The sequence below is a fragment of the Cotesia glomerata genome, linkage group LG6 (assembly GCF_020080835.1).
Source record: "Cotesia glomerata isolate CgM1 linkage group LG6, MPM_Cglom_v2.3, whole genome shotgun sequence".
Lineage (NCBI taxonomy): Eukaryota > Metazoa > Arthropoda > Insecta > Hymenoptera > Braconidae > Cotesia > Cotesia glomerata.
The window spans coordinates 22335860-22554931 of record NC_058163.1 but is presented as its reverse complement, the minus strand read 5'-3'; the positions used below and the strand labels follow the sequence as shown (position 1 = coordinate 22554931).

The following is a 219072-nucleotide window of genomic DNA, read 5'->3' as shown; positions in this document are numbered from 1 at the left end:
TCGGTGTAATTTTAAAATTAAAATTCATAATCGAAAATCAAAATTTTTTTATGATTATAAATCTTACTTTTATAGTTATTTGATCCTAAGAAAAAAACATAAGAAAATTTTTTTTTATAAAATTAAATTTTGAATTTTTATTTCAAAAAAATTTATTTAGGATCAATATTTTCGCCGCAATATCGAAAATCATTTGTTTGAGTTATATTTAAGGCTAACATTTTTCAAACAAAATTAATGGTTCAAATTTTTATTATTCCGGCGACAATATTGGTCCTATAAAAAATTTTTTCGAACAAAAATTCAAAATTTAATTTTACAAAAAACCCAATATTTTCGGTGTAATTCGAAAATTAAGATTCATAATAAAAAATTCAAATTTTATTATAATTATAAATCATACTTCTAAAATTACGGTGAAATTATTGATCCTAAGAAAAACAACATGACATTATTTTTTATAAAATTACATTTTGAACAAGTTTTGTTCAAAAAATTTTTCTTTATTTTTTAATTAACAATTCAACTTTAACTTTACTCAAACTTCAATTTTACTCGACAGTTCAACTTTAACTTTACTTTATACTTTACTTTCAACCAGTCCCTGGGCCCATAACCTGTTAGAGTTTGAGGAGCTGGTAAGATCAAAGGAGTTAAAACAACGTCTTATCATCTAGACTGATTTATTATAACTAACTATACATACAATAGTGATACAGGGCTTGGTCCTTTCTCGGCCAGTGATAATAATAGGAAAGGCGAGGGAATGTGATACGTATGCTCCGTTGTATTCATCAATATAACCAATATTTTCATTAATTTTAAAATTGCGGCAAAAATTTTGACTCTAATAACATTTAAATCTTATACTTACTTACATAAATATAATTATATAAATACAATGTGATTCTTCCTGTATATTAAAATCTACTGGGACTCAAAATATACAAAATACAAATATCAAAAAAAATACAAAATATATAATAAAAGTAAAAGAATTAGCCATACAATTAAAATTTATTAAGCCATTTGGACATTTGCTGATTTACAATATTTTTATTAATAAAATAAAAAAACATAAAACATCAAAATAATTGTTTAAATAAAATTGTATTTATTATATGAAAAAAAAAGGTAAAAAACAAAAAAATTTTGTATAAATTTTTTTTTTTCTACAAACTACAGCATCGACGATGCACTTTGATTAGTTACCAGTGCAGTTTTTAATTAATCAATTTTATTAAATATTAATCAATGTAAATTTTTTTGTGTTTTTATTTTTTTTCAATCCATACATTAACGATAATTTTTTTTTTTTGTAGTACTAATTACTACTTAAGAAATAAATCTAGTATTAGCTTTAAGTACATCTTTGTACATCGGCTCCGACTAGGATATTTTAATTTACACAAACGGATTAATCGGGTCTCTTTGCCTCAATCATAAAATAATAATAATTAATTTTTAAAGACACTATACATAATCCGGCAAAGAAACTCCGAAATTACAAATTTATATAATTTAAATATTTATTATAATTTATAATATTTTAATTAAGGGTACACGTGCAATTAATTCCGATAGTGACATTTGCTGCAGTACTGGGCGTCTATTAATATTTATAATTAATAATTAATAATTGTTAATAATTAATATTACTATTATTTATTTATTTATTAATAAGTATTTTTTTAAAGAAGAAATATCTAACTGTTGACTGAACTAAAAAACACGTCCCCAAGACATTCGGCAACGTAGTCTTTGGATATATTATTATTATTTAATATTTTATATTTAATATATTTTATTTAATATGATAACTTTAACTCTACATGTAAGTCGCGGTGGTCTTTAGTGGACGTGATAGATCTACGTGTAATTAAGTTTATTTTATTTTGTTAATTCTTCAATTCTTATTCTTGGAATTTTTTTTTACAATTGAGAAGAAATTTTTAATAGAATTCAGTCAAAATTACGGCTGCTCAATTTTAAAACACAGTAACTAAAAAATTATTGATTTTTTTTAGTATTTTTTTCTTAAAAATATTTATATTCAAGTATTTTCTATTCATAAATAAATTTTTTTATCAATTAGGCGCGCAAACTTTTTTTTAACAAGAAAAATTTTTAAAAATCTTAAAATTGTTACTGTGTTTTGAAATTGGGCTGCCGATTATTTAATAATTAAAATTTTATTTATACGCACTTTAATGACACAAAAAATTATTTTTATTTTAACTGCAGATAATTTAAAAAATTAAAAAAAAAATTTTTTTAATATTAAATTTTAATTAATGGTTAATTGAAGAAATAATAAAAAATTTTTTTTAACACTGGTGGATTGATAATGAAAAAAAAAATTTTGTAGCTACATTGGAAATGTAAGCTGTAAATTTTTGTTAAAATATTGGTAATTATTTATCAGTGAGGTCAATTCTATTTTGAGCCATAAGTAGGTGAAAAATTAACATTTTCAATTTTTTTTTAAGGGGGATAGTCACTGTGAAGATCGAAAAAATGGGTGATTTTCGGGAATTTTTTTGAATGGAATAATAAAACAATTTGGCGATCGGATTTTTTTGTTTCATAAAGTATACATTGAAAATCATTCTCCTAAATTTTAATTAAAAAATATCATATTGTTGCAAAGTTATAAGCATTTTTGTGGAGCACTAAAAAAATTTCCCCCACCACGGTGGAATCTCTAACTCAAAAACGGATTATCTAAACCAAAAAAAACCGAACTGCGTTGCAATCTGCATGCATGTGGTTATCGTTTCACCTAGGGGATTTTGAAAATTTGGATTAAAAAGAAATTGAGACATAATAAACATTTTTTCGTTTTTTTTTCTCATTTTTTTTGGATTCAAACAGCCTTAAAAAATCTTAAAAATCAAAATTTTCAAAATTCCCTACGTGCAACTATAGCTACTGAATAGACGAATGCGGAAAAAAAAGTTTCAAATCGGTTCTTGTTTATGCAAATTACAGATCCCACCAGTTCAAAAAAAGTAATTTCGAAAAAAACGCGTTTTTGTCAGAGCGCCGCGCGTGCAATTCGGCTGCCCAATTTTAAAACACAGTAACTGCAAAATTTTTCTACCTGATTTTTTCTAGTATTGCTGCATTTTTTTATAACTTTTAGAGCTCAATTTCAAGTATTTTTTCTTAAAAATATTTATATTCAAGTATTTTCTATTAAAAAATTAAATTATTCATTAATTTGGTGGGCAAACTTTTTTTAAAAAAAATAATTTTAAATGTTAGTTACTGAGTTTTTAAATTGGGCAGCCGAATTGTCATTTGACACGCTGCCAGAAAAATGACTATAACTCGAAAAATATTCGGAATTTTCATATAAAACTCTAGATATATATTTTTGAATGTATAAACTTTGATTTAATAAAAAAAAAAAAAATTTTTTTTTGAAATTTCACAGTGGCTATCCCCCTTAATATTGCTTGTTTCTACGACGCATTTATAATAAAAAATGTCGTGAAAAAAAAATAATAAAGATTCGATAATTTTTTTACCCTCAAATAATGGAAAAAATTTGGGATCTCATGTTTTTGGATAAAATTTCTATTTTATCTTTTTTTGATATATTTTTTTTTTTTTTTGAAAAGTACATAAAAAAATGAACAATTAAAAAAAAAAGTTGAATATCACAATTTTCTAAAAAATTTATAAATTTTTTTGAAAATTTGTAAGATTATGATACTCAACTTTTTTTTTCCTTTAATTGTTCGATTATTTGTTTTAAAAAAAAATATATCAATAAAATCAAATCGAAATTTCGTTTAAAAAAATTGACCGCACTTGTAAATATTTACCAAAATATTAAATATTAAATATTTATATAGTTTAATTAATATTTAATTAAAATTATTCATTAGAAAAATTAAATAAAAAAAAAAATTTTTTTCTTTAATTTTAAGTGCGTAAAAAATTAAAATTTTATAAAATAATTTACAATCAATATTTTAAAAAATCAATTTAAAAATTTTCCATAAATTCATAAAATATAATTAAAAATGAATATTTTTGACTGAATAACTATAATTTAATATATGAAAAATACAGTAGAGAGACTTATTAGATATTTGTGGACCAGCCACCGTAAACAATTAAGTACAGGGCAAGTATTACGCGTGCGTTTGCTGCTAATTAATTAATATTTGACATACATATATTTATTGATAATTGATGATTATAATTAGTAAAGGTGATGGCGGCGCAGAAAAAAGATGAAAAAGAAGAAGAACCGAAGAGTTTCGTCGAGTTGGAGAACGTCCGCTGGATCAAATATAATTGATAATAATTTGATATAAAGGTTGAAACTCGGCTTCAAGACCAGTCTTGAGAAGATAGAGTTGGTAGTGAGTTAATATCGAAGGGCTGGTGCTCCACCGAGGTGGTCTCTTGTCACTTGGCGTGTTGCTTAGGGAGATGCCGCTTCATGTGCAGTGCTAAATGATCACTTCTCGCAAATGATCGCTCGCAGACTGCACACTTGAACGGTTTAGCACCTGTGTGCTTGCGGTAATGACGGGTCAATTCGTCGCTTCGGGCAAATCTCCATTCGCATTCTGGCCATTGGCACTGGTATGGTTTTTCACCTGAAATTTATTTATTTATTATTATCAATAACAACAATTTACTGGTTATTCAAAATTATTATTATTACTAATGTTATTATTATTGATTTGGCATAATGAAAATAATAATAACTAGCAACCTTGCGTAACTGCCGAGACTTGTAAACTATAAATAAATAAAATTTTGCTTTATTAAATAATGACTTTTGATAAATTGCATTGTACTTTCTTAAATATTGAAGTTTTTGAAGATATAAGCTCATCCCGATGTTACACTCATCGAGAGCTTTCATTTGAATACCCACATCAATTTTTCATATTTTTATATATATTATATATATGTTTATACGAAAAATATATCAAAATGCATGTGGGTACTCAAATGAAAGGTCTCGATGAGTGTAATGTAGGGATGGACTTATATCTTTAAAAATGTCAATAGTTCACAAGATATTTGTTAAAATACCCTGTACTTTTTTAAATATTGGCGGTTTTAAAGATATAAGCTCATCCCGATGTCATACTCATCAAGAGCTTTCATTTGAGTACCCACATGTATTTTTTATATATTTATACATATATATACATATAATATATATAAATATATGAAAATCTGATGTGGGTACTCAAATGAAAGGTCTGGATGAGTGTAATGTCGGGGTGAGCTTATATCTTTGAAAATGTCAATAGTTCACAAGATACAAGGTCTTTACCAAATAATGACTTTTGTTAAATTGCACTGTACTTTCTTAATTATTGACAATTTTAAAAATATAAGCTCATCCCGGTGTTACACTCGTTAAGAGCTTTCATTTGAGTACCCACATGCATTTTGATATATTTTTCATATATTCATAATATATATATATATATATATATATCTGAAAAATTAATGTGGGTACTCAAATGAAAGGTTTCGATGAGTGTAATGTCAAGGTGAGCATATATCTTTAAAAATGTCAATAGTTTATAAGACATTCATTAAATTGCACTGTACTTTATTAAATATTGATGTTTTTAAAGATATAAGCTCATCCCGATGTTACTTTTATCAAGAGCTTTCATTTGAGTACTCACATGCATTTTGATATATTTTGCATATATACATATAAATAATATATATAAATATATGAAAAATTGATGTGGGTACTCAAACGAAAGCTCTCGATGATTGTAACATCGGGATGAGCTTATATCTTTAAAAATGTCAATAGTTCACAAAATACAAGGTCTTTACCAAATAATGACTTTTGTTAAATTGCACTGTACTTTCTTAATTATTGATAATTTTAAAAGTATAAGCTCATCCCGATGTTACACTCATCAAGAGCTTTCATTAGACTACCCACATGCATTTTCATATATTTTTCATATATTCATATATATAATATATATAAATATATGAAAAATTGATGTGGGTACTCAAATGAAAGATCTCGATGAGTGTAACATCGGGATGAGCTTATATCTTTAAAAATGTCAATAGTTCACAAGATACAAGGTAATTTTTTCATTATGTATCCATAGATAGAGCATTCTTAAATGCAGCCTAAATATTTATCATAATAAATTAACTATCGGTGAGAATAATATGAAACCTTTAAAAGGCACAAATTAAAGTCAAGACCTCTACAATGACACTAAATTTTACTATAAAAACCGATTTTATCATATGACTATCCTGAAGACAAAATTTTTCTCATTCTTTTAATAATATAGATAATCTACTGGCTATTTGAAATTTGCATTATTATTATTATTAATCAATGTTCTAAAATTTTAGAACAAAATAAAAAACTAAAGGATTGTTGGAATATATATCCACTACAGGAGGAATGCAGTCCGCACACGCTACTCGCGTATTATACATAAAGAGTATCTTGTCTGTAATATATATGTGTGTGTTTATATTGACTCACACACTGCTGGCTAATCGTCCCGCGTGTTACTGGTATTATGTATAGAAGAATGAAAGTGTGTAAGAAGGCGCCTGGATACAGTGTATCTATTCATGAATGCGTCCTGGACTCACATCATGCTCGGATGCTGATGTACTGGTGCTCTTCCATTCAAGAAGACCGCCACGTGCCCAACACCATCAACCAAACCCAATATAGAATTGAGAGTCTAGTCTCGCGATTTGTTATATGCCTATATATGTGTACATATGTATATGAATAATGTACCTAATATACCTAGAGCTGCTCTATACTACAACTACGCCGGTCTATTAATCTCCCTCATCATCATCTTCATTATCAAAGCCACATGACTATTGAATTCCACTTGTCACTCTAATGAACGGATTTCTTTTAATTTCTGATCTTGATCTCTTTATTTTGTCATTAAAAAATTCCATACTATTCTTAATTTGAAAATAAATTAAATTTAATTGTTGCAGGAAGAAATTATAAATTACTTGTTTTATTATTAGTGGTATTTTAATTGTTAATTTTTTTAAGAAGAAATAAATTAATTTTTTAACAATTTATTGAACTTAAAATTATAAAATGAAGAAATAAAAATTTAATAATTAAGATGACAATAACAAATATAAAAAAAAAAGAAATTGAAATTTTTTTTTAAAGTTGGAGCTTTTAAAAATAAAAAATAAAATTTAATAAAGATGATAATAATAATAGATTGAAAAAAAATATTTACGGTAAATTTTTATAGTAAAATTTAAAATTATGAAATAAAGAAATAAAATTTGATAAATAAGATTAGCAACCTTGTAGTCACTATGTGACTGCCGTGACGAGAAGTGTAAATAAATAAAATTTTGCTTTGTTAAATAATGACTTTTGGTAAATTGCAATGTACTTTCTTAAGTATTGACATTTTTAAAGATATAAGCTTATCCCAATGTTATACTAATCAAGAGCTTTCATTTGAGTACCCACATGCATTTTTGATATATTTTTCATATATACATATATATGATATATATAAATATATGAAAAATTGATGTGGGTACTCAAATGAAAAGTCTCGATGAGTGTAATGTCGGGGTGAACTTATATCTTTAAAAATGTCAATAGTTCACAAGATACAAAGTCTTTACTAAGTAATTACTCTTGTTAAATTGCACTGTACTTTCTTAATTATTGATAATTTTAAAGATATAAGCTCATTTCGATATTACACTCATCAAGAGCTTTCATTTGAGTACCCACATGCATTTTGATATATTTTTCATATATACATATATATAATATATATAAATATATGAAAAATTGATGTGGGTACTCAAATGAAAGGTCTTGATGAGTGTAACATCAGGATGAGCTTATATCTTTAAAAATGTCAATAGTTCACAAGATACAAGGTCTTTACTAAATAATTACTTTTGTTAAATTGCACTGCACTTTCTTAATTATTGATGATTTTAAAGATATAAGCTCATTTCGATGTTACACTCATTTAGAGCTTTCATTTGAGTACCCACATGCATTTTGATATATTTTTCATATATACATATATATATAATATATATAAATATATGAAAAATTGATGTGGGTACTCAAATGAAAGGTCTTGATGAGTGTAACATCAGGATGAGCTTATATCTTTAAAAATGTCAATAGTTCACAAGATACAAGGTCATTTCTTAATTATATCTCTAGAGATAGAGCATTTTCGAATGTAGCCAAAATACTTATCATCATAAATTGACTATTGGTGAGAATGATAACATGAAATGATATGAAACCATAAAAAGACACAATTTAGTAAACTCCAGGTTAAGAGTTTTCCAACGATACCAAATTGAACCATAAAAACCCATTTTATCATATAAATAGATTGTCCACAAAATTTTGCTTATTCTCTTAATAATATAGATGATAATGATATTAAAGATTATACAAAAAAAAAAAAAAATTTAGTTAATAAATTTTTGAATAAAAATTGAAATTTTCGAATAAAAAATTATTAAATGAAGAAATAAAAAATAAAATTTTATAATGAAGATGACAATAACAAATATAAAAAAAAAAGAAATAAAAAAATTTTCTAATTTTCATACTAAAAATTTTAATTAATAAATTTTTGAATTTCTGAAAAAAAATAATTATGAAATAATGAAGAAAATGATAACGGATGTCCATATTAACTGTCGAATGTTAATAATTTTGGATGATACGGATTACGGCGGTAATGTAAAACGTCGAAGAAGGTAGAGAGCATAAGAATCCATTTTCGAGATATTTATAATTAACTATAATCACAATCAGTAATCTGTTATTTCAGATTTGAATAATTCATGAGCTAGAGTAAGAGGAAACTGGACATTTTGAAAGTGGTACATTGCACTCGAGACGCCTCTTGCATTCCTCATGAGGACACCAGGTGAGCAACAAACACTGCACACTACTACGGATAATGTATTTATATTTATAGTTGTGTGTGTAGTCAAGAGTACCGAGTAGTCTCCGGTAATAATATCGACTAGCGAATCAACATTGTGGATATTGCTGGATGTGGGTCGCTAACTCGTCGCACACCTTGCCGTCGCTGTACTGAACTCTTTCTGCTTTCTGCCGTGCATTATCATCCCGATAAACAACTACAGATATATAAATACAAATACAAATACAGATAAAGAAAGAAGAAGTATCTAGCTCCCACACGGACTGGATTCGCGCCACGCCCTGACCATCATTGCTCATTGCTCATTGCAGGAACATACATCATACATCATCAAAGCCTATTTTTCATCGTTTCCTCGCCGGTTTCCGGATATATCCTCGCTAACAAAAGCTTTCAATTCATATTATGCAACAAGCTGCGCAAAGTTGACAATGCTCTAGTTATTTTATTTATATTTTACGTCAATAAGTACCTGTGTGTATCCGCTGGTGGGCTTTCAGGTGCGAACTTTTTGTGTAGACCTTTGTACAACCTGGAATAGAAATTTTTTTTTATTCATCACTTTTATTGGATGCGCTCTACTTAGTTTAGAATTACTATTTTTCTAATTTTTTTTTCAAATTACTAATTGAGTTTTATTAAGACTATTTTTTTTTTTTTTTAATAAAATTTTTAATGAGCTAATTTTTCAATGAAAAATTTTTTAATTTGATTAATTGATATATTTTTATAGAAGACTCTTTTCAATTTAAATTAAAATATTTAATTAAATTATTTTAGAATATAAGATTAAAATTTTTAATTCCTTTTAAAAAAAAAAATTAATTCTTGAGAAAAAATCTTTGACCAAAAATTTATTTTTAAGAATTTGATTACCTTCAATTAAAAATAAAAATTCTCTTACAATTTTTCATTTATTTAAGGGGGAACGACACTGTGACGGCCGAAAAAAAAGGTAATTTTTGGGAATTTTTTTGACAGGGAAAATAAAGGAATTTTAGAATCGGATTTTTTTTATTTTATTAATCTGGAAATAAAAACCCGAATTGATTTTCAATCAGTAAGGATGTAGTTATCGTTGCACGTATGGAATTTTGAAAATTTTAATTTTTAAAAAAATGGCGACTGATTGAAAATTTTTTCATTATTTTTACTGTTTTTTTTTTTGTTTTAACCTGGGTAAAAAAATGTTTAAAATTAAAATTTTTTAAATTCCGTACGTGCAACGATAACTACATCCTTACTGATTAAAAAGCAATTTGGGTTTTTTTTTCAGATGATCCGTTTTTGAGTTATCGATGCGACCATGGAGAGGGAAATTTTTTCTAGTGCTCTACGAGATTGTTAATAACTTTGTAATAATTAAATATTTTTTAATAAAAATTCAGAGTAATAATCTTTAATGTATCCTTAATAAAATAAAAAAAATCTCCTTTTTTTTCTACCGTCACCGTGGTCCCCCTTAATTAAATTCGAAAAAAATTAAAAAATTTTGTTCTTAAATCAAGTTAATTTTGTACCGGTGTAAGAGAAGAATATAATTTTTCAATCTAAATAAAAATATTTAAGGTAAAAAACCCGGTTATTGACACTGAACTAGTTATTGACACTTGCAATTTTATTTTAATTAAATAAAACAAATCGACTCTAAAAAATTAATAAATATAATTTTTGAATTATAAATTCTTAGATAATTGATTTTTTGAGAACATTTTATTTTTTTAATCAGAATAAAATTGCAAGTGTAAATCAACTAGGCCAGTGTCAATAACTGGGTCTTTTACCTTAAATAAATTATTTTAGAATATAAAATTAAAATTTTTAATTCCATTAAAAAAAAATCATTTATTTCTCAAAAAAAATTCTTTAACCCAAAAATCATTTTTAAGAATTCGATCATCTTAAATTAAAAATAAAAATTTTTGTTAATTAAATTAAATTAAAAAAAATTCAAGAATTTTTTCTTGAATCAATTTTTTTTTTTTTTTTTTTTTAAACCTACCAATAAAATCGCAATGATGCACTCTGCGTTTCTCCAGCTCAGGATTATTCCTGCGATTAAACTTAGCGATCCCCGAGCTCTGGATCCTATGCGAAGGATTCAACATAGGCGGCTGAGGGTAAGGAGGCGGAGGAGTCCGTCTAGGAGGGCCACCGAGGGGCGAGCCGGGGTCTGAGATTGGAGGCGTCAACGGAGAGACGTACATCAGCCTCGTCATCGATCCGTAGAGTGGCGAGCTCGCGGTACCCGATCCTTGATGACTGTGATGGTTCGTCGGCGACTCGTTGTTATTATTATTATTATTACTATTACTATTGTTATTACTACTACTATTATTATTATTATTATTACTACTATTACTATTACTATTATTATTACTACTACTATTATTGTTGTTATTACTATTACTATTATTATTATTGTTATTATTAGGAGTGTTATTATTATTATTGTTCTGAAAGCTCTTGAGACCATTTCGGTCCCGGAAGCCGACGGTCTGGCGGCCCTCCAGGAGGTGGAGAGTCGGCTGGGGGGCGAGAGGCTCGCTTTTTATCTCGACAGGCGAGAGGACGGGCGAGGTCACGTCCTCGGTCTCCATTTTGACGTGAGAGGTCGAGGAAGCAGCGGAAAGCGTCGACTGGGAGCCGAGCATGTCCGCGTTCTCCGGGTCCAGCTTCTGGATGCTCGAGGTGATGTCTTCCCAGAGCGGCGGCCTGAGGAAGACGTCATCGTCGCTGCTCGCTGGCTGGCTCCGGGAGGAAACAAAACTCGCTTGGGGTCTGCAAGCTCCCACTGGCCCCGTCTCGAAGAAGTCTTCAATTGGTAAGGCCTCGCGCGCGCTCTTTTCCGGGTCGTCTTCATCCAGCTTTTGGAGTTGCTCAAGGTCTTGGCGGCATAATAGTGTGTCCAGGTCTGAGGTCTGCAAGCAAAATTAAAAATTTTTTAGATCAATTATTAAGGACTAGCAACCTTGCAGTCACTATGTGACTGCCGTGACTTGTGAACTATACATAAATAAAATTTTGCTTTGTTAAATAATGACTTTTGGTAAATTACACTGTACTTTCTTAACTATTGATAATTTTAAAGATATAAGCTCATCCCGATATTACACTCATCATGAGCTTTCATTTGAGTACCCACATGCATTTTGATATATTTTTCATATATACATATATATATAATATATATAAATATATGAAAAATTGATGTGGGTACTCAAGTGAAAGGTCTCGATGAGTGTAATGTCGGGGTGAGCTTATATCTTAAAAAATGTCAATAGTTCACGAGATACAAAGTCATTTCTTAATTATGTATCTAAAAATAGAGCATTTACGAATGCAGCCTAAATATTTATCATCATAAATTGACTATTGGTGAGAATGATATGAAACCATGAAAAGGCACAACTCCAGGTCAAAACTTTTCCAACAATCCCAAATTTAACCATAAAAACCCATTTTATCATATAAATACACTGCCCACAAAATTTTGCTTACTCTCGTAATAATATTGATTATTTTGAAAAATTATTTAATTTTATCATTTTAAAAATGGAAAAATAAATTATTTATTTTTTAATTAAAAAAATAATATTTTTGTTTTATTCAACTCAATTAATCTTATTCTTGTTGAAAAAAAAGTTGAAATTAATTTTTGCAAAAAATTTTATCAGTTATTTAAAAGTCAAAATTTTTTTTTAATTAATTTTCGAGCTTTTCTTCATCTAATAAAATCTTTTTTTTTCTTAATATCCTCCTTTAAAAAAAAAAAAATTTTTTTTACAATTATTAAATTTAAAATCCATAAAATTTTTTTTAATAAAAATATTGAGTTTTTTAAGTTACTATATTTCTGATAAAACAAAAGAAAAAAACATTTTTAATTCTAATTTTCCCCTCAATTAACTACAAAAACTAGGTATAATTATCAGCCTATTAAATTAACTAAATTTAAAACCTAACAATTAAATCTGACAATGACTTTTAAAATCACAATAATAAAACATTAAATTAAAAACACCCATGACTTGCCGTATGCTGATAATCCCGTTAATATGCAGACAGTATATTAAATAAAACCTCATTTTTATTATTTTCCTTTTTATCCCGTTTTATTTTATATTAAAACGTTCCTCAATATTTCAAGTAGTGGCGTATGGTGTGAAAGACAAAACATAGGTCCATCGTACAATAAATAAAAAACACAATACAATAATACAAAACAAGAGTATACAGAAAGAAGAACATGTTTAGGTCGTAGGCCGTCCATGCTGCGTCATTTCTTGGATGATTTGTACACGCGTAACGCCTTCTTCTGTATCTGCTCTAACTCGGCAAGTCACATTATATTCCTATACAGCATCCACCATATCATCTTATTATATTATGTTTATGTATTCCGTTCCCTTTCCGTGGACGCAAACACTGTCAGTGTGCAGCATGTCGAGCTTTTTGCAGAGTTGTGCCACACATTATAAAATTATAAAACACCGGACTGCAAGTTAGATGGACCTTTTTTGTCCATACACATAACAATAATATCTATTACTGGGCTTACAAACGACTTATGGACAGTATACACTGTAATATTATGTATGTATAAACACGGACAGAAATAATATAATATTTTAATGGTAAACAGCAACACAAACGCCCCTTTACTTGGACAACCTCACTATTGATGAATTATATTCAGAGGATGCAACACACTTAAATTTATTCATGTATTTTAAATTTTTATTAAACTCTCTCCCGTAGCTTTTTTATTTTACTCGTATTTATTATTTATTATTTATTATTTATATGACTGGGCATGAGTTATATACTATATGTAAGTGAATGATTGTCAGATATATGGGGGCATATCCGAGGTGAAGAAGGTCAGAAATTGTTTTCATGTTAACGCGATCACGATGATTTGACAAAACAACCAAACTAATTTGTTGACGTGTCTAAAATACTTAATCGGTTGATCTTGCTTTTTTATTACTTGATTTATTGTTTGTACTGATTGATTTTTTTTTATTCCTTTCAACAACAAATCATGCTTTTGATTTTTTAAAAGTATTAATCGGTTAATTTTATATCAAAAACTTCTGATGATATATTTTAATGAGTTTTTGGAAGTTGATTTGATTTTTTTTTAATTTATTAAGCATTATTCTACACAGAAAGAAAAATTTCTTGACTGGAGAATAAAATTCTTGGTTCAAGAAAATTTTCGGTTGCCTGAAGGAAGACCGAAGTTGTGTTGGCCGAAGTAAAAATTTTTCGAGAAATTCTATTCTTGGTAGAAGTCATTTTTTCTTAATTCAAATTATCATAAATACTTGATACAATAAGTTTTTATATTTGTTCAAGATTTTTAGATACTTTAGGAAAGCAGCGCCACCTACTTCAGCTGAGAAAAAAATTTTCTCACCTTGAGAAAATTTTTCTCTTGAATATTTGATACCCAATTTATATTATTTTAGCGTGCAATTATACATATTGAATAAAAAATAATGATTCAATATTATTTGATCTTCCCATTTGACATGTTAATCAATAAAAATATTAATGAAAATTAACTTCTATCTTTATATTTAATTTTTTGGAGCAAGAGAGAAATTTTCTCAAGACAAGAAAATTTACTTCTATCAAGAACTAAATTTTTTGGAGCAAAAGGCTGAATTTTCTCAAAACAACAAGATTTTTTTGACTTAAATAAATTTTCTTGGATCAAGATACGTATTTTTTAAGGCAAGAGAATTAATTTTGTTGGAATAAGTGAAATTTCTTGTCAAAAAAAAATTTTTTTTCACTCAAGAAAATATTTTCTTGCCTCAAGTGAACCTTTTTTTCTGTGTGTGTTAAAAAATTTTAGAAAATTTTTTCAAGTCTTTTATTTATTTTTTTTTACACTGAAAAAAAAGTATAAATCCTATCACAATACGTTTAAGCGTAAAGCTTATCCCCATGTTAAATACGCCATCTAGTATAAGCTAATTAAATTTAATAATTTTTTTTAATAAACTCTTATCACTTAAAAAATTGAATTTATATTATTGAAAAAAAATTTTCTTCTCTTTGATTGAATTTTCAATATTAAATCATTTAATTTTTGAGTAATTTTGTTTAATTCGTATCCTATTTCAATTTTTTCTTTATTAATAATGGATAAATATTAATTGTAATAATTTTTTCGAACAAACTCGTAATAATTGCTTTTCTCTATTTCATTATAAACTTTCATTATGAAATTTCTAAATATATTTCTACAATTTATCTTTTAATTATTTTTCAATTAATAATGTAATGAGTATCAATTAAATTTATTGCTTCGAACATTCTTTCGTAACAAAAATTGTTTTATTAAAGTTTAAATATTTATCATTTTTTTTTTAATTTAGAAAACTATTTTAATAGTTAATTTTATGTCTTGATAAAATTTAATAATTCTTTTTTAAGAATTTTTTAAAGTAAATTTGGTTTTTAAAAAAATTTATCAAGTTTTATTCTATGTTCAAAATTTTATAAAATTCCTAAATAATCTTTTAATTTTTTTTTCTTTTTAAAACGTTGATTAAATTTGTTTATTTTTTTTTTTTTGCAAATTCGAGCTAATTACTCAAAAAACCAAAATTATATAATTGAAAAAGTTTTCTATTGCATAAAAAATTTGCATTTTTAAATTATAAAATTTCTGAGTAATTTTATAAAGTTTATTTCTTTTTTTTTTAATTTTTTCTTAATTAATATATATGAATATCAATTATATTAATTTTTTCCAAAAAACTAAAATTGTATAATAAAAAAAAAAAATTTTCCTCTGTTTCATTAAAAAATTTTTACAATTTACGTCGATTTTTTAATTATTTATTCATTAATAATGTAATGAATATTAAATTAATTTATTTAAACAAACATTTTTCTGAATTAAAGAATTGTTTTATAAAAGTGTGAAAATTTATAAATTTTTGTTTTTTTCATTAAAAAAAATTTTTTTTCAAGTTCTTTAAATAAAAAAAATTAAATCAAAGAAGAATATTGACTAAAACTAAAACTATATAATTAGTATAGAGTTAAACTGGGAGGACAAGAGGACACGGAGTACGGCGTGTGACAATTCTTAATGTTTGTCTTAAAATATAATTGTTGAGTAAGCCATGTCATTCTGTTGGTGAGATAATGATAGTGCAGAGGAAGAACAAAGATCGCCGGCCCGACTATTAATGCTCCTAATAATATATATATGTATAATAGGGGAGGAGGGTTTGTTGGTGTTAATGATCCCTCTAGTCTTCGAATCCTCTGAAGCTTAACCCGAACTGTTATGTATAATAATATTTAGTACACACAATAATCTTGAGCTGTGATTGCCTCGCTTCAATCTTTAATACAGTTTTTATCCCAACAGACAAAGACATGGGAAAATCTTTAACAGACTAACAATATGTCTACATCCCAAGTCAGAAAGAGAGTCATCCGTGACACTGAACGTTTTGATGTCTTATTACGATATGTAACATGTAATTTCCTGTTGCAGATTGATCAATTAACGATATAAAGAAAATTAAAATAAAAAAAAAAATAAATTGGTCTAAATAGAATAAAATAAAATAAAAAAACTTCGCTTAATAAATCTGTACACAGTAAAAAATTTTGCGTCATTGTGTCAAAAAATTTTGTGTTAAAAATTTTTATGTAAAATTTATTTAAAATATTTAGCATAAAAATTTATACATAAAATATTTAATATAAAAATTTACACATAAAATATTTAACATAAAAATTTACACATAAAATATTTAACATAAAAATTTATACATAAAATATTTAATATAAAAATTCACACATAAAATATTTAACATAAAAATTTTTAACACAAAATTTTTTGACGCAATAACGCAAAATTTTTTACTGTGTAAAAAAGCTCATCAAGCTAATTGTTGTTGTCTCTCTCAGTAATTGATTACCTGATAAAAAAGACATAATAATAATGATAATAATAATAATAATGGAAGTAACAGCTAAGTTAATAAAAAGTAAAAGCGATGGTTGCCTAGGGGTAGAAGCGCGTGCGTGAATATAAACGCGCAGAAGCCGGTGCTGAGGCGAATCAATCTGGGGTGGCCACACCCTTGTTTGATTCACTCTACTATAACTTACACGAATATATTTAACGTCAAAATGGCACACTACCTCGGCCATTTTTGCGCTCCTCATCAGGATAATTGATCGGAAAATAATACGCTTTGTTTTACGAGCTTTTAGCTGTTTTTGTTGCGAGTTGTTTTCGGGCTTTTAAAATTTTTTTTATGTCCTTATAGAGCTTGAAAGGTAGGATATTTGGTTCAGGTAATTTTGATTAAGTTTTAGAATTTTTTGTTACAGTCTTCAAACAGAATAAATCTGTTTGTCTCAATTTTAAACACAATGAAATTTTAGAATAAATACACTGAAAGAAAAAAATTAACTTGAATCAAGTGAATAATTTTAAAGAAATCAATATTCTTAATTTGAATAGAAAAATTCTTAGATTCAGAAATTTTTTTCGGTTTGAAAAAATTTTACTTGAAAAAAATTTATAATCTTTAATCATGGCAAAATTTATAACAGTAATTCAATCGCAATTGAATTTTTTTAATTTAAATATTTAATTATTTATTTCAAAATAAGTAATTAATTTTCTTGTAAAACTTTCAGATTTTTATTATCAACCTTTTTATTATTTTTTCTATCATTGATAATTTTTCTAAATTATTTAGATCAATTAAGTGTTTAAACAAAAATTATTTACTATTAAAAATTAAAGAAAAATTTATAAGCCTCGACAAACTCAGCATTATCAGATCATACCTCCGCAACTTCGACTTCTAGGACCGAGGTTCGAATCCCAGCGCTTTCACTTTCCTTCTTTTTTTTTTTTTTCAAGTAAAAATTTTTTACTTGCAACATATTGAACAATCAGACCCACTGAAACTTGCCCGCAAAAAAAAAAATTTTGAAAAAGTTCAAAAATTAACAAGTTATAGCAAAGAAAGGCGAGTTTACGCTCAAATAGCAACTTAGTAATTCGGTTTCTCAACTACCGTGGTAGCCTAACGGTTAAGGCGTCGAGACATTGTCATGCAGGGATAGGTATACGGTCAGTAGCAAAAAAGTAGTAATTAGGTGTAACTTAGGTGTAACTTAGGTGTAACTTAGGTGTAAATTAGGAGTAAATTTGCTACTTGCTACTTGTTACTTGCTACTTAATATTAAAAATACATTAGAAATAAACTCTCTTTGTTGCTGTAAGATGGACAGCGGGGTTGTAGGTCCACCTCAGTATACCCCTCCCGTGCGGTGTGTTTACTCGAAGATCCCTGGTTCGAATCCAGGTCACGGTATTTTTTTCTCTTCGATATTGCTGCAATTTTCAATACTTTAAATAAAAATTATTTTCTTAGTTCAAGAATTTTCTCTTGATTCAAGTAAATTTTTATTTAAATACACAAAAAGAAAAATTTCTTGACTGGAGAACAAAATTCTTGGATCAAGAAAATTTTCGGGTGCCTGAAGGAAGATCGAAGTTGTGTTGGCCGAAGTAAAAATTTTTCTTGAAATTCTATTCTTGGTGGAAGTCATTTTTTCTTAATTCAAATTATCATAAATACTTGATACAATAAATTTTTATATTTGATCAAGATTTTTGATACTTTAGGGAAGCAGCGCCACCTACTTCAGCTGAGAAAAAAATTTTCTCACCTTGAGAAAATTTTTCTTTTGAATATTTGATACCCATTTTATATTATTTTAGCGTGCAATACATATTGAATAAAAAAAATTATTCAATATTATTTGACATGTTAATCAATAAAAATATTTATGAAAATTTACTTCTATCTTTATATTTAATTTTTTGGACCAAGAGAGAAATTTTCTCAAGACAAGAAAATTTACTTCTATCAAGAACTAAATTTTTTGGAGCAAGAGGCTGAATTTTCTCAAAACAACAAGATTTTCTTGACTTAAATAAATTTTCTTGGATTAAGATACGTACTTCTTAAAGCAAGAGAATTAATTTTGTTAGAATAAGTGAAATTTCTTGTGTCAAAAAAAAATTTTTTTTTCGTTCAAGAAAATAATTAGGAAGAAAAATATTTTCTTAGCTCAAGTGAACCTTTTTTTCTGTGTATAAATAAACTTCTCAGGTGGATTTTTTCTTAATTTAATTCACTTACCCTGCAAAAGGATTAAATTTTCAGGATTTTCAGCCTACTCATACGAGTGTAATTTCATGGCATTAGCGTTCGCTTATAAGAAAAGTCCTGTTAAATGGATGGCGCCATGCCGGAGGCTTTTCGGATTTATAAAAGCGAGAGCCAAGGGGCTGTGTCTTCCATTTACCATAGTAAAGGTAAAAATACTTAAGGTGCGTGTACTCATGAAGAATCATGGAGGAATATGGACAGAGACAGGTAATACTCTCTTAAAGAAAGTTTAAACGAATAAAATAATAATAATAATAAAGAACACATTGGTACGGTGGTAACGGACGGATGGACGCGTAGATTCTATCTCTCCATTCACTCGCCTCGAGGGTAATAAAACTCCACGTCCATTATTTACTTGCATTATCGTTATTTTACGCCCACAAAACTCCATATTTATGGTGAAATTATTCAGCATTATTTCTCAGATATGAATGAAATGCCTGATTCCAGGGGATAACACGTATCTTTAGCCAAAGCCGCGTAGCGTAAGCCTTCACTCGAGATTTTGCTAAGTCTTACTATCTTTTTTCATTTCATTTATTTCTTGTTAACTTTAGATGAGCCTCGGATCCGAGACACGCTCTTTGCTGCATTACATCACTAGAAACTCTTGTGATATGATTAAAGTCCTGATCTGAGACAATAAAAAATTTTCAGCTCATGGAAGAAATAAAAACTCGAGATTTTATTCATTAGAGAACCATAAAAGGTCAAAATTAAATTTCAGTTTTTTTTTATTAAAATAAAAGTAAATAATTTTGAAGAATTTCTTATATTTTCTTGATTTGACTAGAAAATTTCTTAAATTCAGAAATTTTATTTAATTTAAGGAAATTTTACTTAATTCAAGAATTTTTTGTCTTGATTCAAAACAATCAAACTGGTTCAAGAATTTTTCATGAAAATTAAAGTAGCAGGTACTTAATAATTTTTTTTAATAAATAAATTACTGCAAAAAAAAATTGACATGTAGATATTTTAAAAAATAAAAAATGCAATTTTTAAAAAATAATTTTTCAGACATATTTAGTTGTTAAATAAAATTAAAAATGATCAAATGACTGCTAATTTTAATGTCATTTTTTCATGAAAATTAAAGTAGCAGATATTTGATAATTTTTATAATTTTTTAAAGTAAAAAAAGTTAGCAAAAAAAATTGACGTATAGAAATTTTAAAAAATAAAAAATGCAATTTTTCAAAAATAATTTTTTAGAACAAATTTTGTTGTTAAATAAAATTAAAAATAATCAAGTGACTGCTAAATTTAATTGCATTTTTTAAGAAAATTAACGTAGCAATTATTTGATAATTTTTAGAATTTTTTCAAGTAAAAAAAGTTAGAAAAAAAAATTAACGTGTAGAAATTTTAAAAAATAAAAAACGCAATTTTTTAAAAATAATTTTTCAGAAAAAATTTATTTGTTAAATAAAATTAAAAATGATCAAGTAATTACTAACTTTAATGTAATTTTTTTCATGAAAATTAAAGTAGCAGATATTTGATAATTATCATTTAAAATTATAATTTTTAAAATTTTTTAAAGCAAAAAAATTAGAAAAAAAAATTGACGAGTAGAAATTTAAAAATTTTAATTTTATAAGTTATTGTATAAAATTAATAAATAAATTGCATAAAATTTAAATTTTATTTAAAAATTTAAATTTATTTTAATAAAAAATTTATATTTTATGCAATTTTTTAAAAATAATTTTTTAGAACAAATTTGTTAGATAAAATTAAAAATGATCAAATGACTGCTAACTTTAGAATCAAGAATTTTCCGCTTGATTCGAGTTAATTTTTTTTTCAGCATATTAAAATAAAAAATATATAATATATTTTATCATAAATATATCAATTACGGTAAGAAATTTAAAAGACCGGATATTAAATTGTTTGATTGATTGATTCTTTGTCTGGGATTTAATAATATAAAATCGGTGTTAAGGAAAAGTGTGATTGCCTCAACTTAATTAAATTAAATGAAAGCTTCCAGCTGATGTAGTTTATCCAGAAATGAAAACAAGCAATAGCAAGACCTAGAGTTTATAAACTATTCGATCGGTGCATGTAGTGCAGGATTGAAAATTAAAATGCAGCAAACTCTTACTTACCGAACCCGCTAGACCCGGTTCGATATAATAGTCGATTCCTTCTTATCCATTACGTTACATTACATTACATTACATTACATTACATTAGTGAAGCAGTCTGGAGTCTGAGGTCTATTAAGGCCTAGCGAGCGTTGGTACACATCGAGTCACGCGTGGCTCAAAGAAAGTACTTGAATACAAAGGTCAGAGCTAACTCGCGCCCGGCGTCAAATGCCAATCTACTTACGAAACATATTGAAACAATGATACCGAGTTAAAGGGTTACCTTACCTTGGATTCAGCCAGCGGCTTACCATCAACTCTTTGCACATATTAACTCAAGATTCTTTATACCATCGTTTTAATACCATAAATATCACCATTTGCGCCATTTGATGACATCTTCAAAGTGACATTTTAGTTTATACTCTATCTATACATTTAATAAATTTCAAATAACATTTAGCTATTAATTTTATACACATCATTACATTACTCCGTTCAATTATTATTATTATTTTTTAATACAATAATATTAAAATAATAATAATTATAATTAAAAGTTATGCTCAATATTAATTTTTTAATATTAAAATCTTCTTAATCTTTTAATATAATTTTGTTTCTCATTAAAAATTATTTTTCAACAATTTTTAGGCTATATAAGGTCATAAATATCCAAAATAGATCATATACGGTCATATATTTTCAAATATAAATATATAAGAAAAAATAGTTTTTAAAATATCCGACAGGTGGTACATGATAGCTAAATTACCTCCCTTGTAGAGAGTGTAATTTTAAAATACATATTCTAATAATAATTATAATTAAAAGTTATCCTTAATTCTTTTAAGTTTCTAATATTGATTTTTTAATATTAAAATCTTGCTGAATTTTGAATTTAATGTTATTTTTCATTAAAAATTCTGATTATAAAACTTTCTGGGCCATATTAGGTCATAAATACGCATAACAGATCATATATGGTCGTATATATCCAAAAATAAATTTTTCAGCAAAAATAGTTTTGAAAATATCCGACAGGTGGCGCATGGTGGCTCAATCTTCTCCCTTGTAGAGAGTTTAATTTTAAATATACATATTGTAGTAATAATTATAATTAAAAGTTATGCTTAATATTTTTAAGTTTCTGATATTGATTTTTTAATACTAAAATCTTCCTGAACTTTGAATTTAATGTTATTTTTCTGCCCTCCGGCCGGAAAGTGGCAACTTTCTGGCCGCTGCGCTAAACAAAGTTGCCACATTCCGGCTACGTCGAGCAGAAAAATAGTATACACACCTTGGTCAGTAAATAAGAAAGCCTCAGATCACATGTTTGTCAACTTCGGCTTCGCCTCGGCCAACAATTACATGTGATCTGAAACTTTTCTTATTTTACTGGCCTAGGTATGTAATATACTATATCATTAAAAACTCTTATTATAAAATTTTTCGGGCCATTTAAGGTCATATATACGCATAACAGATCATATATGGTCATATATACCCAAAAATAAATTTTCCAGGAAAAATAATTTTGAAAATATCCAACAGGTGGCGCATGGTAGCTAAATCGTCTCCATTGTAGAGAGTTAAATTTAAAAATATAAGTAATTTTGTTCTGACTTCTTCAAGAAACTTATTAGACATTGATTTTTGTTTCAATTAACTATTTTAATTTAATATAACATATTAATTGAAATATATACTCCTAAAAATAAATTATTTTTCATAAATAATACTAATTACATTTTAAATAAGTTAAAAATTAAATGTCTTTATGAAATTTTTCAACTTCTTGAATTGAATGTACAGTAAGGCAATTTAAAACTATTGAAGGTCTGTTCCTTAGCAAGCAGACGAAAGCTTGATAAATATAAATAGTATTTGATTCGAATCCGGATAAAAATATTGACCATTTGTTATTTACTTTTCAGGCAATGAGTTAACATGAAGGAAAGTCGAGTAAATGGTTTAAAAGAATGAAAAAAGGCTTTCGCCTGTGGGTCATGGGAATTAATGAAGACAGGCATGCGATGCATTAGTCGGTATTAAAAAGTTTCATAAAAACTGAGTACTGACTACCAACTACCAGCTAATGTAATGTACAACATAAAAACAACTAACAATAATAAACCTCGAGTTTATCCTAATGACAAATAAATTTTCCCACAAGGCAATATACACTGTCTTGGTTAAATATTTGACCTGCTAATAATTTTAATAATTAGCTTAAGTTACAGATCAAATATTAAAAAATAGTATGACGCATTTGGCCATTGGGCGCCAGTCCCGAATAATAACCAAATAACCGACTCCTGTAGTCCGAAAGGTAATCCAAAGGATAGGGGCAGTACAATATACAATAGAATAACACGAATGGAAGGTATTGAAAGGAAGAAGAATGAAAGGGAGCTGCTGTAAGCCTGTAACCTAACGACGTGATAAAGTCGCGTGCGTGACCTGTGCCCAGTCTGTTAGGACCATCTTCCACGTTGTTGTGCTCACACAACTCTCTTACACACACATATATACTTATATATTGGAGCTCTCGCCTGCTGGTTGATCATCGATCTCTGTAGGCCTCCAACTCACGCGATTTGCGCATCCCCGCGGAGCTAAACACCCTTTTCATCGCTCCCATACCTCCATCAACAGTTACAGCCGCTTGCACACTATACTAGCTTTTAAATATTACATTTGAATTCACCTGGACAATGTACCAAGATGATAATAATGATGATGATGATGACTTATGGATTAATCATAATACATCAAATTTTAGCTTTTAACGATCTATCATATGATCATCCTCGTTGGTAACAGTATCTGGTCAAGTAAGGATTTGTCTGGATGAAGATGATAAAAGGCACATCTGATTGTTTGCCTGGTGCAGCACCATGAGTCATTCAGGCGAAGGCGATGGGTTTGTAATATAATAATAAGGAGCTAACGGGCAAGGATGAACAAAAGCGGTGGTTAGATGGTTAGTACATTAAGCCGATTAGCTATTAGCTATTACTGGCGGTGTTGATGGCCCAAGAGATGGTCGATCAGTCGATGAGTTAGGTCAGCTGCTATATTGCTGCCAGCGGTGTAGTTATGAGTATCACGTCATAGTTATTGCCGTCTAATCATCCTGCCAACAATCTTCTCTTTATATGCTGGTAATTTGCACCTGGAGGTTTCTGATTTTTGAACGAGATTGGAGAAGGGTCCGGTGGGCTTTTTGTGACAAGCTGGTTTAGTTTTAAGTTGGAAAGTTAAAAATCAAATCTTCAAAAGCAGTATTTTTGCTTACTTATCTAATTTCTATGGAATCAATTCTGTTATACCTCTTTTAGGCTCAATTATTGAAGATACGTAATGATAAGAGATATTTTTGATAGGAAATTATATTCTCGATAAGAAAGGTACTTCAATTTCATCATATCTCTTATCGTTTAGTCAGAATAGTTATTCAAAACTTTCTTCATGAAAAATAAGCAATTACATCATTTAAATATTATATGTTGAAATGTGGATTCAAAATTTTGAGTTAAATATTGATAATATGAAAAAATGATATGAAACCTTTTTAAGGTAGTTGGGTCATGCGAGCAAAATTTCAAGGAACCTTTCAAATTTATATTATTATTTATATACGGATTTCTAATGTAGAGGCGTAATAACGCCCTTTTCACCCTAAGCCTTATTATTCTGCTTAGTTAACTCTGCCTTATCATTGCGGCTGTGGACCGACTTGTGCCTTCTGTACCGCATTTGCCCTGATCCTCACCACTCGGCTATTGGAACAGTAACATGGGAAAACCACAGAGAAAACCCATGTTAGTACAGTCGGAGCTGGGTTAAGTCTACAGTGATTGATAAGAAACTCTTCTTTATCGACCGCTGGAGCATTAGGCCCCTCTCCTAGTGTGCAGAGATTTCTCGCGCTAGCCAACGCTGACTAGAGTGGTCACTCATTCAAGTTGTTGCTTAAAATGTGTGATCGCCAAAGTCAGACGTGTGCCGCCCGGCTATCTCTGCCACTTCCAGAGGCTGGCAACGTAACGTAATGCACATATTTTTTAATTATAATCATTGAAAAATATTGGTGCGTGCTGGGATCGAACCCGGGTCCCACTCTTTCGAAAAGCGAGCGACGAGCCGACCAGGCCATTGCCAACCTCTATACTTTTCAAATTTATAATATAAGTAATTAAATGCATAATGCACATGCTGTTAAAATTTAGAGATGATTTTTCCCACTTTTAACCAAAGATAATTGCAATTGAAAATGACATTTTTACACAGGTGCACGGAAGAAAGTAAACTGTAATAAATAACAGTCGATTTATAATAAGTAATGATCAACTGCTAAAAATTACCATTTCAAACAGTAAAATCGTAATTTTACTATTCACTTTATAATATTTACCATTTAAACATTACAATTTACTCTTTACATGGAAGAAAATACTATTTCAAACAGTAATATTCGCTAGGTAAATGTCTAAAATGTTAAAGTATAATAATTAAGAATTCAGACTTTGATATTTATCATTTCGCACTTAAAAAATGATCTTATGATATGTAAAAAGTATAAAATAATGTTAGTAAATTTCTAATACAAGCAACGTCAATATTTACAAAGTAAAATGGTAAATTTTAAACGCAACGCTAAAAATCAAACTGTAATTATTGACTTGCTTGGACTGGTAAAATGTATATTTTAAAAGTATATTTTAAAAGTATAACTTTTAAAATATAACTTTTGAAAAGTATAACTTTTACTGTTTCAAATGTTAAATTCTCTCAGAGTGAGACCCCCTTCTCTTTCATCTCAGTTCCCCTTCTCCTCATATCATGGACTATATATTGAAATGGCAATTTTTACTGTTTGAAACTGTAATTTTTTAAGATGAAAGAGTCATTATTTACTATAGTGACAGCTACTAATCACTTATTTTGGATATTAAATTATAAATTGTGGCTTTTATACTTTCTACATTAAGTTCTATAATATTTATATTTTTGCCACCCCGATATCCGCTTTACTGTTTGAAACTATAAAAATTAACCGGAATCCGAGTGAATATTACAATTTACTTTTTTCCGTGTGGTAAGGGAAAAGAGAGAGAAAACCGCGAAGTTTTATTATTTTTGTATTGAAGAAATTTTAAGAATTTCACAAAAAACTAATATTATTTAGATTAATACATGTATAATTACCCTAAAAAATTTTAGAATTCTCTACCCCATAGTTTTTGAAAAATCATTGATAAACTAGTGAAGTAAAGAAATAAAGTCATACGTGGAAGTAAGTGAGCAATAGCCCGTAAGAGAGGCGACACTAGCGAATTAAAAAGACAACAGTAGCATAAACTATAGGTTGGAAAAGAACTACCTTAACAGAAAATTAAATTCTCTAAAAAAAATGGTCCTTATCAATTTTATCATATCTCTTACCATTTAATCAAAATATTGATTCAAAAATTTCTTCATGAAAAATAAATATGTATAATGATTTACTATGTCAAAATTTGAATTCAAATGTCTGGCTCAAATATCAGAAATACAAAAAAATGTTGAGACCTTTTCGATAGAAAATCCAATTCTCTCCCAAAAAGATCTAAGTAAATTTTATTATCAATTTAGCTCTTACCGTTTGGTCAAAATAAATTATTAACAGTAAAAAAAATCATTTTCCAAACATAATATCTTGACTACTTATCCTAATAAATTATAAATAAATTTATGTAATGTACCAAAAGTTAAAAAATAAAAATAGTATATTACACATCTAGGGCAGTAAAATAAGAAATGTCTCAGATCACATGTAATTGTTGTCCGAGGCGAAGCCGAGGTCAATAAACATGTGATCTGAGGCTTTCTTATTTATTGCCCGTGGTGTGTATACTATTTTTCTCCTCAACGGAGGCGGAAAGCGGCATTGTCGTTTAGCGCAGCGGGACGAAAGTTGACGCTTTCCGCCCGGAGGTGAGAAAATGAAATGATCAAAAATAGGTTTATGTAGTATAATTAATATAAATTTCTTGCCTTGGTATCAAAAGAAAATTTTATCAAGGCTAAAGACCGTAAATCGATAGCAATTGGTAGGAGTTAGGCATTACGATCTCGAACCGAAAAGTCAATATCATAAAATAGATGACTGTCATAATTCAGGTAAAAACGGAGTCTTTATTGCCCGTAGCGATAGTTTTTTTAATCAGGAGATAGATATATATCTCCTGACACATATAAATATAAATGTATGTGCTGGAGAGCTCTAGACAGCGGGGACCCGTTAATGCACTTTTAATTAATTAAATAGACTTTGGCCTCACCCTCCCTGGTAACTACTGGGGTATTACGGACGCTTGACCTCGCGTGCCGGCTGTCCACCGGTGCAAACTCATCCCATTATTTACTAATTCCCGTTACTTTTTATCTTTAAATAAGATTACTGAATATTATTGCCTGTTACCGAATGGTTGTATTTTAACGATTTAGCGCTAGCGGTACGCTGATGAATCACTAATGCTGATACTGATACTGATACTGATATCTAATAACTAATAACTAATATGCCGTTGTTGCTGGGGATATTTATTGCGCTGCAGATGGACTCTGTCTACGATAATTTAACATCCAGCAAAGGCTACTTAATCCGAATGGATTATGGATAGCTAGCCTGTTTATCTGTTTCTCTGGTCAAGTATCTGAGGTAAAGGTGGACCACCCGAAGGCCCAGCGGGTCACCGTCCAGGTAACTCTGTAGGAGCGCTCTCATAATTAAACTCCACGATGACATTTGATTTAGGTACTCAGGGCACCGACATGCTCCAGGCTTCCTCTACCCAGCTGTGTGTTAAGTATTTAATATATACTAATATAAATAATGTACTTCTGTAACAATAACTAATCACAATTGCTAATTACTAATGAGTAATGAGTGATAACCAGGTACTGGACGAGACTTCCATAAACTTTGTTTATTTCTTTTGAATAATTGCGAAGAAATTTTTGGATTGATATTCTGACCAAACGGTAAGAGGTGTGATAAAATTGATAAGGATCTTTTTTGTATAGAATTTAATTTTCTAGAGAAATGATTTTTTATCATTTTTTCGTATCTTTGATATTTGAGCTAGACTTTTGACATACTAAATCATGATACTTATTTATTTTTCATGAAGAAATTTTTGAATCAAAATTATGACTAAATGCACAGAATAGTATATTACACCCCTTGGGAAGGAAAATAAGAAAAGCCTCAGATCACATATAATTGTTGGCCGAGGCGAAGCCGAGGTCAACAAACATGTGATCTGAGGTTTTCTTTTTTACTTTCCAAGGGCTGTATAATATTTTTTTGTCCGAGGAAGGAGGAAAGCGGCAACTTTGTTTAGCGCAGTGAGACCAAAGTTGCCACTTTCCGCCCAGAGGGCAAAAAAAAGGTTCACTTGAGCAAAGTAAATATTTTTCTTCCTAATTATTTTCTTGTGTAAAAAAAATTTTTTTTTGACAAGAAATTTCACTTATTCCAACAAAATTAATTCTCTTGCTTTAAGAAATACGCATCTTGATCCAAGAAAATTTATTTAAGTCAAGAAAATCTTGTTGTTTTGAGAAAATTCAGCTTCTTGCTCCAAAAAATTTAGTTCTTGATAGAAGTAAATTTTCTTGTCTTGAGAAAGTTTCTCTCTTGCTCCAAAAAATTAAATATAAAGATAGAAGTAAATTTTCATTAATATTTTTATTAATTAACATGTCAAATGGGAAGATCAATAGTATATTTCTTACCTAGGGCAGGAAAATAAGAAATGTCTCAGATGACATGTAATTGTTGACCGAGGCGAAGCTGAGGTCGACAAACATGTGATCTGAGGCTTTCTTATTTCTTGCCCGTGGTAAGAATACTATTTTTCTCCTCGACGGAGGCGGAAAGCGGCATTTTCGTATAGCGCAGCGGGAGGAAAATTGACGCTTTCCGCCCGGAGGGGAGAAAATAATATTTCATCATTTTTTTTCATTCAATATGTATAATTTCACGCTAAAATAATATAAAATGGGTATCAAATATTCAACAGAAAAATTTTCTCAAGGTGATAATTTTTTTTTCAGCTGAAGTAGGTGGCGCTACTTCCCTAAAGTATCTAAAAATCTTGATCAAATATAAAAATTTATTGTATCAAGTATTTATGATAATTTGAATTAAGAAAAAATTACTTCTACCAAGAATAGAATTTCAAGAAAAATTTTTACTTCGGCCAACACAACTTCAATCTTCCTTCAGGCACCCGAAAATTTTCTTGAACCAAGAATTTTGTTCTCCAGTCAAGAAATTTTTCTTTCTGTGTGCAATTATTTTTGGTTAGAAGTGGTAAATCGTCTCCAAATTTTAACAGCACGTGCATTATGCATTTAATTACTTATATTATAAATTTGGAAGGTTTCTTGAAATTTTTCTCGCATGACCCGACTACCTTAAAAAGATTTCATATCATTTTTTCATGTTTTCAATATTTAACTCAAAATTTTAAATCCAAATTTCTACACTGATAGAAGGATTTGTTTATAGTTAAAAATATTTATTAATATTTAACAAATCATTTATTAGAGACCACTTTTTAGTCCTTAACAAATATTTCTTAGCAATTAAAAAGATTTATTAATATTTAATAAATAAATGTCAGATTTATTAAATACAAACAAATCATTTTAAATACTAAGAAATATTTTTTAATACTAAAAAGTAGTCTCTAATAAATGATTTATTAACTATTAACAAATATTTTTTTGTACAAATAAATCCTTCTATCAGTGTACCTATTATTATATGTATTATATGTATCAATACATATTATATTTGAATTATGTACTTGCTTATTTTTCATGAAGAAAATTTTGAATCACTATTTTGACTCAACAATAGGAGATATGATAAAATTGATAAAAAACTTTTTTGTAGAAAATTTTAAATATCCCATTAAAAAGGTCTCATCATTTTTTCAAATCTTCAATATTTCAGTCAGTATTTTGATTTAAAATTTATACAAATATCTAAATCACAGAATATTTGGCTGTTTTATTAAAGCCAAAAGTTAATAGAACAATAATTAAATAAATGGATTTATTGACTATTGAACGAATTATTTTTATTTATTTTTATACTAGGAATAAAAATTTTTAGGAAATATCAATACAAGGGTCTATCTAGCGTAATAAATGTCCGGAAAACACGGAATTTTTATCTCACAATTAGGAGCACACCTGATAACACACAAAGAAAGTACAGTATTTATTAATGTGCAAGTAAATAAATAAATAAATAAAAGTACTTGGTGCAAGTAAAAGGAGATGATGGATATAAAGGCAATAAGGTATGACCTGACACCGAGGAACATAAATATAGTTATGAAATCACCGTGACTTCTGGTGTATACAAGACCAACAAACTAAACAGTCTGTTGTATGTTGTGTTTTTTTTTGTTCGGGGGTTATAAAGATGAAACTATAAGCTGTAAGTCGTGAGTGAACTGTAGAGAATCATTTGACAGTGTATGCTATCCATTTGCGGTCCATGATATAATAGAGAGTATAATACGGAGGCTATACCAATATTAATATATAAGAATAAGAAATAATAATTCTGAACGGTACACGAGTAAATGAAGATTGAGATAGAAGACGTTAAATACAACGTAAGTTGATAGTAATATTTATGATTCGACATAAGAGTCAACGAGAATACATGTGTCACCGGTTATTGTTCATTACAAAACATTCCAACTTTCTCAAACGTCAACGTTGATTGTAATAAACGTTGTTTAGCGCGCGACCTGTCGGTATTAAATACCGAATTAACCCGCTGGTACTGTTAGAAAATACGGGGTTTATCACAGGAAATATTTTGTTTGTTTAGGCGAGTCAATTATGGTATTTTTTTGTGGACGGTAATTTATTTAAAAATTTTTTCTATAAAAATATCTATTTTTAAAAAAATTTTAATTACAAATTTTTTTATTGAATATAATTATTTACTAGCAACCTTGCAGTCACTATGTGACTGCCGTGACGTGTAACTATAAATAAATAAAATTTTGCTTTATTAAATAATGACTTTTGTTAAATTGCACCGTACTTTCTCAACTATTGACATTTTTAAAGATATAAGCTCACCCCGACATTACACCTGTCGAGACCTTTCATTTGAGTACCCACATGCATTTTACATATTTTGACATATTTTATATATATATATATATATATATATATATATATATATATATATATATATATATATATATAATATTTATAAATATATGAAAAACTGATGTGGGTACTCAAATGAAAGGTCTCGATGAGTGTAATGTCGGGATGAGCTTATATCTTTAAAAATGTCAGTAGCTGACCAGATACAGTTATTTCTTAATTATTTATATTTTTAAAGATATAAGCTCATCCCGATGTTACACTCATCAAGAGCTTTCATTTGAGTACCCACATGCATTTTGATATATTTTTCATATATACATATATATAAATATATAAAATATATGAAAAATTGATGTGGGTACTCAAATGAAAGGTCTCGATGAGTGTAACATTGGGATGAGCTTATATCTTTAAAAATGTCAATAGTTCACAAGATACTTGTTAAAATTCCCTGTACTTTCTTAGCTATTAACGTTTTTAAAGATATAAGCTCATCCTGATGTTACACTCATCAAGAGCTTTCATTTGAGTACCCACATGCATTTTGATATATTTTTCATATATCCATATATATAAATATATAAAATATATGAAAAATTGATGTGGGTACTCAAATGAAAGGTCTCGATGAGAGTAATATCAGCATAAGCTTACATCGTTAAAAATGTCAATAGTTGACAAGATATTTGTTAAAATTCCCTGTACTTTCTTTGCTAATTGACTTTTTTAAAGATATAAGCTCGTCCTGATGTTACACTCATCTAGATCTTTCGTTTGAGTATAATAATTAAGAATTCAGAGTTTGATATTTTTTCGTACCTAAAAAATGATCTTATGATATGTAAAAAGTATAAAATAAAGTTAGTAAATTTCTAATACAAGCAACGTCAATATTTACAAAGTAAAATGGTAAATTTTAAACGCAACGCTAAAAATCAAACTGTAATTATTGACTTGCTTGGACTGGTAAAATGTATATTTTAAAAGTATAACTTTTACTGTTTCAAATGTTAAATTCTCCCAGAGTGAGACCCCCTTCTCTTTCATCTGAGTTCCCCTTCTCCTCATAATATGGACTACATATTGAAATGGCAATTTTTACTCTTTGAAACTGTAATTTTTTAAGATGAAAGATTCGTTATTCACTATAGCGACAGCTACTAATCACTTATTTTGGATATTAAATTATAAATTGTGGCTTTTATACTTTCTACATTAAGTTCTGTAATATTTATATTTTTGCCACCCCGATGTCCGCTTTACTGTTTGAAACTATAAAAATTAACCGGAATCCGAGTGAATATTACAGTTTACTTTTTTCTGTGAAATGAAAAAAAATTTCTTAGTTTAACAATTTTTTTATCTGAATGAAAAAAATTAAGTTCTTCAAAATTAGAGACTTGATTCAAGTAAATTTTTTCTTCTGTGCACAAAAACTCTTATTAAATAACCAGAAATAACAAAAAAAAAAAAAGAAAAATTACTCTCCTGAAAAGAAGAAATGAAGGATTAAGCTCAATAAATATCAAAAATAGAATTGACTCTTCAACAATTGTCCGAGATGTTTGCAAACACGAATTGTGACAATCCCCGAAAGTTATGAATGAAGAAAGTGAAAAAGTCTCGAAGCGGATAGTTCTGGGGCATTGTTGATCAGGTTTAGATTTATAGTCATTTGGCTTTGGAGCTTGCGACAAGATTCTCCACGAGCTCCGAAAAGTTGTTAATTAAATGGTTTATGGGTGCGACCAAATATCCAACTTTTTATAGTCAATTAGCCACGGTCCCGGCTGGTATCTTAAAGAAGTGCAGCCCCCGTAGACAGGGAGGATGTAAGATCCAGGACGATTAGAATGAATGGCCGCCATAAATCAGCTCCCTCGTTGGCTGGATACCGCAAAACCAAACTTTGCAGCGACACCAAACAGTCCCGGAATATTTTTAACTCTTGGTTTATTTTATTTAAACCCTCTCTGGGTTAGAGGCTCATTTCTGTCCAGCTCTGCTCCATTCGCTCTGCCTAATATACCTTCTTTAGCGCTGTCCAAATCTTGATCTACTGGTACCACTCGGGATCCACGTGTGAGATTTATTCTACCCTTTCGCCATTTAATCCACACACACAAACCTTACAAGATAACCTCGCTGAGTTTACACACCACTAACCGCTATCGATAACACACCAGACTCTAAACCTCTCTTAGCACTATACTATGCCTCTACTCTCTCCGGCTGGATTTTGGAAACCACTAAAATGATACTTTTTAATTTATGTCATATCGGTTGTTTTCTTGTTTAATTTATTCGGGCCCAATTATCAGGCTGTTGGCGTGAAGCTTACCTTGTTCTGGTAACGTCTAATTTATTTTATTTTATATTGATTCTGGGACGACATGTGGCGTAAGTTGCATATGGTCTTATCGGGATTCATGATCAATACAACGAGTGTCACACGGAATATTAAAATTATTTCTGTTCATTAAGGGAATAACTTTCACCAGGTGCTTCATCATTTTCGGCTGATCTCTTATTTACATATTATAATAGAGAAATTTATTTTTTATAATGTCGCTTTTTAATTTATTCATTTAAATATTGTAGACTATTTTTAATTATAAAATTATATACTCTGAATTTTATTAAAATTTTTAACATCTGTCAATTTTTTAAAATTTTTATAACAAATGAAATAATTTCAAATCGAGAAATTAAAAAATTTTTTTTTCATAATTTATCTATATTATTAAGAGAATAAGAAAAATTTTGTGTCCAAGATAGTCATATAATAAAATCGGTGAAGTGAAATTTAGTGTCATTGCAAAGGTTTGATTTGAATTTGTGCCTTTTCAAGGTTTCATATCTTTCTCACCGATAGTAAATTTATTATGATAAATATTTAGGCTGTATTCTAAAATTCTCTATCTCTAGATACATAATTAAGAAATTACCTTATATCTTGTGAACTATTGATATTTTTAAAGATATAAGCTCATTCTGATGTTACACTCATCGAGACCTTTCATTTGAGTACCCACATCAATTTTTCATATATTTATATATAAGTATATATGAAAAATATATCAAAATTGATGTAGGTACTCAAATGAAAGCTCTTGATGAGTGTAACATCGAAATGAGTTTATATCTTCCTAGTAGAAATGAAATCAAGTTTTTAGCCAGTAACTGGCCAGTTTTACTAGAGATCTAACAAAACATTATGGCGGCTTTAGTGAAACTGTCAGTTTCGAATTCTGAGGTTATTAGGCGTTATTAAAATTGTCAAATAAATTCAAAATAATGTTTAATAAACGATATGATATAAAAAGTTTCATTTATGTGTACATTATAAAATAGATAACATCATTAGACTGATAGACTAATAATAAATCTAACAATAGAATAAGAAAATAATTATTTTGAATTGGAGATTTGTTTTAATACCCACAGTCGCAATTTATATATTGTGGCATTTTTTTTTCACTGCATCCATTTTGAAATATATACTGGAAATTATTTACACGTTAATAAACACCAAGTTTGATTGATTTATACTGTTTTTTTAATAATAATAATTACAATAATGATGCGTACAGGTTAACAAAAAATAAACAAACATACACACACTATTAAAGATACACTGTCGGTGTAACCAATGTTTATGACTTAGTTGTAGGTGGCGCGATTTCAAGTTTTTACTGATATCACTGGCCAGTTACTGGTTTATATCCAGTGAAAACTCGATTATTTCTACTAGGGTTTAAAAACTTTAATAGTAAAGAAAGTACAGGGCATTTTAACAAATATCCTGTGAACTATTGACACTTTTGAAGATATAAGCTCACTCCGACATTACACTCATCGAGACCTTTCGTTTAAGTACCCACATCATTTTTTCATATATTTATATATATTATATATATGTATGTATGAAAAATATATAAAAATGCATGTGGGTACTCAAATGAAAGCTCTTGATGAGTGTAACATCGGGATGAGCTTATATCTTTAAAAACGTCAATATTTAAGAAAGAATGCAATTTAACAAAAGTAATTAATTAATAAAGCAAAATTTTATTTATTCATAGTTCATAAGTCACGGCAGTCACATAGTGACTGCAAGGTTACTAGTTTGTATTATTAAATAAAATATTTTAAATATTTATTCCTCGAAAAATGAATCGACGGAATTTTTATTGAGTATTATAGATTGAAAATTTTAAGAAAGGAACCGGCAGAGCGCTCCCAAGGGAACTAGGTTCGAGCCCGCTGGGGAATCAAATGGAAAAATCCGAGATTTTTAATTTAAATGTCTAACCTTTTTTTAACAGGAAAATTTTGTATAAAATTCGGACGAGATTTAAAAATGAAAAAATAGAAGAAATAATGTAATCATAATGTAAAAATATTGTAATCATAAGACCGGAAGAGCTAAATTTAGTCATCATCATCAACGATGTGTACTTAGCAACGTATGTGATGTCGATGGTAATCATTGTTTAAACTAAACACACGAATGACGGCGGTCTTTAATAAAATTGTGTGTTTTCTTCGAAAAAGTGACGGCGTTGAAGGTTTTACGAGATGTAGACTACAAGCTGTATAATATTAATAGACATTGGATGGTAATAATAGTCAATGTATATAAGTAATATGAAATATAGTGTTAATACAAACAGAAAAATTGACTTTCTTATATTTTTACTAGAAAAATTATTGAGAGAATTGAATTATGTCTGAAATATTAATTCCTATCGAGTTAAATTGAAAAAAAAAACTCTACAATAACTATATAATAATTTTAAATATTTGATTAGCATTTTTTTTTTTTCATTATAACAATTATTAGATATATTTATAATTACATTTTATAAATTTTTTTTTAAATTATATACTAAGAGAAAAAATTTTTTTTGAAAAAAATGAACATTTTCGTGACAAAAAATTAATTTGTTGGCTTTTCTTTTTCTTAGCTGAAGAGATAATTTTAGATAGACAATTTTCATCAAAAATTAGTTTTTCTTAGATCTAAAAAAACTCTTTAATAAGAAAGTTACTGTAAGAAAAAATTTTCATTTCTTGAGCTAAGAAATAAAATTGTTTAAAATTTCTAAAAAATTAATTTCTTGTCACAAAAATTTTAATTTTTTTCATAAGAAAATTTTTTTTCCAGTGCATTTTTGCATTAAATTTAATCTGAATATAAACTAGGTACCACTCTGGATACTTTATTGTCTAGAGTTACCTATATGCAGGCACAGACTGTAGAAGGTATACTTGAGCCTACAGATCATCTCGAGGAGCTATAACTACGCGAGTACCTCATCGATGTAACATTATTCCTAATAGATTTAAACTAAACATTAAATTATTAAAGCACCTCGAGATATAAGACGTGAGTCGGAAATAAATTACCATTGATGTTTATAGGCGAGCAACGGTAATTTCGCTTCGATTAGTGACTTGCAAGCTGTACATGTATGCTCATGTTGATGTTCATAAACCGAATGGTGTATGTTGGATGGATAGATCACTCCGAGGATGGATGGATGGATGGATGGAATTGTTAAGACCGAGAGGATATATCGCAGGACGATTGGCTCCAGGAATTCTCGCTCATTTGTAAGTATATATTTATTTATATTTATACGCGTATACTTGACTCAACTTGGTAACTTGTATGTTGTATATTATATATTTTAGATTGTGTGTAGGCGTTCGGGCTGGAAGAGGACGGAAACTCAATATGAAGGCCTCAGGATCAAGATGAGGATGAAGAAGAAGAAAAGCGTGTAAGCAGGCACAACCAAAAGTAAGGATTATGGCTTAGCTGCCCGGTCTGCGTGTTCTCTGATGGGGTCATCAACGGGAATTAACATACTGGGTGGACTCGTACCACCAGAAAGATGACGAACATCAACATCACTGATAGACCAGGTTACATCGCTCTCAACACTTTATTACAATTCTCTTCAATGGGTACAATGTTGGACACAATCTAAACAAGAAGCTAGATCATTGACGTATGTTAAGTTAGCACTGATAGATTGATAAAAAAATTAGACAAACGGTTGACCCTGAAGGCCATCCCTGCAACTTCCCGCCACTTACATACCTAGGCGCTTAAAATTGCACTAATAATTGCTCTTCGAGCTCAAAAAAACAACTTATGTCTTATTTTGAGCTCTCCAAGCTCAAAGAGATAGTCTTTCTATACTTTTGACATAGAATTTAATTTCACATAACTTCACACTAATAGATTTGTTTATAGTTAAAAAGATTTGTTAATATTTAACAAATCATTTATTAGAAGCCATTTGTTAGGCCTTAACAAATATTTCTTAGTATTTAAAAAGATTTATTAATACTTAATAAATGAATATCAGATTTATTGAATACAAACAAATCATTTTGAATACTAAGAAATATTTATTTAACATTAAAAAATGGTCTCTAATAAATGATTTGTTAGCTATTAACAAATATTATTTAATACAAATAAATCCTTCTATCAGTGCAGTCAATTCGTTCAAGAGATATCATGAACGAAAGAAAACCGAAAAGTGTTTCCTGCACATAACTTCACATAATTTCACATAATTTCAGTCAGTTTGTTCAAGAGATATCATGAACGAAAGAAAACCGAAAAGTGTTTCCTGCACATAACTTCACATAATTTCAGTCGATTCGTTCAAGAGAAATCATGAACGAAAGAAAACCGAAAAGTTTTTTCTGCACATAACTTCACATAATTTCACATAATTTCACATCATTTCAACCAGTTCGTTTAAAAGATATCATGAACGAAAGAAAACCGAAAAGTGTTTTTTCCACATAACTTCACATAACTTTACATAATTTTGCATAAGTTCACATAACATTTCTTTTCGGATCGTTTTTGATGAGATAGTATAATTTTTAGACTTTTGAGCTCGAAGAAGCATAGAAAAGCTATCTCTCCAAGCTCGGAGAGCTCAAAATAATACATAAATCGATCCAAAAAAAATTAGGAAAACGGTTGACCCTGAAGGCCATCCCTGCAACTTCCCGCTAATTTCATACTTAGGCGCTTAAAATTGCACCAATGACGTTTTGAGCTCTTCGAGCTCAAAATACAATTTCATGGGTTATTTTGAGCTCTCCGAGCTCAAAGAGATTGCTTTCCTATCCTTTAAAGCTCTTCGAGCTCAAAAGTCTGATAGAGATTTGATAAGACACTATTTTTTGAATTTTTAAACCACAATAACTTTTGAATGAATAAACCGATTTTTACGCGGTTAGAAGCATTCGACGCAGTTTTTTAAGCCTCACAAAGAATCTCAAATTTTGAATTGATCGCGCTAGAAATTTTGGAGTTATTCCGAAAAAACACTTTTTTCGGTTTTCTTTCGTTCACGATACCTCTCGAATGAATCAACCGATTTTGACCGGACTGGTGGCGATCGACGTGGTTTTTTGAGGTTAAGAGCTGATTAGTTTTTGGAATTGAACTATTAAGCCGTTTAAAAGCTATTCCAAAAAAACCACATTTGAAAAAAATTTTTTTTTCAGTTTTTTGAAGATTTCTCAAAATCTATTGATCTGAATCGGTCCAAATAGTTTTCAAAATCTAAGTTTGGTCAAGCCCTTCCGAATGGCACCAACCGCGATGAAATCGGTCAAGCCGTTCAAAAGTTATAAGCGGTTCACATACTTTCACACACACACACACACACACACACACACACACACACACACACACACACACACACACACAGACGCCGTGACAACCTCGCGGGGATAGTCAGGGAAGCTTCCTGTGACCTTCAAACGTCGAGATCTGATGAAAACTCGATTTTTGCAAAACGGGGTGAAAACAATAACTTCCCGATTTTTGAAAATCTTCGATTTTCGTAGCGGGAAGTTGAAAATTTATTTGATTCAAAAGAAAAATTCGTGAACCAAGAATATTATTTTGAAGAGATTAATAGTTTTAAATCAAAGAAAAAAATTTTTAAATCTAATAAAATTTACTTGAATCAAGACCAAACCACTCAAAAAATTTTTTACTCGATTTAAAATACTTAAAATCATATTCTCGGTTCAAGAATTTTTTTTTAAGTCAAGTTTATTTTTTTATTAGTTCACAATCATTGACCGAAATTATTAATGATTGCAAGGAATATAATCGAACAACAAAATTCTATTTAGAACAACTAATTTAATGCCACAAATTCATTTTGTTGCTTGAATTAATAATCAAGATAATGATATTCTTTTTGATTTTCGGTTTTAATTTACTAGTTGATATTCATTAAAAATAGTATTTTTGATGATTATTTTAGCTATTCTTATTATACCGTGGATTTAACTTTCTGATAGCAAGACAATCTACACCGAAAAAAATAAACTATAATAAATAACAGTCGATTTATAATAAGTAATGATCAACTGCTAAAAATTACCATTTCAAACAGTAAAATCGTAATTTTACTATTCACTTTATAATATTTACCATTTAAACGTTACAATTTACTCTTTACATGGAAGAAAATACTATTTCAAACAGTAATATTCGCTATGTAAATGCCTAAAATGTTAAAGTATAATAATTAAGAATTCAGACTTTGATATTTATCATTTCGCACCTAAAAAATGATCTTATGATTTGTAAAAAGTATAAAATAATGTTAGTAAATTTCTAATACAAGCAACGTCAATATTTACAAAGTAAAATGGTAAATTTTAAACGCAACGCTAAAAATCAAACTGTAATTATTGACTTGCTTGGATTGTTAAAATGTATATTTTAAAAGTATAATTTTTACTGTTTCAAATGTTAAATTCTCCCAGAGTGAGACCCCCTTCTCCTCATCTGAGTTCCCCTTCTCCTCATAATATGGACTAAATATTGAAATGGCAATTTTTACTATTTGAAACTGTAATTTTTTAAGATGAAAGAGTCGTTATTTACTATAGTGACAGCTACTAATCACTTATTTTGGATATTAAATTATAAATTGTGGCTTTTATACTTTCTACATTAAGTTCTGTAATATTTATATTTTTGCCACCCCGATGTCCGCTTTACTGTTTGAAACTATAAAAATTAACCGGAATCCGAGTCAATATTACAGTTTACTTTTTTCCGTGTAGCGATCATGCGCCGCCCTACGGAGATTTTTAGAACTAAATTTGATCAAAAAATTATAAATAGACATTAGAAGTATTTTTACTTATTTAATACCACAAATTAATTGTGTTGTTTGAATTAATAATCAAGATAATGATATTCTTATTAATTTTAGATTCAAATCGAACATTTTTTTTGCTAAGGGACTTTTGAGTCTTAATCTTTAGTTTTATTAGTTGATATTCAATAAAAATAGTACTTTTGATGATTATTTTGGTTAGTCTTATTATACTTTAGATTTTACTTTCTGGTAGCGAGAAGATTTAGCGATCATGCGCCACCCTATGGAGTTTTTTAGAACTAACTTTAATCAAAAAATTATAAATGAACATTAGAAGTATTTTAGATAGGAATTTTTCTACTTTCTAAAATAAAATTACTAAAACTTTCACTTATTGAAATATTCAGTGTAAAAACTTAAAAAAAAACTTCGAAAAATTTGATCTATATGCTTTAATTTTAAGTTTGACATTCTTTGATAATTTAAAAAATTAGAAAATCAAAAATTTAACTAATGAAAAATTTGGTAATTTAATATATTGATTAAAAATGTATTTTATATACTTTTATTTATTATTCAATGAATTTAAAAATTTTAATATCAATTTTTTACGTAAAATAAAACCTATTTTTTATTATCCACCGAATATAATCATTCTTTTTAATCAATACCTAATTTTTTCAGTCAGTTTGTTCAAGAGATATCATGAACGAAAGAAAACCGAAAAGTGTTTCCTGCACATAACTTCACATAATTTCACATAATTTCACATAATTTCAGTCGATTCGTTCAAGAGAAATCATGAACGAAAAAAAACCGAAAAGTGTTTTCTGCACATAACTTCACATAATTTCACATAATTTCAGCCAGTTCGTTTAAGAGATATCATGAACGAAAGAAAACCGAAAAGTGTATTCTGCACATAACTTCACATAATTTCACATAATTTCACATAATTTCAGTCGATTCATTCAAGCGATAACTTCACATAATTTCACATTATGTGATTTAATATATTGATTAAAAATGTATTTTATATACTTTTATTTATTATTCAATGAATTTAAAAATTTTAATATCAATTTTTTACGTAAAATAAAACCTATTTTTTACTATCCACCGAATATAATCATTCTTTTTAATCAATACCTAATTTTTTCCCTACAAAAATCAGCGACGAGACCTCCCACCATCATAAGTAAAGATCTAAAGCTCGATATTTCAAAATTAATAGTTTAGGCGTGAGAAGTGGGGAAGATTTAAAATGTAACAAAAAATCTAAATTCTAACCTCCGAATAAAAAAATAAGATCAAGAGGAAGTAATTCAAAGTCACGATGAATTTAGGAGCGATATATTTTGAAAAACCACAGGTGCTCGGATTTTCATTCCCCGCAGGAGGTAATCGAGATCGATTCGAAGATTGATTCCCCATTGGCCAAGTCACCAAATACAATGAGACAATTATGCCGATCAAGCCAGATAGCCCCCGGATTAGCCGGTAGCTCGCTGGGACTAGACATTAAATATCGGGAGCAAGAATAACAATAACTCCAAGAAGATATAAGAATAAGAAGAAGAAGAAGTGAAGGCTGAAGTAAGCCTCAATCAGCTCCTCGACTCCGATCCGTCTCGGGGATAATTTTATCAGCTCAGGCCTGACATCAAAACACCGATTACTCTTTCATTCATAGATATCCAGGGCTCCATTATGCCGAGGCTCTACAGGACTCATCCGGATGTCGTTTCCTTGTATAAATATAAATATATACATAAGAACGAATCGTGTCCTCGCTTATAGACATGATGACGCCCAGCGGGACGCTAATGCTTTCTATGGGCTTCTGGATCAGTTTGTGCGATTTTAGATAAAACTTTGGTTTTTTTAATGGACTCATATGAGCTCAGGCTATCTTTCACTTGGAAATTAATTGCTACATAGGGGAATTCATCTATTTATTTATTTAGATTTGACTAAGTTAGTTTTCAACTTTGGACCCTTTAAGATTTTTTTTTTTAAATTGATTTCAAGAAGATATGATCAATCTCAATCAAAACTTTCTGTTAAATACAAAATTTTTTATATATTTATTTATTCAAATTTATTAATTTTTAAGAAAAATTATTAAATTTTTTCACTTCATTTTCTTCGTTCCAAATTTTTTACACAGAAAAAAAGGTTCACTTGAACCAAGAAATTTTTTTTCTTCCTAATTATTTTCTTGAGTAAAAAAATTTTTTTTTAACAAGAAATTTCACTTATTCCAACAAAATTAATTCTCTTGCTTTAAGAAATACGTGTCTTGATCCAAGAAAATTTATTTAAGTCAAGAAAATCTTGTTTTGAGAAAATTCAGCCTCTTGCTCCAAAAAATTTAGTTCTTGATAGAAGTAAATTTTCTTGTCTTGAGAAAATTTCTCTCTTGCCCCAAAAAATTAAATATAAAGATAGAAGTAAATTATCATTAATATTTTTATTGACTAACATGTCAAATGGGAAGATCAAATAATATTTCATGATTTTTTTTCATTCAATATGTATAATTGCACGATAAAATGGGTATCAAATATTCAAGAGAAAAATTTTCTCAAGGTGAGAAAATTTTTTTCTCAGCTGAAGTAGGTGGCGCTGCTTCCCTAAAGTATCTAAAAATCTTGATCAAATATAAAAATTTATTGTATCAAGTATTTATGATAATTTAAATTAAGAAAAAATGACTTCCACCAACAACAGAATTTTAAGAAAAATTTTTTCTTCGGCCAACACAACTTCGGTCTTCCTTCAGGCACCCGAAAATTTTCTTGAGCCAAGAACTTTGTTATATAATTATTAATATAATTAATTTGAACCTAATCCTACAAAGAAAGAATGAAATTTTCAAATAATACTTTGCTTAAATAAATCTAATTTTTTTCTTAACTCACGCGATTTTTAAAAATTAAAAAATCAAGAAAATAAAACTTAAATAATTTTTTTTTTCAATAAAATTCATTTTTTTAAATGTAAAAATTTATCACAAGATCCTATTTTGATTTTTGAACAACTAACGTCAATATTGATGTGTTCTCATCGAAAAACTCAACAAATCCCAGTGTCCAGTCGAGAGACTAAATATCCAGTTGGCTGGACTTATTTTTGGGTTAAGAATGGGCAGCTAATGGCGAACCAGGGCGGTCCTGTCGAGCCTAAAAATTAGTTGACCACAAATCAACAGTACCGTCCTTATAGCAACATCACTTTCTTCTTTCTTCCTTTTACCACATATATTTATTGTTATTGTTATTATTTACTCTTATATCATTCTTATTCCTCGGTCTCCTGGTTGTTGGTCAACATAGTGTGCAGTGTGTCTGCGTGTCTGTTGTCTGTGGATCCCTTCGGTGGTCTAGCACAAGAGACAGGAATTAATATCACTCCCTTATTCACAGCATCTTAGTCCCTATGCTAGTCCATTATATACAATAACAACAATGATAATATATAATATACTACACGCTCACAGTGTTTACACTTCAATTTATTGACCTCGCCCATTCAAGTCTTTCAATGGAGATCATCCTCTACATTCATTTATACACATAAAAAAAGTATCTAGAATTAATTAATTTTCAACAATATTATTGTTAAAATTATTTTTTTTTTTAATTTACTTTTTTGTTATTTTTTTTTATTATTATAAATAAGTCTTATAATTTTTTAAATAAACTTGAATAAATTTATTAAAAAAAATCATTTTTTTGTTATATTTAATGAAAAAAATTTTTTTTAATAAAAATATAAAATTCTTAAAAAAAAAAAAACGAGAAAAAAAATTGTAAAATTAAAAATTTTTTAATCAAGACAAGATTGTTTTTAAAATAATTTTAAAAATAAACTCGAATAAATTTAATAAAATAAAAATATTTTTTTTTTTTTGTTATTTTGAATGACAAAATTTTTTTTGAATAAAAATATAAAATTTAAAAAAAAAAAAACGAGAAAAAAAATTGTAAAATTAAAAATTTTTTAATGAAGACAAAATTATTTTTAAAATAATTTTTTTAGATAAAAAATTTTCTAGTGTAAAAAAAATTTTTTAAATTTATTGAAAAAACAATAAATATCAAAATAGCTCTTCTCCGTTAGTTTCAATAATTATCTGATCTTTTTTGCAGAGCAGCTCAATAAATACCTGGGTAATTTAGTCTAATAACTCAAAAATGTTATTCTATAAAAGTTAATGCCCCGAGTTGTAAATGATTCCAGAAACAAACTGAATTGCAAATGTAAATGTACCCGGAGAAATTATTGTAAACTGCGACCGGAAAGGATTAGGAATAACGGTAAGTATGTTTTTTTCTGAGGTAGGGTAAAAACATTTTTTTTTTTAATCTAAATTTTTCCGAGTCAGCATATCGTAATCGTATCTTTTCTTCTATTCTTCCAACTAGCTTCAATAGTGAGCGATCTATCGGAATTGATGAAGAATAGAATTGAATTCAAAAACTCCCCGCGGGGATCATCTGAGATGAGGATCAAGCCCAAACAGATTAAACCCATTTGACTAATCATGTTTACGAGTGACCGAGCATCACTTTTACCAGGAGGCTCCCTACAGGTGCAGAATCTGTACAATATCATTTTTATTTAATACATCATCATTATTCAATGTTTGATATGCTTCCAAGAAAGTTTATTATTTATTATCGTCTCGTTATATTGTTATTAAATATTAAATCTAGATCCATCTGTACTTAAAAAAAATGGATAATAATAATAATAACTAGCAATCTTGCAGTCACTATGTGACTGCCGTGATTTACGAACTAAAAAAAATTAAAATTTTGCTTTATTAAATACTGAATTTTGTTAAATTGCACTATACTTTCTTAAATATTGAGGTTTTTAAAGATATAAGCTCATCCCGATGATGCACTCATCAAGAGCTTTCATTTGAGTACCCACATGCATTTTGATATATTTTTCATATATTCATATATATATAAATATATCAAATATATGAAAAATTGATGTAGGTACTCAAATGCAAGGTCTCGATGAGTGTAACATCGGGATGAGCTTATATCTTTAAAAATGTCAATAGTTCACAAGACATTCATTAAATTGCACCGCACTTTCTTTACTATTGACGTTTTTAAAGATATAAGCTCATCCCGATATTACACTTATCAAGTGCTTTCATTTGAGTACCCACATACATTTTTGATATATTTTTCACATATAAATATATATAATATATATCGACGTTCTAATTAGCAAATTGTCTAACTCCATTTTAGAGAATTTTCTATTTGTAAGAAAAAAACAATTAGTTCAAAATTTATTATCACTTTAAAAAACCATTTAATATCATTATTATCCAATAGAGATATAATATTTAGGTTTGAATCATTCAAATAATTTATAATTCGATTACGGCTACATCAAAATGTTAAAAAATCACCCTCTAAAAAATAAGGAGTTAGACAAATTGCTAATTAGACCGTCGATATAAATATATAACAAATTGATGTGGGTACTCAAATAAAAGGTTTCGATGAATGTAAAGTAGGCGTGAGCTTATATCTTTAAAAAGGTCAATATTTCACAAGATATTTGTTAAAATACCCTGTACTTTCTTTACTATTGATGTTTTTAAAGATATAAGCTCATCCCAATGTTACACTCATCAAGAGCTTTTATTTGAGTACCCACATGCATTTTGATATATTTTTCATATATACATATATATATTATATATAAATATATGAAAAATTGATGTGGGTACTCAAATGAAAGGTCTCGATGAGTGTAACATCAAGATGAACTTATATCTTTAAAAATGTTAATAGTTCACAAGATATTTGTTAAAATACCCTGTACTTTCTTAAATATTGATGTTTTTAAAGATATAAGCTCATCCCGCCATTACACTCATCAAGAGCTTTCATTTGAGTACCCACATACATTTTTTATATATTTTTCATATATACATATATATAAATATATAAAATATATGAAAAATTGATGTGAGTACTCAAATGAAAGGTCTCGATGAGTATAACATCGGGATGAGCTTATATCTTTAAAAATTTCAATATTTCACAATCATTCAAGAAAATTTCTTAATTATGTATCTAGAGATAAAGCATTTTTGAATGCAGCCTAAATACTTATCATAATAAATTCAATATCAGTGAGAATGAAATGAAACCTTGAAAAGGCACGAATTCAATTCAAAACTTTTGCAACGACACTAAAAATAATAATTTTCTTGATTCAAGATTTTTTCTTTGAACGTCAAGTCATTTTTTTTCTATGTCAACTATTCGACTACATTATAAGTCATCATATCATCAACATAACAATCGACTTATTTATTATTAATCATACATACATTAAAAAATGTTTATCCAAAAAATGAACTGTGTGTTTCACGACTATGGAAATAAATTTAAAAGAAACGTGAGGTTGTTTTGAGATGAAGAATGCGCGACCTCGATACTCCCTAGTTAGAAGAAAGAGCATAAGAAAACCAGGAAAGGTACAACTCCACAACTCCACCTAGTGCTGTAGTTGCAGAGAGCAATCGCTCGAGGATGAGCGCTACGATTAGTCCCCCTCCTAGGAGTGAGTTAAAACACACGTATATATCTATATGAATGTATGTATCAATGTATGGATGTTAAACCAAGTCCTTGCTCGTGGATAAGTACAGAGTAACCAGAGTTACTGAGTAGCATAACGGTTACACCAAGAATCAGGCCCAAGTAAACGAGTCATGGATGGACAATCCAGCCACTAGTATTTTAATGCTGCTTTAAATATATAAATATTTTGTTTCTTCTTTTCAATTTACGGCTACCGGGAACAACTTCTGAAGATTGTTTTGATGGTTAATGACTGAGTAATGACAGATAATGTAGCATGTGTAAGATGTGGACATTTAATATCATTTTTTAAGTTGTTTTTCGATAAGAATTTCAATCAATTGCTTTTCATTTTATTTATTTTTCATTATTTATTTTTTATTATATATTTTATTATTTATTTATCGATGGTCTAATTAGCAATTTGTCTAACTCCTTATTTTTTAGAGGGTGATTTTTTAACATTTTGATGTAGCAATAATCCAATTATAAATTATTTGAATGATTCAAACCTAAATATTATATCTCTATTAGATATTAATGATATTAAATGGTTTTTTAAAGTGTTAATAAATTTTGAACTAATTGTTTTTTTCGTACAAATAAAAGATTCTCTAAAATAGAGTTAGACAATTTGTTAATTAGAACGTCGTTATGTTTTAAGCTTTTATTTTAAAAAAAGTCATCTACTTGCAATTAATGTTCTTTTTTACAGTGATTAACCTTCTAACATATAAAGTTGAACAAATTATCAAAATCAGTGGTTAAAATCAGCCGTTTACCCACAGAGCCGTTTACTGACATCCGCCGGAAATTTTTCCGGTAATCGAGCCCCTTTTGGCACTGGTTTGTAATTTATTATGAATCCTATCACTCTATTAAATACAAAGGGGTTCTTCTGTTGATATATTATATTCATGTTTAATGGATAATATAATAATTGATCCGAAAGGGCGCAACTCGTCCGTAGATCCGGAGTTAATATTCATTACATTAACGCTACACAGAAAAAAAGGTTCACTTGAGCCAAGAAAAATATTTTTCTTCCTAATTATTTTCTTGAGTAAAAAAAATTTTTTTTTGACAAGAAATTTCATTTATTCCAAAAAAATTAATTCTCTTGCTTTAAGAAATACGTATCTTGATCCAAGACAATTTATTTAAGTCAAGAAAATCTTGTTTTGAGAAAATTCAGCCTCTTGCTCTAAAAAACTTAGTTCTTGATAGAAGTAAATTTTCTTGTCTTGAGAAAATTTCTCTCTTGCTACAAAAAATTAAATATAAAGATAGAAGTAAATTTTCATTAATATTTTTATTGACTAACATGTCAAATGGGAAGATCAAATAATATTTCATGATTTTTTTTCATTCAATATGTATAATTGCACGTTAAAATACTATAAAATGGGTATCAAATATTCAAGAGAAAAATTTTCTCAAAGTGAGAAAATTTTTTTCTCAGCTGAAGTAGGTGGCGCTGCTTCCCTAAAGTATCTAAAAATCTTGATCAAATATACAAATTTATTGTATCAAGTATTTATGATAATTTAAATTAAGAAAAAATGACTTCTACCAAGAATAAAATTTCAAGAAAAATTTTTACTTCGGCAAAAACAACTTCGGTCTTCCTTCAGGCACCCAAAAATTTTCTTGAGTCAAGAATTTTGTTCTCCAGTCAAGAAATTTTCCTTTCTGTGCAGCCTCTTGCTCCAAAAAATTTAGTTCTTGATAGAAGTAAATTTTCTTGTCTTGAGAAAATTCCTTTCTTGCTCCAAAAAATTAAATATAAAGATAGAAGTAAATTTTCATTAATATTTTTATTGACTAACATGTCAAATGGGAAGATCAAATAATATTTCATGATTTTTTTTCATTCAATATGTATAATTGCACGCTAAAATAATATAAAATGGGTATCAAATATTCAAGAGAAAAATTTTCTCAAGGTGAGAAAATTTTTTTCTCAGCTGAAGTAGGTGGCGCTGCTTCCTTAAAGTATCTAAAAATCTTGATCAAATACGAAAATTTATTGTATCAAGTATTTATGATAATTTGAATTAAGAAAAATTTACTTCCACCAAGAATATGATTTCAAGAAAAATTTTTACTTCGGCCAACACAACTTCGGTCTTCCTACAGGCACCCGAAAATTTTCTTGAGCCAAGAATTTTGTCCTCCAGTCAAGAAATTTTTCTTTCTGTTTACAGTGAACTAAGTTTAACTTTTTTTATATTTCAATTCAAAATTTTGGCTAAAATATTGAAGATATGGAAAAATGATGAGACCTTTTTGATAAAAAATTTAATTCTCTATCAATGTCATCATATCTCTAACCGTGTAGCCAAAATATTGAAAAAAATACTTTTATTAAGAAAATTTTCTTGATACAAGAATTTATGTTCTTGAAAAGCGTCAAGTATGCATAGTCTTAGCTCATGAACTTGTTAAATTGATTGAAATAATTTTTACTTAATTTAAATAAAGCTATTCTTTTGTTTATCTATTATCTAACGATATATATTGATGCTCTTCTCTTCAAAAATTAATAATTAATAATAATAAAATATTTGATCGTCAGCGAGTTTCTTGAACCAAGAAATTGTTAATTGAGTAAACGTATTTTTTATTCTCAGTGTATTATATCAAAATTTCAATTCAAAATCCTGGCTAGAATATCAAACATTCAAAAAAATGAAGAGACCTTTTCGATAGAAAATTAAGTTCTCTATAAAAAAAAGGTCCTTATCAATTTTATCATATCTCTTGTCGTTTAATCAAAATAAATTATCAAAAACAAAAATATAGTTTCCAAATAAATAAACTTATTAAAAATTCAATTAAATTTTTAGAAAAAAAATTAGAAAAACGGTTCACCCTAAAGGCCATCCCTGCAACTTCCCGCTAATTCCATTCCTGGGCGCTTAAAATTGTACTTATGACATTTTTGAGATTTTCGAGCTCAAAATATAATTTATGTGATATTTTGAGCTCGCTGAGTTCAAAAAAATAATATTTCTATGCATTTGAGCTCTCCCAGCTCAAAAGTCTGATAGAAGTTTCATAGAACACTATTTTTGGAATTTTCAAACCGCAATAACTTTTGAATGGATCAACCAATTTTTACGTGGTTGGCGGCATTCGACGCAGTTTTATCATCCTCATGAATTATTTTCAGGTTTTAATTGATCGAACCAAAAATTTCGGAGTAATCCCGAAAAAACACTTTTTTCGGTTTTCTTTCGTTCACGATATCTCTCGAACGAATCAACCGATTTCGACCAGCTTGGTGGCGATCGACGTGGTTTTTCAGGCTTAAGGGCGGATTAGTTTTTGAAATTAATCGATAAAGCCGTTTAAAAGTTATTCCAAAAAAACCACTTTCAAAAAAAATTTTTTTCTTAGTTTTTTTGAGATTTTTCAAAATTTCTCAAAATCTATCGGTCCGAATCGGTTCAAATTCACAGGAAATCTAAGTTTGAGGGAACTCTTTAGAACACCGTTTAGTAGATTCCGATCAGTTTAGTCGTTCAAAAGTTATAAGCGAGTCACATAGTCACACACACATACATACATACAGACATAGTGACAACATCGCGGGGGTAGTCAGGGAAGCTTCCTATGACCTTAAAACGTCGAGATCGGATGAAAACTCGATTTTTGCAAAACGGGGTGAAACCAATAACTTTCCGATTTTTGAAAATCTTCGATTTTCTCAGCGGGAAGTTAAAAATTGTCAATAATATTTATATCTTATTACTGTGTCAAGAAAATTCCCTCCATAAAAGTAATTTATTTTGAGCGTTGTTGGACTCTATTCTAGGACCTTAGTGTCTCTATCCATGTATTTATATTTATTTAACATACATAGTACACCCATAGCACGATACGAATGCGTGGGAGTTGCCTGACCGGACCATCGGAATCCACATAACGGGAATTTCCGTTGATCCACGGATTATTGCTTGTTAATATTTTGATAAGCGACACTTTCATTCATTTAATTTCAATCCGGGAATTAAATTAATCAGCATACATTGAAATTACAATACATTACTTATGAGAGATTAGAGGACAGAGAGACTACTAAAATTAATTAAATTATTCTCTTTCTCGCTATTATCATCGATCCATCCGTTGAAATTCAAATAAGCTACCAGCTACCAGTTTCTTGAGGTTCTTTCGGATCGCTGATCACTTCATTGACAAACACGGACCCGTTTTGGTCTCTAGAGTCCCAGTCCTCGACTCTAGAGAGCGCAAATACCGTACAGATATGTGTACGCTTCTCTACTTGGCTGATTGCGCGTGTCATGCAGCTACCGATACTTATACTCCATAATATAACACATAACTAGAGTCTTACACTTACCAACTCGTGTCTCATAAATATTAATCCCCGGTATCACATAGGTAAGCTAATACCCGGAATATATGTCTATATATATATGGATATTCACCACAAGGAATACTAAAATATTTATACGGTTTTTTATCTCAAAGCTTATCCGCAGATTATCTGATCTGGGCGTGTTTGGTTAATTTAGTTAGACTTTATCGGATCGGCAACTTTATCCGATTGATTTTCGCCGCTAGAACGGGACCAAACAACTACATGGAATTATATATTATGAGCTGAGTTAGAGGATTTTATTCCCTTATTAGCTTCTTTGTCTCTCCTTGATCAGACATTGTCTTGGATAATTACAATAGTCTTAGTTTTGTCACTTAATTATGTAAAATAATTGGAAATTTAAAAAAAAAAAATACTTTTTTTTTTCTAGAATATTTTAAACTATAAAAAATTTTTTTTTAAGTTTCAAAAATAAAATTAAAATTTTTTGAATTGATAAAAAAAAAATACTAAAGATTGGTAAATTTATTGGGACATTTATTATTTATAATTTTGTATCGATAAAATTAATTTTGATATTATTAAAAGCTTCAAAATTTATTATTACTAATTTAAAAAATTTATTTTATTGTTTTTGTTGTAAATATTTATATAAAAAAATTGTTTAAAAAATTAATTATCAATAATAAAAAAAATTTTAACTGATATTTTAAAAAATTGAAATATTAATAAAATCAATTTTTTAAAAAACTTAAAATTATTTCAAAAAAAATTTTTTTTAAGTTTCAAAAATAAAATTAAAATTTTTTGAATAATTAATAAAAAAAATACTAAAGATTGGTTAATTTATTGGGACATATTTTATTTATAATTTTTGATCCATAAAATTAATTTTGATATTATTAAAAGTTTCCAAATTTATTATTACTTATTTAAAAAATTCATTTTATTATTTTTGTTGTAAATTTTTAAATAAAAAAATTGTTTCAAAGATTAATTATTAATAATAAAAAAAAAATTAGAGTGATTTTTTACAAAATTGAAATTTTTATAAAAATAATTTTTTAAAAAACTTAAAATTATTTCAAAAAAATTTTTTTTTTAATTTCAAAAATAAAATTAAAATTTTTTAAATAATTGATAAGAAAATACTAAAGATTAGGACATATTCTATTGATAATTTTTGATCGATAAAATTAATTTTGAGATTATTAAAAACTTCGGAATTTATTATTACTAATTGAAAAAATTTATTTTATTATTTTTATTGTAAATATTTGAATAAAAAAATTGTTTAAAAAATTAATTATTAATAATAAAAAAAATTGAGATTGATTTTTTAAAAAATTTAAATTTATACAAAATTAATTTTTTAAAAAACTTAAAAATCTAAAATATAATAAATTAAATAAAATAAAAATTTTTAAAAATGCACACTGATAAAAAAATTAACTTGACTTTAGCCAAAAATATAATTTTTAAGAAAATGATTTTTTTGAGTCAAGAGAATAAATTCTTGTCAAGAAATTATTCTTGATTTAAGTAAATTTTTCTTGTCTCAATAATTTATTTTCTTCAAAATTGTATTCTTGATTCAAGATTTTGATATTTAAGTCAAGTTAATTTTTTTATCGGTGTTTTTTTCAAACAATCAAAATAAAAATTTCATCTCATAAGGATGCAAAATTTAAAAAATAATTGAAAGCCCAATTAATAAAAATATTAATATTAATAAAAAAAAAAAAAAATAATAAAAATGCACATAAAATTCCAGTGCCAAGTAATTTGGATGTCTGTGGTGGGCTAAAGTGGGAACTCGACAAGTCCCTCGATCTCTCGCGTGAACTCACGTAGGCTGGTTGAAGACGCGGGATCAGTGGGCCGTACGCCCGGTTTCAATCTCTATATATATATATATATATATATATATATATATATATATATATATATATATATATATATATATATATATATATATATATATATACATATAAACACACATGGAAAGTTATATCACACTTGCAAATAAATATATGTACATGCACATACATCTGGAGGTACTTTTACCAGTAGAAGCTGAATCTGAAGGAGAAGGTGGTATAATAGTAAGAGGTCCTTGCGTACGCGTATGAGTACTTACACATATGTCTATATATACATACATAAATATATAAGCACGCTTCTCAACGTCTTTGGTCTTTCCTCGTTTAAATCCACCGATCCAGTCCTTTCTCCTCTTCTCACTCGATAAGTACCAGATACACGCATATGTAGTTATATGTGTTTATATGTGAGGCAATATAGGCATAGACATATAATAGGTAGAAGCATGGACATACCCTCTATACCACTCAGATCGGTATACAACAACTTTTCCAGCTTGAAGGCGTAGAGGTGAGCCGGTGGCTCTAGATGAGAGCCAAAAGTGGGAGAACAGAATGCGGAATAGCCTAGAATGTGATGTGAGCGCACTTCTATACTTCTATGCCCAGCTCTGCCTTTACTCTGTTAATAATACGAGTCTGCATGTTGGTATTATGCCTTTTGCCTCTGCCTCTATGCTACATACGAGCAAGATCTGTTTATTTTCAATTTCCCTGGCCGTAAGGCCCCCCCTCACGTCTTTCGCGAGCACGGTCTTTAAATTTGTTGGGTCCTCGAATTTAACCGGCTTAATCAATTGAGGTAGCTTCCATCCACTTTCTCTAATGATTAGAATTGACTTTATTTTATTTATTGGATTATATTTAGTTACAAATTGGTCCAATGATCCGGGTGGTGGAAGGAAATCTAGGTGGAATAGGAAGAGTTTATCGAAACTTTCTTCCATTTGGGAATTTAAATTAAATTTTGTATTATTTTGCTAAAAGATTTTTTCATAAAGGAACAGAGGAAACTATTTGGAAAAAATTTTAGAAAATTAATTATGGTTTGGCATTTGGCACAATAATCTATATTATTAAAAGAATAAGAAAAATTTTGTGTCCAGATAGTCTGATATGATAAAATTGGTTTTTTTTTTAGTGAAATTGAGTGTCATTGCAAAGGAATTGATTTTAATTTGTTCCTTTTCAAGGTTTCATATCATTCTCACAGATAGACAATTTATTATGATAAGTATTTAGACTGCATTCGAAAATGCTCTATCTCTAGATTCATAATTAAGAAATTATCTTGTATCTTGTGAACTACTGACATTTTTAAAGATATAAGCTCATTCTGACATTACACTCATCAAGACCTTTCATTTAAGTACCCACATCAATTTTTCATATATTTATATATATTATATATATATATGTATATATAATATACATAAAATATATATACATACATTCATCATCCATTATATATATACATACATTCATTGAGACCTTTTATTTGAGTACGCACATCAATTTTTCATATATTTATATATATATATATATATATATATATATATATATATATATATATATATATATATATATATATATATATATATATATATATATATGTATACATGAAAAATATATCATAATGCATGTGGGTACTCAAATAAAAAGTCTTGATGAGTGTTACATCGGGGTGAGCTTATAACTTTAAAAACGCCAATATTTAAGAAAGTGCAGTACAATTTAACATAATTAAGAAACGATCTTGTATCTTGTGAACTATTGACATTTTTAAAGATATAAGCTCATCCCGATGTTACGCTCATCGAGTCCTTTCATTTGAGTACCCACATCATTTTTTCATATATTTATATATATTATATATATGTATATATGAAAAATATATCAAAATGCATGTGGGTACTTGAATAAAAGCTCTTGAGAGTGTAAGATCGGGATGAGCTTATATCTTTAAAAACGCCAATATTTAAGAAAGTAAAGTGCAATATAACAAAAAACACTATTTAATAAAGCAAAAGTCACAAGTCATGGCAGTCACATAGTGACTGCAAGGTTGCTAGTAAAAATTAACTCGATTTAAGATAAGAAAATGTCCATACTTTATCAGAATTATCAAATTCTTCAAAATAGTTTTCTTAATCAACTAAACAGTTTTTTTCTTGATTCAAGATAGTTTTTTTTTTTTTTTGTAAATTTTTTACTTTGCCGGAGAAATTGAACTAATTTAAGGTGAAGAATATAAAACCAAAAAAAATTATGAAGAATTCAATTGTTTTAAATTCTTGATCTAAAAATTCTCAATTTAAAAAAATTTTACTTAATTAATTCTTTAAAATAATTTTCTTGGTTCAAAATCCTTTATCTTTAAACAAGTTAATTTATTCATTAATAAGACTAATAACTCGAAGAAAATGATCATAATTAACTCGAGATATTATTTGCACAAATATATAAACACAGCGAGAGTGATTTGACGGATGATGTCAATATAAATGTTAGATGTACTGAAACCGCATGAACTTGCAGACTGCATGTGCCAATTGTTCGCTGATGCATAGCAAGGACTCTCGAGATAGAGATGAATTGTCAGTGTTTTACTACTTGGTCAATTGCGCAATTAAATTATTAACATATGAGCTGTTGACTTTTTACATATATATATATATATATATATATATATATATATATATATATATATATATATATGTTTATAATAATTATAATTATAACTATTTATAATAACAAGAACAGCACGGAGCATTCTTAATGATTATGCATGAGTGTTGAATTTTTGCATCTGAGCATGAGAAAATCTCAACGTCAGTCGTCATGTGCATGGATAACTCGCGTGGGAGGTTTACCTTGCACGCATAACCAGATCTCTATTAATTTATATGCACCGATATGGAATTATCAAGTTCGAGAAAAACCTCTGTTTAATATCTTATATATAAGTAAGTGTGCGTTAACACGTGATAAATATAGACGTTTAATATTCCGTATGAGTTCATTTTTTAGAAATGTTAATGGCGATGTTAATGCTGCAAATTACAGATTAGATTGTTAATAAATAATTGTTATTATTTATTATTATCAGTAGTTTAATGTTCAACTGGATTACAAGGTATGAGAGTCGTCCTTGTGCTAAACTGACCACCGCATACTTCATACTTTATAGTCACCTCACCCGCGCACGGTTTAGTTAGATTCATTTGATTGTAGTTAACATGCATGATCCCAATTTACATTTTCCGTGTTACACAAACAGAAGTCAATTATATGATCTACAATACGAAATTTTTAGTGTTAATCATCTAAGATACTAGAAAAATTTATCCACTGTTGAAATAATTAGTTTTATAATTTTGTAATTAGAATTAATAATTATTTAATAGATCTTTCTGTAATAGAGTATCCTAATATTTATCATTTTAATTGTAGTAGTTATTATTGAGGATGGTAACGATTACTATCGAGGATCATAATTGTTTATGTAAAATTTAAGAAGTTATTTTCTAAACATGAATTGGTGAAAATTCACTGGAATAAGTGAATATTCACTAATTCTAGCCAATCGAACCACTTTGAAACCAAAGTGGTTCGATTATTAGAAAAGTGAATATTCACTTATTCCAGTGAATTTTCACTAATTCATGTTTAGAGAGTAGATAATAACTATTGTACTTTGTGATGATAACTGTTGCCATCTCTCAATTGTTCTTATTATACATATCTTTTCGAGACTGTAAAGTTTATAGCAAAATTTCTATAATTGTAAATTTTAGATTAAATTAGTTAATTCTGATGAACAATATTAATATTAGATAATAACGTTTATAATATTTATGATGTTTATAAAATAAAATTAGACAGCTGTTATTAATATCAATAATCTATATTATCATAAGAATAAGAAAAATTTTGTTTCCAGGATAGTCATATGATAAAATCGGTCTTTTTAGTGAAATTTAGTGTAATTGCAATGGGCATGAATTTGTGCCTTTTCAAGGTTTCATTTCATTCTCACAGATAGTCAATTTATTATGATAAGTATTTAGGCTGCATTCAATAATGCTCTATCTTTAGATACATAATTAAGAAATGACCTTTTATTTTGTGAAATATCGACATTTTTAAAGATATAAGCTTATCCCGATGTTACACTCACCGATACCTTTCATTTGAATACCCACATCAATTTTTCATGTATATTTTATATATTTATATATTTCACAAAAACGTTATATATAAAATATATAAAAAAATGCATGTGGGTACTTAAATGAAAGATTTCGATGAGTTTAACATCGGGATGAGCTTATCCACTCATAATTTAGATGAAAAATATGAAAATATATCATGTAAGCAAACTATTCGTAACGTGATTGGCCAAATATATCATAAGCATGAAAATAAATACAATTCCATACTAACATTCACACGCGCGCTTGCGCGCGCAACGTATACTAGTGTCTTTAAAGATATCAGTAATTAATAAATGACTTTGTATCTTGTGAAATATTGACATTTTTAAAGATATAAGCTCACTTCGACATTACATTCATCGAGATCTTTCATTCGAGTACCCACATCAATTTTTTATATATTTATATATTTATATATATGAATATATGAAAAATATATCAAAATGCATGTGGGTACTCAAATGAAAGCTCTTGATGAGTGTAACATCGAGATGAGGTTATATCTTTATAAGTATCAATAATTAAGAAATGACCTTCTATCTTGTGAATTATGGACATTTTTAAAGATATAAGCTCATCCCGATGTTACACTCGTCGAGACCTTTCATTCGAGTACCCACATCAATTTTTTATATATTTAAATATTTATATATATGAATATATGAAAAATATATCAAAATGCATGTGGGTACTCAAATGAAAGCTCTTGATGAGTGTACCATAGGGATGAGCTTATATATTTAAAAATATCAATAATTAAGAAATGACCTTGTATCTTGTGAATTATGGACATTTTTAAATATATAAGATCACATTGATAGCATCGAGACCTTTCATTTGAGTACCTACATCAATTTTTTCATATATTTATACATATTATATATTAATGTATGAAAAATATATGAAAATGCATGTGGGTACTCAAATGAAAGCTCTTGATGAGTGTACCATAGGGATGAGCTTATATATTTAAAAATATCAATAATTAAGAAATGACCTTGTATCTTGTGAATTATGGACATTTTTAAATATATAAGATCACATCGATGTTACACTCATCGAGACCTTTCATTTGAATACCTACATCAATTTTTTCATATATTTATATATATTATATATAAATGTATGAAAAATATATGAAAATGCATGTGGATACTCAAATGAAAGCTTTTGATGAGTGTAACATCGGGATGAGCTTATATTTATAAAAACGTCAATATTTAAGAAAGTACAGTACAATTTAAAAAGAATCATTATTTAATAAAGCAAAATTAAAATTTTTATAGTTCACAAGTCACGGCGGTTACACAGTGACTGCAAAGTTGCTAGTTGTAAATAAAATGATAGTTGTTAGATACTTTAATAGAGATTGTTTGTTTAATAACCTAAGTAGTATTAATTCCTACTGAGTTAAATTAAAACACTACAATAACGATATAATAATTTTAAATATTTAATTATCTCCGTGCAAAGTCTTAGTCTTAGTCTCATATTAACGACACTACATCTAATCAGGTGACTTGATTTATTTACAATATAATACTATTGAGATAGTGATCGATTGTGAGATCTACGTAAGGATCATTTTATTTCAGTATAACAGCTAATAGATATATTTATAATTACATTTTATGTATCATACAATGTAATTATGCATGAGTTTGTAAGAATATAAATATAAAGGCCGGAGAGCATTATTTATATTGTGTTGATATAGATAGATATAGATATAGATACGGGTATTATGAATGTGGTTGGCTATTCAAAGCCGATCTGATCGATCGGATGCATTGTATCGAGGCTGTGTACAAAAATCGATTTCTTCATGAGCTCATAACAGCTAACAGTAATATTTGAGCATGTAATGCTCGAGGTTTTGTTATAGTTAATTTTAATATTGTATATATATCTATGGATATGAAACTGTTTCATGTTTCATCATTACGTTTGTGAGGCAACGATTAAAGTTCAGGTCAATTAGATCTATGACATTTCACTGAATTAACGGTGAAATAATGAATTTTATTTAATATTGTTATCGAAATTCGGTTCTTTATCTAAGTTTGTTATTTAACCAATTTCTTAATAGATTGAAATGGTAAGTAGATTAGATTGTTAAAATTCGGTCGCATTCTTCGGGAATTAGTAAGCTTTTATCGAGTTTTGTTGATGTTTATATTGAAAGAAAGAAAGAAATATTTTATTTTCAAGGTTTTTGAGGTATTAAAGGGCATTTATTAAAAAGAAATTTGCTAATTAAATCAAAAAAATAATTAACAAAATTTACCTTTCAAAAAATTTTAATAATTGAAGCTTTTTACTATTTTTAAAGAAGATAAAATATATAACACTTATTAATTTCTTTTTTTCCTAATATTGTATTAAAATATTACTTATTTTAAAAACATTAATAATTTTTGGATTTTTTTATATTTTTAAAAATAAATTTAAAACTTTTATAATGGCTTAAAAAAAGTTTTTTAATAAATTAATTTTTTTTAGCGTTAAAAAAAAATTTTTTTTTATTTTATAGTGAAAATTTTGAATTAACCCGAAAATTTTCTTGAGCCAAGAATTTTGTTCTCCAGTCCAGAAATTTTTCTTTCTGTGTAATAATTCCTTTTTTTTTTTTTTTAATATTGTCTCAAAATATTACTTATTTCAAAAACATTATTATTTGGATTTTTTTATATTTTTAAAAATTAATTTCAAACTTTTATAATGGCTTTAAAAATATTTTTTTTAGGGAAGTTCGAATGTAACTAATGAGTCAAAATAATGTTAAAAATTTTTTTTAATTTTAGCCTTCCCAATATTCGTCAAAATTCTTCATTTTAATTTAAAATAATTTAAACAATTTAATAATTTATGATTTTTACTTATTTAATAAAGTAAAGTAATAAAATGACTTTGGTATTTATTACTTGACGGAATAAATAAGCAGATTTGGCAATAGCGCGCTTGATTATACCCACAACAGAGACGTGGATGAGTGTGTGAGTTAAACATTTCTCTCTCTGTAACTATATTTCCATCCTTTTCTTTTTTCTCAGCTGTTGACGCGATGTTGTCAAATCTTTATTCGAATAAATGGCTGACGATAAACCAGTTACAAACATAAAATTTGACTTTAAATATTTCAAAAATTATATCGGTAATGTACTATTATTAAATTGTTTTTATATTTTGCAATAATCCAAGTTTTTTGTGTATAGTTTTTTATCCGCTAAAGTTGGGAGGTTAATATTGAAAAAAATCATCAAAGTCTCGACAAAAGTTTGTCCGCCATAAGAGCCCGTATATAAGGATATAAAATATGTGATTTTTTAAATTTAATATCTAAGTAACTAAACGGTGAATCATTTTTAAATTTTGGGATTATATAAATGACGTATTTATTTATACGTATATTTAATTTCAAAGCTCAAAGTTGGAAATTATTTTTTACATTAGATTCGCTCGAACTTCCTTAATAAATTAATTTTTTTTAGCGTTGAAAAAATTTTTTTTTTATTATATAGAGAAAATTTTGAATTAAGCGATGGGAAAAATTATTTGAAATATTAAAAGTTCAAATAATTTATTTTTTACAAGCTCCGTAAAAAATCTATTTTAAAATAAAATTTTTAATGTTAATTTTTACTGTTTTAAAATGTTTATATATTTTGAAACAATAATTATTAAAATTGATTATTAAAAATAAATATTAAAAACATTTCTTCTTACATAGTTGTACAAACTAATTATTTACCGATAGCGATAACCAAAATAGTAAAAACATAACAATAATTCAAGAGCATTGTTCTAACGAGAATCGAATAACAGCATTTAAAAAAAAAAAAAAAAGAACATTTAAAATCTCTTGTAATATTAAAAAAATTCTCTCGCATCCTTTCTCTTGTTTGAAAAGTGTATTGTAGTTTAAATTGACAATGAACAAACAAACGATAAGGATAATGAGACAGTACTTTTAAAAGCCATTATAATAATGCAATACAAATACACATCTATATACATTCCCCACTGAAAGTATTTTTACATACATCTCAACACAATTGACTTGTCTTATCTTTTTGAAACTTTATTACTTCTCTCTGTCTCTTAGACTCTTTTTTACCCTCTACCTCGGAATTAACAAGGCCGCGCGTTTTTAAAATCCGGATTAATCGGTCTTTGTTACTCAACCGTGACATTATTCAATTGGATGACAATAAAGTTTATAAAATAATAATAATTATTGCTTCAACACCAGTAACAATTGTTAATATCATTATCGATAAAAAAAACCAGCAGGTAAATTATTACAGATTGTAAGTTTGTTATTGTCATTATTATAATTATTATTATTGCACTGTAGTAGTTGCTAACCGGGATTAATTTTTATAGAATTAAAAATTATTATAATCAATTAAAAAACTAGTTTATTTATTCAAATTTTGGATGCTGAGTTCAAATTAAAAATTTTTAGTTAAATGTTAAAAATACAAAAAAATCATATCAGACTTTTTTTTTTATAGAAAATTTAATTTCCTACACTGAGAAAAAAAAATTTTTTGTCTAGAAAAAAATATCTTGGCTCAAGAATTGTTTAAAATAAATTTTGATTTTTTGATAAAAGAATATCAATATCTATCATGATAATAAAATATTGGCATTAATTTTGAAAGATTAGCAAACGAATAGGTTCACTTGAATTAAACAAAAAATAATTCGATCAATTCTTGAGACAAGAAAATATATTCTTGAAAATTATCAAGAATAGTACTTTTTTTTTTCTCAGTTTTCACAAAAGGTCTTCATGAATTTTGTCCTATCTTGCTTTCTTTCTCCAAAATTTGGATTTATAGTTCAAAACTGAAGTTATAGAACTTACCAGTAATTTTCAAAAATTTTAAGTACTGTTTGTGGTTAAAATATTGAAGAAACAAAAAAATGATGAGACCTTTTTTTATAGAAGCTTAAATTCTCTACAAAAAAAATCTATCAATTTTACCGTATCTTCAATTTTTGAGCTATAATTTTAAAAACTCAAATTTTTACCGTCTCGTACACAGAAAGAAAAATTTCTTGACTGAAGAACAAAATTCTTGGCTCAAGAAAATTTTCGGGTGCCTGTAGGAAGACCGAAATTGTGTTGGCCGAAGTAAAAATTTTTCTTGAAATTCTATTCTTGGTGAAAATAATTTTTTCTTAATTCAAATTATCATAAATACTTGATACAATAAATTTTTATATTTGATCAAGATTTTTAGATACTTTAGGAAAGCAGCGCCACCTACTACAGCTGAGAAAAAAATTTTCTCACCTTGAGAAAATTTTTCTCTTGAATATTTGATACCTATTTTATATTATTTTAGCGTGCAATTATACATATTGAATGAAAAAAAATGATGAAATATTATTTGACCTTCCTATTTGACATGTTAATCAATAAAAATATTAATAAAAATTTACTTCTATTTTTATATTTAATTTTTTGGAGCAAGAGAGAAATTTTTTCAAGACAACACAATTTACTTCTATCAAGAACTAAATTTTTTTGAGCAAGAGGCTGAATTTTCTCAAAACAAGATTTTCTTGACTTAAATAAACTTTCTTGGATCAAGATACGTATTTCTTAAAGCAAGATAATTAATTTTGTTGGAATAAGTGAAATTTCTTGTCAAAAAAAATTTTTTTTTATTCAAGAAAATAATTAGGAAAAAAAATATTTTCTTGGCTCAAGTCAACCTTTTTTTCTGAGTATATCAATTTTTAAATTTATTATTAATATAAAAAAATATATCAATACTGGGAAGTATGATGTTAGTGAATGTCCATTATTCAATATTCAATATTCTATAATGCAGAAACTTAAACCTTTAATCGCTGCATACTTTATTTAGCAATTTATCTTAAAATTTATTTTTAGCGTATGTATATAGTAAAACTTTTAGCCGGTCTCGAGGAACAAAGTGTCATGAGGTGTATTGCTGTATATAATATATACCGGATAAATAAAATTGTAGCATACGAGGAACCAGCGCCTCTTATTATGTAGACCTTTATGTATACACATCTACACATCTCCCGGGCCATTCATCAACTTTTTATCACCTCACTCCCGGTGAGGTGTGTGGGTAATAGTAAGTCTACATGTTACATGTAAAACGGTGTACATCGCGATCCGAGCAGAGTCATGTTGTCTGAACATTGCAGAAATCAAGGCACTCTCGACCCCCAGGGCTTTTAGGCCCAACAAAACTCTATAAATTAGCCGAGATGAGTTGAGGCATCAGTGAGTAATTAACTTAAGTAATTCACGTGTCTCAGTTTTTTTTATTTTTTTTTTCTCGGTCAATGTTTGCTTACCAATTTTTATTAAAATTCGTTTTATTTAAAAGAAGAACGATAAAAGTCAAGGCAAACATTGACTAAAAATTATTATTAATAAATTGTTTTATGGTCTTATTTATAAATGTGAATAAATATTAGCAATACATTTTTAAAAAAATTTTTCTTGACAAAAAATTATATTATAAAATAACTTTTTGTAATTATAATTTTTATTTTATTAAAAAAAAAATTGATATAATTTTTGTCCTAAATTTTTATTTTTTCACAATAAAATTTTTTTCTTTCGGATTTATAAAAAAAAAAATTTTATTTTAAAAATATTTTCAAATTTGTCAAAAAAAAAAAAATTATTTTTTTGGTACAAAATTTTTTTAAATTAATTTTATTTTTTTCTAGTAAATTATAATGAATAAATATTCATATTTTTTTATCAAAAAAATTATTTTAAAAATTTTTTGAGTCAACAAACCTATTCAAATAATATTTTTTTCTCCGTAAAGTTAAAAATAAAAAAAGTCTATTAAAAACAAAGTAATATTAAAGTTTAAATTAATAACGTAAGTTTCCGCATTGTGCAAGATATATATTAAAAATGTATATTTATTTAGACACGTTGTTTTTTAACAGCTCTACGAGAAAAGACACGTGTGAATGTTTAACGAGAAGACTAATGTAAAGTATGTAATTGATAAGGGCCGACGGAACTTGCGGATAATCTGAACAAATACTAAAAATTAAAGTTAAGCGACAAATATAAAACGAATATAAATATATATGATAAACATTATAATCTCATTGTGACATTGAGTACCGCTAATAATTCTCATACGTATATATATTGAAAATACATACATGTATACAAATACAATATTAATAAATAAAGTACGAGTGAGTGGTTTAATATCTTTTACATTGACGATAAAACATCCGGGATAACGTGCTCGAGGATATGAGCCATTGTGTAATCGTAAACAGCAACCCTTTCTTATAAAAATAAAATGTCATTATTATAACTTTAAATAGATACTTAAATTATTTTTACCCTGGAGCCCCGACGTGAGCTGGGTCCTGCCCAGTACAACTCAATAAATTCAGCTTCTAAATAATTATGTTTATGTATTATGTATTTTACTGGGCAATAAAAGCCTAGTCAGGGTCAGAACACCTAACCAGGAATTTTAAGTAACACAGTGTCTTATCTCCCCTCTATTAGATTTTATTTACACCAATCTGTGGTCTGGGTGAGCAAATATCAACAATCAAAATACCATAAACTTCTGTGATAAACATACCAGCTATTCCGAGCTCATCTCGAGGGATCAGATCTTTTAGCTTTCTTCGAGGGGAATATCCGTTTACAGATTATGTAACTTTTTGCGACTCGGAATTGCATACCGAGCTTAGGCTGGTAATGATAGTAACAGTATTTTATGTAGAGGACTGGTCAATCATTAATAAGTGTCTATTTTTATCGCCAAGTGTGAGATATGTAATTTTTATTCACTAATTTAAGAAAAATTTTTCCCAAGTAAGCTTCTTGAGGTGTGCAATTTTTTAATTTTAAGTTTTGCACGTTTTTTTTTTGAGCAAATTTTAGTGATTATTCTTTCGTGAATAATTTTTATTGAATTTTATCAATAAATTAAAAGAAAAAGTCTTGAAAATATCGGAAATTTTTTAATTAAATTTGTATTAATATGAAAAAAAATTTTTAACTTTTTAAATCATTAACGTTTTTGAAGATATAAGCTCATCCCGATGTTACACTCATCAAGAGCTTCCATTTGAGTATCCACATGCATTTTGATATATTTTTCATATATACATATATGTAATATATATAAATATATGAAAAATTGATGTGGGTACTCAAATGAAAGGTCTTGATGAATGTAATGTCGGGGTGAGCTTATATCTTTAAAAATGCCAATAGTTCACAAGACATTCATTAAATTGCATTGCACTTTCTTGAGTATTGACATTTTTAAAGACATAAGCTCAGCCCGATGTTACACTCATCGAGAGCTTCCATTTGAGTACCCACATGCATTTTGATATATTTTTTATATATACATATATATATATATATATATAAATATATGAAAAATTGATGTGGGTACTCAAATGAAAGGTCTCGATGAGTGTAACATCGGGATGAGCTTATATCTTTAAAAATGTCAATAGTTCACGAGATACCAGATCATTTCTTAATTATGTATTTAGAGATAGAGCATTTTCGAATGCAGCCTAAATACTTATCATCATGAATTGACTATTGGTGAGAATGATACAAAACCTTGAAAAGACACAACTCCAGGTCAAGACTTCCAACGGTACCAAATTTAACCATAAAAACCCATTTTATCACATAAATACACTGGCCACAAAATTTTACTTTTTTTCTCAATAATATAGATGTATAAAAATACGAAAGAAAATATATTTAAAGCTATATTATTTTTTGAATGTATTTTTATACTTATAATTTAATTATTTCTTTTTCTATATTATTTAAAAAAATAAAAATTCATTTTTTATACATTTATAAAGATATTTTTATTTTGTTTTCATGTATTTTTCATATGACATAAGACATATATTTAACGTAATTTAATTATAATCAAAATCAACTTAACATAGCTAATTGAAATATATTTAATATTTTAACTATTATTCCTTCATTTTTCTATAAATTACTTGGACGTAAAAAACTATCTCGCCAATGGCGTCCGAAATTTTAAAAGCCGTCTACTGTCGATAAAGCAGATCTTCCTCGCCAATTGAAACCCAAAGCAAGTGTTTATTTTTCCAAAATGATTAATAGACCTCCAAGAGCAACAAAGACCCAGAATCGGTTTCACCACAGTAGACAGTACAAGACCATCAGGTTTGCAATCCTTCCATGGGAATCCATAGGTCACGCGAATTCCATCGCTATCGAATTGTCGTGTAGTATTCGATACAAACATATAAATATGTAACATCGACACACACATATATATCGACAATAGCATTGGCAACAAGCAGACAAAATAGATCAAGGGAAAAAATTAATAGGTATTTATTATGCCGTGTTAAAAAGCGTGAAATTGTAATAATTCCGGAAAAGATATAGCATTTGAGGGCGGAGTCAACTCAGGTCTACAAAGGTGTAAAAGCAAGATTTTTCCGAGGCGAGCTTCTTTGTTTCATAAGTTACGAATGCGCTCAGTCACGTTAGAAAGTCTCAGCACATACATATAAATATAAATACATATACTATTTATATTATACATATTATATTGTATCACTATATATCCCTGGACTTCATTGCTCCACTCGTTGGTGTTCTCCAGCTTCTTACCAGCAGTAAACTTACTCTCAGGTCTTGAAACTTCTCTCTTAACTCTCAGCTCTTTCTCTTTCAGGCTCAGCTCCGTCGCTCACTTCAACTTGGTACACCAGAGATATGTATATACCATAGGCAAGAAGTAAAGGAGGCTCGCGGGCTGCACGCCAACCAGCAAGATACCAATCTTGTTTCTTGACCTATATCCGCGTTTGCATCCTTGCGCAACAGCTATCTTGAAAGGCGTCTTCGCGAAAAATTCCCCCGACTCTACTTTACACACGGCAACACCTCGAAAATAATTATTCCGAGTTATTATACATCACAAATTACACACCAATTTACATCACACTATCACCGGATACTTACTTGCTCTGGTTAATCTTCATTTTGCGATTAATCTTGTTATTCTCCGTTGCAATTCACTCTAACATAACGTATAAGTAATCTTTGATTTTTTATTTTTCTGTTTCTTCCTTTGAGCTTGTTCATTCATTGATGCTACACCGGCTACATACTCTACTCAGAATAGCTCATTAAGCGTTTTTGCTGATCCAACACTTCGGGATTAATATAACCATTTTAATTGTTATTTAATGCGATAAATTAATAGCGCAAGAGCAACGGTACTTTTCTTCAGTCTTATATTATATATATATATATGTGTGTAGATTTATTTTACAAGACGACGATGTAATGCCCTACGTGATCACGTCCTGACAAAACGTGATGGATATCATTGAGCGGGAAGAATAACCGACACCACGTACTACCAATCATATACGTGTATGTTGTATGATACAGTACACTTCACTACTGTCTCTATAGATGTTAATTAAATTAATAGAATCCGGAGAATCCCATTAATCTTCACGCCTTTTTATCTTGATCACTAATTTTAATTAATAAATTGTTATTTAAAAATTAAAAACTAGTCTGTTCAAGTTTCTAATCTTCCAATTCAAATTTATGGATCGAATATTGAAAAAAGACCATTCGACAGCCGAAATTGAAGTAGATTTCATTTTGTTACTTATCAATCACAATTACAATTGAATTTTAACGGATGATTTTTATTGTAATTATTATAATAAAAGTTTTCTAATGAAAAAAATAAAATAAAACGAATGCAATAGCAAATTTCATGATTGGCATAGCGGAATAGGACATAATTTTGGGACTACACATATGATATGGTACTCAAATTAAAGCTTATTTAAAGAGCTTTCAGATGCAATTTACAGAAATTCAATAAGTTATTCCATTCAAAAATTATTCGATTAAGAATGTGAAGAAATATGAATTTTTATGATTTTGAAATTTTTGAAATCTTGGCATTTCTAAATTACTAGACCGATTAAACTCATATTCGAACTTGACTTCGGTATTTATCTGTAGAATAAGTATGTTGAGTTTGGTAAGGATCCGTTGTAAATTGGCGACGCTATTGTCGTGACAAGCCGCGTTATATCGTATATATATACATATATACATAAAATTTTGGACCATATGTATTTTCTGACTCAGCTCGTCGAGTTGAGTCGGAATATAGCAAAATTTTTCAAAAGTTGCGTCATGAGGACCAATGCAATAGTTAGATTTCTATGAAATCTTGAAATCTACGATTCCATAGAATATGGAATCGTACACTGATAGAAGGATTTGTTTATAATTAAAAAGATTTGTTAATATTTAACAAATAATTTATTAGAAGCCATTTGTTAGTCCTTAAAAAATATTCCTTAGTATTTAAAAAGATTTATTAATATTTAATAAATGAATATCAGATTTATTAAATACAAACAAATCATTTTAAATACTAACAAATATTTGTTCAATACTAAAAAGTGGTTTCTAATAAATGATTTGTTAACTATTAACAAATATTATTTAATACAAGCAAATCCTTCTATCAGTGTACACGAAAAAAAGTAAACTGTAATAAATAACAGTCGATTTATAATAAGTAATGATCAACTGCTAAAAATTACCATTTCAAACAATAAAATCATAATTTTACTATTCACTTTATAATATTTACCATTTAAACGTTACAATTTATTCTTTACATGAAAGAAAATACTATTTCAAACAGTAATATTCGCTATGTAAATGTCTAAAATGTTAAAGTATAATAATTAAGAATTCAGACTTTGATATTTATCATTTCGTACCTAAAAAATGATCTTATGATATGTAAAAAGTATAAAATAAAGTTAGTAAATTTCTAATACAAGCAACGTCAATATTTTCAAAGTAAAATGGTAAATTTTAAACGCAACGCTAAAAATCAAACTGTAATTATTGACTTGCTTGGACTGATAAAATGTATATTTTATAATTATAATTTTTACTGTTTCAAATGTTAAATTCTCCCAGAGTGAGACCCCCTTCTCTTTCATCTGAGTTCCCTTTCTCCTCACAATATGGACTATATATTGAAATGGCAATTTTTACTGTTTGAAACTGTAATTTTTTAAGATGAAAGAGTCGTTATTTACTATAGTGACAGCTACTAATCACTTATTTTGGATATTAAATTATAAATTGTGGCTTTTATACTTTCTACATTAATTTCTGTAATATTTATATTTTTGCCACCCCGATGTCCGCTTTACTGTTTGAAACTATAAAAGTTAACCGGAATCCGAATAAATATTACAGTTTACTTTTTTCCGTGTATCAGACCTTATTTATAAAAAATTTCATTTTCTACAAAAAAAGGTCCTTATTAATTTTATTATATCTTCAATCCTTGAGCTAGAATTTTAAAAATAAAGAACTCAAACTTCCACTGTCTATCAACTTTCAAATTTATTATCATTATTAATAATTTTTTTTACATTAATTATATATTATTGCTAGAGGATCACGATGAAGACGTACCGCCAAACAATCTATACCCAAGTCTCGCTAATTGGTTCCGCATAATTACTAGCATATATCGACTCCAGAAATCTTCATAAATCACCGTATAATTGATGGCTGATTAATTACCTAGATTATTGGAAAATATAAATTTATCTTTGTTATATTCATTATCGACATAAATATCAAACATTTACTGAGCCACTTATTTTCAATAAGAAATCTCATTCTTGATCATCAATACTTTATTTTTTCCAAGTTCTTTTAACATTGATCCAAATTTTCTCAGATCACCAGGTTATGGGCCCAGGTCACCTTCCAAAATTCTTATTAATCATCTTCTATCATTTCCTTCAAACTTTTCGCCTTTGAAAAATAAAAATCCTCCAATTCCACACTGATAGAAGGATTTAGTTCTATTTAATAAGATTTAGTAACAGATATTAAATGATTTAGTAACAAACCTTTCATTACCAAATATTTAGTAATAGGTACTAAATCATTTATTAAAGCCCATTTAATTCCATCAAATAAATATTTAGTAGTATTTAACAAATGATTTATTGGTACTCAATAAATCATTTATTGGTATCAAAAAAATTAATTTTTTAACTAATTTTAGCATGTAAACTATAACTTTTTAACTTAAAATAAATCAAAATAATTAAAATAAATAATTTTAAGTAAAAATATAAGGTATTATAAAGAAACGAATCTTATTAAATTATATTTTTTTGTTTGAGACATTTATAAAATTTAAAATTAAACAAGTTTTTAACATATCAATAATAGACAAATTGAAAAATGTTAACTAAACTCCACTTAGAAATGAAATATAAGCCATTTGGGAGTATGTGTTTTCAAAGGTTTGATAAATCTCCCAAAATTGAGCTGAATAAAATAATCTGAGTCAGTGAATAGGTTATGTATCATATAAACATTAGAATTAAAGCATATCTATCTACCGACAATACTTACCGAAGAAATATTTAGTACCTGTTACTAAATATTATTTGGTGGAAATAAATATTTATTTACATGTAATAAGGCTACGTTCATATAAAGAAATCATTTATTAAACTGTAACAAATAATATTGATGGGTACAAAATATTTGTTTCTCCCAAATAAATGACTAAAAATTCTGTTGCTAAATCAGTTTAGTACTCCGTACTAAATCCTTCTATGCGCCCATTAAATCAACGTTGGATCCAAGAATGGACTGTTTGGGTGTAAATCTGGTGCTCCGAAGGCTTTCCTTAAACTTCTGTCGGGAGTTACCGTTAGCTCGGTCATCCCAGTTGATCTTCTCCTCATCCATACATGCAAACACATGAGATAAAACGGGTCCGGGATCTTGGGGCCCTGACCACGGGCCTGGGCGCTCCCGCCGGGCCTTGAGCACGCGCCGTGGCTACCATGCCTCTCATATAAGATCAACTGTGGTATATAATGCAAAGGTACATACTTATGATCCTGTATTGGTCCATACATGCATAGAGGTTAGTGTTTGCTCTTTCTTATTAATGTACCATCAGATGGCATCATCCTTAGGCTGCATTGCTCGCTCTGTCCTCTTCTGGTCTATCCAGCCAGGAGATACCAGATACCAGTTACCAGTTCCAAGTTCCCAGTTTAGTTGTCCGTTCAGTTTCCTACTCGCGCTCACTCTCGTTTTAATTATCATCCTGCCGCCTGATACACACCGCCTCGGTCAAACTCGTGAGCAGTGAGCTGGACGGTTTCGTTAATGCTCAAGTCGTTGGTCTCTAGTCTAGTTTACTACTTTGTATCAACATTCCGAGCCGGTCTTTAGGACAAATTCGATGGATAGATAGATAAACAGACAGATAGATCAAGATTGATAGATCCCTCGATCTCTATCATAGCTGTTTTGACGTCACCGCGGACATACACTTTCTGGATTGAGAATTGCGAGTAACTGCTTAGAGATCTTTTTATTTTTATTTCGACATTTTTTTTTTCTTAATCTGTTTATATAAATATAAATGTTGAAGCCGTGCAGCCGAAAAAGAAAACAGATACCCGTAAGTCTCACTTTCACTTGCAAGTCGAAAATGCGAAATCGTGGATCATGGCTCTTTTACTTTACCAAAGATTGATTGTATTTATAGGTTTTTTTCTTATGGGTTATACGATTTATTCTTTATTTCTAACTCGGGTTGGTTCTTTCTCAGGTTCACTGCAGAGATACTCGATGGAAAAATTTGTAGAAACTATGCCAATTGTGATAATATTATTTCGCAATCATTTGATCGACTTTTATAGATTGGGTTTTATGTTTTATGGCTTATTATTAAAAGAAACTAAACACGGAGAAAAAAATATCGATAGAATAAGGATACGTATCGTTATTCTGACTATACGCTGTATAGTCATTTTTTTTAGAGATATACGCTGTATAGCCAATTCAGTTATACAACGGATCATCAAAATGACGATCCATATCATTATTTTAGCGTTACATTTAGTTAATTCAACTATACATATCCTCACGTTAATAAAACAATTGCCTGTTTTGACGAAACTACATATATTGACAAGAGCTATACTCTGTATGCTTAAGTCAAACAAATGAATCCTTAAATCAGCAATCCGGATCGTTATTTTAAGGAAACGTCATTTGAGGAACGTTGGATAGTCATTTTAACAATATTTTCTTTTCCGTGTATGAACAAAAAATATGGTGAAATATAAAAAATTTTTTTTTTATTAGGTAACTTTTGAATTATATTTTTTAACTATAAATTAAAATTTATTGAAAATATGGAAGAAAAATACGCATAAAAATTAAAAAAAAATTTTTTTTAGATTTTATGCTATATAGTTTTTTTCATATATTTTTTATATATCTTAAAATATATTTTCTAAAGATGCACAGAAAAAAATGTTCACTTGAGCTAAAAAAAGATTTTTCTTCCTAATTATTTTCTTGAGCGAAAAAAAATTTTATTTTTGACACAAGAAATTTTATTTATTCCAACAAAATTAATTCTCTTGCATTGAAAAATACGTATCTTGATCCAAGAAAATTTATTTAAGTCAAGAAAATCTTGTTTTGAGAAAATTTCTCTCTTGCTCCAAAAAATTAAATATAAAAATAGAAGTAAATTTTCATTAATATTTTTATTGATTAACATGTCAAATAGGAAGGTCAAATAATATTTCATCATTTTTTTTCATTCAATATGTATAATTGCACGGTAAAATAATATAAAATGGGTATCAAATATTCAAGAGAAAAATTTTCTCAAGGTGAGAAAATTTTTTTCTCAGCTGTAGTAGGTGGCGCTGCTTTCCTAAAGTATCTAAAAATCTTGATCAAATATAAAAATTTATTGTATCAAGTATTTATGATAATTTGAATTAAGAAAAAATGACTTCCACCAAGAATAGAATTTCTCAAAAAATTTTTACTTCGGCCAACACAACTTCGGTCTTCCTTCAGGCACCCGAAAATTTTCTTGAGCCAAGAATTTTGTTCTCCAGTCAAGAAATTTTTCTTTCTGTGTGTTTATTCATGAGTTCCTTCCGTATTCTAAGATATATTTTGATTATTGCTGAGTTGTTTAAAATATATAAAAAAAAATCGGCTTAAATTTAGTAATTCAGAATATTTACTCTTGACAAAAAATTTTAACATCAAAATATCGACAGAAAAAAAATTACAATTTATAAAAATTCGATATTCCAAGCAAAAATTAGAAAAATCAAATTTTTACACTATAAAACAGTAAAATTAAATTCAAAACTATAAAACTTAACTTATGATTTTATTTTCATAAATTTTTCAGTTTTTCGCTACAAAAACTGTAACTTTTCCCGAAAAAACACTTAAATTTTCACCTAAATCCATCAATTAAAAAAATTTTCTGAAAATCTGAGAAAATAAAAATAAATAATAAATAACAAACATACGGCAGGAACAATATTGTAAGATGAACGAAGACTTGTCTTAAGATGCGCACCGTCGCGCATTAAACAACATAACAATGTCCCTCGACTGCGTAGCAATCATGCCAAGCAAGCGCGATTCAAACAGTCAGACACGATGGAACGCATGTAAATTTTTTATTCAACATAAATACATACATATATATATATATATATATATATATATATATATATATATATATATATATATATATGAATATACGAATATATGACTGTCCAGAGTAATTCGTACACGTAATACGCAGTGTGTGCATTTAAAAATTTGTCCTGACATTCTTGGACTGTAAATTTTATTATTAATCAAGAAAATCTACTATTTTTTTATTAACATTGTTAACAATATTAATACTTTTGGTGAAGAAGAGGACACTTGGCCGAGCAGGTATAAGGAACAAGGTGTAAGGTATAAACAGCGGAATTCCCCGAAATAACGAAATATTGGTGAAACGTTTGTCTTGAACAGAGAGTTAAGATGTGTTGGTCTGAAAGAGGAAGTAGAAGTAAAAGACTGGTAATGGGTAGAATAAAAAAGTATGTTTTTAAAAAGTATGAGCTGGTGGTATGAACCAGCCAGAAGTTCGTGGATATATATATATATATAATAGAGGAGAGTTGTATCTTTGGCTCATCGCACCATTAAATCGAGGCTCATTAGCATGGATGGCGTGACGCCACTTCACAGTTATTACAGTAGATACCAATGCTTTACAATCCAGCCTCGGTGCTAGCTCGCAATGCTAATGTGTTATACAGCCTTACAGGTTTGGTTCCACCAGCGACACGGCGAAATCAACGAGGACTAGGACTCTGGATGTCTTATGCCTTCTAACATACGTCTAGGGTCTACGTACTTCCGTTTAAATATTAAATTGCGGGTGAAAAGATGTTTCTGAACTTTTGATTGACTTTCGGTGAAGAAAAACTCCTTTTGAAGCTTATTGTGGGGCTTTAAGTCTTCTATTATAAAGTTCAACAGGTTATAGGCCCAGACCCGGTAGAAAAACAATTGCCAAGCAAATAGATCAAGAAAAATAGTATTTTTGTACCAATTTCTTCTGTTTCTTTTCAAATTTACTTGTAAGGATTTTAAAATATTTTTATTAAGAAATTATTTACACAGAAAGAAAAATTTCTTGACTGGTGAACAAAATTCTTGGCTCAAGAAAATTTTCGGGTGCCTGTAGGAAGACCGAAGTTGTGTTGGCCGAAGTAAAAATTTTTTGAGAAATTCTATTCTTGATGGAAGTAATTTTTTCTTAGTTCAAATTATCATAAATACTTGATACAATAAATTTTTATATTTGATCAAGATTTTTAGATACTTTAGGGAGGCAGCGCCACCTACTTCAGCTGAGAAAAAAATTTTCTCATCTTGAGAAAATTTTTCTCTTGAATATTTGATACTCATTTTATATTATTTTAGCGTGCAATTATACATATTAAATGAATAAAAATGATGAAATATTATTTTATCTTCCCATTTGACATGTTAATCAATAAAAATATTAATGAAAATTTATTTCTATCAAGAACTAAATTTTTTGGAGCAAGAGGCTGAATTTTCTCAAAACAACAAGATTTTTTTGACTTAAATAAATTTTCTTAGATCAAGATACGTATTTCTTAAAGCAAGAGAATTAATTTTGTTGGAATAAGTGAAATTTCTTGTGTCAAAAAAAAATTTTTTTTTACTCAAGAAAATAATTAGAAAGAAAAATATTTTCTTGACTCAAGTGAACCTTTTTTCTGTGCGAATTTTTCTAAACTACTTTTTTTAAAATCTTTGACTTATTTCAAATTCTAATGAACAAATTTACTTGAAATTTGCTATAAACTTTCTCTATCGATCCCTCTAAAGTCTCTATAAAAATTTTTATATTTACTATTTTTAAAAGATTCTTAGCGAAAATTAACAAAAAAATCCAGCATTTTTTCAAACATCCGCTATTTTTCTTTTTTTCTTCTCTAAAGTCCAAGTTTAAAAAAAATGTTTTTTTATTTTTAAAACCTGAATAAATAAAAATAAAAAAAAAACATATGTAAAAAGATCAACTGCCCTGAACCTGAGCAGAAACACTTGTTCCCCATAATAATTACAGAATTAGTTTTATTACACAGTGAAGAAGAAGTATTATAATGAATCATTGTTCAAAAGAATATTTAAATTTAAATGATAATTGAATTGTAAAACAATAACAAGTCGTAGGTAATTTAACTTGAAAGCATAAATTGTTCCAGTCTCCTCTTTCTCCCTAAAACACATACGATAAACATGAGGCCGGTACCTAAAATGTAAATTGTAAATCTCACCGCTCACGAAAACAATCTCCATAAAAAGTAATCGTTTGAAGACACATATATATATACGTATATATTCGTAGACATTTATATAGGTCGATAGCTGTCCCATCGAGCGAGTTGTCATTTAGTGTAGCAAAGGACCGCAACAATACACAATAAGGTCGCCGGGTAATTTCCTGTCGTTACTGTCTATGAGTCTTGCTCGGAAGGTATTGGGTATGTATTATGTACAATAATACCTCCACTCGACACATCGAGCTTTTGTCCCAGCAAGCCGGCTGCATGAGTATTTTTACGGCTTTTTTTTCATTAGTAACACGACTGCTGATGCGTAATACATTGTAACATTGTAACATTGTAGACATTATCACAATAAAACACAACCAAAGTGTTCAATGTTGAACATCGCGATGGTGATAATAGTGCTATGTTGTATCTGGCAAAGACAATCGCTCTATCAGACAAAGCATCGCCGAAAAATACGGTATCCTGTCCGCTAAAATACACCCAATAAACAAGCTTGGTACGTCATACCTTGGCCTCATTATTACCATCATCACAATTCACAGCAATAGCGGTTAACTATTGCTATCATCCACTATTAATAAGTAATAGCGATGGAGAATTGGCAGTTAAGTAAAGTTACTGGCCAACTGTGTAAATACTCAATTTTATAATTTATAAAACGATGGGGTTCAGAGCGGATCTTAATTACGATTTTAAAGTAATGTTGTGGGAAAATTAACCGAAGAGGTCTCAGGAACAAATACCTCGTAATGTTGGTCATTGAGGGGTTCAAAATTGGCTGATGGCAAATAGAACCAACCGTTTAAAAGCATCGCCCGTTATAATATATAGTACCTAAGGTATGCTTTTGCTCTCTTGCTTTTTTCATAGTCTAACTCTTGGTCAATTGTCTTCTTTGTCTTTGTCTTTGGCTCTGGCTCTTCACCCTTCAGTACGCCCTGAACCTTAATAATGATTACATTATTACATAGCTCCGTGATCGTGTAATGTCCCCGCTCAATCTAATAAATAACAACCAGAAACTGTAAAAGGGGTAAAGGTAACTTTTTAATGAATGACTTCCCCCTCTTTTTTATATGGAAAAAATTACATCAGAAATTTATGTTAAAATGTCCATCAAAAATGTGTTAAAAATAATATGTTAAAGTATATCGACGGTCTAATTAGCAATTGGTCTTCCTTACTTTTTAAGGGATGATTTTTTAACATTTCGATGTAGCAATAATTCAATTATAAATTATTTGAATGATCCAAACTAAAATATTATACCTCTATTAGATATTAATGATATTAAATGGTTTTTGGAAGTGATAATAAATTTTGAACTAATTGTTTTTTTGTACAAATGGAAGATTCTCTAAAATGGAGTTAGACAATTCGCTAATTAGAACGTCGATATTAAACATTTACAAAGTGAAAAAAATTTACTCAAGCCACGAAAATTGATAAGAAAGATCAAAATATTCTTAGGACTAATTAAATTTCTCTCGAATCAAGTTTTTTTTTTTTTTTTTTTTTCTGTACGGAAAAAAGAAAATATTAAAATTACAGTTTCTGTAGCAATAAAAGGAGCTACACGTAAAAAAAAAAATTGTAAAAATTACATTATAAATAATTATAACTTATAACTTATAAGCGTCCCTTCGTATAAAAAACTAGAAAAGTTGCGATTTGAAATAACATTTTTATAAATTCATTCTTTTAATGTTAATTTTCAGAGTTTTCAATGGAATATTTACATTTTACGATGTAATTAATTCTTACAAAATCTGTAATAATTACAATCTGAAACTGAAATTTTTTCCAGTTTTTTATATGAAGCGCAACTTTACATTATATAATGCAATTTTTCTTTTTTTTTCCGTGTGTGACTAAAAAAATTTTATAAAACAAAATCCTAAGTACTTATTTTTACAGTTTTTAATGTCATTTTAATTTTTTGAAATGTATTTTTTATAAAATTTCTAAAAACATTTTAAAGCTGTAATTTTTCAATTGCTTTTTTTTCCTGATATATATTTTAACAACAATTGAAACACATTAATTTTATTTTATTTATTTACTTCTGGTAAAACATTCTATAGAGGTGCAAGAAGCACCTGTGCATAGACACCAGAAAAATATAATACATTTATAAAAATTAATACATAATATGAAATTAACTAAGTAAGTAGTGTACAGAGTATATTAAGAATAATTTTACAAAATTTTTACATAAATACAATTTATCATGAATTAAAGTATTATTGATCTTATCCACCTCACAATATGCTTTCTTAACCATTTATTATAATTTAGCTCTTTCAGATTACTAGGAAGTAAATTGAAGTATTTAATTGCAATATAAATTGCACTTTTAGTACTTATTGTTCTATTAATTTTTGGTAATGTTAACTGTCTAGATCTTGTATTGATTACTCTATCAGAGTACAAAGTTTTACATTCACAAAAATAATAGGTTACGGCTTGTACAACGAAAGATTGTTTCATCTTCAATGGTCCTAACATATCATCAGAATTTGTTATTTTGCTTAACATTTTATTTTGTAGATTTACAATAGGTTTTAATGTGTTATCATATGCACCTCCCCAGGCTATAATTCTATAGTTTATAACACTTTCAAATAGACCATGATAAATGATTTTCAGTAATGATGTGTTTATCCAATTACTTAATTTGTAAAAGAGGAAGGTAAAGTACTTGAGTTTTTTCATTAGTTCTGAAATATGTTTGTTCCATTTCATGTGGCAATCAAAAACTACTCCCAGATATTTACAACTTTCAACTCTTTTCAACTCTCTATCTTTAATGTACAAATGAAAATTAGTAGGCACACTGTCAGTATAACAACCAAAAGTAATAAATGTCGATTTATCAACATTTAGCGTTAACTGATTGACTTTTAACCATTGATCTAGCTTATTCAACCAATCAGACAAACAATCAGAGACTACTAACCAATTAGTTCCACTACACAGAACTACTGTGTCATCAGCATATGATACAAGAGCATTAGGAGGCAGAATATTAAAAATATCATTTATGTACATAATAAAGAGAAGAGGCCCCAAGATGGTCCCTTAGGGAACCCCAATTTTTACTAATTGTAAATAACACATTTAATATACTCTTCCATATCATGAATCTATTTTTAATACATTAAACATCTATTTTTCCAATAAATTATTTCCATAAAAGCCTCTAGCCAATCACCGAAGAAACTCCGCCATATTGAACACAGAAGAAATAACTATTTTAATAACCCAAACGCCCTCGCTAAAACTAGCACCCACGCTCAGCAATGATAATGATAATGATAATCAGGACGATAATGACGATCGGTGATCAGTGATCGTTGAAGAAAGGGAAACACAGTATAGTACCCAGTATAATATATATTATTCACGTCTAACATAATGTAAATACATTTACATGTGCGAGTGCGCATATAATCGTGAGTATATGGGCGCGTTCGGTGTTTCACGCTCCGCGACGCGCATCATATCTGTTTCCTGACTAAACACCGTTCCGTGCTCCCTTCTCCAACCACCCGAATCCTCTTCTATATTTATCCTCTTAGCGATGTCTAATTGCCCATCAAATTCATCTTGATTCGCTAATTTTCGCAAGCACATCACATTTCTAAATCTGTAATTAAAATTCAAGCAAAAACTATTTTCGACCTTGTCAACCCAGCGACACTTGATGGCTTAATTACCAGGGTAGGGCTTAGGCAGCGTCATTGGGCAAGATGCCGAGTGACAGCAGATTTTCCTCTGAAGGCATAACAATAATGGGCTGCAAGTAAGGGCGAAGCTGCAGCAGTATGTGTTATATGCGATGTACGTCGGGTAATAAATCGGTATGCATATCCAAGCTCTTACAGCTCTAAAATCCATTATGGTGGCCTCCGTGAACAATAACTCTTGGCAACTCTCAGCATTTAATGGTCGTCCATCTATTTACCCGCGGAGGAAGCGGAAGTGGCTGATGGGCAGATAGGTCGACCGTTTTGTAGCTAATTTCGTGAGTAAATTGTCCGGAACATTGGTTTGGTGCACTCTTGTTCTCTGCTATGTGGATACTATGTGTGTATGGATATTAACATTAACATATATTCCTCTGATTGTAGGTACACACACTAAATTGCCTGTATGGCCGTGAGCAATGTGCTAATGCATGCACTGCCGAGTATGAGTCCAAGATTGAGCTGGAATTTTCAGCAGAGTTGGCCAATACCGCTCTCTAATTCACCAGGAACGTTTCAGAGCTAAGCTGCTAATCCAGTAACTAGTTCATAGTTTGGCTTAGTTAAGATATTATTCTGGTCTGCTTTTTAATTCGCTTAAGATCCGTCTCTATCGTAGTAGTTTTAGTTGTAGTTATAGTTATAGTTACTGGATGAAGTAGTGTACTACTTAATGAAGCTGTTTACCTCCATCATCAACGATAATTGCCATCTGCATTTCAGGTTTTGTTTCGCCAGACAGAGTAGGCTTGCTCATATGCATTATTCGCGGATACAATTGCCGCTTGGGCTGTAGTACTCTATTCTGTGTATCTGTATTCGGTACGATATGCAGTGCCCGAGTCGGGATGAGAGCTGGCTCTATCCCGAGTGGAGATAATACCGCATGTAAGAATAAGCAAGACTATACCTACACTAGCACACACTAGCGTCTTAGGTTTACTTGCATGACCGTTTGGCAAGTTTTAAGCGTGGGATGAAGGAGAAAGGAGTATCATTTCAACTCATCAATGTGTGTATATATATAATATGAGTCTCCAGAGAGTATCAGCATAAGTATGTGTATAAGAGATTAACGTTTTACATTTTGCCGACTTTTAGCTCTAATGCTATGCTCAATGCTCAATGTTTAATGTTTAATGCTGGATTGGTACCAGCCCACTCGTACTCTACGATACCGACGAGAGTATGAGCCAACACTCTCGACTCGAGACTTCTCAAGACATGATATTATGAGTCACTCTTCATATTCAGGTTCACTTGCGTTTACGTTATTAACCAGCGGCTTGTGCATATTTATAAGCTTTTTACATTTCTTCCTTGTTCGGTTTTCGTTTTTATTCAATTTATGAAGAAAGATTGCCAACTTGGGCGATTTTCCGCCATTTTTAATCAAATTTGCGCTTCAATTTCTGATGAGCGACTTTCCACAATTAGAGTGTGTTTAAATTATCTTCATAATTATTAAATAATTTTGAATTGTAAAGATATTCGTCATTTTCATTCAATTTCTTTCTTTTTATCGATTCTTTATAACAATTACGTCGGAGATTGTCGCTTTGGATAATTCGAGGAAGTTTAAGTGTGTATATTACAATTGATTTTATAGCAAGGATGTATTTAAGTTGTACAGAGTCTATTTTAAGGTAGTACTACCGGTTTAAGAATTTACGTTCAGAATTTAATGAAATTTGGCATATTGGTACTTTATAATATCATAATTAAGCAGTAAAATTTTTGGAAGCCTGGCGAGTCTTGAAAAAAAGATATTAATATTTACATATTTTTGCCTTTACCATTGATCATTATGGAAAATCAAAGACTTTATTTTATTTCACAAAACTGGACATTCAGATTCTTATAAAAATTAAGACAACGAGAGAAAATAACATCTAGAACATATTTAATAACAATCAGTATGGTTTCCAAGCATATGAGAATATTTATTAATAAAAAACATTGAAAATTGATCTCTGTCTCTCTTTCTCCAACGTGATTTAGTATAGGGAAATCTACTACGTTAATCAAATAAGATTAGGTTTTGGGATTTGACTCTTGTGGTAACGGTAGTATTACCTTAATACACTGAAAAAAAAAAAATAGCTCAATTCAAGAGAAAAATTTTAGAATAAAAAATAATCTTTTTAAAAACATTTACTCACGGAAAAAAGAAAACTCGAAAAATTACATTAATAATAGTAATAAGTGTCCCGTCGTATTCAAAACTAGAAAAATTACAGTTTGAAATAACATTTTTCTAAATTCAAACTTTGAATGTTAATTTTCAGAGCTTTCAATGTAATATTTACATTTTACAATGTAGTTCTTACAAAATCTGTAATATTACGTTACATTATAAATGTAATTTTTCTATTTTTTTTTTTTTTTCATGCTTTATTGATTGTAATACAATGAAATTCTTCAAAATGATCTTCTTAATTCAAGAATTTTTCTCTTAAATGCAGGAATTGTATAAATAAAGTAAAAATAATACGAATTTTTGATTCTATTAATTTTAATTTAACATATCACCGATTTTCCCACCCTCTGAAGACTCAAACTTAAGGTGAACCCGAGCATGGAACCGGATATTGTAATAACAAATTTCCGCTGTATCTTTGATATAAACTCGCTCGCAAATACGAAACATATTTCATGTCAAAGTCCCGAGGAATTTACATTGTTCCTTTTATTTGCAATTCTGTTTTATGGACATTAACACACATGTGTACTTCTATTCCCGTGTGTGCCAACGTCAGGCAAGAAAGTAAGTGGTAGCAATTTCAATTAATTAGCGTCGACCCCAATATTGCGAGTTGATGTCACTGTAATTCAATCTTCAGGGGGATTTTTTAAAAAATCAATACCTCTTTTCTGACTAAGGTATTTTTTATTAAAATTTAACGTTGACTTTTGAAATATTAGAAAGTTTGAATATTTCAATGTTTTTGAGTAATTTTTCACGGTTTTCATCACATCCGGAAAATTTTTTAAGAAACAGTTATTTTTTAGATAATTTAATTTAACGTGAAAACTAGGAAGAAAAAGAATATATTACAAAGAAAATATATAATACAGTTATTATGTTTAAAAAGCGATGAGATGCGTAGTGTCTATACAATTAGATATTATACATATATGTATGTATTCCATTCCGTGGTTTGTAATATGCGACGCGTGTCCCAAGAGACAGACGGTGTATCAAAGGATATTTACCCTGTCAACATTATAAATTTCACGTGTATGGGGATCGTGTACTATATACCTGGTATCACATACATACATAATATGTGAGCACATAGTATATACATATAAATGTATGAGAAGATATATATGATGAAAAAGACAATAAAGTGAAATAAAAAAGAGAAGACGGACAGCAGTCGAGTTGAAAAAGCATCATCATAATAATAGATATCATTACTTTGGCTTATTATTTTATGATGCCTTTTATAAAGTCAATACATTATCCATATCACTCAAAGAGTTTACGCGTTCACGTTTTTTCAACGCTGTCATACTGTGAGAGAAAAAGTAATGCGTAAATATTGTCTTTTATAGATTAAATAAATTATTTTTGTACGACTTTTCAAGCTTATTTATGTTTAAATATTTTCAAGTTATTCTGATTTTTCCAACTTTTTATGTTTTACATTATTTTTTAAGTTTAAAATATTCAAAATATGTATTTATGAATTTTTTATAGTGATTTTTGATGACGTTGAAGTTAGCAGTCGCTTGACTATTTTTTAATTTTTTTTTAACAAATAAATTTGTTTTAAAAAATTGGATTTTCAATTTCTACATGTCAATTTTTCTCCAATTTTTTTTGCCATAATTTATTTGTTAAAAAAATTTTTAAAATGATCAAATATCTGCTAAATTAATTTTCATTGATTTTTGCTGATACACTGAGAATAAAATAATTTTATATTAAAAAATTTTCTTGACACTGCAAAATTTTTTAAAAAATATTTAAGAAAATAAAATTTTTTTTGGCTTAAGCAAAATTTTTTGCTCCAAAAAAAAATTAAAATTTTCCAAAAAAGTTTTTTTCATGTTTAAAAAGAAGATAATTATTCATATTTTTTTATCAAAAATTTACTAAATTTAAACACTTAATTTTAAAAAAATCTTATTTAGAAAAAAAATTTATCTTTTCTATTATTTATAATTAACATTATTAAAAATAATTCTTCAAAAATTAAAAATCTAAAAGTTGGAAAAATTTTTTTACATTAAATTTTCTTTTTAATTTCTTCTTTAAAATAATTATAGCAATATTTTTTATTTAATTTATTATTTCTTCTTTTAACGCAGACAAAAAAAATACTCAATAAAAATTTTCAATTTTTGTAAAAAATATATCCGTCGGAAAAAATATTCGAAAGTAGTGTTATTTAAAAAAAAAGAGAAAATAAAATGATACGAAGAAAATAAAAGGAAGCATTAGAATTGCAGGTGAAATATTTGACACAAGTACCGTACAATCCTGACCTAAATAACCCGAGGAAAGATCGTGATGATCAATTGCCTCTGCCCAAGCCTCCAGTGTACGCATCTATCCCATCCCGGTACTCATCTCCGGGCTTGGAGAGTACTCGACGGTACAGTACTCGGAGATATACGCGAGCACCTCCCGACACGTACGGATTTTTTGTCGGTACTCGAGCTGGACGTTCCGCATTCTCTTCTAAGGAGCTTTCACGCCCGTCCTCACGTACACGCATTCATGCTGCCCGTATACTCCTCATATCAATAATCAGCATCACGGACCATTTTAAATTACATTACTGCTGCACTACGTTATTATCTTTTTATAAATTGCAATGACAGTTATTAATAATTTATTAATTTATTTACTTTTTTTTCCTCACACAATCCTGGTTAACAGTCACCACGAGTGGTTATGATTGATGATCGCTAATTGAGAATCATGAATTCATTTATCCTGGAGACTGTATCTAATTAGAGTAAATCATACGTTTTGGATTTTAATCAAAAGTTATAACGCTCATTTTTCATTTTTCACCTTTCAATTTAATTATTTTATTATGGAGTAAAGTCTGAAGCTAAAGATTATAAATTAAAAAAAAAACTCACAATTTTACAGATTTTTATGATGACTAAAAAAAATTTTTTTAGATAAAAATGTAATTTTTATTTGATAGGTCAATTTATAATTTTTTAATAAAATTTAGAATTAAAAATTTCCAACAAATGGCGCGAAGTCGCTAAATCGTCTCGCTATAAGAAAGTTAAGTTTAAAATATTAAGTTTTGTATAAAAAAATTTTTTTCATCGCTTCTGAAGAAACTTATCTGACATTTAATCAAATTTTTAGAGGCTTAAAGTCAGAAAATAGAATGTTCTTTAATAAGTATTGAATAAAAGTAAAGTAATTGAGAAAAAATTAATTTTATTGCAAAATGAGTGTAGAATGCTTGATAAAATTACATTCAATATTTTATTATTAAAATAAAAGACCTTATTAGTAGCACCTCTAAGCTCTATTAATGGCACTTTTTCTTTCAATGAAAAAATGTTCTACTTGGAGTAAAAATTAAAAATTTTTTTTGATCTAAAGGTCTTGAAGATTAGAAATAATATAATCATAATAGAAATTAATGATTTCATTAATTGAATAAGTACCAAAATTAAAGAAAATGTCAGTAATGGGATCCCCGCCACTACTGGGATCTTTTACCCTAGATATTTATAAAAATAGTTTTTAAAAAACATTTTAAAAACCACCCTTTGATTCATTTACAGTAAAATGAATTTTTTGTCAATCATTCTTTTCTTCTTTTAAACTTATTAAAAATAATTTTATAATTTTTAAGTTAGTTCGCTATTAAAATTAATTTTTTAAACTAATTTTCTTTCAGTGTCTTTTAGAAGACTACACTGAAAAAAAAAATTAACTTGAATCAAGAGAAAAATTCTTGAACCAAGAAAATAATTTTGAAAAGTTTGATTGTCTTCAATCAAGACAAACTATTTTTTAATCAAGTAAAATTTACTTAAACTAAGGAAAGTTTCTTAGTTTAACATTTTTTTTTCTGTATAGATATTTATAAAAATAAATTTACTATTTTTTCCGAAGATCGGTGTTTTTACTAATTAAAGAGTTCTATATTTCAAAGCCATTATCCCCGATCCAAATTGATGTTAGACTAATTTTAAATTTTTACATTAAATTTTTATTTATTAAATTCTTTAAATTTTAATTTTTACTTATTATTTATTTTCACACATTATTGTCGGTATGAGCACTCATACCATCCTTGGGTGAATATATCTAACAATTAAAAATCTTTATTTTAATTTAAGATTAAGCAAAAGTGTTATAGTCTCACTGAGTAAAAGAATAATAAGTAAAAATTACAATTTAAAGAATTTAATAAATAAAAATTTAATGTAAAAATTAAAAATTAGTCTAACATCAATTTGGATCGGGGATAATGGCTTTGAAATATAGAACTCTTTAATTATAAAAATAAAGTTATTAAAATACATTTTAAAAAACCACACTTGGCTTCTTTTACAATAAAATGAATTTTTTGTCAATCATTCTTTTCTTCTTTTAAACTCATTAAAAATAATTTTATAATTTTTAATTTAATTCGCTATTAAAATTAATTTTTTAAACTAATTTTCTTTCAGTGTCTTTTCAAAGACTAAAATATCTTCAGCAGAAATTCAACAAAAGTTTATATCCAAAAAAATTATCTATTGAACTCGCAGAAAATTCAAATTTGTCAATTGACAAATTTATCAATCATCATGAAGACAAATTTGTCATATATATTCTACCTAATATCCTTGATTAAGAAATCTAAGTTCAAATGATTTAAAATGATTTGAAATAATTTAAAAGCATTTGATTTGAGTACTATATACAGATATACATTTAACATAAAGGTAATCATTCCAAATCATCTTTCTGAATGAGGGTTTTACAGAACATTAATCTGCAATTTCCTAGATTTCACATTACAAAAATTAGCATCTCAAAAAAAAAAAGAAAAAAAAGAAACTTACCTGCATTTGCAGCCAGGAGTAGTCAATATAAGTAGTAGCATTGGGTATCCCTGTCGCGCCGGTGGAAGCATTCTGCTGCCAAGCATCCTGGGCACCGTTGACCAGCGTAAGTCCATCGGGCTGACCCCGATCGGGGACTATTTGATCAGCATACTGATAAGTCGGGTGAATCGTCGGCTGGCCCGCGGACGGGAGGCCACTCTGGACGTGGTGATGCCCGTGACCGTGGTTGTTATGAGTATGCCCGTGTGTTACGTGATTGAGATGATGATGGCCGTGGTGGTGGGCCCCGATGTGGTGCCCTATGTGATGAGCCTGGTGGTGGTGAGTCGAGGAAGAAGGGTGCTGGACCCCCGAGCCGGCGCTGGGCTGCAAGCAGCACACGCTCACGTCCATCCGGGGGGGCGGCGAGTCGTAAAAGCCTCGCTGTTCCGGCTCTGGATGCTCCCAGACACTCTCAAGGGCGGCCTCCCGCGGAACCATTCAACTGACACCCAAAAGTATAATTTTTTTCCGCTTACCACACTGCAAATTTTTATTTTTTCATCAATAATTATTTTTTTTTTTTTTATTCAATCCAAAATTTTCATTAATTACTCTTTTTTTTTTTTTTTTTTTATCAACTCAAACTTTTTTATTAATTATTATATTATTGTTTTTATTTTTTTATTAATTACTTTTTTTTTTCAACCAAAACTTTTATTAATTTTTATATTATTGTTTTTATTTCTTCATTAATTACTCTTTTTTTTTTCAACCTAAACTTTGTATTAATTGCTATATTTTAATTTTATTTTTTTATTAATTATTCTTTTTTTTTCAACTCAAACTTTTTTATTAATTATTATATTATTATTTTTATTTTTTTATTAATTACTTTTTTTTTTCAACCAAAACTTTTATTAATTTTTATATTATTGTTTTTATTTCTTCATTAATAACTCTTTTTTTTTTCAACCTAAACTTTGTATTAATTGCTATATTTGAATTTTATTTTTTTATTAATTATTCTTTTTTTTTTTTCAACTCAAACTTTTTATTAATTATTATATTATTGTTTTTAGGTTAAAAACTTAAGAAGAAATTTAAATTATCAAAAAAAATTGTCTCTTGTAAAAAAATTAATTTTTAGGTTATAATTTTTTAAAAAATAAAACAAAAACAATCGACGCAAAACACTTTGACACTTTTACCGTCTTAGCACATGTCAAGTATCTAGTTTATTTTTTTTTTTTTAACAATTCTCACTTTCATGCAATTGTACCCGAGCGTTAAAAAATGGCAACATGTCTCCTGGTGTTTAAATCCCCGGAAACGTGCCAAACTGGTCAAGTCCACATTAGTAAGAACTATTTTTTTTATTTTACAAATACTTTTTTAAAAAAAAAAAAAAAATAAATTTTAAACACAAAAAATAAAATTAATGACACTGATTCACAATATTTAACCAAATACCGACGACATGTCTTTTTTTCTTCATAAAATCACTGGTAAGTTCAATGACAGGAGTCCAAAACTCACGAATATAAATAATTATTATTATATTATATATAGCACAAAAATAATAATAATTTTTTTTGACAGGTTTATTATAATTAATAAATAATGAATGTGTAAAAAAAAAATAAAAGCACCTTGGTGGAATTATAATAAAACAATTGAAGAAATACACACAAGTAGCTGCGGTCCTCTTGGAGGTGTTGTATCGTTTACAATAAACAAACACTTAACCGAGCGAGACTTGACCGCGTAGAACCCAGGCGCATGCGTCAACACACGCGTGTGTCGTCAAGGCAACGGCTCCGCGGTAACTGGTGCTCGTCTCGCCTTGGCGTACGACGTAGCCAGCGTTCCTCACTCTCCCCAATACAATCCTATCCCAGTCCCGATACTCCAAGGAGTGTAGTAAGGTAAGGAGACAACCCAACAACGCTCTACTCAACTTTAAACGCTAAACGTGTATAATATACGTATGTAGTATGTATGTTGTATGCTAGTACTAGTATAGCTACGTACGGGAGATTCAGTGCGCTGAAGAGTTGAGGACAGAGGTGAGTATGCCACCAGCAAGCAACAAGTACCCGGCAACCAGTACCAGGACCCACTAGAACCGCAAACCCAACTAAGCACCAGAGGAAGGGTCTCCGGAGCTGACGCTCACGCTGACGCCCCGGGCGCGAGCTCCACGAGCTCCACGCAGCCTAGGCGGCCATCGGGCTCAACTTTCAACTTTTATATGTATTTATAATGTAATACTCACACAGATGGATATCTTCTGGAAGAATTTAATTCTTATATTATATATTTACTATTGAGAATCTCATTGCATATATATTTATGTTTTTATGTATGTACTAATCCGAACAAAAACAGTTTCACTGTAAAAAAGTCGCGCCAAGTCCACGTTCATAAGACTATTAGGAAAAAAAAAATTTTTTTTTTCTTTACAAAAACATACAAAATAAAAAAATTAAAAAATCCAAGTAACCGATATGATTGTTTATGATTTTCGGAAATTAAAAAAAATTTTATTGTAAATTTAAAAATTAAAAAAAAATTTTAGAACGTATTTAGTGTGCGTGGTTGCAAAATATTTTACTTTTAATGAAATTCGTAAAATCTATTTACTAGGACTTTAAAAAAATTGAAATACATAATGACGCACACCAAGTACGTTCTAAAATTTTTTTTTTTATTTTTAAATTTACAATAAAATTTTTTTTAATTTCCGAAAATCATAAACAATCATATCGGTTACTTGGATTTTTTAATTTTTTTATTTTGTATGTTTTTGTAAAGAAAAAAAAAATTTTTTTTTTCCTAATAGTCTTATGAACGTGGACTTGGCGCGACTTTTTTACAGTGAAACTGTTTTTGTTCGGATTTTAGTATTTTTTTAATTATAATGAAAATTTAAAATTGATAACAACTTAAATCTCGTGTTGACTGCATTTTTTACTGCAAACTATCCCCTTGAAGCTACAGTTCATGTAGATGTAATTCCAGTGCACCCTGGCGGCCGTAAATGTAAGCTGTGAATTACTTTTTTTAACTGTAGTTGCTTATCTATAGGAGGATTACTACACATTTTTATTTTATCTAGTCTGTGGCGCTGACCTTTCTCCATCAAAAAAAAGTCAGGATCGAAATTTGTGAGCGAGCTATAGTATGTGCTGATAAAATTTAATAATTTCAAGTAAATAAATTGTTATAAGTGAATATAATTAATTAATACGGTGAAATAAATTATGAATTACTGTTATGATAAACAAATTGGGTAAAAAAAGTACCGTAGAATTAAATAAAATTTCGCAGCCTCAAAAAACCGTTCTGCTTACAGTAAACATAGTCGGTAGTCTGGCGCTCCGTTTACAACGGATTTGAACGGAACTTGGCGCCAGATTCTACCGAATCTGTGAATGTTTTTGCACGACTCATGATGCGAAGCATCAGAGAGTGCTTTACGATCGAAAAATTTTTTTCGCCTCATTTTGGCGGCTATTTTTATTATTATAGCCTTGTTAGTTCACGGAATCAAGATATTTTGCATACTATTGTCGAGATAATTTAATGGAGATTAATTTCATACTTTTTAAAAATTGATTTACTGCAATAGAATTGGAAAAAAACACCAAAATAGGTCAAAAAATTTTCCTGTCCGTCATGTGTGAAACCCGGAAACACTGTAACTTGTGAAAAAATCCATTATTTGAGTTAAATTTTTTTTAAAAAAATTCTAATCGACGATTGTAGGTCACTGAATGCGAATGATTAATTAATTCAGTGTCGTTTAATTGCAATTAATAAAAAACGAAAACTACAAGACTGTATATCTATATATATCCATGTAAAATTAACATGGATGGTGATATATCTATATCTATAGATATTATGTACATTTTATTCCACCAGGGGCGCTTGTGCAGTACCTTCCTACTACAGCTGTTTTTTCGGCAATTAATTTTGAACGACTTAAGTTTTTTTTTTTTTTTTTTATATTTCATAATTAAATGAACATTATGAGTCGTGCACTTTTGGATTTTCCAAACTTTTTTTATTAGTACGGAGTTCACTCTGCACAGGTAAGGGGGCGTCCATAAATTACGTGAGGCATTTTTGAGAATTTTTTAACCCCCCCTCCCCCTTGATAAGATTTCGTAAGATTTTCCTCAACTCCCTCCCCCCTCCCCTAATCTCACGCGAGATTATTCAAAATTTATGTTTTGGTTGTAAACGGGTTGGATTATTGAGAAAAAAAAGTGCCATTCGGATACACCCGACATGGATAGGTAGATTTCTTGTTTGAATATTGAAAAAAACACGTTATTAAAAGGCCGTAATGTCCTAAAATTTATTTTTTATTATATTTTTGCAAATAACGATATGAGACTGACTACAGCAAATAGATATTTAAAGACATCTACCTAAAAAATAGGATTTTTTACATATAAAAGTCATTTGATGATAAAAGCTAAAATTTAATTTATTATTGATTTTTTTTGAATTTTCTCAACTACGAAATAAATTGAAAAAAGTATTAAAAGTCGACGAACAATAGTTTAAATTGAAGATAATTAAACATATTATGACAAAATTGTATTAAAATTACGACATGAGACCGGCTACCACCGATAGATTTCTAAAGAAATCTATACCTAAAAAATTAGTGAATCCTATCGATCAATAATCAAATTAAACAATCGAGTGCTACTTTGCTGCTCTGCAGGGTTCAGACGAATACGACAAACACTATTGTGTCAAATTTGGCCATATTTTATTATAGAAATACTTTTTCACGCAATTTTACACTGTTTTCTGCTAGAGAAAAAATTACGTGATATTTGTTAAGATCCTCCCCTTCCCCCTAAGTGAGATTTGGTAAGATTTAGCATGATCCACTCCCCCCCTAGAACACCTCACGTAATTAATGGACGCCCCCTAAGCTTATCATTCCTCTCTCTTTGTGTTTTGAAACGACGTTTTTTATTTTTGGTTGAAATTTTTTTGATAATTATTGATGTTACTAAAGTTAGCCGACGTTTTTAATTTTTTTATTTTTTTGCACGCCTCATAGCGCGAAGCGCGTGAGGTTGTCCTTTATACTCGACTCGTCAAGGTCAAGCAATTTTGTGATCTTTAAATGTCTCTATCACAACCATATTGCACTTATACAATAATATAAGTAGATGTACACCAAGAAAAAACTTAAATTAAACTATCTTTTACTTTCTAAAATCATTTCTTGTTGCTATTTTGAAAAAAAAAAATTTTACGTGGACGTCCTGATGTCACCCCATTTTGGATATACCAACGATTACTCCCGAACAAATTGATATTTCAAGACCGGACCTTTTTTATTAGTTTACGAATGCGATGAACTGGGTCCGTATTTCATATCAGTAGCCTAGTTTACGTATTTTTTTTTTAAATTAAATTTTTATTAAAATTTATTACGATATAACCGTACAAAGACAAACGAATTTTTCTTATTTGTCACGTGAAAACTATGGCGCCACTTGATAAAGCTAGATTTTTTTAGACTGCGTGCTGGGCATATAACAAGAAAAAAGGGCACTGATATTTAAAAAAAAAAAAATACTCTGTAAGAAATTACTTAATTATAATTTTTTTTTTTTTTTATCAGTTACACAATTTATTTTTTCTTAAAAAATGAATGATCGTTATGAGGCGTGCACTTTTGGATTTTCCAAACTTTTTTAATAATTAAATTAGAACAAAAAATATTTATTAAAAATTGCACTTACAGTTTTTAAAGTTTTTTACAAGTGAAAAATTTTTTTTTATTTTTTTGTAATTATTTTTTCTATAAAAAAAAATTCTAAAAATTTTTAAATGTCGGCTAACTTAATTTTCATTAATTATTGAACAATGATAAAGTTAACCGACATTTTTGATTTTTTTTATTTAATTGATTAAATTATAACTGAAAAATATTTTTAAAAATTGCACTTAGAGTTTTTGAAGTTTTTAACAAATGACAAAATTTTTTTGTAATAGTTCTTTAATAAAAAAAATCATAAAATTTTTTAGATGTCGGCTAACTTTATTTTCATAATTATTGATTAATAATAAAGTTAGTCAACGTTTTTAATTTTTTTTAATTATTAAATTAGAACTAAATATTTTTTAAAAATTGCACATAGTTTTTCAATTTTTTTACAAATGAAATTTTTTTTTGTAAGTAATAATTTTTTCTATAAAAAAAAAATTATAAAAAATTTTTAGATGTCGGTTCACTTAATTTTCATAATTATTGATTAATATTTAAATACTATGGTTGTCATCTGACATTTAAGAATTGTTATGTTTTGTTTTATTTAAAAAATAAAAAAAAAATTCTTTTGTAAAAAACTTGAAAATAACACTAACTTTAGTATTATCTTTAAAATTTATTTTTAAATGTCTTTTTTGGAGATTTTTAATAATATTGTTGACATCCTCTGTTTCTCTAGTTTTTTAAGTTTCACTAAAACTATAGTTTTAATTTAATTATAATTTAATAAGGTGGAATTTTTTGATTTTTTCTTTTATAATTAATATCTTCTTTGAATTTTTTTAGTAATATAAAAAAAAGAATTTGACATTTTTTTAAAATAAATTTTCTGTATCTAATTTCAAAGTTTTTCTAAAAATTATTTTTATTAAAACTCAATTATGTAAAAGGCTCTGAAAATTTATTTGTAAAAAATTTTTGCATGTTTTCTATAATAAATAATTTTCATTTTTTTAATAATATTAACAAATTTTTGACATTGTTTTTTTTTTATAAATTTTCTGTTTATCTAGTTTGTAAAATTTTACTAAAAATTATTTTTATTAAAACTCAATTATGTAAAAATTTTTTAATTTCTTCTTTAATAATTAATTTTTTTTTTAATTCAATTTCAACAACATTAACCAATTTTTTACATTACTTCGTTTTTATAAATTTTTTAGAATTATCTAGTTTTTTAAATATAAAAAAAAAATTATTTTAGACAAAAATGTATTTATATAAAATTTTTAAATTTCTTCCTCAACAATTTATATCTTCTTTAATTTATTTTTTCAAAATTTAAAGCATCAATTAATATTTACCAATAAAAATTGTCAGAATAATTGAAAAAAACGTTCACGTCAATTTAATTCATACGGATCTAACGAGTGGGAGAGAATCTAAATATACCAAAGAGCTGCGACAACGGAGTGAAGACAACGAATCCATGGTCACTATACGCCAACGCTGAATTTACGTCAGCGAAGACGAGTGCTGGTTGCTAAATCTTTGAGATTTAACCATCGAAAATAAGAAATCGGTGTAATTGCCGACTATTTTCCCTGACTGTTCTTTAAAACCTGCAATTTAAAGAACGATAATAATGATGGTAATGATGATGATGATGATGATGATGATTTTAAGGAGATTAAATATATGTAAGTATATAAATGCATAAGATAATTGTTGTATACACACGAGTAGCTGCTGCAGAGGATAGAATAAGTAAAACAGGTATTTATTATTATTGCAGATACTCACGCGGCATCCCCGTGGAGAAGGCGCGAAAGGCGCAAAAGATTCCCTTTCTCTTTGGGATTGTGAAATCAAACGTTTATTCTATGGCTCTCAAGCTTAGCATCAGGCATCACCACTCGATTTATTATCTATTTTCTATATAGGTTTTCAAGTTTTATAAACTCAACGATTGCACTCGACAAAGTGCAGATATTTCACATGACCTTCACCAATTATCCGGGGGTTTTTCTCATGTAACCACCTCATGAGCCGAATGAATAACACCCCGTATAAATACTTGCTTTTTAAATGTCTTCAGAAGCTAACATTTAACCAGTAAAGGAAATATCTGATCATACATTTGAACTATTACTTAAATAGATTAATTATTTGAAGATACTATTTCCTTGAAACTTGCAGTGATGTTCTATAAGGAAATATCAAGTAAGTTTCAACGTAATCTGTGATTCATTTTTTATTTTTATTTATGGGGCGATTTTTATTTTTATTAAAATTCCTGCACAGTAAAAAAGGTTCACTTGAGTCAAGAAAATATTTTTCTTCATAATTATTTTCTTGAGTAAAAAGAATTTTTTTTTGACAAGAAATTTCACTTATTCCAACAAAATTAATTCTCTTGCTTTAAGAAATACGTATCTTGATCCAAGAAAATTTATTTAAGTCAGGAAAATCTTGTTGTTTTGAGAAAGTTCAGCCTCTTGCTTCAAAAAGTTTAGTTCTTGATAGAAGTAAATTTTTTTGTCTTGAGAAAATTTCTCTCTTGCTCCAAAAAATTAAATATAAAGATAGAAGTAAATTTTCATTAATATTTTTATTGATTAACATGTCAAATGGGAAGATCAAATAATATTTCATCATTTTTTTTCATTCAATATGTATAATTGCTCGCTAAAATAATATAAAATGGGTATCAAATATTCAAGAGAAAAATTTTCTCAAGGTGAGAAAATTTTTTTCTCAGCTGAAGTAGGTGGCGCTGCTTCCCTAAAGTATCTAAAAATCTTGATCAAATATAAAAATTTATTGTATCAAGTATTTATGATAATTTGAATTAAGAAAAAATTACTTCTAACAAGAATAGAATTTCTCAAAAAATTTTTACTTCGGCCAACACAACTTCGGTCTTCCTTCAGGCATCCGAAAATTTTCTTGAGCCAAGAATTTTGTTCTCCAGTCAAGAAATTTTTCTTTCTGTACAGATTATACTCAGTGATATCTGGATTATACTCATTGTAATCTGGATTATGCTCATTGTTATCTGGATTATACTAGCTACTACCTGAATTTTTTTTTTTCACTCAGTATAATTTGGGATAATATTCAGTGTCATCTTGTTCTTTCTGTGTATGAGGCAATTTTTATTTTTATTAAAATTCCTGAGCTTTAAATCTCTAACTTGCTCATCAATATAGATCCTGTCTTGTTATTCCCACATAATTGTCATTGTTATTATATTTTACACACAGAGATGTACATATATATTTTTTTTTATTTTTTTTATTTACTGTATATATTGCTTTCCATTGCTAAAAACAAATGTAATTGTTTAATGCAATAAATAAATAATTTTTATTAAAATTTAGATCAGCTACTTATTAAATTAATTTAAAGCTTAAAATTTAATTTAAGCTTTTGTTTACTTTCAAGTACACTTATTATATAATTATTTAAATAACTATTGAGTCATAAAAAAATATAGCTAATGGTTAGTCATAAAATTATAAAAATTTAAATATTCCATTTAAATATAATAATTAGTATATATATTTTTTTACAGTTTCCGTTTTACATTTGTAAAAAGGTATTTACATCCATGTACATAAATAATAAAATAAGGCAACTTGATATGATGGGAAAGCAATTATTGTCGTGAATGTCTTATGACGTAAGACACTTCTAGATCATTGGTATTGATGTATCGATGGAAAAGCCGTGATTATACAAAGGCTTCGTAAACGACAAGCTTAGATGTATTGAATATTATGTATTAGTACATAGTACATCTACATATATTGTATTATAGTAGTGAGATCATGGATATACAGACTCAAGACACAATACATACGGATAAAGGTGGTAAATATATATTATCCTGTACAAGTACATACATATAATACAAAGAAAAGGTAAGAATAGAGAGTAAGAGAGAATAAAGATTTACTATGTATGTCTTATTTAGTAATAAAAAATATTTATTTCTTCTCTCTTGATCTCTTTTGTTCACAGAAAAAAAATTAATTTGAATCAAGTAAATAATTTTGAAGATTTTATTAAATTATTAAAATAAAAAATTTTATTTCATCAAAGATTTTTTTCCTTGATTCAAATTAAATTTGTTTTTTCAGTGTACATATATATTTATAATATTTTATGAAATTTTATTGAACCAAATTTCTTCTTACTTTGAAATAATTCAAATTTACCGAAAAGTTTTTTTAGTTCGGATAAATTTTTTTTTCTATGCAATGAAGCTATTACTAGCATTCTTGCAGTTACTATGTGGATGCTGTGACTTGTAAACTATAAATAAATAAAATTTTGCTTTATTAAATCATGACTTTTGTTAAATTACACTGTATTTTCTTTACTATTAACGTTTTTAAAGATATAAACTCATTCCGATGTTACTCTCATCAAGAGCTTTCATTTGAGTACCCACATACATTTTGATATATTTTTCATATATACATATATAAATATATATAATATATATATGAATATATGAAAAATTGATGTTGGTACTCAAATGAAAGGTCTCGATGAGTGTAATGTCGGAGTGAGCTTATCTTTAAAAATGTCAATAGTTCACAAGACATTTGTTAAATTGTGCTGTACTTTCTTAAATATTGACGTTTTTAAAGATATAAGCTCATCCCGATGTTACACTCATCAAGAGCTTTCATATGAGTACCCACATCAATTTTTCATATATTTATATATATTATATATATGTATATATGAAAAATATATCAAAATGTATGTGGGTACTCAAATGAAAGCTCTTGATAAGTGTAACATTGGGATGAGCTTACATCTTCAAAAATATCAATAATTAAGAAATTACCTTGTATCTTGTCAACTACTGATATTTTTAAAGATATAAGCTCATCCTGATGTTACACTCATCAAGAGCTTTAATTTGAGTACCTACATGCATTTTGATATATTTCTCATATATACATATATATTATATATATATATATATATATATATATATATATATATATATATATATATATATATATATATATATATGTAAATATATGAAAAATTGATGTGGGTACTCAAATGGAAGGTCTCGATGAGTGTAACACCGGGATGAGCTTATATCTTTAAAAATGTCAATAGTTCACAAGATACAAGGTCATTTCTTAATTATGTATCTAGAAATAGAGCATTTTCGAATGCAACCTAAATACTTATCATCATAAATTGACTATCTGTGAAAATGATATGAATCCTTGAAAAAGCACAAATTCAAATCAAGACTTTTGCAATGTCACTAAATTTCACTTAAAAAAACCGATTTTATCACATGAATATCCTGGACAAAAAATTTTTCTTATTAATATAGGTGATAAAAATCTAAAAAATGATAAATCTTTTAGGTCACACCCGGAACGCTTAAAAATAATCATCTAAATAATCATCTAAAATAAATTCGTATAATTTTCATACAAAAAATATAATGAATTTTCAATGAAAATTAAAATTTCCTTTGGTTTCAACATAGTACCACATACTACACCACGACATGGACATACACGATCAGCAATAACCATATTTCATACACATTTACGGGCCTTCCGTTCCATTTACCTATACGCGAGTTGCAGACCCCCCGCGAGGAACTCCAGTCTTCACCAGCGGTCATACAATAAATAAATCTATATTATTCTTCATGACGTGACGAGGAACGATTTACCTGAATATATTCATGGGTTTTTAAGTATTAACCCAAGAAGTTGATTATTATCATGTAATGTGAGAAGACTATATCGAGTTTGCGCACAACCCTCTGAATAAATCGGTAGAGGAAATTAAAGATGTGCATTATCAATAGTGTAAGTATATTGTATGCATGTGTAATCTCTTTTTCCCTGGACTTAACTCCGTATTATATACTTCCCTTGCAGAGCGACGCAACTTATGAATGGAAGTGGGAGCTGATTGGCCCGTTGTGCCGACCAATGGCTCCGCGTGATTCCTCGACACGGCATTATATATACAGCAAGCCAAGCAATGTGGTGTAGTACAGTCGTCGCTAATGTTGAAAAGAGAGAGAATATTAATTGTCGGGTTTGTTTTAAAAGCAAAGAAGAGATAGAAAATGACGAGACAAAAGGATTACGGAATCAGCTGTCAGACAGACGAATGGTGGTGAACCGCGTGTTCGCCCCCGGGGAGAGAAGAAATTGCCGTGGTGTCGCGATGTACTCTCTACTCTCAACAATATATATATTTATATCCGTGAGATTTAATATTATAGTTATATGATGTACTGGGAACAAAACAGAACTTAGAACCGAGAACTTTTAGCTCAGGCGAGACATTAAAAAGATTAACAGTAAGGAAGAAATGTTAAAGCATGTCTTAGTCTGATAATAATAAATAATAATACATTTCGCATTCATTTTAGAGTACTATATAATATATAATACATAGATATTTTTTATTATATTTAGAGTTTTGTAATTTTATTTGCTTAAGATTGAATCTATTGACTTATTGAGTCTAGGGTCCTTGAGCAATGATCTGATATTGTGATTAAATAATTCACGATTGTATATATGTCATTGTGAAAGAGATTATAGGTGATAAATTGTCGCTGGAAATAGTTTATAATATTATTATGTTGTACGAAAATATTTCATTACTGTGGTGGTAATATGCTCGGTCATTTGTTGCGTAACTGTAATTAATCATGAGGGTGTAGATCAATGTTTTATAAATTATTATTCCGTGTTAATGTCTGGATAGTATTTAACTGGTTAAAAAATTACCGTGAAATTTATCTGTATTATAAAAGCCGACGTTTTTAATTTTTTAATTATTACATTAGAACTAAAAAATATTTTTTAAAAATTGCACTTATAGTTTTTCAATTTTTTTACAAATTAAATTTTTTGTTTTTGTAAGTTATAATTTTTTCAATAAAAAAAAATTATAAAAAATTTTTAGATGTCGCTTAACTTGATTTTAATAATTATTGATTAATATTTAAATATTATGGTTAAGTCAGCTGACATCTAAGAATTTTTTTTTTTTTTTATTGAAAAAAGTAAAAAAAAAAATTCTTTTGTTAAAAACTTGAAAATAACACTAAAGTTAGTCGACATTTTTAATTTTTTAATTATTAAATTAGAACTAAAAAAATATTTTTTAAAAATTGCACATAGTTTTTCAATTTTTTTACAAATTAAATTTTTTGTTTTTGTAAGTTATAATTTTTTCAATAAAAAAAAATTATAAAAAATTGTTAGATGTCGGTTAACTTAATTTTCATAATTATTGATTAATATTTAAATATTATGGTTATCAGCTGACATTTAAAAATTTTTAGAATTTTTTTTTTATTGAAAAAATTAAAAAAAAAATTTCTTTTGTTAAAAACTTGAAAATAACACTAAAGTTAGCCGACGTTTTAAATTTTTTTTTAATTATTAAATTAGAACTAAAAAATATTTTTTCAAAATTGCACTTACAGTTTATCAAATTTTTGACAAATAGAAATTTTTTTTTATTATTTTGTAATAATTTTTTCAATAAAAAATAATTCTAAAAATTTTTAAATGTCGGCTAACTTTAGTATTATCTTTAAAATGTATTTTTAAATTTCTTTTTTAGAGATTTTTGATAATATTGTTGCCATTTACTGTTTCTCTAGTTTTTTAAATTTCTCTAAAACTAATTTTATTAAAATCGAATTTTTAAATTTCTTCTTTTATAATTAATTAATATCTTTTTTGATTTTTTTTAGTAATATAAAAAATTACTGTGAAATTTATCTGTGTTATAATATATATTAGATCAGGTATTAACATCTTAATAATAATATTAATCAGCTAAATTACTATTCTCCTTATAATAATAACTAATCTAATGAAGAAACATTATTTTAAACAGGTAAAATAACATACGTGTAGCAGTAATTGATTATTGCACTAAATAATTGCGTAAACAAAATAGTTCGTGGAACGAAGAAAATATATACTACATATGATGGAGCTGATGATGATTGAGAGCGGTTTTATTAAATATGCTGATTATGGCGGCGGGTGAACTCAGGCTGTAATTAAGTAATCATCGGTGCAAATCTGTCGATGTTGTGTATGTTTATTATATCTATACAAGAAAGAATTGCATTTAGAGCTCTGACATTTGCTGTGTACACATTATAAATATATTGATGAGCGAGCAATCTGAGGCAAAGACAAAGATAGTATGATCGTCTTAAAGAAGAAATTAAAAAGAGAAGAAATGGATGATCCGCGACCCCATTACCTTGACGTGCCCAGCATTTTAATTTTCAGCCCTGTCATAAACACCGCCGGCTACATTTCTTCCCTGTGTTTAGCATAAGTTTAAGCGACAATTGTCTGAAATTACTTTTATACTTCCAAGACTCTTCATATCGCACAATATGTTAGTTTATGGTGACGAGCACAAGTTTATTCTCTGCAATTTTCACAATTTCGCAATTTTTTCTTTTAAGTACTTACCAATAATATTAAAATTTATTTATTCTATGTGTTTTTTATGTGTAATAGTAATTTATGAGTAATACTAAAGTTAGCCGATGTTTTTAATTCTTTTTTCATTTATTAAATTGAAAATAAAAAATTGCACTTATAGTTTTTCATGAAAATTAAGATAAAAATTAAGTTAGCCGACATTTAAAAATTTTTTTTATATTTTTTATTGAAAAAATGACTACAAAAAAAAAAGAAAAAAAAAATTTCATTTGTAAAAAACTTTAAAAGCTGTAAGTGCAATTTTTAAAATATATTTTTTGTTCTAATTTAATTATTAAAAAAAAATCAAAAAATTAAAAACGTTGGCTAATTTTAGGATTATAAATTAAGTTAGCCGACATTTTTTAATTTTTACCATTTTTTTTATTGAAGAAAATTAATAGAAAAAATTGACATTGAAAATTTGAAAAACTGTAAGTGCAATTATAAAAAAAATTTTTTTTAGTTCTAATTTAATAAATAGGCAAAATCAAAAAATCAAAAATGTCGGCTAACTTTATTATTATTAATTTTTAAAGTTTTTTACAAATGAAAATTTTTTATTTTTTTGTAATAATTTTTTTCATGAAAAAAAAAAAAATTCTAAAAATTTTTAGATGTTAACTAACTTAATTTTTATAGTTTATGTAATTATTTAAAAATAATTTTTTAAAAATTGCATTTTTAACTTTTTAAAATTTTTGAATGTTAATTTTTTTATAATATTAAAGTTAGCCGACATTGTATGGCACGTCGTTTTACTATTTAATAGAAGAAAAAAAACGATCTTAAAATTAACAACTAAAAGGAAAAATGCACATTTTATGTTAAAACATAATCAAAATATAATAGATTAATTTTATGTTTATGCTTATATTTTTTAAGGAATAATTATTATGTAGGGACGTAATAATATATCAAAGATCTTAATTCGAATTAAAATTCTGAGTTGAGCTGATGACAAAAAGAATATTTTTATTATATGTCATGATAATTAAAAATAAGAGTTTAATAATTATGTGAGGATATAATTTTAACTAACAATTTTTTAACTTCCCGCCAAGAAAATTGAAAATTTTCAAAAATCGGGAAGTTATTGGTTTCACCCCGTTTTTCGAAAATCGAGTTTTCAACAGATGTTGACGTTTTGAGGTCCTAGGAAGCCTCCCCGAATGTTTCCGCGATGATGTCCGTACGTCTGTATGTGTGTGTGCGGCCGTATGTAAACCTCTCATAACTTTTGAATGGCTTGACCGATTTTATCGCGGTTTGCACCATCCGAAAGGGCTTGACTATACTTAAATTTTGACCATAATTTGGATCGATTCGACCCAGTAGATTTTGAGAAATTCCAAAAAAACTGCAAAAAAAAATTCTTTCAAATGTGGTTTTTTTGGAATAACTTTTAAACGGCTTGACCGATCAATTCCAAAAACTAATCAGCTCTTAACATAAAAAAAACACGTCGATTTCCGCCAGCCCGATCAAAATCGGATAATTCGTTCGTGAGTTATCGTTAACGAAAAAAATCGAAAAAATTGTTTTTTGGGAATTACTTTGAAATTCCTTGTTTGATCAATTTAAACTTAAAAGTTCGAAAAGTTTGAAAACTGCGTTAAATGCTACCAACCACGTAAAAATCGGTTTATTCATTCAAAAGTTATTGCGGTTTGAAAATTCGAAAAATAGTGTTTTATTCAACTTCTAGCAGATTTTTGAGCTCGGAGAGCTCAAAATGATACGAAAATTATATTTTTGAGCTCGAAGAGCTTAAAAACGTCATAAATGTAGGTTTGTGCGGTTAAGTATGAAATGAGCGGGAAGTTGCAGAGATGGCCTTTAGGGTCAACCGTTTTACTAATTTTTTTATGTAGTGACATAAATTAAATTGGCTCCTGTAGATTTATATTTTTGGAGTGATTATTTATAACATTTTAATTTCTTTTAATCTCAAATTTAATACAAATAAGAATTAAAATTATGTACATAATAATAATTCAGAATTAAAATTATGTACATAATAAAAATGTCATAATTAAAATTATGTACATAATAGAAATTCGGAATTGAAATTATGTACATAATAATAATTCAGAATTAATATTATGTACATAATAATAATTCAAAATTAAAATTATGTACATAATAAAAATGTTATAATTAAAATTATGTACATAATAAAAATTTTATAATTAAAATTATGTACATAATAGAAATTCGGAATTAAAATTATGTACATAATAGAAATTCGGAATTAAAATTATGTACATACACTGATAGAAGGATTTATTTGTATTAAAAAAATATTTGTTAATAGTTAACAAATCATTTATTAGAGACCATTTTTTAGTATCAAACAAATATTTCTTAGTATTTAAAATGATTTGTTTGTATTTAATAAATCAGATATTCATTTATTAAACATTAATAAATCTTTTTAAATACTAAGAAATATTTGTTAAGGACTAAAAAGTGGTCTCTAATAAATGATTTGTTAAATATTAACAAATATTTTTAACTATAAACAAATCCTTCTATCAGTGTAATAGTAATTCAGAATTAAAATTATGTACATAATAAAAATGTTATAATTTAAATTATGTACATAATAGAAATTCGGAATTAAAATTATGTACATAATAAAAATTCTGAATTAAAATTTTGTACATAATAAAAATGTTTGAATTAAAATTATGTACATAATAGAAATGTTTAAATTAACATTATGTATTGAAATAATATTAATTGCTCAAAATCATTATGTTACAAGATCATTTTTATTTATCATTATTATTATTTTATTTACTTTTACGATAAAAAATTTTTATTAAATTTATGTTACTAGATAATTAAAATTCGTTATCGGTATAATTAATTATGGTGGGACATAATAAAAATTTTAATATATTTTATTATGCTATTTATAATGAAAAAAACATATTTTATCTTTAATCATAATTGAATTGTATTCATTATAATTATGTCACAAGATAATAAAAATGTTTTTATTTTTTCTAAATAATTTCTAATCATTATAATTATGTCGTTACATAATTATAATTCGTGTTTTTTAGTACCTCTTCCTATGCATAAGCATTTAATTTTATGTCGGGACATAAAATAATTATATTTTTATTATGTCAGTACATAAAAAGAATTCACTGAAAAAATTCTTTTTCAAATTAAAAATAAATTTTTTTTTTTTATGTTCTGCAAAAATATTACCTGATTAAATAGTAAAACGGCGTGCCATAGAGATTGTTAATAATTTGAGTTTTTTTCTAATTATTAAATGAGAATTAAATATTTTAAAAAAATTGCACTTATAATTTTAAAAGTTTTTTAAAAATGATTTTTTTTTTAATTTTTCTAATAAAAAAAAATTCTAAAAATTTTTAAATGTCAGCTAACTTAATTTTCATATTTTTTTCTAACTTTTTTTAGTCATAATTTATTAAATAAAAAAATGATTAAATATCTGCTGAATTAATTTTCATAAATACTCACCCAGATGTTTAAAGCTGATTCAATACACACGCGGTAATAATCTGTTGACTAAATGACACATATGTTATTATTTATATTTTTTATAAACTGACAAATGACAAATTGCTTTACATTTATCTCACGGATAACTTTTATTACTTTTATTGCCTAGATTTTATCTTTAAATAAGATTATTAATTCCTTTTATCACAAGATAAATTTTTTTATGTAATTTAATTGCAATTAACTTTAATTTTTATTTTGACAGGTTTTATAATTCTAGATTACTTTTTTTTCTTTGGCAGAAAATGAAGAAAATGGCGGCAGGGAATGACTTGAGAAAATTGTGCATGAAGAGACGCGCGTTATCTGCGGTCGGTATCGGAACTAACTTTTGGTAAATTAGAAACTCCAAAAAAATTATTCTTACAATAAAATTTGTTTATAAAAATTTTAACACTAGTAAATAATTAAAATTTTAAAATAATTTCATGAAAAATAAATAATTAAAATAAAAATAAATTTTTAAAGATTGCAGAATTTAAATTATCAAAAACATCCGCTAGAGTGCTGTCAATAATAAAATGGCAGAATCACATCAAGGTAATTGTTGACTGTGAAATCAGTGCGGGTAGTGCTTATAATCAATAAAAATAATTATAATTAATTTAATTATGTGAAGAAATTTATAAAAAAGTTTATGAAGAAAGGTATTAAAAAATTTATTTATTTATTTACAATTAAGCATGAATATTAAATATTAACAATAATAACAACAATAAAATATTTTTGATCTCCCCCAAAACAGCCTACTCTGTTACACTGTGTCGAGTGACAGCTTACGTAACTAAATTATTTTCGCAATGATAAGAGATGCGGAACTTTTGTGTTACTGGGTATACTGGTAGCGGGCCAGTTAAATAATAGTAATTATTATTATTATTATTATTATTATTATTACAATAAGAAAATTCTGGGAAAAGTTAAATAAGTGTTGACTCCAAGAACGCGCATACAGTGACCCGGTTGTATTGTGGAATCCTGAGTACATGTTTGCAGACTATATTAAATTATACAAATATAAAAACAACTACTACTGTTACTATTACTCTGGTAGTAGGACTACTATTACTACTAAATGTATGCGTAATTTATTATTCTTGTAGTAGCCATCGAACACGCAAGATTTTAGTCTGTCTGAAGGGAATAATTGACCAGTGCTTCAATCGATCCACCTAGTCGTGCTTGCTGCGAGCTATGACAGTAGTCATGGAACAAGTTAATTGGAATCCTGGTAAGTTAATTTATAATTAAGTATTTTTTTTTTTGAGTCATTAGTTTTCAATTAGTCAAATTAAATATTTATACTGGGGTAAATTTATTATTAATTTACTTTATTAAATTTTAAATTAAAAATTTTAATTAGAAAAAATTTTTATTTAAGAATTAAAATTTTTTTAAATAAATTAAAATAATTTTTTTTTTTCAATTAAAATTTACTTAAAAAATATTTTTTTTTTTTTAAATTAAAATTTACTTAAAAATTAAATTTTTATTTTAATAATTAAAATTTACTTAAAAATTAATTTTTTTTTTAAATTAAAATTTACTTAAAAATTAAGTTTTTTTTTTTTAAATTAAAATTTACTTAAAAATTAATTTTTTTTTATAATAATTAAAATTTACTTAAAAATTAATTTTTTTTTTAAATAATTAAAATTGTCAAAAATTTTAAAAACTTTAAAAAACTGGAATAATTTTTTTTTTTATTTGCTAAAAGCAATTTTAATTATCTCTAATTGTATAAATGAAGAATCTAACATAAAATGTATGATAATAATAATAATGTAAATATTTACTTATGTTATTTTTACTCTAGTTTACATAAAAAACAATTTTCTCTTATTTATAGCCGTAGAATAATAATTATATATTTATAACACTGTACTACTCAAAGATTAAAAAATAACATTTATATTTTTATACCTTGTAGAAATTAACGTATTGATCTGCTCGGCCGTTCTAATTTTCTATATTTACATATTAATAATAGCAAGCATAAATCTGATACGATTAAATGTTTGCTAGTATTTATTAATTTGCAAGTTTTTTTATTTATTCTCTGAATTATGTAATTCATAAATAAATTATTAATTTTCAGCATTATCAACACTCTTGAACTCGCTCGAAGAGAACAAGTCTGAAATACCTAGCTGCACTGACGAAGAGTTTGGCTTTCTGAGTGATTTGCTCCGGTCAAAAGAATTAAATGCACTCGTTAACGTTCACAAAAAGATCCAGTCCAATGCCGAAGACGACAAATTCTTCCCCGTGCTGTCCAACTCAATGGACATCGATGTAGAAATTCTGGATATGCTGGCGTCTAAGACACATGGCTCGGAATTGTGTCGGGAGTTGTTTCATTTGCTACAAAAACCTCACATACAGGTAGAGTTGCTAATTCTTTAAGTTATACTGAAATTAACAGACACTTATCAATTTTTTTTTTTAATAAATTATTATGAAAAAATTTTATGTATATGATTTAAAAAAAAGTTACTAGGTCAATTAATTAATTCATTAGTTAGTTAATTAATTTTTTTATTCACGTGTTTAGTAAAGATTTTTTTTCTATAATTGATCTGTAATTTATTATTTAGTTATTTTTTAATAAAAAATTAATGTAAAATTAAAATAATTAATCTTATATTATTAAGAGAACAAGAGAAATTTTGTCTCTAGGATAGTCATATGATAAAATCAATTTTTTTAGTAAAATTTAGTGTCATTGCAAAGGTCTTAACTTTAATTTGTGCCTTTTCAAGGTTTCATATCATTCTCACCGATAGTCAATTTATGATGATAAGTATTTAGGCTGCATTCGAAAATACTCTATATCTAGATACATAATTAAGAAATGACCTTGTATCTTGTGAACTATTGACATTTTTAAAGACATAAGCTCACTTTGACATTACACTCATCGAGATCTTTCATTTGAATACCCACATCAATTTTTCATATATTTATATATATGAATATATGAAAAATATATCAAAATGCATGTGGGTACTCAAATTAAAGCTCTTGATGAGTGTAACATTGGGATGAGCTTATATCTTCAAAAACGTCAATAGTAAAGAAAGTGCGGTGCAATTTAATAAATGTCTCGTGAACTATTGACATTTTTAAAGATATAAGCTCACCTCGACATTACACTCATCGAGACCTTTCATTTGAGTACCCACATTAATTTTTCATATATTTCATATATTTCATATATTTATATATATATTATATATATATGTATATATGAAAAATATATAAAAATGCATGTGGGTACTCAAATGAAAGCTCTTAATGAGTGAAACATCGGGATGAGCTTATATCTTAAAAATATCAATAATTAAGGAATGACCTTGTATCTTATGAAATATTGAAATTTTTAAAGATATAAGCTCACCCTGACATTACACTTATCGAGACCTTTCATTTGAGTACCCACATCAATTTTTCATATATTTTATATATTTATATATATGTATATATGAAAAATATATCAAAATGCATGTGGGTACTCAAATGAAAGCTCTTGATAAGTGTAACATCTGGATGAGCTTATATCTTTAAAAACGTCAATATTTAAGAAAGTACAGTGCAATTTAACAAAAATAATTATTTAACAAAGCAAAATTTTATTTATTGATAGTTCACAAGTCACGGCAGTCACATAGTGACTGCAAGGTTGCTAGTAAATATTAAAGTATTGTTGGATTATGTCGTTGCGCTTCGGGTATTTTCGGTTTTTGCTCCCATCATCTAATTTTTATAGCTGATAAATGTGTATCGATAGCAAAAACAAATTAAATGTATCCTTATACTAATTATATGCACTAAATATTTTTTAATCACATATTTAAGATGGTAGGGGCAAAAACAAAAAATACCTGAAGCGCAAAGACTCTCTAGATCAACTATAGTAAAAATAAAAAAAAATTCTCGGACTTCTGTTAACTTCAGTATTATAAATTTTAAATAAAAAAAAAATTGTTCCAAAAGCAATAAAATTACTTAAAAAATTTTTAAGGGTCTACTATGTACGCACGACGCAGTTGCTCAAAAGGATTACTACCCACGTCTCTCAGAAATCCCCTTGGAAGTAGACGAGGACGAGGAGACTGTGAAGATAGTCCAGCTGGTGAAGTCAGATGAGCCACTGGTACGTCAGAATCTCGGTATTTTATAGCCCTGAAAGTAAATACGAGCCTTAATTCGGCTTTCGGGATTTAATAGTCAATTAAATGTGTGGAGTGGTAATTAGCTGGACGCCGGTCCACGATCTCCACCTGCATGTGTTTGGTCCGTCCTTTCCACACGTTCCCTCTTTAAAAAAAAAAAATTAAAAAAAAAATCCCACTAAATTATCTTCACAAAATAAATCCTTTAATCCACTTTCTAATTACGCGAAATTTTCCGCAAAATCAATTCCAAGTAATCACGTGTTTTGTTTTATCCTGAAACTTGCCTCGAAGTGCGGTGACGGCGTTGAACCGATCGTGGTAAGTTTTCCCGTGGCTTTAGTTGCATCAGCTGAGCTTTTTAAATATGCTAATGTTCTCCGTGATTTATGTTTTTTATATAAATATTAATTATTACTTTTATTATTTTATATTGTGTACCTAAAATATTTTATTTACTGTAAATAAGAGATAAGTATTTTATTTATTATTTATTTATTTATTTAAAATTACATTAATTTAATTTATTTATATTTAAATTGCATGAACTGTATGTGATGCTGTAAATAAAGCATTTATGTTTATTTAATTGTTTTATTTTATGTTAAGCATGTAATTAGTATTTTTATTTTTTAGATCCTGACCCCGATCCTTGAGGTTTTTTAATAGTATGATTTGTTGAGTGTGAGTGAGTAATTACTTTAAATAAATGCATTTATATTAAACTTACAATAGGGAGCAACGATTAAGACCTGCGAGATAACAGGGAAGATCGTGATAGCAAGAATAATGCACGGTGGTGCTGCTGACAGATCTGGGCTAATCCACGTGGGAGACGAAGTTTGCGAAGTTAATAATATAAGTGTCGAAGGTAAGACTCCTAACGATGTGCTGAAGATTCTTCAGAACTCCGAGGGGACTATTACCTTCAAAATCATTCCGGCTGACAGTAAAGGCGGCATCAGAGAAAGCAAGGTGATTTTTTTTTTTAATAGAAAAATAATAATCACTGCGTGACTGCCGTGACTTGAGGATTATGAATAAATAAAATTTTGCTTTATTAAATAATGACTTTTGTTAAACTGTACTGTACTTTCTTAAATATTGAAGTTTTTAAAGATATAAGCTCATCCTGATATTGCACTCATCAAGAGCTTTCATTTGAGTACCCACATGCATTTTGATATATTTTTCATATATACATATATATAATATATGTAAATATATGAAAAATTGATGTGAGTACTCAAATGAAAGGTCTCGATTAGTGTAATGTCAGGATGAGCTTATATCTTTAAAAATGTCAATAGTTTACAAGACATTTGTTAAATTGCACCACACTTTCTTAACTATTGACGTTCTTAAAGATATAAGCTCATCCTGATGATACACTCATCAAGAGCTTTCATTTGAGTACCCATATGCATTTTTATATATTTTTCATATATACATATATATAATATATATAAATATATGAAAAAATGATGTGGGTACTTAAATGAAAGGTCTTGACGAGCGTAACATCGGGATGAGCTTATATCTTAAAAAATGTGAATAGTTCATGAGATATTTGTTAAAATGTCCTGTAATTTCTTAAATATAGACGTTTTCGAAGATATAAGCTCATCCTGATGTTACTCTCATTAAGAGCTTTCATTTAAGTACCCACATGCATTTTGATATATTTTTCATATTTACATATATATAAATATATGAAAAATTAATGTGGGTACTCAAATGAAAGGTCTCGATAAGTGTAATGACGGAATGAGCTTATATCTTTAAAAATTTCAATAGTTCACAAGATATTTGTTAAAATGCCCTGTACTTTCTTAAATATTAATGTTTTTGAAGATATAAGCTCATCCTGATGTTACTCTCATTAAGAGCTTTCATTTAAGTACCCACTTGCATTTTGATATATTTTTCATATTTACATATATATAAATATATAAATATATGAAAAATTTATGTGAGTACTCAAATGAAAGGTCTCGATGAGTGTAATGTCGGGGTGAGCTTATATCTTTAAAAATGTCAATAGTTCACAAGATACAAGGTCATTTCTTAATTATGTATCTAGAGATGGAGCATTTTTTAATACAGCCTGAATACTTATCATCATAAGATGACTATCAGTGAAAAGCCACAAATTCAAATCAAGACCCTTGCAATGACACTAAATTTCACTAAAAAAAGTGATTTTACCATATGAATATCTTGGACACAAAATTTTTCTTATTCTCTAAATAATATAGAGTTAAAAATAAAAATTATTTAAAAAACAAATCTGTATTTATAATTTAATTTTTCAGGTCCGTGTTAGAGCTCACTTTTCATATAAAGCAGCCGATGATCCTTATATTCCCTGCAAAGAAGCCGGATTGGACTTTAACAAAGGCGACGTTCTGCACATAGTCAGCCAGGATGACGCTTACTGGTGGCAAGCCCGCCGAGAAGGAGATAGAAATATGAGAGCTGGATTGATTCCCAGCCGAGCGCTTCAGGAGCGTCGTATAATCTTAGAGCGCCAGCAGAAGGATAAGACTGACGATGAAGAAGATAACTTGAGTAAGATATTGACAGTGACGTGATTAATGAAGACCAGAAAATTAATCCGCTAAAAAATTATTTTAAAATATTTTTTAAAGTATTATTTAAATACTTTTAAAATATTATTTAAATACTTCAAAAATTATTTAAAGTATTTTACAGAAACTATTAATAATTAATAAAATTATCAATTTTTTTCTAAAGAATTTTCTAGTTTTGGATCAAGGATCAATTTTCTGGGGTTCGGTTGTTTTGTAATCGAATCTGATTGCTTCGCTCTGCCTTTGCTTTTCTAATAATACTATTAATTAATTAATTTTATTTGATTAATTAGCTTGGCATAGTCCCACTAATACTCGCATAAAGCGCATAATGTGCGACCTAACCCGCCCGGTTAGGCTTGTGTTCTGTTCCAGTGCCTTTGCCCACATTGTGCCCCCGTCCCAGTACCTCTTCATTGCACGCTTCGCCTACTAAGTGCAATTTACAAGGAATAAAAACTAAAAAAATAATGTATGACGCTGCAGAGAACGACGATTTTGATCGCGAAGAGATTCCCACTTATGAGGAAGTCGCCAAGTTGTATCCGAGACCTGGACTTTATCGTCCAGTTGTACTTATTGGTCCTCCTGGAGTTGGCAGAAATGAATTGAAGCGGCGACTTTTAGTTACTGATCCTGATAAATATAAGACACCTGTACCATGTAAGTTTTTTTTGGACATGCCTAAGGTACAAGCGAGGTAATGAGGCTTTTTTAAAATGAGAAAAAAAATTTTTTATTATTAACATGCAGCCTTGCAGTCACTATGTGACTGCCGTGACTTGTGAAATATAAATAAATAAAATTTTGCTTTATTAAATAATGAATTTAGTTAAATTGCACTGTAATTTCTTAACTATGGACGTTTTTGAAGATATAAGCTCATCCCGATGTTACACTCATCAATAGCTTTCATTTGAGTACCCACATGCATTTTCATATATTTTTCATGTATACATTATATATATATATATATATATATATATATATATATATATATATATATATATAATGTATATAAATATATGAAAAATTGATGTGAGTACTCAAATGAAAGGTCTCGTTGAGTATAATGTCAGGGTGAGTTTATTTCTTTAAAAATATCATTAGTTGAGAAGATAGCAGTATCAGTTCTTAATTATTGACATTTTTAAAGATATAAACTCATCACAATGTTATACTCATCAAGAGCTTTCATTTGAGTACCCACATGGCATTTTTTATATATTTTATATATATGGTATTTGTGAAATATATAAATATATAAAATATGTGAAAAATTGATGTGGGTACTCAAATGAAAGGTCTCGATGAGTGTAATGTCAGAGTGAGCTTATATCTTTAAAAATGTCAATAGTTCACAGGATACAAAGTCATTTCTTAATTATGTATCTAGAGATAGAATATTTTCTAATGCGGCCTAAATACATCCTAATAAATTGACCTATGTAATGACACTAAATTTTAATTTTAAAAAAACCGATTTTATTATATGACTACCCTGGAGAAAAAATTTTTCTTATTCTCTTAATAATATAAATTGAGGATATTTTACAAAAATTATTAGAAAAAAAATTGTTTCCTTTTTTTTAGTGTTCAATTTTATTTTTATTTATCGTACAAGTTAGCATTTTTTATTTCTATTTCAAAAAAAATTTATAATAATAATAATAATAATAATAATAAACAAAAAAAATTGTTGATTAAATTGGATATTTTAAGCCTTATTACTTGGTATACCTTAAATTTATTTTGATTTTGAAATTTCTTATAAAAATTGATGTAATAAAACAATATATTACAAAACTTCTAGACACATCAAGACCACCACGACCTGGAGAAGTAGACGGCAAAGAATACTACTTCGTAACTCGGGAACAAATGGAGCAAGACATAGAATCAGGAAAGTTCATAGAATACGGCGAGTACAAAGGCAACCTCTATGGTACCAGTGGTGAGAGTGTCAGCTCGCTGATAAACGCCGGGTTTGTTTGTCTTCTCAGTCCTCATTACCAAGCTCTGAAAATGCTGCGTACGCCTTACTCGAAGCCATACGTGATCTATATAAAGCCTCCGCGGTTTGAAATCCTAAAAGAGACCAGAAATGAGGCTCGCGCTCGATCAACCTTCGACGAATCAAACTCTCGAGGATTCACCGACGACGAGTTCAACGAGATTCTTCACAGCGCAGCTCGCATTGAGTTCCTCTACTCGCATCTCTTCGACGAAGTTATCGTCAACGGAGACCTGGCCATCGCATTCGAGCAGCTGGTCACTGCGATACACAGGGTTGAAAGCGAGCCGCTGTGGGTTCCCGCTTCTTGGGTCCAGTGAAGAATATCAAGTCATTAATTAATTAATTAATTAATTACGCGAAGAAAAAATATAGAGAAATAAATAAATAATAATTAATGATGTTCCATCGCCGTAATCGGGCACCATTTCCACTAGCTTAGTCTGTTAAGCTTCTACGTGAATAATGATCACTACCCACTAAGTACCTTCATCATAATCTTCCACTTGGTTATCAAGCAAAAGTAAATCATTAAAAATTACGATTATTAAATTTGTGTCATTATCCCCCAGGATAATTCCTCACTGCCAAGAGAGTATCTCTAATCTCGTGGTGATCACGAAAACACATGTTAATTAATTAATAATTAATTATTTTAAAAATTTAATTTTAATAATTATTGTAAAAAAATCGATTTAATTGTATAGAGATTTAATGATAATAATAAGTATTAATGGATAAAATATTAGTCAAGTCGTAAACTTTTTTTTTTCTGTAAAAAAATAATTATTGAAAAATGTTTTTCTCGCTTCTTCTTGAGAATTCACATTGTCTTATTTTAATGTGAGCCGATAATTTTTTTTTGCCGTTCAATCTTTTGGTCAATCGCCTTAATAATACTATCAGAAACTTTTGTAGCTAAAAAATATTTTTTTGGGATGAAAATTTATTTAACATATATTTATTAAATTTTAATAATTTTTTTAACAAATAAATTATGTCAAAAAAAAATTGACGGAAAAATAAAAAAAAATTCAATTTTTTAAAAATTATTTTCCGGAACAAATTTGCTTGTTAAAAAAAATTAAAAATTATTAAGTAGCTACTAATTTTAATGTCATTTCGGCTGCCCTATTTCAAACCACAGTACATCTAAAGAACAAGATGACACTGGATATCATCCCAGATTATACTCAGTGATATCTGTGGTGAAAAAAAATTTCAGATAGTATTTAAAACAATATTTGACTATTCTAATATCTGAAATACTAAGTGCGCAGGCGCTAAAAAATGGTCGAGATATCATTGGGTATAATCTAAGATTCTACGGAGTATAATTCAAATAATACATGATACTATCTCGGATTATATCCTGTGTAATCGTACGCGGTATAATCAGAGATATTATTTGGTGAAGAGAGATTACAGTGAGTATAATCCAGATATCACTCAGTATAATCTGGATTATACTAGCTACTATCTGAAATTTTTTCACCCTCGATATCACTGAGTATAATCTAGGATGATATTCAGTGTCATTTTGTTTTTTCCGTGTAACTGATAATTTTAAGATTTTTAAAAGTTTTTCTTATTAAAAAAAAGTTTGCGCGGGAAATTTATAATAAATTTGATTTATGAATAGAAAATACTTGAAATTAAAGTCTAAAAGTTATAAAAAATGCAGCAATACTAAAAAAAAAAATCAGGTATGAAAATTTTGCAGTTACTGTGTTTTAAAATTGGGCAGCCGATTTTTTTGGGTTAAAGTTCTCTTCCTCTGATTCTGATTCTCTAACTCACTTTAAATTTACATTTTGACAATTATTAATTGCTACAAAGGATATATCTTCGGCATAATAAATTGGCTGATACAAGAAAAAATTAAAGGTCGGCAAAAATTATAATAAAAATTCTTGAAATATTTTTATTAGTAATAATAAGAAATTTTTTTTCATGACTAATTATTATTCCGTAATTTCATTATCATTTAAATAAACTTCTGATGATTAATTTAATTTTCAAAAAAAATTTTCATTTTTTATTTAATTAAAAATAAATTACCTCATATTTAATTGTTAAAAAAATCTTCACTATTTTCCTGAACAATTTTTTGATATTCAATTACTTGTTAAACTTAAAATTCACAATAATTAATTTAGTATTCGAAAAATTAATTAAAAAATTAAAAAACTATTTTATAATTTGACGAACTAATTGTATAATAACAATTAAATTTTTGAGTTAAAATAATTTTTGTAAGAAATTATATTTTATAAATTAGATTAAGAAATTTAAATTTTCTAAAAGAGTAATTAGACTAACCGTAGCAATAAAATAAGCAAAATTAAATCTTTGTTACAATTAACAATAATAATAAGTAATAACGTTAAATTATACAATATAAATTCCTTGATGATTATTAATTATTGATTATTTATTATTATAATAATTAAATTGGAGAGAGAGAGAGAGAGAGACCGGTGGAAATTGTTATTAATTGTTGCCAAATAATTATTATTAATAAATAATAAATAAATAAATAAATAATTGACAAAGACATTTAAATATAATAATAATAATTATTGTTCAATTATATTTTACACTCGGCATTGTAAATACTTGTGAAGAAATAAATAAAAGAAGAAATATGCTGATGGTTAATTTTAAATATAAATAATTAAAAGATGAAATTTACTGTCGTTGATTAGATTATCTTCGATGTATCTTACCGTTAATAAAAAACATTCATTTCAAAGTAATGGTTTTAATTAATTTAATTTAATTTAATTACTTTTTCTTTTTTTTTAAATAATGTTGTCATACATTGTTGACAGTTACCACGCTATTTATTTTTCAACTTTTGTATTTCAGTCTCACAGCCAGGGCGCATTGTTTTTTTCGATTCAGTGTCGCGTAAAAATTTTTCGAGGGCACATGCCGAAATAGAACACAGAAAGCTCGACACTAAGCTATACTGTCCTATCACAAGATAGTTTTTGATGGACGTAGCGAATCAATTAAGCCAGAGTGAGTAAAATAAAATTTTTTATGTAATTTCCAGTGAAAATTTTCAATACTAAAAACAAACTTTGTAATTAGTTTTTCGATTTAACCTTGACATACATTACTTAAAGGAGAAGGCTGTTTTCATGCTGATTTTCATTAATTTTTTTAAGGTATAAAAAATTAATATTATTTATTTAATTTATCAGATTATTTTATACGTATATTTATGAGTATTTTTTGTATTAAGCAACAATATAACTTAACAAATAGCAGTATGGAAGCTACAATTTTTATCTGAAATCAATTGCACAGAAAAATTACTTTTTTTATATGTGTATCTATAAGAACTTCAATTACAAAAAAAAATTTCATTTTTTAGAGGGCTTTTAATTTAACTTGTGATTTTTTATAGATTGTTTATTAAAAAAAAAATAGTTTGAATCAAAATATCGCCTATGATGGTTCATATTCAGCGCAATTGTATGAAGAAAAGTAATTTTTCTGTGGCATTAATTTCAGATAAAAATTGTGGCTTCCATACCTACCCCCATGAAAAAAAAAAAAAAAAAAATGTGTTAATACATAAAAAATATATTTTATATTTATCAAAAATTTATAAAAAGTATGTAAATTATGTATAGCAAATATATTTTTAATAACTAACTTTCGACCGATTTTCATATATATTTTAGATATATTCAAAATATATTTTTTTTATATTTTTAGCTATGTATTTTATGATATATCTTGAATATATTTAAAATATATATGAAAATCGGCCAAAAGTTAGTTATTAAAAATATATTTACTATACACATTTTTTATATATTTGTATATTTTTTATTTATTCATTTATTTATTTATTTATAAAGAAACGCCCTCGACAATTTACAACAATATGTTACATTTTTATGTATAGAATGTTTAGAATCAGTGATTTTATACAGTGCATAACATCTGCAAAAAGAAGATAAATTTAAGAAATTTAAAAAAAAATTAAGAAATTAAAGAATTAAATTTGAAAGAAAAAAAAATTCTAAAAAATTTCAAAGAATAAGAAAAACTTAATAGGTCTGATAGTTTATAATCACTATTTGTACACTTGGAATGTTATTATTTTAGAATCACCCTTTTTGCTTCATTTTTTATTTTATCTGATAGATTTTTAATGTATTTAAAATATATTTTTTATATTTTTCGACTTATATTTTTTTTTCATGGGAGATAGTGCACACCAACTGCTAAGTCGGAAGACAACCTACGATATGTATCATCTAATATCTTCGCTAATTTTTAAGTTGTATTGTCGTAAAATATAGAAAAATATAAATATATGTATAAAATAACCTGATAGTTTAAATAAATAACATTAATTTTTCATACCTTAAAAAAATTAATAAAAAATCAGCATGAAAACGTTTTTCTACACGTATTTCCCCATTAACAAAATTTTCTTCCTCAATTTATTTCCAGTATATTCTTCTTTTTTGTCATCCGGTCATAAAATAATCCTAGTAAATAATATCCCAGTAAATATATCATATCGAAAAGATATCCCATGGCAATATATTCCAAAACAAAAATCTCTTATGGCAAAATTATCCCCTGACAAAAATATCTAAAATAAACAGTGTATGTATAGCATACACTTAGTTGGTCTAATGTTGAATAAAGACACAAAAAAACCATGAAAAAAAGGTGCAACACGGTAACAAGCTTATGTGTTGGTTTAATGTTAAATAAACACACATAAAAACCATGCACTTAGAAGGATTTGTTTATAAGGTAAAAGACCCAGTTATTGACACTGGCCTAGTTATTGACATTTGCAATTTTATTTTGATTAAAAAAACCAAATCAACTTTAATAAATTAATTTTTGAATTATAAATTTTAAGAAAATTTTTTTTTTTGAGAACATTTAATTTTATTAATTAGAATAAAATTGAAAGTGTCAAACAACTAGGCCCAGTGTCAATAACTGGGTCTTTTACCTTAGCTAAAAATATTTGTTAATATTTAACAAATCATTTATTAGAGACCAGTTTTTAGTATTAAACAAATATTTTTTAGTATTTAAAATGATTTGTTTGTATTTAATAAATCTGATATTTATTTATTAAATATTAATGGAAATTAAGTTAGCCGACATTTAGAAATTTTTAGAATTTTTTTTTATTAAAAAAATTATTACAAAATAATTAAAAAAAATTTTCATTTGTAAAAAAACTCGAAAAACTAAAAGTACAATTTTTAAAAAATATTTTTTAGTTCTAATTTAATAATTAAAAAAAAAATCAAAAAATTAAAAATACCGGCTAACTTTAGTGTTATTAAATATTAATAAATTATTTGTTAAATATTTTTAAATATAAACAAATCCTATCAGTGTGATAAAAAGACACAATGGTGGGATATTTTATCAAGGAAAAATTTAAAGGGGATATTTTTGCTTAGAATATATTTGGTAAGAAATTTTGACCTAGAACCTTCTTTTTTATCTAAAAAAAAAAATCCAATAATTTTTTTTCTTTAAATTTCAGCGATCGATTTTTAGATCTGTTAAGTGATCTCACAGATTACAAGTGCAATAACACACACAAGTAATGCAGCACACTAAAAAGGTGTAGATAACGTTCCAGGCAGGTATCACCGCCTCGCACCTGGACAATCCGCGCCTGCGTGATCCGGAGGATAGTTTACAACAATTTAAACTTTTTTCTAGTATACGGTTCGGCTCAGAAAGATAAACACCCACGGGATGGTTTTGAACCGCGTCTCCGACTGCCAGAATTTAAAACAGGTAAATAACATTATTAATTCAATAATAATTTTTAACCGCGTAAGTAAACAATTTCTCAATTTGGGAATATAAATAAATATTAGTTGTAAAATGATGAGTTGAGAAAATTAGTGATCATCGTGAGATTTACGTAAATTTTTACGCTGATGATTTTAGTTATTTATAAATAAAGCGACCGATGACGAAATGTATCTCCCTCTCCTTCGTTTGCTCGCTTTATTTAACTCAATATATCTATTCTAATCTATTCTCTTTGTCATTTGATTAAAAAGCCTACGTGTACATCCTCGACAAAGTCGACGCGGTGATAAATTTTGTTCTCTATATATATATATGCATATATACATGTATAATAATATAAGTAATAGGTCGCAAGAAATCTTAATCGTATTTTGGTCTACTCGCTTTTTTTGTTTACTTTTATTTATTTATTTATTTGTTTATTTGAAAATTCTCCTCAAGGAATCTCTGGAAAAAATAAATAAATAAATGGAAATTAAATTAGCCGACATTTGAAAATTTTTTTTAATTAAAAAAATAAAAAAAAAATTTTAATTTTTAAAAAATTTGAAAAATTATAAATGAAATTTTATTTATTTATTTGTTTATTTGAAAATTCTTCTCAAAAAATCTCTGGAAAAAAATAAATAAATGAAAATTAAATTAGCCGACATTTGAAAATTTTTTTTTATTTAAAAAATTAAAAAAAAAATTTTTATTTATAAAAAATTTGAAAAATTATAAGTGAAATTTTTTAAAAATATTCTTTAGTTCTAATTTAATAAATGAAAATAATACTAAAGTTAGCCGACGTTTTTAATTATTAAATAATAACTAAAAAATATTTTTTAGAAATTACACTTATAGTTTCTCAAATTTTTTACAAATAAGAATTTTTTTTAAGGGGGAACACTACTGTGACGGTCGAAAAAAAAGGTGATTTTCGGGAATTTTTTTGACAGGGAAAACAAAGGAATTTTGGGATCGGATTTTTTTTATTTTATTAAGGGTACATTAAAGATTATTACCCTAAATTTTTATTAAAGAATATTTAATTATTACAAAGTTATTAACAATCTCGTAGAGCACTCGAAAAAATTCTCCTTTCCATGGCCGCATCGATAACTCAAAAACGGATCATCTGAAAATAAAAAGCCAAATTGCTTTTTAATCAGTAAGGATGTAGTTATCGTTGCACGTACGGAATTTTAAAAATTTTGATTTTAAAGATTTTTTTAGCCGAGATAAAACAAAAAAAAAACAGTAAAAATAATGAAAAAATTTTCAATCAGTCGCCATTTTTTTGGAAATTAAAATTTTCAAAATTCAAAAAGCAACGATAATGAAAATTAAGTTAGCCGACATGCAAAAATTTCAAAAATTCTTTTTATCGAAAAAATTATTATAAAAAAATTAAAAAATAAATTTTCATTTGTAAAAAATTTGAAAAACTATAAGTGAAATTTTTTTTGGTTTTAATTTAATAAATAAAAAATAATCAAAAAATTAAAAACGTCGGCTAAATTTAGTATTATGCAACGATAACAACATCCTTACTAATTAAAAAGCAATTTGGCTTTTTATTTTCAAATGATCCGTTTTTGAGTTATCGAATTTTTTCTAGTGCTCGTATAGATTGTTAATAACTTTGTAATAATTAAATATTTTTTTATAAAAATTTAGGGTAATAATCTTTAATATATCCTTAATAAAATAAAAAAATCCGAGCCCTAAATTCCTTTATTTTCCTTGTCTAAAAAATTTCCGAAAATCACCTTTTTTGTCGACCGTCACAGTGGTGTTAAGTTTTTTACAAATTAAAATTTTTTTTATTATTTTGTAATAATTTTGTCAATAAAAATAAATTCTAAAAATTTTTAAAAGTCAGCTAACTTAATTTTCATTAAATAAAAATAAATAAGTGAAGAAAATATTAAAAAAAATCGCTAATTAAAAATCTAATTATTTAAAATAAAAATTAAATAATAGTGACATTTAAAAAAAATAATAAATGCATCTAGATATTAATTATTAATAATTAATCCTAGTGTATGATGGCTATAATTAACTCGTGAATAAAAGGAGATTTTGCATTAATTTAAGGAGTTGATCTGCAAGTATAAAGCTTGACCTTGGAAGCTCGCACGAAAGGTAGTTTACTCGGTTGTATAAATTTAATATACATAAATGTATGTACACACTCGGGAGCATACACCACTCGAGAGTATTATCTTTCACTTTGGCTTGTCACATTACACCCTCGCCTTAATCTCTAGAGACAAGTCAAGCCTCTGCTCTCAGTTTTCAATGTTTGCGCATAAGTACGTCTAGAGATAGACTAATATTTAATTAATAGCGACAACAAAAGGCTATTTCAGATTCAGATTAATAAAAATTACATACTTACTGATGCCTACTGCTTATTACTGACATGACATGTTTTTAAAGATTGCAATTAAATTTACTGACACGTTCCAGTGCCGCTTCAACCCTTCACCTTGCTCAATCAACGTCGGGTTAATCACGCACGGTATCTAATCATCAAACATTTCCGGGGAGTAATTTATACATCCTAACTCGAAACTCTTGACCTCTTTCTTCTGATTAACCTCAAAATCATTTTTTAAATAGTTCAGGATAATTTTTATTTAATTTTTTTATTTTTAAATGATATACTGAAGTCAGCTGACACCTGTCAAATTTTTTAAATTTTTATAAAAAAAATCACCACTAAAAAAGTGCTTTAAAAATTTTTCATGAAAATTAATTTAGCAGATATTTGATAATTTTTAGAATTTTTTTAACAAATAAAAAACAGCAAAAAAAAATTAGGAAAACGGTTGACCCTAAAGGCCATCCCTGCAACTTCCCGCTAATTCCGTTAATACCTGGCCGCTTTTTTGAGCTCTTTGAGCTCAAAAGTCTGATAGAAGTTTCATAGAACACTATTTTTTGAATGTTCATACCGCAATAACTTTTGAATGAATGAACCGATTTTTACGCGGTTGGCGGCATTCTACGCAGTTTTTTAAGCCTCATAAAGAATTTCTAAGTTTCAATTGGTCAAACTAGAAATTTCGGAGTAACTCTGAAAAAACACTTTTTTCGGTTTTCTTTCGTTCACGATATCTCTCGAACGTATCAACCGATTTTGACCGGATTGGCGGCGATCGACGTGGTTTTTCAAGGTTGAGAGCTGATTAGTTTTTGGAATCGATCGGTTGAGCCGTTTAAAAGTTATCCCAAAAAAACCACTTCAGAAAAAATTTTTTTTCCTACTTTTTTTTAGATTTCTCCAAATTTCTCAAAATCTATCGGTCCGAATCGGTTCAAATTAACAGGAAATCTAAGTTTGGCGAAGCCCTTTCGAATGGCACCAACCGCGATGAAATCGGTTCAACCGTTCAAAAGTTATAAGAGGTTTACATACTTACACACACACATACATACAGACATAGTGACACCCTCGCGGGAATAGTCAGGAAAGCTTCCTAGGACCTCAAAACGTCGAGATCTGATGAAAACTCGATTTTCGAAAAACGGGGTAAAACCAATAACTTTCCGATTTTTGAAAATTTTCAATTTTCTTAGCGGGAAGTTAAAAGTAGAAAAAAAAATTGATATTTAGAAATTTTAAAACGTAAAAAATGCAATTTTTCTCAAAACATTTTTTTGGAAAAAATCTATTTGTTAAAAAAAATTAAAAAATGGTTAAGTAACTGCTAACTTTAATGTCATAAATTTTTCACTAATAATTTTATTCAATTTTTACACGTGGAATTTTTTATCGAATTTTTTTTACCGTAATTTCATTACTATAAAATTGTAAAAAATTTTTTAATGTTTGTTAACTCAATGTCTTGTTTTTTAATTCTACAAAACGGCGAATCAGTAAGATTTTTTTCCGGACCGACGCAAAGTTCAAAAATGCACTTGTCACTTTTTCTATTAATATAAAAAAAAAAAAATACTTCATTTTCATGACATTAAAGTTAGCAGTCACTAGAGAATTTTTTAATTTTTTTTAACAAACAAATTTGTTCAAAAAAATTACTTTTAAAAAATTGCATTTTTTATTTTTTAAAATTGCGACATGTCAATTTTTTTTTCTAATTTTTTTGCCATAATTTATTTAAAAAAAAAAAATTCTAAAAATTATTAAATATCTGCTAAATTTATTTTAATTTCATTTTCTGATTAATGTACAAGAAGAAATATTTAAAATAACAAAACGTATAAAATTAAAAATTAGGTAAGCTTATTAGAACAGAAATAAAAATCTTTGAAATAGATCAAGAATTTTTTTTAGCTAGAAAAATAATCAAAACTCCGCCAGCTTTAAATATGTGAAATAATTTCGTGAATATTCATTATTTTTATTTTTATTTAAGGTATAAAAAATTCAAGCTTTTAAAATTTATAAAAATCTTTCCTTAATTATCATAATTAATGACAATAATAATAAAGTTAGCCGACGTTTTTAATTTGGTGACTTTTTTTCTCTTAAAAATTAGAACTACAAAATATTTTTTTAAAATTGCACTTATAGTTCTTCAATTTTTATACAAATGAAATTGTTTTTTTATTTTTTTGTAATAAAAAAAAATATAAAAATTTTTAAATGTCGACTAACTTAATTCTGATTTAATGACACTGAAATCAGCAGACGCAACAAATTTTTAATTTTTCCTGAGTAGATTTAGAAAATTATTGTTAAAAAATAGCCTTTACAATTCTTATGAAAATAAATTTAGCAGATATTAAATAATTTTTAGAATTTTTATTAACAAATAAATTATGGCAAAAAAAATCAGCATGTAGAAATTAAAAAAATGTAATTTTTTTAAAATTATTTTTTGGAACAAATTTGTTTGTTAAAAAAAATTAAAAAATTCTCTGATGACTGCTAACTTTACTGTCATACAATTCTTTAGATCTTCTAAAGATAGAATTATTTAAATAAATTAATGCTGTAATTATTTAGTAAAAAAAAATCTTAAAATCATCAGCTGTCTTTAAATTTTAGCATCATCATAATTCATCAATTTCTCAGGAACATATTTTTGTTGAAGAAATTTAAGTTTGTTATTCTTCTGAGCTTTACATGATTTCGTATTAAATTCAAGTTTACTCCGTATCGATATTCTAAACTTAGATGATTTATTTCACGAATAAAAAAAGTACCCCAGTGGATATCGAATTTAAAAAACATACTCAACTTATCATCCTTGTGATTAATCAAATAATTATCATTACTCTGCTCCACTATTAAAATAATCTAATCTCAACCTAAAAAAAAAATCATCAAAAAACCCACTTGAAGCAAAAAAATAAAAATACTTACTTGAAAAAATGACACATCAGAAATCAGGTTTGCAAAACTACAATACAAGATAGATCCTGTCATCAGAATACCCAACAATTGATCACCCAGCTATTACTCATTAGACTGGTAATTTAAATAATTCCTTGACAATAACTAAACGTGATTTATCCACGGTACCAGAATACAATAGATAAATAATGTATTGCTTAGATATATAACATATACAGTAGTGAGTAAGTGTACATAAAATGAATAAAATGAACAAGTGACCATGAATTGTTTGTCGTCAGCAGAATTCAATGATGGAAACAAGTACGACGACCGGACGAAGATGGAGTTCAGTATCTGGCCTAACGCACCATCGGGAGAGCATCATCAACGTCCCGGCCAGCAGTGGTCAAAGACTCCCCACTTATGTCGAGCCCACCACTCATCAAGTAAGTTCAATCTAACCAAATGCAATGCAATAGTAATATGTAAACTGTATTAATATAAAGTTAAGCAAAGCCAAGTTTCAAGCTTAAGTTAACGTACTTACACTTATACGTGGATGCTCTGTTATGTCTTATAAGTCTATTCGTACACTTACAATTTGCCTCTACTCAATATTATCATTATACCGCTCTTTACATTGCATCGTACGATAGACTTTTGACTCTCTACTTGTCGAGTCACGTCAGTCAGCCGGAGTAAGTTTAAGTGTAAGTGTAAATAATACAAGTCCAACCACTTGCTATTACTTTTGTGATAACACCAGTTTAGTCTTCACCATCGACGCCCGCATCTTCAATAAATTCTTACTTTAATTATATTCAAGTTAATTTTTTTCATCAGTGTATATAATAATGTTTTTCATCAATAATTTCTTCTTGGTTTGAGTAAATTTCATTTGATTAAACATTTCTTCTTTTTGTTCAAGTTAATTTTTTTATTAAAAATTTCTTCTTGGCTTGAGTAAATTTTATTTGTTTAAAGATTTCTTCTTTTTATCTAAGTTAATTTTTTTATTAAAAATTTCTTCTTTGAGTAAATTTAACTTGATTCAAGATTTATTCTTTTTATTCAAATTCATTTTTTTATCAGTGTATAAAAATATTTTTATTAAAAATTTCTTCTTTGAGTAAATTTAACTTAATTAAATATTTCTTCTTTTGATTTAAGTTAATTTTTTTTATCAATGTACATAATAATTTTTTTCATCAAAAATTTCTTGGTTTGCGTAAATTTTATTTGATTGAAGATTTCTTCTTTTTATCCAAGTTAATTTTTTTATTAAAAATTTTTTCTTTGAGAAAATTCAACTTGATTCAAGATTTCTTTTCATTCAAATTATTTTTTTTATCAGTGTATACAATAATATTTTTATTAAAAATTTCTTCTTTGTGTAAATTTAACTTGATTCAAGATTTCTTCTTTTTGTTCAAGTTAATTTTTTATTAAAAATTTCTTCTTTGAGTAAATTTAATTTGATTTAAGATTTCTTCTTTTTATTCAAGTTAATTATTTTTATCAGTGTATACAATAATTTTTTTTTATATTTCTTCTTTGAGTAAATTTAACTTGATTCAAAATTTCTTCTTTTTATTCAAATTAATTTTTTTATCAGAGTATACAATAATATTTTTATTAAAAATTTCTTTTTTGAGTAAATTTAACTTAATTAAAGATTTTTTCTTTTTATTCCGGTTAATTTTTTTATTAAAAATTTCTTCTTTAAGTTAATTTAACTTGATTCAAGATTTCTTCTTTTCATTCAAGTTAATTTCTTTATCAGCGTAAATAACAATTTTTTTTTATATATTTCTTCTTTGAATAAATTTAACAATTAAAGATTTCTTCTTTCAAATTAAGTTAATTTTTTGTCAGTGTATATAATAATTTTCTAATAAAAAATTTCTTCTCTTAATTCAATTTAATTTTTTTGCCAGCATATATTCTTCTTTTCCAAAAATTTTTCAATTAATGACATTAAACATCACTGACCTTAAAATTTTAGAAAGTTCATCGTATAATTGAAGAACACAAGACCAAACGTCCCAGCAAGTCTTCATCATCTTCGTGTAACCTTCCAGATTACATTGTCGCTACCCGAGGATTCTTCGCGATCCGCGAAACCTCCAAGGATTGTTCTCCAATTTCTTCCTATTCTTCACGAAGAAAAAATCATCCGAACGAGTTGCTGGTCAACGGGCGAGAAGACACCAAAGGAAGAATAAATCAAAAATCTTCCAGCAATTGGGAACGAAGGGCCGAAGATAGATCAAGTTCTAGGTCGCGGAGCCTCAAGAATAAATCTGCTAAAGAAGGCAAGTCAATGACTTAATAATTATAATTGGATGGTTAGTTTTAGTGGTTAATTTTTGAAATTTGGAGGTACTGCCAAGTCAAACAGTGAAAATGTGTTATTTCCTGAATGTTGACGCCAGGAGTATATTTAGTTGGGTCAGGGCCGGGCGTCATTGATACCAATGACGTTATTTAGTTGTACAACTACAACTGTTGCAGGATTGGGAGCGATTCCACCTGGCAAAATACCCGCCGATGGAATACTAAAGAAATCTACGACGCAGGTTTACAAACCCGGGGATAAAGAAGTTATCAGAGCGCTTAAAAAAACCGGAGTTATCAAAGCGAGCAGTTATCAAAATTTGAGTACCGCTGATTTTAAAAGAGACTCGAGGATTCATTTTAGTAATAATAATATTAATAATCCAAGAGCTGTGAAGAAGTCAGTGTCTTTTAGCTCTGATACGAGCTTTGTGGCTAAGCGACTACCCACGCGTAAACCAGCTGTTCATGAAGCCAAAGTTTATCACAAAGGTGTTCTAAGAGGTAAATAAAATTTTTTTAATTAATTATTTTTTTGTACTATATAATAAAAAGTACTTACAACCTTGCAGTCACTAAGTGACTGCCGTGACTTGTGAACTATACAATTTTGCTTTATTAAATAATGTTAAATTGCACTGTACTTTTTTATCTATTGACATTTTCAAAGATATAACCTCATCCCGATGTTACACTCATCAAGAGCTTTCATTTGAGTACCCACATGCATTTTGATATATTTTCCATACATACATATATATAATATATATAAATATATGAAAATTTGATGTGGGTACTCAAATGAAAGGTCTCGATGAATGTAACATCGGAATGAGCTTATATCTTTAAAAATTTCAATACTTTACGAGGCATTTGTAAAATTGCACCGCACTTTCTTTACTATTGACTTTTTTAAAGATATAAGCTCATCCCGATGTTACTCTCATCAAGAGCCTTCATTTGAGTACCCACATGCATTTTGATATATTTTTCATATATACATATATATAATATATATAAATATATGAAAAAATGATGTGGGTATTTAAATGAAAGGTCTTGATGAGTGTAACATCGGGATGAGCTTATATCTTTAAAAATGTCAATAGTTCACTAGATACAAGGTCATTTCTTAATTATCGATATTTTTAAAGATATAAGCTCATCCCGATGTTACACTCATCAAAAGCTTTCATTTGAGTACCCACATGCATTTTGATATATTTTTCATATATATATATATATATATATATATATATATATATATATATATATATATATATATATATATATATATATATATATAATATATAAATATATGAAAAATTGATGTGGGTACTCAAATGAAAGGTCTCGACGAGTGTAACATCGGGCTAAGCTTATATCTTTAAAAATGTCAATATTTCACGAGATACAACGTCATTTCTTAATTATGTATCTAGAGATAGAGCATTTTCGAATGCTGCCTAAATACTTATCATCATAAATTGACTATTGGTGAGAATGATATGAAACCTTGAAAAGGAACAAACTCAAGTTAAGACTTTTGCAATGATACCAAATTTAACCATAAAAACCCATTTTATCATATAAATACACTGGCCACAAAATTTTGCTTATTCTCTTAATAATATAGATTATTTAATTTATTTTAGATGTTAAAAACTTGGAATTTCCAATAAAGAAGCTGGATATTAGTCGAGAAAATATGAATCAGTTGCTGTTAAAAGCGGCTCGTGAAGCCGATGAACTAGCGCTCAGTGACATCATTTCCAGGATCAAAAGATCCAATTTGGAGCCCATTGATGTGAATCTAACTGACACGAGTGGTCGGGTAATTATTGACAATCAATTAGTGAAAAGTAAATACAGATATAGATATAATGTTTGGGAAAAGTCAAAAGGCAATTGAAGATTTTTATTAATCCTCGCGTGTGTATGTATTATCAAGTAGAAATCGATACACAAATTATTATAGTTTCCCCTGTAACTAGTAGTGTTGTAAAAGCGTCACGCGATCAATTTCACGAGCTGTTACTTTTTTTCCTTGACTTGTGCCGAAATGATAGATAGATCAAATTCAAATCTCTGTTAAAAATTAAATCAACATTATTATTTTTTTTTTTTTTTGAAATGCCAAATCAATAATAATAATAATAATAATAATAATTTTTCAAAATAGCGAATTATTATTATTATTATTATTTTTTTTTTTTATTTTTTTTTATTTTTTTTTTTTATTATTAGAGTGAAGATATATTTATAGATTTCTTCTCTATAAATATTTGTATATTATTCTCTAATAATAATTACTTAGACTGGAAAATTTAAATCATGACATTGCACACATGGTCAAACGCCAGACGTTTAAATACCGCTGATTATAAAAACACTTTTAATATTATTCTGAACTAAATAATAAAACATGAAGAATAATAATAATAATAAAAAAAAACTACGGTATAATAAGTTTACTCAAAACAATCGGATTGTTGTAAAAACACTCGTCGGTTTCATTTAAAAGCTTTTATTCAAATACCACATATTTGCAGTTAGATTATAATTGTTATGTTTCTATTAACGATCTTTACTCAACTCTTTATGTCGTTAAAGTTTTACTTTGTGTGTTTATTTAAATAAAACCAAGATCTTACGGAATGTTGAAGACCTTGACCGTACGATTCCGTAAACTGTAAAGCAACTCCACTAACCCCGATGTCGCTAATCTATTTGGAAAAATAGTCGATAAATTTTATTCGCTCAATTTGGATTATTTAAATTTCGACTTTGAATTTGAAATATTAAATTATACCCAATGATTTTTATTTCTTCACAAAATTATTTTAAAAAATTTTTTTCATTTCTTCCCTCACAATTTTTTACAATTAAAAATTTTTCTCACACCAAACCGGAAATTTATACATTTTATATTTCTTCGAAAATGATTTAAATGAAAAAAATAAATAAATTAATAATAATATAATACCCAACACGTTGTATGAGTATTCTGAGAATCCAGATTAAATATGACCGGAAGATAAACCCCAGAGGATTTATATCATTAAAAATGATATAATACTCAATAAAAACCCTATATGTTATTATATAATTAAAATACAATTATTATATACACACAATAAAATTTAATTCAATTTTTATTTACAGACTGCAATAAGTTACATGGCTGGTAATGGTGCCGCAGAATTATTAGAAATGGTTCTCAATTTTCCTGGAGCAGACGTTGATATTCCAGACAATGAAGGAAACACTCCACTTCATTTTGCTGCTCAAGCTGGTACATTAATTTTTAAATTTTTCTTTCCATCCCTTCCCCTTAATTCTTACATAAAAATTACCTTCCCCATAATTCTTAAATTAATTAATTAAAAAATTTTTTTTTCCTTACATAATTTTTAAATTAATTAATTTTACAATTTTTTTTTCACTTACATAATTTTTAAATTAATTAATTTTATAATTTTTATTCCCTTAAATAATTCTTAAATTAATTAATTTAAAAATTTTTTTTTCCCTTAAATAATTCTTAACTTAATTAATTTTATAATTTTTCTTCCCTTACATAATTTTTAAATTAATTAATTTTACAATTTTTTTTCCTTACATAATTTTTAAATTAATTAATTTTATAATTTTTCTTCCCTTAAATAATTCTTAAATTAATTAAATTTTTATTTTTTAATTTTATATTTATTAATTATTTTATAATTTATTTATTTAGATAATTTATTTTAATTAATTTAATTATTTTTAGGACAAGCAGAGTGTCTAAATATTTTACTTCAAAAATGTACAAGCATTCAATTAGACTCAAGAAATATTTTAGGCTTTACTCCGCTAATGAAAGCCGCGCTTCAAGGACGGACTAAATGCGCGAAATTTCTTCTCTTTGCAGGTTTTTTTTTTTTAATTAAAATAAAATTTCAATTTTAATTTATAAAAAATTTTTTTAATTTTATACTCTGGTAATTAATTAAATAATAATTGTTAATTTATCTAGGAGCTAATCCAACCCTGCGAGACCACGGCCGAGGATACAAAGCGGAGCAGTGGGCGCGATTTTGCGGCCGGCATGTGTGTGCTGACGTAATCGAGCGCTTCACAAGGCATCGATTGATGGAGAAGACTTCCTGCCGTTGGGGAAGCGAGCCCGAGCTCGCGGCGAAGGTTCTTCAAGGAAAGGTACCCTTGAACCTTTCCGGTCGTTAATCCTGTCATAAAACTGATTTATTTTCAGGTTCTGCCGGTTCCTGTCGCGTCATCCGGGCTCAAGTCGAAGCTCAAGCGAGTCTTTCGCAATGTTGGGTCTGACAAAAGCTTCTCCTTGGTGTCTCAGCTCACCAATGCTGCGCTCTGTGCCAGCTCGCCTGCGCTTCCCAAACCTGGAGACACGCCTGTTAAAAATTTTATTAGGCCACTTAATATTCCCCAGCTGAGGTAAAGATCTGGCACTTTTTTTTATGAAATTTAAGTTAGCAGTTACTTGAACACTTTTTAATTTTATTTAACAAACAAATTTATTTTTAAAAAATAGCATTTTTAATTTCTTCTTTTCATTTTTTTGCCATAATTTATTTACTTCAAAAATTATTTAAACTAGCAACCTTGCAGTCACTATGTGACTGCCGTGACTTGTGGACTATAAATAAATAAAATTTTGCTTTATTAAATAATGACTTTAGCGAAATTGCACTGTACTTTCTTAAATATTGACGTTTTTAAAGGTATAAGCTCATCCCAATATTACTCTCATCAAGAGCTTTCATTTGAGTACCCACATGCATTTTTATATATTTTTTATATATACATATATGTAATATATGAAATATATGAAAAATTGATGTGGGTACTCAAATGAAAGATCTCGATGAGTGTAATGTCAGAGTAAGCTTATATTTTTAAAAATTTCAATAGTTCACAAGATATTAGTTAAATTGCACCGTACTTTCTTAACTATTGACGTTTTTAAAGATATAAGCTCATCCTGATGTTACACTCATCAAGAGCTTTCATTTGAGTACCCACATGCATTTTTGATATATTTTTCATATATACATATATACAATATATATAAATATATGAAATATATGAAAAATTGATGTGGGTACTCAAATGAAAGGTCTCGATGAGTATAATGTCGGAGTGAGCTTATATCTTTAAAAATGTCAATAGTTCACAAGACATTTGATAAATTGCACTTTACTTTCTTAAATATTGACGTTTTTGAAGATATAAGCTCATCCTGATGTTACACTCATCAAGAGCTTTCATTTGAGTACCCACATGCATTTTCGATATATTTTTCATATATACATATATACAATATATACAAATATATGAAATATATGAAAAATTGATGTGGGTACTCAAATGAAAGGTCTCGATGAGTATAATGTCGGGGTGAGCTTATATCTTTAAAAATGTCAATAGTTCACAAGACATTTGATAAATTGCACTTTACTTTCTTAAATATTGACGTTTTTAAAGATATAAGCTCATCCTGATGTTACACTCATCAAGAGCTTTCATTTGAGTACCCACATGCATTTTTGATATATTTTTCACATATACATATATACAATATATATAAATATATGAAAAATTGATGTGGGTACTCAAATGAAAGATCTCGATGAGTGTAATGTCAGAGTAAGCTTATATTTTTAAAAATTTCAATAGTTCACAAGATATTAGTTAAATTGCACCGTACTTTCTTAACTATTGACGTTTTTAAAGATATAAGCTCATCCTGATGTTACACTCATCAAGAGCTTTCATTTGAGTACCCACATGCATTTTTGATATATTTTTCATATATACATATATACAATATATATAAATATATGAAATATATGAAAAATTGATGTGGGTACTCAAATGAAAGGTCTCGATGAGTATAATGTCGGAGTGAGCTTATATCTTTAAAAATGTCAATAGTTCACAAGACATTTGATAAATTGCACTTTACTTTCTTAAATATTGACGTTTTTGAAGATATAAGCTCATCCTGATGTTACACTCATCAAGAGCTTTCATTTGAGTACCCACATGCATTTTCGATATATTTTTCATATATACATATATACAATATATACAAATATATGAAATATATGAAAAATTGATGTGGGTACTCAAATGAAAGGTCTCGATGAGTATAATGTCGGGGTGAGCTTATATCTTTAAAAATGTCAATAGTTCACAAGACATTTGATAAATTGCACTTTACTTTCTTAAATATTGACGTTTTTAAAGATATAAGCTCATCCTGATGTTACACTCATCAAGAGCTTTCATTTGAGTACCCACATGCATTTTTGATATATTTTTCACATATACATATATACAATATATATAAATATATGAAATATATGAAAAATTGATGTGGGTACTCAAATGAAAAGTCTCGATGAGTATAATGTCGGGGTGAGCTTATATCTTTAAAAATGTCAATAGTTCACAAGACATTTGATAAATTGCACTTTACTTTCTTAAATATTGACGTTTTTGAAGATATAAGCTCATCCTGATGTTACACTCATCAAGAGCTTTCATTTGAGTACCCACATGCATTTTTGATATATTTTTCATATATACATATATACAATATATATAAATATATGAAATATATGAAAAATTGATGTGGGTACTCAAATGAAAGGTCTCGATGAGTATAATGTCGGGGTGAGCTTATATCTTTAAAAATGTCAATAGTTCACAAGACATTTGATAAATTGCACTTTACTTTCTTAAATATTGACGTTTTTAAAGATATAAGCTCATCCTGATGTTACACTCATCAAGAGCTTTCATTTGAGTACCCACATGCATTTTTGATATATTTTTCATATATAAATATATACAATATATACAAATATATGAAATATATGAAAAATTGATGTGGGTACTCAAATGAAAGGTCTCGATGAGTATAATGTCGGGGTGAGCTTATATCTTTAAAAATGTCAATAGTTCACAAGACATTTGATAAATTGCACTTTACTTTCTTAAATATTGACGTTTTTAAAGATATAAGCTCATCCTGATGTTACACTCATCAAGAGCTTTCATTTGAGTACCCACATGCATTTTAATATATTTTTCGTATATACATATATATAAATATATGAAATATATGAAAAATTGATGTGGGTACTCAAATGAAAGGTCTCGACGAGTGTAACATCGGGGTAAGCTTATATCTTTAAAAATGTCAATATTTCACGAGATACAAGGTAATTTCTTAATTATGTATCTAGAAATAGAGCATTTTCGAATGCAGCCTAAATACTTATCATCATAAATTGACTATCGGTGAGAATGATATGAAATCTTGAAAAGGCACAAATTCAAATCGAGACCTTTGTAATGACACTAAATTTCACTAAAAAAAACCGATTTTATCATATGAATATCCTGGGCTCAAGCTTTTTCTTATTCTCTTAATAATATAGATTATAAAATATTTGATAAATTAATTTTCATTTTTTTATAACATTAAATTTAGCAATTACTCGACAATTTTTCAATTTTATTAAACAAATTTATTTCAAAAAATTATTTAAAAAAAAAAAGTATTTTTAATTTTTGTTTCCATAATTTATTTGTTAGAAAACATTTTTAAATTACAAAATATCTGATAAATTAATTTTGATTTTTTTATGGCATTTAATTTAGTAGTTAACAATTTTATTTAACAAACAAATTCATTCAAAAAATAATTTTAAAATAATAACATTAGTTTTTTTAAAGTTACAAATTTCAATTTTTTTTTCTATAATTAACTTGTTACAAAAATTACCAAATATCTGCTAAATTATTTTTTTTTTATAAAAAGTTTTTTTTCAATAACAGTCTGATTGACTTTCAGAGTAACTTTAGTCGCACCGTTGGAAATTCTGGACAAGTGCGAGCTGAACTACGGAGACAAACTAGAAGGCTCGAAGAAACCAGCCCGTACGAAGAAGAAAACCAAGTAGCGTCTAAGGAGCTCTTCAGTTGCCATTAACTGCTGTGGAATTGACGGAGCACCAGTATTGATCGATAAAAGTATAAGTATTCCAGATATACTTGCTCGCGGGCGGGTGAAGGTAAGACGTAAGACGTAAAATGTAAATAAGCGGTTATTTTTAAATAAAAGTAATCACTATAAAAGTGATTTTAATACACGGCTCCGGGTGTGTAAAAAAAAGACTCTTCCATAATATTTTCTCAGACTCACGACTGACCTACGAAATTACTCAGAGCCTTGCTGTAAATATTTACAATCTTATTATTTTTAGTTACTAAAAAAATACCAAATCAAAATTTAATAAATAAAAGTGAATATTTAACACTATAAAATTTTTTTCAATATCGCAAAAAAAATTTAGCGATAATTTTCTTTTATGGTATAAATTATAAACTATATTTAAAGTTTAAATAATAATAAATTTACAATATTAGAAATCTATTTTAAATAATTATGAATAAAAAATAATTTTTATAGTGCGCAAAGCGCAGAGTCATTGATTGAATTGAAGACTATTGATTTAATGGAAAGACATGATTGAGAAAGACTATTATTAAAATCATCCGTTCCGACGATTTTTACGTTGCCGTCGGTTCTTTTTGCTCGAGAGGATTTCGTAGGCCTCTTGGATTTCCATGAATCGATTTTGCGCGGCCCTACGCTCTTCCTCAGAGCCCTTTACTTTGTCGGGATGATGTTCTTTGGATAACATTCGCCATTTAGTTGTGATCTCACTTTCTGACGCTGTTTGAGAAAGTTCTAAAACCTAAGATAAATATGTATAAGTATGAGTATATATATATAAATACATATGTATGTATATATTTATATTTACATGGAGTTTTAAAATTATAGATTATAAATATTTATAATAAATTATTTTATACATACTTTGTACGCGTTCATTTCTCCACGTAAATCTGACATGTCTACTAATTGTTGCCATGTTGCCCAGAATCCTTGATTCTTCACTTGCTCCCATGTAGCCCATAGAGTTGTCTGAAATCGACAATTTAAATTTATATTTTATTAATTCATAAATAAAATTAGTAAGTGTTTAAAATTTTTAAATTTAATTCTTCTTCTAAAAAAAAAAAAAAAAATTATTTTGTTGAGGAAATTTTTTTTTATGAAAATTATTTTTATTCTGAGTAATTTTTTTTCTGAAATTATAATTATAAATATTATTATTATTATTATTGTAATAATAATTTTTATTATAATTATTATTTTTTTTTTTTATAATTATAAATAACAAAAAATTTTTTTCTAAAATCGTAAATTTACAAGCGTGTATGGAAAATACACTAAACTAATTTTTTTATTTTTTGATTATTTTATTTTTGATGAAAAATATATTCAAAAAAATATTTAAAAATTATTTCTTCACTTTTAAATAATTGATCTAATGTCAAAATTTCTTGAAAAATTTTTATGAAATTTTTTTTTGTCTATTAAAAAATTTAATAAGATAATTTTTGAATTTTTTATAGACAAAAAACGTCGAAACTTTATATTTAATTAAAAATTTGTGCCACAATTTTAAAATAAACGATTCAAAATTTGTAATATTATAGCAAAAACATTGATTCTATAAAAAAATTCATGTAACAAAAATTCAAAATTAAATTTTATAAAAAAAATGTTTCTTATAATTTAAAAAAAAAATCAAATGTTGTCGGTGTAATTTCAAAACAAAAGTTTGGAAAATCCAAAAGTGCACGCCTCATAATCTCATTTTTCACAATAAAATTCATTAAAATACAATATAAAAAGCAAAATAATAAAAAACAGAAAACTCTGCTATGGTTTAGTGGTGCCATAACTCTAAGTTGAGAAAAAAAAATTACTATAATAAAATGTATAGATAGATATACAAAAAAATCTACAGTGATATATTAGTTTTTTATAAGAAAAAAATTATTTCGGTATGATCATTTTTTCGACCAATTTCCCTGCCAGATGAGGTAAAAGACCCAGTTATTGACACTGGCCTAGTTGTTTGACACTTGCAATTTTAGTCCAATTAAAAAAATAAAATGCTCCCAAAAAATTTAATTATCTTAAAATTTATAATTCAAAAATTATATTTATTAATTTATTAGAGTTAATTTGTTATTTTTAATTAAAATAAAATTGCAAGTGTCAATAACTGGGTCTTTTACCTTACACCAAACCATAAACACAGACACATGGACGTTCAGAAAAGATTATTTTTAATGTTATTATTTACTATATTAAACAAAATAATTGTTATTGAAATATATTTTATGTCCCTGACAAATTATTTGACTTGATATTAGTACACTCATATTATAAATAAAAAAAATCAATTTCAGTTTTGAGAAAACTGCTTTTTTTGAAATGTTGAGAGTAGAGCACTGTCTCAACACTTCGCTTATGAGGCGTGCAATAAGATTCATAATGAAAAGTTCAAATTTTTTGATAATTATGAATCTTATTTTTGAAATTACACCGAAAATATTGGTTTTTTTTTTAAATCATAAACATGTTTTTTGTAAACTTAAATTTTGAACAACTTTTGTCAAAACATTTTTTTTATGAGCTATTATTTTAAATTTGCGTAAAAAATTTTATCATAAAGTAATAAATATATAAATAACTTACTTTTAAATCCAACCACATCGGAGAAGTAAAAAAATGTTTAACAGCCTCAGATAATTTTATTTCTTCCCCTTCGCTGTCAGTAACAACAGCATTGAAGTAGAAGTAGCTCGTCCAGAGCGCCAAGTACAATGCAAGAGCCAGAGAAAAAGTAATTACCCGTTTTCCCACCGATTTTTTTTCCCGAGGCTTGAGTCTCCATTGCTTGCTGAAAGTGTCGAAAACTAGAGCATCTACAACGACCATCAAGCTCAGCCAGGTGCTGTCATCGCCGATGTAGTAGAGTGTCGGGTACATCAAGTACGAGCACGCCAGAGTCAGCCAGAGAGACCCTTGCTCCCGACCGATGTTTCCTATCACCCACACACCTGCAATTGTTATTTTTAATTACTCATTACTCATCAGAGCAAATAGTGTATGCATGTAAGTATCATAAATTATAACTAATGAATATTTATCGCTATCGCGAGAGATAACAATAACTGCAAGGTAAACTGTTTAAAATGAATATTATTTAATATTATGTTGAAAATTTACCTAGAGCGACTGCTAGAGGCACAAAGATCATCAAAGGCCGTAAATTGTACCCGTGAATTTCATCCTGAGGAATTGCTGACCAGAGTAACAAGCCCCAGAAGTATCCGACTATCAAAGCACCGATGAATCTCACAGTCGAAAACGTTGGCTGGAAAATAAATTTTTTTTATTGAAGTTTGGAAATAATTTAATATAGAATTGCATGCTACTGAGTTTGAGAGGAGACATCTGATAATTTTTATAAATTTTTTAATTAATAAAATATTTCAAGAAAAATTTATTTAAAAAATTCCATTTTTAGTAGTTCTAAAAAATTGTAAATGCAATTTTTTAAAAATTGTTTTCTAGATCTAGTTTATTTATAAAAAAAAAATTATCAAGTGTCTGCTGATGTATGATACTAAAATTAATCGACATTCAACCATTTTTATTTTTTTTCAACAATTAAATTATGTTTTCTTGTTAATTAATTTGGCATTAATTTGACAAGGGTTTTGTGATTTTTTAATTAAAAAAATCACAAATATTTCGTTTTATTTAATTATTTATTAAAATTGAGCACTGACTATACTTTTACATCAATTGGATCGGTATATAAGTCGCTTAAAGGTCAGGTAAAAACGCTCGGCGAGCGTGGTCAGAGGTTTTGTCAGTAACTGTCTTGTTCGATTTTTAGTCCAACTATCGTCAGTCAGGGAGTGCAATTTTGAGAAGGGTATTTTGGTTTTTGGTTGATGGAAAATAACTGGGGTTGGGGAATTGTTGTTAAACGAGAGGATTCTGGAAAGGGTGTTATTAAAGAAAGGGTAGTATTAGACGCTCGGAAAGGCTGGCTTCAAAGTACAACAATGTCTCTTTCTACTTTCCAAATTTCTCGACATCAGTATACGAGCACTCCTTTTTAATCTCATCAATACGCCTTTGGCGCGAAATGCCACTAGATGTCATAAATTCACTCAGCATAGAGGCATTTAAATCAAAAGCCTTTGAATTCTTCTATGAGCTTGAATTCAGGGAGGCCTAAGGATCAAAGTCTGCAAATTTTCTAAAATAATTTATAGTATATATTGATATGTACAAAAAAAAACTACACTGCTCAGATCTATGATTGTTTATATTTTTCTTTTTTTTTTCTCTTCTTTCGTTTATCTTCTATTTATGCTGTCATATTGAGTCATAATCTTTCATTTTGAAAATGACTACGTTTATGGCTTTACATGTACTTTAATTTTATTCTACTGTATTTTTGCCATTTGGCTTTTTGCTTTGGCGTTTAAATTTGAATAAATAAATAAATAAATAAATAAATAAATATTATTTATTTAACGTAGGGTTATTTAAATGAAGTGTGGGAAGATTTGCTGAGTTGAAAATAGTCTGGTTGCCATTTGATAAATAAATGGGTTGTAAAATTTTGTCTGTTTATGTCGAAGGTTCGTCTAAGCCATTAAAGGAATTATTTGACAATGGCAACTACTTGAGTTTGACTGTCATAAATTTCCGAATTTTAAGTTTTATCACGTCTTTGTTAAAAGTCTGTCGAATATTTTAAAACATAAGTAAACTTAAGAATATAGTACAATTTTTTCATAACTTATAAAAAATTAAGATACATAACTAAACAAATTACAAGTAGAAAAAAATTGAAAAAAATTTTAAGATGTCGACTAATTTAACTTTTATAAAATTGAGAGACATCTGATAATTTTTAGAAATTTTTTAACAAATAAAATATTTAAACAAAAATTTATTTTAAAAATTCCATGTTTAGAAGTTCTAAAAAATTGTAAATGTAATTTTTTAAAAATTTTTTTCTAGATCTAGTTTATTTATAAAAAAAAAAAATTATTGAGTGTCTGCTGATTTATGACACTAAAATTAGTTGACGTTCAACAATTTTTGTTATTTTCCAACAGTTAAATTACGAGTAAGAAAATATTTTTAAAAATTGCACGTACAATTTTCCAAATTTTCTGCGTGTGAAATCTTTAAAAAAATTTTTTTTAATAATTTTTTCAATAAAAAAAACTTTTTACACGTCGGCTAATTTAACTTTCATGAAATAGAGAGACATCTGATAATTTTTTAACAAATAAAATATTAAAAGAAAAATATATTTAAAAAATTCTGTTTAGAAGCTTTAAAAAATTGTAAATGCAATTTTTTTTAAATAATTTTCTAGTTCTAATTTATTTTTCAAGAAAAATTAAAAAATGATCAATTTTTGATTTTTTTCAACAATTAAACTACAAGTAAAAAAAAACTTTTAAAAAATTGCACGTATAATTCTTCAAATCTTCTACACATAAAATTGTTTATTTTAATTTTTTTTTCAATAAAAATTTTCAGATGGCTAATTTAATTTTTATAGCTAATTTCAATATCTTTAGAACTGTTTATTTTTCTGCCTATAAATTACTCACCTTTTTATTGTGCCTGACTGCAAGCTTGAAGCTTTCAACGAAATGCGGATGATTATTAACGTCATCGACGTACGTAGAAATTCTTAGCAAATCTCTTAGCCAACCGATCCCAAAGTACCCTCCTAGAGTCGTTAACCATATAAAAGCATGCGCGTCACGACCTAGGTACAGGTGGTGTGCTCCAAATATCCCGCCAAACACCCACCAGAAGTAGGCCCAGAATTTTGATTTTAATTTTTTTTCTGGTACAATTGTTCCGTTTGAATGTACTTTGTTACTCGTCTTCTTTGTTCCGTTTGTCAGCTCCATTTTTGCTGAGAAACTACAATAAAAATAATTCAAACAAATTACACCAATATTTTTTAATTTAATAAAAAATATTCAATTTTTAAATATTGATAATTTTCACATGAAGTTTTAAATAATTAAAAATTTGTATTTACAGTTTCGTGACCTTGGAAACGTCTTAAAATATTTTATTTTCAACACATAGGCTCTAAAACGGAGTTTTGTCACAGAGAAAAATGACACGTAGTCACGAGTATGTTAAGTCGGCATTTTTTAACTGCATTAAAACTATTGTAAGTTTGTTAGATCAAATGTTTTATGTCAAATGCACACTCAGGTGCTTATATATATTTATACATACATATAGTATATAAGGAGAGTAGTAAACTGTATCTCACCTCTTCTTACTTCATTAATGGCTGTGCGTCCGTTAAACTACAGCACAGGTAAACTGCAACCGTAAACACACGTCAGTACCTGAGAAATAACGGGAATATACCTGACGTGGATTCATTACAGAGGATTCCTTTTCCCTCTCTTCTACTTATTTCTTTAAAATATATTTTCTTCCTTCCATTTCCACCGGTTTATATACTCATACCTTGATCTTGACCATGAGCTATCAAAAGTAGGCCAATGACTTAATAATTAATAATTGTTTATGAAAATTAAGTTAGCCTACATCTCAGAATTTTTATAATTTTTTTTATTGAAAAAATTATTATAAAAAAAATTTTCATTCATAAAAAATTTGAAAAACTATAAGTGCATTTTTTTAAAAATATTTTTTAATTTCAATTAAATAAATGAAAAAGAATCAAAAAATTAAAAACGTCAGCTAATTATAAAAATTAAGCTAGGCGACACTTAAAAAATTTTTTTATTTTTTTTTATTAAAAAAATTGACTACAGAAAAAAAGAAAAAAATTTTTCTTTTGTAAAAAACTTTCAAAATTGTAAGTGCAATTTTTTAAAAATATTTTTTTTTTATTATTTAATTATTAAAAAAAATTAAAAAATTAAAAATGGCGGCTAACTTTAATATATAATAAAGTTAGATCAAAATTTATTTAGCATATATTTAATAATTTTAAAAATTTTATAACAAGTAAATTATGGCAAAAAAAAATTGACATGTAGAAATTTAAAAAAATAAAAAATACAATTTTTTAAAAATAATTTTTTGGAAGACATTTTTTTGATAAATAAAATTAAAAAATTGTTAATGACTGCTAACTTAAATGCCAATAAAGTTAGCCAACATTTTTAATTTTTTTATTATGCTTAATTTATTAAATTAAAACTAAAAAATATATTTTTTAAAAATTGCACTTGTAGTTTTTGAAGTTTTAACAAATGAAAAAATTTTTTTTTAATTTTTTTGTAATAATTTTTTGATAAAAAAAATCAAAATTTTTTAAATGTCGGCTTTTATTTTCATCTTTAATATTATCAATTATTTTACTTACATTCCACATTTGATAATTTATTTTTTTCTTCTAAAATTATTTTCATTATTTCTTCACTTGAAATAATTTATAAAATTATTAATTAAAAATATTTTTTTTTAATTCACTTTTAGGTTAAAAAAAAAATAAATAAATTTGTCAATAAATAAAAATTAACTTTAACAAAAATTAAAGAAGAAATGTATATAAAATTGTTAATTAAATTATTAATGTGACAGTAAATAATTTTTTTTATAATTTAAAATCTGTATTACCGGCTGAGAAGAAATGACAATAAAAAAAAAGAACCCAAGACACCCAAGACAGAGGATTAAAAAAAAAATGGCTGTCATAAAAGCACACGAGCCACGAAATGTTGTGACGGGTGGTAAATTAACTTGGTTAAAAGTTTGTTATTTACTTTTTATAAATAATAACGAGTGATAGATATAAATGATGTGTTATGGAGGAATATAATTGTGAAAAAGTCAAATTGCGTCATAAGGAATGGAGAAAGATTGTTAAAAAAGAACGACGTAAACGGGTGAGACGGAAAACCGCTCAGCTGAGAGATGCCGAGGAGAAACAGCTGCAGGCGGCGCTCGAGAGGAGTGCGGGATATTTGAACTGGCTTCTTGAACAGAAATTGTTGCAAGAGGAGAAAGAGAGGAGGGAAGTAGAAGAGTTGGCGGAACAAGAGAAACAATGGCTGGAAAATGAGGTAATTTTTATTTTCTTTTTTTACAATTATAATTAAGTCAGCTGATATTTTTTTAATTCTTTTAAGAAATTAATTACAATTATATGAATGCTTTTGAAATTCGTCCGATAATTGGAATTAATATTTTTGAAATTATCGGACGACTAAAGTATAATTATTTATCCGATAACTCAGACGAGGATTGTTAATAATAGGGAATTTATTTTATATTCGTAGAATTGTCGGACGAATAATTATTTTGAAATTCGTCCGATAATTGAGATTAATATTTTTTATGTTATAATAACATTTTTTAAATTATTGGATGAATAATTATTTCTTATTTGTCCGAATCGTCGGATCACTAACAACAGCCTTATTAATAACACTGAAGTTGACAGACAGAAAGATATTAGAAATTTTTTTTTGTTTTATAGCAATTAAATAATTACAAAAAAAAATAACAAAATTTCACTTGTGAAAATTAGAAAAAAAATTATTAGTATCAAGAGCATTCATTTGAGTACCCACATGCATTTTGATAAATTTTTCATATATTGATATAAATATATATATATATATATATATATATATATGCTGCTATATATATATATATATATATATATATATATATATATATATATATATATATATATATATATAATATATGAAAAATTGATGTGGGTACTTAAATGAAAGGTCTCGATGAGTGTAACATCAGGATGAGCTTATATCTTTAAAAATGTCAATAGTTCACAAGACATTTATTAAATTCCACTGTACTTTCTTGAATATTGACATTTTTAAAGATATAAGCTCATCCTGGTGTTACACTCATCAAGAGCTTTCATTTGAGTACCCACATGCATTTTGATATATTTTTCACATATTCATATTTATAAATATATAAAATATATGAAAAATTGATGTGGGTACTCAAATGAAAGATCTCGATGAAGGAAATGTTGGGGTGAGCTTATATCTTTAAAAATGTCAATAGTTCACAAGACATTTGTTAAATTGCTCCGCACTTTCTTAACGATTGACGTTTTTAAAGATATAAGCTCATCCCGATGTTACAGTTATCAAGAGCTTTCATTTGAGTACCCACATGCATTTTGATATATTTTTCATATATACACATATGTAATATATATAAATATATAAAAAATTGATGTGGGTACTCAAATGAAAGGTCTCGATGAGTATAATGTCGAGGTGAGCTTATATCTTTAAAAATGTCAATAATTCACAAGATACAAGGTCTTTACTAAATAATGAATTTTGTTAAATTGCACTGTACTTTCTTAATTATTGATGATTTTAAAGATATAAGCTCATCCCGATGTTATACTCATCAAGAGCTTTCATTTGAGTACCCACATACATTTTGATATATTTTTCATGTATACATATATAAAATATATGAAAAATTGATGTGGGTACTCAAATGAAAGCTCTCGATGAGTGTAACATCGAGATGAGCTTATATCTTTAAAAATGTCAATAGTTCACAAGACATTCATTAAATTGCACTGTACTTTCTTAACGATTGACGTTTTTAAAGATATAAGCTCATCCTGATGTTACACTCATCAAGAGCTTTCATTTGAGTACCCACATGCATTTTGATATATTTTTCATATATACATATATGTAATATATATAAATATATGAAAAAATGATGTGGGTACTCAAATGAAAGGTCTCCATGAATATAATGTCGGGGTGAGCTTATATCTCTAAAAATGTCAATAGTTCACAAGACATTTGTTAAATTGCTCCGCACTTTCTTAACGATTGACGTTTTTAAAGATATAAGCTCATCCCGATGTTACAGTTATCAAGAGCTTTCATTTGAGTACCCACATGCATTTTGATATATTTTTCATATATACACATATGTAATATATATAAATATATAAAAAATTGATGTGGGTACTCAAATGAAAGGTCTCGATGAGTATAATGTCGAGGTGAGCTTATATCTTTAAAAATGTCAATAATTCACAAGATACAAGGTCTTTACTAAATAATGAATTTTGTTAAATTGCACTGTACTTTCTTAATTATTGATGATTTTAAAGATATAAGCTCATCCCGATGTTATACTCATCAAGAGCTTTCATTTGAGTACCCACATACATTTTGATATATTTTTCATGTATACATATATAAAATATATGAAAAATTGATGTGGGTACTGAAATGAAAGCTCTCGATGAGTGTAACATCGAGATGAGCTTATATTTTTAAAAATATCAATATTTCACAATTAATTATCTTAAGATAAAAGGTCATTTCGTATTATGTATCTACCGATAAAGCATTTTTGAATGCAGCCTAAATATTTATCATAATAAATTGACTATCGGTGAGAATGAAATGAAACCTTGAAAAGGCAAAAATTCAAGTCAAGATCTTTGCAATGACTCTAAATTTCACAAAAAAAAACGATTTTATCATATGATTATCCTGGACCCAAAATTTTTCTTATTCTCTTAATAATATAGAAGATTAATTATTTATGTTTTAGTAACTAATTATAAATAAAATTTCAGGTTAGAGCTCAAAAAGAATGGCAAGAATCTCAAGAGCGCAAAGCTCGAGCCCGAGCGGAACAGCTGCGCCAGGAAGAAATAATAAGAAAAGAATTTGAAGAAAAGCAAGAAGCGCTAAAGAAAAAGCGTGAAGAAATAAAGCGCCTGCAGGACGAAGAAATTAACAGACAAGTCCAATTAGAAAAAGAGATAGATGATTACATAGACAATGGCGCAAGAACTCCTGAATATTTGAGATTAACTAGCGACACGCACCCAACAAAGGAGCCTTGCGTGTTCTTTACCAAAACTGGAGCTTGCAAATATGGCGACGCTTGTTCCAGGAACCACCAAAGAAAATCTCTTACCAAAGTGATCCTGATTCCCGGCTTCTACTCCCACTTTTCGCTGGAAAAGAATTCTAATGAGTATGACACCGACGTGGGACTGGAGTTTGAATCTTCAGAAACGCGTAATCACTTCAGGGAATTTTACAAGGACGTAGTACCTGAACTGGAGAGCTTCGGTAGGATCAGGACTCTCAAGTGCTGCTTCAACAGCGACATTCATCTCAGAGGAAATTTGTACGTCGAGTATGAGACTGAGCGAGAAGCTGCCAGGGCCTGGAGGAAGCTCAGAAGTCGCTGGTACGCTGGAAGACAAATTAATTGCGAATTTGCTAATATTGTGTCCTGGAGGAACGCCGTCTGTGGAATGTTCCACTGCCCTAAGGGTCGGGCTTGCAATTTTATTCACGCTTTTAGGAACCCTGGAGATGAGTACGACATCAAGAGTCCGCCTTGGCGCGGTGTTAGGGCCGACAGAGAATCCACCAGCAGCCGCAGAGACAGGATGGAAGAAGAATCTAGGAGAAGAGATGACACTCATCGGAATTGGAGATGGTCTGAGTCTCCAGAAGTGGAGATGGAAGCTATAAGCTCGAAGAAAGAGAAGGAGAGACTGAAATCTAGAAGACGATCTGAAACTCCATCCTCGAGGTCTGAAAGACATTCTAAGGCTAGAGATTCTAGGGGGGATAAGAAAACTTCTAGAAGACATTCTTCGGAATCTAGGTATGATTATTTTAAAAAGAAGAAAAGAAGAAGTGATAAGGATAAAGAAAATGGAGAGTTGAAGGAAAATAAATTGAGGAAGAAATCTAAAGAAGATATGGCAAGGAAGTCTAGAAGAGATCAAGGAAAAATTCGCACTGGTTGGGATACTACTGATTCAGAAGATAGTTCTTAATAAAATGTAAATAAATTGTAATTAATTTTATTTTTATATTAATATTTAAGTTCTCGTTCATATTTTAAAATATTTAAATGATTAGATCTTGGGAATTTGGACAATAAATGAAGATGTTAAATTATAGGAATTGCAACGTTTCGCTGATTTATTTCAGCTTCATCAGGCAAACTAAAAATAAAAAATTATTTTTAGTTAATACAAATAATTGACATATACAACAAAATAAGTTAAGATAACAATAGTTACTCTTATGGTTAACATCCTTGTCTCATTTTTACACAGTCAATAGATGTCAGTTGTAAACACGCTTGACAGTTTGACGTTGTTGAATGTTTATTTTATATAATTAATTTACTAATTAGAATGGTATTTAAGAGAAATCTTAACAAGTTGTTGAAATTGTAATTTAAAAAAAATGTTCCAGATTATGAATATGCTGTTTTACTCTATTACATCTATTGACTGTGTAAAAATGAGACAAGGATGTTAACCATAAGAGTAACTTTTGTTATCTTAACTTATTTTGTTGTATATGTCAATTATTTGTATTAACTAAAAATAATTTTTTATTTTTAGTTTGCCTGATGAAGCTGAAATAAATCAGCGAAACGTTGCAATTCCTATAATTTAACATCTTCATTTATTGTCCAAATTCCCAAGATCTAATCATTTATTTTTATAATTCAAAATTACAAACTCTATAAAATATTAAGGTAAAAGACTCTTATTTATGACACCTCTAAGCCCTATTAGTGGCACTTTTTCTTTCAATGAAAAAATGTTCTACTTGGAATAAAAATTTTTTTGATCTAAAGATCTTAAAGATTAGAAATATGTTCATAATAGAAATTAATGATTTCATTAATTAAATAAGTACCAAAATCAAAGAAAGTGTCAGTAATGGGATCCCCGCCAATAATGAGGTCTTTTACCTTAGTGAGATTTCAAAAGAAAATCTTGTGCAAGTTTTTTTTTAAAACTAGTAAATTATTTGAATTTTTTTTATGAAAATTGAATTAGCCGACATTTGAAAATTTTTATTATTTTTTTTTATTGAAAAAAATTGAAAGAAAATTTTTCACTTGTAGATTTGAAAAATTATAAATGCAATTTTTTTTAAGTATTTTTTTACTGAAATTTAATTATTAAAAAAATTAAAAATGTCGGCTAATTTTAGTTTTATATTTTTTTTTTAATTATAGAGAAGAGAAGACATTCATCGCAACTGGAGATGGTCTGAGTCTTCAGAAGTCGAATTAGAAGCTGTAAGCTTGAAGAAAGAAGAGAGACTGAAATTTAGAAGACATTCTTGAGAATCTAGGTATAATTATTTTTGTAAAAAGAAGAAACGTAGAAGTGATAAAGATAAAGAAAATGGAGAGTTGAAGGAAAATAAATTGAGGAAGAAATTTAAAGAAGATATAACAAGAAAATTCTAGAGATTATTTTGATAAAGTGGATCAAGGAAAAATTCGCTCCGGTTAGGATACTACTGATTCAGAGTTCTTGATAAAATGTAAATAAATTGTAATTAATTTTATTTTTATAATTAAAAATTACAAACTCTACAGAATGCTTGTGAGATTTCAAAAGAAAATCTTGTGTTTTTTGAAAATTAGTAAACTTTTTTATGAAAATTAAATAGGCCTACATTTCAAAATTTTTATAATTTTTTTTTATTGAAAAAAATTAAAAGAAAAATTTTCACTTGTAGATTTGAAAAATTATAAGTGCAATTTTTTTTTAGTAATTTTTTACTTGAATTTTAATTTAAACATTTAAAATGTCGGCTAATCTTAGTTTACGTTTTTTTTTAATTAAGGTAGTACCTCCACGAAAAGCATATTTTAAGAAACTTATGGAATTTTTTTTATCGAAAGATAAAAATATTAATAATTCACCACCAAAATTTCAGATCAATTCACCGCACCGTTTTTGAGCAATTAATTTTCGAAATTGCATCTTTTACACGTAGAGGTATAGAGAGATGGTAAAGTTAGTATAAAATCTTCCATACAACTCGAGTGATGCAAATAGATTTCATATCAACTTTACCATCTCTCTATACCTCTACGTGTAAAAGATGCAATTTTGAAAATTAATTACTCAAAAACGGTGTGGTGAATTGATCTGAAATTTTGGTGGTGAATTATTAATATGTTTATCTTTCTATAAAAAAAAAATTCCATAAGTTTCTTAAAATATGCTTTTCGTGGAGGTACTACTTTAATTGTAGAGAGCAGAAAACACTCATGGCAGAAAGGGGGCGTCCATAAATTACGTGAGGTGTTCTAGGGGGGGAGCGGATCAAGCTAAATCTTACCAAATCTCACTTAGGGGGGAGGGGGGATCTTAACAAATATCACGTAATTTTTTCTCTAACAGAAAACAGTGTAAAATTGCGTGAAAAAGTATTTCTATAATAAAATATGGCCAAATTTGACACAATAGTGTTTGTCGTATTCGTCTGAACCCTGCAGAGCAGCAAAGAAGCGCTCGATTGTTTAATTTGATTATTGATCGATAGGATTCACTAATTTTTTACACGCTTTATATTAGCTTCACTTGTATGTCAGTTTGTCAGTAACTCTCCGTGGGTAATCTGTGCGCCTGCGGCCTTCCTTGGTTCTGGTAGCCGTTTCTCAGGCTCGCTCTCCGAAATCGAACTCTGATTCCCCGTATTTATAATATTTATAAATAATTATTTTTTATTAGCTTCACTTGTATGTCAGTATGTCAGTATGTCAGTATGTAACTCTCCGTGGGTAATTTGCGCGCCTGAATATTTTTGATAATCAACAAATAATAGTTTAAAAAAACTAAAAAATCACGCTTTTATAAATAAACCAAACTAAAAAGTAAAATAAATAATAGTTTAAAAACTAAAAACACGCTTTTATAGAAAACCAAACTAAAAATAGAAAATAAATTTAAATTAAGAATAGTGTTAAAAATTTCAATAAATATAAATTAATAATAGTGTAAATAAAAAAAATGTATTTTATTTTAAAAAAAGCGTGGGGTGCTTTTTAAGATATTATCAAAATGATAATCACTCTACTCATATCTGTCAATAAAATATTTATAACTATTGACACCATGCACCTCACGCTTTTTTTAAAATAAAATACATTTTTTTTATTTACACTATTATTAATTTATATTTATTGAAATTTTTAACACTATTCTTAATTTAAATTTATTTTCTATTTTTTAGTTTGGTTTTCTATAAAAAGCGTGTTTTTAGTTTTTTTAAACTATTATTTATTAGGTAGATTTCTTTAGAAATCTATCGGTGGTAGCCGGTCTCATGTCGTAATTTTAATCAAATTTTGTCATAATATGTTTAATTATCTTCAATTTAAGCTATTGTTCGTCGACTTTTAATACTTTTTTCAATTTATTTCGTAGTTGAGAAAATTCAAAAAAAATCAATAATAAATTAAATTTTAGCTTTTATCATCAAATGACTTTTATCTGTAAAAAATCCTATTTTTTAGGTAGATGTCTTTGAATATCTATTTGTTATAGTCAATCTCATGTCGTTATTTGCAAAAATATAATGAAAAATAAATTTTAGGACATTACGGCCTTTTAATAACGTGTTTTTTTCAATATTCAAACAAGAAATCTACCTATCCATGTCGGGTGTAGCCGAATGGCGCTTTTTTTTTCTCAATAATCCAACACGTTTAAGGTAAAAGCCCCAATAGATGATCACGTACCAGTATATCTATATTCACAAATATAGGTATACAAATACATGGAGTGATCATATACTGGTACATGATCATCTATTGGGGCTTTTACCTTACAGCCAAAACATAAATTTTGAAGAATCTCGCGTGAGATTAGGGGAGGGGGGAGAGAGTTTGGGAAAATCTTACGAAATCTCATCAAGGGGAGGGTCAAAAAATTCTCAAAAATGCCTCACGTAATTTATGAACGCCCCCAAACTGGCGGTGGTCCGAGTCTTCAGAAGTCGAAATAGTAAATAAATTTAATGTAAATAAATTTGTAATTAATTTTATTTTATTTTTATAATTAAAAATTACAAATTCGGCAAATAATTACTAGTGAGATTTCAAAAAAAAATCTTGTGCAAGTTTTTTCAAAACTAGTAAATTTTTTTATGAAAATTAAATTAGCCGACATTTGAAAATTTTAATAATTTTTTTTATTGAAAAAAATTACAAGAAAAATTCTCACTTGTAGATTTGAAAAGTTACAAGTGCAATTTTTCACTTGAAACTTAATTGTTAAAAAAATAAAAAATGTCGGCAAATATTAATTTTATTTTTTAATTATTTAATAAAATAAATGAAATATTTATAGACTAAAACTAAACATCACCTTATTTAAAATAATTTGAGAAACTTTGAAACCTACTTCTTCACGAAGAGAAAAAAAATTTCTAAATTAAAAGTATACCAAATTGAAATAAAAATAACTTAATTTAAATAAAAAAACTAATAAATAAATCAATCAACTTCTAATTTTCTGAAAGATCCACTGAGCCCGTGTATCGTTGAGTCACCGGAATTCAAGTCTCCGCAGCCCAAGCCCTGTTTTAAAGCCGAAACAGCTCCTTCGCGTGCTTTTTCCGAATACATATTAATGCGTACTTTCATTTTGTCATTTCTCAATAGAATTGGTCGTGCTTCTATTACTTCCTTTCTCCATAGTTCTATCAAGATAAAACAGATAAATTATCAAATAAATTTATTCAAACCAAAATATTTCAACAGAATTTTCTGTCAGAGTAATTATAATTACTCAACCTAATGAAATAAAACGCTTACCAATCATCTCTTTCATGGGCATTTTACCGCCATACTCTTTCGGCAACATGCTGGTGTCCATTCCCTTGGCAATAGCTTCTTCCAAATTTTCATACAAAGTAACGCGCTTCTTTATCTTCTCGGATACCAAGGACATCCCGAAATCTAGAACGTACTGCAGTTTTTTCGGGACGTTTATCCCGACGACCTCTTTATGCCTCATTGGAATGGTGCGCTGCAATAAAATAAAATAAAAGATTAATTAAAATTACATAAAAGTAAAATTACTTCATCGACTTTCACTTTTTATATTTGGCGAACCTCTAAATATCTAACTAATAAATTCCGTTTCCTAACAAACCAAAATTTTATCACCGAATCTCGAGCCCGGATATTGGAACCGGTTTTTATATTTTTTATTAATTTATCGTGTAACATATTCATATATTATGTGAGTGTCCTTGGTGAGTTGATTAACCAACAACGTAACAAACAAAAAAGAAAGATCTGACATCTCTTTATTTACATAATACTGAATGGTTTTAATTTATCAATGTATTTGTAATTAAGTTTATTTATTTTACTACTAAATTAAATAATGAAAACTAGCAACCTTGCAGTCACTATGTGACTGCCGTGACTTGTGAACTATAAATAAATAAAATTTTGCGTTATTAAATAATGACTTTTGTTAAATTGCACTGTACTTTCTTAAATATTGATGTTTTTAAAGATATAAGCTCATCCTGATGTTACACTCATCAAGAGCTTTTATTTGAGTACCCACGTGCATTTTGATATATATATATATATATATATATATAATTTATATAATTATATGAAAAATTGATGTGGGTACTCAAATGAAAGGTCTCAATGAGTGTAATGTCGGGATGAGCTTATATCTTCAAAAATTTCAATAGTTTACAAGACATTTGTTAAATTGCACCCCACTTTCTTGAATATTGATGTTTTTAAAGATATAAGCTCATCCTGATGTCAAACTCATCAAGAGCTTTCATTTGAGTACCCACTTGCATTTTTCATATATTTTTCATATATATATATATATATATATATATATATATATATATATATATATATATATATATATATATATATTATATATATATATATATATATATAAAATATATGAAAAATTGGTGTGAGTACTCAAATGAAAGGTCTCAATGAGTGTAATATCGGGGTGAGCTTATATCTTTAAAATTTTCAATAGTTCGCAAGACATTTGTTAAATTGCACCGCACTTTCTTAACTATTGACGTTCTTAAAGATATGAGCTCATCCCGATGTTACACTCATCAAGATTTTTCATTTGGGTACCAACTTGCATTTTTGATATATTTTTCATATATACATATATATATAATATATATAAATATACAAAATATATGAAAAATTGGTGTGGGTACTCAAATGAAAGGTCTTGATGAGTGTAACATCGAGATGAGCTTATATCTTTAAAAATGTCAATAGTTCACAAGATACAAAGTCAGTTCTTAATTATTGACATTTTTAAAGATATAAGCTCATCCCGATGTTACACTCATCAATAGCTTTTATTTGAGTACCCACATGCATTTTTGATATATTTTTCATATATACATATATACAATATATATAAATATATGAAAAATTGATGTGGGTACTCAAATGAAAGGTCTTGATGAGTGTAACATTGAGATGAGCTTATATCTTTAAAAATGTCAATAGTTCACAAGATACAAGGTCATTTCTTAATTATATATCTAGAGATAGAGCATTTTCCAATGCAGCCTAAATACTTATCATAATAAATTGACTATCGTTGAAAATGATATGAAATCTTGAAAGACCTTTGCAATGACACTAAATTTCACTAAATCAACCGATTTTATCATATGACTATCCTGGACATAAAATTCTTCTTATTTTCTTAATAATATAGATGATGATACTGAAGTTAGCTGAGAACTGTCAATTTTTTTAATTTTTGCAACAAATCAATTATAATAAAAAAATGTTTTAAAAAATTTCCACTAATAATTTATTTTAATTTTCACATTTGGAATTTTTTTTATTGTAATTGATTTGTTGTTAAATTATAAAAAAAACTTCTAGTGCCATTAAAAGTGATACTTACTTCGCCATTCTTAACAATGCGAACAGCTTCACGTGGTGTAAACAAAGTAATATGCGGAAATCCAACTCCAGCCCCATCTGCGAAGTGCGAAAATCCGCGCACTTGATTTTCTTCGTCCTCCATTAATGTTTCATAAGCAATTCCGTGGATTTTGCACATGTCAACGTTGGTATATTTGTATGGATCAAAAACTCCTAGAAAAAAAAATCATTTAGGTAAAAATATTTTTAAAAAATTTATATAATCAATTTACCAGGTCTGTTAATAATAACCCGTCGGCCATTTGCATCACGGCCTGGTGCAGCAAAAATGTACCTTAAAAGTGAAATAAACATAATTATTTACATGTATAAGAAGAAATATAAACTAAAAACTTACCCAAGTGATAGCAACTCATCCATATTGGGCTCATTGATATCCAAGTTATTAAAAGCTGGATGATAAACTTGTCTCAGTAACAAATATCTTTCGACAGCTTCCTGAGACATTGGTACGCTGAATTTTTTAACTCTCAAAAATCTAAGAAGAAATTGAGCATCTGAAAATTTTTATAATTTTTTTATTAATGAAAAAATTTGACAAGTAGAAAATTAATGTAGCACATATTTGATTATTTTAAAAATTTTATAACAAATAAATTATGGCAAAAAAAAATAAGAAAAAAAAGTGACATTTAGAAATTTAAAAAAATAAAAAATGCAATTTTTTAAAAATAATTTTTCGAAAAAATCTTTTTGTTAAATAAAATTAAAAAATTGTCAAGTGCACGGAAAGAACAAGATGACACTAAATATAATCCCAGATTATACTCAGTAATATCTGTGGTGAAAAAAATTTCAGATTGTAGCTAAAAAAATCCAGATTATACTGCGTGATATCTGGATTATACTTATTGTAATCTGGATTATACTAGCTACTATCTAAATTTTTTTTTCATTCAGTATAATCTGGATTTTTATTAAATCATTGGAATTAATCATGGATCCGAAAATTTGAAAAATTTTAAGTCCAATTTTTTAAAAATATTTTTTTACTTATAATTTTTATTAATTGAAAAAATAAAAAATTTTTAAATGTCTGCTAATTTTAGGATCATAGAAATTAATAACAGTGTAAAGAAGAAATTAATGAAAAATATTGGAGGACCAGCAGATAAGAAAAAAAGTAAAGCAAAAAGGGTAATTCTAAAATAACATTCCAGGTGTGCAAATATTGATTATAAATTATCAATTATCAATTATTAAAAATTTTATTTTGTTGTTCTCTTCTCTCAAATCTCTTAAATCTATCTTCTCTTTACAGATGTTATTTATTGTATATAAATATTAACTAAACATTCTACTCATGAAAATATAATATATTTCTGTAAATTGTCGAGGGCGTTTCTTTTCAAATAAATAAATAAACATTGATAATTTTTTTAAGTTAAGTATTACACAGAAGAAAAAATTAACTTGAATCAAGTAAATAATTTTGAAGAATTTAATTTTTTTGATTTGAGCAGAAAAATTCTTAAACTGAGAAATTTTTCTTGGCTTAAGTAAATTTTATTTGACATAAAAATTAAAGTAGCAGATATTTAATCATGTTTAGAATTTTTTTAAGAAATAAATTAATGCAAAAAAAATTGTAAAAAATAAAAAAGGCAATTTTTTAAAAATCATTTTTTAGAAGAAATTTTTTTATTAAATAAAATTAAAAAATTGTCAACTTTGATGTCATTTATTTGATTCAAGAATTTTGCTCTTGATTAAAATTAATTTTTTTTCTGTGTACAAACTCACCAAGACGGCAATTTTCAATGCGCTCATTCCGCATAATATAATCACGCATTTGTTCCAAAGCAGTGTTACGTCTCGACTCATCTTCCCTCAGTTCCTCCTTGGCGACTTCTTGAGTTTCTTTAGTCAGCTTACAAACGTAGGTGTCTGGCTCAGTAACCCATTTGGTACCTTCTCCGAAACCCATTGTTAATCAAGAAATAAACGAGATTTAATGAAATCTAGAAAACTGAAATACAAACAAAGGAATTAGAGCATCAACAGATGTAAGTGTGTGATATTATATGTTACATGTTATGTCAAGGAAACAAAGAAAGTGATGTAGGTCAACGTCGCCAGACCAACTGCTCACTTTCACTTTCCCTGGGTCAATGTGACCTCGAAATTTTTTTTTATCCTTTCTGATAAGTGTCTAATTATAAATATCCATATAAAAAAAAAAATTTATATAATATATATTATAAATTACTCTATTACTCTCTAGACTCTATTATTACTCTCTGAATTCAGCAATACGCTTCATCTTTAATTTAAAGCAAGAAGAATATGCACTGATAGAAGGATTTATTTGTATATAAAAAAATATTTGTTAATATTAAACAAATCATTTTTTAGAGACCACTTTTTAGTATTAAACAAATATTTCTTAGTATTAAAATTGATTTGTTTGTATTTAATAAGTCTGATATTAATTTATTAAATATTAATAAATTTTTGTATATACAAATAAAAGAATTGAAATTATTGAAAAGAATTCGAATTTCATCATTTTTAATTCTTTTCAATCAATATTTTTAAACAAGGATTACTATTTATAATGTAATTTTTCAAGTTTTTTTTTTTTTTTTTTTTTCCGTGCAGAAGATATTATAAATTCGTTTAGTTTGAAAGTTTTCAAAAATAAGATGTTTGATTATTTATTTAATCTTGATGTTTGATCCTAAGCTGTAAGTAAATTCTCTTATTTTTATTGTTAGTCTTCAAATTCTTAGTAAACTTACACGATATAGCTTCTTTATAATATAATTAAAATTTTTTTTTGTTTTTACCGTTATCTTAAAGACTTAAATTTGTTAGTTAATCTATATATATATATATATAAAAATAAATTGCTGTGCGTTAGTCTCGTTAAAACTCAAAAACGGCTGGACCGATTTTCAAAATTTTTTTTGTTTTGTTCGCTATAGTTCAGGAATGGTTTAGAGATATAAAAATTTTTGAAAAACCCGAAAGTTCAGCTAAAAAAATAAAAAAAAAATGAATAGCTGTGCGTTAGTCTCGCTAAAACTCAAAAACGGCTGGACCAATATTTAAAATTGTTTTTTTGTTTTGTTCGCTATCATTCAGGAATGTTTTCAAAAGAATAAAATTTTTGAAAAACCCGTAAGTTCAGCTAAGGAAATCGACAGATCTAAAATTGTTAATCGTCTATATTCTGTATATATGCACGGAAAAAATTAAACTGTAATAAATAACAGTCGATTTATAATAAGTAGTGATCAACTGCTAAAAATTACCATTTCAAACAGTAAAATCGTGATTTTACTATTCACTTTATAATATTTACCATTTAAACGTTACAATTTACTCTTTACATGGAAGAAAATACTATTTCAAACAGTAATATTCGCTATGTAAATGTCTAAAATGTTAAAGTATAATAATTAAGAATTCAGACTTTGATATTTATCATTTCGTACCTAAAAAATGATCTTATGATATGTAAAAAGTATAAAATAAAGTTAGTAAATTTCTAATACAAGCAACGTCAATATTTACAAAGTAAAATGGTAAATTTTAAATGCAACGCTAAAAATCAAACTGTAATTATTGACTTGTTCGGACTGATAAAATGTATATTTTAAAAGTATAATTTTTACTGTTTCAAACGTTAAATTCTCCCAGAGTGAGACCCCCTTCTCTTTCATCTGAGTTCCCTTTCTCCTCATAATATCGACTATATATTGAAATGGAAATTTTTACTGTTTGAAACTGTAATTTTTAAAGATGAAAGTGTCGTTATTTACTATAGTGACGGCTACTAATTACTTATTTTGGATATTAAATTATAAATTGTGGCTTTTATACTTTCTACATTAAGTTCTGTAATATTTATATTTTGGCCACCCCGATGTCGGAATCCGAGTGAATATTACAGTTTACAACTATTAACTTCCCGCTAAGAAAATTGAAAATTTTCAAAAATCGGGAAGTTATTGGTTTTACCCCGTTTTTCGAAAATCGAGTTTTCATCAGATCTCGACGTTTTGAGGTCTTAGGAAGCTTTCCTGACTATTCCCGCGAGGGTGTCACTATGTCTGTATGTATGTGTGTATGTGTGTAAGTATGTAAACTTCTTATAACTTTTGAACGGTTGAACCGATTTCATCGCGGTTGATGCCATTCGAAAGGACTTCGCCAAACTTAGATTTCCTCTTAATTTGAACCGATTAGATTCGGACCGATAGATTTGGAGAAATTTGGAGAAATCTAAAAAAAAGTAGGAAAAAAAAATTTTTCTGAAGTGGTTTTTTTGGGATAACTTTTAAACGGCTCAACCGATCGATTCCAAAAACTAATCAACTTTCAAACTTGAAAAACCACATCGATCGCCGCCAATCCGGTCAAAATCAGTTGATTCGTTCGAGAGATATCGTGAACGAAAGAAAACCGAAAAAGAGTTTTTTCAGAGTTACTCCGAAATTTCTAGTTTGACCGATTGAAACTTAGAAATTCTTTATGAGGCTTAAAAAACTACGTAGAATGCCGCCAACCACGTAAAAATCGGTTCATTCATTCAAAAGTTATTGCGGTATGAACATTCAAAAAATAGTGTTCTATGAAACTTCTATCAGACTTTTGAGCTCAAAGAGCTCAAAAGCATAGAAAAGGTATCTTTTTGAGCTCGGAGAGCTTAAAACAACACACAGATTGTACTTTTGAGCTCGAAGAGCTCAAAAAAGCGGCCAGGTATTAACGGAATTAGCGGGAAGTTTCAGGGATGGCCTTTAGGGTCAACCGTTTTCCTAATTTTTTTTTCTTCATGACCCATTATGTATCTATAAATTAAAGTTTTTTCATGGCTACTGGTCAAGTGACTAGTGAACCTTATTCAAGCCAAGCGATGGACATTCCATCTGCACTATTGGTCGAGAGACATTCTCTCTTTGCATTAGTTCTATGGGGTCCATCGAACTTGAATACTAGTAAAGCTGGAAGTTTTGTGGTATCTGTTCGAGTTGTAAAGATGTTAAACAAATGAAAGAAACTACATGAGAGCAAAGATAAACTTTGAAAAAATAAATGGAGTAGGTTACCAAGCCAGGAATCGAACCTGGATCTCCAATAGTGCAGATGGAATGTCCATCGCTTGGCTTGAATAAGGTTCACTAGTCACTTGACCAGTAGGCATGAAAAAACTTTAAATTACAGTTTACTTTTTTCTGTGTGGACAAAAAAAAAATTTTATAAATTCAGTGTTGATTTTTTGGGATCTTGATTTTCAGACGATAAGAAGAAGCGAGTTTCATTTAATAACTTGATAAAATTCTAACTGTACTTCATACAGCCAGTATTTATTCTTTATCGAAGTATATTAGAGTTTAAAGATTGATAATCGCTGATCGAAAGGTGTAACAAAATATATTGTAGGTGATACAAAGTTTACCGGGTCAGCTAGTTCTTTATAAATTCAATTTTATATTCATTCATAATTTTATATCGATTCAATATTATCTATCCTTAAAATATTCTTATATAAAACCCTCTAAATGTATGTAGTAAACTGCAAAATAATGTAAAAAATTATTATGTATATTTTCTCTTTGCTATTCGGCATTAGCCTTGGCATAATTGTTAATAAACTAAATTAAACTAAACTATTACAGATTGAAAACAAAAAGTGTTACATATAAAATATCATTACATCAAATTACGTCCGCGAAGAAAGAAAAACCTTGAAAGAAATTAAAAAATAATAACTTGTAATAATCTAACGTAATATTTACAGGATTGAATGATATAACATGTAATGGATAATATAATGTACGCGTAATATCTCGCTCCAGAGTAATGTTATGTTGCATGGAGGTAGAGATGGAGATGTGGAAGAAATAAACGGTTTAACTCGTATTAGCTCTTTCGTAATAACTTTCTCCAGTTATATAACATTTATATGTCGAGTGTTGGATATAAAGTATGGGTTGTTCACCCATCTTTCTTCTCTGAGTCACTGGGCCTTTGGTTTCCTTTGGTCGCTTTATCTCTTACGAGAGAAGAGATATAAACTATTGATATTACTGTAATAACTATTTTTTTACTGAAATTAGATAGTTGTTAATAACTTATTTCAGCTAATCACACTTGTTTTATATAGATTATATTTACCTTTTCTTCCGGGTTGATTTATTATTCATTAAAGACTCTTTTTGATAGCTTAATAATTTTTTAATAATTAAAAAGTTGATATATAATTTATTTAATTAGATACTTATAATTTTGGACGGAATTTATAATTTTTTATCAAATTTATTTAATAGAAGATATTCAAAATTTTGAACGGAATTTATAATTTAGATAAATTTTTTATAAAATTTATTTAACTAGAAAATATTCAAAATTTTTGACAGAATTTATAATTCAGAAGAAATTCTTTATTTTATTTTATTTTATTTACTTTATAAAATTTATTTAATAGAAAACATTTAAAATTTTACCCAAAATTTATAATTTAGATAAATTTTTTATAAAATTTATTTAATAGAAGATATTTAAAATTTTTGACGGAATTTATAATTTATAATTTTTTATAAAATTTATTTAATAGAAGATATTTAAAATTTTAGACAGAATTTATTATTCAGAATAAATTCTTTATAAAATTTATTTAATAGAAGATATTCAAAATTTTAAACAGAATTTATAATTCAGAATAAATTCTTTATAAAATTTATTTAATAGAAGATATTCAAAATTTTAAACAGAATTTATAATTCAGAAGAATTTTTTTTTTAATTTATTTAATAGAAAATATTTAAAATTTTAGACGAAATTTATAATTTTCTATAAAATTTATTTAACTAAAAAATTTTTGACGGATTTTATAATTTAGAAGAAATTTTTATAGAATTTCTTTAACTAGAAAATATTTAAAATTTTGAACGGAATTTATAATTTATAATTTTTTATAAAATTTATTATTATTGTTGAACAATGCTCGTAAGTTTATAAATTTTTATTGTAAATAATTGATTATTATTTGTTGTTAATTGTTAAATTATAATAGGAAGTTAAATTTTCAGGCAATTAAAAAAAAAAAACAAAGAAAAGAAGAAAACTAAATTCTTGAAAGAATAAACAAGTTTAAAAAATAAAAAAAAAAATAAATTCTGGTTATCCTTGGGATGAAATTTGAATGCCAAAAAAACTATCTCCAGCGGCCTTTTACTAGTCCAGAATGAATGTTAATTAGAAAAACTATCCTTGACAAATAAATAAATGAATAAAATGATGAAACCATCAAGTTCAACTGGTAATGCTTATATTGCATTATTCGTCAGCAATTTGTATTCAAGAGGGCTCAAGTTTTAAGATGACACCTGATAAATGCGGAATATAAGTAAAGTGTATTAATATTTAACTGATGAGCAGGACAGTTGAGGGTAACTTGACCCCGACACGCATTAACGAATTTGAATTGTAATGCGCTCTCCTTAGAATAGTATTGACGTATGTTATTAGTAATCATCTATAATTTTTTTTTTTTTTTTTTACAATAATATATATAGAAAAAATGATTGATATATATGGTCTATGATTGCTAAGTAAAAAATTAAACGTTAAGAAGAAATGGAATCGCTTCGATAAATGTTTTCCGCGTGGAAAGTTAAAACTGTAGAAGAAATTAATTATCTAACTTAATTAATATAAGGTAAATTTTTTTTATTAAAAAATTTAATTAAATTAAATTTTTTTTTAATAAAAAATTTAATTTAATTTTTTATCAGCATTATTGCTCCGCGGAGAAATGAACAAAGAACAACTTGAATTTATTAAAAAATTAGTTGTATAATATTATGTGTTAGAATAATTATATATTATGAAATTACATTTACGGTAATTATTATTACGGTTTAAATTATCTCACTGCATGCAATAAAATAATTTCAAGATTAGTTAATTAAATAAAGTTTTATTATTTTAAAATGCCACTTTTAATTTAAAAATGCAGTGAAATAATCTGTCACACACTTGTTTTAATTTTTTATTTATAACTGAAAGTTAGCTTCACAAAAATTAATCACTTATTCTAATTAGTATTATAAAAGTATAATAATTTTAAAAACACGTACCCCAAACGCTGTTGCTTTGCGGCAAACTTGTAAGCAACTGCCCCTTCGCCAAGGCTTGATCACTCTTTTATAATTTTGACGAGCTCCTCTCTTTCTCCAAGCTCTCGGGTACCACCTGAGGCTATCAGTTTTGTCCCAACGTCATGGTCTGCTACCGAGATTTATTTAATCGCCCAACACTCGGACTAACACTCATCTTTGTCTATGTTATTGCCATTTTTTTATTCGGTCTTTTGATCTGTTATTAAAAAAAGGATATTAATCAACTATTTTATGATGAAAGACATTATTTTATTAGATAAATTATTACATTATACTTCCTTGAAAAAAAAAATTACTTGTTACTAAATCAATAAAAATTTTTAATTAAATTTTTAAAAGAAGAAATATGTATGAAAAATTATAAAATTTAATTTTTATTTAAATTTTTAAAAGAAGAAATATTTATAAAAAATTATAAAATTTAGTTTTTATAAAAATTTTTAATTAAATTATTTTTTTTTGTTTTAATTTATTTAAAGTCGGATCAACTACATAATGTTATTAGCGACTACTGTTTTACAGATACATGTGTATAGTTTACTTTATTTCCAAGAAATTTTTAATTTAATTTACAAGAATAACATAAGTTGATTATCAATTGTAATAGTAATACATGGGTCAAATTTCAATTTTATTATCTTTAAGTTGTTTTAAAATTTTGGGAATATTAATTTAATTATTAAAAGAAGAAATGAATATGAATGTTATAAAATTTTTTTTATTAAAATTTTTAAAAGAAGAAATACATATAAAATTTTTTATAATTTAGCCTTTATAGAAATTTTTAATTAAATTATTAAAAGAAGAAATAGATATGAATATTATAAAATTTTTTTTTATTGAATTTTTAAAAGAAGAAATTCATATAAAAATTATAAAATTTTTTAGAATTTAATTATTATAAATTTTCTCTATACTAAATCAATTAAAATTTTTAAAAGAAATATATATAAAAGTGATAAAATTTTTTAAAATTTAGTCTAAAAACTTCTATAAATTTTGTCTATATAAAATTTTTATTTCTTCTTTTCTTACAATTAAAATATTGTAAAATTAACAACGTATTTTTTAAGCAATGATATCTTTTTCACAAAATTACAATTATCTTAAAAAAAATTTTAAGGAAAATAATTAATAATTCAATTATTATTAGAATTTTATTTTTAAATTATTTTAGACGATTAATTTCAAGAAGAAATAATGACATAAATTCATAGTTAAAAAATTGTAATTTTTTTGTATAAAATAATTTATGTTTGTAAAAAAAAAGTAATTTATACGTAAGCGAAAAATTTTTCAATGAAGAAATGTATATGAAAATTACAAAATTTTTTTCAAATTTAGTCTGTAAAAATTTCTATTAATTTTTTCTCTACAAAAGTTTTATTTCTTCTTTTCTTTAAATTCAAGTATTGTAAAATTAACAACGTATTTTTTAAGCAATGATATTTTTTTCACAAAATTACAATTATCTTAAAATAAATTCCTAGAAAAATAATTAACAATTTGATTATTATTAGAATTTTATTTTTAAATAATTTTAGCAATAAATTTCAAGAAGAAATAATGACAAATAATTAAAAAATTGTAATTTTTTTACATAAAATAATTTATGTTTGTAAAAAAAAAGTAATTTATACGTAAGCAAAAAATTTTTCAAAGAAGATATGTATATGAAAATTACAAAATTTTTTAAAATTTAGTCTATAAAAATTTCTATAAAAATTAAAGTATTGTAAAATTAAAAGCGTATTTTTTAAACAACAATATTTTTTTCAAAAAATTACAATATTTTTAAATTACAATTCTTAAAATAAATTCCAAGAAAAATAATTAATAATTTAATTATTATTTTTAAATAATTTAAAAGATAAATTTCAAGAAGAAATAATAATAAATTCATAATTAAAAAATTGTAATTTTTTTGTATAAAATAATTTATGTTTGCAAAAAAAAAGTAATTTATACGTAAGCGAAATATTTTTCAAAGAAGAAATGACTCAAGTAATTAAAGAAAAAAAACCATAACAACTAGACATAAAACTTTTTATAAAATTGAATTTACCGAGTAAAAAAATATTAAGAGACAAATTTAGTGAAAGTTTTCCGGTACAATAAAATAGGAACGACCAGCTTGATGATATCTTAAATCTAAAAGACACGGTTTTGTTAACAAGATGATATCTGGCTTATCATTCATAATTCACTTAACTTCTTTTGCATTATCTTTTATAATCTTCTCAATCATAAATCATAAATCATAACATAAGCCAGAAATAATTAAAGGAAATGCGTGCATTTCTCCAGCTCAACAATTAAACAGTCCATTGAGTAATATTAAAACTGAAACAATAATAAAAATGTTTATATAAACAAGGTACAATAGCGAGTAATAAAAAATAGTTGAAAGCAATTGAGTGTGACTAAAAAAAGGCATTTCTATAATTTAAATTCCGTGGTCCGTACCCGTTACATCATTTAAGACATGTAACAGGTAAACATTATATTAAGTAATTTTAGCCTAAACGATATTTAAATGAAAATAATTACTTATAATGATATTTATATATACATACGCATATTTATAAATAAATTATTATCAATAGTAGTATTATTAGATTTTATTTATACGTATGATTACCCAATATTATCTAAGACAATTATCCCTGCTTGCTGTGTCCGGTAAAAATCCCAATTATTTATGTCCCAGTTAATATCTTCGTAAATATCTCACCGGTGCTTTGCTCCCAGGACTCTGTTTATTTTTTGCCAACGTCTTGGACGCGATACTTAGTGGCTAGTAACTTTCTTCTGGTTAAATATATTTTTTTTTTCATTTTGCATAACTGAACGAACGTAATAATAATGTGTAACGCAATAATATACTTTCCTACAATTTCATGAGTTTCAGCGTTGGTATCAAACTTGTAGACACGCAACAATATTCCAAGGGACGTCCCGGTTGTTGGCTTCATATAATAATAAAAAGTGAAATTTTGTCTATACCCTGAAAAAAGTACAACACAATGGTCATTACTATTCTTCAACTCAATACTTTTTTTAAATTATATTATTTGTTAATACTTACACTTGGATGGGCTTTAAAAAACTCATTTCATGCGCGGTCTTTAATTAAAGCGAAAAATTAATACAGTTTATTTATTAAGTACTATTATTACTTTCTTCGCGTTGCCTGTCTACAGTAATTAATTATTTATAGTGAATTTTTATTACGTGTTTTATATAAAAATGATATATTGCTCGGTAATTTAATTTATTTTTCTTTATTATCTTATCAAAAAAATTATATAATTTTTTTTAAATTATTAATTTTATTTTTTTATATTAAATTGTAATTTCATTACATTTTATCAAAAATTGATAAAATAATTATTTAACTAGCAACCTTGCAGTCACCATGTGACTGCCGTGACTTGTGAACTATAAATAAATGAAATTTTGCGTTATTGAATAATGACTTTTGTTAAATTGCACTGTAATTTCTTAAATATTGACATTTTTAAAGATATAAGCTCATCCTGATGTTACACTCATTAAGAGCTTTCATTTGAGTACCTACATGCATTCTTATATATATATATATATATATATATATATATATATATATATATATAAATAAAAATATATAAATATATGAAAAATTGATGTTAGTACTCAAATGAAAGGTCTCGATGAGTGTAACGTCGGGGTGAGCTTATATCTATAAAAATTTCAATAGTTCACAAGAAGTTTGTTAAATTGCACTGTACTTTCTTAAATATTGACGTTTTTAAAGATATAAGCTCATCCTGATGTTACACTCATTAAGAGCTTTCATTTGAGTACCCACATGCATTCTTATATATTTTTCATATATATATATATATATATATATATATATATATATATATATATATATATATATATATATATATAAATATATAAATATATGAAAAATTGATGTTAGTACTCAAATGAAAGGTCTCGATGAGTGTAACGTCGGGGTGAGCTTATATCTTTAAAAATGTCAATCGTGCACAAGATAGAAGGTTATTTCTTAATTATTGATATTTTTAAAGATATTAGCTCATCCCAATATTACACTCATCAAGAGCTTTTATTTGAATACTCACATGCATTTTATTATATTTTTCATGTATACATATATATAATACATATAAATATATAAAAAATTGATGTGGGTACTCAAATGAAAGGTCTCAATGAGTGTAACATCGGAATGAACTTATGTCTTTAAAAATGTCAATATTTCACAAGATACAAGGTCATTTCTTAATTATGTATCTAGAGATAGAGCATTTTCGAATGCAGCCTAAATTCTTATCCTAATAAATTGCCTATTGGTGAGAATAATATGAAACTATTATTAAAAGTCACAACTCCTGGTCAAGACTTTTCCAACGATATCAAATTTAACCATAAAAACCCATTTTATCATATAAAATACACTGGCCACAAAATTTTGCTTATTTATAATATAGATTATTTAAAATTATCAATTAAATTTTATTTAGTATTTTTAATTAGATTGACAAAAATTTTTTAACCAAAAAAAATTTTATTTTTCTTCATCATTATTAATTTAAAATGATAAATAAATTTTTTACATTAAATTAAACTATATAATTTTTTGATAAAAAAATTATCCAAAAATTAATCATTTCACTTAACATAAAGTTGAACTTTAGCATAAGCGCCTTTACACCCGCTCTGTGAAGAAATGATACTCTTCTTAATTTCTTCAATTTGAAAATCATTAATCTTAAAATTCAACTTCTTCGCTTCTTCTCTAACACAAGCTTCCAGAGCTTCAGATCCTAAAGCTTGAAAAGCAACAGTCTTAACTGGAACATCAACCTTCGAAAAAGCTTCTTGAATAATCCTGATACTCATTTCTAAATCAAGCGACTTCCTCAAATTATTATCCACAGTTTCAGGATTTATCATCGCAAGAATAATAACCTTCGGTCTGTTTTTCTGCTCGAAGAAATACCTGACAAAGTAGACAAAATCCTGGAGATCTTTAAGCCTCAAATTTTCCAGGACCACCAAATTGGAGTGTAAGGCAGACAGAATATCATAAGCTTCAGGAATGACGTCAGCTAGCGGGGGAATGTACTCATAAATATTATGAGTGTGAGGAAAATGTTTCTTTATAATCTTCCCTGCGTAAGTTTTTCCAACTCCAGTGCCTCCAACCAAAGCGACGACTTTAAAGTCCAGAGAATTTTCCTGAAAATACTCAGACAGTTTTACCACAGCGAGATCTTGCCCGTAGATCTTCCGACTGAGCTCCAAGCTGGCGTTCCTGAAGTCGAACGACGGCTCGTAGATCTCCGTGATGAGGCTGGAGATAATTAAGATACTCAAGGCCACAAGTCCGAAGAACAAGAGCTTGACGGACCTGCTGGACCTCGCGGCCTTCACGGTGAACTCTTGGGCTAAAGGTCGGAGTTTTTTCAAGTCCTCGATAGCTTCCTTGTTTTTGGAATCACCTTGAACTTTTAATTCTGGATCTTTGGAGGCATTCATATCTAAAGCAGGTTTTCGGACAGATACCGGCGAGTCTGCTCTTCGGCGGTCGTCGTAACTCGACCGACTGCGTCTATGTTTTCTTATTTCGCATGAAGTTCCGCGACGTGAATCATGAGATATCTGCAAGAGACTTAAATTTAGTGCCTGTAGATGACAAGGTTCTGACTTTTCTTTTATTTGCATCGGAAGCTTGTTCAAGGAAGATGATTTCGGGTTTTTTACATAGTTTGACACACGTGGGAAGCTTGTGGTCCAGATCTCTTCGCTCTGAGGTTTACCTGCTGCTGTTATTAGCGTTGAAACTTTTACTTGTCTGGAAATTATCAGTTTTTATTTAATAATTAAGAAAAAAAATTAATGAAAATTAAGTTAGCCGACATTTGAAAATTTTTAGAATTTTTTTTTATTAAAAAATTTATTACAAAAAAATTTTTTAAAAAATGCCACTTGTAAAAAACTTCAAAAACTGTAAGTGAAATTTTTAAAAAATATTTATCTGTTTTAATTTAATTATTAAAAAAAAATAAAATAATTAAAAACGTCGGCTAACTTTTTAGTATCATAAAAAATTATGGAAATAAAGTTAGCCGACATCTAAAAATTTTTATGTTTTTATCAAAGAATTATTACAAAAAAGTAAAAAAAAAATGTTTTTATTCGTTAAAAACTTCAAAAACTATAAGTGCAATTTTTTAAAAATATTATTTATTTATAAATTAATAAATTAAGCAAAATAAAAAAATCAAAAATGTCGGCTAACTTTATTATTATAAAAAAATTATGATACAGAAGTTAGCCGACGTTTTTAATTTTTTTTTAATCATTTAATTACTACTAAAAAATATTTTTTAAAAATTGCACGTGTAGTTTTTCAAATATTTTACAAATGAATTTTATTTTTTTGTAATAATTTTTTTGATAAAAAAATTTATAAAACTTTTTAAATGTTTTAATTTTCATAAAAAAATTTCACTTGTAGAAAAACTTTGAACGCAATTTAAAAAAAAATTTTTTTTCTAATTTAATAAATAAAAAAATTAGAAAAGTCGGCTCACAGACATATAATATTTCTTCAAAGTTTTATTATAAATAAAATAGTCTTTAAATTTCTACTTGTGAAATTTTTTTTAATGAAAATTAAATTAGCCGACATTTAAAAATTTTTAAAAATAAATTTAATAAAAAAATGTCAATAAATTATTAGTGGAAATTTTTGAAAGCATTTTTTTTTTATTTTAATTGATTTGTTAGAAAATTTAAAAACTTGACAGCTGTCAGGTAACTTCAGTATTAGTTTAATTGTTGTAAAAATCTAAAAAATTGTTAGATGTCTGATAAATTCAGGATGTTGTTTTATAGAGGGTAAATTACTAACCTGACGTTTGAATCCTTGTCAAAAATCTGCTCACAGCTGTAGTGTTTAACGAGACCTTCAGAAGCTGTCACTTGTTGGAATATTAATTTTCGAGCTGATGACAAGTCTGTGAAGCTTGATGTTCTTGTTAAACCTTGGAAATTAATGTCCATTGCTTAATTAACTGTCAAAAAATTATTTATTAGTTTTTTTCTTAATTTTATTTTATTTAAGAAACGTTTGATAATTCTTGGATTTTTTTTTTGATAAATAATTACAAAAAATAAAAATTAACTTGTGTAAATTTTTAATATTTATAAATTCAATTAAAAAAAAAAAATACTTAATTAAAATAAAAAAAAAAATAGATAAATGTTTCTTTTTTTTGTACCAACATAACCTAGTCGATTATTTTACAAATTTCGGTTTAAAAATAATTAAAGTTTATAAATTAAAAAAAAAAAAAGTGATTTTTATTAATAATCTATTGCAAAACATATTATTTAAAATAAAATTTACCTTCTTAGTTCCATTTTACACAATTAATCTAATTTAATTGTAAGACTTCACTTAGTTTTACAGTTTAGGATAAATATTGATGATAAATTAAATTTATTCAATTAATTTTGGAGGTAAGGATAATCATCTGGATATTTGTCATCCCATTTGGAAAAAAATACAAATCTTATTAGTAAACAAATAATAATTCACCGGTACACACGTGTACGTGTATTGACAGAGATAAATAAAAAACTGCGCGCGCAGGTTTTATTTTTTAAGTAGAAACCTGTCAGATGTTTTAAAGAGAAGACATTAGAAATTTTTTTTATAATTTTATAACAACATTAAAATTATTGTGAAAAAAATTTAATAAAAACATTTCACGGGTGAAAATTAAAAAAAATTAATGAAAATTCAATTAGCTGACATCTGAAAATTTTTGTAATTTATTTTATTGAAAAATTATTAAAAAACAATTTATAAAAGAAAAAATTTCACGGATAGAAAATTAAAAAAATTATATGACATTAAATGACACTAGAGTTGACAGACATTAAAAATTTTTTTAGAATTTTATGGCAATTAAATTATTATAAAAAAATTTAATTAAAAAATTCTACATGTGAAAATTAATAAAAATTACAAGTGAAAATTTTTAGAAGCATTTTTTATTATTATTGATTTGTTATAGAAATTTTTGACATTAAAGTTAGCAGTCACTTAACCATTTTTTATTTTTTTTTAAATAGATTTTTTCCAAAAAATTATTAAAAAAAAATTGCATTTTTCATTTTATAAAATTTCTACATATGTCAATTTTTTTTCTTCTTTTTTTTGCCATAATTTATCTGTTAAAAAAATTCTTAAAATTATCAAATATCTGCTAAATTAATTTTCATAAAAATTATACGTATAATTTTTTAAAAATATTTTTTAGTTTTAATTTAATTAATAAAAAAAAGTCAAAAATTGTTGAACGTCGACTAATTTTAGTAGCATAAAAATTATTAATGAAAATTTTTAGAAGTTTTTTTATTGAAATTAATTTGTTGAAAAAATTGACAGCTGCCAGCTGACTTCATTATGATGGTAAAGTAATTAATTTTTATTACCAATAAATAAATTAATTCTTATCATAAGTAAACAATTAATCTATAAATAAAATTTCAGGAAGAATATAAATTTAATTTAAGGTTTATTGTAGCAAAAAAATTAGTGTAAAAGTCGAGATGAATTTTTTATTCATTGTAACATCATTTAGCGTCATGGTAATTAATTTTATGATAAAAATACAAGGATTAATTCATATTACAGTTACTTTAATTCTACTAGTTTTAATTAAATAATATTTCATTTGTTTCTTTCTGTTTGTTTGTTTCTTCAATTAACTACTGTATAGACATCGAACAATTTCACTATATAAAACAGTTGAGCATCAAATAACTCGCATTCATCGTATCTAATTAACTAATTAATACAATGCATTAATAATAGTAATAATAAATCGATGACAATAATAATAGTAATAATAATAATAATAATAATAATAATAATAATAATAATAATAATAATTAATAATTGATAACAATACCCTGCAATACATAACTTGAAGCCATGTTTATACGATGTTTTTCATTTTTTAAGTATAAATTTAAATAACTCTGTCATTTGTGGACAATGTTTTTTTTTTTCCATCTGATATGATTTATGTATAATACAGAAATATAATCATAATTCTTTAATCAAAATTTAATATACTTATTATTATTTTTTTTTTAAACTTCTTCGATGCATTCACTCATACATAATCACCAATTAACTAAACAAATAAATCTCATCCTTATAAATTTACAATTTAACAATCAGTTGGTTTGTTTATAAATTTGTAAGTGCACGTGTTTTATCTTCAGGCTCTTCTGATTTTCTGAAAAATAATTTTAAAGATTTTATTAATTTATAAAATAATAACAATAATAATAATAATAACTAGCAACCTCGCAGTCACTATGTGACTGCAGTGACTTGTGAACTATAAATAAATAAAATTTTGCGTCATTAAATAATGACTTTTGTTTAATTGCATTGTATTTTCTTAACTATTGACGTTTTTTAAGATATAAGCTCATCCCGATGTTACACTCGTCAAGAGCTTTCATTTGAGTACCGACATGCATTTTCATATATACATATATATATATATATATATATATATATATATATATATATATATATATATATATATATATATATATATATATATATATATATATATATATATATATATATATAAATATGTGAAAAATTGATGTGGGTACTCAAATGAAAGGTCTTGATGAGTGGGACATAGGGATGAGCTTATATCTTTAAAAGTGTCAATAGTTCACAAGATACAAGATAATTTCTTAATTATTGACATTTTTAAAGATATAAGCTCATCCCGATGTTGCACTCACCAAAATCATTCATTTGAGTATCCACATCAATTTTTCATATATTTTGTATATTTACATATATTTAATATATATAAGTATACAAAATATATGAAAATTTGATGTGGGTACTCAAATGAAAGGTCTCGAAGAGTGTAATGTCAGGATGAGCTTATATCTTTAAAAATGTCATTAGTTGACAAGATAGCAATGTAATTTCTTAATTATTGACATTTTTAAAGATATAAGCTCATCCCGATGATACACTCATGAAGAGCTTTCATTTGAGTACCCACATGCATTTTGATATATTTTTCATATATACATATATATAATATATAAAATATATGAAAAATTGATGTGGGTACTCAAATGAAAGGTCTCGATGAGTGTAATGTCGGGATGAGCTTACATCTTTTAAGATGTCAATAATTCACAAGATGCAAGGTCATTTCTCAATTATTGACATTTTTAAAGATATAAGCTCATCCCGATGTTTCACCCATCGAGAGCTTTCATTTGATTACCCACATGCATTTTGATATATTTTTCATACAGACAAATATATAATATATATATAAATTTATGAAATATATGAAAAAGTCATGTGGGACTCAAATGAAAGGTCTCGATAAGTGTAACATCGGGATGAGCTTATATCTTTGAAAGTGTCAATAGTTCACAAGATACAAGGTCATTTCTTAATGATGTATCTAGAGATAGAGAATTTTCATATGCAGCTTAAATACTTAACATAATAAATTGAGAATTATATGAAACCTTGAAAAGGCATAAATTCAAATAAATAATAATAATAATAATATTTAATATTTAATATTTACCTATCACTTGGAGGAATATTTTCAATTGGCTCTACATTAGCATTATCATTTACATTTGAAGACACATTATTATCTGGATTTTCTCTAACTGAATCCTTAGTATTCTTATTCTCAATGATATTAGCTTTAATTGGATCTTGATCAGCAGATGCTTCTGGGGACTTAATATCATTAGGAGAAGAAGAAGAATTAGTCAAAAAAGGAGAAGAAGTGGCAATTGGTTCGGGATTAGAAGTAGCTAGTTTGTCTGTTGTACTAGTCGTTGTCTCAGGTACTTCCTGCTTTTCAGGTTCAGCGTTAGGTTGCATGGTTGTTTGTGCAGGGTTTGCAATGTTAAGCGTACTATCAAAGTTGTCAAAATTAGCCCAGCCTGACGATTCATCTGTAGGCGATGTCGATGAATCCCAAGGGCTTACTTCTGGTAGAATTGTATTGTTTGATAAAGGCTCTGGCGTGTCCCAAGCTGATTAATAATAAAGTTAATTAATAATTTATTTATTTATTCAGTTTAATCATAATTGTAAAAATTGTTTTAAATTAAATAATAAATCAATAATTGAAACTAACGATCAGCAGAATCTATTTCCATCTGAATGTCTTTAGTATCTTCGTCCTCGTCGGAAGAAATAGAATCATGCTGCTGTTGCTTGAATGGCCAATCGCGTTTATCAATAACTGTTTGGAAAGTTAGTTCGCCTTCATCGCCCCATTCAAGACCTTCTTCCTCTAGGCCGGCTTTTTGTTTTTGCTGACATATCTATTTAAATTATTAAACAATTATATTTTTCAATTCAATTTTTTAATAAAAAAAAATTATTTACTTTATTAAATGCATCTTCTTGTTGAATAAGATCTTCTTCAGTTAATGTGAAAGGCATCGTGGCTATCTGATCAACCGAATTACTGGGCCTGTTAAAAATTTCATTTTAATATTAAATAATTAATATTATTAATTGTCGTACGTATTATTTCAGATCCCAGTTAATATAATAAATAAATAATTCAAGTCGTTGCGGATCAAATCTATATACCTAGACGCTGACATATATGTGACTTTTCACGGAAAAAAGTAAACTGTAATATTCACTCGGATTCCGGTTAATTTTTAGTTTCAAACAGTACAGCGGACATCGGGGTGGCAAAAATATAAATATTACAGAACTTAATGTAGAAAGTATAAAAGCCACAATTTATAATTTAATATCCAAAATAAGTGATTAGTAGCTGTCATTATAGTAAATAACGACTCTGTTATCTTAAAAAATTACAGTTTCAAACAGTAAAAATTGCCCTTTCAATATATAGTCTACACTATGAGGAGAAGGGGAAGGTCTCACTCTCGGAGAATTTAACATTTGAAACAGTAAAAATTCTACTCTTAAAATAAATATTTTACTAGTCTAAGCAAATTAATAATTAGTTTGATTTTTAGCGTTGCGTTAAAAATTTACCATTTTACTTTGTAAATATTGACGTTGCTTGTATAGAAATTTAGTAACTATAGTTTATATTTTTTACATATTATGCGATCATTTTTTAGGTACGAAATGATAAATATCAAAGTCAAAATTCTTAATTATTATACTTTAACATTTTCAACTTTCACATAGCGAATATTACTGTTTGAAATAGTATTTTCTTCCATGTAAATAATAAATTGTATAGCATTTAAATGATAAATATTATAAAGTGATTGGTAAAATCACGATTATTGATTATTAACTATTTATTTGAGTAGTGCAATTGACGAAATTAATTGCTATAGTTAATAATTATTATCTTTACAAATAATAATTATTGTTAGCTGTAGAGTATATGTCATGTCATTTATGTTGTGTACTTGCTACATGACTAACATCAATTCAATGTAATGCTGATAAAAAATTCTTTGATTCTTATGTTAATAATCAATTTTCAAGGTATTGTTTTTTTTTTTTTTAAATGTTATTTATATTTAAAATTTTAAAAGAATTTTTTTTTAATTTTAAAAAAAAATTTTTTTGCTTTTGAAAAATTTTTTCTAAAAAGTCGATTATCCATATTGTAGAAAAAATTTTTTTTTAATATTTTTGTTATTTATATTGTATTATATTGTAATATATTGTATACAATATATTTTATTACACCTTTCGATCAGCGATTATCAATCTTTAAACTCTAATCTACTTCGATAAATAATAAATACTGGCTGTATGAAGTGCGGTTAGAATTTTGTAAAGTTATTAAATGAAATTCGCTTCTCATTATCGCCTGAAAATCAAGATCCCGAAAAATCAACACTGAATTTATGAAAATTTTTTTTGTCCATATATACAGAAGATAGAAGATTAACGATTTTAGATCTGTTGATTTCCTTAGCTGAACTTTTGGATTTTCCAAAAATTTTATTCTTTCGAAAACATCCCTGAACTATAGCGAACAAAAAAAAAAAAAAAATTGTTGAAATTGGTCCAGTCGTTTTTGAGTTTTAGCGAGACTAATGCACAGCTAGTCATTTTTATATATATATATATATATATATATAGACTTATATAGGTGACAAATAAAATACTGCTGTGAAGCGGGAAATAATTGATGTTACTTGATATTTATGATTTTTTAATATTTAGGATTTTTTTTTTCAACTTTTTTTTTTTCTAAACCATCCTCGAACTACAACGTACAAAACAAAAATAAATTATCAATATCGGTCAAGCCGTTTTTGAGTTATAGCCAGAATAACGCACAGCAATTCATTTATATATATATATATATATATATATATATATATATATATATATATATATATATATATATATATATATATAGATAGAAGATAACATTACTAATTTTTATATGGATCTAATTAGATACTTGAAGAAGCCATGATCCATGGCGAAACGTCGCTGAATTGAAATAAAAAATTGAGATAAAAAAGATTTGATCCGTAACAACCTGAATTATTTACTTATTAATTGTTAAATAATAAAAAAATAATTTTTTATTCTTACTGCAAAGCATCATTTCCATCATTAAATTTATCGTCATATAAGCCGTAATGATCGGTAAAACGTGATGTCATTTGTTGTTCTTGATAGTTTTCATAAACCTAAATAAATTTATAAAATAATTATATCCATATAGATAATAAAAATTTTAATAAAAATATTTTTAAGTCAACTACCTGCTGGCAATAATTATCTTGGGAGTAAGAATTAAAATCTTCTGTGCTGTCCTCAGACGACGTGATGTACGGCTGTGTTTTTCCGCCCTAAAATTTAATTATTGAAAAATTTAATTAAAATTTATCGATGAATTTTTTAATAAATATTATTTAAAAAAAAAAATTACCAGGAATATTTGGTGTGTTTTGTTAATTTCAGCAAGTTGAGTATTTACAAGTGCTTCCCACTTTTCAAAGCACTCTTGAGGAACATTTTCTTTTAAATACTTGCTCAATTCTTCGCTCTTTTCAGACTTTTTCACAATATTATTAGCTATATTTATTAAATGGCCCATGTAGCCTTGACGGATTCCATTTTCTTTTTTTCTGGGTTAAATAAATTATCTGGTTAATATAAATTGTCATTGACGTAAATTAAGATAATTAAATAAATAAAAACATACTGTTTATCGTCATTTATCACCCAGGCGTCTAGTATACGCTCGATCAATTTACACTGAACAAATATCTGTTGCAAAAATTGATAATGATATTTAATAAAATTTATAAAGTAAAAATAAAATAAGCTGATTGATTTATGTAAAAATTTTAAGCCTTACGTGCGAATATACTGAATTGCTATTCTCTTGCCACTCTCCACTAATAACTAAAGCCAGGCATTGTTCTACTTGAGTATGAAGGAAGTTATTCCAACAGTACTTGAAAAATAGATCCAACAACGTTTGGAATGTACCTAGCTCAGCGAGCTTCTGGAATACTTTAATATTCTCCGACGAAAGAAGAGCTGTTAATAATTTGGCAATATGCAGGCGGGTATTCCCTAACGGAATCTCTAATAATCCAGCTGTTGTCTTAACTGTGGGCTTCTGTTGAGCAAATATAGAACAGAATATTTAATTATATTTTAAAATGAATTATTATTATTTTTAATGTTGGTTAGTCGATATTTTCTTACAGGCGGTGGGTCAAATAATAGCTTTTGTAATTTTTCCAGGTACGGTAAAGTGGCATTTTGGATTTTAATATGGTCCATATTTTCTGTTGTATCTTCACCAGAATTATTACCTTGTTTTGGATCAATTAAAATACTGAAATAAATTTTATTTTTTATTTTTAAAAATTGTTATTTTTTTATTATTAGTTTTAAATTAATTATAATTAAATTAGTAGACATTCAATAATTTTTAAAATTTTTTGGTAAATATTTGCAACCATTTTAATTTTCATTTTTTTGAACGAAATTTCTATTTGATTTTATTGATATATTTTTTTTAAATACATAAAAAAATGAACAATTAAAAAAAAAAAGTTGATCATCACAATTTTAAAAATTTTATAAATTTTTTAGAAAATTGTGATACCTAGTCTTTTTTTTTTTATTGTTCGTTTTTTTATATACTTAAAAAAAAAATAAATCAAAAAAAGATAAAATAGAAATTTTATTCAAAAACATGAGCCAAAATTTTTTCCAACTTTTGAAAGCAAAAAAGCTATCGAAATCTTTATTTTTTTCTTTCACATTTTTTATCATAAATGCGCCGTAAAAACAAGCAGAATAAAAAAAAATTTGAAACTATTAATTTTTTACCTAGTTATGGCCCAAAATGAGGTTGACCGCACTTGTAAATAATTACTAATTTTTTTTTTTTTTTTTAATTAAAAAGTTGCTTTGATTTTAAATTTAAAAAAATAAAAAGAATTTTTTTTTTAATTATAAGGAAAAAGACCCAGTTATTGACACTGGTCTAGTTGTTCGACACTTGCAATTTTATTCTAATTAAAAAAAATTAAATGTACTCAAAAAAACAATTTTCTTAAAATTTATAATTCAAAAATTATATTTATCAATTCGGCTGCCCAATATTAAAACACAGTAAGTGAAAAATTTTTATACCTAATCTTTTTTAGTATTGCTGCATTTTTTATAACTTTTAGACCTTAATTTCAAGTATTTTTTCTTAAAAATATTTATATTCGAGTATTGTCTGTTCATAAATCAAATTTTTTATCTATTAGGCGCGCAAACTTTTTTTTGACAAGAAAAATTTTTAAAAATCTTAAAATTGTCAATTACTGTGTTTCGAAATTGGGCAGCCGAATTTATTAAAAATGATTTGTTTTTTTTTTAATTAAAATAAAATTACAAGTGTCAATAACTAGGCCAGTGTCAATAACTGGGTCTTTTACCATAATAAAATTGTTATAAAAATCTAAAAAATTATTATATGTCCGCTAAATTCAATATTATTTTAAATTATCATAACTAATATTAAAAATAATCATACTTGTTTGTTTCTTGGCCAAGTAAAACTAATAGTACTTGAATACCTCCTACAATGCTACTTTCTTTATGTTCACCAGATAAAATAGTCTCTAGTATTAATGACACGGTTTCTTCTCTGTAAAAAAAAAAAAAAAAAAATATTATTAATATTTATATTAATTAATTAAAAAAATAAATAAATAAATAAATAAAAACTTACGACTCTAATGTATTGAGAATAGGATCAGGATCAGTGCGTTCAGTGCACGTTAACCTGTACTCCCTTGCTAATTTAACAATATCACAAAGTAACTGTGCCGCATTAGTATGTTTGTCTGAATCAGCTTCAGACGATAATAATTTAATCAATCGTTGTACTAGTTGCTGAGTATCCAACCACTTTTATAAAAAAAAAAAAAATTATTTCAATAAAAATAAACTAAAATAAAAAAATAGGTCGTTCTAGTATCAATCCCCAGGCATACGCTAAAACATATAATTTTTCTCACATTTAGTATATTCTGACGCATGTCAACGCCCTCGACCTTGGTGACAAGCTTCAGCACCAAGTCCATTATCGCCGAGGTCTCAAGGTGCTCGAGAAGACGATCCACGCACTTCTGGCGACCTTTAAGAAACTCTAAGACCTGCAAGCACATGAACTGATAGGAGTACCAATTCTGGTAGTGAGGAATGGATCAGGATTCAGTGACGGAGCAAAAGGGTTGGTGGAGGAAAAAGACTCATATATTAACTATTAACTTAGCTTACAGCAATATTTTTTTTAAATGCTGTACTATTAGTATTCATTTAGAAAGGTTTCTAAGCGTCAGTTAGACTATTAAATTTTAAAAATGCCAGAAATTATGATACTCAGAAATTAAATAGCGCTTTTAAACTGACTAATTTAGGATTTTATTTATTAATTACCTGGTCACTTTTACGGATCAAAAGTACTCCTATTATTTTACTGAAAAATGAGGCAAGAAGTGGATTCAATGGTTCATCGGTGTCGATAAATGAATATAATTTTGCCAACAATGTTTCGGAACCTGAAAAAAAAAATTTTATTCTAAATTAAATAAATAAATTTTTTTTTTAATTAATTAATCGAATAATTTTCAGAATAAAAAAAAAATGTTAAAATTCATGAGACTGAAATTAGCGGACATGACAATTTTTTAATTTTTCTTGAAAAGTAAAATAGGTCTAGAAAATTGTTTAAAAGAATTTTATTTATAATTTACTAGCAACCTTGCAGTCACGATGTGACTGCTGAGACTTGTGAACAATAAATAAATAAAATTTTTCTTTATTAAATAATGACTTTTGTTAAATTGCAGTGTACTTTCTTAACTATTGGCGTTTTTAAAGATATAAGCTTATCCCGATGTTACATTCATCAAGAGCTTTCATTTGAGTACCCACATCAATTTTTCATATATTTATATATATATTATATATGAAAAATATATCAAAATTGATGTGGGTACTCAAATGAAAGGTCTCGATGAGTGTAACATCGGAATGAGCTTATATCTTTAAAAATGTCAATTGTTCTCAAGATATAAGCTAATTTCTTAATTGTTGATATTTTTAAAGATATAAGCTCATCCCGATGTTACACTCATCAAGAGCTTTCATTTGAGTACCCACATGCATTTTGATATATTTTTCATATATACATATATATAATATATATAAATATATGAAAAACTGATGTGGTTACTCAAATGAAAGGTTTCGATGAGTGTAACATCGGGGTGAGCTTATATATTTAAAAATTCCAATAGTTCACAAGATACAAGGTAATTTCTTAATTATGTATTTAGAGATAGAGCATTTTCGAATGCAGCCTAAATACTCATTTATTTGATAAAAAAATTATAAAAAATTTAATTATTTCAATAAAATTTTTAATTAATAATTTTCAGATTAAAAAAAATTTGCCCTAAGAAATCAATAAGACGACAAAGAAAAATTTGTCAAAATTAAGAGAATTATTTTATGATATTTTTACTCCGTTAGTCAGACAAGAGCCAAGCGTCAATTAAATTTAAAAACAAAACATAATTTAACATAATCACACCTTGTAACAGTTACCATTAAAAATAGTAAAACTAACAAGAATAAGAAGTATAATTGAAGTTGCTCCAATAAATTACCTGCCAACTTTTCATTAAGAGTCGGAACATTACATGTGAGTAATTCACAGGCTACGTTAGGGTATTTGTACCTCCACCTCTCCTCGATGTCTTCAGGCGGTTCTTTAGTGGTCAGCGATACTAATTCTTCGATAACTTCAGGCCTCGTCAAACTAAAATAAATTTTTTTTAAATACCAATTAATTTAAATAATAATTTTTTTTTAAATACCAACAAATATTAAATAATCTAACCACACTTACTATTCAACTAATTTTTTGTTCTGACTTTTACACTCAGGCACTATTTCCTCTTGATCCATCAGCTCTTGGAGTGTGACATCCTTAAAAAAAAAAAACGTGAACATCAGCTTTGGCAATAAAATAAAATAATAAAATTACTAAGTGGATTTTTACGTGCAAGTAAAATGAAAATTAATTCAGCAGATATTTGATAATTTTTTTTAACAAATAAATTATGGCAAAAAAATGAGAAAAAAATTGTAGAAATTTTTATGAAAATTAACTTAGCATTTATTTAATAATTTTTAAAATTTTATAGCAAATAAATTATGACAAAAAAAAATAGAAAAAAAATTGATATGTAGAAATAAAAAAAATGCAATTTTTTAAAAATAATTTTTTGGAGCAAATTTTTTTGATAAATAAAATTAAAAAATTGTTAATTGACGGCTAAATTTAATGTCAGTCAGCTAAAAAATATTTTAAAAAAAATCGCACGTATAAATTTTGAAATTTTCTATACGTGAAATTTTTTCTTTTAATTGTTTTTTAATAATTTTTCAATAAAATAAATTACCAAAATTTTCAGATGTCGGCTAATTTAATTTTCATTAATTTTTTTAAATTTTCACTCGTCGAATGTTTTTACTAAGTTTTTCGTCATAATAATTTTATTATTGATATAAAATCATAAAAAAAATTATGAAAATTAATTTAGCAGATATTATTAAATTTTAATAATTTTTTCAACAAATAAATTATGGCAAAAAAAATTGACATGTAAAAATTAAAAAATGCAATTTTTTAGAAATAATTTTTTGGAACAAATTTGTTTGTTAAATAAAATAAAAAAAAAATAATCAAGTGACTCCTAAATTTAATGTCATGCAGCAAGTAAGGTTAACATAAAAAATACAAACTTCTTTGTTAAGTAATGCCTCAATTTGTGGAGACAATGCATAGATGTTAGCCCAAAACATCTTGGATCCACGCTGGCTTTCAAATAAACCACGTACTGAACTTGTAAATACTGTTTGATTCAAGTATTTTTATCTCCCACAGCATCCGGACCAAGTAATATGTTGGATTTTATTTTAATAATACTGAGCTGCTACAAAAAAATATAAAAAATAATTATTAATATAAATTAATCACTTCAATAAATAATTATTATAAAATAACTAACGCGGGTGTATTTAAGATAAACTGAAACGTAAAAGCTAAATAAAATATAAAAAGTTATTTAAGCAGATCTATACTACAGTACATAAAGTTTTTGCGATCGTCACTGTGTTCAACTATACTGTGCTACATATGCTTATGCACTTGATTTTAATGCTCAATGCTTAGCATACATACTCTTATTAAGATTACTATTATTATCATTACGTTACATTAGATACTAGGATATATCTTCATTGTCTCGCTCTTGCTCTTAATGTATTTAAATCCGTTATTCTAACTTATTCACCACTTACTTATTTATCTTTTATTTTCCATTTATTATATGTTTTTCTCCCAACTACTGCACTGAATTTTCCACTGCGCATGCGCAGTTATTAAAAAATTAAGCGCCATTTTGAATTTTTTATCATTTCAGTAACCTCGTGTGTTAGTATTTGTTTTAGAGTTTTTTAATTTTTTTTAACTTCAAATTTAGTGAAATATTTTTTATATAATTGTGTAAATAATTACTCTGATTTTTTGCAATTATTGAAAATTGTTTTTAGAGTTTTATTTTATTTTTTGGGATCTGGGAGTTGACATTTGGCGCTATCTGTCAAAATTTAATAAAACTGACAATTATTTATTATTCACGTTGTTTAAATTTTTACTCTGTTATGTTTACATTGATATTTAAGGTTAGTTTTTGACAATAATGAAAATTATTTAAAATTATAATTATGAATAAACAATTATGACAGGTATGTTTTTTTTTTTTAGAAAATATTTTATGGACATGCGCATAGTTATTGAAATTTAGTATTTGTTAACAACTAGGTATGTTATTAATTTTTGACACTATAAATTATTTTATTTATTTTTTTTTAATAATTAAAAAAATTTTATTAAAAATTAATTTTGTTTTCTTTAGTCAAAAAAAAATAATTATTTTATTAACTGGAGTGTTTTATTAATTTTAATTAAAAAAATTAATTTATTTTTTTAGATAAATTATATGTGAAACAATGAGACCATTATCAAGGTATATAATACAAGTGATAAGAAATAGATTTCGTTGGAGATGTCCTATTTATCAACCCCATTTACTAGTCAGTAACAACCCAGTGCATTATGCACAAAATTTGTCAAGGTAAATTATTTTGATCTACTTAAAAATTATTTTTTGAAATGAAAATCAATTAAAAAATTATTTGATCATTTTAATCATTTTTTTAACAAGTAAATTATGGAAAAAAATAATTGGCATGTCAAAATTTTTAAAAATTAAAAATGCATTTTTTTAAAAATATTTTTTCGGAACAAATTTGTTTTTTAAATAAAATGATCAAATTTAAATCAAATGATTGCTAATTTTAATGTGATTTTTTTCAACTAAATCTTGAAGTTTATACAATTAAAAATGTAACAATCATAAAAATTAACAATCATACTTTAAAATAATTTTTAGAAATGAAAATTAATTAAAAAATTATTTGATTATTTTAATAATTTTCTTAACAAGTAAATTATGGCAAAAAAAATTGACATGTAAAATTTTATATTAAAGAATTGAAAAATACAATTTTTTTTTTGTTTTTTTTTTTTTTTCTAATTTGTTTTAAAGTCGCATAAACTACTAAGGTCATGAGCGACTACGGTAGGGGGTAAACTTTTTGAGATTGGAACTCGTTTTATTTTTTGGGCTGAGCAGAATAATACACTTAAATATTGAAAATATTCATTGGTGTACGCCGGACTCGAACCCGGTCCAATGCTTTACTGCGCGCCTTAATACAATTTAAAAAAATTTTTTTTCGGATAAAATTTTTTTTTAATAAAATTATTAAACGATTGCTAACTTTAATGTGATTTTTTTAAAACTAAATCTTGAAATTTATACAATGAACAATGTAATAATCATAAAAATTAACAATCATACTTTAAAATAATTTTTTGAAATGAGAATTAATTAAAAAATTATTTGATCATTTTAATAATTTTTTTAACAAGTAAATTATGGCAAAAAAAATTGACGTAAAAATTTTTAAAAATTAAAAATGCAATTTTTTTTTTAATATTTTTTCGGAACAAATTTGTTTTTCAAATAAAATTAATAAAATGATCAAACTGCTGTTAACTTTAATGTTATTTTTTTAAACTAATTGTTGAAGTTTATACAATTAAAAATTTCTAAAAAATCATATAAAATTTCCAGGAGTTATGGAAACAGTCCAGGACCAGTTTCAACAGTTTTCAATGAAAACCTCCTGTATCAAATCGACATAAAACTTCAAAAAGGAAACCCGATCCCCAAAAAATTAGTCGAGCGTTTGATAATCGAGCTTCAAAACTTTGGAAAAATCCATAACTTCGACGGATTCCTAGTCATAAAAAGTTGCGGTAAGTCTTTGATGGACGCAGACGCTAAGGAGAGTATCGAGCTGGTCCACTACTTATGGGACACCCTGGAAAGCCTCGAAGTAAAACTCGAAGTGTCTCATTACAATGCTCTGTTAGAAGTGTACTTAGAAAAAGACTTCGACTTTTCACCAAATCAATTTCTCTCAACAATGATTGAAAAATCAGTAGAACCCAACCGCGTGACTTTCCAGCGACTAATAGCAGCTTGCTGCAAAAAAGGCGACATCGCAGAAGTGATGACTCTGTTGGTAGAAATGAAGAGCCGAAACCTTCCTTTAACCGAGGAGAATTTCAATATGCTAATCTTGGGTCACAGCCAAGCGGGGGACATTGAAAGCGCGATTAATACCCTGGCCATCATGAAGGACAAGGGAATTGTCCCTTCAATTGACACCGAAACTGCTTTAATGTGCGCGTATGCCAAACAAGGTGACTTCAAGTCTCTGAATGACTCATTTGAAAAATTAGCAGCTAACAATTTTGATCTCGAGGAGAGACATTACATGGAAATTTTTCAAAGCTTAGTAGTTAACGGACACTTGGAGCAAGCTGAGAATTTTTTATCAAAAATGCCCAAAGATATTAACTCGGACATAGACATCAGCCGGCTGATCATAAAACTTATCAAGATGCAGCACACTGATCTGGCTTTAAGGCTTTTAAAGTCTACGACGTCGAATTCTCTGAGATTACACGCCCGTATAAATATATTCCTTGGATCTTTAATAAAAACCGACACCAAGGTAGAAGAAGTAATTCTAATTTGCGAGAGAATAAAAAAAGACTTTGCTAGTGAAGATCCTTTTAAAGACGCAGTCTACTTCTACCTGTTCAACGGGATAAACCCATCTTCAACTCTCGAGATGATGAAAGCCTGGCACAAAGCTGGTGGAGAAATCCACGATCATTTTTTTTGGCCGCTGCTAGTCCTCGAAAGCAAAGCCAGCAATGTCGACGGGATTTTAAACGTCCTTAGATCAATGATTGAAGATTTTAAAATTACCCCTTCTTTGAGGACACTCAGAGACTTTACAATTCCTTACATGTTTGGTTCTCGAAAAGAAATCATTAATAGACTGAAGCCGCTGAATATTTCCTCGGACACTATTGTGATAGCGATGGCCGACAGGTGTATTATTGAGCGACAGCTCAAAAATGCTGCGATCTTGATGACTTTTCATGAAACTAAATTCCCTACGGATGATGAATTCCTCCATCGATTCGTAGAGACTCTCAACGCCAAAAATGATGTAAAATCTTTTGTTGTAATTTTAAGACTTTTGTACAGTGACTCGGGAAAGATTTCAGCGGTTTGTATGGATAAAATTTTGAGGAAAATTATTGATGTAGTACCGGATTATCGGCCGAGTGTGATGATTAGTCTCCTTCAGGAGCTAATGGTAGCTGGGTTGAGTATTTCTAAGGAGATTGCAGGGGAAATTAGAAGCTATCTAGGAAATACTGCTGAAGAAGTTGATGATGTTATTAAAAAATTAGAATCTGGAGAATTAACAGAAGTTCCAATGTCTGAGTACAATCCTTATTTGCTGCAGCGATCTGAAGGTTCTGGAGATATTATTCCTCATAGTCAGGTGTATAAATTGAGGAATGAGTTCAATAAATATGTTACGGAGTTTGATAATGAGCGCGCAGCTGCTATTTGCAAGCAATTAGATGCTATAGGGTATGTAACTCCGCCGTTTTATGCCATGGCGATTGGAGTTTTTTGCGATTTGGGAGATCTGGAGACTGCTGCAAAATATGTTGAGCAATTTTCAGAGAAATTACCTCAGCATAATTTGAGTTTTGGGAAAGGTCTTAAGTTTGCGGAGTTGTTGGTGAAAAATAATCGGTTTGAAGAAGCTGTTAGGTTTATTAAGAGGCAGCCGGTCGCAGAAGACAAGCGAGCTTTTTCTCGGACGAATGTCAAAGCTGTGGAGTCTCTTCTTGCACTGACGGCAAATCAAGAAAGTCTTGAGAAGACTTTTCAGATGATTGACTTGTTAGCGAACAAGAAATTGTTGAAAGCGGCCACTTTTCCACTCGGGATTATTATTGAATCTTTTCTTGAAAAAAAAGAACACACTAAAGCTCTGGAAGTTTTTGAGCGAGCTGTGACTGAGTATATGTGTACTCCTAATAAAATTAAATTGTTAGAGACTTTGGTACTGAGGGATGATCAGGTTAATCTTAAAAGATTTTTAGATTTTATTAGTGATACTTGGGGGGAAGAAAACACGGACTTCTGTATGGCGCTGGTGAATTTAAGCATTGGAAAGTATCAACTTGTTGAGAAGTATTTTAAAAATTTCGGCTCGTTTGTTTCGAATTTTCAAATTGGCTTTTTTATTGACTACCTTGAGAAGACGGAAAACTTTGAGGCACTTGAAGAATTCATTGAAATTACTAAGCGCTTGGATGGAAATCACACTAATTTGTTTAAAAGAGCGCTCAAGGTTTATGTTAAGTACAATGACTGGGAAGGAGCGATGGATCTTTGGATGAAGATGCAAGAAAATGAAATTAATCCTGATCGTGAATTTTTAGTTACTTTGAAGAAGTTACTTGTTAGGCATCAACAGAAAGTTCCTTTTATTTGTGAAGATAGTTATAAGAGTGATAGGGAAGTTTCGGGATTAGTTGGATAATTATTTATACAAATTATATATTTGATAAAGTTGTTAAAAAAACTTAGTTTTTGTGAATTTTATTTTTATTAAGACCACTTGATTTTTTGAATAATTTCTTCTTTCTTCATACTTGTAAAAGATGTTTGAAAAATATTTTAATTAATAATTTATATAAAACTTACATTTTTTAATATTATACTAGATTAAATAGAATATAACAATTTTTTTAAAGAAAAAATTATAAAAAAAAAAAAATTGACTTGCAGAAATTATAACAAACTATGAATGCAATTTTTTAAAAATTATTTATTTTCTGAATAAAAATTGAAAATTGTGTCAGCAGATTAGTGACATATATGTTACTATAAAAAATTAATTTTATTTTTTAAAAAATCTGTAAATATTTAGAAAAAAAATGACACTGAAGTTGACAGATATAAAAAATTTTTCTATAATTTTATGGCAATAAAATAATTAAAAAAAAAATTTAACAAAAAAATTCCTTGACATTAAAGTTAGCAGTACTAGTGAATTTTTTAATTTTTTTTAAAAAACAAATTTGTTCAAAAAAATTACTTTTAAAAAATTGCATTTTTTATTTTTTAAAATTTCTACATGTCAATTTTTTTTTGCCATAATTAATTTTTAAAAAAATTCTAAGAATTATTAAATATCTGCTAAATTTATTTTCCTAAAAATTCTGTTGATCTTGACCAATAAAATAAATAAAAATTAATTAAAAAACAAATTAAAGAAGAAATGTAAAAATTTTAATTAAATTAATGTGAAAGTAAATAATTTTATTATCTTGCTTTCAGCTGACCACGTTTTTAAATCATAATGCGAAGCATCAGAGAGTGCTTTAAGATATAAACATTTTTTAAATTTAATTTTATGACTCTGACACTTTTTAAGTAACCAATTTATTTTATTTATAGATTACTAATTCCAATTTGTTTTCTTTCTTCTGTATTCAATATTTTTTTTTTTTAATTAATAATCTAAAATATCTAAGTATTTTATCGTCTTTTAAATATAAGATTAAATGTTGTATACTATGGACTACTTTTTGGGCAGAATTGAGAAAATTCAGCGGAAGTTTTTAAAGTATTTGATATACAAAATGACAGGGAATTACCCTGCTCGCGGAGCTGAGTACTCGCGGAGCTGAGAGATTTTATTTAACAAGAAGTCAGAAATTTATAATTGTCAACTTAAATTTAACAAAACATTAACAAAAAAAAATTTGTGCCGCTTGGGATTATAAAAAAAAAAATTAAAAAATATAAACCATAAGTTGGAGACACTGAAGAATTCCCAACTGCTAAACGCTACTATCCAATAATTGTAGAGTGTATGATACTGAAGTTAGCTGACAACTGACAATTCTTTAAAATTTTTTTAACAATCAATAACAATTAAAAAATGCTTTAAAAAATTTTCACTAATAATTTTTTCTTAATTTCTACACGTGGAATTTTTTCACTTAAATTTTTTTATCAATAATTTAATTATTATAAAATTTTGAGTGTCAGTTAACTTCAGTTTCATGTAGAGTGTATGTGTGTGTTAAATTCCGTGTTACGAAACACATTTAAAAAAATCAGAATGTGTATGTATACTCAAGTACAGTCTACAGTGTAAAACACGTGTGTCTAAGGCGGCCATTGTTGCTACATGTGAAATAATTACTCACTAAATAAAAATATAAATAATTAGCAAAGTTATAATATAAATCAAACGATAAATTAAATAAACAAACCGACCATCAGAAACAAACCAAATAATAATGTCAACGATGCTCAGATACGTGCGGCAATTAAGAAAATTACATCATGTCGGGTGGCGAGTTACACTAAATCAACCCAAATTAGAAGGTGCCGGTATAAAAAATGTCGGAAATCAGCTGACAAATTTATCAAGGTAAGTTTTAATAACTTTTGTCACAAAATAAATAAGTCAATTAATTAAAATTAAGAAATTCAAAACTTGGATTGTCTTCCCGTAGGAGTTATGCAACGAACCTGGCGGTGCGACAAAAGCCGCTTCCAACAGCGACATTCCAAAACATGGAGAGTCAGCTGAAGCGAACTGGCCGAGTGTTTGCCGTAGAAATAGAACACTGGCTGGAAGAAACCCAATCTCAGAAGAATATGTCTAGTTTAAACGCTTTGTTATTAATCCGCAGCTGCGGAAAATCCTTAATTGACGCAGACTCCAAAAGAAGTATCCAGCTCGTGCAAAAAGTGTTCAAAACTTTGGAAAGCTTGCAAATAAAAATGGATGTGTCACACTATAACGCGCTTTTAAATGTCTACTTAGAAAAAGACTATGATTTTTCTCCAGATAAATTTTTATCAATGATGGAAGAGAAAAATATCGAACCTAACCGGATTACTTTCCAGAGATTGATTGCTGGGTATTGTAACAAAGGAGACATCGCTGGAGCGACAAAAATGTTGGCAGAAATGAAGAACAAAGACATGCCTTTGAGCGAAGACATCTTCATCTCGCTGATCAACGGCCACAGCCAAGCTGGAGACATGGAGAGCGCTCTAAAAACCCTGGAGTCAATGAAAGCAGCGGGGATCCATCCCTCAGCAGACATCTACGCGACTTTGATGTGCGCGCACGCTAAAAAAGGCAACATGGACGGCATCAGGAGTACTTTTGAGCTGATGAAAAAAGAAGAAATATCTCTGTTAGACAATCATTACCTAGAAATCATCAACGTGCTAGCTTCCAATGGGTTTGTCACTGAAGCAGAAGAATTTTTCACCCAGTTGCCGAGTATAATTCGCTCTGATACAGACATCTGCAGGACTTTGATTAAGCTTGCTTTTGAAGGATACTTGGAGCTCGCGTTAAAGTTGTTGAACTCCACAGCTGAAGATCCTACCAGGGAGTTATACAGGTCTTCTCTCATCGCAAAAGCTTTGGTGCTCAACGGAGGCAAGGTTGAAGACGTGATCCACATCTGCAATTTCGCTAAAATCGAGCTCAAGAGCGACAGAAATTTCGCTGTGATCGTTCTTGATTGCTTGCAGGAGGGCGTAGACTCAAGAACGACCTTAAAAATAATGCAGGCTTGGTTAAAAGCTGGGGGTAAGATCCACGAGCACTTCTTCTGGCCTTTGATGGTCTCCCACGGCAAAGCCGGGAATCCCAAAGGCGTTGCGGAGATTCTGAAGACTATGAAGGAAGACTTTAATATTTCTCCGTCGATAGAAACTATCAGAGACTACGCGATTCCTTTTATGTACGGAAACTTGGACTACACTATCGAGCTGTTGACTCCTCTGGGCATCTCCAAGAACGATATCTTGCTGGTGACTGTCGAGAGGCAGATGATTGAGAGGAAATTATTGTCAGCTGCTGCTACTATGGCCAACTACCCGGCTCCGTACTCCAAAGACGTCTTGTTGAACCGCCTGGCCTTGGCTTCTTGGGAGAACTCGCCCAAGCAGTTCATAATGAACCTCAGGTACTTGTCTGATAATTCTGAAGCTGCTAATCCTGACCAGGTTCCTATTACGCTTGTTGATGAAGCTATCAAGAAAGTTATGTCTGTAGTTTCAAGCACCCAGCCCACGGCTGTGGTTAATTTAATCAATGAGCTAGTCGCTTCAGGGCTGAGTATTTCTAAAGAGACTGGGGATGAACTCAGGAATTATTTGGGATCTAAAGTTACTCCGGAGCTGAATGAGAGTATCAATAAATTGACCTCTGGTGACTTGACCATCGTTCCTATTTCGGAGTATCATCCTCTGCCCGACAAGCCGATGAATTCAGCTCTTAACAGACACGTACGCAATATAGGAAGGAAGTTTAATGAGTTGATAGAGCAGCATGATGTTAAAGCTATTGAGGATTCTTTGCAGAAGATGGAAGCTTTTGGACAAATCACTCCCTGGGCGCTGGCTCAAGCGATTGGTGTTTTTTCGGAAAAAGACTCCTTGGAGCTTGCTAAGGACTGTGTAAAAAAATTCAAAGTTTCTTTCCCAGAAGCGTCTTTAGACGCTAAAAAGGCGATTAAGTTTGCTGACTTGCTGGTGAGGAATGGACAGTTTGAGGAAGCTGTTAAGTTCATTGCAGAGCAACCGGAGCTGCCGAGTAACAATGGGTTGAATAAGTACGACTTCAATCTTAGACTCTTGCTGGAGAAAGTTGCTGGTACCCAGAGTATTGAGCAAGCTTTTAACTTCTTTGAGCTTCTGAGGCAGAAAAATTACGTCGAGGCGGATAATTTTACTTTGGGACCCTTGGTCAAGGCTCATGCTCTTGCCAATGACCTCCCGAAGGCTATGGAAGCTTTTGAACGAGCCTGTGCTCAGTACAACTGCGCGCCGTATAAGAATAAGTTGGCTACGCTGCTGATTGAAGCGGAAGATGCTAGTAATTTACAGAAACTCACGGACATGACTACCCAGGTTCATGGAGAGAGCAGCGCTCTGGTGGATCTGGCTTTCGCGTTCATGGAGTGCGGGAAGATGCGACAGGCTAGGAAAATATTCGAGACTCCTGGGTTGCAGGTTCAGAATCCGAAGATAGCTACTGCGATTGAACATTTGGTGAAGTTTCATCCTGAGCATTTGATTCAGTTGGTTAATATTACTAAGAGTGTTGCGAGGATGGATAGAGGGTTTATGTATAGTAAATTGTTGGATGTGTTTATTGAGGATAACAATTGGGAGCAAGGACTCGCGTTGTGGACTGAGATGCAGGATGATTTTATACAGCCGACTAATAATTTTTTAAAGAAACTCAGCGATCTGCTTGTAAAAAATAATCAGAAGGTTCCTTTTGTATTTGACCCGGAGGTGAGTCAGGAGACTAGGACCCCTTTGACCAAAGATGTATTGATTTTGACGAGGAAACTCACCCCGGTGCGTCTTGGACCTTTTGAAGACGCAATTCAGGAGAAAGACTTCAAGAAGGCGGCGATGATGATTTCTGATGATACTCCAAAGGTATGACATTAAGGAGTTTTGAACATTTTTTAACTTTTTTTTACGGACAAATTTTTTTTGAAAAATTATTAAAAAAAAAATTGTATTTTTAATTTACTTAAATTTCTACAGGTCAATTTTTTTTTGCTATAATTTAATTGTTTAAAAAAATTCTTAAAACTATTAAATATCTGCTAAATTATTTTTCATAAAGCTTTGACATTAAAGTTAGCAGTCTTGTCCATTTTTTAATTTTTTTTTACCAACAAATTTTTTTTGAAAAATTATTATTAAAAAATTGCATTTTTTATTTAAATTTCTACAGGTCAATTTTTCTTTCTAATTTTTTTTGCAATAATTTACGTGTTAAAAAAAATTATTAAAAGTGTTAAACATCTAATAAATTAATTGTCATGAAATTATGACGTTAAAGTTAGCAGCTTTGACTATTTTTCGATTTTTTTTTTTACGAACAAATTTGTTTTGAAAAATCATTAAAAAAAAATTGCATTTTTAATTTATTTAAATTTCTACAGGTCGATTTTTTTTGTTAATTATAATTTATTTGTTCAAAAAAATTCTTAAAACTATCAAACATCTGATAAATTACTTTTCATAAAAGTATGACATTAAAGTTAACAGTCTTGACCATTTTTTTATTTTTTTTAACAAACAAATTTGTTACAAAAAATTATTTAAAAAAAATTGTATTTTTGATTTTTCAAAATTTCTACATGTCAATTTTTTTTCTAATTTTTTTTGCCATAATTTATTTATTTAAAAAAATTCTTAAAACATCTGCTAAATTAATTTCCATAAAGGTGTGACATTGAAGTTAGCCGTCTTGACCATTTTTTAATTTTTTTTTTACCAACAAATTTGTTTTAAAAAATTATTAAAAAAAAAATCGAATTTTTAATTTATTTAAACTTCTACAAATCAATTTTTTTTAAATTTATTTTTGCTATAATTTATTTGTTAAAAAAAATTCTTGAAAAACTATTAAATATCTGATAAATTAATTTTTATAAAGGTATGGTATTAAAGTTAGCAGTCTTGACCAATTTTTTATTTTTTTCTTTTTTATGAACAAATTTGTTTTGAAAAATTATTAAAAAAAATTGCATTTTTTATTTATTTAAGTTTCTACAGATCAATTTTTTTTTCCTCATATTTTGCCATAATTTATTTATTTAAAAAAATTCTTTAAACATCTGCTAAATTAATTTTCATAAAGATATAGCATTAAAATTAGCAGTCTTGACCAATTTTTAATTTTTTTAACGAACAAATTTGTTTTGAAGAATTATTAAAAAAAATTGCATTTTTAACTTATTAAAATTTCTACAAGTCAATTTTTTTTCTAATTTATTTTTGCTATAATTTATTTGTTAAAAAAATTCTTAAAACATCTGCTAAATTAATTTTCATTCCAAAGATTGAAGCTGTTGGAAAGTACACCAGGTTGATCAACAACGCGGTTGCCGTGGACCAGATCGACCTCGCGTTTGAAATGATGAAGACTCTTCTCACCAAATACGGATATGTCAAGTCTAACACTTTCACAAACTTGGCTATGAAGTTGGTCGAGACAAAGCGATTTGACGCGATTGAAGAGCTGGGCACTTTGTTGTCTGTAAGGACTAAGGATGCTATTAATTTTGGAAAAATTGTTTGTATTGCGAAGATCAAGGACAAAGGCTTAAGACATTTTGTTGAGACTTATGACATGGAAGCAGTTCAGTCAGACAATCTAAAAGATGTACAGAAAAATCTTCACTTTGGAGCTATAACCGAGGGACTGTTGAAAGATGAAAGTTGCTTGGAGATCTTTGAGAGCTGGGTGAATAAATTGGCTGATAAGGGACTTTCAAGAGGCAAACACGCCATTTGGTGTTACTACTTTATCAAGAGGGATCCCAAGGCAGAAGATCTATGGAAAACTGAGATTCAGCAGAGTCCCTCGCCCCTTACGAAACCTATTACTGAGTATGCTTTACAGAATAAAGATATTCAGTTGATGGAGATGCTCAAGAAGAAATTTGAGAGCCATCCAGGGTTGGCTAACAATGCTTCTGCTAGGATTTATAGCGATTTAATAGAGCTTTATAGTAAGTTTTGTGATGATTATTTTAATAACACTGAAATTAGTACTTTTTTTAGATTTAGAAAATAATTTTTAAAAAATTGCATTTATTATTTTTTAGAGCTTTTAAAAATGGAATTTTTTAAATAAATTTTTTTTTTATATAATTTATTTATTTGAAAAATTATATGGCTCTCAATTTTAGTATTATTGATAAATGAGACGTGAAAATTTTTTTACTTTTCGTTTAAAATAAATAAGATCTAGAAAATTATTTTTGAAAGATTGCATTGATTATTTTTTAGAGCTTTTAAAAGTTGAATTTTTTAAATAATTTTTTTTTTTTGATATAATTTATTCATTTAAAAAAGTATTACATGGCTCTCAATTCTTTAAAAATAAATTAAATCTAGAAAATGATTTTTAAAAAATTATGTTGATAATTTTTAGAATTTTTTAAGATAGAATTTTTTTTGTTAGAATTTATTTTTTAAAAAAATTATAAAAATTATCGTGTCTCAATTTTAGCATTGTTAATAATAATTTTATTTTTTAAATTATTAAAATTGCGAATTTTTTTCTACAGATTCACTTGAACGATTTGAAGACTCACTGAAAATTTTCAATGAAGTAAAAAGCCGATTCCGGGATAATGTTGTACGGAATGTGATGATATTGGATCTAAAAGAAGGACTGAAAAAAATAGGAAAACGTTTCCCTTATAAAATTGAATACGCAGGTAATTTTAATAACTAAATTTATTTTTATATCCATGTAAATTTTCATAAGTTTAAAATAAATCAAAATTAGTAGTAAAAATATTAATTGTTTTCCAAGACATAACAATTCATAAGCTTCAGGATTTTTTTTTAACAAATAATTTATGACTGAAAAAATTTTAGATGTAAAAAAAGTTACTTTCAATAATTTAGTAGAATTTATTTGTTAAAAAAAAATATTAAATTTATTTTTGTCTTTCAGATTGGAAAAAAGAAAGCAATGGAAAAGGATCCCAACAAATCGAAGACATACATTTAGAAAGAGAAGAAAATTATTCTAATTAGCCACGTAGTATAAATTATAAATAACTCATAACTAATCATACTTTTTAAAACCACTGTAAGAAAATTTACTTTTATTTGTATACAATACATGCATTGTTATGTTTATGGTAATTAAACTTGTGTATAAAATAAACATCTCTTTGTTTTTAATTATCAGTGTCACTAAAGATACCAAACATCCGTCAAGTTTTTACAATAATTAGTGACATTTTTATTTTATCTGAGACAAGAATTAATTAGATATTAAAATACAATCATTTTTGCGATAAGAAACACATTACATTAGTCTATTTGGTTAACTATCAGTATATAAAAATATCTTTCGATTAAAATATAATCAACTATTTATCATTAGTATTAATTATCATTAGAGTTAATTAGCAACATTGTGTCTGAATCAGACACAAAACAATCTTATAATTTTCTAATAGACAATAGACACATTTCGGAATTATCTACCTTTATAATGATAAAAAGATAATATATTAAAACAAAATTACAAAAATTCATCACACCAGTCATTAAGACACTGGTAACAATCGTTCGACTGTTTGGAATTCGCTGAGCAGACGTCCTTCATCCATTCTTGGAACAGCTCTTTATCTTTCTTAAGCACCAAGTACTGTCCTAGCACCACGTACGCCTGAAGAATAAATCAGAATTTATAAATAAAGATCAACGAACTGATCAATGAGTGGAATAGTATATTACACATCTAGGGCAGTAAAATAAGAAATGTCTCAGATCACATGCAATTGTTGTCCGAGGCGAAGCCGAGGTCAATAAACATGTGATCTGAGGCTTTCTTATTTACTGCCCGTGGTGTGTATACTATTTTTCTCCTCGACGGAGGCGGAAAGCGGCATTTTCGTTTAGCGCAGCGGGAGGAAAATTGACGCTTTCCGTCCGGAGGTGAGAAAAATTATTTATAGCACTGATTATACACTACATACCATAATAATAAAGTTAGCCGACGTTTTTAATTTTTTTTTCATTTATTAAATTGGAACAAAAAAATATTTTTTAAAAATTCCACTTACAGTTTTTTACAAATAAAATTTTTTTGTAATAATTTTTTCAATAAAAAAAAATTTTTTTAATTTTTAGATGTCGGCTAACTTAATTTTCATCTACATACCTTATCAAAGCCGGCAGCTTCTAACCGCCTTGCCAAAGTTTCACCGACACCAGCTAAATCTGTGACTGGTTTTTCTCCCATCGGCTCGGCTACGAAGTTCTTATGCTTTTGCGAAGTACTCGACATTTTTAATGCTTTTTAATTTTTTATATTGATAATTAATTAGCAAAATTTATTTTTAGACACAACAACAATGATGCAAATGCGGATGGATGATTTGAAGGTGTTTAGGTTACAAAGGTTCAACACACTCTGGTGGTGGTCTGGTTGTAGTTGTTAAAGGTGTGATATCATATCACGGTTTAGCTGAATCGCGACTGGCGCCGCCTCGCGAGCACTGACGATACCCCTTTGATAGCGCTAAATTTAACATTAGATCTATTTATATTTATAAGAAAATTTGGGTTGCAGTCAACTAGTCAGATTGACAACATTCCGAATTAATAAATTTCTAGAACTCAGAAAGTAAATATAAAATATAATTTAAAATAATTAATTTTACAAATTTTAAAATTTCGAAAAATATAAATTTGAATAATGAAAAAACTAAAATTATATTAATAGAATCTTTCAAAGTCACAAAGTCTCAATAAATTAAAAAACATAACAACGAAAATTTTTACGCCAAAATGAATGAACAGACGAACATTCATTTAGCCGAAAAATGTAAATATATAGTTATTTGGATGAGTAATTTTCGGCCGAATCATTATTCGTATGGATGAGTATTCGGATGAATATACGTCGGAACGAACTTTTTTCGAAATTAAATCAATTTTAACTCTTGAGGAATATAAGATTTATGTTTACCTATATTCGATAGCTCGGTATTTTATAATTTGCAAAATTGTTTTTCGGCTGGTATTATATTTAAGTTAATGTATTTTATAAACTTTGAATGTAGCGGAATTTTTAATTTTCTAAAGTTTTGATAATTCGGAATGCTGTCGATCTGACTGGTTGACCGCAACCCGAAAATTTTGGGAAAACCCCACAACCTAAGTCTAGAGTTTTAGCCATTAGTAAAAAAGGTTATTGTTAAAATGTATTTTTACTCTCTGAAAATTTATCACAATAGACTAGGAATAATAAGATAGTAAAGAGGATTAAGCCATAAATATATAAATTTACTACCTAATTGCTCTCGACCTAAGTAATTATAGAAATTAGAAAATATATTTTAATTTCTTAAGAAATATAAAATGTTGTATAAAAAAATGCGAGAAAATAGTCTGAGCCGACTAGTGACCCTCATTTATGACGAGTCTAGCTCAACCACTCCCCTGATAGCCAAGTTGGCCGCAACTTTCTGTCAATCTACTGCCGCAACTTGTCACCAACTTGGCGGCAACTCTTGGAAAGTAACTCGGTTGGTGTCAACTTGTTCACCAAGTTGTTACCAAGTTGTCGGCAAAAGTTGCTCTGAAACTTTTTCACACCAAGTTGACGATAATAAGTTTCTCAAGAAATTTGGCGACATATTACGGCAGTAGATTGGTCTCTTTTTTCTCAGAAACTTGTAGCCAACTTGGCGCCAACAGTTACAAATTCGGAAGTTGACCGCAAGTTGTCGCTAAGTTGGTGGCAACTATCTGACACCAACTTGGTTGGTTTGAAACTGTGTTTCAAAATCAGGGAAGTTGAGTATTTCAATATTCCCGGGCGAATCAAAGACCACGTCGGTAACTTTAAATTTAAATCAAGATTTCCATCGTTGTCCACCAGGAGAAGGACATAACAGGTTGTAGTTGTTAAAGGATACTACACTATATATTAATAATACTGACAATATTTGCAAGATTAATTCGTATTTAATAATATTTATTCACTTATTTATTACATAAATTAGTTAGCGTCTCATTTATAATTAGTCAGGTCACAATCGATAATATAATAATAATCTAGATAATAATAATAATAATAATAATAATGCACAATCACGCCACAGCTATGGCGTACAAAAAGGCGGGATTATTTGAGTTTGTGCGGGATTGTTTATTGGAGAGAGTGAGAGGGTTTCCCGCTCCGATGACTGGCGCTTTGGTAGGTTTGATTTGACTTCTGGCCGCTAGAGGCGCGACCGAGGCGACAGAACCGCCACATGGTGGTAATTAAATGCGCCGTCTGGTGGGTTAAGTTGTAGTTCACAATTTCACCACAGTGGCGCTTTAAGAAACTATAGCGCTACTATTTCAAAGTTTTTATTGTTGTTGTTATTATTGAATTGTTAATAGTGAGATTTTGACATTGTTAATCTCGGTGAGTGAAATTACACATTATTAATAATTAAAAAATTTTAATAATTGCATATAAATATTTTAATTAAATATTTTAATGAATGCTCACTTTTTTCATTGAACTTGCTAATTAATTACAATCACCTAATTGCAGACATTGAAAATTTTTATGAAACTGAAGTTAGCTGAAAGCTGTTAATTTTTTTTTTTTAATTTTGTAACAATTAAAAAAAAAATTCTAAAGATTTCAAGTAATAATTTTTTTTAATTTTTACCTGTGGAATTTTTTTATTAAAATTTTTTCATAGTAATTTATGAAAATAAAATTAGCGACAGCTGACAATTTAACAAAATTTTTTTTATTAATAAAATAAAAAAATTAAAAGAAAAAATTGCACATGTAAAAAATTTGAAAAACTATACGTGCAATTTTTTAAAAATATTTTTTTATTTCTATTCAATTAATAAAAAAAAAAATAAAAATTTTTCGCTGTCGGCTAATTTTAGTTTCATAGTAATTTAGTTGTTATATAAATCTAAAAAATTGAAACAAAAATTAAGTCAGCCGACGTTTTTAATTTTTTGATTTTTTTTTTCATTAATGAAATTAAAACAAAAAAATATTTTTGAAGAATTGCACTTACAGTTTTTTAAGTTTTTTACAAATGAAATTTTTTTATAATAATTTTTTCAATGAAAAAAAAATTCTAAAAATTTTTAGACGTCGGCTAACTTAATTTTCATAAAATTGACAGACATTAATTTCAGTATCATATGCAAACGCTATAATTGACTTTTTAATTACTGACTTATTATTACTGAATTTTTATAAAAATTAATTGAAGAGACATTTTACAATTTTTTTTATTAAATTAATTACGGCAAAAAAAAACTTCCATTTATAGAAATTTTAAAAAATTATCATCGCGCTGTTGCCAAATTTTTTTTAACTATAAGTGTAAAAAATAGCAAAGTCATTTCATTAAATAAATAAAACTGACTGATTATTAACCTTGTTGGATAATTAAATAATTATAAATAAAAATAAAAAATTTATTATTGAAATATTGAAAATAAGTATTACAGGAATTAAAAACAAAAAAAAAATTCATACATTATTTTGATTTATAAGTAACTGTCGAACTTCTTGGAATTTTTTAACCGACAAGATTTTCGCACTACAAGCCATTTTAACCGCCAATCGCACAATCTTCGCCATTTCTTCCATTCTTACGTTACGCGGATCGCTGTCTTCTCGTGTGCGATGTAAAAAATCAATTATTATATTCTAAAAGAAATTAAAGATAAAAAATTCAATCATTTTACAAAATTTACTAAATAAATATGTATATTGAAAAGGTAAAAATTCTTTACTTGTTATTTTTATAAAAAAAAAAAAAAATGTAAGGTTAGAAGTTTTTTTGAAGATTCTTAACTTAAAATTAATAACATAATATTATATTATTATAATATTTAATAATTAATAGTAACATTAAAAAAATAAATTTATCTTTTTTTAATATTGATTTATTTTAATGATAAAATTAATTTTATTTTTTTTTTTCAGATCATCATTGAGGGCTTCAGGTCTTACCAAGGGCCAATTACTATCGGTCCATTCCATCCAGGATACAATGTAATTGGTACGTATAAATTATCCATGAAAATTAAGTTAGCCGACATTTAAAAATTTTTACAATTCTTTTTAATGAAAATTAATTTAGTAGATATTATATAATTTTAAGAATTTTTTTAACAATTAAATTATGTCAAAGAAAATGAGAAAAAAAAATTAGGAAAACGGTTGACCCTAAAGGCCATCCCTGCAACTTCCCGCCAATTCCGTTAATACCTGGCCGCTTTTTTTGAGCTCTTCGAGCTCAAAAATAGAATCTGTGTATGTTCTTTTGAGCTCTCCGAGCTCAAAAAGATACCTTTTCTATGCTTTTGAGCTCTTTGAGCTTAAAAGTCTGATAGAAGTTTCATAGAACACTATTTTTTGAATTTTCAAACTGCAATAACGTTTAAATGAATGAACCGATTTTTACGTGGTTGGCGGCATTCTACGTAGTTTTTTAAGCCTCATAAAGAATTTCTAAGTTTTAATTGGTCAAACTAGAAATTTCGGAGTAACTTCGAAAAAACACTTTTTTCAGTTTTCTTTCGTTCACGATATCTCTCGAACGAATCAACCGATTTTGACCGGATTGGCGGAGATCGACGTGGTTTTTCAAGGTTGAGAGCTGATTAATTTTTGAAATCGATCGGTAAAGCTGTTTAAAAGTTATCCTAAAAAAATCACTTCTGAAAAAATTTTTTTTCCTATTTTTTTTTAGACTTCTCCAAATATCTCAAAATCTATCGGTCCGAATCGGTTCAAATTAACAGAAAATCTAAGTTTGGTGAAGCCCTTTCGAATGGCACCAACCGCGATGAAATCGGTTCAACCGTTCAAAAGTTATAAGTGGTTTACACACACACACACACACACACACACACACACACACACACACACACACACACACACACACACACACACACACACACACACACACACACACACAGACAGACAGACATAGTGACACCCTCGCGGGAATAGTCAGGAAAGCTTCCTAGGACCTCAAAACGTCGAGATCTGATGAAAACTCGATTTTCGAAAAACGGGGTAAAACCAATATCTTCCCGATTTTTGAAAATTTTCAATTTTCCTAGCGGGAAGTTAAAAATATTTTTTAGTTCTGATTTAATAAATAGGCAAAATTAAAAAATCAAAAATGTCGGCTAACTTTATTATGATAAATTATCCAGATTATCTGAACACGGTAAATACTTTAATATAAAATTTTTATTTAATTAGTAATTTAAATTCTTGTTAATTTTTTTTTATCATAAATAATTTTCTTAATTTCAAGTTTTTTTATTTACAATAAAATTCTTAAAAAAAAAAACTAATTTTCAATTTTAAGAAAAAATTTTTGATTTTTTTTTTTATAATAAAATTTTTTCTAAGAGAAAAAAAAAATTAAATACTTAAAATTGTAAATAAATTTAATAACAAATTACTTATTAATTATTACAAATTATAGTTGGCAGAAATGGATCCGGAAAAAGTAGTTTCTTTGAAGCGATTCAATTCGTCTTGTGCGAAGAATACCACAAATTATCACCGGAAGAGCGCAACAGTTTTCTCCACGAAGGCACATCTTCTCGAGTTCCTTCCTGTTTTGTAGAACTAATCTTCAACAACTCTGACAAACAATTCCTTGGAGAATCAACAGAAAAAATAATAATCCGTCGCACAATTGGTCCAAAGCAAGATCAATTTCTTTTAAACAAAAAGCGAATTTCAAAAGAAGAAATTCTTAGATTATTCCCGTCCGCTGGATTATCAGCTCGCAATCCCTATTACATCATCAAGCAGCGTGAGCTATTAGAAATAGTAACAGGCACAGATGAAATGAGATTGGACCAGCTCAAAGAAATAGCGGGTATCTCTTTATTCGAAACCCGGTATCAGGAAATGAAGACACTGCTGTACCCGATAGTGACTTACCTGTCGCGTGACGACTTATTTGACAATGTAAACAGATGCTTGCGGCAGAAAGAAGTAGAAGAGCAAGACATGAAGCAGTATGCTGAATTAAAGAAGCAGCGTCGCTTATTAGAGTTCTTGCTAAGTGAAATGGAGCTGAAAAAATTCACCAGCTTGCTCACTAAAGCACAGCGCCGATATTCTGCGCAGAGCGCTGAGTTGATTGACGTTAAACAGGATTTAAATTCAGTTGAAGAAGAAATTTCTAAGCTTGTTAGTAAAATTAACGTGACTAAAAAAGAAATTGATCTTGCTAAATTTAATTTTCGGGAATTAATTACTAAAAGGGAAAAACTTTTGATTAATGAAAAAAATTGGAAGGTTAATCTTGAGCGTTTGATAGAAAATATCAGCAAAGATGAAGAGGCTCAGGAAGAAATTAAAGAAGAGTTGGAAAAATTAATAGAGTCAATTGATAAATTTAACGATGATTTAATTCCTATTAAGAAAGAGTGTGAAGCTAAAGAAGCTGAAGATAAAATTATTACACATGACTTAACTGTTGCAGAGAAATTCCAGAAAGAATTGATCTTAAAAAAGCACCGTAAAAAATTGTTTGAAAATAAAGATGAACGCGATGCTTGGATTAAAGAACACATGCAATTATTAGATAAAAAAATTAAAGAGTCTGATCAGTACAGAGCTCAGTACAAAAAAGAACTTGAAGTGGAAAGAAATAAGAAGCGTGATTTTGAAAATAAAATTCAAGAGCTTGAAGATTATTTTAAATCACGGCTAACTTCTATTATTAATTCTGAGCGAACTTTGGATGATAGAAAAAATGAAAGAAGTCAGCTCCAAAAACAACGCAAAGATTTGTTTGAGAAGAAGAGTATTTATGAGAGTGAATTAAATGATTTGAATCATGAGTTGAAAAAAGCTGACCAGGCTATTGGAGTTAATAAAGATATTATTATTGGGCTTTATAGTGTTGCTAAAGTTCTTGAGACTTTTAGGCAGCGTGATAGAGAAGAAGTAGAAGAAAATTATCATGGGATGGTAGTTGATAATTTTAGCGCAATAGAAGATCTTAACACTGCGATTGAAATGACTGCTGGGACTCGTCTGTTTTATAATATTGTTGAGTCTGATGAATTTGGAATGAAAATCTTGGAAGAAATGAACGAAAAAAAATTGCCTGGAGTTGTTAATTTTTTGGCAATTAATAGATTGAATTTTAAAGAGCAAAATTATCCGGATGATGATGATGAAGCAAGGCCTTTAATATATTCTCTGCGGTATGAGGACAAGTTTGATGCTGTTATTGCTAGTATTTTTGGAAGGACGCTTGTATGTAAAAATTTGGAGTGTGCTAGCAATGCAGTTGATAGATATAAGTTGAATTGTATTACTTTGAATGGCGCTAAAATTTCTAAGTCGGGGGATGTAGCTGGTGGACATAAAAAAAATTATAAATCAATGATTGTTGCTTACAGAACTCGGGCTAAAATATTGGAGAAAATTCGGAGGGCTGAGGGAAAGTTGAAGAGGCTTGATGATGAATTTAAAAGAGTTGAAGACGAGTCTAATAAAAATTTAACGGAGATAAATAAGTTGGAGGTGAAGTTGATAAAATCTAATGATATTCAAAAGAATGTTAGGGAAGAAATTGAAAGGCTGAAGGAGCAGCAGAGGGATGTTGAGAGCAAGTGCGAGGAGACGGAAAGAATTTTGAATGATTTTGTGACTGACTTGGAGATTGTTCGGGGGAATAAAGAGCATTTGGAGAGCGAATTGGAGCAAGATTTACTTAGTCAGTTGACTGATGAGGATCAGAGGCAATTTGAGGAGGTTAATGATTTAATTGTACAGTTGAGCTGTAAGAAGAAAAAATTAGTTGATGACTTGATTGATTTGAGCAATGAAAAATATCGCTTGGAAAAATTTGTGAAGAAAGGATTGTTGAAGAAAAAAAAATTAGAGGAGAGACTTCAGGAGCTGGAGGTTGGGGTAGAAAAATTTAATTTGGAGTTGCGAAGGACTAAAGAAGAAATAAGTGAGATTAAAAATAAAATTAATGAGATTAATGAGAGGATTGACGAAGATAAAATTACAGATTTGGTGAAAATTAAAATAAATCTTGAAGAAGAATTGAAAAAGAAAGTGGGAAGAAAAGAAGAAATTTTGGAAAATTTCAGGGCTCTAAATTATTCTGTTGAAGAGCTAGAAGCGAAAATTAAGAATTATGAGAAAGAAATTTCTGTACAGAAGGAAAAATTAAATACTCTGGATCCTATGACGCGGCATCACAATGTTCAGCTTTCTTTTAGAGAATTAAATGAGAGATTAAGAGAAGTTAATGCGAGCTTGAAGTCTCTAGAGAATATTAACATAGATGTGCTTCGGCAGTTTGAAATGGTCACGGAGTTAAGTGAAGAATTCAAAGCGACTCATGAAAAATTAATACAGTACGTCGAGGAAGCAAGGAAGCTTCTCCAGCTTGTCAGGGAAAGCAAGACTGAAATTACTTGTACTACTTTTCGAGAGATAAACAAGCACTTCAATAGGACTTTTAAAAAACTGGTTCCTGGTGGATCTGCTAAGTTGATTTTGAAAATAGATGGAGAAGTAGATAAGTATTTTGAAGATATTACGGTGGAAATTATAGAGGCTGGTGATTTAATTGGAGTGGACATGGAGGTCTCTTTCAATGAATCCGCTGAAGAGCATCAGGTTTTAGAACAGTTCTCCAGCGGGCAGAAGTCACTTGTTGCTTTAGCTTTCATTTTGGCTGCGCAGAAGTGCCATTTTACCCCGTTTTATGTGCTTGATGAAAGCGACTACGCGCTTGATCCAGAGCATAGAAAAAGCTTTGCGAAGTTAATCGCTAGTCTTAGTGATAAGATACAATTTATTTCTACGACTTTCAGGTATTTATTTTTTTTCTTATTTATTTATTTATTTTTAAATTTAGAGATTCATTTTTTTGACTTTATTTTCAGACCGGAGCAGCTCGAGTATGCGAATGAGTTTTTTGGAGTTCAAATACGAAATAAGGTTTCGTACTTGCAGAAAATTTCCAAGAAGGAAGCTGCAGCCTTCGTTGAAAATTGAAAATTCAAAGTATTTTTATTTTTTATTTTATTTTGGCAAAGTTTTATTTATTTAAAACCGGTACTTTTTTTATTTTATTTGTGATAATGCTGCTTATGAAGTAGCTTTTTTTTTAATATTCGTTTTAACATGTATTTTTTTAAAAAGTACTTTTTTTTTGTATTGATTTTCTTTAAGAAAGAAATTATTGTATTATAGTCTGTTTTTTTTTTTTTTTTTTTAATACATTATAATATTATTTATCGTAAAATTTTATAAATAATAAGCGATTTTATGAAGTAGCTTTTTTTTATTATTTATTTTATATTTTTTTTTTTAATTGTTTTTTTTTGTTAAAAAAAAATTATTGTATTTTTTTAATGTATATTTTAGTATTATTAATTACAAAACTTGATAGATAATAAAACAACTTTATTATAAAAATTATAAGTCATATGTATTTATTTATCTTACTCTTATAAAAAAAATTTTTTTTAAATTAATGATTCAAAATTTTGCCGGGGCATAATCAGCTGTTTACATCACTGGCCGCCAGACAGCAGCACTATCGTGAGTGACACACTATACCTAACTGCTGTTGATTAGAAAACTATAGTTATCATGTAAATAAATTAACCAGTAAATATAATAACTTAATTAGAAAAAAAAATATTTACTATTTGATATACTTTTTTTAAATAATAAATCATTATTTAGTTAAAAAAATGAGCTCGGGATTTGTGTCCGAAGCTGAACTTGCTGAGCAACGGAAAGCTAGACAAGAAGAATGGGAGCGTGTGAGAACTGCTGAAGATCCAATTGGTAATTCCGGGAGATTGTTATTACTTTATTATAATTATTTTTTTTTATTGTTGCAATTTTCTTTTATGTAAAAATTGAAGAAACAATTTTTTTTTAATTAAAAATTTTGTGAATTTTTGACGTTTAGTATTTTGACAATTATTTGTAGAATTTTTTGAATAATTTACAATTTAATTAAATAAATTAGTAATAATTATATAAACTAACAATGTAATTATTAAGTCAGTGCTTTATTACCTAATTAATTTGATTATTAATTATCTATAGAACGTCCGGAAGAAAAATATGATCCCAGGCCGCTGTATGAAAAGTTACAGGAGCAAAAAAACAAACGAGATCTTGAATATGAAGAAGCTCACAAACTTAGTAAGTTATTTATTGAAAATAATAATATTAGACATTTGAAAATTTTTGTAATTTAATTTTTATTGAAAAAATTATTAAAAAAATTTTTTTTTTTATTTGAAAAAAATTTTTTTTATTTCTAATTAAATTATTATAAGTTTTTTTCTGCTAATTTTTGTATCAATTATTTGTAAATAAATAATCAAGAATAACTATAACTATCAGCTGTCAATTGATTAATTACTAAATAATTTATTACAGAAAATATGATAAAAGGTCTAGATGACGATGAAGTTGAATTTCTAGACCTGGTCGACAGAAAAAAACTAGAAGAAGAAAGAAAGAAGAAAGAAGAAGAAGCTCAAGAGCTGCGTGACTTTAAAAAAGCCGTTGCTTCTCTGCAAGATAAAATTCAGGAAGAGAGACTCAAGTCCGAGTTAAAGCCTCTGTCTACTGGAAGCAAAACAGCTGGTAAACATTCCCAGGTCAAAGTATTAGCAGGTGTTGTTGTTAACAGACCTGACAAGTCAGGATCCAGCCAAGGTAAAATTAATTTAGGTTTTACTACTTTTTTTTTTTTTGTTGAGTTTCTTTTAATTGGATATTTATGATGATTAGGTACCAAGAGAAAATTGTCCGAGACTGATACCAATGACGACTCGCCAAAAAAAGAAATAAAAACAGCGCAGCCAACAAGTCAGTCAGTAGGAATGAAATGTATTGGAATTCTTCCAGGAATCGGGTCTTATAATGATTCAAGCGATACTGATTGTTCGTCGGATTCAGAAGCAGAGTATGCTAATCCTGTCAAGTATGATTTGTTAGGGAGGAAAATAGAAATAAAGTCTGAGGATAAAAGCTAGGGATTAGAAATAGGGATTATTAAAAATAAGTATTTAAAATTGAATGAGTAAAAAAAAAATAATTCAATTTGTATTGATGTCGATTTTGATGATAATTAAATTAAGATTGAAGTAAATAATGATAATGATTTATTATTATTTTTTTTTTAAATACTAAATCAATAATAATAATAATAATAATAATACTTTTCCGAAATAGCAAATTATTATCTATATTATTAAGAGAATAAGCAAAATTTTGTGGTCAGTGTATTCATATGATAATAAAATAGATTTTTATAGTTAAATTTAGTATCGTTGGAAAAGTTTTGACTTAGAGTTGTGCCTTTTTATGGTTTCATATCATTCTCATCAACAGTCAATTTATTATGATAAGTACTTAGGCTGCATTCGAAAATGCTCTATCTCTAGATACATAATTAAGAAATTACTTTGTGTCTTGTGAACTATTGACATTTTTAAAGATATAAGCTCACTCCGACATTACACTCATCGAGACCTTTCATTTGAGTACCCACATCAATTTTTCATATATTTATATATATTGTATATATGTATATATGAAAAATATATCAAAATACATGTGGGTATTCAAATGAAAGCTCTTGATGAGTGTAACATCAAGATGAGCTTAGATCTTTAAAAATATCAATAATTAAGAAACGACCTTGTATCTTGTGAACTATTGATATTTTTAAAGATATAAGCTCATCCCTATCTTACACTCATCGAGGCCTTTCATTTGAGTACCCACATCAATTTTTCATATATTTATATATATTGTATATATGTATAAATGAAAAATATATCAAAATGCATGTGGGTACTCAAATGAAAGCTCTTGATGAGTGTAACATCGGGATGAGCTTATATCTTTAAAATATATATGTATATATGAAAAATATATAAAAATGCATGTGGGTACTCAAATGAAAGCTCTTGATGAGTGTAACATCGGGATGAGCTTATATCTTTAAAAACGTCAATATTTAAGAAAGTACAGTGCAATTTAACAAAAGTCATTATTTAATAAAGCAAAATTTTATTTATTCATAGTTCACAAGCCACGACAGTCACGTAGTGACTGCAATGTTGCTAGTTATTATTATTATTATTATTATTATTACTTTTTTTATTTCTTTTAATGCAAGCTCAATAATAATAATAATGATTGTTCAAAATCGCAAATCATTATTATTATAATAACTATGATAACTGATAAAATATAGTTATAAAAATGTTCTTTATTAAAATAAGTAATGTAAATCAAATGATTACAATTATTAACTTTAAATAATTGTAAGTTACTTTGAATATAACAATTTATTAATAAATGTTTTAATTTTTTTTTTATTTACAGCACAAATAGTAACCATGCGCAGCAATAAGACTGCCACGTGTCGAGGCTCTGCTGATGTTTTTATATTTCAAAAACCGCATTGTACAAATAATTGTAATTGTTTACTTGTTTTCTCAATTGCTATTGTAAAATAACACGAGTTTTCAAAATCATTCTGTGTTACTTTACAATGATTTTATTTAATGTACATACACTGAGCCCTGCTTAGCTAAATAACCCCCACTTTTTTTTTTTATAAATAATTATACTTATCGTTATATAAATTAGTTTTTTAGTCAGTGTACTTCTTGCCCGAGTAATGACAATTGTTTGATAAATTGTCGGGCGTTTATTAACGTCGTTGAACCGTAGATAACTCTTTTGTTGGCACCGCTACTTGTTTTTTGCTGTGGAAAGAAAAATTGTGAGATTCCTTTTTTTATTTAATTAATAATTAATAATTACCTTTACATAGTCGTTCAAGTTTTGATACTCAATGTAATTACCACCACCAACGATAAATACAATAACGTCTTGGAATGTAGTACGATTTTTAGGTACATGTTCAATTTGTTTCAATTGCTTTGGATCAAGATAATAATAATCTTCAGTACTTGAACTTTGTTTCATTTCTATTAATTCGTCAACTATTTTAGTCACAGGTAAATTCTGAAATAAATATTGTGAATAATTGTTAGAATTAAATATTATCAATAATTTTTATAATTCAATTTTATCAATAATTGTTAATATTAAATTTTATCAATAATTTTTTACATTAAATATTATTAACAATTTTTATAATTACAAATTATTCATAATTTTTGATAATAAAAAATTATCAATTATTTTTTTTAATAAAATACTGTTAATAATTAATTAATACTAAAATTATCAGACATTTAAAAACATTAAAAAAAAAATTTTTTTTTTTTATTTACAAGTCAAAATTTTTCTAAACTATGAATGCTATAATTTTTAAAGTACTAATTAATTTTCATATAAAATAAAATTATTCAATATCTTCTAATTTCAGTTTCATATAATTAATTAAAAATACTTACATGTCTTTTAACCACAAGATTTTTGACCCCTTCCATCACAAACGACGAACCCTGATTCATAAGTTTAGAAAACATACTAACAGTTTTAGTACCACCACCTTCATAACTATTCTGAATACCCGATAATTTTGTATATCCCCTAAAAAAACAATTACATTAATTACACCACAAATAATAAATAAGCAAAATAATATATTAAAAATTAAAAATTAAAAAATAAAAATACCTCCATCTCTTTATGTACATAAGTGGATTGAGATCGCATCCAGCATTGGCTAGCGCAGCTTCATGCTTGTTGAACTCAACCTCTGACATGTTTGTACAGAGGTAATAAATAATAAACAACCGAATTTTATCCTCAGGTGTTCCAGCTTCTGGGTCATTAATAATATCGAGAATGCTGCGGTCTAAAGTTTGCTTGCTCATTATTTTTTCTTCTATTTCAAAGAACGTGTCAAGTCGACGTGACTTTATGGAATTTAGAATTCCCGTGGCGATCGTCGTGTGCATGTCAATCAGCCGCTTCATGTCCAATAGTTGCGGTAAAGAGTTTACTGCATTTGTCAGCCGGGCTGTGTTGTTGGCAACCATATTACCGGGTATGTCCATGTCACCGTCAATACCCTGTTTATATATTTACATTTATTATTAATAAATATGATACGGACATTAGCTAATATCTAAGAATTCTTAAATTTTTTAATATTTAAAATTAAAAAATATAAAAAAAATTCGCACTTATAATTTTTTAAAACTTTTACATGTAGAATTTTTTGCAAAATTTTTTTCATTATAATTTAATTGTTATAAAAATTATGAAATGTCTATTAAATAATAATGCTGAAATTAGCAAAAATCTGACAATTCTTGGAATTTTTTTAATCCATCAATTATTATAAGAAAAATATTTTTTTTAATTTCACTGAACAAAATTTTTTTTAATTTCTATATCTGGAAATTTTGTTAAATTTTTTTTTATTATAAAAATTTTTAAAATTATTAGATGTCTACTAACTTCAGTATCACACAATAAAATTGATAGAAATTTTTTATAATTTTACAGTAATAAAATTATTAAAAAAATTCCACATGTAAAACATTTAAAATAATTATCAATGGAAATTTTTAAAATCATTTTTTTTTGTAATTAAAGTAGTTCGGTCATATATGGAAAATTTTAAGAAGTTTTCGAAATTTGAAATATGGGTAATAGAATACGCATATACGCATAACATGTGCTGTTGAAATTTTAAATCAATTGGTCATACCAGAAATGAGATAATTGTAACTAAAAATGACATTTTAGTACAGACAGTATGGTTGGAGATTGAGAAAATCAAAAATATTAATGATTATTGCATTAAAAGAATTTTAAGATCGTTTAAAAAAACTGATACTTGTTAGAATAATATACTTAAAATAATCCAAAGAAATTTTGAAAATTTTAACCATGTGGTTTTTTATAAATTGTAAATAAACTGGCTAATTAAACAAAAATAACCATTAGTAAAAGCGAATAAGAGATAACTCGTGAGAAAGACTGCACTAGCGAGTGAAAAGGAAAGAAATAGCACAAACTATGTCCCGAGTGAACTAAGGTAAAAGACCCAGTTATTGACACTTGCAATTTTATTTTAATTAAAAAAAAAAACAAAACAACTAAGGTAAAAGATCCAGTTATTGACACTGGCCTAGTTGATTGACACTTGCAATTTTATTATAATTAAACAAATAAAATGTTCTCAAAAAACCAATAACCTTAAAATTTATAATTAAAAAATTATATTTACAGTGAAAGTTGTTAAAAATTACCCAGGTTGTCTTTCTTGCTTTTATTAGCGTTTTATGAGAAATTGAAATAGAACTACGGTAACTTTTAAAAACTTTCACTCTATTAATTTATTAAAGTCGATTTGTTTTATTTAATTAAAATAAAATTGCAAGTGTCAATAACTAGGCCAGTGTCAATAACTGGGTTTTTTACCTTACAATAAATTTATAAACATAATTTTTGAATTATAAATTTTAAGATAATTGATTTTTTGAGGACATTTTATTTTTATAATTAGAATATAATTGCAAATGTCAAACAACTAGGCCAATGTCAATAACTGGGTCTTTTACCTTACTTTAATTTATATTAAAATAAAAAAAATTGGCAGCTGTCTAACTTCAATAGCATATCCAAAAAAATTAATTTTTTTCTATCTTAAAATTGAATACAAACCATCGAGCTTTTAAGTTTTTTAACTTCTTCCTCGCAGACGCGGTACTGCTCCAATTCTTCCTGAATAGCCTCAGCGACCCGAGGGAAGGGACTGCCTTTATGCTGAGACCAAAAGCGGTCGGTATTATTAAGCTCGCAAGGTCGAGTTTTGGACCTGGCGCCTCCAGCTGGAGACCGCCCAACATTTTCTTCAACCACCAGCCGATTGAGCGCCAGCTCGAGAACGTCGTGAGCCAGCGCCTGGTAGGTCCAAGTGTGATGCAGCGGCGTCGCCATGTCAACACTACGGTCCAAGACTATCAAGAGCGGTCGTTGAAATGAAAAGTGTCCAGTACCCGCGACTTCACCTTGGAACAAACTGTTCCTCGTGTCCCAGACATTCTCCCTGAGCTTTTTGTCCAGCTTCTTGGCAACCATCTCTGCGGCGTTACCACGTGGGCACCGGATTATTGGAACAGTTCCTAGAGTTACGAAGACTGAGAACAGGCTGTCGACTATAATGTCCATGATTGATTCCATCTCGGTGTCCTTAATCTCTCCGCGGTTTATCGCGTGGTAGGATATCATGTCGCTGTTTTGATGCCTCAGTACGAACATATCATCTTCCAAGGTAATAAAGTTGAGATACTGATCGAAGACTTTGTGGATGTTGGCAACTGCACCGGCTAAAAGTGCTGCTGATGCCAGGTCTTCCATTTTTTGTCGAGATATTGGGGATATAAAATTCAAGTGATAAATGTCGTAAAGACCATTTTGGAAGTCTTGATCAATACGACCTATGTTTTCTTCCGTTGGAGCGCAGAAATATATTGCTGGGACTTCGGGTATTACATCTCTGTCTGAATGTAATTGCCTGGAAAATTTAAATAATTAATTTAGTTACTAGCACTATGTGACTGCCGTGACTTGTGAACTATAAATAAATAAAATTTTTCTTTATTAAATAATGACTTTTATTAAATTTCACTGTACTTTCTTAAATATTGACGTTTTTAAAGATATAAGCTCATCCCGATGTTACACTCATCAAGAGCTTTCATTTGAGTACCCACATGCATTTTGATATATTTTTCATATATACATATATATAATATGTATAAATATATGAAAAATTGATGTGGGTACTCAAATGAAAGGTCTTGATGAGTGTAATGTCGGGGTGAGCTTATATATTTAAAAATGTCAATGGTTGACAAGATAGCAATGTCAGTTTTTAATTATTGACATTTTTAAAGATATAAGCTCATCCCGATGTTACACTCATCAATAGCTTTCATTTGAGTACCCACATGCATTTTGATATATTTTTTATTTACGTATATACAATACTAGCCGTTTCCCGCCCGCTTCGCTGGGCGAATTGAAAAAGGAAATAAATTAAATTTTATATTTCATTTTTATTTTTTTTTTTTTTTTTCATATTTTTAACTTCCCGTTAAGAAAATCGAAGATTTTCAAAAATCGGGAAGTTATTGTTTTCACCCCGTTTTACGAAAATCAAGTTTTTATCGAATCTCGACGTTTCGAGTTCCTAGGAAGCTTCCCTGACTATTCCCGCGATGGTGTCTGTATGTGTGTGTGTGTGTGTGTGTGTGTGTGTGTGTGTGTGTGTGTGTGTGTGTGTGTGTGTGTGTGTGTGTGTGTGTGTGTGTGTGTTTTCCCCTTGGGGGGGAATCCTTTTTACGGATTCCAGACATAGCTGTTTGGCCTGGATATGTGGCGACTCGACGCAGCGTCATACTAAAACTCGACGCTAACGCCCCTACCCACTAAACCCTAAACCCCTTTTCCTTCTTTCTTCTAATCCCTCATGGAAACCGCCGTCAGGCATTACTTCGTGAATGGAGGATCTAGCTACTGCTCTTCCTTCCGGTGGCTAAGGTGTTAATTTCCTTTCTTCTATCTTCTGCTATTTGCTCTTCTTCTTTCGGTGGAACGCAAGTGTTTGAGGACTTCTGTTGCAAACGTGTTGGTAGTGTTCCAGGCAGCTTCTGATGACAACATTGCTTCCACTAGTGAATCTGGTTGCATTTTCTGGTTCAGGATCCTCTCCAACTCTTCACGCTATGGATCGAAACGAGGACATACAAAGAAGACGTGCTCTGCACCTTCAGCAACTCCTGGGCAGGACGGGCACTCCGAAGAGTCATCGTGCTTAAAGCGGTGTAGGTACTCTCGAAAACACCCGTGTCCCGACAACATCTGCGTAAGATAGTAATTGACTTCGTCGTGATTCCGGTTAATCCAAATGTCGATCCGAGGTATGAGACAGTGCGTCCACCTACCCTTCTCTGCAGCATCCCATTGTAGTTGCCATCGGCCTATGCTCTTCTGCCGTTCTTCGATTCTAAGTTCTTCAGGGCTCAGTGCAGTTGACCTTTTTCGTTGGTAAAGGGCCCGTCTTTCCTCTGCTAGAACTCTAAGAGGTAGGGTTCCAGCAATGACGCACACTGCTTCTTCTGATATAGTGCGGAAGGCACTAGCTACTCGTAGGGCACTCAGTCGATAGACTGGTCCAGCTTTTCTCCATGATTCTTGGGTTTCCCTTTGGGGGATGAATTTCTTAAAATCCATTCTTAGCTGACCTCTAAATAGCAAAAATAATATTCCTACCAAGTTTCAGGTTTCTAAGTCCTATGGTTCCCGATATTTCGTGATGAGTGACTATATAGATGGGAATCCTTCGATTATCATTGAAATTTTTAACTTTTTAGCGGACTTTTTAAAATTTTTTTTACATACAAATCTTTCTCCTGACAATTCTAAAGATAACAAAAAAAAAATATCCCAATCGGTCCAGCCGTTCTCAACTAAATTAAAAAAAAATTAATTGAAAAAAAAAAAAAATTAATAAAATTTCTAATCTAAAAATAAAAATATTCATTTAATGCCGTAAGATGGACGGCGGAGTTTATAAGAAAATTTGTTTTTCATTAGTTATTCCATTGGGTATAAGTGGAAGTGGGTGGGTGGGAGTGAGCGGGTGGGTGCATGGGAGTGTGTGAGTAGATTCTTAGCTGAATGTAAAAGAACATAATCCGTTTAATATACTCCGTTGAAATCCATGAAAGCAAAAGAATCAAGAGAAAATGCTTGTCTTCTGTTTTTATTAGCGGGATAAATGTTCATAAAAGTAAAACAACAATAAAAAAATGAAGGAACGTTGGAATTCGAAAAATAAATAGCCATAAACCATATAGGAAACATTTCGCATCGAATGGTGGTAGTTTCATGTCGATACGATCAGTGGTTTAGGCGTGATTGAGCCTCAAATGAAGACCATTTTCATTATATATATATATATATATATATATATATATAGAAATATAAATATATGAATATTTGATGTGGGTACTCAAATGAAAGGTCTTGATGAGTGTAATGTTGGGGCGAGCTTATATGTTTAAAAATGTCAATAGTTCACAAGATACAAGGTAATTTCTTAGTTGTTGATATTTTCAAAGATATAAGCTCATCCCGATGTTACACTCATCGAGAGCTTTCATTTGAATACCCACATGCATTTTGGTATATTTTTCATATATAAATATATAAAAAAATGATGTGGGTACTTAAATGAAAGGTTTTGATGAGTGTAATGTCGAGATGATCTTATATCTTTAAAAATGTCAATATTTCACAAGATAAAGTCATTTCTTAATTATGTGTCTAGAGATAGATCATTTTCAAATGCAGCCTAAATACTTCTCACAATAAATTGACTATTGATGAGAATTATATGAAACCTTGAAAAGGCAAAAATGCAAATCAAGACCTTGCTAAATTTCAATTAAAAAAAACGATTTTGTCATGTGACTATTTTGGACACAAAATTTTTCTCATTCTCTTAATAATATAGATTAAAATTTTTATAATAATTAAATTATTATAAAAAAATTTTTTATTAAAAAATTTTACGTCTAGAGATTTCAAAAAATTACAAGTGCAAATTTTTTATAAATGTTTTTTTTTTAATGAATTTATAAAAAACTAAAAAAATTTTCAAATGTCAGCTGATTTCAGTATCATATAATTCTCTATTTTTACAGATATAAAAAAAATTTTTTTCTCAAGTTTCTTGATAAAAAATTTTTTAAGCTTTTATTTGATAAAATTGATGAGTGAGTGATTAAATAAAATAAATGAATTACTTACATGTGCAATGTTATACCTAAGTCACGTAATTCTTTGACAGAAATCAGCGGTGAAATAATATCTTGACCTACACGGTCATAAATTAATATTTTCCAGGTTGGAACAGCTGTCGTGGCTTTTGTCTCCTGCTGGTTTAAATTTAACATTTGCTTCAGAGCCTCTAAAAAATAAATTAATTGATAATTAACTCAATATAAACATAACCAAGTTTCATAAATAAATAATTAGCTGTAAAAAAATATTTTTAAAACTCACGGATTTGTTTTTCTCGAAGCGTCATCATTTTTGCAGAGAAATAAAAAATTAATCTACCAAATTTTTATAATTGTTTTTGATAATAGGTAAAATATAAATTATAATTGTGGTGACGTTGATCAAATATGTTTTCTGTCACTCACTTGTTGTGTATTCGACGTCCAATAGGTTGACTGCTGCGCTCTCTATATATAAATTACATAAAAATTACAATAACAATAACAATTATAAATTAATAAGCACTACTCTATTTTTTCTACAGTTATTAAAATAAATTTAATAATAATACTTACGTATTATTAATAAATAATTGTTATTATAATATTGTTAATTATATATAAATTGACAAAAAAAATATGATTATTATTTATCAGTAAAATAATTGCGCTTAATTTTTTAATAACTCTGCGCATTCGCAGTGGAAAACTCGGTGCAGTAGTTGGGAGAAAACCATATCCGAACAAAAACAGTTTCACTGTAAAAAAGTCGCGCCAAGTCCACGTTCATAAGACTATTAGAAAAAAAATTTTTTTTTTTTCTTTAAAAAAAGATACAAAATAAAAAAATTAAAAAATCCAAGTAACCGATATGATTGTTTTTGATTTTCGGAAATTAAAAAAAATTTTATTGTAAATTTAAAAATTAAAAAAAAAATTTTAGAACGTATTTAGTGTGCGTGGTTGCAAAATATTTTACTTTTAATGAAATTCGTAAAATCTATTTACTAGGACTTTAAAAAAATTGAAATAGACAATGACGCACACCACGTACGTTCTACAATTTTTTTCTTTATTTTTAAATTTACAATAAAATTTTTTAATTTCCGAAAATCAAAACAATCATATCGGTTACTTGGATTTTTAATTTTTATTTTGAATCTTTTTAAAGAAAAAAAATTTTTTTCCTAATAGTCTTATGAACGTGGACTTGGCGCGACTTTTTTACAGTGAAACTGTTTTTGTTCGGATTTTAGTATTTTTTGTAATTATAATGAAAATTTACAATTGATAACAACTTAAATCTCGTGTTGACTGCATTTTTTACTGCAAACTATCCCCTTGAAGCTACAGTTTATGTAGATGTAATTCTAGTGCACCCTGGCGGCCATAGATGCAAGCTATGAATCACTTTTTTTTACTGTAGTTGCGTGTCTATAGGAAGGGTTGCTACACATTTTTATTTTATCTAGTCTGTGGCGCTGATATTCCCCATCGAAAAAAAGTCAGGATCGAAATTTCTGGGCTTACTATAGTTTGTGCTGATAAAATTTAATAATTTTAAGTGAATTAAGTGGTATAATTGATTATAATTAATTAATATCAGTAAAATAAAGTATAAATTAATTTTATAATATATCATTTTGGAAAAAGGAGAACCATATAATTAAATAAAATTTTGCAACCTCGAAATACCGTTCTGCTTACAGTAAACACAGTCGGTAGTCTGGCGCTCCGTTTACAACGGATTTGAACGGAACTTGGCGCCAGATTCTACCGAATCTGAGGATAATAAATGTAAAATAAAAAATAAATAAGTAAGTGGACAATAAAACCAGTACCTGTAGCCGAGTGGCTAACGTGCTTGACTTCGAACTACGGGTACTGGCCAGGCATGGGTTCGAGTCCCACCATTGTCGAATAATTTTCGCTATGCGCCAGGTTAATTTTCGATTGTCTTCGACTGTGAGGACTCGGCTCATTGCCGAACAAACATTGGCTGTACATGATATTCAGAGAGACCAGCTGGACTACACCAGCAAGAAAAAAAAAATTGAAGAATAAGTTAGAATAACGGATTTAAATACATTAAGAGCAAGAGCGAGACAATGAAGATATACATATCCTAGTATCTAATGTAACGTAATGATAATAATAGTAATCTTAATAAGAGTATGTATGCTAAGCACACGCATAAAAATGATTTTGTTGAAATAACGAAAGACGGGATAACTAAAATAGTATATTGTGTGACTAGGGATGAAACAAAACGATTTCAGACCAGAGTGAAGTTGCCTGCCCGAGCGAAGTGAGGGCTGGCATCACTCGGTCTGAAATCGTGTTTCATCCCGCGTCACACATTATATTTTTCATATAAGTTGCATTAAAAATGCTAGTTTCAATGTCTGGAGCCAACCAGAACTAGATAGTTTCAGACGAACAGCGAAAATACCATTTTATTATGAAACTTATAATAAAATAGAAAGTAATAGTTTATTTTTTACCAAACATTATTCGTAAATTGACAAGTTTTCTTTTATCATTCTTATTTATGCTTAATAACAGAATTATAATATGTCAGTACAGTTAACGGTTAGAATGACAATTATAAAGGTATAAAATAAACAAACAATCGATAGGATTGAAAATAAAGCTGCAACTTCACCTCGCGGACAGAAAATCGTCATTTTCTGTCCGCCGGGAAGAAATAATTGATACCTGCTCGGCACAGTCGCATTGGTCTGAAATTGTCTAGTTTCAGTTGGTTCAACAGGCATTGAAACTCACATTTTCAATGCAGGTTATATGAAAAATATGTTCTGGTAACAAATGAGTTTAGTTATAGTAACAAATCCATTAATCGCATTAACAAAATTTTTCAAGTTGTACTAACAAACCAGTCTGTTAAATCACCAAATCAATTTGTTGTCCTAACGAAATCATTTTATTGCAATAACAAAACTAATTTATTGCTAAAATATTTTCCAAATCAGATATCACTGATTATAGCATATTTTTAAATTATGGATTCTTATAAAATTTATTGTAACATTTAATGTAAATTTATTTGTTATTTTAATAGAAT

General features: G+C 27.7%; 14 protein-coding genes and 3 long non-coding RNA genes across 41 annotated transcripts; 8 read left to right on the top strand and 9 right to left on the bottom strand.

Moving 5' to 3' along the window:
• Positions 1-4025: 4025 nt before the first annotated feature.
• On the bottom strand, positions 4026-105287 carry LOC123267627 (zinc finger protein 37-like). 2 transcript variants are annotated; one of them, XM_044732347.1, is made up of 5 exons: positions 105171-105287; positions 87396-87920; positions 10972-11890; positions 9442-9501; positions 4026-4619 (listed from the first exon to the last, which is right to left on the bottom strand). In XM_044732347.1, exons 2-5 carry the CDS (start codon positions 87876-87878, stop codon positions 4426-4428), a joined length of 1656 nt encoding a protein of 551 aa, XP_044588282.1. In that variant the 5' UTR covers positions 87879-87920; positions 105171-105287; the 3' UTR covers positions 4026-4425. The 2 variants fall into 2 exon arrangements, with proteins under 2 accessions (XP_044588282.1, XP_044588281.1); XM_044732346.1 differs by lacking the exon at positions 105171-105287 and adding an exon at positions 89030-89392.
• On the top strand, positions 91445-97061 carry LOC123267628. The gene is made up of 4 exons (XR_006510087.1): positions 91445-91477; positions 94510-94829; positions 94925-95352; positions 96707-97061. It is a non-coding gene; the product is annotated as an uncharacterized LOC123267628 (long non-coding RNA).
• Positions 105288-105721: 434 nt separating the features above from the next.
• LOC123268193 (MAGUK p55 subfamily member 7) lies at positions 105722-121846 on the top strand. Of its 7 annotated transcripts, none has more exons than XM_044733107.1 (10): positions 105722-105859; positions 106316-106443; positions 107311-107597; positions 109237-109368; positions 109682-109708; positions 110123-110362; positions 111703-111958; positions 112339-112644; positions 113795-114351; positions 121826-121846. In XM_044733107.1, exons 2-9 carry the CDS (start codon positions 106407-106409, stop codon positions 114313-114315), a joined length of 1806 nt encoding a protein of 601 aa, XP_044589042.1. In that variant the 5' UTR covers positions 105722-105859; positions 106316-106406; the 3' UTR covers positions 114316-114351; positions 121826-121846. The 7 variants fall into 7 exon arrangements, with proteins under 7 accessions (XP_044589042.1, XP_044589043.1, XP_044589047.1 ...); XM_044733108.1 differs by lacking the exon at positions 121826-121846 and adding an exon at positions 117844-117872 and having other exon boundaries at positions 113795-114321; XM_044733112.1 differs by lacking the exon at positions 121826-121846 and having other exon boundaries at positions 112468-112644; positions 113795-114922.
• LOC123268194 lies at positions 119546-135667 on the top strand. Of its 2 annotated transcripts, none has more exons than XM_044733115.1 (10): positions 119546-119803; positions 125423-125566; positions 127126-127435; positions 127635-127961; positions 129113-129291; positions 130623-130752; positions 131230-131370; positions 131476-131657; positions 131713-131912; positions 135343-135667. In XM_044733115.1, exons 1-10 carry the CDS (start codon positions 119762-119764, stop codon positions 135449-135451), a joined length of 1764 nt encoding a protein of 587 aa, XP_044589050.1. In that variant the 5' UTR covers positions 119546-119761; the 3' UTR covers positions 135452-135667. The 2 variants fall into 2 exon arrangements, with proteins under 2 accessions (XP_044589050.1, XP_044589049.1); XM_044733114.1 differs by having other exon boundaries at positions 125420-125566.
• On the bottom strand, positions 121880-125999 carry LOC123268197. The gene is made up of 4 exons (XR_006510193.1): positions 125668-125999; positions 125148-125577; positions 122207-122403; positions 121880-122130 (listed from the first exon to the last, which is right to left on the bottom strand). It is a non-coding gene; the product is annotated as an uncharacterized LOC123268197 (long non-coding RNA).
• A 316-nt stretch (positions 135668-135983) lies between the features above and the next one.
• On the bottom strand, positions 135984-141976 carry LOC123268195 (dnaJ homolog subfamily C member 22). 4 transcript variants are annotated; one of them, XM_044733117.1, is made up of 6 exons: positions 141718-141976; positions 141069-141390; positions 138646-138793; positions 138112-138476; positions 136375-136482; positions 135984-136249 (listed from the first exon to the last, which is right to left on the bottom strand). In XM_044733117.1, the coding sequence occupies exons 2-6, from the start codon at positions 141375-141377 to the stop codon at positions 136043-136045; spliced, it is 1137 nt and encodes a 378-aa protein (XP_044589052.1). In that variant the 5' UTR covers positions 141378-141390; positions 141718-141976; the 3' UTR covers positions 135984-136042. The 4 variants fall into 4 exon arrangements, with proteins under 4 accessions (XP_044589052.1, XP_044589051.1, XP_044589053.1 ...); XM_044733116.1 differs by having other exon boundaries at positions 141755-141975; XM_044733118.1 differs by lacking the exon at positions 141718-141976 and adding an exon at positions 141478-141678.
• Positions 141977-143114: 1138 nt separating this feature from the next.
• Positions 143115-148951, top strand: LOC123267135 (U2 small nuclear ribonucleoprotein auxiliary factor 35 kDa subunit-related protein 1-like). 2 transcript variants are annotated; one of them, XM_044731660.1, is made up of 3 exons: positions 143115-143525; positions 146066-147312; positions 148496-148951. In XM_044731660.1, the coding sequence occupies exons 1-2, from the start codon at positions 143268-143270 to the stop codon at positions 147290-147292; spliced, it is 1485 nt and encodes a 494-aa protein (XP_044587595.1). In that variant the 5' UTR covers positions 143115-143267; the 3' UTR covers positions 147293-147312; positions 148496-148951. The 2 variants fall into 2 exon arrangements, with proteins under 2 accessions (XP_044587595.1, XP_044587593.1); XM_044731658.1 differs by having other exon boundaries at positions 143116-143525; positions 146066-147298; positions 148498-148951.
• A 2782-nt stretch (positions 148952-151733) lies between these two features.
• LOC123267101 (alpha-tocopherol transfer protein-like) lies at positions 151734-162502 on the bottom strand. Its single transcript, XM_044731606.1, has 7 exons — positions 162351-162502; positions 156004-156229; positions 154598-154757; positions 154473-154534; positions 154220-154413; positions 152098-152311; positions 151734-151982 (listed from the first exon to the last, which is right to left on the bottom strand). The coding sequence occupies exons 2-7, from the start codon at positions 156185-156187 to the stop codon at positions 151777-151779; spliced, it is 1020 nt and encodes a 339-aa protein (XP_044587541.1). The 5' UTR covers positions 156188-156229; positions 162351-162502; the 3' UTR covers positions 151734-151776.
• Positions 162503-164540: 2038 nt separating this feature from the next.
• On the bottom strand, positions 164541-165671 carry LOC123267102. Its single transcript, XR_006509965.1, has 3 exons — positions 165481-165671; positions 165127-165399; positions 164541-164735 (listed from the first exon to the last, which is right to left on the bottom strand). It is a non-coding gene; the product is annotated as an uncharacterized LOC123267102 (long non-coding RNA).
• A 1380-nt stretch (positions 165672-167051) lies between these two features.
• Positions 167052-170058, bottom strand: LOC123267186. The gene is made up of 3 exons (XM_044731728.1): positions 169822-170058; positions 169324-169486; positions 167052-168261 (listed from the first exon to the last, which is right to left on the bottom strand). The coding sequence occupies exons 2-3, from the start codon at positions 169473-169475 to the stop codon at positions 167076-167078; spliced, it is 1338 nt and encodes a 445-aa protein (XP_044587663.1). The 5' UTR covers positions 169476-169486; positions 169822-170058; the 3' UTR covers positions 167052-167075.
• A 963-nt stretch (positions 170059-171021) lies between these two features.
• Positions 171022-182484, bottom strand: LOC123266647 (serine/threonine-protein phosphatase 6 regulatory subunit 3). Of its 9 annotated transcripts, none has more exons than XM_044730985.1 (18): positions 182365-182484; positions 181807-181997; positions 180908-180987; positions 180666-180817; positions 179431-179552; positions 179010-179180; positions 178721-178899; positions 178523-178636; positions 177193-177325; positions 176837-177103; positions 176681-176745; positions 176405-176603; positions 176238-176324; positions 176065-176162; positions 173896-173983; positions 173642-173831; positions 173075-173537; positions 171022-171727 (listed from the first exon to the last, which is right to left on the bottom strand). In XM_044730985.1, the coding sequence occupies exons 2-18, from the start codon at positions 181864-181866 to the stop codon at positions 171679-171681; spliced, it is 2517 nt and encodes an 838-aa protein (XP_044586920.1). In that variant the 5' UTR covers positions 181867-181997; positions 182365-182484; the 3' UTR covers positions 171022-171678. The 9 variants fall into 9 exon arrangements, with proteins under 9 accessions (XP_044586920.1, XP_044586922.1, XP_044586925.1 ...); XM_044730987.1 differs by having other exon boundaries at positions 182281-182373; XM_044730990.1 differs by lacking the exon at positions 182365-182484 and adding an exon at positions 182281-182305 and having other exon boundaries at positions 181807-181994.
• A 103-nt stretch (positions 182485-182587) lies between these two features.
• On the top strand, positions 182588-187189 carry LOC123266646 (leucine-rich PPR motif-containing protein, mitochondrial-like). 3 transcript variants are annotated; one of them, XM_044730980.1, is made up of 3 exons: positions 182588-182748; positions 183057-183200; positions 184266-187189. In XM_044730980.1, the coding sequence occupies exons 2-3, from the start codon at positions 183076-183078 to the stop codon at positions 187117-187119; spliced, it is 2979 nt and encodes a 992-aa protein (XP_044586915.1). In that variant the 5' UTR covers positions 182588-182748; positions 183057-183075; the 3' UTR covers positions 187120-187189. The 3 variants fall into 3 exon arrangements, with proteins under 3 accessions (XP_044586915.1, XP_044586916.1, XP_044586917.1); XM_044730981.1 differs by having other exon boundaries at positions 182730-182811; XM_044730982.1 differs by lacking the exon at positions 182588-182748 and adding an exon at positions 182846-182887.
• Positions 187190-188689: 1500 nt separating this feature from the next.
• Positions 188690-195333, top strand: LOC123266601 (leucine-rich PPR motif-containing protein, mitochondrial-like). Its single transcript, XM_044730904.1, has 5 exons — positions 188690-189024; positions 189110-192071; positions 193489-194161; positions 194723-194875; positions 195118-195333. The coding sequence occupies exons 1-5, from the start codon at positions 188891-188893 to the stop codon at positions 195198-195200; spliced, it is 4005 nt and encodes a 1334-aa protein (XP_044586839.1). The 5' UTR covers positions 188690-188890; the 3' UTR covers positions 195201-195333.
• LOC123266603 (barrier-to-autointegration factor) lies at positions 195239-196600 on the bottom strand. Its single transcript, XM_044730906.1, has 2 exons — positions 196339-196600; positions 195239-195843 (listed from the first exon to the last, which is right to left on the bottom strand). Exons 1-2 carry the CDS (start codon positions 196462-196464, stop codon positions 195697-195699), a joined length of 273 nt encoding a protein of 90 aa, XP_044586841.1. The 5' UTR covers positions 196465-196600; the 3' UTR covers positions 195239-195696.
• A 1853-nt stretch (positions 196601-198453) lies between these two features.
• On the top strand, positions 198454-205279 carry LOC123266602 (structural maintenance of chromosomes protein 3-like). The gene is made up of 5 exons (XM_044730905.1): positions 198454-198597; positions 199708-199934; positions 200143-200218; positions 201662-205037; positions 205110-205279. Exons 2-5 carry the CDS (start codon positions 199920-199922, stop codon positions 205219-205221), a joined length of 3579 nt encoding a protein of 1192 aa, XP_044586840.1. The 5' UTR covers positions 198454-198597; positions 199708-199919; the 3' UTR covers positions 205222-205279.
• A 549-nt stretch (positions 205280-205828) lies between these two features.
• LOC123267755 (PSME3-interacting protein) lies at positions 205829-208734 on the top strand. Of its 3 annotated transcripts, none has more exons than XM_044732589.1 (5): positions 205829-206022; positions 206290-206388; positions 206629-206910; positions 206986-207160; positions 208591-208734. In XM_044732589.1, exons 1-5 carry the CDS (start codon positions 205926-205928, stop codon positions 208616-208618), a joined length of 681 nt encoding a protein of 226 aa, XP_044588524.1. In that variant the 5' UTR covers positions 205829-205925; the 3' UTR covers positions 208619-208734. The 3 variants fall into 3 exon arrangements, with proteins under 3 accessions (XP_044588524.1, XP_044588523.1, XP_044588522.1); XM_044732588.1 differs by having other exon boundaries at positions 205830-206022; positions 206986-207255; positions 208589-208734; XM_044732587.1 differs by lacking the exon at positions 208591-208734 and having other exon boundaries at positions 205830-206022; positions 206986-207331.
• LOC123267753 (protein sly1 homolog) lies at positions 208535-216487 on the bottom strand. Its single transcript, XM_044732583.1, has 7 exons — positions 216271-216487; positions 216016-216175; positions 211861-212713; positions 209860-210257; positions 209634-209772; positions 209035-209238; positions 208535-208976 (listed from the first exon to the last, which is right to left on the bottom strand). The coding sequence occupies exons 1-7, from the start codon at positions 216296-216298 to the stop codon at positions 208866-208868; spliced, it is 1893 nt and encodes a 630-aa protein (XP_044588518.1). The 5' UTR covers positions 216299-216487; the 3' UTR covers positions 208535-208865.
• Positions 216488-219072: the final 2585 nt, after the last annotated feature.

Coding starts and splice junctions, on each gene's coding strand:
- LOC123266646 (XM_044730980.1), top strand. CDS start 183,076: ATGAGACCATTATCAAGGTATATAATACAAGTGATAAGAAATAGATTT. Junction 183,201..184,265: donor TATGCACAAAATTTGTCAAG/GTAAATTATTTT, acceptor TAAAATTTCCAG/GAGTTATGGAAACAGTCCAG.
- LOC123268193 (XM_044733107.1), top strand. CDS start 106,407: ATGACAGTAGTCATGGAACAAGTTAATTGGAATCCTG. Junction 107,598..109,236: donor TACAAAAACCTCACATACAG/GTAGAGTTGCTA, acceptor AAAATTTTTAAG/GGTCTACTATGTACGCACGA. Junction 109,369..109,681: donor TGAAGTCAGATGAGCCACTG/GTACGTCAGAAT, acceptor CTTGCCTCGAAG/TGCGGTGACGGCGTTGAACC.
- LOC123266602 (XM_044730905.1), top strand. Junction 200,219..201,661: donor TCCAGGATACAATGTAATTG/GTACGTATAAAT, acceptor TACAAATTATAG/TTGGCAGAAATGGATCCGGA. Junction 205,038..205,109: donor TTTATTTCTACGACTTTCAG/GTATTTATTTTT, acceptor CTTTATTTTCAG/ACCGGAGCAGCTCGAGTATG.
- LOC123267186 (XM_044731728.1), bottom strand. CDS start 169,475: ATGGACATTAATTTCCAAGGTTTAACAAGAACATCAAGCTTCACAGAC. Junction 168,262..169,323: donor GACAAGGATTCAAACGTCAG/GTTAGTAATTTA, acceptor GATAATTTCCAG/ACAAGTAAAAGTTTCAACGC.
- LOC123267627 (XM_044732347.1), bottom strand. CDS start 87,878: ATGGTTCCGCGGGAGGCCGCCCTTGAGAGTGTCTGGGAGCATCCAGAG. Junction 9,502..10,971: donor GCATCATTGCGATTTTATTG/GTAGGTTTAAAA, acceptor TTTCTATTCCAG/GTTGTACAAAGGTCTACACA. Junction 4,620..9,441: donor CCACCAGCGGATACACACAG/GTACTTATTGAC, acceptor AATAAATTTCAG/GTGAAAAACCATACCAGTGC.
- LOC123268195 (XM_044733117.1), bottom strand. CDS start 141,377: ATGGAGCTGACAAACGGAACAAAGAAGACGAGTAACAAAGTACATTCA. Junction 138,794..141,068: donor CAGTCAGGCACAATAAAAAG/GTGAGTAATTTA, acceptor TTTATTTTCCAG/CCAACGTTTTCGACTGTGAG. Junction 136,483..138,111: donor CGATGTGGTTGGATTTAAAA/GTAAGTTATTTA, acceptor TGTCGATTTCAG/ACAACTCTATGGGCTACATG.
- LOC123266601 (XM_044730904.1), top strand. CDS start 188,891: ATGTCAACGATGCTCAGATACGTGCGGCAATTAAGAAAATTACATCAT. Junction 189,025..189,109: donor CAGCTGACAAATTTATCAAG/GTAAGTTTTAAT, acceptor GTCTTCCCGTAG/GAGTTATGCAACGAACCTGG. Junction 194,162..194,722: donor CGATTTAATAGAGCTTTATA/GTAAGTTTTGTG, acceptor TTTTTTCTACAG/ATTCACTTGAACGATTTGAA.
- LOC123266647 (XM_044730985.1), bottom strand. CDS start 181,866: ATGTTTTGGGCTAACATCTATGCATTGTCTCCACAAATTGAGGCATTA. Junction 178,637..178,720: donor ATTCTCAATACATTAGAGTC/GTAAGTTTTTAT, acceptor TTTTTTTTACAG/AGAAGAAACCGTGTCATTAA. Junction 176,163..176,237: donor AAGATAATTATTGCCAGCAG/GTAGTTGACTTA, acceptor AAATTTATTTAG/GTTTATGAAAACTATCAAGA.
- LOC123268194 (XM_044733114.1), top strand. CDS start 119,762: ATGGTTTTGAACCGCGTCTCCGACTGCCAGAATTTAAAACAG. Junction 127,436..127,634: donor GAATAAATCTGCTAAAGAAG/GCAAGTCAATGA, acceptor CAACTGTTGCAG/GATTGGGAGCGATTCCACCT. Junction 129,292..130,622: donor TAACTGACACGAGTGGTCGG/GTAATTATTGAC, acceptor TTTTATTTACAG/ACTGCAATAAGTTACATGGC.
- LOC123267755 (XM_044732588.1), top strand. CDS start 205,926: ATGAGCTCGGGATTTGTGTCCGAAGCTGAACTTGCTGAGCAACGGAAA. Junction 206,389..206,628: donor TGAAGAAGCTCACAAACTTA/GTAAGTTATTTA, acceptor AATTTATTACAG/AAAATATGATAAAAGGTCTA. Junction 206,911..206,985: donor CAAGTCAGGATCCAGCCAAG/GTAAAATTAATT, acceptor TATGATGATTAG/GTACCAAGAGAAAATTGTCC.
- LOC123266603 (XM_044730906.1), bottom strand. CDS start 196,464: ATGTCGAGTACTTCGCAAAAGCATAAGAACTTCGTAGCCGAGCCGATG. Junction 195,844..196,338: donor AAGCTGCCGGCTTTGATAAG/GTATGTAGATGA, acceptor TTTATTCTTCAG/GCGTACGTGGTGCTAGGACA.
- LOC123267135 (XM_044731660.1), top strand. CDS start 143,268: ATGGAGGAATATAATTGTGAAAAAGTCAAATTGCGTCATAAGGAATGG. Junction 143,526..146,065: donor AACAATGGCTGGAAAATGAG/GTAATTTTTATT, acceptor ATAAAATTTCAG/GTTAGAGCTCAAAAAGAATG.
- LOC123267753 (XM_044732583.1), bottom strand. CDS start 216,298: ATGATGACGCTTCGAGAAAAACAAATCC. Junction 209,239..209,633: donor ATCTTGTGGTTAAAAGACAT/GTAAGTATTTTT, acceptor TATTTATTTCAG/AATTTACCTGTGACTAAAAT. Junction 208,977..209,034: donor ACTTGAACGACTATGTAAAG/GTAATTATTAAT, acceptor TTCTTTCCACAG/CAAAAAACAAGTAGCGGTGC.
- LOC123267101 (XM_044731606.1), bottom strand. CDS start 156,187: ATGGGTTTCGGAGAAGGTACCAAATGGGTTACTGAGCCAGACACCTAC. Junction 154,758..156,003: donor CATTGAAAATTGCCGTCTTG/GTGAGTTTGTAC, acceptor AAAAATTTTCAG/ATGCTCAATTTCTTCTTAGA. Junction 151,983..152,097: donor GCCCATGAAAGAGATGATTG/GTAAGCGTTTTA, acceptor TTATCTTGATAG/AACTATGGAGAAAGGAAGTA.